The sequence below is a fragment of the Solea senegalensis genome, linkage group LG6 (genome assembly GCF_019176455.1).
Source record: "Solea senegalensis isolate Sse05_10M linkage group LG6, IFAPA_SoseM_1, whole genome shotgun sequence".
Lineage (NCBI taxonomy): Eukaryota > Metazoa > Chordata > Actinopteri > Pleuronectiformes > Soleidae > Solea > Solea senegalensis.
In genome coordinates, this window is record NC_058026.1 from 22,980,436 (window position 1) to 23,268,793 (window position 288,358).

At 40.3% G+C, this 288,358-nt stretch overlaps 10 protein-coding genes across 18 annotated transcripts; 5 read left to right on the forward strand and 5 right to left on the reverse strand.

The window, feature by feature from the left end:
- Positions 1-5,741: 5,741 nt before the first annotated feature.
- On the reverse strand, positions 5,742-15,538 carry LOC122770689 (aminoacyl tRNA synthase complex-interacting multifunctional protein 1-like). Of its 2 annotated transcripts, none has more exons than XM_044027693.1 (7): positions 15,445-15,538; positions 12,826-12,956; positions 12,224-12,337; positions 10,408-10,563; positions 8,803-9,011; positions 7,698-7,866; positions 5,742-6,036 (listed from the first exon to the last, which is right to left on the reverse strand). In XM_044027693.1, coding segments are annotated over exons 1-7 (948 nt in total). In that variant the 5' UTR covers positions 15,447-15,538; the 3' UTR covers positions 5,742-5,869. The 2 variants fall into 2 exon arrangements, with proteins under 2 accessions (XP_043883628.1, XP_043883627.1); XM_044027692.1 differs by lacking the exon at positions 15,445-15,538 and adding an exon at positions 15,277-15,438.
- A 284-nt stretch (positions 15,539-15,822) lies between these two features.
- On the forward strand, positions 15,823-49,343 carry tbck (TBC1 domain containing kinase). Of its 3 annotated transcripts, none has more exons than XM_044027688.1 (26): positions 15,823-15,963; positions 16,282-16,481; positions 17,755-17,827; positions 18,107-18,221; positions 18,332-18,405; positions 18,980-19,121; positions 19,233-19,293; positions 19,387-19,448; positions 20,121-20,182; positions 20,502-20,650; positions 21,157-21,295; positions 21,392-21,491; positions 22,120-22,169; positions 22,284-22,413; positions 22,547-22,645; positions 22,725-22,787; positions 23,730-23,856; positions 24,175-24,225; positions 24,308-24,391; positions 25,537-25,622; positions 27,352-27,388; positions 30,426-30,587; positions 37,279-37,451; positions 41,542-41,705; positions 43,368-43,527; positions 48,658-49,343. In XM_044027688.1, exons 2-26 carry the CDS (start codon positions 16,289-16,291, stop codon positions 48,766-48,768), a joined length of 2,667 nt encoding a protein of 888 aa, XP_043883623.1. In that variant the 5' UTR covers positions 15,823-15,963; positions 16,282-16,288; the 3' UTR covers positions 48,769-49,343. The 3 variants fall into 3 exon arrangements, with proteins under 3 accessions (XP_043883623.1, XP_043883625.1, XP_043883622.1); XM_044027690.1 differs by having other exon boundaries at positions 15,823-15,956; XM_044027687.1 differs by lacking the exon at positions 15,823-15,963 and having other exon boundaries at positions 15,970-16,481.
- A 330-nt stretch (positions 49,344-49,673) lies between these two features.
- LOC122770688 (polyunsaturated fatty acid lipoxygenase ALOX15B-like) lies at positions 49,674-55,151 on the forward strand. Its single transcript, XM_044027691.1, has 15 exons — positions 49,674-49,759; positions 49,927-50,104; positions 50,241-50,445; positions 50,600-50,681; positions 50,840-50,962; positions 51,047-51,147; positions 51,316-51,476; positions 51,602-51,745; positions 51,957-52,160; positions 52,897-52,983; positions 53,096-53,268; positions 53,528-53,649; positions 53,762-53,862; positions 54,152-54,322; positions 54,416-55,151. Exons 2-15 carry the CDS (start codon positions 49,952-49,954, stop codon positions 54,593-54,595), a joined length of 2,007 nt encoding a protein of 668 aa, XP_043883626.1. The 5' UTR covers positions 49,674-49,759; positions 49,927-49,951; the 3' UTR covers positions 54,596-55,151.
- Positions 55,152-64,624: 9,473 nt separating this feature from the next.
- On the reverse strand, positions 64,625-116,522 carry npnta (nephronectin a). 5 transcript variants are annotated; one of them, XM_044028537.1, is made up of 14 exons: positions 116,015-116,522; positions 107,303-107,403; positions 100,649-100,699; positions 97,697-97,789; positions 89,775-89,870; positions 83,516-83,635; positions 81,885-82,004; positions 79,579-79,713; positions 78,253-78,375; positions 76,643-77,059; positions 69,941-70,030; positions 69,202-69,300; positions 66,831-67,090; positions 64,625-66,287 (listed from the first exon to the last, which is right to left on the reverse strand). In XM_044028537.1, the coding sequence occupies exons 1-14, from the start codon at positions 116,083-116,085 to the stop codon at positions 66,177-66,179; spliced, it is 1,887 nt and encodes a 628-aa protein (XP_043884472.1). In that variant the 5' UTR covers positions 116,086-116,522; the 3' UTR covers positions 64,625-66,176. The 5 variants fall into 5 exon arrangements, with proteins under 5 accessions (XP_043884472.1, XP_043884473.1, XP_043884474.1 ...); XM_044028538.1 differs by lacking the exon at positions 100,649-100,699 and having other exon boundaries at positions 116,015-116,521; XM_044028539.1 differs by lacking the exon at positions 89,775-89,870 and having other exon boundaries at positions 116,015-116,519.
- A 3,046-nt stretch (positions 116,523-119,568) lies between these two features.
- Positions 119,569-161,613, reverse strand: gstcd (glutathione S-transferase, C-terminal domain containing). 2 transcript variants are annotated; one of them, XM_044029293.1, is made up of 14 exons: positions 161,515-161,613; positions 160,896-161,327; positions 159,611-160,069; positions 158,106-158,375; positions 153,817-153,910; positions 135,233-135,348; positions 134,885-134,929; positions 134,439-134,567; positions 128,977-129,110; positions 126,420-126,450; positions 124,470-124,539; positions 121,870-122,048; positions 120,653-120,760; positions 119,569-120,396 (listed from the first exon to the last, which is right to left on the reverse strand). In XM_044029293.1, exons 2-14 carry the CDS (start codon positions 161,307-161,309, stop codon positions 120,346-120,348), a joined length of 2,100 nt encoding a protein of 699 aa, XP_043885228.1. In that variant the 5' UTR covers positions 161,310-161,327; positions 161,515-161,613; the 3' UTR covers positions 119,569-120,345. The 2 variants fall into 2 exon arrangements, with proteins under 2 accessions (XP_043885228.1, XP_043885229.1); XM_044029294.1 differs by lacking the exon at positions 120,653-120,760 and having other exon boundaries at positions 161,515-161,612.
- Positions 161,614-161,867: 254 nt separating this feature from the next.
- Positions 161,868-166,781, forward strand: ints12 (integrator complex subunit 12). The gene is made up of 7 exons (XM_044028978.1): positions 161,868-161,990; positions 162,757-162,920; positions 163,048-163,197; positions 163,360-163,541; positions 163,663-163,822; positions 164,052-164,195; positions 164,871-166,781. Exons 2-7 carry the CDS (start codon positions 162,765-162,767, stop codon positions 165,426-165,428), a joined length of 1,350 nt encoding a protein of 449 aa, XP_043884913.1. The 5' UTR covers positions 161,868-161,990; positions 162,757-162,764; the 3' UTR covers positions 165,429-166,781.
- On the reverse strand, positions 165,749-178,470 carry arhgef38 (Rho guanine nucleotide exchange factor (GEF) 38). The gene is made up of 14 exons (XM_044028977.1): positions 177,895-178,470; positions 173,035-173,219; positions 172,144-172,261; positions 171,894-172,041; positions 171,769-171,786; positions 171,454-171,653; positions 171,206-171,339; positions 170,960-171,064; positions 170,688-170,807; positions 169,888-170,256; positions 169,659-169,796; positions 169,207-169,408; positions 166,892-167,199; positions 165,749-166,502 (listed from the first exon to the last, which is right to left on the reverse strand). Exons 1-14 carry the CDS (start codon positions 178,109-178,111, stop codon positions 166,320-166,322), a joined length of 2,445 nt encoding a protein of 814 aa, XP_043884912.1. The 5' UTR covers positions 178,112-178,470; the 3' UTR covers positions 165,749-166,319.
- A 2,365-nt stretch (positions 178,471-180,835) lies between these two features.
- Positions 180,836-184,894, forward strand: ppa2 (inorganic pyrophosphatase 2). The gene is made up of 12 exons (XM_044029359.1): positions 180,836-181,095; positions 182,057-182,121; positions 182,205-182,249; positions 182,348-182,401; positions 182,570-182,689; positions 183,106-183,192; positions 183,290-183,416; positions 183,748-183,875; positions 184,005-184,090; positions 184,208-184,277; positions 184,383-184,422; positions 184,505-184,894. The coding sequence occupies exons 1-12, from the start codon at positions 180,897-180,899 to the stop codon at positions 184,525-184,527; spliced, it is 1,044 nt and encodes a 347-aa protein (XP_043885294.1). The 5' UTR covers positions 180,836-180,896; the 3' UTR covers positions 184,528-184,894.
- Positions 184,895-186,983: 2,089 nt separating this feature from the next.
- On the reverse strand, positions 186,984-209,374 carry tet2 (tet methylcytosine dioxygenase 2). Its single transcript, XM_044028685.1, has 10 exons — positions 209,006-209,374; positions 191,660-194,605; positions 191,484-191,574; positions 191,303-191,396; positions 191,011-191,219; positions 190,570-190,720; positions 190,364-190,453; positions 190,024-190,161; positions 189,476-189,830; positions 186,984-189,329 (listed from the first exon to the last, which is right to left on the reverse strand). The coding sequence occupies exons 2-10, from the start codon at positions 194,559-194,561 to the stop codon at positions 187,909-187,911; spliced, it is 5,451 nt and encodes a 1,816-aa protein (XP_043884620.1). The 5' UTR covers positions 194,562-194,605; positions 209,006-209,374; the 3' UTR covers positions 186,984-187,908.
- A 21,748-nt stretch (positions 209,375-231,122) lies between these two features.
- On the forward strand, positions 231,123-256,883 carry cxxc4 (CXXC finger 4). The gene is made up of 3 exons (XM_044029401.1): positions 231,123-231,630; positions 233,538-234,476; positions 255,699-256,883. The coding sequence occupies exons 2-3, from the start codon at positions 233,652-233,654 to the stop codon at positions 255,741-255,743; spliced, it is 870 nt and encodes a 289-aa protein (XP_043885336.1). The 5' UTR covers positions 231,123-231,630; positions 233,538-233,651; the 3' UTR covers positions 255,744-256,883.
- The last annotated feature ends 31,475 nt before the right edge of the window (positions 256,884-288,358 follow it).

Genomic DNA, 288,358 nt, shown 5'->3' on the forward strand with positions numbered 1-288,358 from the left:
TGTGTGTGTGTTTCGCTGCCATCTCCCGAGACAAATGAGGTTACAAGAGCGAAGCTTGCAACTCCAAACATATGTTCCAGCAGCCGTTTCCTTTCTGTTTTTTTGTGTTTTGGCAACAAGTTCAGTAATTAGGCCGGCTAACCACATCCTTATTTAATCTGTTCTGATAAGGAATGAATGAATGAATGAATGAATGGCTGGATGAACCAGCCCAGTATGGATCAGTATCACCAATGGATCAGATAAGAACAAACACAAAGCGTTTTGCTGGAAAATTATACAGTCATATAATACTTCATCTTTGTCATCCTTTTACACTTTGCTTCAACAATGAATAAATCCATATGAGTAGGATTTTTTCTTTTCTTCCTGCCACTTCAAATTGGCTTAAATGTCAGCGGAGGAAAGAAAGGCATACTAAAAACAAGGTAGAGGTCAGCTCAATCAAACTCTTCTATGAAATAAATGCCTTGTCTTTGTGTAGCAAAGACGGCAATTCAGTGGTGGGGCTCTGCCCTCCTGTGGTCAGCACGGCAACACTCAAGGTGTTGTCAGAGGTACAATAATCCACTTCTATGCTTCTGTGTTCTGCAACAAATAGACAAAGGAGTTGTATCTCGTAATATGGCTCACATTGTCTTTGTGTTTGGAGTCATGCGGACGGTTTTGTGACGTGTCACCGTAGGAAAACAAAAGGTATTAATAGTGAAATGTATGACGAGCAGATTCCATTTATATCTGTGTCCTTCACACGCCGGCTCTGTACTCTCACACAGGGAAGTGGATCTTTTTGAACATCATTAGTGACAGTTGTGCTTTTCCCACTGTGAAAACTCAACAGCTGAGCTGTGTTGCAGTATCGTGACCAAAAAAAAAACCCCCGCACACATTATAGTTCTTTATCTGTGAGAATACTCAAATGACTGATGATGACAAGATAAGTCATCATGGAAACAGATCCATAAACAAATACTGCCGAGACCCCAATATATGTTTACTGTGTTTAAAATTTGAATTCAATTAGCAAGTCAAACGTCTAACTACGAATATTCTCTTTTTATAGCATATATTCAAATGTTCTTGCGCACAAGCATCGATCGTGTTCTCACTCTCTGACAGAAACTCGCCTGGAATCCAACAGCGGCCAACATCTGGGAATGAAACTTGTTCTGAGCTGTTTGACCTATTGCACCATTACTTCAAAGGTCCGGTGTGTGACTTATAGGAGGGTTTATTGGCAGAAATTGAATATACTATCCTTACGTTTGTATAGGCATACAAGTACTTTCAAGTAAAATATCCTTTGGTTGTTGTAGCCTTAGAATAAGCCATCTATGTGTACTTTAGGCAAAAGTGCTTTTTTTTTTTTTAACAAAGGCCTCCATCTTATGCCACATTTTGTGTTTTTAGACAGAAGCTTATTATAGTGAAGAAAAACAACATAAACCAACAAAAAACATGCATAAACAAACAAAGTAGAAGGAGGAAACAGCAGAGAGAGTAGAAGAGAACCTTTAAAAAGAGAGCATTTAAATCCTTTCTGGTGCACGAAGACCACTATAGTTTTCGGACACACTTTCGGATCGAAGGAGTCCTGTGTTTGTCCAAAAAGGTTTGTTCTAGCTCTAGTGATTTGGCGCCATACAAATAAAATTGAAAAGAATGTAGTTTAGAGAGTCCTCTGTTTGTTTCACTCACTGGTCTAATCTAATGATTCTTACGATTCTTACACTCTGCTCCTATTCGTCTGTCTGTGGTGCACAAGAGATTATACATACATACATATACATATACATATAATTTTTTTACTTCTGAAATTATGCTTCTAATAGTTAAAGCCTAAAACCCATGGCTCACTGTACAACTGCAAAAAAAGAATGAACATAATTTATCAATAAATAAATGTAATGTACTGTGACACCGCACTCTTATTAGGCCTACAATTTAAATTAACAAAGATGACATTTATAACCCCAAATTCCCTTTCATGCTGGGCGCTTATGTCATAATGAGGAAATTTGTTAAATGTGACTAATCAGGTTTTAGATCATGTTACGGATAAACAAACAACTGACAAATAAAATTATCAACAGCTTTGTGGATGGGCAGAAACATGTTTGGGTGGAAAATAATGCAGCGTTGAGGCAAAGACAAAGCCCTGCGAATGACTTTTGGCCGTAGTTGAAAGAGCAGCTCTCGCATGCTCCTCTGTGTGCAGTTTCATGCATCATCTGTGTTCACAATGGACATGATTATACATTCTTCTTCTTCAGCTGGAGGAAATCTATTATCCCTATCAAAGGCCCCGCATGACACTTGAAAACACTGGTTTCTTATCAACCAAAATGTTTTTCTCATGCAAAATTAATTCATCAAGACCGTGACACATACGGAACACCAGTACACACACTTTTGCCTAAGTGTAGAGCTTCCGTCACATGACCTTAACTCAACAGGAACCATGAAAAACACAGGAATTAGAGAATATATATACATTTCAGTGGAATATCATAGAATATCATAGAAAAAACTTTTCTCTAAGGGAAAAAGCTGTGGCCTTAAAGCAGAAAACTCACCACACCAGTCATTTTAGAGTTATCTGATGACTGTAAAAGAACATAATCATTGTTTTGTATGAACATGTTGTCATCCAAACAAGTTAGAAAGAAAAGGTAATTCACCTTAAGGAACACCTTAAGCAACACAGTTGAGTTATTAGTAGTACTGTGTGTTTTTGCTGTCTTACAAAGCAAATACTTGCCGACACTTGAGCAACGCAGACCTTCAGAAGATTCAAGATTGATGCCACAAACGAATGGAACAACCCAACACAGATTGTAGAGCCTTCTCCAGAGAAACAAACAAAACAGGATCTTAAGAAACCAAGCCTGTCAGCACTGACTCATATTTGAGTGTAAGTGATGTTGTTTTATGTATTTTTGTATTTTATATTTGAATTTCCGCACCATGTAAGAATGCATGCAATCCTATTAGACTTTTTTCTACTATTTTATTATTATTTCTCACTTGTCTGCCACAGGGTCTGCAGATGGAAATGAGCTTAAAAGCTACAAACCTGGTACAGAGCCTCTTTACTCTGACTAAGTAAAGTCTAATGTTTTCTATACATCGTCCCTGACAAAATGAACACATAAATAAAATAAAAAAGTGTAAAATAAGATGTTTATTTGCCATTTGTGCATGAACAGACAGTCCAGACACACATGAATACTACTTTCTATTGCACTTGGGAAAATTTGAGGTAGTGAGAGAAAAAACAAAGCTATTGCACAACGTTTAAGGTGCCATTAGTTTATTTTGTTACTGCCATCGGTCTCATTGTGTTACGGAAGCATGTTTTATGTGTTACAATACTGTAACTGTGTCTCCAACTGCACAGTGTTTGTGTCTGAGCAGAGAGTGAGCTGGGCGGAGCGGCTCATTGTCTCTGCTCTGAATTGCTGTGGATTTCTTTTGCCCCCAGTGGACAGAAAAGAATCCGTTAATGCAGCTTATACATATACTTATATGACTTACTAACAATTCCTGGCATTCAAGCTTTTAGAAATTGTACGTAATTGTAGTTCCTTTTGTTTAGTTGAACTCTAAACATGATAGAATCGTATACTACAAGGGTGCAAATACAAACGTGTAGAAAGGATCTAGCGTGGCCACAATAAACAGATCTGTAAAACACTTCAAAATGCAGTATTTAAATTAAAACAGTGTCCTTGCTGGTGCTGCGTTTACTGACGACGTGAGGCCATTGTTGACCCCACAATTCGAGGCAGCTTGCACGGGGTGGGGGGGGCATTGCACACAACAAACAGCAAACACAATGAAACGCATCAGCAGCTAATATATCATGTTCTGAAGATGAGGTTGGGGAACATTTTGGTAAAAACAAACAAAAAAAAACCCAACACAATAGCATATTTGTCAAAGTGACAAGACGCTACACCCTTTCAAAGGTTCTTGAAGTAATCACAAAACATACAATGTCTTGATTTACACCAAATCACAAACTGCAAAAACAAAATGCAAATCAGAAAACATGTCTTTCATCTGACACGTTTGCCTGTCATCGTAAAATACCTGTTGACTTATACACTGTTTGGCCCCAGCAATGACAACATCGTCCTGACGGTGCTCCCTGTCTGATGATGTTTTGACCACTGGATCACTTTTTATGTGCAACTTCAAACCTAGAGTTTGAAACAAAAGAGAAAATGTTTACATCTCCCTATTATTCACTGTCACCAATGAACCAAACACTGTGTTGTCACTGGTGTGAACAGCTGCTTCATATCAAAACAGCTGTTATTTTTCAGATTTAAGGGGCAGCATTGATGTGAATAACTTGAGCTCTTTTACAATATATCTGTCACAATATCCCTTGTGTTTCTTTTACAAACACCGACCAAAGTTGGCCGTGCACACGCTGGTGCACGTAGTAAGTCACCCGCCAAGTTTGAAGCCTGTCAAACCAGACGGTGGCTCCCCAGTTCATCAATTCATCCAGTTTTACACGAAGGGCTGTGATTGGTCTACCACTTTCAGGATGGACGATACACACTCAGACTCATCCACTGCTGCTTTATCCTCCACATGAGGGACAATGTTGTGAATAAGACATGGGAGGGTGGGAATTGAATGGACTCTTGTTGTTAACGTGTTCATTTCAACATTACCTCATTTGAAGGCACCAGTATTCACAATAATGGCTGAAGTGCATAGCAGGCACCCACATGAAACATGTGTGTCATGGTGGGTGGCTCAGTGGTTAAGACCGGTACCCTGTGTGCTAAAGACATCATGGTTGCAATGGTCGCAACCATGGGGGTTAAAGTCTGGACTCTGTGGTGGTCAATCCATGTGTGAAAATGGTCTCACGCTCCCTGAACCTCTCTTTCACAATTTCATTACCTTCATCTTTAGGTGTCTTGAAAGTGTAATGACTTAAAATATTCAATTTCTGCTCTGCTGCACAGAGTGCGTTGCACTGTTGTTCATCTACTTACTGATACTGTTCTGTCGTTCCTTTTAAATTACAAAAGTGAAAAGCCAAATTGGCCCAACAAACATGATGTGTCAGCTCGTGAGTCATGTGTTGCCCAATTCAGTGATGTTCTTTGTATTTATCAAACTCTTTATCAAAAAGATTTGTGAAAAACATGTATGATGATACAAGTGTTTCAAGCTGATGTGGAGTCATTTGTTGATGTAACATTAGAGGCTCTGGTGCACAGCTCTCTCTCATCCATTCATTCTGTATAGTCTGATGGTTCCCGAGGTGCACTTTTTCTTCCAAGGGGACAATAAAACAAAGCACATGTCTCTGGCATCACAAAGCCAAGATTGAGATAATGACAGTGGGCTTGTAGAGTGGAGTGCATGGGCTGAGAACCATCTACTGTAAATAGCTTCTGCAAAGAGCTTGAGAGCCCCATCTGTTTTTGTTGGCCTTTGTAGTAAAGTGTGTATAGTCTTCATCTCCAGCTCATTAAAATGCCACAGACTAGATGAAGTACAAACCAATAATGCTCACTTCAGTCCAGTATAGCACATCTTTCAAGAGTTATTGCTTCAGACCCAAAGCAAGATAATGTTCCTCAGGAAGAAACATAAAGTTTGAGAATCAAAGAGTAAACACATTTGTATTGATTAATGACATTTTATAGACCCTGCATACTTCAGAGGTCATAAAAAGTTAAGGAACAGATTTTTAGGACACTTGAAAATATTCTCAGATCCCTTTATTGAACATCTTCAAAGCATTCATTTGAATTCACCACCATCCTGTTTCTCAAAACCATGATCGCCATCACTGCCAAGTCAATACTCAGCTACTTCAAGCAGTTCTGTCATTTCATTTGATTCCACTGTTGCTCATGGTTTGAGCTTTGCACACACCCTTGCCGGCGACTTCAAAGGCAGCTCCTTTGTATGTTGCAACACACTGACCATCTGTGTGCAGGTCTGGCTGAACCTGCTCCCACACCTTCTTCTTAGGGTTCAGCTCTTTGTCCGGTTCACCTGCAGATGAGATGTCAAAAATATTGACAGATTAGAAGAGAATTTATAGATCCAGTCTGGATGTTTTATGAACTTTAATGCAATGTCATTGCCTTGTATAAGCTATTCTGACTATGTTTTACTATATGAATGCTTCGACACATTGATGGACAACTTTAAAATCTTTCTTTTCACAGTCACTCTGATAGAGATTGGAGTAAGATTGGATATAGTCAATAAAAATTGTGAGCAACTCGCCAACCAATACATTTAAAGCCTATTTGTAATTTTAAATCTCCAACATGAAACATGTTTGCTCTCTGAAACTGTTGTTTGTTCTAAGCTGTACAAAACGTCCAAGCTACTAAACTTTTTAGAATCATCACATGAGGGGAAAAACAATTAAGGGGGGGATTTTGTTTTTACAGTGGCTTCATATTTGATGTTGCTTGGCATTTGCAACATCTTAAAGCTGATACTGGCTGGCTGGCTTCTGTCAAGTGTCAATTTATTCCTCTTGGCTAAACCTTCTCAGAATGTGAACACACAAACACATTTTCAGTTTCCAGAGGCTGCCAATTCTGCCAGTTAACAACTCAAGAGTAGCACCAATCACTTTTGAGCAGAAGCCTGAAACAGGTTTTGATGAGCAACTTCTGAAGTTTGAGCAGATGTTAGTCAGGGAAATGGGGGGGCACACCTGCAGTGGATTGATGGGAATATTTGTGCTACAGAGGTCTGGTCATGACATGAACTTCATAAAACAACCAACCTTTTACGTTATTATCAATTACAGCCACATATACACACAAGCCACATTTTATCAATGGTTAAATCTTTGGAAAGTCCTTTACGCTAACCCTGTAATGACTGGTTCACTTTCTTTTAAAATACACATTTGATTATTTAAACTAAACAATGCAATTGGAATATTTATCCTTACAATTGGCTACAAAAAAATAGGTTAAATCCAAAGCAGTGAATGATCGTAGATTGACTGTTTAAAATCAGCGGTCACTGGTCATTTAGCGAACAACAAACACAACCGAGAGTTTGAGAATGCATCATGATTGTTGTGGAGTGTTGCTTCTGGCAGCAAGGAGGCTCAACGACACCCTTCATTTCCTAAAGACAGAGGCAGTTTGTGGGTACTATTCTGAGAAATTCTTTCAGTGGTCAACAACAATCACCATCAACTGTGGTGATGAAGCATCGCTACAATCCGACATCATGATATTCAGGCTGCCTGGATTTATTTCGATTTTATGGCTGTAGAATTTTTGCTTCTGCCCCTTTTTCCAAGAGTACTTTCACTTTCTATATCTGGCCATTATTCAACCGTACTGAGAAGCTGACGTCACAAACGTGCGACGAGCTGGTGAATCTTGTCTGTTTTGGGCGGTCGTTCCGCGGAAGTCCTGGGGTTCTACCGTAATGACAAGTATATGAGCGCAAAGCTCTATTTCTCTGCTTTTTTGGTATCCATCCATCTCAACTGACCTATGGCTAAAGGCGGGGTCACACACTGAACAGGTCTCCAGTGCATAGTTTTTGAATTTCCTAGATATCGCAAACGGTCTAGGAGTTGCGGTAATTAGTAACGTAGTACGCATGCCAAATCCTGTCGGCGACGACTGAAGGCATAACCTCTTTGTGAGGGAACAATAATCAGACTGTAGTACCTGGGAAGCCCTGGAAAGTAACCCTTTCTCCTGGTACTGCTCCACCTGGAGGATCGAGGATTTCAACCTTGTCTGGTGAGCTGGCACACATCACCATCGCCTGGGACACCACCCCTCTCATCTTGGCTGGCTTCAGGTTACAAAGAAGGACTGCCATGCGGTTCTGCATCTGCATGGGCGACAGAAGATAAAAACTACAGTTTTACAGCCCACATGCTTTACACAACAGTGAAAAAAATAAACATTATACCCAATTTGCTCAGTACCGTACTGTAGACGTCTGTCCTAACAGTTATTCAACGTCTCGTCTGCCGCTGACTCGCGTTAGTGAATGGTGTCTATTGTTTATCCACACTCAGAAGTGCAGCCATGAATGTGTCAAGTATGTCCTCAGATTTTCATTTCTTGCTTGGCTAACATAAAAAAGATAACTAATATAATTAAGACGGTTAACGACAAAGTCAAACAGGAATCTGAATATAGATTTATCGTTTCTGTGAGTAATGGACTGACATGAAAACAAAAGGCAGCAATAGCTCAATCTTTCCAACTGTAATCAGAGAACACTTTATAAGACCGTGCTACTAAATTGCACTGCTGCGACACAGTCAGCCAAAAACGTGTTTTTACTTAGACTTGTCATTCATTTTGTATTTTACGAAAATACCGCCTATACATTAAAAACTGTGGCCACTTCCAAATATTTCATTTTCAAACAAATGTCTCATTCTTTACAATTAGGGGAACTAAATCAGTTTAATGTTGTTTAATGTTAATCAATAATATGCTTAAACAACCATGTTTTAGACAACACACAATCAGGTGATTAATTCTGGATGTCCATGCGCAGACTTACTTTCTGAATAACAGTTTCAGTGTTGGAACCACTTCAGACAGAATTCATGAACAGAGACACACGCAGATCTCTCCTCATGATTAGGAACCGTGAAAATCCGTCATAGACAAACAATTTCGCTGTTAACGTCAGCGCTTATTGATATTAAAGTACTTCAAAAATTAGCCTCGGGCCTCTAGTACCGGGTTTCCTATTAAATACCAAGTATTTAAAAGTATAAAACTTTAGAAGAAGTTACGCAGCAGGTACCTGGTCCAGAGGTATGTGCTTGACCAGCCCGCTGACCACTGTTCTAGGTAAAGCCTCTCCCACATCAACCTGCTCCACATAGAGACTGTCGGCATCTGGATGCTTGTCTGCGGTGATAATGCGTCCAATACGCAGGTCTAAGCGAGACACGTCCACCTTGGCGTCCTCTTGAGTGGGGGCTGCTGCCTTTTTCTCTGCTTTCTCTCCTCCTGGCATCAAAGAGGGGAAAAAACTGTTACACAACCAAACCCAAGACTTCAAAGTTCATTTTTCATGTTATTAAATTGAAAATCTAATAAGGGTTCGTCGGGACAATTTGGTTGCACGTCCAATGCAGACGTACCGTCAGACAGTAGCTGTCCATCATGTGTTAAAGACAAGTTTGCTGAGGAGAGGCATCTGTGAGAGTTTTCATGGTTTTACACTAAATGTGCATGACATTATAAGAAATGCTTTCTGCAAAGGACCGAGAAGGTTTCAGACAGCTGGTATCTTTCCAAGCAAAACCATAAAAGAAAAAAAAAAAAAGAAGAAAAAAAACACATAGTTGAAACAATTCTGGGCATCTGTCTGGAATTGGATTTAATTTCCTCCCATAATTGAAAGCAAAACTTACCAATAACAGGCCTCGGGGTGGCATGTATTTCAAGTGATCCATAAGTAAATCAAAATGAGGAAAAAGACAATTATTTTCTTCTACATTTTTTTTCCAAGGAATATATATAATGCCATGACATATAACATATGTCAGGGTATTACATATTCCATGACACTGACGGCCACTCATGGCTGAAAGTAATGGCACATTGACATAACAGGATAACAGATGCTTGCTCCCAAAGAGACCAAAATACCTTTCAATGACTCGCCTGGTTTTCTTACGCACACTCATTCCTGCGGATTGCACTCATCAAATGATCACACAGTCTTTAATCATCCCTCTGAGGACACACCAACTCAAAAAACAAATTCCAATTCCTGCTTTTGATATACAACAACCCTCCCTTAGGTAATATTTGCACCACTGTGATGACAGTACCAATACCAGGACTCCACTAGGGTTACACATGGATTTGTAGACAACAAGCGACGACTGGGGGAGGTGAAAACAAAGCTCCATAAAGTAGAAATTTAGCCTGTTATCAAGAGAAAAATATATATCTCTTAATAATAACATTCTAACATCTGGATAACGTATTTGACAAAGATTTTGAAGTTATTGCTTCCTCTTTCTGACTAACGGCCCCATTGATACATGCAGGATTAATTACTCTAATTATTCCCTGTCTATGGTTGATGGCTCTTACAATTAGTTCAGATAACTTATTTCTGAAACTGAACCAGGAATCTCAGTGATTTACTTCTACTTAATTGGAATTCTGTGGCAGGGATTTTCTTGTTTTGTATAATTAAATCATAATAAAAAAAAAAATGAAAAACGCATTACACTTTTGCATGGGAACACTTTGGTTTGCTAGTGGCATTGGACAAGAATGCTTCCTTCGAAATCACTCAATAAACAAAGCTTCACCAGATGTCCTCCAACTGAGGATCAACTGAAAAAGGCGAATAAAATGTGTTCCGTTTTTTCCATTCGGTCCTTACCTTTTTTCTCTGGTTTCTTCTTTTTACCCTCTTCTTTGAGAGTCTGGGTAGCAGCAGCAGGGGAGGCAGTGGGTGCTGGAGCAGAGGATTCGGGAGGGGTGGGCTTCGAACTGCACTCAACAGTGGGCTCCCCTGATGGCATCGCCACCTCCAGCACTACAGAAAAGACACATCCAAGGTGTTAGGATAGGACACATCCAAGGTGTTTACTAACTGACTTTTTGCCTCAAGTATCTCTGATGACAGAAAATCATTATGTGATATGGACACAAGTGCAGAGAAAAGCACATCTCCACTGTTGCAAACCAGTACACAAGGTACACTTTTTCTTAGTTGTGCCTTTTCACACAAAGCCGGCTGCATCAGCATAATACGGTGAAATGATACAGAGGGAACTTTATTTACTCAACCAGCGGGAAGACTGCTCTCCTAATGCAAACAGTTTTGATGGGAAAATGACACAGTGTCCAATCTGATGGAAACAAGGAAATGGAGCCATAAAGCTGGGAACAATGTCCTACAATAACTGCCCAGGGAGAAAAAAAAATAACCCTTCATTTAAGGCGCCTGATGTTTGAGTTTCTACAAAACCTTGTGCCCATGTCTGACAAACATCGGTCTGCAGGCACACCACCGTCGCCATAATGCTTTTAATTCTATGTTGGGACCTGAGATAAGGAGCTTTCCAGTTTACCTTGGAATTATGGGCAATAACCTCTGAAACTCTTGACATTCTACTTTAAGTTTACACTTTACTTTTTAAGTTTATACATTTAGATAACACTGCAATATCACATAATGACACTTGTGACTAAAATATATCCTTTTTTTTTTTAATTACACCATTATGTCAAATGGATTTCATATAAAAGCTTTGTAAATTACATTAAACACATTTTCTAAAACAAAACCAGACCTATCTGGAATCTTTAGATACACTGGAGTTAAATAAACAACGTGAATGCACGACTTCAACCTCCTGAAGATTTTCATTTTTAAAATGGTTTAACGCTGACTTTAGTTAATACTGTTTTTTATTACTTTCTTGACTGCAGAAAAGTTGTTTTGAAATGAGTTGAAAGTTGTTGACTGGCACTATTACGTTCACAGTGAATACTTTTTCCCACTCTTCTCAATAACAAATTGAGCAAAGTCACAAAGTCACTTTGAATTCCAAAGGGTTGATGTGTTAAATCATGTTTTCCATGTTTTGATTTAACTTTTTTGTATGTCACCTTAAAGCCATTAAAAAGAAACCCCCAAAATAAATATCACAATCAGATGCAATATGTGGGGAATAAAAAATAGTACCGGGTGTACTGAAACACATTCCTTCAATGTTCCAACACCAATATATTGAGAGGTTTTTTTCCCCAGTAAGGTTAAACTGCTTATTTGTTCCAGTCCTCCTTTATTCTTGAATGCAGATTCTCTCTGGAAAGCATTAAATGTGTGTTAATGTGTGTGATCTGAACTGTTTGCCCTTGTATGTCAACGTATGTCTCACACACAGACCCACATGTTGTCCCCATCACCCTAATGGGGGTTCTTGAAGCACTATGGATGCTTACAGTAAAAACAAAAGAGATCTGGTTATAATGAGCTGAAGCGAGAACGCTCAAGATGCTATCGTTGATAGCACAAACCAAACAGTGCTCTAATGAGCAACAACTGACATCAAATGTTCCCAAGTCAGGATAACACAACTGTGTCTATAACTCGATATAAAGGGATAAAAACATCAAGGTCTTCTTTAAAGACAAACAAACATTGAATTTGAAATGGACGTCTTTGCTGGGAAACAAACTCGTCTTACCTCCCCTCCTCTTCTCCTTTTCAAGCAGCTGTTTTTTCAGTTCCTCTATGTCATTCTTTAGTTTTGCATTCTCCACCATCAGTTTCTTCTCTTCTCTGACACTGGCCTGGGCAACTGCAAGGAGACAAATTTGCAGGAGATAACACATAAAGAGATGTTCAAAAGCTGAGCTATTTTTTATTATTTAATTCTTTAATTCAACTACATTAAGAATTACACCCAACTCGAATATACCTGAAATTTGTCCGTTACTTTGTTCTGACATATGATAAGATTTGTGCAGGAATCTATTAAATACTCTCTCTACTAGAGTTGATTAACTTCTTGACAGTAAGAGTAAGTCCCTCAATAAACTGACAAGTTCTACATTCTGTTGATTTGAGGACTTAATGTATCCTCAGACTGAACTTAAGGACACTTTTCTATAACTTATACACTTGTGTGGTGTTGGTGGAATTTCACTCCTATGGCCTCTGTCTAGACAAAATGACACCAACAATTTATGTAAACGGACAGAATTTATATAGCGCCTTTACAACGTGCCTTTTATTGGCTGACAGACGTATAGTGTATGGGTGTTAATTTGTGGTGTGCTCTCTTACTGGTTTTCTCCTTCAGCAGCTGGACTTGCTGTTTGAGGTACTCGATGATCTGGTCAGCCTCAGCTGCTCGCTGCTCGAGCTTCAACAAAGGATTGTGACTTGACATGTTGATCAAGGAGCGAACAAAGGACCTAAAAGGAAAATAACTCTTTTTAGATTTCTACAAAAAAGTGTCCATAAATCAAGTAGATATTAGCGATGGAATTATTGGTCAAACAAATATGTGGGAAATGTTGTGTCCCTTTATTTTTTTAATGAAAAGTAAGTGCTCAAAAAGTCAAACCCCTGTCCATGTTTTCAAACTTGTAAGATAGAATAAGACGGCATTTTCAAGCACCATACTGAATGTCTACAAATGAAACGTGTTTGGAGTTACATGGTTTGCATTCCAGCAACATCACACCACAAACTACAGCTTCCAAATTGACCACAGTGCAGAGACAACCTCTGTTTGACAGTCTCAACAAAAACTGAACATTGTAATTTGCATAAAGGTTGTATGGGATGGTTGTTCTACAGGATTGCATTCCATTGGAACTAGGTTTCCTATTTAAGTGCAACATTCATTATGTGGCAGCATTTCAGCTGCTTCGTTGTTAAAGCTGCACTAGGCAGAAATGCTAGAAGGCAATCTCTAAATTGTTCAAAATCCATAATAAGTTCTGGTTCAAATCAGTCAAGCCACATTTTGATTTTGTGCGCATTTCCAAGTGAAAAGTGTTGACGTTGCGTTCAGTTCATCTTTTACATCATACTATCAGCATCACTGTGCATCCAGATTCGGAAAAGTTCATAAGAGATCAGCAACACTTGTGCCACTCAACAAACACAACACACGTAACACTTAAGGGTTGGGTTCCTTTATCCACTGAATTTGGCAAATTACATCTGGAAGAAAGAGGAAAAGAAAGATTTCTGCAGGCCAAGGCATGGAGAAGAAAACTTCTAACACATATTACAGGGAGGTGCTGGAAAACAACAGCTGGCCAAAGATGAAAACAAAATGGTGGGGGATGAGGAAATTAGAAACACAAGAGAACTGGAGTTGATAAAATCAGGGATCAAAGAATTGTTTTTGGAGAAACCGAATTGATTCAAACAGGACCAGTGATGGAGTTATAGCAACAGCCACAAAAAGGCTGATCTCATTTGGATAACCTCTGAAAATTGCTCCCGGGAATGAGGTATGGTTCACTGCATAATGACATTAAGAGAACATTGCAGGTTAGGATTTTAGATGGAAATAGCTAAACGTGTTAACAAGCCAGGATTTCAATTAGCCTAATGTACCCGACTTCGCAATAGCTGAATTGAGATATCTCTTCCATTTCGACGGCTTATATTTAGCAGGCAGACTGCACTCAAGTTGCAGAAGGCAACCTAAACACTACTTTTGTAAACATGATCAATTTTCAAACTAAGCTACTAAAGATAAGGCTGCATAGTTGTACATGTGTTTTGAACACATGATCAAATCTGTATATGCTACATTTACCAGCATTCTCTGCTGTGGTGGTAGTGTGTCACCAGACTGACCAGGAGACAAGTGTCTTCCCCTTTTTCATGCGTCAATTCCCCAGTAACAATATCCTGTAAGAGGCCATACCTGTCTGCCAACCAGACCAATGTGAAAGAAAAGAGTGCAGTATGCCAGCACCACCTGAAGGCATCACAAGGACCTACACATTAAGAATGTAGCATGTCTGTCTTTAGCCTTAAACTAACCTAAACTAACCTAAAACTGAGGCATGAATTTCAGTCAAACATAAAATGATTTTATGCACAACAAAAAGACCATCACAATATTCAGTTTGCATGTCAGCTATTGATGGAAGCAGTTAAAATGACACATAACCAAGAATACAATTAAAAGACCACAGTGACTAAAGCCCAGCTAGCTTTTTTTGATTATTTTTTTCTAAATTATAGGAACATCATAACAATTCAACAATGTGTTAAGTTTATAAAATGTGACTGTTTCCATTCAGAATGGAGGATACTATCATATCATGAAAAAACAAACCCATGATCATCTTAATGATTAAACCATACAAATGATGTATGATGGATATTAGGCACTATTAATATTTAAACAGGTGACTGCACACATTGTTTGATTTGGCTGTATTTGTGGATAGTTTTTATGAAACAATAATTACTCACTTATTAATTTGTAATTTCCTTCTGGAAGCTTGAGGATTAATTTGACTACGTTATTATTATTATTTGCACGAATTTAAATACATAACACTTAAATAACACTTTTGGTTTTAGGATAAAAAAAGAATGTGATTAAAATTGTGGACGATTACTACCAGTTATTTACCGCAGTTTCACTGATTTGCAAATCAAGGTAAACAAAATAACATCCACAAGTCCTATTGAGCATTAATTAAAATGTGTACAGTGGAGAACAAAATTGTTCAGTAGCGTACAGTGATTATTTATTACCTCATGTTACGTCAGTTAAAACAAGCTCTGTTACTCCCATGCAGCTATCGTTGGTTAGCCACCAGCTGTAACGTTGGTTAGACGATACTAACAGCCGACAGTTTAAACACAACAACGGTTATTTGAAGCCGTAAACTGAAAGAAAGAAGGATTTTTCACAAGACTTACATGGACTTTGAACAAAACCCAACACGTTTCAGGGAGAGCGGGGGGGGCGCTGACAGGTGCTAGTTTTGCTGAAGTTGGCGCCGCACAGTCGCAACGAAGCCAATTTAGGACCTCCGCTCCGTAGATCCCTATCCAATCCGGATGTGACTCGAGTCATGCGCTCTCCAGTCTATACATGTTATAGATCGACACAACGCGTGAGGAGGCAACAGTATTTGCCTGTAAGTAATTACTAGAAAAAGATAATACATCGTCAAACAACAGTATAAAAAATAAACGAATGATAATTTAAATCATGCTTTTGATCAATCACAGCGTGAAACTATTTCGGTAGCTTTTTTGGCACAATCCTTGTTCTATGGGTTACGACTCTGTCGCGCAAAATTGACGACACAGGTCACGCTCACTCAGCTGTTCCCATAACATAACAGGAGGAGGGAAGTATTTCATTTAAAATATCTTTAATAATTAATTTCAGGTGTATTTTGTTGACATGGCCGCGCAGCCTTCCTGTTAAACGTGAGTAGATACATTTTCGGAGCCGTTGCAAATATATTATGTGTAGTAACTGGCATGTATATCCCTTATTCGGCTACATACACAGCGGATTTTATTTCCGTGCATCTGATGTATGATGTAAATGCGTTGTCATTACAGTGGTATTCACCCGTATCGCGCTTTAATTATGACTGGCTAACGTAGAATAACTTAAATTAAAACTCGGATGTTACACCACACTGATTATGATGATTCGTGCATTCCTCTCATTAATAGTCATGTTATCATATATCTCGCATACATTGTACTACTAAAGGCTGTTATTCCTATTTTCTCCAGTGACAGGATGAGACCCCTTAAAGATGCTCAGCTGGGGGCCTTCACCTTCTTTGCATCAGCTCTCCCTCATGACGTCTGTGGGAGCAATGGCCTTCCTCTCACCCCCAACTCCATCAAAATCCTGGGACGCTTTCAGATCCTCAAGACCATCACTCATTCCAGACTCTGCCAATATGTTGACATCTCCAGAGGGAAACACGGTATGACACTAACATCAAATCGCAATACCTTGCCCCTCCTTGTCATTGCCAATGCATCTCTTACTATATCTCTTGAATGCAACTTATTATTTGAGTGTCATGGGGGGAGCTGGACATCAAGTGAGAGGCAGGGGTGCCTCTACCTGGATCCTCCAGTTATTCCTCTGCTTTTGTGAATGTGTCTCATCCAGAGAGTCAGGCGCTGTGCTCGTCTTATGCGATGAGCAAACTCCGAATGACGTCTGGACCCCAATGCTTTAGATATCATCCAAAGTTCCTGTCTGATAACAGCTATAGAAACAATCTTTCCAATTATAATAAACATATTTCAAAACAATTGTACAAAGAGTTTATAAAATAAAATAAAACAACAGTACAAACATCTTACAAATAGTAAGAGCAGTAATATTAATTAGTTGTTAGTTATTTTAATAACTTTAATGAGAGTCACTTTATTGCTGTGCCAGGCACAGAAGCCACTGAAATGAAAAGCAAACTGTTTTGACTCATGGAGGAGACTGATACAAGAGTGGTTGGACTATGGCATGTAAACTTTTTGGGGACTACACAAGAAGAGAGGGAACTGTTTAAAATGAAATGAAATAAAATAAAGGATGTGCAGACCTACAACATAAAATACATATTTTAAAAACCAAGTAGGCACAATATCAAAGGAGCAGGTAGATGATTTCCTGTGAGCTACTGTTTTCTTGATGATGGAGAAAGAGACTAGAGAGAGAGAGAGAGAGAGAAAAACTCAAAATTAAAGTACAGCAGAATGCTCATGAGAAATGCCAATATCCATGGAGATAGAGTGAGAATATATCTGATGCCTTGTACAATTTTCTGGGGAGAACATCCAAACTCCATCCTGAAGGTCACGGTCAAAACTGGAACTTTGCTGTGAAGCACTGGCGCTAACCACCACACCACCACCCTCGTCCTTGCATTTAACATTTCATTTTCAATATGTTATATTTTTACATACTCTGCCTTTTTATCTATGTAGGCCAAACAGATTTATTTTCCTAGCACTTGACTCTGATCTTGTTTTACCCAGTTTCACCTTGTTGCTTGTTAATGCTGTGGCTTATTATATGACATTATATTATATGTTTGTTGCACATGCATTATATCCAATTTTGGATTTACAAAAGGTGTTGCGCTGCATATTTTTTTGCAATTCATCACTCTAGCCCATTAGTGTAATGTTAAGTCTGTTATGCTTAATTAGCTGCATTTTCTCATTTTGATGTCTTTTTGTTGTTTTTAGAACGACTGATCGTTGTCGCTGAACACTATGAAAGCTGTTTAAGTGATTTCCAAAAACAGGGGAAAACTGCCTGGTGAGTTTGTAATTACCAGTATATGGAACTTCTTTTACTTTTACTCATAAGCTGTAATTGTCAAACAACCTGCCGTTGATACAGATATTATATCTGTGCATATGTATTAATGGTATACAAAAAACTTGCCATCTGCTGGCTGAGGTTAGGTTTGCATTTTAAGAACAGTTTATAGAGTCTTTCCTCATTCTCACCTATTTTAAGTATCTCTTCATCTGGATTTATCACAACTTGAACCTGAAAATGTCTGACACACAGTTGTCTGTCTGTTTCCATTAGTCCAGAGCAGGTGCTGCAGGTCGCCTTTGAGATCCTTGAAGGTTTGCACTTCATGAACAAACATGGTATGGTGCACAGAGCCCTCAGTGCACACAATGTGCTGATGGACTGCAAGGTTTGACCTGCTTTATATTTGTCTGAATGTATTTTTGGTTAAAAGAAAAAAAAAAGTGCAAATTACTTCAGTGCAATGCTGTCATTCTAAGATGGATTTTCTCTTTGCAGGGGAATGTCAAGCTGGCAAAGTTTGGCCTTTATCACATGACTGATCATGGGGCTGATGTGGATTTTCCCATTGGGTACATCTCTTTCTCCTCATTTATCACAGAGAAAGGTTCATTAGTGCTTCTCTGGAACTCTTCAACTGGTTTGACTGAGCTATGTGAGCTGTCTGTTGGAGGTCAAAGGTTCACCTGTATCTCTTTGATGTTACAAAGGCAGTTTGACCATAACATTTAACCATAATTGCCCATCATTTTTCATCGAAACCAGGTTTCGAGGCATGGACATAGCTTCCTAGTTGAGGGACTGTAACATATTGGTGGACTTTTATCTACATCCAAAGGCCATTGTGTTCCACCAAGTTTCTCTGCCTAATATTCTTTTGCAGATTGATCGCACATGCCCATGAGTTTCTCCAAGACATCTGGATGGAAAATGTGATGAACATAATAAACAGTTTTGGCTAATTATTTTTAGGAATGACTTGTATGCTTCACCTAAAGTGAACAATGAGAGCACATTACATAGTTATTCACTTGGTTATTGTATAACTTTGATCTCTTTAGATCACTGCAGTAAACTAGGAATCTACCATTAGTATTATTAATTGGCTAAGTAAAGTGCTTATCTGCTATGTGATGTTAACCTCAGGTACCCATCATACCTTGCACCAGAGGTGATTGCTCAAGGCTCCTTTCACCCCAGTGACCCATCTCATGATGACACTCCTCTGCCCTCAGGACCCAAGTCTGATGTTTGGTCTCTTGGGGTGTTGCTCTTTGAACTGTGTGCTGTAAGAATCCCTCATGAACCACTTCATAAAAGATGTTGCTTTTAGGATTTTGCCTAAATTCATGCCGTATCATTTTCACCTTAAAACTTAATGCCATGAATGTTTTCACAGGGTCGACGACTGCTGCAGACTATTGATGTAAGCGAGAGACTGAAATTCATTCTGACCTTGGGTGAGTGACCGGGGGATCAGTGTTTTAAGCACTTAGCACACTGCACTGAGACTGAATTACTGTAGACTTACAGAGTGACATTGTCCTTCGAAGGTTGCATGGATGACATCGTCACCGTCCTTGCTGAGGAACATGGGTGCCTGGATGCAATTAAGGTAGTAAAAATACCAGCGAGTACCACAGTAACAGTGTCACACACTGCAGCCTCCAAAATGACTGATATAATTGAAGATAGCTACATCAGATAACAACCACATCCCAACAGACAACACAACACAACACAAACGGAACTTTAACCTTTATGAAACCTGGATTCAGACTCTTGTATTAGACCTTATGAACATTAGCTCAGTGTGTGTAATAAACTGCCAACTGTGTATATAACACGATCCCTGAGCTCAGGTGCAGATACCTACATTGTACTTTTTTCACAGTCTTTCTTGAAATGAAATAAATATTTTCTAAAGAAAGATAGATTTACAGATTTAGGTCAGGAACTATCGGATCTATTTAAAAATATAAAAAAACATACTTACTTTACTTGACACCTTTCTTTACTGAATAATATTATGGTTGCTACCGGCCTGGAATTAATAGATTTTGTAGTGGTCTGTAAAATGTTTGTCAGTTGAAGTCAAAGTAATTTCAATATTTTACAGTAAGTCAAGTCAAATGTATTCACACACAGATGCCCTATCATTTTTCATTTTTGTATAAACACTTTCAAATCTTTCTTGGCCTTTTGAGATAATTGGAATTCTGAAAATGTCCTATGCTTGTTGTTTGTACTGCAGCTAATAAAGTATTTATATTTTTTTTTTTTACAGGCGCTGCCTGATAATGTTCTGGAGTTATTAAGAAAATGCTTAACCTTTCTTCCTTCCAAGAGGTAAATACACTCTCTACTGGATGTCTCATTGTGTTTAGTTTCCAAAACACTGTGGTCACGCGTGTACCGCAGCATATTATGAATGATTTAACCAGTGGGTGAGATGATGCAGACGCCAGTTGTTCTCTGACTCTTTGAAAACTTAATTTGACTTGAGGTTTAATATAATAATTCTGTTTTTTACAAGAGGTAATGAGGTCATTTGGACTCAGCTGGAATTGGCTCCAGCCCCCCATGACCCTCATGCGGAGGATAAATTGGTAGACAATGAGTGAGTGAGGTTTTTACAAGTGTCTGCTTATCCTTCTGTTTACTCCAGACCAACCCCCGCAGAGCTGTTGGAAGACCCTGTGTTCACTTTGGTCTCATACCTCCATACGCCCTTCCAGAGGCCCATTAGCCTCTTCTCGTCCTCCCTCCGTTGTGCACATCTGGAGCTTCCAGAGGACATCAGTGAGCTTTGCAAAGGTCTGCACCCACTACTCTTCATCAAACTTTTACCAAATAACAAAGCACCTTTAAAACATCATCAGGGCCATACATTAGGATGTATTAAACATTTGAGTGCTGTGTGGGACACAGACGTTGTCATGGTTGGCATTTTACACCTTATTGATGCTAAAATTTCACATTCAAGCCACAGAAGACGCAGTAGATCTGCTGTAATCTTCTGAAATGTTCTTTCCATTGCTACAAACCTGTAATACATATTATGTCCAGCCTATCCAACAGGAAACAGGGTTAGAAAACAAGTGGCACACAGAGACAATATTGCAGATTGTTGCTACATTGAGCACTGGGTCTCATTCACCAACTGTTCCTCTAAAACACACAGATCTTACTGTGTTTTCCTCAATTCTACAGTTGTATAATATTAGGATTAAATTTTATTTATCATTTATACTAATCATTGAGAAGGTATGGCAGGTGCTGTTACATGCTACAGTGTTATGGTTTTGTGTGTTTGCCGTTAGACGACGATGACAACTACCTATCTGAGCGAGCCATATATGAGGTGTACCATCTGTGGTGTCTGGCTGGGGGAGACCTGGAGAAGGAGCTGACCAATAAGGGGATCATACAGTCCAAACCTCCAATCTGCACACTGCCCAAGTACATCAAACGCATACATAATCACTAATAAGTTCATTTCGCTCTCAGTTGTAGTAAAAATGTGCTATCGTGTTTGTTTTTGCTTTTCCCATGTAGTTTTGTCCTGGAAGATGGGGAGTCATTTGGCCAGGGCAGGGATCGGAGTTTCTTGCTTGATGACACTACCGTCACACTGTCTCTGTGCCAACTCAGAAATGTAAGACGACATTAAAAATGTACATTACGCAACATTGTGTAAATGATGATATTGTGCATAAAGTTGAATTGATCCTCTGCATTAGTTACTGAGTTGATTTAAAGAACACATCAATGTTGCAAATACGTAATTAATTGATTACTTAGTTAGTTACCATTTATTATCATTTTTAAGGAAAAAAACAAACAAGCATTTGATGGTTCATTTGCGGAGGAATGTTTATTTCCTTGTCTTACATCACTGTAAACAGATTTTGGATTGTAGTCTGATGACTAAAGCGAAACAAAACATTTTAGACACATCACCATGGCCACCGACGACAATTGTCCTTTGTTTTTGAAAGTTTATTGCCCAAAGAGTCGATTGATTAATACATGAATAAAGGAAAGTTGAATTAGTGGAGTCCCAAAAAATAATTATCAACTGTTAGTTCTTTCCTTTTAACACAATTTAACACAATTTAGTACAATGTTAAAGTACAACTTAATCAACATGACAATCAAGTGCTGATGCTTGTTTATCACACTTGATAAAACTGGGCCATGGACAACACCAGATCTGTTCAATCCGTTCAATAAATGATTATGTGAAATTTATTTTAACACAAGCTTCTCTCTGCCTTATCAAGAGACTGAAGGATGTTGCAGGAGAAGCCTATTACCCTCTGCTGGAAGATGAGTAAGCAATCCCCATCCATTACTTGTCCCCTGTCACTATTTTTCACACCAACCAATCATTTATTCTTGTTGGTTTGGGTAATGTCATATTCCCCTTCACTGTTCCCTCCCGCAGACAGTCAAATCTGCCCCAGTCCAACAGCAGCAATGAGCTGTCGTCCACCGTCACGCTGCCACTCATCATCCGCGAGAGAGACACCGAGTACCAACTCATCCGCATCATCCTCTTTGACAGGCTGCTCAAGGTCAAAATGCAAATCCCTCCACGCACACATGATGAGTCACACGTTTACACGCAGCACAGGAGATGCCACACACACACGGACATGTGTGTATTATTGTTGAATCAAAACTGAGTGATGTAATCTTTGTCATTAGGCCTATCCATACAAGAAGAACCTAGTGTGGAAAGAGGCAAGGGTGGATATTCCTCCTCTTGTTCGAGGACTAGCATGGGCTGCGTTGCTGGGCATTGAGGTACAAGATGAATCATATGCTGTGTGTTGGAAAAATGGTTTTAATTTTGTGTGGACACTTACTTGAAGTTTTCACACAGGGAGACATTCAGGCTAAATATGACACCATAGACAAGGATACTCCCATTCCGACCGACAGACAGGTATGTTTTTTGTTTGTTTGTTTGTTTGTTTTTCAGCAGTCATGTTAAGTCACGCAGTTTTAGTGTTAACTGAAAATGTGTCTACCCAGTATCATAGACATAGACAGTGTTTAAACTAATTTATAAACCAACATCTGATAAATTCACACATTTATTCCTGTTAACCCTTAGTGCTCGTGCCGCATGGATCTGTGCCGCAGGTGCACCCATGGTAATTTGCCGTGGGAGTAATACACAACTCCTTATATGGACATCCTGGGTGTGTGTGTTTATAGGTCACATATTCAGGCTTTAAAAAATATGTGGGGGGGGTTACGACTTCTTATGTGTTGTTGAGTCAAAGTTATGATTTGATTTTATATCGCATCTTTAGTAGTGATAGAAGTAGTGTTCGTGCAGAAGTCACAAAATAGAGCGTTTTTCTTTTATTTTTGTTCATAAAAACAAGTGAACTTCGTTATCCAAATTTCACAAATGCAATCCAATTTTAAACATTGTGAGAAAATGAAAGAAATGTTTCATCAGATTGTTTGAAAAAACGATATAAGACACCCTATATTGTACATTCTCATACCCTCTGTATATACTGTATGTTTAAACATAGTAATGGAGAAAAGTAGCCGAAATGTGTTCTAAGGGTTAAAGACTATTTTTTATATTTTACTGACTAAAAAAGATTAAAGATCGATGGTATTGTTAAATCTGATAAATGTATAAATGTAAAATCTTTTTTGGTACTGTCACACTGTCTCTGCATTCTGGAAGGGACGTTCAGGAAACGTGTGTTAGAATGAAATGATGTTACAGACAGTTACATGATACATTTGACAACTTTTCTAGGAAAGATTTTTATTTTTAGAACAGAGCTGGAGGGTGGATATTTATACAATATATAACTTCCTGTTGATTTTTTCTAATCAGATATTATGTTATCTTGGACAGATCGAGGTGGACATCCCACGCTGCCACCAGTATGATGAGCTGCTGTCATCTCCTCAGGGCCATATCAAGTTCAGGCGTGTGTTGAAAGCCTGGGTGGTCTCCCACCCTGACCTGGTCTACTGGCAGGGTTAGTGTCTCCCCTGTGTCAGTCTCTCCTACTATCAATCATTTTTATGTCTTTTTTTTTTTCCTTTTCAATATTCAGTAGTTTCCATTGTGCTTCACAAGACTGAACACTAGATGGTGATCACGCTGTGTCCTCTAAACTGCAGTTGTGCCTTCAATTGAATTGAATTGAATTGAATTGAATTGAATGACTTTATTCCTCCCCCAGGGGGGAAACACACATTCACAACAGCTCAGTTAAGACAAATGAGAATAGAATAAAAAAAAATAAATAAATAAACTTAACTGCTTAACTGCTTTATTAATATTATCATTACAGGTTTGGACTCTCTTTGTGCCCCGTTCCTGTACTTGAATTTCAACAATGAAGGTAAGACTCTGAACGTGTTGAATACTGTAGATTAGTTGTATTTCTGCTCTGCCTTCATTAACATATATCTCATTCTTCACAGCACTGGCATATGCCTGCATGTCCTCGTTCATCCCTAAATACTTGTACAATTTTTTCCTGAAGGACAACTCCCATGTCATCCAAGGTGAGATATTCAGTTTATTGTGAGTGGAATACAGCTGCGAGTGTTTTATTGTGATTTACACATTGAATCATTGATCCCCATACTGTTTGTTATATCAATTGCACCCTCTGCTTCCCTTCTCCATCTCATCCACTTCCACTTCTAACATAGTCAAGTGCCTCTGCAAATTAATTAATGAGCAGTGAACATGGTCAGAGCATTGAACTAAGTTCCTCAGCTCACTGTTGATTAAATCTTGCCGCCGTGTTGTTCGTATGCTGTGAAAACTAATTTCAGTCAGTCTTAATGGAGTTTGCAGCTGAGCTACATCATTTGCAGATAGAAACAAATGAAACCGCAAAAGCCTGCAGACAAAATGTCAGAAGCAATAGTTACATGACTGATAAACAGTTACACAATGCACCTCTTGAGCTCTGTGGGGAACGTGGCTATTATCATTTCTTTCCGCTGCTAGATGCCCTGAAGCAGGCGCGCTAATGTCTGTCTATCTGGTCAGAGCTTTTTTCGTTGAACTACAGTGTGAAGAATGGCATTAACACATGATTATGCTGCAATGGGTTTCCATTTGGACATGCACAGTAGTTTTACATTTTCACGTTTGCACAGTCTGCACAGTTGTAAACATTTGAGTCTAAAAGTATCCTGTTTTATTTAAAAAAAATACCTTTTCATTGTGGGCCACACGGTGGTGTAGTGAGAAGACCCGGGTTCGAGCCCCGGTTGGAACAAGGGCCTTTCTGCATGGAGTTTGCATGTTCTCCCCGTGTGTGCGTGGGTTCTCTCCGGGTTCTCCAGCTTCCTCCCACAGTCCAAAAACATGCAATGTGGGGATTAGGTGAATTGGACACTCTAAATTGACCGTAGGAGTGAGTGTGAGAGTGAATGGTTGTTTGTCTCTAGTTGTATGTGGCCCTGCGATGGACTGGTGAACTGTCCAGGGTGTACCCCGCCTATTGCCCGATGTAGCTGAGATTGGCACAGCACCCCCCGCGACCCTCTGGTGGAGGATAAAGCGGTTAGATGATGACTGACTGACTGACCTTTTCATTGTTTCATTTTTCATTCCTTTTTTTTTTTGTTTGTTTGTTACCAAGTTAAACTCTAGATTCCATGTTGACCTTTTTCCTCTCTTGCCTGTGTTTCAGAGTACTTGACTGTTTTCTCACAAATGATTGCCTTCCATGACCCAGAGCTCAGCAACCATCTAAATGAGATTGGCTTCATTCCAGATGTAAGTTATCAAGTGTGCGATTGCCCTGCCATACTAACCACAATAAACGGTAGTGGGGCACGTAGCGGGATAACACATTTGTCGTTTATTGCAAGTTTACCTTCAATGAAAAGTCAAAGAGAGTTAGAAATTGTTCCAGTTTTCTGGCCCCACACCAGGAGCAAAGTAAATCACTATTTGTAGAAAACTATGGGTATCTTTTCATTGTCACTGATATTTATTGTTGTATATCTTCCTTTCCAGAGTTTGTGGCCAGGGTCAGCTTCTCCCTATAGTCCACTGACGATGATTTATACAAAGGCTAATGTCTGCCAGGCACACTTAATGATTGTCAGACTTACCTTATTTTTCTTACCCTGCACCACCTCTTCCCGCCCTTTACCCCGCCTTCTCACAGCTCTGCTCAAACTGTGACAAGGTTAAAGTATCCACTGTCTCTCTAGGGTTTCAGTTAGTGTGCTGATGAATGTGGGTCAGCTGTAGAGCGGCTTCTGGGACATTACCCAATGAAAGGTGGGGATTTGAGAGATTTCTGATGCTGCTGCTAGGTGTGGGTGGTATTTATTATTTTTTGCTAACACAAACTTGCTATGTTGACTCCCGAGAGAAAAGCATGATCCTATGATGCTGATTTGCCTCTTACTGTAGTGGCAGCACTGATTTGCCTATCGGAGGAAACCTCTTAAGCCTGTTTTTATTGTTAGACCAGGCTAATATTAGAATAAGCTTTGTTGATACAGCTTTCATCTTTGATGTCGATCCTAGTAATTAGACTTTACAGGCCCTAAATCCCTATTTTCCTCTGGACGTCAGAGAACACTCTGAACTGTTTTTTCTTTACTCAGGCTTTTAAATCTGTCTGACTAAGAAATGCATCAGATTTAAAATAAATGTGTTCCAAATCATAGCTAGATTAATACCTGTATGTCTTTATAGAAAAAAGACCAATCTAATGCAAGTGTTCCAAACCATGAATAATCTGGTAGAGAGGTGGTGGTGCTGGTGGTCAAGGTCTATTCTCCAGTAATGCCATAGAGAAAGAGTCCGATTGCAAGCCAGTAGTTTAATTTAGGCCTTTTTCAATTTGGCCACATCTCCTCTCCTGAGCCTGCCATTTACACCTACACTAATCCAATCTGGCTGGACTTGCAGTGTTGCTGCTGAGCTGTCCAGATTGAGTCTTTAACTCAGAGTGTGCTGGCTTTCTCTCCTGCTCATCAATCCTGGGCACAGAAGAGGTCCCATCACCAGCTCCTCCGCATTTAGCAGACAGTTTACATCCAGACCCTTTGCTGCTTTGCTGCTTACAAAGTCGCAGCAACTGTGACCAACAATTGGCAGGTGTTGGAACAAGTGGCTAACGGTGTGTGTGTTTGTGTGTGTGTGGTCTTTCAGTGGTATGCATTTTCTGCAGGGGAAGTATGAAACACAATGAGAAGAAACAGTGAAGGAAAGACTGACACAATAAACTTGATTGTTTGTTTTCTCCGCACTGGGAAATAACAAAACCAAAAACCATTTGCTCTTTATTGTCATTTCTGTTCCTCAGAGGTCATAGACATGTAGAGCCATGTGTGCTGGTTTTTAAAGACAGAAATCCCTCTAGTGATGAAGACATTCGTTCATCTAATTCGAGTGCTTGACTTACTAAGCATTACATAAAAATAGACACTACATCAGTTCTTAATATGGTGTAGCTTACGTTCTTTTCTTTTTTTTCCACATACAGCTTTATGCGATTCCGTGGTTCCTGACGATGTTTACACGTAAGTTATTTCTCCTTGCTCTCACAATGTGGATGTGATGTGTCACTGACTGTGCATAATTAAAAAAAAACTTGATATGGTATTTTAGGATAGAGTCACAATAAAAGTGGCTGGAAGGGTGTTTTTTTTTTCTCTTTGTGACCTTTATTCCTGCTGCTAATTCATTCTATTCCTGGATGAAAGGGGGAAAGACTCAAATGCTCAGTTCTGCATCATCAGATTTCTACCTGTGCATTAATTTGTATTATGTATTTATTTGAATTAAGCTGCTCATACCACAAACATTACAAATATTTTTGAGAAAAAAACTCACAACTTAGGACTATATCACTATTTTTTTTCTCCAGCATTTGGAGGATGGACTGCTTGGCTCCTGCTTAGCTTATCTCTTACATGACAAGTTTGCCCACTAACAAACAAATTAACAGTCTATACTTTTAATGGTAGGTTTATTTTAACAGTGAGAGACAGAATACCAAAAACAAAAATCATATATAAAAAAAGATACAAATTTATTTGCATTTCATTGAGTGAAATAAGTATTTGATCCCCTACCAACAATAAAGGATTCTGGCTCCCACAGACTAGTAATAAAGTAATCTCAACTTGTTACCTGTATAAAAGACACCTGTTACAGAATGAATCAATCATACACAAACCTCTCCATCATGGGCAAGACCAAATACATTTCTAAGGACATCAGGGACAAGATTGTAGAGCTGCACAAGGCCGGAATGGGCTACAAGACCATTGGCAAGAAGCTTGATGAGAAGGAGACAACTGTTGGTGCGATAATTAGAAAATGTAAGAAACATAAAATGACTGCGGTCTCCATCGGTCTGGGGCTCCACGCAAAGGTGAGGGATCAGCCCAGAACTACACGGGAGGGGCTTGTTAATGATCTCAAGGCAGCTGGGACCACATTTAAGAAAAGAAAATGAGTAAAACACTGATAAAACTTGGTAACACACTATGCCGCAATGGATTAAAATCCAGCAGTGCCCGTAAGGTGCCTCTGCTCATTAAGGCACATGCACAGCCCCATCTGAAGTTTGCCAATGAACACCTGAATGATTCAGAGAATGATTGGGAGAAGGTGATGTGGTCAAGTGAGATCAAAATCGAGCTCTAACATATAGGCCACGGCATAACGAAGGGCCAGTATCCGGGACCTACATTCTATAGAAAATCTGTGGAGGGAGCTGAAGCTTCGAGTTGCCAAGCGACAGCCTCAAAACCTTAAGGATTTCTGCAAAGAGGAGTGGTCCAAAATTATTTCACTCATTGAATTGCAAAATAATTTAAATCTTTTGTTTTATGTGATTTTTTGGATTTTCTTTTTGATATTCTGTCTCTACCTGTTAAAATAAACCTCCAATATAAAGTATAGACTATTGATTTGTTTGTCAGTGGGTGAACTTACAAAAACAGTGAGGAATCAAATACTTATTTCAGCCACTGTATGTTGATATATTATTCATTTAACTAAACAAGACTTTTTACTTTAAGAACATTAACGTACCTTTATGTTGTCATTTTACTTCAACTTTGCACTTAAAGTGAATGATCTGAAAGTATATTTTACCGCTGTTGAAAACCAGGCTAATGAAGATTTGTTTTCAGGGTTCATTTCAGGGTTGTCTTAGCTCTCATATAATGTAGAGCACCTGTCATTGTCATTGTCACTGATAGGACATTACTTCTTTTTTTTTTAAGTAGGTACACATCTGTTGCAAGTGTCACTTGTCTGTGACTGAACAGCTGTAAACTCTACACTGTAAAGCAGGTGCAGGTGTTTTTTTGGTTTCTAAAAACATGTATAATCCCTTCACGTGCTGTGCCATGTCAGAGGTACACAGAGATTTTGTTTTGGCAGGTTCTCGGTGTGCAGTTTGTCAGCTGATGGCAGCGTTACGCTTTTATCTATCCACCGAGAGCAGTTGGAGCTCTGAATTACGAGCATATTAAAAGGGGTCACAGAACATTTTAACAAATTAAATGTTACGCAATTAACCTCTGCGCCTTGTAGGCACGGCTCCATCATACAGTCCAACTGTTTGAATAACTTTTTGCCTTGTTGATTTAATTTTGCAGATCTACAACAGACATTTACAGTTAGAGCACATGTGATGTTTTTTGTTTTTTTTAACTGTTTCCAAATTACTCTTGATGTACGTCGAGTTATCTGAACCCCACACTGTGCACATCATATTGGGGTACAGTGTGTGAGTTTTTTTTTAACCCCTTTCCCTTCCCCTGAGGCATTGAGAGGACGTGCATCCCTCTGACTGCTAATGTTTCCAATCCAATATGAGTCAAGGTTGGAGGGTCATTTTCCATTCACACATAGACACTTACACGCACAGCCTGTCACTCGCATGCACTGGTCTTACTGCCGCAGACTGCTAATGTGGTGCGGACCCTCCGCGGCACTTTGTCACCACTCTTGCTCTCTCAGCCCGTGTCAGGGCAGCCACACCCCACACACACACGCCGCGTCTCCTGGCAAGCATCCATGTTGGACAGTAGTGATTACATTTCATGAATCAGTAAAAGGAGGAAACCTTACTTATTTTCAAATAGTGAATGTAAAAATATAAAGCGCAGTGGGATGTATTATCAGGATGAGGTTTTATGTGGCTCTAAATAACCCGTGCAGGCTTCTTTGCTGTAAAGCTTCTCGGCCCCCAGATGTTCTTCCTGTCATATTTCTCCAACGACACCCACCTAAAAACATTTTCCCAGCTGCCTCCCTTACATCAAATATCCCTCCAGGCAACCTCGCCAATGCACAATTTTGCTTAGTGGGCTTACCACTTCAAAGCCATAGCGCCATGTTAAGTAAATGCACCATGCACATGCAAATTATAATCATTATGTACAGGCTGATGCCCCATTTGCCACTGTGTGCACGTTGGATGTTATATTCCTGCTTGCAGGATCCTGTCCTACATCCTTGGGGATTTGCCTTTCCCTTGTTTTCAGTTAAATTGTGAAATCCTCTCTTGTTGTTTTCTTCCCTGTATCTGTCATGTAGACGTCTTTCCGCTGCACAAGATCTTTCACCTGTGGGACACGCTGCTGCTGGGTAACTCCTCTTTCCCCTTCTGTATTGGTGTGGCTATATTGCAGCAACTCAGGGATCGTCTCTTGGCTAATGGCTTCAATGAGTGCATCCTGCTCTTCTCTGACCTGCCAGGTGAGAATATTAACTGGTGTATACATGTACCCTATTTCCAGGTCTATTGTGTACTCAAGTTAGGCCAAGTGTTACTCACTAATTAATAACAGCGCTATTTACTTTGTGCTTGATTTTGTCTGTAATCACTCAGTGATTATAAACAAGTTGAAACCACTACAAAATAACCCATTTGAAGGTTGTCCATTTTTACCAAAGGCACACAATGCTTCATAGTGATAATGAGGATGAATGAATGCAGACAGGTTCTACTTCCTTGATGTGTGCCACACACTGCTTTGCATCCATCAGTCAACTACTGCACCTCAGTGTTTCCATGACTTATCCTAATTTCAGAGCTATAAATATTTAGCTTTGATGGTAGTATGGCCACTCTAGCATGATATATGTCATGAAAACAAATTAATTTCAGGATTAGCATGGGAATTAAGGACTACAACCAAATGTCTGGCATATACTGTACTGTAGGTGGGGTGGCAAATACTGAAATTAAGCCTCTTAACTCAGCAGTATGGTTGTTAATCCCTGAAGGTTGCAGTGCATTACAGGCAAAAACAGCATTTCAGCTTCATGTTATAAATAATATACAGGAGGATGGTCGTCCAAAGAGAGGAATCATTTAGAGGGTTGATTCTAATCATACAGAGTTGGTGGCACATATTTAAGTACTTGTAATGGACAGTCTCCTGGACCAAATGTTTTCATGGTAGAGACACACACTGACACCTTCGCTGGTGGGTTTTGCTGTTTTTATCGACTGCGTACGTCGCACAGAGTGAAGGCTTTTAACAGTGACTCTTACTACGTGCCCACTTTACAGCTTCAGTTCACAAAGTGATTACTCCAGCAAAGTATTTGTGACATAAAATCTGAGAACAGCATTCATAATGTATGCCTTTGCCTGAAGGATAGCTCACACAATTTCTTTTACAACTCTATTTCCAAAAACTGCTTAGCCTTCTTTTTTTTTAACCTGAAAGCCAGGATGACATTGGGATTTTAAAACCAACATAGACAGGGATGATTTGTCTAAAAGGGATGCTGGAGGACTCTGCAAATGAAGGCCAGCAGCCTCCTCTCCTGCCTTAAGTCAATGTTGCCATACTTCACTGTGTTTTACTGCCAAAGTCCAACAGATTCATGTGATTGAGGTGGAAGGAAAAAGCCAGAGCCAGTTTGCCTTATAAAGGTAAAATATGCTGGCCTAGAGCTGCAGTAAGCTCCTTTGGCAAGATTTCCTGAGAGTGGCTGCTTCTGCCAGCTTCTTTCTCTACACTGCCAGCCTCATTATCGTGGCTTGAACATACCTGGGTACTTACAGTGTACTATCTGGCAATCTCTATATTTATATTTATATTTATATTTATACATATATATATACTATATTAGGAAGGAATTCTGGACAACAGTGGCCCCAAACAGGGTTTGTTTAATCAATCTTCCAGCCATGTTCTGGTCCACACTCAAAATAGTTTGATATGACTTGTTGCAGACACAGACGGCTAAATCCAATTCAACACAGCATTTATCACTTTTGCTGGACAGCAGTGGAGTGGAGTAACACTCTTACTACTGAATGCTTATTAGTGTGGAGTGTTAAGTGTTTTATTTACTTTTCTCTGATAGCTGTGCTGGTGATTTGGGGTCTGCCTGTGGGTTTGTACACCACCTTGATCCAGATTGTGTTATCTCAACAACCAGTGTCATGGGTTTCTTACAGACCTTAAGGATTTGACGCGATAAACTGTAGTTGGTTTGCTAGCTGTCAGCGTTTATGCATGGCAATACAGACATGCTAGTTAACATAATTAATGCAATGTTTCCAAATAATGTAAATATTGCATTAGAAAACATTATATATATTTAATGCATAGAATAGAAGTCTCTAATATTGCTGCTAGCAAGATGTTGGCTACCAATGTATCTATAACTCCCGCTGGCACATGCACACACACATAAAGTACATAGACTGTGAGTTATGGCAAATTCTTTCATTTGTGGCGAGCACCTGCTCCTTCCTGCCATAAGACGTGCAGAATTGATGTCCTCATACGACTGAGGCTCGCATTCATTTGTTTCACAGTAGACTCCACATGCTGCACATGATTGTAAATACAGGAGCTGCATGTGTCAGGCCCCTCCAAAAAAATATTACCCAATTCTGGCTGGACAGAAGAAAATGAGTCTCCTGCTAACTCAGGCATAGAGCAAGACTCAAAAATACTGTATGGTATTATCGCGGATTTTAACGTGAATGCTGTTTTTAAGCTTTTACAAACCCTTTTCACAAGTGTTATTGATAATATGAATAGTGGCTGTCTTCAGTTCATGAAAGTCAGTTAAGTGTGACAGAGCTACAGCGTGCACCTTGAAACTGTGGAAGTCAGCCATGATCAGTTTGTTTATTTACATCTGTTCTTTTCCTAATGTGACCCGTCAAAATGTCTGCCATGAAAAAGCTGCACATGGAAGAAGTATATATTTACCGATCTGCAAACATTGGCACTGTATCGAAGTTACTCACTATTTATTTGTTGCTATTTTAAACCTAGCAATCATGTAGTATTTTTCGTCTCTGTAATGTGTCTTTTCCTACTGAATCTTGTATCTAATTGTGTCCGTCTAAAGGACCTTGATTGACATGTTTTTCTTTTAATATCAGGTTTAGAGAGACAGATGAACATTGCTTAAGTAGGCTTGACATTTAGTGGTTAAATTAAAAGAAGACAGTTTGCTCTGTTTCTATTCCTATCTGCAACCGTTGGAGTAAAAGTTAACGGTCAAGATAACATCACAGGACAGTGGCTCTTAAATGATTTAGACACAGTCTTCTCTTTCTAGGCTCTAAATTGGACCAGTGACAATAATTCTCAGTGACAAGCCTATTACACATAACACTGTGAACTTCATAGTTGCCAATATGCTGACAGAGGAGAGTGGGTTAGATTTAAGCGAAGTGATACAGACTTTGAGGTCATGTTCAGCCACTGGTTCCTAAAATGTCAATATGTCAGTTGAGTAATAAATGGCATACTGTAAGTCATCAACTTGCTCTTCACAAAAAATGTTCCTATAACTCCTCTTGACCCTCATGTTAACACAGTGGACTACATCATCACTGAATTGTTTTCAATTAAGGTTGTTTTTTTTATATATGAATATATATATATATATATCAAAGTAAAAGTAAATTAAATGTAAAATTTGTTTGGTAAGACCTGTACTGCAAGATCTTTCCTTCGAGCCAACAATATGTCTCAGCCTGCCGTTTATTGGCAATTAATCTTATTTTGTGGTTCTCATTTGCTTAGGCTGGTAGCCTCGGGCAATCTATAACTTTCTCTTGTTTGGAGACTTCATTGATTCACAATGGACCAGAGAGGCTCTGCGGCTGACAGGAACCGTGTGTTTACTGATGATGCAGCAGCATTTGCCTTCACGGGACATTAGCGTCTGTCTAAATGAGCAGAGCTGGGCACAGAACTGATGAGCTCTGGTTATAGACATTTAGTTCGGAGAAAAATAACCATGGGCTGTTGAGAGTGCTCATGGCTCCACTGCATCTGGGGACACATTTAGACACTGGCACAAGGAGAAGTAGAACATTGCTGTTGAGAGTTCAGGGCTCTACATCAGCAATCTAAACATACGGTGAAGAGCGCACAGTGCAAGTGCATTCATGACATGTCTGAATCCAATTTTGTGGAATGAAAGGTTGTTATGCTGAGTGTTACGGTTCTAAATAGACTTAATTAGCCTCTTAAATAATTATGGGTGTGATTTGACCATACAATATAATACGTTAATCAGAGTGCTCTCTCCCATTGCCTTTAGAAATCAGGTGTCCTTGCAACTTAGCTTACAGTTTAGTAGTGAGTGCTTTTCTGAAAACCATTTCTATTTGCACACAGGTGAACCATCAGACAGAGTGTATGCATGTTGTGCTTCAGTCTATGGGGGCTTATTACCGTCACAATATTATGCCACTGACTTCAGACCTGGTTTACCCAAGCACAAATTATTTTTGCTGCTTTTCCTTGGCTGCAGTGTGCCTGACTACACCTAAGTTTTAGGCCAACCAACCTCGCACTGCATACTCGCAAGTACTTTTGTGTCTGTAGTTATGGCAATCATCATCTTTTTTGGAATTGAAATCTGTCCCTAAGAGATCCAATCAGAAGCTGGCTGTGTTAAATATGACTGTTCACACTCAGCACATCCTGGATTGTCTCCTGTGATCACATGTGATCACATGTGGCTTCACCACTGCTGTATTCATATTCACACTGACACCTTGCAAGAATAGAATTATGTTTTTAACAAGTTTGACTGCATAAATATGTCTGATGTCAATGTGTGTGTTTATGTTCTTGTCTGCGTGTCTTGTTGTGAGAGGCAGGTAGAGGAAGAGAAAAAAAAGGGTCTGTTGGAGCTGAGTGAAGTAAAGCTGTAGCATCAAATCGTGAAACACCAATACAAATAAGTTCAATATACATGTATTACAATATAATATTTATGTGTTGCACATTCACTTTGGGAAATAACACATGATTTAATTGAAATGTAGGATTCAGGATGCAGAGGATGTACTTAGTGCTGTCTGCATGTGATGGGATCACTCAGGACGAATGTTAATAACCTGGTATATATCCACAATGGGGTCTTAAACTGTCCCTCATTGCTCTTGAACTTGCTGGTTCTGATTCTGGCTATTTGAGTTGCAGACTATCATCAAGTCATACTCTTCTCAGCAATGTTTCTACCCACTCTCCAGACTTGAGGTCTCTCCATACTATCTGTGTTGTTCAAAAACAAGGAGGGTCATTGTTGGTTCGACATTCCTTATGTACCTGATCTAAGACCTATGTTTCACCGTGAGATGGTGGAAAAATGAGAGCGCCAAGCGTTTACTGATGACTGAAATTAGTGTAAAAAAAATGCAGTAATAATTGTAACCAAGTACGTAAGTTCATCCCTTAAAGTCATACAAGGACGTTATCCATCCAAGTATCATTAGAACAAAGACAGAACCACTATAATGCTATTTTACCATGATCAGTTTATTGAAACAGAATACAACAAAGGCATGTGTCATCATAATGTGATTTGGGGTATGTTTTATTGTATGATTAATGGATGAATGAATACATCCCTGCACAGTAGATAGTCACTGTCCACTCTCATCAGCCCATAATGTAATCTCTGATCATGGTTAACAAATAAAACAATTGAGAAGGAGAAAAAATGGAATTATCACAACTACTGTACTGGCCTTGTACTTTGTGTTGCTTAATTCATGGTGTGTTTGCTATACAATAGCTGGTTGGAACATTATTGTACAAACTTAAATTTTCTCACTGAATTCTTTCATCTCTCTTATTGCCGTCCCCCGCTTCCCTTGCGCCACAGTTCAATTCCACGAAGCGCAAGCGTTTATCTTAACTAATCATGCTATTCTATTGTTTGTTGCAAGAAGTGACAGCCTGCAATCAATGCCTCTGCATAATTACTAAAATGTAATTTTGTCTGACTAAAAAGAAAAATTACTCCGTAACAGAATTGGCTTCTGTGAATGCCCAGCTGAGCCCTAGGCTTGTTAGAGCCCATATCAATCTCCCCATCCTCCTCCCTGTCTCTCTTAGCAGAAGGAGTGATTGCATGTAGAATTTGTCACCCTCGGGAGGAAAAATGTGTTTCCCCTGAACTGCCAATGAGCCACTCAATAAGAAATCTCAGGCCACAAGTGGGTTTTTCACTAGAATGAACCTTGTAACTGAGTCTGTGCAGGTCCTAGCCCATGAGAGCTGACAACCCTCCCCCAAACTGTGACTAAGAAGAGGGAAAACATAAATTTTCTATAATATCTTTATAGTCTGGCCCAGGTGCAGGTCATACCAAAGAGTGCTCATTAGCCAGGCTTGCTGAAGAACCCCTAATTCCCAATTCTCTGGCCTATCCACTGAGTTCCTGTTCTCTAATCCCCTCTGTTCTCTGTGTGAGGTGCAGGAGATGGTTGGATACCGCGGAAGAGGAGAAATCTTGCCTTCTAATAAAATCTTATTTTGAGACCAGAGCTCAGATGAGGAACAGCAGCCAAATGATAGCCACTTATTATCAAAGAGCTGCTGTCGCTGCTGGATGACTACTTAAGATTATTAATGGCAGCAAAATGCCAAGGTCAAGCTTCTTATTTCTACAACTAATCCCATAACACATTTACATAATCTCCTTTTCTTTTGTGTCTAAATCAAAGGAAAGATTCTCATATTGTTAACTATCTTTGTTCATTCACCTTTGTCTAAATGATCTTATCCTTGATGATCCCTTAACTTTTTTATTTGGTGCTGCTGTCAAGACAAAACATTTATTCATTCTTCATTCAATTACCTGGGGGCCAAAAAGTGTCTAGTCAGGTCAGTAGCAAGTGCACAGGCTACTGTTTGCGCTCTCTCTGTCTCTCAGTCCCTGTACACCTCTCTGGCAGCTGCACCTTACATTTCTCAACGTGCTATTGCAAGGAAATAATTGTAAAATGATAAATATATTGGTGGATCACTAGAAATGCTTTGAGTGGGTGTAGGTTAATCTTACCTGACTTATCAAACCTGGACCACAAAAATGTCTCTCTGGTTGGGAGCGGCTCCACCACTGACAATTTTGTGCTTTTCTGCTTTTGCTTTTTCTTATGCAGAAATTGACATTGAGCGCTGTGTCCATGAGTCCATCAACCTTTTCTGCTGGACACCAAAGAGTGCGACGTACCGGCAACACGCTCAGCCACCAAAGGCCGCAGGTGACAATGGCTTTGGGAAAACTGCAACATACTACTCGTCAGACTATCAGGACATGCCCAAGACAGACCTGGTGAGTTTGACTTATCACACACATTGACAGTAAGTTCTAAACATTAAATAAGTCATTGTGTCTTATGAAACTGACAACAGAGGTGTTAAATAAAGTAAAAACCAGGCTGTAACAATGAATTCATTAGTAAATGGCTGGCTCTCAGAGGCTTTCAGAGGTGAATGTTTTCTGGGAATGAAATCTTTTGTGTATTTCACATCTTGGAAAAATCCAAAATTCCAAGACTTTATCCATGTGTTAGAAATTGGTCAGAGTTGCTACTTCCACCCTCACAATGATTTGCATAATGTGACTCATTACAGCGCACATTACACGTACACATCAACAACACCTGCTCTTTTCACTAGTCGACGCCTGATTCAAGAGCAGCCTCTTAAGCTGAGTTAATCTTTCATGTTAGAATGAGCTAATTTAAGAAGTTGCATTTGCCTTTGTTTGGTTTTTGTGGCACAGCCCTGTTCACCTTTCACAACTGAATGCATTGTGTGCAGAAAGCTCACAAACAGCTTTGTCATAGTAATTCAAGTCGAAAAACTATCTACTGTGAATAATTAATAATTATAGAGTTGATTGCATTGGTTTGAATAGTTGACTTATGGTGTTGCTGTTGTAGAAATAGTATTTTATTTCTGTACAAATTCTGTCTGTTGTTCCAAATCAGCTTGTAGATCATATTCCAGGTTAGTAATATTTGATGTGTCCTCTCTTTTAGAGCTACATGGAAAAATGAAGTATACTTAAATCAAATGTGTTCATATATATATCAGATTTTTCGGATGTTTTAGCTGATTAGGAGTTAAATCAGCAGTCAGGCTTTGGGGGGCAGGGAGAACTGTGGTTCAGGACTTCAAACTGTGGAGGGTGGCAATTAACCTCTTGGTACAGCCTGGTGTACAGCGAGGAGAGTTGTGTGGGATAGACTGTCTCATTTCACACGGCACATGACTTCCATCTCCTTCTGAGTGAGTAGTCGACGGAGTAATCTCCTTTGGCGGCTACGCACTTGGGAGGATCCAGCCCCAGGATTGAGACACAGCAGTCGTGTTCAATGCCAGGAAACATTTCCTGGGCCGCTAGAAATAAAACAAGTTTGTGAGAAGGTTCCCTCCTACTTTTCAGAGTCAGGCTGATTAGATGGGTGTGTGTGTGTGTGTGTGTGTGTGTGTGTGTGTGTGTGTGTGTGTGTGTGTGTGTGTGTGTGTGTGTGTGTGTGTGTGTGTGTGTGTGTGTGTGTGTGTGTGTGTGTGTGTATGTGTATGTGTATGTGTGTGTGTGTGTGTGTGTGTGTGTGTGTGTGTGTGTGTTTGTTCGTGCGATTTAATACTAATACTGTTTTTCCTTAAAGTTTATTTTCATAGTATAATTTATTTGTATAATATTTACTTGATATGATATTTTACATTTTGAGTTTTGTCTGGTTTGGTTTGCCCACTTTTACCTTCATGAAAAGGTCCAGTCCAATTAAGGGGGGACTAGAAGGGTTATCACAGGCCTTTTGGGCAATGTGTGGGGGAGTCATTTTTTGAGGTTGTATATACTTTTTTCCCTAGACCTTTGCTTTTTCATCAATCACAGCCTTTTTTGAATTAAACTTTTGTGTCTGAGCCCTTTTCTGCCAAAACACCTGCTGAATTATCGCAAATACTACAAACCACAGTCAAATAGAAAAGTCCCTAATCAGTGAATTGGTGACACCAGGGTGAAACTTGGGCTGGGATAATCTAAAATGAACAACACTTGTTTCCAGTTCATGGAGATAAGTATGAAGAGAACTCTGTTTATCAGTGGCTTCAGTTTGTGCTCCTCCCTGTCAGGCTAGTGTAATGTGAAAGTGTGATTAAGCTTTTCTTGGCTGGCAGTTACTGCTAATCATGACATGTAAGTCACTGTGCCATGGGCTGCACATTTTCCCCACTTTCTGTCAAAATATGTATGGATACTACGCTGTCTGTGTGTGTTGCCACTAATCTTTGCTAATCATGCCAAGTCAGTGAGGAGAGTGCGTAACTGTCAGACACCGTCGTAAATTTACCATTAAAAGGCATTATTTATTTCAATATTTCCGATTATTCGACACTGCAAGTTGTAAAAAGTCTGAGAGCAGTGAATGAAGGGCCTGTAGAAAGGTTGGAGAATATTCTGATACCATTATAATTCATAAGTTAAACCTAAAGTAATATATTTTCACTCACATTAATAATAAAATCCCAAAAATACCCTCAGTTGTATTGAGATACTGTGCTATTTTGATCCGTTAAGTAGCTCATTCTGCTTTAATTACATGTCCTTCTTTCTGCTTCTTTAAGCAGTGTGCATGCAAACACAAATGATTGCATGTCAATAGTGCTAGTGTTATTATTTTTTTGTTAAAACTTTATTTAAACAGGCAAAAACCCATTGAGAATGAAATACCCTGGCGAAGAGGTCAGCAGCACACGTCATAATAAATATTAGATTAGATCAGTACTTCTCAAATAGTGGGGTGGGCCCCCCTGGGGGGCGCGGTGAGGTGTCAGGGGGGGCATGGGAGGCGGGCGGGACAACTCATACAGTTGTTTATACAGATAGATAAATAAATATATATTATCAGGTTCTCAGTAGTACTTCAATTTGGGGGTGGGGGGGACCGTGAAAAGATGTCTGTCCTCTGGGGGGGCATGACAAAAAATTATTGAGAACCACTGGATTAGATACAGGTTAGAAGCAATGATTTTGATGAAAACTGTAATGTAACAGTGTAAAATGTTTGCATGACATTTAAAGTGCAGGAGTTGAGGTCACAGTGATAATTGAAAACACAGGAACTGTTTACTGGTTCTTTGTCTGTCTAATAAGATTGTTCAAGTTCAAAGTGAAATCAGATCATGCTTTTTCAGTTCAGTCTGGAGAGTGTTCCATGCTGAACACTCTTTTTCCTCATTCTAATTCTGTTCGAACACGTGGAGAAGAAAGATGGACAACTTCACAAGAATGAAGAGAACAGTGGCTTTTAGTTCTTTGAAGAAGAGTGTGCAGATATGGAGGAGTTAAGCCAAGGAGAGCCCTATAGATGAATATCAGCTAGTGCATATGTCTGCGTACACTCAGAGAAGGACATTCAGATTCAATATAAAGTTCACTGTGATGAGTGAGTCGACCACAACCAGTGACAAATCTCAGGGCACAGTGATATGATAAGTCTTTTCAAATGATTTGCCATCATCTGTCACTTAGGAAGACTAATGTAAAATTGTGTTCCCAGTTGAATTGTTTGTATTTGTAAGAACAAAAAATCTGAAAAATAAGTTGTGTAATGTAAATTAGAGAGATCAAAAATCCTTCCTTGGATTCCAAGGGAGGGTTTTAGACAGAACTATAATTAAGAAAAAAAAAAAAAATATTACTCAATATTTTAAAACTTGTTTGTTTCAAATGTGCCATTTGTGACTGTTGTACACTGTTCACTATAGACTTTAGAATGGATTTTAGAGCTCAGTGAGTAACATTTATGAGATTGCTTTGGGTAGATACACTGCAACTAATGATTATTTTAATAATCGATTCATTTGCCGTTTATTCTCTCGATTAATCGAGTAATTGTTTGGTCCATAAAATGTTGGAAACGATGATGTTCTTGAATGTCTTGTTCTGTCCATAAACCAACATTGTTCAGTTTTTAATGATTTTGTTGTTATATGGAGCAAAGAAACCAGAATTTATTCACATTCAAGAAGCTGAAAAATCAGAACACCTGTTTTAATAATGAAAACAAAACAACTCTACAGGCTCTATGCTTTAATGAACACATTTTGCAGTGCAGGTGGAAACTGTGGCAGAGTATCATGTTCCGACTGCTTCTGCTGGTCATCTATGATGTTCTCTCTCTCTCTCTCAGCTGTAATATTTTTATGGTAATGTGCTGGATAACTCAAGTGTACTCTGAGTTAGTGAGAAACACTGTCCAAGGAATGTATCAAAAATAGAATTGATCGCATAGGTGACATGCAGGCTTTATTAGTGTTCAAACCTGAGTAACGTACATATTTCAATTCATTTTCTTCCAATAACCTGTACTGTTCTTTTCGTCTTTTTCATCTGTGTCTTCCTCTAGTCCCGAGAGCCTCTGGCGCTGTGTGACTTGAAGGCAGAAGTATCCCCCAGGATTTCAGCTGAGGACTTAATTGACCTTTGTGAGCTGTCTTTGGGTGGAACCACCAAGCGGACCAAAGCCGGCAAGCCCAAAATTTTTGCAGCCGACATTCGCAGTGCAGAGGAGTATCCTTAACATTTCTGTGTAGCTGTGACATTTGCCTGCCGGTCCCTCACCTCTTTCATGTAGTTGACATTCCTTTGTTTCAATGTGTGTATGCAGTATAATATAAGGTGGAGAGTCTCATATTTCAATGTGTTTGCCCTCCAGAAGAAAAGGTTTTTCTGTAGCAGTGGGGAAAATTTGAAATTTTTAGGCAAAGTGTTCTCTGCAGGGGGCCACACAGTTGGTGCAGTGGTTAGCACTCTTGCCTTTACAGCAAGAAGACCCAGGTTCGCGACCCAGTCGGAATAAACGCCTTTCTGCATGGAGTTTGCATGTTCTCCCCGTGTGTGTGTGTGGGTTTTCCAGTTTCTTCCCACAGTCCAAAAACATGCAATATGGGGATTAGGTAAATTGGACACTCTAAATATTGTGAGCGTGAATGGTTGTTTTTCTACGTCTGTGGCCCTGCGATAGACTGGAGATCTGTCCAGGGTGTACCCCGCCTATCGCCCTATGTCAGCAGAGATTGGCACAGCGCCCCCCTGCAACCCTCATGTGGAGGCTAAAGCGGGAGAAGATGGATCGATGGATGTTTTCTGCAGGATACCAACCATAGGACCATGAATGGTTCTATGGTTTTAGGCATACATACCCATTAATGCATCTGCCATGAAAATATACTCCCTGCAATGTCTACTGCTTGCCACATTTAAGAACATTAAATTAACATTAGGAGATAACATTGGACAGCTTTTTGTTTTAATTACCATGGCTATAATGGCCTTTGCAGGGCTCTAGAAGAAATGAAGATCACAGCTCAGCTCACTGGTGGAATGGCACTTGCCTGAGAGGTTAAACAGCCATTAATCAATAAGGATTAGTGGATAGACTGAGGATTTTGAAATGGTAGTTCTTTTGGCCAAATTCCTACACTAGAGCCTCCTCCATACATAAAGGCTCCTCAGGCCAACTGACATGGATAAAAGAGATTTGAGCACTTCCACAGGATTTGGTAACCCTTGTTGAATTTGACTGTGATCTTAGTTAAAGCTCTGTTGTGGGTTTCTGTGGTTACAAAGGGTGGATTAAATCAAGGCCTTAGTGGGGCTAATCAGGATAATCTAAATGTGAGTCCATTCAGTCGCCTGACTGGATATTCTCTTCTGTCAAATTAGAGGCATGTGCCATTTGAGGTTCCACTGCCAAATTTAGAACAATAAGATTTATCAGCTATTGTATTCTGCTTTATGTGACATCCTGACTCCTTATGTTCTTACGCCAGCTGGTTTGTTTTGAGTGAACCAAAGGATGTGTTCAATAATTTCCTCTTTTTTTGCTGTTTCCTTTATCTCCTCTGGCTTTTATTCTCTTTTCTCCATCCCTCCTCTCAGTTTAACAGGTTACATTTTCCAACGCTGTTATTTTCTAACTTGTCTTACATGCTTATTGTTTTGGATGTCAGTCAGATAAGCAGTATAACAAGCACTCTAATTAGGGTATTATGAACCCGACTGAATACACTCGCTCTATAACTATTAGAACAATGTCATCCAAGCGTATTGTGGTAACTGTGAAATTGAATGTGCAACTGCATTAAAAACACAAGGTGTAAATTATTGTTTCACGAGCTGACAGGGCATTGTGCCTTTTCAAACTGCGCTCCTTAATCCCACTGCCTCCAGCTTCAGCAGAGGCCATATTTCTGGCAGCATCAACATTCCCTCCAGCACAGTCTTCAACCCTGATGGTGAACTGGTGCAGTGTCCTGCTACAGGAATCCTGCAGAACTACAGGGGGCGTGTCATTGTGGTCATCAGCCACACCATGAAGAGTGCGGCCATGGTGAGAGAGCAGCCACACATACACACTGATGCACCTGTGTTTCAGTGCAAACACCACTTAGACTCTAAATAAGATTGTACAATGCCATGACTGAAATAACGGCATCACTTTCTTAACCAAATTTTGCATGGTCTTGCCAGTTTTAATCTCGAATCAGAATCAGTTTTATTAACAAGGACACACAAGGAGTTTGCGTTTGTATCTAGGTGCATAACAGACAATTAATCAAGATGATTAGCTTCAAGAAGCAGCACGAGGATCAATAAGATCCAAAAAGCAAGAAAAACAATGAGTAAATGAGACAATACAATTTAAAAATTGAAATTTGATATTTCTCCATATTCAACCAGTGTTGTTTTTCTAAGTATGTTAAGGATGTCATTGTTTTTGGTTCTACGTGCTATTTTCAAATTCATAATCAGTTCATAATCAATCACTCAAGTTTAGGTTCAGGAAATGCTTGTAGTTTATTATTAGTTTATTACTTTTGTTCTGTCAAAAAGACACAACCAAGGCCCACTTCATAGTTACAGTTACTGTCTTTTGCTGTATCCTAATGTGATTATATAGTTCTACAACTTCAGATGGAGCTGAGTGCATTTTCCAACTTGACCCACCTAGAGTTTGTAATTTGCCCTGTCTTTTGCTTTTTTATTCATCTATTCCAGGGGTGGCCAACCACACATTTTTTATGGTGTTACTAAGAGTCACATCATACACATGGGCACACATGAACATCCCCCCCATCCCTTCCTCTCACTCGCTCTCTGTCTCCCTCATACACACAGACACAAACCTCTGCTCAGTGACTGTAAATGTCACACACCAACGACATGACAGAAAGGCTGTTTATTTAGTCATTCCAGCATGATGTAATAGACTGATTCTCAGCTTTAATAACAATTTTGTTTGAGTATGTTGGACCATATTTATGAAAAATATATTTCAAATTCTGAACCCAAACACAGCTTCTTTTTTTTTTATTTAATTCAAACTGGAATCCACTTACTGCAAACCTCTTCCTGGTATTTTAAAAGCCCCTGTGGCACTTTTAGTTTACTGCAGTTTTATTGTTGAATTTGTAGCCTTGCTAGTGGCACTGCCTTAGGGGTGGCAGTGTCCTTTATTAGTTGGTCTATCACTGGTTCAGTCTGAACTAGTGCAATTTTTATTGTACACAGTTGATGAATCCTACAGAGTGTGGCAGTCCCTTCAACCCTATTGTCGTATTGTGTTTATGATCAGATACCAACATGGTAAACATATCCACTTATCACACTGGGTATGTTATCACTCTAAGAATGTCATTATGCAGTTTTCAAAAAGCACCACAGTACACACACACACATACATTCACATCTACCTTTTATACTGTAATGTGGTATTTGGAAGATTTTTAAAATTTAATTGCATTAAAATCTGAACACGGCCAAATCACAAATCCAGAAGCCTCATAATGGGTGCAAAGTGAATTCTGTATTTTATCTTTGTTACTTCAGCATAACAAAACATACATTATTAAGAATTCTTTTGTTCCCTTTTTGGAATAAATGAGCAAATCTATTGCCTCAAGCAACATCCCAATTTAGAAAAGATGTCCACCTTTCATATGTTGAAAAGTTAAAGAGCAAAAATTAGTTTGACTTCTTATATTTATTGAGAAGCAACGGCGAGATCTCAAGGCGTGAATTTGTTGCAAAAGCAAAATAAACAATAAACACATGAAATGGAACAGTGGACTTTAAAGCTAAACACCAGTAATTCATCAGACATTTAATTTGCGGGTCAAAAATGAAATGTCAGGACAAGAACTTGTGCTTAAATGCAGTTTGTATTTCTGTGCACTGCACTGATGGCATTATCAGTTGCTCTAGGGCAAAACAATGAGACCACTCCATTTGTGGTGAGGCCTTACGTTAAACCTTTAACATTTAAACCCTATTGGCATTCAGAAGCAACACTGATCCCTCATGCTCTAGATTTATGTGGACATTTTAGCCATTTGAGTCAGAATTGGTTTTTAATCTGTTCTCCAATGCAACTGGTTTTAAATTGTTGTTTTGCAAATAAATGAAATAAATGAATGAATCGGTAATTTAATTTTGCATTTCAGCTGTTGCACTTAAGATATTGATTTTCTACCATTGTTTTACTTAGCAAATCAATTCAACTGTGATTAGATTAAATTAATCATTTGACTGTTTCAACATTTTAGAATGAAAATACTTAATTCATTAATAAAAGTCACTTTTCCATGACTGGTCATTAAGTCATGTAGTAGATGATATAACTCTTACACCCCCTCATCTTCCAATAATAATAATGATGATACAGTATGAGACCCAATATTTAGAGAGTGTTTTGTGACTGCGTGGCTAAAATTACAATATAACAACTTATATTACCATATTTCACTGAATGAATTAGTTTTATCCAAGATTAAATTCAAACTCTTGGCCACAGCATACTCTCCACATTTACTTAAGTAGATTTCCAGTCACTAGTGCAACCACAGCATCTAAGCGCAGATGTAGGTTATACTGTCTAATGTTTATTTTTTGTTTGGGAATTATTTAATCAACCGCAAGAGCACAAAAAATAGGTTAGATTACGTTAGGTTAGTCAACAGGTCGTGATGTTGCATCTCTACATTAAGAAGAACAAACCCACCCTCCACTGTAAGGACATTTGAGATCAGCTGTGACAGACACTGACGAGTAACTATACAGGATTTGTATCTACATTTCTTCAAAACTGCTGTCTCGTGATAACAGCAGCTCTTCAGAAATGTACAGTTATGTTAGGTCAAAGACTGCTGTTTTTTTCTGAAGTGTGTAATAACTAGCTCTCTCGTCTTCCTCACAGTTAATCTCAAAGTTTTGAACAGACTAAATTTCCCTTATACGATCAAGTTAATCAACAATATTGTAGTGGCAAACTTCATACCAAAGCCACTCAAAGTTAGCTGTAGGCAAGTACATACGTGCTTGACTTGGTTTCAATTCCTCAAATCACCAAAGGCAAGCAAGAGTCGTGTAAAGGGTTTGCACATTTATTTTTCCACTTGTCGTTCATCCAGGTTACACTTCCATCCACATATATCCAAGCCTCTGTCAGATCAACAACACATAGACATAGTCCTTTGATGTTCCAAGTTGTGAATGACCCTTTCATTGTATATAAACATTACAAGCCTAGCGAGAATGCTCGGGCAGTTTGGGGTCAGAAAACGTCACAACAGGTAAGGGAATAGTCCACTGTCCTCCACAGAATAATTCTGAATATGATCTTTTGTTGTTTACTTGGCTTAGGCCGGCAGCTAACTACAAGCTAGCTACGTCCAAGACCACAACATAACCTTAGGCAGCACAGGTTTCGTATTTAACAGTAACATAACCTAGCACAGCTTCGACTGGACACGTCGGCAGAGGCAAGTTACTACATTATTTTCTATTACATATCTACCTACCCTTTGTCTCTCAAAGATATCAAGGGTCCACAGTACCCTTTATCTAATAACATCAAGGTCCACAATACCACATTCCTTTCCTTATAAGAATATTGACTTAACTAACTGTTCACATAATCCTGCATTAATCATTTAAACCAAATCTAAGCTAAATTAACTCAATACTGGCTCCTATAAAAATACAAATATTTTCTCATTACAAAATGTCGATGTTGTTCATCCATGGCACATTCATTATGTGTAGAGCTGCAACTAACGATTATTTTCATAATCGATTAATCCGTCGATTATATTCTAGATTACTCATTTGGTCCATAAAATATCAGAAAACCTTAAAAAATGTGTCACGACCGAACAAGGACTTGAACCCAATAGCACGACTCAGAGACAACTTCCAAAAGTATCCAAATTTAATGCACAAAGTATCAAACAATAATTACTCTCAAAGGAGGAAAAGTAACAACAAAAAAATCACTCTATCGAGGAATCACTAGAAAAGCAAAAAGGCAAAAATAACAAATTATAATCACTCACTGGGAGGAGACAAAACAGTTTGTCAAAGTGTCAAATCAAAATCACTCTTCACGAGATGTTCTCAAATGTCTTGTTTTGTCCACAAACCAAAATCATTGACTTTTAATGATTTCTTTGTTATCCAGAGCAAAGAAATGAAGACAATACTCACATTTATGAAGCTTAAACAATCAGAAATTTTGTTTTAAACCAATGATTCGATTATTAAAATAGTTGTCGATTAATTTAGTAATCGGTTAATAATCGATTCATCGACATTCATGTAGTGAATCACAAATAATAAAAGTAGCCTAATAACACAAAGAGACTCTCTGATGGCACAGGGGACACTGTGGTACCCAGATATTATCTGGCCAACGTGGGAAACATGGCAGGGGTTTTTTCTTCTGTTTCAGTGATGGAAGTTGCATTTAAAAACGAATGGTCCACAAGTAGGAGCACCACGGCTGTAACTGTACTTTAGTCCTTCACTTTACTCCACTTTCCTCTGCCCGAGTTTTGGCCTTGGTGAAGCTCCTTCATCAGGGGAGGAACACGACAAGAACACAATGTACAAAATAACACAATATTCTATTGAAGAACACCTGAAACTAGTCATGGGGCTAATTTTCCATTATAAGGAGCTCTTCTTGCAACCCAAAGGAGTCACCTCCTAGTGGCTATCCAATGTATTTGTTTCGCCTGGTTTGCTTCAGGAGGAAACCTGAACTTCTCCGGGCAACCGAATAACAGTTTAGCATCTTTAACGCGTGTTGTTTTAGTGTAATGTGTTTCATTGTTGTTGTGACGGACTCTTGGGAAGGTGATGAATTATTTTGAAGGTTACTGTTCTTCTCTCTGTATTTAGTGGAATTGCAGGACTACACTGCATTGTGACGAAACAAAGCACTGGATGTTGGTTACACAATGAGGTCTCTAATCAGCAGCGAGTCCAAATAAAACGTTAGAAAGCATCGCCCACAGATATATATATATATTCCCTTTACCTCATCAACATTTACATTGTACATATTTCCTAATTGCTTATTCTTGTGTGAAAAAAAATGTCTTGTAATGCAACTGCAGGGGTTTAGGTGTCTTCACTTGTGGGTCCCACATAATATTGCTCTTCTTTAATTGTCTTTCAGTTCGCTGCTCATCTGGTCAAGGTAAACTTCCCACGGGTTTGTATCTTGGATGGAGGGATCAACAAGCTGAAGCCCACTGGACTCCTGACTGTCCCCTCCCCTCAGATTTGACTCCAATAAAGGGAACGATGGGGAGGACAGTATATTGCATTTTGAGAGAAAAAGAAAAAAAAATATATGTCATCTTTGTATTTAGATTTTTTTACACTCAATAATTAAATGTGAAAAATTACTAACTGGAATGAAATAATATGAATGAATAATATTTCATTTTTAATGTGTTATTTTGTTACTGGATTATCATGTCATGTATTGTAATAGCATTGCACTGATCTAAACAAAAGACCAGGAATGGTTTGCAACAGGAAGAGTTGCAGTGAAAATCTTTGGGTTGTTCTGTAGAAGCAGTGTATTTTCTTGGCAACTCAACTCATTATGTTATCTCATTTATTGTGTTATGTGTTAACACAAGTCTTACTTGGTTCAGGAGCTTAAACTTCTTCATTTAGTATGAAGATTCGTAGAAGGTCCTGTTTGTAAACAGTGACAGCTTTGCTCATCGGTGTGTTTATTTGAACCTGTTTTAATGTCAAATCATCAACGAGACATTCTGATGTACATACACATGTGGCAAACGAATCAAACTGCAAAAAAATAAAAGCTCAGTTAAATTATGTGAAATCTCACAATGACTTTACACGTGCTTGAAAACACATTTTTGTGTCTTAACTACAACATTTTGCTCGTCTTTGTTGTTTTAACACAAATGGATCCGTGGAGTGTCAGGATAACACAGTCCAAGTTTCAGCCTCCTGGTCCAAGGCACAGTGAAAATGTGCCTCCTTATGGCATGATGGTGTTTGAAGTGGGTAAACTTGTTGCATCATATTTGTAGAATTACAATCCACCAAAACGGCTCAAAATGTTATCTGCTGCTTCAAGATTTCAAGAGTCAGATACAGTTACAAGTAACTAACTGTACAAAAGTACAAAAACAAGTCACACCCACAGAACTGACGGTATAAAAAGAAGGAATCATCAGGGATTTTCATCAAGCACCTTGATCTTCTCAGCAGAAAACTACTTCATCTTCATACCAAAGGTAAGAAAGTTTCTTTATGAAATAATTTAAGTTAGTTGTAACTGGACAGTAAAAAAAAGAATGGATTACTTTTACTATATTTTTACAATTGTGTGCATCTGGGTTCAGCTAGTCACAGTGAATGTAATTATTGCTGAATGATTATTTTGTATTCTTTCCTTTTTCAGGTTTCTTCATTTTGCCTTAGTGAAAATGGCAAAATATGAAGTGAAAGTGTTCACTGGTAGTTCTGTATATGCTTCCACCTTTAACGATGTCTACATTAAGCTGGTGGGCACAAAAGGAGAGAGCGAACGCTATTGGCTCAAAAGCCTGTTTTCTTCTGTAAACGTCGTGGGAAGCAAGGTAAGTTTGGGATAACGCACCTTATTTTGTGGAAAATAACAACAACCTATTTTTTTCATACTCAGTTATGAGTGGTTAGGAATACCACTCAAGCTCATTGATAAATGTTTTCAAACTATTTCTGTCATTACTCCAGGTGAACACTGTAGACGTCCACTGCCCTACATCCGTTGGAGATTTGATTCTGGTAGAAATAGACAAAAGGCCTCAACGAATCTTCCCAGAAGACGATTGGTTCCCTGCTAAGGTAGAAGTGAAATCCCCTGAGGGAAACACCTACTTCTTTCCCGTCTACCGCTGGATTGATGACAGTGAGGTGCACCGCTTCAGAGCGGGAAAAGGTATGGAACTTTGCTTCTTCTGCATTTTCTATGCTTTTAACTTTCCAAGGAAAACAACAGAATGACGGTTCTTGCATGCTAGACTGAAAGGAGGCCTGAACAAAGTCATGCCAACATAAAAAAATGTATGTGGTTCTTGTTTTTGTTTTTTAAGCTCTGTTGTGCTATGAAGAGACCCATTCTCTTGGCAAGTACGACAGGGAGCAGGAGCTCAAGATCCGAGCAGAAGAATATTGGTGAGGGACCAACATTTGTACCAGTTTTAAGTAAATGCAGCGTCTTTGCAAACGTATGTGGAGCTTTGGGCCCCCCAGCAGGGTTTGTGCCCTCTGGTGGGGAAACCTCTGCTGTCTACAACGTCTCTCATGACTCTGTTCCTCTCTATTTTCACCAGCTGGGACAGTTTTGAAGATGGACTTCCCTACTGCATTAAGGCAGATTCCACTGACTCCTTGCCATCTGAAGTTCAGTTCTCCTTCACCAAGGACGCAGAGTTTAAATTGACTGCAGTCCATGGGTAATATATATTGATTCAGCTATCAATTTATCTGCTCATCAAAATAATTTAAGATATCTTAATAAAGGTGCTCTGCTTTCATAGACAGGCTCAGCTGAAGTTGAGCCAACTGGTCTATTGCCGTGAAAAGTGGACTAGTTTTGATGACATCCAGCGGATAATGAGCAATGCAACTGAAATATCAGGTACTGCACTATCCTGGCTCTAGCGTGATGGAGTACTCGTTATGCAAATGTCTTAAAAAACCTTAAAAACAAGCAGTGTTATCCTATACTCAATCCCTGTGTCGCACACCTTTAGTGCTGCCTGCTGTGCCCTATGTTATCAGTGAAGTTCACTTCCGCTTTTTCCAGAATATGTGCAGAAACACTGGAAGGAGGACACGTTCTTTGGCTACCAGTACCTAAATGGTGTCAACCCCATGTTGATCAGACGCTGCAGAGTCCTGCCTGATAACTTTCCTGTCCCTGAAGCCATGGACTTTGGCGAGGGTAGCTTGGCAGAACAAATGAAGGTGAAAATATCAATACATACAAATGAACATTTCCTTTTTGTCCCACAATTGCATGGGACATTTTGATTGTTTCATATACGCACTGTCATTTATATTTTCTTTATTCTTGATAAAATGACAAACAGAAAGGCAATATATACCTGTGTGACTACAAGCGTTTGGACGGCGTGAAAGCAAGAATGATCGATGGGGAACAGCAGTACTTGATGGCTCCCCTCGTCCTCCTCTTCAAAAAACAGGATGACACGTTGGTGCCCATCGCTATTCAGGTGAGACGGGCACTTGCATACAGATGCACAATAAAGATGTATGTTGGAGTATTGATATGCGTAGCTATCTTTCAAATGAGCTGCTTAAACAGAAAACATTTGCAAATAAGGTGTGTATGGTGTGTATTCAAGACGTGTCTGGTTCACCTAGTTCTTCTTCTTGGTATTGTATTGATTGGATTAATATGTATCTCATTATCTTGTCCTGTAGCTGAAGCAGACGCCAGGAGAGGACAATCCAATCTTTTATCCTTCTGATTCTGAGTACGACTGGTTACTGGCCAAGACTTTTGTGAGAAGTGCCGATTTCACTGAGCATCAACTCAACACTCACCTGCTGCGCACTCACCTGCTGGCTGAGGTGTTTGCAGTGTCACTTCTGCGCAACTTGCCAATGGTGCATCCACTGTACAAGGTGACATAATATACTGAAGCTAATGACCATAACTGTTTTAATGGGAGGTTTATATGTATATACACATATATATATCTATATATATATATATATATAGATATATATATATATATATATATATATATATATATATATATATATATATATATATATATATATATATATATATATATATATATATATATATATATATATATACATGTATATGTATATATATACATATATATATATATATATATTTATATATATACACACTGAGATTTCTGACTGTATTAACCCTTACTGCGCTCACTGCACGGATCTGTGCCACAGGTGCACGCTTGAGAAATTGCCATGGGAATTATAAAAAACTCCTTATATGGACATCATGGGTGTTTATAGTTATAGTACTAGCGATAATTGTGCAGAAGACCCAAAATAGACCGTTTTTATTTCATTTTTTGTTCAGGCCAAGCAAACTTTGAACTGTGACATAATTCCAAATGTCACAAATTCAATCAGATTCCAAGACGTTTGAGTACATTTTTGCTCAGGTGTGTTTATAGTTTATAGAGTTGGTGCAAAAGGAAACAACATATAATTTCATCAGATAAGACACACTCTGTATTGCACATATGTTCGTATAGCCTCTGTATATAGGTTTTAACACAGTAATGGTAAAAAGCAGCATAAATGCTCTGTGTTCTAAGGGAGAACAAATAACAATGTTACTAACTGAGTTCCTCGTTTCACTCAGCTCCTCGTGCCTTACACTCGCTACACCATGCATATCAACCTGCTAGCTCGGAAACTTCTCATTTCTAAGGAGGGAGTTTTCACAAAGGTATGAATAGATGACCACTCTCTGTCGACTATTACCAACAAAATGTTTTTCATTTTTGATTCTAATCAATACTGTTTGTCTTTCTTTATATTCCTTTCATATGCTCACTCAGTACGCAGCCTCTGGTTGCAAGGAGACTAAGAAGACGATCCTGACTAGATCACTGACCTCAGTGACCTACAGCTCCCTCTGTATACCAGATGACATTGCTGAGCGTGGACTGGAAGACATTCCAAACTTCTACTACAGGGATGATGGACTCCAGCTCTGGGATATCATCTTCAGGTATTATACACAGCTTTCAACACAGCTGCCTTTGTTCTTTTCAGCAATTCCTGTGTCCAGATTTAAGACATTTCTGAGGAGCTCACATGCTTGTTTTAGGTATTCTGTCCACAATCTATAGGTAAAAACACTTTACCAAACTGTAGCATTTGTTTTCTTATGCGAAGGGGAAAATGATTTGATAACCTCATCAGGAAATCACTCACAACTACGATGTCTATAAAACGTGTTTTACAGTTCTTTGACATGCTTGTTAAAGGTTTGTGAAAGGAGTTCTCAGCTCCTACTACAAGGATGATGCTGCGGTCCAGAAAGACTCTGAGCTGCAGAAGTGGATTGGAGACATTTTTAAATATGGGTTCCTTTCTCAGGCAAGCACAGGTGAGGTTTAAATACATTGATATGTGCAGATTTACATATTTGTATTCTTGTACATCAACCATGTATCAGACTTGAATCTGTTATGTAGTATCTGTTATGTTGTAATTCCCAGGAATCCCACATCAATTTGATGCAGTGGACGACCTCATCAAGTTTGTCACCATGGTGATGTTTACTTGCTCATGCCAGCATGGGGCTGTGAACACTGGACAGGTGATTCCCTTTATTATATCTGAATGATCAGTGTTGCACTTTATTGATTCTTTAACATAAACAGAGCCACACAATCGATAACCACAGCCACAATCAACACTAGCAGTTCTTGACGTTGAACTTAAACACACAAATTCTATCATGGTCACGAAGAAAATGCAGTAAGCTTGGTCAATCCAGGAAGAAGAGCACAGCCACCAGTGCCAAATCTAACTGTATTCAGTCATTGCAATACATGGTTTAATTGTGATGAGAGTGTTCCTGACTGAATTAGTGGTTTTTTTTGTAGTACGACTACGGGGCCTGGATGCCCAACAATCCCACCTCCCTGCAACTTCCTCCACCAACCACAAAGGGTACAACCACTGAGGCCACTCTGCTGGAAACACTGCCTGATGTCAACACCACAGTTAATGGCATGGCGGTCATGTGGCTACTCAGTCAGCAGTCTAGTGACTTTGTAAGTATCCAGACTGTGTATTAACCAAAGTAACTCATGACATTACATAACTGTTTGTGGAATTAAACATAATATTTGTTTGTTTTTTTTCAGGTCCCACTGGGTCAGTACCCACAAGAACATTTCTTTGAAGAGATTCCCTGCAAACTGATAACAAAATACCAGGGAGAACTTAAGAAATTAAGTGCAGCCATTGAGGTCAGAAACCAGAGTCTGGATGTCAAATACACATACTTGGACCCAGCTAAGTTAGAAAATAGTGTTGCCATTTGAGTGACTTGCTCAGCATTTGCTCAAATTCACCGTCATGATTAAAACAGGGGAGAGGGTAAAGAGTGCATGTGCTATTTTTAAGTAACAATAGAGTACAACGAAACTACTACATTCGTTGAATAATATGGTGACAAATGAGTGGGCATTTTATGAAAACAATATTAATATTAAGCTTTGATGCTGCTTCATTATTATTCCGGCAAGCTGTACTCTAAGAGGTGAAGGGCTGCTCTCCACCGTTCAAAGCTCCCAATCACATTGTGAAGTCCATAATAATAGTTTAAAACACTTTAACACAGATCCTATTGATCCTGTCCTCAGTCACTATTCTGACTTAGGAAAATTGATATATTGAGAATATTTTTTCGGGATCAAAACAAATGTGTTATTGAAACAACTATTGCAGCATGTGTGAATTGTATGTAACAAAGGAGTTATGCACAGTTGTATCCTGTGTGTGTGTGGTTTTAATGCTTTAGGGATGAAAACATGGTTGATCTTCTGTTTTTGTTTTGTTAATCACAACAAAAGCCTTAATAAAGAGAATGCAAAGCAAGTTTGATGTGGTATGTTCTTCCTAAACGACATTGTTTTTTTATTTTACATAACATGTGTACATCAATACATTCTCTACGTGGTATTTAATTCTAGATTGACCTCATTTCTGTTCACTGTCACCACACCAGTGTAAACTGTCATTAGTTTTCCTCTCTATAGAGCAGAGGTGTCAAACTGGTGGCCCCCCAATCGATTACATGCTGCCCACCACTTAATATCATATCATGATGAAAACATGATAACTAGGTAATCTAATGAAAAAAAAAACTGTATAGACACACCTGAGCAAAAAGTACTAAAAATGAATATTTGAATTTGGGAAATTTGGAAATATGTCACAGTTCAAAGTTCACTTGGCTTGTTTTATGAACAAAAAGAAAAGAAAAATGTTCTATTTTGTGATTTCTGCACGATTATTGTTACTTTATGTCATTTTTTTTAACAAAAATATTAAATTAATGTGGATCTGCATTTTACAAAAAACAAAAAAAGAGACGATCCGTGGTCATTTTTGTGCCAGTTTATTTATGCAGTTTTTTTATATTAATATTTCCAAATTCAAAGGCCTGGAACATCCAAATATACAACCTACAGTACACTTGACTTCTGACTGTCCTCTCCATGAAGATCTGCTGCTCTGTGTAATGTATTACACCATTTAGGTCATTTGTGTTTGTAAGATGTTATTGTCTAAATATGATACTAGCTGTTTTCAACCACAGTTCACTCAAAAAAGTGAACTCTGTGAGTTGTTGAATGAAATAAATGATCCTATATTACATTTAACATTTCTGTGTTTGGTTTTAAAACCAAGTCCACTTTCATAAGTCTAACTTAAAATAAAAAGCAAAAGAAGCCAGCTAAGTAAATTCAACATAACACTGTTAAGTGAATTGCACAATCACACTAAGAATGTTCTGGATGGGTTTCTGCGCATGCTCAGAAGCTGATTCCACAAACTCCACTGTTGCTGTGTGCAAATTGGCGGGTGAATGTGCTCATGGTCAAGGTCTTACCCTGCTTTCATCAAATGACATCTATCGCTGTCCGAGTAAGTATATTTTTTGTTGTTGGAACATTCGTAAATGTTTAGAGAGTGATATTGCCAGTGCTACTGTACTTGTCTTGTCAAAATCTAGCATACATGAGCACATGTTAGCTCATGCTAGCTAGCTAACGAGCTAGCCAACTAACAAAATGCCAGATGACAGACATACATTACAATAACAATTTCACTCAGGAATTGAAGTTTAGCATCTCACCAAATGCAACATTACATTGGTTTAGTTTTAATGGCATTTTTTTGTTAACAATTCATTGTGTGGGCAGCAGAGCTCCTGGTAGCAAGGTACAGTAAGGCAACCTTAGTTTTTTAAACAGCTTGGTTAAAAACCAGTGTCATTAGCTTGTATTTTAGCTGCATGCCAGCAGCTAATGGTAAGCTAGTTGAGTGACTTTTTTTTATGCTAGTGGAGTGAGCTGGTCACTCAGAGCCGAGTCAGCATTTGAAAAGGAATATAGCTTTGTGTGTAAGTATATTATCGGCCACATTTTGTGATAAAATATACTATGCATTGCCTTTGAGGAAAGCAGAGATTGAAAAATACGTCAGATATTTCTGTATGTTGTGACAGAAAAGTGACTTTTGGACAGTTGTTTAGCCCTAGCCTGAATGATAGCAAATACAAAGGAAAAAACTAGTATGATTAGTTTTCCACCACTACGTAATTGTTGCTGCCTGCTTCAAAATTGTGGCAGACGCACAATAATGGTCAACTGGTTACCATTCTGCTTCTTTAGCCTAATGTTCTCACTACAGCTGTTATGGCTCTACTGAACTACATAGCTGTTAAATGATTAGCTGTTTGTCTGTCTCTCATTGCGTCCAAGGATATGATAGGTTGTTTGAATGAGCCAGGCAGGGAGCACTGGGACTGTCAGATGATTGTAGTTTTGAAAACATTACTCATGTAATATATTCCCAAATATTTTAGAAGAACATTTATTTCTGCATGTATATGTTCATGAATACAAAAGGCTCTTCTGTATAATTAATAATACATAACTATATATGATTTTCCTGACAGTCCTGGAAAATGCATGAATTACCATTTTTATATCAAACAAACAGTGCTTTTTTTCCCACACCCAGAGTTTGTTATGTGTTGAATGATATATCACTTTCATGTTTCAGTGCTATCCCAACTGTAAAACTAAACATGTGCTTGCTCTTAATATGTTCAAGTTGTAACTGTTTGCTTATCACAAGTCTGATTGATATTAAATAGACTGTACTTATATTTTACAGGTCTTCCATACATTGCTGAGCTTGAGGACTAGACAGTCTGCATTTATTTGTGGCTCTTCAGTAGTGGTAAGTACATTTACGAAGCAATACATCCAAACTTACCCTTTAAGTACCCACAGATGTTCAAATCTAATACTATATATGGGATAGTAATTATTGAAGCATTGTGGTTAAAACATGGCCACTTTGGCCGCAAACACCCTTATCCATGCACATATTTAAATTGCCCGTGCACATTTAAAACTTGGAATGCACTTCACCTGTGTAGATCATATTTTGATAAGAGGGAACCCAAAGGTGAAAATTAGAATTATGAATTTATTAAATGCAAGGTGAACTGTCTTTATTCATGTGATGTAATTTTCCAGAACAGCATTGTGTCAAATTTGTTGTACTGCAAGCATGTGGTGGTCATTGGAAATGGAACTAAGGGATATCCTTGTTGTACTCCTATATTGCATTAATTTAGAATGATCCACACAATACCTACCTGATCATGGGACAACATTTTCATCTTAGGAAGTCACAATAACATTTTGTTGGTCCAATAATTTGATTATTGTTTTCTTTGAGCTGTATTTCGTTGATATGTTTATACTTTATTAAATGTCTGTAGGTAGAAGCAGAGTTTACTCATGCAACAGCTGGATCATCATTCTACACGGCTGATGACAATCTTTAAACGTAAAGGAGGAGCAGCTGGGCGGAAAATAAGGAATATCATGGTGGACCTGGATAAGGTACTTTTTATTCTATGTCTTTTTTTATGATGAATTCCAACCACCTGGTCACTGTAGGGCTGAAAACCGGCCACTGGTATATCAGTGCATCCCTACTCCAAACAGTTAGAAGCTTACCTGCAATGCATTGTAAAAATTGTAAAAATTAGTAGTCTGACCAGTTTGGCTGAACAATGATGATCTGTGGTGGTAATTGCTGCACAATGCAATAACAATATAAGCCCTCACTCTTCCCTTGTTCTCTGCTGTAGAATGAAGCTGTTGAAACAAGAAGAGCCTGTGTACTGAAAGCACTAATGGTTTACTTCAATGAAGACCCTGAAAATCTCATAAGAGAGTACATGGTAAGTATTTTGGCCTTTGGTTTCTACTGTACTTTCTCTCCAGAAACTGAAAATGTGTCTCGTCTGTGTCTTAGTGGAAAGCGGGTGTTGACCCATGCCCCACCTCACCCTGCCGCCGCCGGACACTGTCACCTTTTTTTCTCTGAGGAGTTTGCAGGTCTGGGTATTATTTATGGATGGTGCTACATCCTTCCAGACAAAACTACATGGTAATTGGAGACTGGATCGATAATAAATGGTGTGTATGTTGTAACTGAAGGTGCATTTGTTCTGTTTTTGAGGATGTTGAAGACAACCAGGAGGCTATGGACCAGACAGTCATGGGAATCTTTGCCATAAAGATGGAAGGTGCAGTCTACAGATGGCCTGACTAATGCTGGAATAATCATTGAAGGTGTGGAAGTGCTCCATGACCTTGATAACATTGCAAATGCAGTCGCCGTTTTGTTTGGCATCATGTACTCACGGGACCTGAGCTATCCAACAAACCTGAAGTACACATTTGAGGTTCTGCAGAAACTTGTGATGGAACTAGATGGCAACAAACTCTCAACAAAGGCTCAAGTGCTAATGAACAAACTATTTTTTTATTTGAAGGAACATTTTAGACAAGTGTCGTGCTCCTGAGCAGCACAGAGGAAACTTGGGAGGACAGATTCCATCCCAAACCATCTGGCAGAAAACAGATTTTTGGATCTGCATGTTGAACTGTGAACAGTGAACGATGTGGAGTGGATCAGATGCACTAAATGTTAACAGAGTTCATGAGATTTGGTACTGTCTGTTAAAAAATGTATTTTGAACTACTTTTTTTCAGCAATGGTTAGGGTTATTTTAAGATATAACTCACGCAAATTCAAAGTTTGTATTTTTAAATGTGTTTGCTTGTGATGGTTGTATAGTACCATTTATTACCATTGGTAATAAATAGTATTTTTCCACAGAACCAAGGTATTGTAATTTGAATTTACTCAACTACATTGTGTGGAAATTGTTGACATAACTAGGTTTAGTGAGTCCAACATAATTCACTAGCTTGATAACAATGAAAACTATGTAAGTACTGATTATTCAAGTCACTTAAATTGGAACTACAATGAGTTGTTCAATTAGTGTTACTCAATGCAGCTGAGTTACATTTACATTAGTGAGTTAGGTCAGTGTAATGAATGCCTGCTTAGTTAGCTGAACACATTTTGATCAATTAAGGCTAACTTGACCAGATAATATTGAAATTACAGTCTTGTTGGTTTCACATACGTTAATTATTTCCTCTGTAATAGTACTATTAAATTAGTTTGAACACAAGACAGTTTTGTGGAAATTGTTGATATAACTATATTAAGTACATTGAACAAATTATTTTTTTGAGATTTGTGCACGTTCATAGTTAGCATACAAAATGTGTACTAAATGGAGAATAAATATCAAAGTAAAGTACCCCAAATCTAATGTGATTTGCCTCTCCATGTGTGGAAAGGATGTTTTATAACTGCTTTGTGTTCTTATGTGTGGGAGAAGCACATCAAAATAGACCAGAGCTGTCCTTCACGGTCCTGATCTGCACAAATGTGTAACTGTACCCAGTTTTGTTTTGTTTTATTACCACAGGCTGCGCATTTACCTGCACATAATTTCACCTTTTCTCCATCTGTGTGCAAGAGTCTACGTTTCAGGTGGCCTGTTTCTTGCTGGTGCTGCGGCTGATTGAGGTCAACAAAAAGTCTAACCACAGTTCCCAGAGGACTGTTAGTTTCCTTTAGAGGTTAAGGTGATGTCTCCATGGGGGGGACTCTTAGTTTCCCATCTATCACTGGATCGCTGCAGTTTGGCGAGGTGACCTTTTTGCACAACTGTACAGAACACTGAGCTGTTTATACAGATTTCATATTATTACTGTATTCTTATTTTTATTTTAGCGTTTGGGTCAATGTAGAAAATTGCCCCACTTCAGTTTTTCCCTGGGGGAAGGTTTATAAAGGGGGGACTACCTCACTGCATAAAGGCAGGAAAACCCATTTTCTTAGCATTGTGAAGTCGGCTTCTTCTTCAATAAGAGAATGTCTCTCAATTGCAGCCACTGAGTGCAGCCATGTAAACCTTATCAGAAAATAGTTCCGGAAATCCTCAGTAGTTTAAATCTTTGCCCAAATAATATAACAGTAAATAAATAAATAATGCTGTGCTTTCTGTCAGCATAATCATGAATAAGAACAATTGTCAAGGAAAAAATCGGGTTTTGAATGAACAAGCTCTTATCTGCACTGTTGTTAAAGGCCAAATCCGGATGCCAGTGACTTTTTAGGTGAGAAAAAATCCAGAAAACCCGGAGACAACCCACGCATACGCGGGGAGAACATGCAAACTCCATGCAGAAAGACCCTTGTTCTGACTGATGAGATAAATTTCCACAATAAAACAAGAAAGATGAAAACATGAAACAAAAAGAAGAAGAAAGAAAAGTATTGGAGGGCATTCACAGCTTTGCATGGAAGCTTACTTTCAAAACAATGACCTGCTGGACTGTTTTGATTGTGAACCGGATTGGATTCTTGGATTGTAAACTACTGCAGTCAAGGTCCAAGTGACCTGATGGCTTTACAACAACTAAAGGAAAAACCTTGTGCAGAGGATTCCTGTGTGTGTGTGTGTGTGGAGCAGAGACATCCACAGCAACAGGAAGACTGTAATATTAAAGTAGGCTTGTCAAATGATCTCATTCACCTACAGCACTTGGCCAAATGAGGAGCTTTCAGACTTTAAAAAAGGGGGAAAATCCCTCACATGAGCATTATGGACTTCAGCACATGACTCCTATAGCTATAGTAAATTCTTTGGAATTGTCTCTTTCACTTCCTGTGCTTGTAAAAGGCATACATAAAAAAAAAACTGTAAAAACAATCCCTGGTGAGACTCTATGCTGCATAAAAATATTGCTTATTAAAAGAAATGCACATACAATACAGTGATGTGCACATCTCTTGTCTATCCTCACCATAAAAAAAGTATTTTTCCCAATGGATTTGTTGACCATTCACCCAATTTATCATTTAATTTAGGGAGCTGCTTTAAAGTGATCGTCAAAAACTGCAGTCAAAAAAGAGAGCAGCTGTTTCCTTTCTTGGGGAGTAACTTAAACGTCCCTCACATGACTATGATCAGCATATTTTTACTATTATTATTATTATTATTATTATTATTATTAATAATAATAATAATAATAATAATAATAACAGGAGTAGCTGAAATTATTCAGATGGTTAAATATATTAATGTTTCCATAATCACACCCAGTCTGACTTTTCTTAAATCAAACTGTTTCACTACTATTATAGTCTGTCTTCCTGCTCCCTCCCTTCTTTTCCACCCACCTCTCTTCACCATGTTCCTCCTCTCACCTCAAACATGGTTGCGTCTCCAAGCGTCACCACGTGTTTGCTCACAATGGGAAGAGTTGTGTTTCTCTTGATGATATTGTCAGGTACCAACCCCCTAAAATGGCTTGTATGTTGTGATGTGGCAATTCAATTTTAGTTTGTTTTATTGTAAACTTAATTCATTTCAACAATAATATGTGATGTGTATGCAAGAATATTAGGGCCAAATGTAAAAAAAACAGCACGAATTCTGAGAAAAAGGTCATTATTCTGACTTTTTCTTTAATCTCAGAACTCTGCATGCTCCAATAATAAAAGGTTAAATTAAGGGTAAGGGAATATAATGTGACATTGATGGAAGAGTATTAGGGCCAAATGTGATCCACAGTGGACACAGAGTGAAAGGCGGGGTCCACGCTGGACAGATGCCGGTCCACACGTACTCTCTGTATGTGTGGACAAACAACCATTCACGGTCATTTTAGAGTGTGCACACAGGGAGAACACAGAAAGGCCCTTGGTCAAACCAGGATTTGAACCAGTGACCTTTTGCTGTGAGGCAACAATACTAGCCACTGGTATCACCCCGAAAAGAGACACACTTTTGATTTTTCAATTGAAAGCCGTGGTGTATCCAGGGTAAGGAAGACATTGATTTCTCTCTTGTTTGATGTCATTAGTTTTGTTTGTCACTGTTGATATTATTTAGATGTTTCACTTTTGTGACCCTGAGCGTTGGTACACACTGAATCCTCCACCTTCGTCAGGAATTAGCTGTACTAAAACAGACTTATTAACTTTCCCTCAACAAGAATGTCTTGGTTTTCAAATATTTGTAGTCCAAGTAATAAATGTATAGTCTTCACTCTTGAGCGTAAGCGTGAGTTTTAATGCCTTTGTTCACACACTGACTTCAGGCTTTACTCCATATGACCTGATTATTATATATTATACTATTAATTGATATTCCCTTCTCTCGTTGTGTGAACTGTCACTTCATGGGTGTGTGTTTATGACAAAGACATGTTCACATACTTGTTCAGATGCTTATATGGTAGTTTATCTTCATAAATGGCCTGTTTTTGTTCTTTATTTTTGCCTCCTTTGTTATGATGAAAACTGAAGATACATATTTTTGTATTCAGGTATTTACACACAGGACTTTGATTCACTTTCTGGCAAATTCATTTGTTTTTGTTTGTTAGAGGAAGCAAATGCACGGAAAGATATTTAAGAATATAGAATATTTAAGATTAAAAAACAAAAAAAACAAATAAATACCATAAATATGTAACATTTATAAACAACAAATGATGTGTGTCTGTCTGTGTGTACATGTCTTAATTAAGCTGTGATTTTAACAGACTTTTTGAGGGTTAAGACCTGGTTTTAGGGTTAGAATTAGGTGTAGGTAAGGGGCTAGAGAATGTATTATGTCTATGAAAGACCACCCCCATTATACAAGACCAGCATGTTTGTGTGTGTGTGTCTGGTATTCCTTATGTTGTGGGGACCTACATCTGTTTACACAGTCACACTATGTCTTGTGACTTGTCTTCCTTATGGGGGCAAACATCAAGTCCCTATAACCTAAGTTATTCAATTTTAAGCTGAACATTTCAGCTGATTTTTTTCCATTACTATGTCAAAATGTACAGTATATACAGAGACTATAAGAATGTGCAATATTGTCTTATATCCTTTTTTCAGCACAACCTAGGCAATCTGATTTTTTGAACTATTTAAACGCATGTGAGCAAAAAGTACCCAATTGTTTAAAATGGGATTGAATTTGTGAATTTTGGAAATACGTCACAGTTCAAAATTCATTTTTTATGAACAAAAAGAAAAGAAAAACAGTCTATTTTGGGACTTCTGCACAATTATTGCTACTTTATATCACTACTAAAAATGTGATTTATCATTACTTAAAATATTTATTCAAAAAAACAAAAAAAAACACACAGATTTGTGCCGTGTGAGCAGTAGTAAATATGGTTAGGGTTAGTGTAAGTCTCTGGGCGATTAAGTGTAAGCTTCTCCTGCTGCTGCTGCTGCTGCTGCTTCTGCTGTTGCTTCTCCTGCTGCTGCTTCTGCTGCTGCTGCTGCCTCAAATGTCTGTTCTTGGCAGGAGTGAAACAAGACGAGGTCCTCTGCTGTTTGTACTTCACAGTTTGACATGTGGCGCATTCTGAGACGTTTTCCCTCTGTTTACCTCAGTTGTAAAGAGTGGTTACCTGTGTTAACAAAGCCTCTCTGTCAGCTCTCCTGCCAGGTTAGAGAGTCTGCTCTCACCTCTCTCCTCAACACACTTCCGCAAACTGCTGCTCACATGTTGTTGTTTTTAAACCGGAACCCAGAAGATAAGCAGTTATCCTCGAAAGCAGAAACAGTCACGGTCAAAGTATCTGAGATCACATTTTCCTCCATGTCATCATGTTTGATGGGAACATTAAATGAAATTTCGGAGCTGCAGGATTTTATGCATTGCAGTGCTGTTGCGTGATCTGCTGACTGGATAACTGTATGAATAAGCAGGCATAACTAATGAAGTGCTGGGTGAATAAGGCATAATAAACATTCGATCGCTGTTCTCTTCTTCTCCTCGTATCCTTCATGACATGAAATGCTTTGGATAGGCTTGCGGTGACCATTCATGTGTCCCTTAAGGAAAAAAACCCAGCATGCTTTGTTTCAGAATGTATCAGTCAAATGTTTTTTATTTACATACTGGTCTAAATAAATTGGAACCTGGTTAATGCACCAATGCATACAGACAACCTCTAAAGTCTAGCCGATGCCCTTCAATGTCCACAGCGTACAATATGCAACTACGTGCTTTGCAAGTTACACACGGAGCACAGAACCATATCACGACAGACACATTTTGTGCACTTAACACTGCCTTGCACGACACAGGGTTTCATCCGTATACATGTTCTTTAATTATAGGTTTAAATACTGAACCGTTTGGAAATCCAATTACTATTCATAAGTGAAATAACATAACGTATAAACCGCACAACAAATGGCATTTGAGAGTATGTACACACGCAACTACATTTACAATAATACAAATTGTGAAAGCCTAGAAAGTCGGTGGCGTCGTCTTGATGACGGACTGCACTGAATAAATCAAAGCACATACTGTGTGACTGAGAGCACGGGTTGACTTGCGAGTGTCACAAATCAAACACGGAGGCTGTTTGACACATTTCAAGTATCTGAAAAACGTGACAGTGAAGTGTTGGTTCAACTTTTTGAGGCTTCGAGAACAGATCAGTGGTGAAAATAATGCTTGTTTTCAGACTCTCTTCAACTGAACTGAACTTTAAAATACTGGGACAAAAGAAAAAAAAAAAAACATCTTTCAGTCAAAACTGTGCCGTTGAAAAGAAGCAGAAAAGTGAAAAGCAGAAGAAACGAAGCAGGCTTAACCCGCAGGACTTTGAAGCATCTTTTTGGAGGACCGGCGTTTAGGATTTAGTGGCATCTAGGGGTGAGGTTGCATATTGCAAATACCTTTGGAAAACTAACATCGTGGTCCACATTGATTGACTCCATGGAAGAGGGTCCACTCTGGTGTAATGTAAAGGAACAAAATCACAAGTTCTCAATTTTCCAGTGATAATAAATTAAAGAAATGATCATTTTAAACATTGTATTTCAATTGATAGGTCCCTCTCAAATATTTAATACTTTGACTATAATATATCAAAGGTGGGCGTACTACCTCTCATTTTTTGCGGATCAAAACATCTTGAAATTGCACCTCTGGCTGCATAAAGAAAAAAGTATTGGCTTGAGGTGTAAAGGATCAAAGCAAAGAAAGAGCAGAGGGAACAATACTGTCCCCGGGATGAAAAGAAGTGAGCGGGGCTTCTCACCGCTGTGGCTGGAGGGCGGCCAGAGCTGTGTGAGGGAGACGACACTTCCAGAGTAAATAGGTATGACCAGGTTTCAGACTAACACGGTGATGAAGGAGCGGGAGAGAGGCTGATAAGAGAGGTGTTTGCTGCTGGGGTCGGCCCTCGAGATTTGGAGCAATCCCTTTATTCAGAGAAAGAGAAAAGCCACTGTTCTGCAGAAGCACAATTTTTTTGGACATCGTTAAAGGACGGCTGGGAGAGAGAGAGGGTGGGGGGTTGGACAGGGATCAGTGAGAGCCCAGGCAGAGTGTTGTCAGAACAGAGTCACTTCTCTTTGAGATGATTTTCCCTCATGTTTTTCTTTCTGCATTTTCTGTTGTGTCAGTTAGAGTCTCCTCAGATTGTGCTCCTCTGTGCAGGAGCCTTTCCTCAGGGTGATGTCATCCACTGCCATCTCGCCGCTCCTGCCTCGCCCACGCTCCCCCTTCAGGATCACCTGGTGAATGACAACACAGGTCACACTGAGGTACTCACACGGAGGAGCAATGATGAAAGAGGACACAGGCTACATCCATGGGAATGCGCTTCCAGATAAACAAAACATTGAGCGTTCTAGCTCAGTATCTGTAATAACTGAGCATGTAGTTTATTCTCTCGTCTGCAGTTGCTTAATGAGACACTTGTGACAATTGTGAAAGGACCTTTTTTTAAATAAACTGACCACATGAACGTAAGCTATAATATTGTAAGGTTTTGAGATATTGTATGGTGTGATTTGGCTCATCTTCTACCACTTCATCCTCCACATGAGGGTCACAGGGTAGCTGGTGCCAAAGGCGGAGTAAACCATACAATCTCACACCTACAGTAAATTCTTGAGTATCTAATTGACCTAATCCCCAAATCTGCATGTTTTTGGACCGTGGGAGGGAACTTTGGCAGAATAAAAATGTATTTGATTTGATTTGAGGAGTGGTGGATTCAAAGAGCACTTTGCTGCATTATTGGACTTCTTTGACACATTGGTTGTTATACTTACACTTTCTAAGCCCGTGCCCCATAATGTGATTTGGGTGTGTCTCCAGCCATTTCCACCTGTCCGGCCCCAGACTGCCGGACTGTACTGCTTTCCCTTCTTCACAAACACTTGCAGCATGCCCACATGGTGACCTGCCAGCTTGTGTCGGAAAGACAGGCACAGGTTGCCATCATTCCAGGGTGGGGTGAGTGGAAGGACCAGTCGGGCTCCTCGTCCGGTCCTTTTGTTTCCTACCTCAGGTATAGTGAGGTACCGTCCACCTGTGTAGGCGAAAGAATTCAAGTTTATTAATGGAATAAAACTAGGGGAAGCAGGCAGTTGACCCTTGAACACAGTTATTTCAGTCATGTTCCATACGTCCTCTGTTCATAAACACCTGGGGCTCATTCAGTTTGCACCTGTGCCCAATTCAGAACAGCCTTGCTGCCACACTGTTGCCTGTTTACCTCTGCCAAGTGGAATATGTTTCCAGTGTCATTTGTCTGTCTGTCTTTGAGCAGCGTCACACAAAAGCAACAGCACTCATTCTCTTGAAACATCACTAAGGGGGTATGGATACAAGATTTAAATATTGAGACCATTATGAAAAAAATCAAGCATAAGAAGAGTGGTAATATCTAAGAACAGGTGGAATTCAAAGGGCGTCTTTTTTTAGTTTTACAGTAGGTCGTCTCTGAGCTCTTTTTAGTTTCAGAAATGATCTCACTTTCATACCACTCACACTTTGTTCCAGGCTAGTTCACACTGTGACATTTGCAGAGACACGGCTTCAAATTGTGTTAACCCTTGCAATTAGTGTGTATGTTTTTTTTGTAAAATAGAGAATGAATGACATTTATTTTCTGTTACCAAACAAGTCAACATATTTCTCTACTGTAAGTCAGCATAAAAACTGTGGGTGGGCGTGAAAAAGGATTGACCCACTTTAATTTCTTTACCTCGGCTGATGGCAACCTTTTTTTTCAATTACTGAATACATCGCTGTAGGTTATAGTTTATTTAAAAAAAAAAAATAAATTAAAAAAAGTCAAGGTGCATCTGGGATATGGGTGATTAATGTTTATGTATTTTGCTTATCTCGCGGATCAGTTTATGGCTGTGTTAACCACAGGGGTCCAATAAAAACTGTATGTGTAGGCCAGCGAGGCTGTCTGCATAATTTATGAGCAAAGCTGTGCCAAAACTTGAAGAGCCACGAGCATTTGCCAGAGGCTGTTTATCATAAGAACTTAAAACGCTGAACAGTAAATAGCTACATGTTACACAATCAAGACTGAAGAGAAGCTGTGCATAGATGGACGCGCACGTATCAGGACGTTCTGATTCAACATGTTCACCGCAGGCTCAAGCAGATTGAAATATTGCCTGTTATTATTTACTGTAAATGGAATTCCAAGTATTGGCAAAAATAAACATGATTTACACTAATAAGTGAACACAAACTGTAATGAGATTAAGTGTGAATGTCTGGAGACACATGAGCCAATTGGCTGTTGACACCATATGAAGCTTGTGTTCCTTAAACCGTGCCAGTACACCAAAGTGTTTAGTCTACTGAGTCATCTCCATGTAATTCACCACAACTATGGCTCCTTGTCTGAGCCCCAGGAAAACAAGCCAAACGTATCACACAGGTCAAGTCAATCCGCCGCTCGCCTGCACGAGCAAAGCAACAATCTGAAGAAGAGACAAAGTGCTGCACGCAAGAACATTTCCTTTTTGTAATTGAGCAGAACAACATTAATTGCTTAGTTTGCATGTATGTGCACATCATTAATGTCATGCAGGTATACGGGATGCAGGATTTTGGACTTTTTGTCAATAACTGATACATCCGTCTTTCCTTTTCCCCAAAAAAGACGTCATTCATGGCGTTTTTCCACCGGCTCTACTCGCCTCACCACGGCACAGTTTAAGTATCATTTCCACTAGCATAGTACCTGGTACCGGGTACTATTTTTAGTACCTGCTCCCGCGAGGTTCCAAAAACCGTGCTGAGTCGGTGCTATGCGATGATTGGTCAGACTGCTGGCCACGGACTGGCCAGAGTGCCGTCACAGGAAGAGACGTCCCACACAGAAATCAAGCCGAACTGTAGATCAGTTAAAACTACTTAACGATCCAAAAAACGTGGGTTAATCTCCAACAACTATCAGGGAAATATCTACTGAGGAGTCTGGTGTATTTAGGGACAGCGATTGTCCAGTGATCGTGTCAGACGGAGTCTGTACTCCAGTCATGGAGGAAGTACTGAACAAATATTAACAAATTAACTGATTCTAGTGATTTGATTCTATATCTATATAGATATATATAGATATACATATTCCATTTACTGAATATGAAATGGAAAATTGGCCCCCGCAGTTACCTGATGGATCAGGTGTCGTCTCCCAGTGCAGGTCTCCATCTTTGTCCCTGATCCAGCCACAAAGACCGTCATCAAAGGAGCAGCTCAGATACCCTGACTCTGAAAAGAATAAAACACACTTTTCAGTAAGGTGGAGGACACACACACACACACACACACACACACACACACACACACACACATTCAGGGAAAGAGTTGTATAAATTACTGTTATTTTTTTAAAAAAAACCTCCATGGTTTTGTTTCCAAAGAACCACTCAACAGTTCATTTACTGAGCCAATACAAACGCCTCCGCTCCTGACACCACATAACAAATGATGCACTGCTCACCAAAATAAACACACAACTAAATGATCAGCATTTTATCTGCATACCACTGGCATCTAATAAATCACATACAAACAGCCAAGACAGACAAAACGCTGTCTCTTCAAAAGAATTGCTGTTTTGAATTCTACATCAAGCACAATGAGCAGAGCACTGACGCGCCTCCGCAGATCACTTCATCATGATGCCGGCAGTCGCGCTGGCATCATGTGAAAATATGTGTATGTCCCGGTCCATGAGTCATTATTATTTAAACGTACATGAACAGACATCATGTGTCAGCTTGTGGTGAAAGGCTCATGGAAACACATCTGATCAGTCACTTTCATTTTGCTTGTAACAAACGCGGCTCGTCTGTCGTCATTTGAGCCGGATATGAGCCGGGCTGTTGTTGGGCTGAGCTGCATTTACCTGGGTCGTCTTTGGCTTCGTCTGCTGTGTTGCCCAGCTCGATGTCAAAGTCGACGCCGAGGACAGTGTTGTGGTCGTGGTTCCGAGGGACTGAGGAGAGAAGTGAGAGATGCAGGTTTAAGAAAAGGGATTAGCAAAGGTAATCATGCTCTTCCTCTTCCTCCTCTTCTTCTTCTTCTTGGTGTCCCTGCTTGTGGCTATTGTATGGATTTGTTTCACTACTCTGCAAGGATGAGTCACTGTCATGGTTTAGTGGTGGTTTATCTTTTGAACGCACTGAGGAGGGAAAGACCTGAGAGAACCTGCGGATACACTAGAAGCAACAGCTCATCTCATGCATTTCCAGGGCAAATGTTTCATCAGCATAAGCAGGAGTCACACACACACACACACACACACACACACTACAATCTTGAAATAGCCTCTTTCCTTTTCCACTGGGGTCACAGTGCTGAAAATACTATAAGCCAAGCTGTCTTTTGAAAGGTCAACTGACATGTGAATCAACTTTTTCTGTCCTAAATAAATAGAAACGAGAAGATTCTCAGACTAGTCTGAATCAACTTTGTCTGCACGTGAGTGTTTTCACCAATAAAAAGTAAATACAAGTAAGACGAGTGATGCATTTTCAGTTCATTTGCAGACACTTGACATGACAGGACGTGACAAGGCGACAAACCGTCCGCCAAAACTATTCCCAACGGATTCCCGTTGGTATGCTACAAATGTACCTTAACTTGCACTTGACCTGCAATCTCCGGAGTCCCCGACATGCACACCCAGGTCAGCCAGACCACTAAAAGGACCCATCCCCATGCTGGGTCACACCAACCCTGCTCTCAGATTCCTTTGACTAAAGGACTTCATCGCAGTCTGCCAGTCGAAGGAATCTGAGAACAGAGAGGTCACACACACACACACACACCAGGCTCTCCAGTAATACCAGGCATGCAGGACTCATGTGTGTGTGTGTGAGTGTGTGTGTGTGTGTGTGAGTGTGTGTGTGTTTGTGCTTTTAAGGGAATATCCCCTGGAGGCCTGTGTCCGGTTGAGGAGTGGATATATAAAGAGTAAATCAAAGGGCTGTGCTCATTTAGGAGTAGGGAGCTAATAACAACTGTGATGGTGTAACTTATAAATAGCTTTGACTGTCACTGAGATGAGATATGGATGTTGTGCAGTTAACTAAACTTCTGGCAAAAGAATGACTTTTTTGTGCCATTTTGTATTACCCAAATCCTAAAAAAAAATATTGGTAGCTGATACTTTTAGTCACTTTAGTCTAAACTATTATTAATAACAATAATAATAATAATAATAATAATAATAATAATACCCAAACCCCAATGCAGCTGAGATAGATCAATAGAAATGAATTACTCTTTTCAAAAACAGTGTCCCAGTGACTTTGCGTGACCCGCAGGTCTCAGTGTCAACAGTTTCCATGTGACTTTTTCTTTAGCACAAAGTAGTTCAAATAAAAACGTCACACTAAATAACTGGGACACGGACTCATCAGTGAAAATAGAACCAAAGAGTAAACGACATCCCTATTCGTCGAACTAACTCTCAAATAATAATAATAATCCCAGCACATCAAGCATTAAGTGGCTGCATGGTAAGAAAAGACTAGTGTAAGTTTGCAACTTCAGGGAATTCAAGGGAAGTATTAAAGTTCACCAAATCTAATTATTTCACCTTGTGGTCTTTATGGGTTGTTCCATCAAAAACAATTCGGGGGGAGGGTGTGAGTAAAAAGCTGCTTCAGAGGGATGGATTTGTTCTGCCAAAACAGCTTCGGTAAAAACTAATCATTTCCTTTTTTCCTCTTTTCACATTTGGAAAAGCATAGTTATGTTTTGTTTTTTTTAAATGTTGTTCAATTATCATAGTCACTGGTTTAAAACCTACTATCTAAAAAGTGTCAGGTTTTTACAGACACACTTTCATTTTATGAAATAAAATAATATATTTTAGTCTGAATACAGAGGGTGTTGAAAGGTTTATTTAATGGAGTGTTTATGATTTTCTCTCCTTACAGAGGAGCCTGTCGTCTCAGAGACCTTGACTACAGCAAGAAGAAATGACCATCACTTAGCAATCGGACTCCGCTTTAAACTCAATCAAACACAAACACAAATGTAAAGACAATTTTAGTTCGACAGGTAGTGAGAAGATGTAGAGACAAGAAGAAACTTGAAGACCTGGTAACTATTGGAGACACGGAACTGACGTCAGTCATCATCTAACCGCTTTATCCTCCACCAGAGGGTCGCGGGGGGTGCTGCGCCAATCTCAGCTACATCGGGCGATAGGCGGGGTACACCCTGGACAGTTCGCCAGTCCATCGCAGGGCCACACACACACACAACTAGAGACAAACAACAATTCACTCTCACGGTCAATTTAGAGTGCCCAATTCACCTAATCCCCACATTGCACTGTGGGAGGAAGCCAGAGAACCCGGAGAGAACCCACACACACACGGGGAGAACATGCAAACTCCATGCAGAAAGGCCCTTGTTCCAACCGGGGCTCGAACCCGGGTCTTCTCGCTGCAAGGCGAGAGTGCTAACCACAACACCACCGTGTGGCCCCGGAACTGACGTGATGAGTGGAAAGACAAGAACTTAGTCCAGTAAAACACAAGCAGCTAATCTTGTAGTTTTATCGCTGGGCTCGAGCTAATGACTGTGTTAAATATGACTTTAGCAGAGACTGAATAATAGGGAGGGCCACACGGTTGGTGTAGTGGTTTGCCATTGGAGCTAGAAGACACGGGTGTGCATGGGTTTACTCCGGGTTCCCCGCTTTCCTCCCACACTCCAAAAACATGCAGATTTGAGGATTAGGCAAATTGGACACGCTAAACTGACCGTAGGTGTGAGAGTGAGAGCGGATGATTGTTCGTCTCTATGTGGCCCTGTGATGGACTGACAACCTGATCCAGGGTGTGCACTGCCTTTCACCCTATGTCAGCAGGGATTGGCACCAGCGCACCCCTCATGTGGAGGATTGAAGATTCTCACTTCTGACTTTGATATGAAATAAAACATTAGGTTTCTTTATCATGAAAACTCTCTTTAGTGGGGACCAATGTCCACACACACGTCGCCGTTTGTCCGTTTTTGTATAGAAAATAAACAGAAATGCACCGTCATTGAACTTCCTGTTCAACAAAGATGTAGAGAAGCTACGTTCACACCTAAAACATGTATGTGAGTCTGTGTCTCCTGGTGGACATCTGTCCTCTTCTCCCCCCTGCCCCACACACGTAAAGGCCAACTTTGGGCAGCCTGTGGCAAGTGGAGAGGGAACTTGGTTTGTAACCGGAAGGTCGCTGGTTCAAGTCCCCACCAGGTCTTGAACCAGGTCGAAAGGGCTGGGGTACCCCACCCCCATTGCTCCCTGGGCGCAGCCCACTGCTCCTAATTCTAGGATGAGTCAAAATGCAGAGAATAATTTCCCTAAGGGGATAAATAAAGTATCTAAAATTAAAAAAACTCCATTAATTGGGAACCAAAGTCTGCATCCATCCCCAAACCGAGCCGGTTTAGCTACGCCCCCCGCTCTCTCCCTCTTTCTCTATATCAGCGGTACCTGCAGCTTCACAGCAGGAGTCTGTTCTCTCCTCTACTTCATTTCCTCATTGTTAGGAATTTTAAAAAGTGTTTTTCTGACACATTTTTCAGGACAAAGACAACGCAAACCAAAGGCAGGAGGTGTAGGAGCAGATACAGTCACCCATGAGTGAACTGGTGAATTGTTGATAAAGTACGCTGACAGATTTTGTATAATACAGCGTTTGAGGAGGAATTAAGACCCATTTACACTCCATTTTGTCCATTTTACTTCCATCTGTCGCAAAAGTTCTCTCCGTCACTACCCTCCATAGCTCTGTGTGTCAGTGACGGACGAAATAAAGGCAAAGTACGGACGAAAGGCTCCAGTAGAGTATAAATCAATAAATAACATATATAACATCAAATTGTGATTCTTATACCTTATGAAATGAATGCCTATCAAAATAATAATGGGGTCCCAAAAATGGCACACAAAAAAACATTTGCACAAATTTGCTCTGGTCACAATTTACAGTAGACATTGTATACTGAACTAATAGTATCCACACTAGTATGACAACAACAACTACTACTACTAATAGTATATACACTAAACTGTCCCTATAGCTTTGAGGTTTGAGATCAGGTTGCAAATTGGGTGATGATGATGATGCCGTGCAGATCCGGAAATAAAAGAAACTACAAAGCTCTGAGGATTGAATCCGTCTACAGCACAAACTTAAACCTGAGGCACAGTTGAGGTGTTCTTCTTACCCAGAAGCCCTTATTCAAATAGCTTCTACTTCAGTCTAATTATTTGAATAATTACTCAGCAGTGTCTCTACCCCTTCCCTCTCTCATCCTATTTAAATTGTCTTCAGGAAGCTCTGATTTCTAGAACTGCTCTGCCATGGTGCAAACTATTAGATTGATGTCTCCTTCAAGCAGTGTGGACAGGTGTTAATGCAATCTTCTCTCCTATTTCCTTTTCCTAATTATGTGCTGCCATCTGCCAAGGTGAGTCGGAACCACATGGTTTTACCTCGTATCCTGTACTTTGCCGTTCTCGACAAACATTCTTGTGTTTGAGCTTCATGTTGGATTTTTGGCTGTTATCTTTGTTTGTTTGTTGTAAACATTATGATACAAAAATAAATAAATACAACTGAAACATGCAATATCGGACAAATATAACAATACACATATTTACACTCACTTTTTATAATGCTTTTGAGCCTGTGCTTTAGTTGTGTATTCTTTTAATTCTTATTTAAAGACATACGTAGATACATGTATGTACATTTTGTATTTGAACTCATTACAAATCAATTGATCTGCAACTATAACTTGTTTTACACGTTTTATTAATCCGTGGATTATTTTTTCAGTTTGTATTTTGGTTCATAAAAGCACATTGACTAGGGCAACGGCAACAACATCCAATTTTCCCTGTGAATCAGTATTTCTGATTCTTAATACTTTTCCACTTCCCTGTTTTGTCTGTTGCTGTTAGCCCTCTGAGGTTAATCCATTTTCTTTTTGGCAAATCCATTCAATGATGGTTCAGGTTTGTTTTTTTTAAATCCCTGTGGACGTGACTTTTTCACTTTTTCATTACTGTGTTTAAAGAATGAATATACATCCAACTGTTGAGACATCCGCTGAAAAACAGCAATGGTCTTCTTGTGTCAAAAACCTGATATTCATCTGCACCACAAGCCTCAGCGAGTGTGAAAACCCTGGTACGATGAGTTATTATGTGGCTTGGTTGAACTGACCCTATAATGTGAAATACTGTTGTAGGGAATTATTAATTATTCACTGGCGTTGTACACTTCTCATGAGCACAACAACTGGATATTCACCTGTAGGTTAAAACAATCTCCAACATTTCTTTTTTTTGAGTAAAGTTTGCTAAAAAAAAAAAACTACAGTGCCTGGATGGATATTTGCTTTTCATCAAGGATGTCAAACTATATGATAATACCAGTTGTGGAAGAAATCAGTGAGAATGTGCTACATACGTGACCTTGATGAAGACGACGAGTGAGACAAAGAAGTGCCTTTGAAAGTCAAAGTCTGTGTAAACAAACATCAGAACGCCTGCATTACGGCCCGTTAATGCAACATTATTTGTTTTTCACAGCTGCTCCCGAGCAGTAACTTTGTATAGATGTATTGCCATCCTTGATTTGCAACATTAAACATCATCTCATCTGTCTACAAATGCAAAGAACACCTGTCTCTCTTTTAATCCAACGGGTCGCTTCAAACATGGCAGTGTGGACTTTCTTTTGACATTGTTTGGATAAGAAATCCAAGAGATATCAGTAGAAATGCAACCAATATACAAGGAGCCACTTCCACTCCCTCTCACAAAGCACTAAGCCCCCAAATACCTGCTGAACGTTGCAGACTTTGATGTTATTTTGATAAAAAAAAAAAGTACATGCGATATCAGTTAGAAAACCACACTGAGCGGGTATACTGCACTGCTCGTGATCAAAACCACTGACAAAAACGACCCAGTCCATTGGCCTTTGTGTGTGTGTTTAGCTTCTCTTAGACTTTTTTTTTTTATTTTAGTTTATGACCCACAACATTACTGTTTTTCAAGTTCAGTGAGGTCATCAGAAACCTATCCACACACAACATCTGTTGTTGCTGAAAAGAAAGTTATTTCCCTGAGGAGTAGATTAAAACCAAAACTGGGCAAAAAGAGAAAATCAGTGTTGGACATGATGCCAAATGAATGTTCAAAGTTCAAAGGTCATCATAATATGTGGCTGTTGTCTTAACAGCGCCAAAAAATACATGTGCTTGTTGTTAAGAGGTCTATAATTTGTATTTGCAATCAGCTGACATGATTTTCTATCCATAATGAAATAAAAAATAAATGCAATTATGTGTGTGTGATTTAGATTTAGATAGAATTGTCTCTCTTCATTCAGTCCTTGTCTCGCACTTATCCTCCACATGAGTGTTGCAGGAGGAGCCAATCCCAGCTGACTTACGGTGAAAGGCGGGGTCACGCCCTGGACAGGTCAGGGCCAACACACAACACACAAACCACCATCTATGTCTCAAACTTGTAAGGATGTTATTTGGTCATGGAAAAAAAAAATCTTATAGCTCTTACTGTGGACGTCTCCTCTCTGCTTGGTGACTTCCTTCTGGATGGTGTTGTCCACAGGAGTCACAGGTGGTGCTGCTGTTGCTGGGGGCCTGGTGGGAGCGACTGGCTTTGGTGGGATGTACGGCTTGCCTGTGGGAACTGGAGGCTTCCTGGTGGGGATGAATGGCCTCCTGGTGGGAGGTGGTGTCTTGCGTGGCGGTGGGGTGAGTCTCTGTGGAGGTGGCGGTGCCTTGGTCGTGGTTGCTGTTGTGGTTGTAGTTGTTGACTTGGGGATCATCGGGAAGATCCTCTTTGGAGGCTCTGTTGGGCGGAGGGTGGTGGTGGTGGTGGTCCTTCTCTGATCCACGTCGGGGATGTAGTTGTGATGATTTGAAGGCAGTTTGCCTGGTCTCGGAGGGTCAATAACTACCTTAGGAATGGCTGAAATAATAACACAGCGCAGATGGAGCACTGATATAAGAGCACTTAAGAGTAAATGAGGCACTGAATTATAGACTAAGCACAATGATTATCCTGACTTTTGCACAGAACAGTTTCCTTTCATCTATTAACTAAATGTTAGAATAGCATGTACTCAAAGAAAAGCTCGTTCAGTATTTGCAAAAGCAGCCAATGCATGCTGCAACTTCATATTAACTCATTATTTTTGCCCTTTCATAAAACAATCTGAAGAGGGTTAACGGGTGTGTGGTGTGTGTTGTCACATTTTAAACCACAGGGCAAAACTGGGTTCAAATTAATTTCTACTTTAATGAAATCCATATTGCTTCCTGACCATGGCTTTTTATTTGTGCCCATCCTGATTAGTAATACTTTGTGTGCTCAGAGACTTGTGTGTGTGTGAAATGATCTCTGCTCAGAAACAGGCAGCTCTGCCCTGGAGATCACCCTCGCTTGGCAGACGTAGCTGGAGCTACACCTCCCTTTCCTTTGTTCATCCTCACATTCTTCACGTCAGGAGCAGACACAGAGATGGGGGGGGGGGTTGGGGGAGGTACTGGTGGGCTTTCATAAGGGTTTCATGAGTGAGGAATGAGAGTGGACAAAGGCAAGAGGTTTGAACTCTGTTATTGCCTTCTCAGGTTGCAGGCGGCGACTTTGATATGTGATACACAAATAGGATATTGCAACCGGAGTCCTTGGGCAGTTGTGGCTCACAGCCTTTGGGCAGGTGACAGGGTGAGATATTTGCAGTCCACTATGCCAGGAGGCATCCTCTCTGTTCATCCAACTGTTACACCACTGGTGTCTGTTCGATGATTAAATAACCATGGAGAATAAATGACTTGTCGTCCGCTGATGCACAGACTAATGAACTGCATGCAAGCAAAGGGAAAAGGGGAAGGGGGTATTTTAAATTTGAGGACGACTTGTCTTTTTTTGGCTTAATAAGTAGCTAGATGTCAAAACCTGAGTCATAGCTCTCTCTGGGCACACGTGATAAGGGAGCAGGCAGTTTTAGGTAATGACTGACACCCGTTACAATGAAAGGAATTTCAGTGCCAGCTCTGTTTTTTTGCTTTCTCAACACAGGCAAAGAATACAAAAAAATGTGAGGCCCCGATTCTCTGCAAAAGTGAACATGGGGCCACGGTTTTGTTCTCGGTTCTTACGTTTGCAGTCGTGGCCCATCCCCCTGTAACCTTCTTTGCATTTGCACTTGTAGGAGCCTGGCGTGTTGTAGCAGGTGGCAAATCTGCTGCAGTGGCTTTGACCTAAAGAGCACTCATCCACATCTGAAAGATAATGGGGACATAACCACATTCACCCACCGTGTGCAGGTGTAAAATGCTTCAGACATAACAGTTGAATATCAAAGGCTAATTGCATCACATCCACGTCAAAAAGGGCTGAAAAGTTGATGTCATTTGCACGGTTAGTAAAAGCATTTCACTGAATGACAGTCACTCTTCGATGAATGCCAGTGCAAAGTCATTAGGAGAGCAAGAACAAAAAGAATCCTTCCTGTGAAATGCACGTGCAAGGGCATCGCAGCTCTTTTACCTTTCACAGCTCAAGTATTTCCTCTACATGTTGTCCTGAGAAACGAAATGAATTAAGAAATGCAGAAGGTGTTCTCTCTATATGCTGCTGAGATTCAAGGTTCTGCAGATTGGCGCAGACTACAGATAGAAGGTATAGATGGTGCACACTGCTGGGGCAACTTTTAATAAGAAGAAACTGAGGCAATGTCATTAAATGTTAAAGTATTTTCAGTTTGTTATTATTATTTTTTGATTCCAGGTTCCGCTATGGACATGTAAAACATGCAGGCTAGAAAATTGAGTCACATACTCTAGTGTGTTCATTTGGCTACATCATATTTACAGTCAATTCTCAGCATTTATCAACACACCTTATATTCTAAATATTGTCATCGAAGATCCCCTGGTGGATAATGGTGTCAGTGGTTATATTAAGCTAATGCATTAATCATGTTGTTTATGTGAAAATGAAGTACTGTATGCAATACATTAGACAAAGGGTTATATTATCATAATAAATGACTGGATTATTATAACTCATACATTTCTCATCAATTTACTGTCATATCATGTGGAGGATACAGCGGTAGCAGATGGATGGATGGATGGATAATGCAGAGCAAATGTAGCTACTGGCATTTCAATGTATAACACTATATGACAGCTTAATCATATCATTAATCATTAATTCAGTGGACATTTCGAGACAAACAAACTAACTTACCGAGTTAATGTGAAATAATCAAACATTTCATATCCTGACGAAACATTAAAGTGCTTTTTCTTTTTCATTGGCTTTCAAAAAGTACTTGAATGCTGATATTATAAATTGCTTCTTCGGCGTGTGTCAAAACACCTGCCACTAAAAATAACTTGGTCATGAGTCAAAGCGTCGCTGCGGATGCATGAAGTTTTCTGAGTGAAAGGCTCACTGCAGCGGCCTGATGAAAGTACCTGTGCACTGGTACTTCCCTCGGACGTATTGCAGGTCAAAGCCCTCGTGGCACTTGCAGATGTAGCTACCAAAGGTGTTGATGCACTTCCTGAACCTGGGACACACGGCGATTCCTGTGGCACACTCGTCCACGTCTACAAGAGGAGAAAAGCATACGTGTCATTTCCTTTTCCCTCTGAAGTTGCCTTTTTAAAACTGGTCACACACAGTCGTCGACAGACAAGTCATTTAAAGTCATCCCAATGCAAGGGAATACCTAAAACTAAAAAGAGCTATTTGATTCCAAATACCTGCTCCGGTTGTTATTCATTTATGAACAAAGCACATAAAGTATTCTGCTCAGTAAGCACAGTGTATATTCCTTTGTTTCATTATTTAATGATCTATTCTATGTGTCTTTGTTTATCACCTTTGCAGGCATGTGGCCATTAATATTTAGACACTGGGGGGCTCAAAGCATTTGCCTTCAAATCTTTAATGTATTTGCTGCATTATGCTGCTGAAGCACTGTGATGCTGCGGGTACTTTTGTTTAAAAGGACCCTTAAAATTCCGAGACACCTGGAACACAAACAAGTGAAGGAAGCGGGCCGGGTGGTGTGTTCCCCCCCCACCCCCCCACCCCCAACTGCTATTGTTGAGGTTCTCATCAGCAAGGCACTCTTCTCCAGTGGAGCTGCTTAATGGACAAAAGACAAGGCTGCGGCTGCATTATTCAACTACAGCGATAACAATGGCGAATGCCATTTACATAGCAAACCTCAATACTGCTAATATGCAATGTGTCTTTATGCAAAACACTGCTGCCATAAAAGCCCCGGATTTATGAATATATGAATACTTATACCCCGAGTTTACGACATTTCTTTCTTCTAGTGGATCATAACACATTCCTGTTAACAGATTCCTGGCCTTTAATCCATTTTACTATCTATCTATCTATCTATCTATCTATCTATCTATCTATCTATCTATCTATCTATCTATCTATCTATCTATCTATCTATCTATCTATCTATCTATCCCTCACAAATATCTATTTATAAAACCAATGGATAGAATGTTGTTTGTTTCTTTTGTTGTTGCTCACTGACATTACTCCACCCTCGGCATCACAAATGCGGCTCTATAGCGGAAAAATAACTAAATATTGATCCCTGTGATCACTTTATAGTCTTGCCATGTGGTCGCGCACAAAATGTAGAGATTAGAACATTATTTCTAAACACTGGGCTGCAGGGTTCGATATGGTTGACCGGCTTTATCCTCCTGGACAAGGTTGAGCAAATTTGAAGCAGGTCACGAGCTAGATACTTATTTCTCACACTGTTGACAATAAGTATATAAGTTGGGTCTTACGAGCATTTTCAAATATACTTCTTAAAGCTCTGATAAATATACTGTATAGGTCCAAAGTCTAGAACTGAATGTTTTGACACATTAGTATTATAACAGGGTAAAATCCAGACTAAGGTCCTGGTTATGACAGCAAATACACATCCATAAATAAGACATTCTCCATAGACGTCCAGTCTTTCTTCTGGAGAGACACAGAAACAGTTAACACCTGTTGCAGGGAAACGTTCTGTCCTCGCCTGCATCATTCTTCATGATTTATGTCCGACCTCTTTTAGTGATCCACCCTCCCCATTAGCCTGTCTGCACTTAAGTGGGACTATATGGCCGAGTAAGTGGAACAGCCCAGTTTGTGAACGGCCTGTATTTAAACCTGTCACAGGTCAATCGCCTCACCTGCCCCACCTTCATCTGTTAAAAACTCATCTGAGGAGCTTTGTTATGCAAAACTAACGAAACTAATGGGTGATAGATGTCGTGTAATAGTGGTGCGGGGATTAAAAAAGTGGACTGCTAAACTACTAGGGTCCATGATCAAAGCAAAATAAATGAACCGAACTGAATATTTTTGGACACATTTTAAATTTGCTTACTACGAGGTTGTGTGTGTCTGCCCACGGATTGCATACTGACTGCCAAGTTTTCTTTTGTGCTCTGCCAAAACTGCAGCATGGTTATCACTCAGCAAATTTAAAAGCTGAGACAATGAACAAAAAGATGCTGCATATAAGTAGTTGGTGTAGCAAGAAGACCCGGGTTCACGACCCGCTCGGAACAAGGGACTTTCGTGTATGTGTGGGGGGGGGGTTCTGCTGGCTCTACGGTTTCCAAAGTCCAAAAACATGCAGAGTACGGGATTAGGCATAATTGGACACTCACCTCCCCATGTGGAGGATAAAGTGGTAGAAGATGATTAGGTGTTCAGGCTTGTGGTAGAGACGGGGACTTACCAACACAGGTTCTTCCATCTGGAGCCAGCTGGAGCCCCGGTGACGGACACTGACATCGGACCTCTCCTTTAAGCACCTCGCAGCCATACTGGCAGTTGGCCATGCCACAGGTGCGAGCATCTGGTGCACACAAGGCAAGAACACCACACGTTCACATATGAACACATGTTGATGTCACAGGGGGGAGCAGACGGTTTATTCTTGCTCTCAGTCCCACACACATGCTTCACATTTTAACATATATATTCACACTGTGTCCTCATCCTCCAGCCAGTGCATATGAGCCACCTGCCTGGCCTTTCTTATATGAGCCAGGTTGACCCTAGGGTGCAGACGACAGACGCCCTGCCAATATTAGATTCCTGTGCCGCTAAACCACTCGCTCGCGCTCACAGCTGGCCCCCCGCGCGCGATCCACCTTTGCTGACTTTTATGCTTTCTGACACCCGAAAACTCATAATCCATCATGGCTCCATCAAAGTGCCGGAGTGTTCAGCCATGCTGGGAAGATCAAAAAAAGAATTATACTAATAAGATTTATGATATAATGGAGCAGAATTTGTTCAGCTTCTTTTTGATAACCCTAAAAGGAAATTGAATGTGACGTCAATGCAGCCACCAGTACTTCAGTTGTCATGGTACCCTGTAGTACAATATAATGACTGAGGCAAGGCAGGCTGATTAAAAGCTACAGAGATCTATTGATCACAGTAGTAGCAGGGGAGAGAAGAGGAGCAGCATGGTGTTTAACACCATCATGCTATCATCACACACCAACACCTCGGAATAAATTGAGGTTGAGCAATTCAGACGATAAAAGGGAGAAATTAAATCTTCTTCTGATAATAAGAGAGATAATTAAAATGATGAACAGGGAGTCATGCCTTCGTGGAAGAGTGGAATCATGAGGAGAAAATCGTTATCAGGTTGGAAACAGAATTTACAAGGAGACATGTGCCGGCTTTTTCTCCCATTCAGTGTAGCACTTCAGGGCAATAAAAACAGCACATTTACACAAGGCTCTGAAGACGGTTTCTTTTCTCTTTTTTCTTCTTCTAATTTTTCATTTTAGGGTTCTTCGCTGGAGTTCTCGCGGGACATTAATCAAAAACAGTCCATCAAATGGTTCTGAGGCTGCTGGCAGAGGTATTCACACAAGCGGGGAAACACATTTTACTGTATAATGGAGAGCCTGTCGTCTGCACGTGCCTCGGATATATACATTTGTAGAGACGTAAACAAAGACTTGACAGGATCACATCCAGGTGACAAAGCACAAGCAAGAGATTAGGAATGAAAAAAAACACACATTTCAGACAACAATACAAACTGTGTGTACAACAAAAACAGAGGCATGTCTGTGTGTGTATGTGCTTGTAATTGTTGACCAGTAGTCCTTATGGAGACAGAAACCTAATTTATGAGCAGCCGCTGGTTAAGTTTAGGGCTAAGACTTGGATTTTGGTTAAGTTAATAACACTTGAGGTCAATGTGTTGTCCTCAGGAGAATAACTGTACAAACTTGTGTCTATTCCAGGTATTACTCATGTTGTAGGGACCTAAGTCAACGTATTGTCCTCTGAAGTCTGACTGTGTGTGTGTGTGTGTGTGTGTGAGAGAGACACACTTACTTCCACATGTCCCATCAGGCATCAGCATGTAGCCGTTTAGGCAGTAGCACTTGTAGCTCCCATATGTGTTCATGCACCTGTGTTTACAAGGCCTCGGCTTCAGCCCACACTCATTCAGGTCTGCGGACACAGAGACACAGTATGAGCACAGTGAAGGACAGAGAGAGACAGACAGAGAGAGAGAGACCTTCTGATACAGGAGACATTAGTCTGAGGGCAAAGGTCAATCTTGTCAAACCTCACCCATCACCCATCCATTTAGTGTGGGTGTGAGGTGTGTGCGTGTGTTTTTGGAAGGAGTGGCGAGTGAAACAACGCCAGTGTCGCCATGTTCCGACAGGCCCCACAACTCCCTTCTTTGATGATTTAACAGGACGCCGGCGTTAAAGGATGCGCCACGACTTCCTGAGGTTGTGTCAGCACTGTGCAGCGCTCGTATAATTCCAGGTTGTTTTTTTTTTACACACAGGTATAAAAGTGGAGAGAAATCTCAAGCACAGGCACCCGTGGAAATTGCATCAGAAAGTGATGCTGTGTCAGTTCTCAGCATGGACGCTTCCGGGGAGAAGGGAACACGCTCTGAGCTCAACACCTGTCACGTGTTTATGCAAATCCAAACTGTTCTACCTTTCTCACAGCACACTGATTGTCAAAAACGAACCGCCGTTGCTAATCACTGCAACACGTTGACGTACTTCATTCCCATTGTTCAGTCCCAACTGAGCCGCAATTAATGACTTAATCAATGAAGCTCGTGTACGTTCACGTGAGGGGTTTGTCAGCGCTAACTGTGATTTCACTCAGTTCTTACTGTAAGTAGATAAATCAAGGTGACATTCACAGCATTGGCGCGCGCGCGCTCAGAAACCACTCTGCAGTTGATTATAATGTCAGACATTTTGACGTGTCGCGAGAAGAAAAGTGCAGGTGAAACCGATGGCATTAATAATGTCTGCATTCCACTCAGGTATTTCAGTCCTGAGCCCCTGGTGTCGAGCATGTCGCCGCACTCCAGCGACTTAATGACACTCCCAAATGGAACAGAGGAGCCATTAATGTTATTAGCCACACTTGTCCTTCCAACGAGTCAAACCGTCCTTCATGAAAAATGTACTGATGTATAAATAAATGGATTTAATTCTCGCTGAGGACTCCAGCCAAATGTTTTTTTTGTTCAAAAGCATATCACTGAAGAAGCGTTCACAACATCCATGTTTCATGTCAAAGGGATAGATGTGGTTCCAGGGGTTGACACATTATCAAACCGGACCTGGCTTAAGTTAATGATACTGTAGATTCTTCTTCTTGCCTTTGACAGCTGAAAAGCTTTTCTGACACTGAGATAAAACAGATACTGTCGACTATCGCAGGCATAGATGTTTGTGTAGGTAAGGCTTTAATAAGTGGCTATAAATATCTGTTTTTCTTTTGGCATTTTGATTGTTGTTGACGTCGCTCTGCATACGTCATATGCAGATGATTCGGATTAGTTGGAGCTCTATCTAATTGGGCACCGAGACATTTCAATCCTACTTTAGGCCTCTTGAAAGTACAGACTCGTTGTGTGTGGGGTTCAAAAGTTGCCGCGGCACACCTCGACATTTTACGACAACAACGATGGATGCAATGGATGATCCGTGGGAAACCTGGCAGAGTAGTAGATTTGTGTTTATAAGCTGCTCTACAGACCAGAGAGACGATCACATGGTTATGGAGTCTCAGAGAGGAGCTTATATGGAGTACTTTACACATCTGTCTCATCTTTTATTCCTTCAGTGCAGCTCAGTTAAGTTGTGTGAGGTGTGAAAACAAAGCGCAATGTTCAAATGGGAGAGAGTTACAATTTGGTAGAAAAAGCCCGGATTCACAGTATGTATTTCATCGTATTTTTACATCGACAGTGAATGTTATCTCATTGACTTCTTGTTTATCCACACCGCTTAACCCTTTACCGGGCAAATAACTATATTTGGCAACTTCCTAAAGGCATCTGAAACCGCGTTCCCGTGCATTACCACGAGATCTTGGAAACACATGGATTTCAGCCAGTGAATCAGCAGAGATCCAGCTACGTCGAACTAAGTGTCATCGTGAAATCTGACCAATTAGCAGAGAGTGCAATTCCGGAAGACAAAAAGTAAGATCTTCTCCTACATCTACGGTAATTTCTCAGAAATTAATATTGGTAAGTTGATGACATCAATCAGGGAAACATCTAAAACATGTTCCCGAGGACCAGTACTGAGAAACTCTTTTCTAAAATGTTTTAAAATAATGTTCCTTTCACATTATTTGTGTTTTTCTTGTATATTCTATTTGAAAAAAAAAAACACTTGAAAAATGTAACAAAAGGAAAAAAAAGTCTTGTTATATCCTCCAATAACACAACATTGAAACAACATTGAGCCTTTTTTCTATTCATCTTGCCTATACTGTAGCTTAAATAGTCTGAAAGGACAGATACTGTGACAGGTCTGAAAGTGACAAGTGTAACTGACGACATGACGTGTGTCTATGTTCCATTCAGGAGCAGCCGCTCACTAGAACAAAGCACGACGGAATACACGCATCATATGTGCCTTTTTTTCCAGATGTCCTCCTGAATCATAGTGATACGTTTTTAATTCACGGCAGTTTTATTTACTCTAATATAACAGTAACAGTTTGCTTTTGTCATGTAACTGATAATATAATAAACGGATGAATTCCGCCGGTGAAGGCCAGCACCACGGCCGCCCTGCTACAAATATCTGCTGAAAAGAAAGAATGTTTTCCAGATGAACATTCCTCCTTAAAGAATAATGATCGTGCCGCCATTAGTTGTGGCACAGATAATGAATAATCTAAATAATCACTCTCATTATTGTAATTGTGGATCTTTGTTGTGCGTTTATATAATCGACCCAGAAGTCAATAATTTATTTAACATTCTTGATTCATTTAACTCGAGAAGATTTTTCATTACACTTTGCTCCCAGGGTCCTATTTTTTCCTCCTGAGGCAATTTCAAGACGAGGTTTTCTCACGAGTGGCAGTACGTCTCTTGCAGAGCGTTCCTGAATTGAAGGGGAATTGGGCATGTTCATACTGAAATGGTTCTAATTATTTTCATGACCCCAGCTCTGCTCACAGCCATTTAAAGGAGAACATCTCTTGCGAAGTTTCCAAAAATGTTTTTTTTTTTTTTTTACATTGACTGTACAGTAATATCCTGTAAGTTGAATTTATGTAAGATCAATTAAAGTACACCTTATCTTAACAGTACGTCATGTTTAGTTGGAAATTCTTGCAACATGTCCAAACACAGTGCTTGGTAATAGTTATGGAACAACATTTAGTGGCACTGAGGGGAAAAAAAAACAAGCCAAATTGTATTGTAATGATTCGTGATTAAAACAACAGATGCCGTGAAACAATCACGCGTACGTAATGCTATTTTTGTAATTCCAGTGACATGAAAGTCACCAACACAAAAACTTTAAATCAAGGTTCACTTTCAGGGAAATGATTTAACCCAGCCAACTGCTTCTGGCTCAATTCCAATGCCTTTCATACAGAGAGTTCATGTCTTTTCATGCATATTGTAGCATGAGTGAGAGGGTAGGGAATAATAATTTATGGATGTTGATGGAGACAATGGTTTATGTGAAAAGTGAACGTCTGAAGAACATATTTCTTCTGATCCTTAATTAAATGCGGGGTCTGTTAGGAGTACGAGGCTCAAAAGGCAAAACTCTCGCTTGAAAAAAGTGCACGGGAATCCAAGTCGGTGGAAAGATGAAAGAGTTTCCGTGAAATAAAAATAATCTGTGAACACCACCCGGTGGTTCTGGGATGCTGTAGAAACAACATAAATAGACTGCTTCTCACTGTACAGCACTTGTGGGGTCATTTTCATCTTGGCAGGCTGCATTGTAAATGGTGCCATGTTTAGCACCATGGACATATGCAGGGTGCATTCTTTGAGTGCCACATACCTACATTTATCGAATACCCACGTTTTAATATGGATGAATGACGGAGCAGTTGCCCAGTTTGTATGTCACTGGACCCCACCTTCTATTAATGCTCGCTTCTGGCCTATAATAAAGCCATGTTGGCTGGGAGAGTGGATTTTAGCTGGAATTTGATTTTGTCTGACCATCTGCTTGTCAAGTCCCACAAAGCACCATCGGGCTTAAAGTCACGTTCCACAACTATAAATTCTCCTGGATAACAAGAGGTGAGTTTATGAGTGCTACTGCTACATGAGGTGCCATGATCACAAAGCACTGCAGAGCTTTACTTGAATTGGGAGTATCCTGACTGGCTGCATCACTGTATGGTGTGAAAGCTGCTCTGCACACAACAGGAAGACCCTGCAGCGTATGGTGAATGCAGCCAGCAGGATCATCTACTTTACCCACCGCACCGATAAAGCTTTACGAAGCATCCGAAGCAAAAAAAAAAGGAAGGATAATAAGGAACTACGGAGGAGGGAAAAAATAGAAAAACTGTCTTTTTAAATTCATATGTCGCCCTGATCCTCTTCTGTAAGCAGCAGAGTGTTATACAAACATTTCTATTCCATTGCCATTGGACAAAGACAAGTATGTTGGTCAGTAGAATAAGTGAATTAAAACATGTGTTAGAGCTTTATGATGTGTGTGTGTTTGTCTTTTCAAGGCTACAAAAACAGCTTTTCGACGGCACCTCAGGTGCAAAGTCGTGACAAAATGAACACTGAAATTGCACGATATACACACACACACACACACACGCACACACACAGCACTAACTGTCGGTGCATTTCCATGCAGTTAAGTCGCCCTTCAGTTGGACTGCTGCTGTTGCCCGGGCATAAAAGCACTCGTGGGGAATCAATTTACTGAATCAAATGTGTCCGCCTCCACTCCACTAAGAGGCGATATGCCCCCTTTCAGCTTGTTAGTGTTTAGCAGTTTATGGTATATCTGAGTATATTTGCGTCATACTGAGTCTTCGTACCACTCGTGATCTTAGAAATATTAAATTCTTTAAGATGACAGAGCATAAAATCCGTCTCCTCGACGCCCAATTTTTAGTCAGAATAACACAAAAATGTGTTTTTTTCGTAATGCAAATTCTCATTTGAACGTACTGTGTGGTAACTGTTACCTTTTTTCATAATGTCAGAGCTATAAAATGTAAGAGCTGTTCAAATGAGGATGATCTATTCCTGGGGTAAAAGTGATGCTTTATCTTTATTTAATCAACAAAAAGACAAAATGATTTGTCCTTGTCTGACAAGTACATTTTCACAAGACTTGTAATTGTTTTCTTCTCCCAGAATGTCCAAAACACTAACACCGGAGCGCACACACACACACACACACACACACAGTGTTCTTTAATTAGAGGTATAACCTACGTTTTCATCCTTGAAGTTCAAAGTAAACAACTGGCATTCTCATTTACTGTGATTACAGAAAACCATCACAACACAGTCCATTGTCATTGCGGCAGAGACACAGGTCTCCACATGCCCGTTGCTCTGAAAAACAGCCTAAAAATGGAAATTAGGGATTATTGACATGGTCACATGATCTCCATGAGCATCAGCACATGCCAGCCAGCAAGGATCAGCCAGGGACTCGTCTATGTGGAAAAAACAACGACACACAGGACAGAAGGGATAGAGCACAGGGGAATTGGAAAAGTGAGAGACAGTGGACAGCATATGACCACCAGCTGAGGGTTGGACATGGCCCGAGGACTGCAGAAGCCTGTGTGAGAGCAGAGGTGCGTTTCACTGTATGATAAATGAACAGCTAAGACACATCTGAAGTGATGCAAAGTGGAGTGATTTATTGGGTCAGCTCCACCGAGGTATGCTATGCCACATTCCTGACACGCCTCTATCTCTGACAGAGAGATTAGCAGCGGTGTCTGGTGTCTTTGGGACACGATTGTCTCGAAACAGACTCAAGGCCTTGTTCTATTGGAAAAAAAAAAGTCAGGGAAACGAAGAGAGCAGAACAGTAAAATAAATCTGTGACGTCTGTCTGGGACTGTGAAGGTAGAGAGTAAAAAGAGGGGTGGAGGTAGAGTGGTTCATGCATGGCGTTCATGCTGGCATTGCCTACTGGAAAGATGTTCTTGGTGGTGTCTCCTCGGCCATCAGACGTCAGAAAGCATGTGAGAAAACAGCCGGAGAGTGACGTTCACTCTCTGGTTTGCACAGTGCAGCAACATGCGTGTTGCCACGACGGGTAGGAAGAGAAGCTGCGACGAGTCTCACCCTCCATCACTACTGTCGCTGGCTGATGGTCCACGGGAGGAAAGAGGGGGAAGTGAGCGTCCCACACTGGAGGTGTTAAATAGTCCAACTCTTCTTCTTTAGGCAAAAGGAAAATGGGTTAGAAGAGGAGATTGGAAGTGGAGTATTAAGTTATTGATTGAGATTAAAAACAGCTAACTAAACGCTCTAGTCTGAATTTTGTGTTGGTCAATTGGTTAATTTCCAAGTTCCCGTGTGCTTGTTAAAACTTTCTATAAACTTATTATTCTTTTGTGGGATTTCTGTTGGCGTTGTGCTGAGAGACGACACTTTGTTAATAAGGTCTCTTTGGTACAGACTTGTATCCAAGGGTCTTATCAGTCTGCTTCCCCATGTGCGTATTTTCACCCAAAAATCTATGGACGCTCATTGTGCTCCCAGGACTTTTACACACGCTCCATCCCCAGTGTGTGAACACAATGAGGGATAAAGCCCTTCCAGTGTTGTGCTCCTTCACACTGGAACAATCTACAGAACAAACCCTCAAACTCCAAAATCTGCTTTCTCTGGATCTTTTTAAAATCATTCTGAAGGACTTAGAATCGAAATCAATCGTGTGTTACTGTGTGTGTTTAGATTTCTGTCATTAGGCTCTGTAATGTCTGTTATTGTCTAAAGAGATTCACAATGGCAACGGGATGATCCTGGTAAAAGAAAGGTTAAATAGAAATATGAGGAAGCTCCATCGGTAGAGTTGTTGGGGAGAATTGCTGATCAGGTGAGACGACCAAGGACGGAGTTTCTGGAGTCAGCGATGAGTTAAGTTAAAAAGCTTGATTGGAAACAGCACAGATCTGAGATGGTAACAGTTGGGCGTCCTCTATCATTCTGCTTGTGAATCCCAGAGTTATGGTTTATCTAAGGTATTTGGAGAAAAGGGGAAGAGGGTAGAGACGTCAGGTCAAGATGTCTGGCGCCTTGGTCTGCTGCGTAGTTAAGTTAGTAAGTACGTCCTCTGCCCCACTTAGGTCAGGTTCAACAAACTGTAGACAAATTATGAGTGACAGGGTTATTTAAACTTTTTCTCTTACAAGACTGATCTCTTTATTCATTGGTGTAAAAAAAACAACAGCGATTAAAGCAAGAATAATCTTACACACCTAACCCGTGCTTACATACCCCTTTGAGTAGGAAATAAATAGAAAAAGACAATGAGAGGGAGATGTAGTGAGAATGGATTAGAAACACCTCTGACCACACATCGTCAAAGTAGAGAGGAGCATTACGCATCAAGGAGGATTACACTTGTGGGAAGTGGACATGAGCCGAGTATCAGGGGGGAAAAAACTGAGGACACAAAGGAGAAAGTGAAAAGTGTTTTTGAGAGCGACTCTTCTCCTTGTGCCCTTTCTTCTCTTCTGTCTTCCCTTTTATGTCATGGGGATGAAATAGGATCTCAGTGATGCATTCACAGGATCCCTTTCTCAATTTGTATCTGGAAGGTTCAAAGGTTTAAAAAGGCGAATCACTGCTCGATTCCAAACATTCAATTCCTCCTCTCTCTGTGTACCCATCTGTCCATTCGGCAACCTTTTCCTCGAGCAGCAAAGAAACAACTCCTATTGTTAAGTGCCAGAAAAATGATGCAGCTACTGAGGTATGCAGGAATTTATACGTTGAGTAAGTTATTACTCATTACTGAAAGGAGTGTTGTAGAAAAACACAGTTGGTGCTGGAATAAAGAGGTTTCAGTAGCTAAGAATAAAGATTCAGTGGCAGCAGTGTTGCACAATTACACAATTGCCTTTAACCCCGTTGTTCAAGCATCAAGTGTATAGTGGTTTCCTTTCAAACTATAATAAATGATTAATAGTTGTGCTAGATATGGACTTTTGATGTTGTTAGGTCTGGAGGCAGCACATACAAAGGATGTAGGACATAAATGTTACTAATTCAAGGATTTAAGGTTTTTCATTGCAAAATCAGACAACGCAAATGCTTATATATCGTTTGGACAAATTATCCCATGAAAGAGAAGAACAGAGCAGCTATTTTGGGACTTCCCCAGAAACTAATTCTGCTCGATTATCTGGTGATTTGATGTGAGATCTGTGGGACTCAAGGGTATTAAGTGAAATACTAAACAAAGTGCATCAAATGACTCGATTAATAAGGCTGCTGTGCAGCTATTGTTAGTGGAATTAGCGAGACATGGGGGGGAAGTTATTTGTGTTGAGTAGTTAATTTAATGGAGCTCACTATAAGGCGGGAAAAACTTCACAGAACCTGCCGCAGTTTGATGACGTTTTTTTATATTTATTTTCTTTATGATCATTTAGCCAAGTGCAAGATGTTTTAATGTTCGCACACTGGGCTGCATCTGCCTCCTGGTAACCTCACCTGGTTTACGGAAACATCCAAGCAACAACATCTGCTATTGTGTTTTATCACTTCCCTACTCCAAGACATGTGTTGTGCCTTAAAGGTCCAGTGTGTAACATCTAGGATGGTTTATTGGCAGAAATTGAATATATTAAGTGTATAATCGCCTTAGAATAGAAACGTTTACTTTTAGTAACAAAGTGAAGTCAAAGTCGTTCATTTGTAATATGAAATCCTGTTTGAAAAGTTGAAATTGGACCTGCACCATGACTGATTTATATATAGTGTAGAAGCCAGTATTGAGTTAATTTAGTTTAGGCTTAGTTTAAATGATTAATGCTGGATTACTTATTACAGTGTGATTTGTGAACAGTTGCTGTAGTTAACCGTTGGCTTTAAGCCTTTGAGTAAATATTCTTGCAAGGAAAGGAACATGGCTTTGTGGACCTTTGATGTTATTTTAGATAAAGGGTACCATGGACCCTTTGATACCTTTGACAGCTATGATGGATAGAGGGATAGGTAGATATACTAGAACATGTCTAGCATTGGACAGGTGGATGTGGTCCGCTAGGTTTGATGTTAAATCAATAGATCGTCACTCACAACGTGGAACATCAAGGGAATATTTCTATGTGTTTTTGATCCGAGAGAGGCTTGGATGTATGTGGATGGAAGTGTAACCTGCATGTACGGCAAGTGGAAATAAATGTGTAAACCCTTTACATGACTCTTCCTTGCCTTTGGTGCCTACAGGTCAAGCCCATAGGAACCTGCTCTGAGTGGTTTTGGAATTTAATTTACATTTGCCACTACATATAGTTTTTGAATTTTTTTTATATATACTTTTATTGTTAATGCATAGTATATTCATATGTTCTGTGATGTCTATTGCTGCTGTAACAGAACAATTCTGCAGTCTGGGGTCAATAATCCACAGCCAGAGGTACAGAGACATCACTTACTGGACAATACAGCTGTCAATCACACTGGTGTGCACTCATGTGCCATGATTTATCATCCATTTTCCTCTAAATGGGAACATAAATGGCATTGAAGTTTACATCATGTGCTGTTGGAGAAGTTCTGAAACTAGACCATTAACTTCTCAGTGTGGTTATAAATCAACTGTTCTTTTTTTTGTGTCACCCCCTGTGGCTAACTGCTACTTCCATTCTACCTCCTGAGCTTCACTTTTCAAACTATAAGCCCATGTCCATTTCTATAAGCAGTCGTGACATCAAATGAAGTCCACCGTCTTGCACCACATTGTTTTTTTCAGCAGCAGGAATGGAAATGGAAGCTTACTATACAAAGTCAAAGACATGGCTCACTATCTTCAATGACTACGACCTAAACTTTCACTAAATAAAGATGGACAACTGGACGTGCTTGTAAAGGCCACTGTTGTCCCCTGATGCGACTGGTAAAGGGTCCTGGACGTCTAACAGAGACATTTTGACATTTCTTTACATATCACCTCCGTAGGGAGAAGGTAAGGATGAAATCGTCTCTGTCAAATTGATTCCAATTGTTCCATTTCTGCACATACCACAGGGGGCAAAGGTCAAATATGACTTCATACAGCTGTAATGGCCTCGCTCTTCAACAGAACATAGATAAAACAAACACAATTTAGAGCAATTAGATGATAATTAAAGGAAAATACACAGAGCGATGACATGCATGTTATGCTTTAAAACACTTGCAGCTGCTTGACGGCACGGCCAGGAACGCAAACAGAGACATGGAGCGAGATCGGTTTCTAAACCAACATCTCTGAAGCATCTGTCCACAAGCAGACTGAGATCAATTCATGAGTAAGTTTAGGTTCCACATAATCAAGCTCTAAAAGATATAGTAACAAACTCAAACCGCAGTGCAAGACTATTATAACTGGTATTAATTATAAAGTTGGCTGAAGAAGACAGCGGCGTGTGGGAGCACCGTAGCTCTATTGCTCCTGATGCCTTTGACATTATTCCTCCAGCAAAATATTTTAATAATGTCTTAACAGCAGGTCAACTACACCTAATTATATCCACCTGCACAGAATAATCATCTTATTAAAATGATTGGATCAGTGGGGGAAGTGTGCCGCCAAATTGTTAAACAGATTATCCCTATAATTACTTTATTTATGCAGTCAGAGCGCATTCATCTGTCCTCAGCACGCCACGCGACAGATACCATTCTCGTCAGTAACAAGGTGAAGTACTCTATATATATACTGTATATATATATATATATAAAGAGAGAGAGTGTTTTTTTAATCCCAACTGTTGAGTTCATTTATCGCAGACGACACATTTGCACAAGCGCACTTTGCATCGCTGTAATTCTGCAACGGTTTTGGGAAAATTCCAACGGTTTCTAAAAGCTGAGAAGTTGCACGTCGACGCCGACGTATGGTTATTATGGTAATTGTACTCGCACTGTTTCAGGAAGCCGGTGAATCAGAGTCTTAGTAACCAGAGAGGAAAGAGTTTGAAAAACGCCTGTACATAATTCACATTTTTTTGTACTGTTTTTGGACATTGAGACAAAAACTCGAACAAATGATGTTTTAAGTTTTTATACTGTTCAAATTTCAAATAGAACACGCAAAATGTTAGCTTCATGTACAACTACAGTGTTTTTTGGGTTTTTTTTTCTTTTCAAATCAAAACTTTTTGTTTGTCTTCATTTTAAATTGTTAAAACAGTATTTTAACATGCAGTAAATTGTAAGTAACTGCCAAATACTTTAGGTTATTCTGGGAAAATGGGCAAAAGCACTTAGTTACAGGACATTTTCTGGCTCTTTTATGATTAAAATAAGCAAAAAGAAAAAGACCTCAAAACATCATGCTCCAAGGTGAAAGTAGTTGACAAGTGTAAAGAGACAGCACAAAAAAAGGTATGGTCGAGCGCTGTGGTAGAGCGAATTGTCTTTAAACTTGAAGGTCGTGGGTTCATGACGATGTCACCCCCACGTCCGGCAGAGTGTGAATGGGTGAATGACAGAATAACAGACATGGCTCTCTATGCTGTATGAACGTGTGGGTGACTGGCAAAACTGTAGTTCGAAGCAGTTTTAAGTGGCAGCTTTAAGTGGTCATCAAGACTAGAAAAGCGCTATATAAATACAGACCATTTCTATTATAGTTCCACTTTATATAACGGAGAAAAATCATGATTTTTTACTGAATGGCATGAAATCAATACACTGTCTGATGTGGTTGTTGACGGTTAACACTCTTAAGTTTCCTTAAGTTGTTTTGAATCCATGCAACTGGTTTCCTCAGGTGTTTAACACCCACAGCGCCTCCAGGGTCACGTGTCTGTCCACACCTCCCACTCAGGGAAAAGGAATGTGCGTCCATTATTATTGTGTGCATGAAGATAGAGGTTCATATACGATAACTTAATGACTCAATCACACCTTTAACTTATTCATTATCATCCTAAGGAGGCAGCACCGTAAACAAAACAACTTCATGCGATCAAAAGCGACACTTTTTCAGTCGGGTCAACCCAAGAACACAGCTTTGGTCTCTTGGTCAAAACAAACAAACAAACAAACAAACAAACAAAAGAGGCAGATTGATGATGTTGGGAAGGAGCGTGGGTTCATGTCTTTGTGTCTCGTTCGGTTCTCCTCGTGTGTTTGCACTTTAGGGAAGAGCTTAGAACTAGTGCAGAACATGTTTCAGAGGGCGTGATAGCAGGACGACGTCATTAAAACGTGACGCAAATCCATATCCATATACCATATCTTTAAATTAACTACAGCGTCATTGCAACCAACCGGTTCATAAATATTATATTAACACTCTGTATCTGCATTGTTTCTCAAGACATTCAAAAATTCTCCCACTGTTAAAGGAAGTGGAAGACATTCCTTTATCCACCCCCTTACTTGTTCTCACTCAAAACGTTAATGTGCTTGATTTTGGCTCATACTGCACCCTCCCACCTGGTCTCAAGAAAATGTGGTCAGTCGTGTCAGTCGTGTCAGACTGAGGCAGAGACAGTCCAACAGCACTGAAAACATTGGTTCAGAGGGACTGTTTTGTGCATCTACAGCACATTCATCTTGCTTTTCATTAACATAATCAAATTATGACTTCACAGACATTCTTTTTTTTTCCACACTACATGAAAGCACACTGGGGAAGTCTGGTAATGTGATGTTTCTTCAGAAATGACATTTACAGTCGATAATGGGAAATGAATTTTAGTACTTGTAAGTACAGCCTCCTCAGAGCTGAAATGACTTTTCTGTGCTATGTGTTTCACACTGTATCATCGCCACGACCTGACCTTTGGCAACACTGAGGTCAGAGGAGCCGTTCTGGGCAACCGATTTCATTCTTCCTGTAGAACCGTCGTGATGAATGTGTGGCTCCAGAGGGACGCGGTATTGGAGCGCTTCAAAACATTGGCCACCTGGCACATCAATAGTAAACCTCAAATCAATGTTTAATAGAGGCTGCATTTAAATGAGAAAATCTAATCTATGGCTCCTGAATAATTAAATTGTCTTCTATAGCATGCAGTGGCTCAAAACCAGAACCCAAGGTTATCTCCACTCTAAATATGCTGAAAGGGCAAGTCTAGGAGGAAAATGGGAAGCTCTGACGAATGTCAAGTGCTTAATGACCAAGCTGGGCATTCGACGGACACTTGAAAGTACAGTTTCATCTTAAAAAGGTCTTTGATTCACATTTGTCTGAATGCTTGGCAACAAAGTCTATTGTCGTTGGATATGAGACGCGGATCCTTTTTCCTCTTTCCCTTTGTTGTGGACTAAGACAAAGTAGAGCTGTCTGGCCAGGCAGACAGGAGCCACCTATAGCCTAGAAATGCAGGATGAGTCATTTGGAACATTCCGGAAAGGATTTCAACACCCCTCGCACTCCCTCTCCCCCTCCCCCCACCCCTGTGTTAATTACACACTATCCTATTCCTGTCTTAGGGCGTGAATTCCACAAGTATTCTTAACCCGCTTGGAAGCACGTCAACTTGCTGCTAAATGGGAGGCTTTAATGCTTTTCAACATGTCCGATCTGTCAATAATGGAAAACACACAAAACTCAGGCACGCACACACACACACACAGACGCACTATTTCAATAGTACTGGCTGCACTCGGGTCAGTAACTGAGATGTTATCTTCACAGGAGAGGATGCACTCCCAGCATCACTCAACGCATCCTCACCACTCATTTCCAGTTTGAGCTGAATCAGCATTCCCCCCCCACCCCTCCACCAACCCCCTCCTCCTCCTCCTCCTCCTCCTCCTCCTCCTCCTCCCTCCCATGATTAAAGAAGCTTGCTACTCTCGGCTGGTGGCACCCGCTTCCGCTCGATGAGTAACTGTCAAATTAAATACACGGCTGTTCTGCGGTGTAGAGCTGACCACAATAAACAATGATTTCTCCTTCACTGAGTTATCACATGAAAATTATACATGTCAGCAGGCACCGTGTGTGCTGCTTACAGACGACCACATACACTCTGTCCTCTCCCTGTTTCACTTCTGAACACTTGAACACCAACTTTAGGGTAAAAGCTCACCTTGATTGCAAGTCTTGCCAGTGAAGCCTGGGTGGCATTTGCACTTATTGGGTCCCACGCAGTCTCCGTGTTTACAGCCAGGCTGGCACACAGCTGTTCAGGGAGGATTCAAAGAAGAAGAAGAAGAAGAAGAAGAAGAAGAGACAGATCAGTGCAGCACTCTGGCAGACGTGTGCCAGAGCAGGATGATAAAACACTCAATTCTGACGTTTTTTGACCTCCACAAAGTCTTTGGCCGTAAATGATCAATATATCCCGCATTACAGCAATAATGGAATATGGGAATGTGTTTGTTTGTTTCTCCCTCCTTGGCCAGTCATTTTCATCTGAGATTGAGACGTTTGACCTTTTAAATAACGAGAATATTTTTCTTTTTTTTTCCGTTTTAAACTGTAGCACTAATATTTGCACTGGCATGCCACCAACAACAATTACCTAGGCAGTTAATATCCTCTGAGGCTGAAACAATTGGAGCACCAAAATAGGAGATTATAATCAAGAGTGTGAAGAGCTACCGTGCACTTTGTACACTGAGCATCGATGGTGATGTTTTTGAGTACGTGCGACTCTGTGTTCTGACTCGGTGAGCTGGAGGCGTGCCTTGCTTATCTGACTGTGCTTACTGCAGGTTTCTGCTAAGCATGCCTGATACATGAGGCCTCAGCCAAGTGTTACTAATTTCCATTAAAGGCTTCATTAAGTCTGTCATAATATAGTGCAATCAGAGGACTTAATTATCACTGTGGTGGAAGAGTGTGTGTGTGTGTGTGTGTGTGTGTGCTTATTACAGCGGCACGGTTTTTTCTATGAAGTTTGATTTGTGAGTGATAAATCAGCAGCGTTTACTTTACTGTTGTGTCAGCGATGCCTTACAATATATAACAAGTAAAAAGTTCATTAGTAAATGACCTCCAAGAAGGAGGTGTTGATTGTGAGTGTGACTTACAGCGGCAAAGCACAAGAAATGGATTTAAGTTAAAGTTGGTTCATAGGGCAAAAGTAGAACAGATTAGTGAATAATAAGACACCAAATATGACTGATAACATGTAATGGGCTGTGTTAGCATGGATGTTGTGTGAAAAGCTGTCTTTTGTCTAAAAGCTTAATGTGTAAACTGATCTACTCGTGCTTTTTCATCTTAATTATAGGTGGCAAATATTCTTCTCATGTTGCATTTGCGCAGCCTTGTTGGAGATATCACTCCTCTAGTAAACGCTTCATATTTGGGATTAATGTTCCAAATAAATACTGAGGTGCAGGCTGCTTTAAAACCGTGACACATTAACAAACTGTATATTCACCAACATTTTTATACGTGAATGTGAAATCAAGTTACATCCTCGGATATTTCCATCCATACACGCAGAGCTCGTGAGGCAGCAAGGCTGTGCAGGCGGGGGGAAAAATCAAAAAAAAATCAGCTCCTCATGTTTCAGTCATGGAACACGGTTCAAACTGAATTCATGTATGAGATAAATCCATTCACTGGAGCAGATTACATCTCCAGACTCATTTCACTTTATTTGGCTATGTAATCAAATAGGAAACAAGTGTTCTTTGCCTAGTGGGTGAAGCCGGAGATATGTAACACAATGAAGAAATTGAAAGTTGTTGGAAGACTGAGAGTTCTACTTGTCTAGAGGTAGAAGATTGTCAGACTTTATTCTTTTATTAGGAAATATCTAGCCGACGTTGTGAGACGGAGGGTCGTTTAGTGGAGCGCTTCTTTTCCTCCTACATGGGGAGGATTTGATTAGCAGGGTCAGAGGCATCCAACAACAGGCTGTGTCTCTGGGGGTCTTTTTGAGCCTCTGGCCTGGCAGACGGCGCAGGGGAAAAAGCGGCTAGTGTTCATTAACCACACCAAAGAACGGCCGTAGCAGCTGGAAGGCCAAACATAGCACGTACAGTACGACACCCCCTCCTCCCCCGCTCCAAGAACAGCATCAAAACATGCGATGAGTGATGACACACTTTTACCCGGGTTTACGTCAGATGCCTGGAACTGACGCAGATTTAAATACCAAAGTCACTGGCTTGTCACAATCTTTATACTGCGTTCATGCAAAGATTCATCAACGTTAAATGGGAAAATGATTACATTCATAATCATTTCAAGTCGCATTTATTTACACCACACTAATTTATCACCCAAGGCGGCTTTTTTTAATTAAATTTCCATCATGTAAATACGAAACAAGACCCCCAGAGATCAAAGTAAGACCTTAAAATGACTTATTTAGTATATTAACAGTCCCTGTTAATATAATAAATTATTGTATAGTATAATAATTTTACAGCTACACAAATCTGACACTGCATTCAACTTATTTGCGACTTCCGTTGATTAGCCACTTAATTTCACTAATCTAATCCCTGTAAGTACACAAATAACAAATCTCCTACTATCTGAATCATTTTAATTTAGTTTGTGTTGGATGTTATGGATCGACCAGGTGGCGTCAGCGTGTATATTTTATTTAATTAATAAGTGAAGCATGGCAACATTGGCAGATTCTCTTTGACCCCATTAAACACACATGCGTTTAATTCATTGCATAGATAGACCGATTACGTATTGATGTATTAACTAAAAAACAGTATGGAATTCGGCTCCAAGGGTTTCATTAGCACCGCGAGAGGTGGAGAGGGGAAGCTGAATCTTAATAAGCCACTAAAGAACCTCGGCATAATTCATGTTAGACATGACTTTAGGTGAAATCAGGTCTGCAGAGAGTAAGTAATCTGTTTGCATATAGAACTGTGACCACAGGCAAGGAGGTGGTTGCTACCAGGAGGTGTAAGGTGTTGGCTGGGGTGGGGTGGTGTGCACGGGGGAGGGTGGAGTGGGTTTGGCTCTATAAATAAGTGAGTGAGCCCAGGATTCAGAGGATGTGCCCCCCAGCATTACATGTCTGGCAAGATTATTTCAAGAAACATGTGGAGCTAACCTTGGGGCTGGCACCTTATCCCGACTACTCTGTGAGTTAAGGCGAAGAGAGCTGCAAAACAAATAGCCAAACAAACAAAGGTTGCAGGTGCTGTTTAGTCTTTAAAAGGATAAAAAAAAAAGAAAAAGACAGAACATGAACATGATGTTAGAGGACAGCATAATGGTCATTTTGACAAGCAAACATTCCTGCAAAAAGAAAAAAGACACACACACACTCTCACAGTCTGGAGTTCTGGAGTCCCACATGTTCCCCTTTGCCTGTGCATAATCATTTAATGTACATAAAATAAAGCCACTGTCTCTGGGGGCACTCTCTTATATTCTTGAAAATGCTAATATTTTCCATCACTCACGTCTAAATGGGATTAAAAAAGTCATTACCTCTGCACACGCTGGGAAACAGTAAAAATGAGAATGATTCTTCATTGACATCATGGTTTCTAACACATGCATCTCGCTGCTGACTGCACAGAAACTGCTTTCATCTAAATCAACAAGAGTCCTTTAAGGCAGAAGAGTGTCATCATTATTCCAAACATTCCTGCCAACATCACATGTGTGCGTTTTCATAAGCAAAAATCTCCAGACAGATCAAAAGGCACGCTCCAGGTGGAACTTTACGGCCCAGTGACCATGAAAGAAAGTAGAGGAGACGAGGAAATTGCAGAGACAATCGTGATAAAGTGAATAACTTAAACTGAGGTATCACTTTTCTGCTTGTATCGCTCACTTGTTAGCTCACATTACCAATTCAGAAGTCCTGTCTTAATCCTGCCCACGGAAACAAAGACTCCACACAATCACACTAAACCCTGGTCTGAATGGAGCCTATGAAAAACAATAATACTGTCTATACTATTTAATACTGAGGTGATATTCAACCCAGTTCTGTAACAATGAAGATAAATCACTGTGGGTCTTTCTACCTGTTTAAGTATTTCGAGAAGCTTGGAGTTTTTTAAGTGAAACAAGATTCGTATCCTTTGAGACACTAACACCGGTCCGCTTGACTTTTGAGGCAAAACCCTAAAAATAATTCCCTCTCCAAGTATTAATTAACATGGAAGTGAATGATCGTGAAACTACAAACCCCATTTCCAGAAAGCTTTTCTCCAAATCCAATAAAATCTAATTTGAAATATTTTTCCCCTGATTTTTTTTTTAACAATACAGATTACAGATTTTTTTTTTTTTAGCATTTATTCCATTTTTAGAAAGTGTCCCAGTTTTCCCCGGGAATGTGGTTTGTACATTTATTCTGTTCACAGCTTCAAAGGTTGCTTGACCTGACATCAATAAATGATCTAATCTGCCGCTATCACTGACAAATGCATAGTAATATTCCTGTTTAACAATTAAGTCTGAAGAGACACTGTCATGTAAACAGCATGTTCTGATGACCTTAACCATAATAAGACACTATGCATTCAAGTATTCGGATTATTAGTCCAATATAAGAGTGGCCCATTAATCACATTGGTAGCAACTTGTTTATTGATATCAAATCATCAAGATAATAAACTTGACTCCAGCAAGTCGTGTTGCCTATTGAACTCCTGAAGAGTTAGTCCTGGATGATTGACTTGTTTACTTCTGGTGTGCGCTGACCTCCGACATGAAAGTTTACTTGTTTGCAGTCAGTGAGTCAGAGAGCAGAGACAGCAGAGATAGTAGTTTAAGATGGAGAGAGGTGATACAAGGTTTTATTTTAAGAAGCTGAATGACGGAACCATCGATAAAACAAAGGTTTTATGCAATATGACAACTACGTGGGTGTCACGGCACACTGTATTGACTATGGAAGTTGGGATCCTTTGCCTTAACTGTCAAAATAACAGAGGCACGAGTAATTGCTGAGACCTGCGCAGACGAATTCCTCCACATCGCCAACGAGTGGAAAGTAAGTGGCAAACTAACCACTCCCTGCACCCATAGTGTCCATAATATGCTGGCAGCTGCCCGGAGATTTCTATTTGGACTCTCTCTCTCTCCCTCCATCACGACACATGTGAATGTCTGAGTTTCTAAGGACAGATGGAACGTTTGTTGTTGTGGTGTTAACACATGTTCTCCTCGCATACAGGATGGCAGTCATCCATGTTCAGCCTTTATTTTAAGATGACCTGGCGTCTGATTACTCGTTCATTTAGTCATTCGAAGAAAAGCAACCTTTTAATCGTGATTAAACTTAGATTAACGAATTTCAACATGTGAAAAAATGGATGAGTTATTTTTGAAGTAAAAACCTTCACATCTTCATCAAGAGTAGAATAAATCCACAGTATTTTAGGTGGTGACTCTCACCTGCGTTACACTATAAATACACTTAGAAAGGCAAATGTTAAACCGCTCACATTGGCAGTAAAACGTTCATGATGGAAGCAGCAAGTGTTGTTCTGCTGCCTGACGGCCTGTCTGAACATTATAAGCCTGGCTTCAGTCGACTATAAATCTAAAGCCCTACTTTTTTTCCCCCCTTTCTCCAATCATCTTACCTCTAAACCACTTCCCTTACACCCCTGGATTTCTACTTTCTCCAGCGTTTAGCTCTTCCTCCTCCCCTTCACTCTTTCAGTTCTGGGAGCCTTTAAAAAAATAGAAGAAGAAAAAAGTCAAGGTTGATCCATTTCTCATTCTTTGAGAGTAGCACAAACTTATCGCCGAGGTCCATGGGGGAGAAAGTCACAATGCTATATAGTGCCGATCTAATCTCTTCTTTCGTCGCATAAATGTACCATGACCTGCCTGAAATACACACACACACACACACACACACAGAGTCTGGTTTCCATGACTTCAGGGGACCTTACATTGATCACATTTATTTTCGAGAGACTTATTGAGCTTAATCCTAACAATACAACATGTCCTCACCTTAAGATGTAACAATTTACATTATGGGGACTTCCTTTCTGTCCGCATAGTGACAGATTTAGGTCCCCACAACATGAGTAATACCAGGAACACACACACACACACACATTTTCCCATGATTACAATCCACCTCCTTCCTCTAAGGTTTAAATCGGCACCTCACTGACTTGATGAAATACTGAGGGTAGTCTCAAGTGAACGGACTTAAGCTGCACATGCAGTCAGGAGCATTACAAGCATTAAGCAGCCGACTCTCGCTAAGTGACGCAACTAAACCTTTGTCAGGGGGGGAAAAAAAGAGAAGCAGCTTGATCTTGTGGTTTTATGTATATACAGAATATACCAAATATGTACATATTTTTGTTTTTTTAATCAACGTGGTACATGTGAGACTCCAGAACCGTAAAGAAAACATGTTCACACACTCTGCTTTTTGGGTGGTCGAGTAATTGATGCTGACATTACTTTTCTTTTTATTTAATGCAACTGTGCGTAATCTGTTATTAAACAAACACCATCTGTGAGGTGTTAGCACTCTCGATTTCTTCAGGCAAAACACTCATTGTTGTGTCCTCGTTGTGTAACTAGGCTACAGTGTATGTTCAGTCTTGTAGTTTAGGTTTTTAAGAGAGCGAGATATGAGCACATACGCTTCTGTGATAATCGTCTTTGTGTATTTTTTGTCCTCGTCTAGGAGACTCTTCTGAGTTCGGAGGCAGGCAGACCAGTGCAGATTCACTGGGAGGTAATGGGCTTCGAGATGGGCGACTCTTGCAAAGATTACTGCTGAATCTGGCCCAATGTTCAAATAAACAGTATCAAATGATGCAATTGAGCTGTCAGAGGAAAGCAGAGATGCCCTCTTCTAAATTATTCCACAGATTGTGTAGTCCCAAGTGTCAAAGCCACACACACACACACACACACACACAAGCAGCTCTAATTTCCAGCCATGAAATCAACCCACCTCAAGGATCTGTCGTGTAAATATTAGCATAAATTGTTTTTGACCTAAAGTGCTTATGTTAGAATAAAATTATCATAATCTGTGTCAAACAGACATGAGGCAAGCTGGGGATAAAACACAGATTTGCCTCGCATGTAGCCGACGGTAATCTGGCTGCGCTAAAAGAGAAACAAAGCACTGGGGCCATGAACTCAAGTGATACTGTTTGCATTCTCCGTGATAAAATAAGAAATTGTGCAGCGCTCGGTAATATAAAGTGAAAAGATGGCATTCTGCCAACGTGGAGAGGAAAAATAGCTCCTCAACTCAGCAAATCTTTTACATGCAGCAGCACAAACCTTTGGACCCAACAAGCCGCGTGTGACATCGTTTTGCACATGAAAAATACACAAAATATGAGTTACACATAAAGTCAGTTACAGCATGAGTTCAATGACACAAACATCAACAAAAAGTTTCATTATGGAGATGGAAAACATTCATGAGAATTTTGTTATAACCAACACCAACCATGCTCCTTTGAACCTTGTTAGGCCGGGAGAGGAACTTTAAAAACACAAAACCTGGAGCTTCAAACAACCTGAACTTTTAAGAATGTGTGAGTTTTGCCATTTGTTTCCAGTGTGTTTTAAAAAAAGGGGATATTTTGTCCACTATGAACTGCTACAAGCTGCCTGGTAGTTGGGTGTGGCTGAATCACAGGGTCACATATAGAGACATAGAGACATATAGTGACTCTTACAGTCACATCTATGGTCAGTTTAGTGTGTCTAATTTGCCTAATCCCCAAAATCTGCATGTTTTTAGACTGTGTGAGGAAACTGGAGAACCCGGAGAAAACACACTCATGGGCAGTGGTTGAATGTCATAAAAAAGCGAAACCTTTTTCCTGAATCTTGTAAGAATGAAAGACAAACACAGAAAGCAGATGTGTTCAACGTGATCTTGTGTTTGTTGTCGCCTTACTTTGCACTGATTAATTAAACATTATGAACATTTACTTTTACTGAGAGCTGATTTCAGCATCACCTCCTCAAAGTATATATATGTATATATATATATATATATATATATATATATATACATATATATATACATATAATTTAAGTCACAGTGGTACGACGGAGTATTTGGGCCAAACTGAAGAGAAAACAAATATTTATTCCTTTGAGAGTACGGTCATAATTTTATGAGAATGAAGTTGTAATATTACGAGAATAAGTCGTCATTTTATGAGAATGAAGTTGTAATATTATGATAATAAAGTCGTAATTTTAAGAGAATAAAGTCGTAACATTACAAGAATAAAGTCGTAATTTTAAGAGAATAAAGTCGTAACATTACAAGAATAATGTCGTAATTTTAAGAGAATAAAGTCGTATCATTACAAGAATAAAGTCATAATATTACGAGAATAAATCAATCTAATGTATTATTACTATTATTATTATTATTATTATTATTATTATTATTATTATTATTATCATTATTATCATTATTGTTAAATAGCAGCAGAACGCAGCTGTAACCAGCGATGGAGTCGACCAGTAAAAGCCATTTCCTCCTCCAGTCCACGAAAGAGATGATTTTCATGTGTGTGACTCTCAGTTTCTTGCACACTCTTTTCTAAGTCCTGATGCTAAAGATAATTTGGTGCTGATGTGACAACAAATATTAAGTGTTTCTTTATTTGTGAAGCCAATCCCTAATGTAACTTCATTAAAATGCTCCACGTTTCTCATCTTGACGCAGGATTTTGCGCGAATAATAATGACGACTTTATTCTCGAAAGATTTGGACCTAACACTCTGCCGTTTGCTGTCTTGCTGTGTGTTAGACACAGCATATGAAGCAGCTCAGCTTAACATACATTTTGGGAAAATAGAGGGGAACAGCTAATCTGGCAAACAAAACATTTGCCAAGCAGCATGTTTGCACACTAATATCCTGTTTGTTGAATTTGTGGCACGAGGTGAGCTCTTTATCTGTACGGTTCGTATTTGACAAAACCAATGGGAGTGGTATTGATTTTCTCGTGTAGCTCTTGGCAAGGAAACAACAATGTCCCAAAATGTCCGTCAATTCCTTCAAGTTGCAGGCTGCGAAACTCACGCAGCAGATATCTGTGCGTTCCCCTCCCCAGCAAAGCAGCCGCAACACCGTCACAAGCACCAAGCCATGCAGGGGACGTGGCATTTGTGAGGCAACCGGGCCAGAAAAAAACATGTTAATATACTCACACCTCGCGGAATACAATTACAGGAGAGCAGAGCGTCTTTCTACGCAATGTGAATATGTTGAAAATGTCACACGTTAATCTGTTACAGGTGATGCTGTGACGGGACACATCCTCTGAGTGTGACACTGCAGAATATACAGCATGACTTGTGTGCAGATAAAGGTTACTATTCGTTCTTGTGCTTGGCAGTGTTAGCACATTAGTAATCTTTAATCAGGCTCATATCTACCCTTGAACGTGTCCACCTGCAGCTACAGCCTCTCTCACCCTCATTATGGCCACACACACACACACACACACAGTGTGAATATAAAGCTGCTCTGCCATTAAACCGACCATTACCATCAATCTTCAGTCAAGGACCGGTCCAGGTGTGACGGCCTATTAGCGTGTACTGTATGGGCTACTTGTGTGTGTGTGTGTGTGTGTGTGTGTGTCTCAAGCGTTTAGATATGGCAGTGTTGCATTGTCTCCTCTCTGTAATGGCATCGCTGACCCAAGCTTGAAACCTGGCAACCTTGTTAGCCCTGTTTGCCCCCGACAGCAGCAGTAGCAGGCATGGTGGCACTCACGCTGGCAGTGACCCCAGGAGCGGCGTGTCCATCCCCAGCAGCAGTCCACCCGGCCTCCATATCGACACAGGCCATTGGACGAGGCCATCTGCCGTGGCCACCTGTGAGGGAATGACATAATTAGTTCACAGGCAATTAAAATGTCAGCGCAAAGCAGGGGTCCTTTTCAATGTTGTCTGAAGAGACGCTTGAAATCAATTAATTTCCCGTTTGCAGAGAGAACAGACAGTGCATGTTTTTTCTTTTTCAATCACAAAGTCACTTTAAATAATGAGAAATTGCTACTGCTATCTTTTCTACAGTTTGGAAGTTGAATTTACATGTTTTTTTGTTTTTTTTAAAACACTTTAACACCAAGCATTTCGCCAACAACATGTTTGGACATGTTTACATTACCGTTATTAATGTGCTATCAGAAAAATTCTAACAGTTTCCAACAGCAACAAGAAGTAACACTCCAAAGCCAATATGTGGATGTTATGGTAATTTCACTGTCGCCAATCAGCTTTGCCTTCCACACACTCAAAGATATTTATATGTTATATACTGTTCACATTTCTTTTTCCTTTCATGAGTGTTTTATTTTCCTAAATAAAAAATTCCATTTTTTGTCTTCCTTGACTTTGACACTCTTTAAATATGCGGTAAATTGTACGTGCTCTGTAAAAATGGGCAAAAGCAATTACTCATTTTGTGTTATTCCCTGTTATTGGTACGATGAGAAATAAAAGGCCAGACCCGTGTACCTAATAAAGTGGCCAGTGACTGGTAAGTTGTACAGATTGTAATGTTCTTCAACAGAGCCCTCACTCTGTCACAAACACAGCAAGTCCACATCACCCATACAAGGAAAAACTGCTACAACAGCATTGTACAGAAACAGTTTGCTTGTAAATGTCAGAGAAAGTTTCCATGTAGGCAAAAAAGCTCAAAGGTATTTATTTCATCTTGGCAGAAAATGAACTGTAACTGGTAACATGAATGTGTAACATGACTTAAATGACATGTTGGCCTATTTATATTCTCTCAACCAGCCAGTTATTTATTAGTGAACTGAAACGATGGGGAACCATGAAATAAAAACGTGAAAACAAACTATGAAAAATCAAACTGGCACTATATTTCCTCAGGGTGCTGGAGACTGACTTTTCACTGCTTCACTTTTGGAGGATTATCTCTGTATTACAGGAATACAACTGATAATACCTCAGACCATGTTGGTGTTGTCACATTGATCTGGAGACCGGTGTTGAAAGCCTGCCAGATTTGAATTCCTAGCCTTCAGCGTTCATCAGAGCAACAGTGGCTCTCAAACCTGAGAAGATTACTGTTGTGGTTCATTATGAGGCTCAGGGAACAGATGAGAAGTCACTCACTGACTGCTGCCCTTAGGAATACAGTGTGTATTACAGCAACATATGGCAAAGTAGGTGTTGCCATGTATCATCCAATTACAAGAAAGAGGAAGATAACAGTGTCCCTGCTGCAGAAAGTATTCTCATACATATATAAGTTATTTCCTAAACATTGTGATCCCTACATGGAAAACTGCAGCTGGGTGTTTTTCTTTACACCATGTTCTCTTCTGCTCAGAGAAAGAAATAGCTTCTTGGCAGACACTGCATGTGGATTACCTTTTTATCTCTACCGAGGCTCACCACACGAGAGAGGGGCGATGGAATGAGTCCATATAAGGATACTGATGAAAAGCCAAGCTGCATACAATAAGGGGAAAAAAATATCTATCTCCCTTAAGAGCTGAGACTCCACTTTACTTCTTATCATTAATAGGGTCTCGAGGACATGAGCATTTCACAGAGACCATCAAATACATTCAATGTGCGAAGATTGAAAGACATGAACTGGCTTATACAGATTTCAAGCTGTATAGGTGCTGGAAACACTGTACTCCACTTCTGAAACGTAAAAACAAAAAAAGGTCTCTTTAGAAACCTCGCGAGGGTGAGTGTGCGGCTGTCGCTCAGTATCCAAGGCACATACCATGCCGGCTACCCCTGCCTAGTTAGTGTCTCTATGCCAAGATGAGGAAATGCTAATGCTGGTGCCCCCGCTGCCAATCACCTCACTGGGGAAAAAAAAGGATGGATGCTAAGTGAGAGTGGCAGATCCAGGGAAAATGTTTGTCTGCTGCCTGGCAAGCTGGGAGGCAGTCAGGCAGCAGACAAACGCTCAGTGGGGCAAGGAAAGAAAAGAAAAGAAAAGAAAAGAAAAGAAAAGAAAAGAAAAGAAAAGAAAAGAGGAAAGCCTGGATGGCAGCCACGTTTAGACTACCTTTGATACATATGCACAGAAACACTTGTTATGTCCAACAACAACAAAATAAAGTCTCAAAATTACTGTCACAAAATCCACTTCCTTTGGCGGCAGCGGCGGCGACGCCTTCAAGCACATCTGCATATTTGGTGACATTCAAATCTGTCAGTTTGGTGAAGCAGACTTCCACACGCTTTTGAGGGCAATTGGTGCATAAGGTAATTATCATCTTAGAACACGGAGTCATGCTCTGGAACCTGGTGAGTGCATCTGCTCCTATTCAACCTAACGGCCTCATAATCATTTGCACACAAAAAAAAATAATATATATATGTATAACCAGAGAAAAGCTTCCCATGCTATTACAAAACACATAGTCATCATTTAACATCCATTCACACCACCTTGTAGATGTATCAATAATCAAACTCTTTTTCTGAGACAGTGATCTAGTGTTTGGTACATCTCGTTCCTTTTATCCCTCCATCTAGAAATTGCTTATCTTTTTTGTGCAACCTCTTCTTTGCTATTCTCATCTTGGTGTCTTTCTGACGCCATGAGTTGCTTTTAGAATCACGTCTGACAGTGGTGTTTGCCAGATGTTGTTGAGTGTCGCTCTATGAAGCTAATTAGCATCAATTTCATACAATTAGGCAGAGTTTTGTTTTTAGTTACGTTCTAGGAAAGAATTCAATCTATTATTTTAAAGTGAGTTATTTTGTCCTTCCATTTGTTAATGAATCAAACAGCTGGGCTTTGATTTGTAGATAATTAGTCAAGTACAGCTGATTCATGCCAAGGATATAATCATAATCTGAAGGATAACAATAGGCTCCTCACACAAATTCGTGCCAGGAACCGTTTTGGCCCCCTGGCTTGGGCCCTAATAAAACTTGAAAAGCATGAATTCTGAGATTAAATTCAGAATACTGAGAAAAAAGTAAATTAGTCAGAATTCTGAGACCAGTTTTTTTTTTTTCTTTCTTTCAATTGTTCTCCCTAATAATAAATGCTGTCCCTAAAACTCTATTAAAGTAAAGTATTTTTCTGACTGATTGCTTTCTTGGTCGTCTAAGATAGTGAATTACGTTTGGTTTTGTGGACTTAATCATTAAAAACCAAACTCCATCATTTCTGACAGTCTGTAGTATAGGAACTCTGAACAAGAGTGAGACAAACTATTACTGACAACCTTATTTCTCTGAATGTCCCAAAGGCATGGAAGTCATTGAAATGTAAAACTATTATCCAAACGCAAAAAGACAGACCAGGCAGCCTCATGAAGCATTCAACAAAATGTCAGTGCCCTATCTTGGCAATTCAAGCTAAGATTTTAAGATGGTCTTCCAGCAACAGGAAACAATAATGTGGTAGCTGATGTTTCTTTTCTTTTTTTTTTTGGCCCAGAGGATTTTAACAAAAAATAAACACATGCATATTTCTCAGGATTCAAAAGGACGTGATGGAGAATGGAAAATCAAGTGCCAGGTTGTGGAGTTTGAGCTCCTGTGAGCGGCAGGTGAGGATTGTCTGAACCTCATGAGATGCAACAGGTCCTTGAATGTTTAATTAAACCTTTTGCTTCAATGCTTCCTCAAACAAAACTCATAAGTACACAAACACAGAGATGCTGAGTGAATATGGAGCGTTTCGTGTTCTTTCTGCTTATTTCTGTCCTCTCTTCATGCTGAATTTAGCTTCCGGCAATTGTGCGCCAAAACACGCTGTGAACTAAATACAGCTTCTCAGATCACACCTTTATCTCATCAACAATGCAGTGATGTCAAATACATATTTAAACCACTCTTCACACATCCAGGGATTTAAAAATGTCAACTAATACCAGTGGATCAGCAGTGGATGTTACAGTGACAGAGTACCAGAGTTTCCCTGTGAACGGAAATCCGACATATGGGATGGAAGCTCAGATAACTGATCTAAAATTGCACACAAGCATGAAGGAACTCAAGCAGATAATTATTACCCTTCATGCATGCAGTGTGACAGCTCTTCTCGAGCGTAGCCAGGGTTCTTCCGGGAAAACCTGAGAGATTGATATGTATCCACAATGCGTGCACCATCTCTCTTCCATTGTTTTTAGCACAGATGCAGAGCTGGCCCATCTTTCCCCCTCTGACAGTGAGGAGTAGTCGGCTCATTCCTCACAGTGTGGGGTTTGGCATGATAATCACAACTGTGACGGTTTAGTCGTCATTCACAGCGACGATAATTGAATCTATCAATCTATCATCCATCCGTGGACCCATATCGGGGCATGCAAAGCATGACCGCTGCACGGAGGTTTCTCACAGACACTCGTTGATTTTCATTGCCGTCGCATCTTGGAGCGAGAGACAAGCTCAGACCTGCAGAGCTCAGCTGAAGGCATGAGCTTCTGGAGTCATGAGGTGTCTGCTGTCTTAATGAACCACCTTGGCTGCACGCACTGCCACATCTGCATACCGCCTTCCAACACTGCATACATAAATACATAAACACCACCATGTGGGATATTGACATATATCAGCGCTATAGACCAAAAGTGAGAAAGTAGCTGTAATTATGAAAGTTATTCAGTGAGGAGACAGACAAACAGACAGACAGCTACAACAATATCACTTGTGTGATGTAATGTAATGCAACGCCCCACAGCTAAATAGTTGCTAATGTATTCATGTGTGCATTGACATGCGAGAGCACATTTAAATAGCCACCTCAATAACATACATGTCCATCCTCCACACGAGAGGGGGCGCTGATGCCAACCCCAGCTGACGTAGGGCGAAAGGCAGGGCACATCCTGGACAGGTCGCCAGTCCATCCCAGGGACACAGAGACAAACCAACCATGCACTCGCACTCTCACACCTACGGTCAATTTAGAGTGTCTATTTTCTGCAAGTTTTTAGACTGTGGGAGGAAACAGTCTTGTGTGCTGACCACTACACAAAATCATATACGACTGTATATAAAGACTGACAGGCGTGCGGTTGCTAAACTAAACAGATTTGATGTTGCAATGTTTGCAGTTTGACTGGCAATTTCATCACTTGCAACCTGGCACATACTGGATGATAAAAGCTGTCATTCAGCACCAGGTTTTATTGTTTATTTTTCTCGAATGGGAACGTTATTTACAAATTTGTCATCATGTGGTATTGAAAGAGACCTGCAACGAGTGACTTGAGCTCATTAACGCGCGAGGAAAGAAAGTTTATTGATGTAGTAAATCAAGTGAGAAATAGGTTAATTTCCTCATTGAGACGTTGCTTTCAGTCGCCTCCTGGTGGGTTACTGCTACTTCTGTCCTTCCTGGGCTTCACTTTTCAACTATCACTCAGACTATGACCACTTTTATAGACAGTCTTTGAGTGAAATCTTTGAAATACTATATAACACCATAATGCTCTGCAATGAATATAATTCACATTATGTTTTATTCATGAAACGCACTTTTGTCCACAAACAACACGCTCCATCAGCGAACAGCATGTTCAGTGCTATAAAAAAAAAAAGAAACGACTGCCTATGCAGCTCATGAATTCCTCAAATAGTCAGTTAGTTGATTCACAAAACTCATTTGATTAATTGTTTTCAGTCATTTCAGCTTCGCAGATTTGAGGACCCACTTCCTTTCTCCGTCGCATAGATTATAAAGGGATTAAACTGAATACCTTAAGGCTCTGAAGTCTGCTAAAACAAAGCACACAAGATGTGGCCTGAGAGAAATAAGACTATCTTAACAATAAGAAAAACAATAATGAATATAATAGTTAATTGCTCTGGTAAACATGGATTAGTGCAGTTTTTTCCTGCTCTGACTCTAAGCATAGGCTTATTCTAATAACACCACCAGCTACAGCCTTGATACAAGTTACCATGGACTTATCTGTGGCACATAATCAACAATTAATACTGAATTGTGCTTAAGCATATTGTTGAATTGTCAGATCACACCGCGTCGTGCAGCAGCCTCCGCCAGAACCGGATCAGACTCTCGTAACTCTTGTTATTCTCTCTTCCTTTGTATCGATGTAACATGTCTACGCCTGTATAAATTAGTGACACGTACACACTTCATCTATCATCTACTGAGATCTTCTCTATGTGCTCGGAGCCAGTGGCTGTTCTCGGCAACGCAACAACCCTGAGAGTCTCGCTGTTGATTTCCACTCCTTCAGTGTCCGGCTCGCTCATTGGAAATGACAACAACATCACAGGAGCGCTTACAGTATGTTGAGTTTGAAATTCAAATGCTACACGACACATTTTTAGTTGGAGCCGGGCAATTTATTAATGTCAGCGTGTCTTATTAAGTGGTGAATGGGTTTTTTTTTTAGACTCGACTTTTGCAGAAAAGATTCAATCTGATATGGAGACACTCCTCACTACAAAAGATATAAGTATACATGTATCGTATTTTCTTCATCCTGTGTGTTACCCACACTTTGTTTCCGTGCTTTTTCTCAATGGATCAAATGTGGGTCTGATATTACAATGCCAACATGAGCTGGCAGACGTCCACGGCTGTGGATTATTACTGAGGAGGTCTGGTATGTGCTGCTTGGCGGCGATGGACTTAACAATTTAGTGACATCACCAGGGAAGCAAATCCTCTACTGTTAGTGTTTCGCCTTTTGTTTTGGAAAAGTCTTTGGTGCTACACGATAGGACATCAGTTGTCCTTCAGTGAACGGTTGAAATAAAAATAACAAAAATACTGGCAACAACAACAACAGTACAACACTTTTAGTCACAGATTTGCAGGAAATCATCTAAAGCTGTGGGAGAACAAAATCATTCTGCCAATGATGCCCGTGAAGGACCCTTCAGGGTTAGATGGATAAGCCTGTTAGGAACGCTCTCTAAAAGGCAATAAGTGGGGGAGACTGGGTAATAAATAGCTTTTTGGTTGTGCTTGGTCTCGAGGGATATTCTGCCAATGAATTAATATTGAAACCAGGTCTCGGGGCCGGGCAAGTTTATACCCATAAAAATTGGCAAATTATGGCCACGGTGACAAGCCACTCCATCAGCAGGGATGTTAATAATGTACAATACGCTGCTGCTCGGGTGAAGTAAACGGTCATTACACAAAGGCAATGTGTGAAGTAAAGGTTCAAGGCCTCCACATCTCATCATTTACAAGGTTTAAAAAATAACAATTACTTGCAGTACAGAAGGTGTGCTGGCAAATGCTTAACGTTAATGTTCTGCTCCGTGTTATAGTCTCCTTCACATAATCTCTCTCACACAGAGTCAGAGACACGTGTTAAGTCCTCGCTGAAACCTTTGCTTCCAAAATAATATCTTTTTAAATGCTTCACACCACAGCAGGAAGCTGAATTGAAAGAGCCGCGGAGGGAAAATGTCAAAGTCTATCAACAAGCAAGTGGAACGTCAGTGAGTCTGAGGGGGGCTTTCTTTTCTTTCTTTCTTTCTGTTTTTTTTTTTAAATGCATGCACACTTTCTCACTAACAATTACCACCATAATCTTCAAAGTTTTATTTGAAGACTGTTGAACATGACAGCAGATTTGGCTGTGAGGCTCAGTCTGTCTGACAGAGATACACGAGGGAGAATAAGATACAGCACAATGATGGGCTGCATTCTCTGACTCGCATATGTGGATGGAGTTTTAGTTCTAATCCATCTCAGTGTAAAACACAGTAAGAGGAGGAATGTAGTTTTGATTTATAGCTGCAAATGTCCACAGAAATACTCGGGGTCAAAAAATAAATCAGCATCCTGACAAAACACAACAAGCACTTCAAGTCTATGCTTTTTTGATTACTGAGACTTAAAATACAACTTGGTTTTATTACCCGGGGTTATTAAAAAAAAAAAAAAAAGACACCCATCATCCATCACGTTAAAGTTAGATACAGCCTGTAGGCAGATGAAAATCTCGGACACATGCATTCTTTGGGGTCTGGCGCGTCTCCACGCCTCTGTCTTCACATACTTCCCCGGGTTCGTGTTTGAACATGAACCAGTGAGCGAGTGAGCAAAAGTCCTGTCACATCATTTAATAAGAAGCACATTTGGAGCGCGCATGGTGCGTTTTCTGCAAATAAACACCGCGTGTGTCGTGCGCTCTGAGGCGCAAAGGACACATTTGGATTCACACCATTGTCATCGCAAAGTTATGATAAGATGAGATAAAATAAGATAAGATAAAAGGATTGAGCGGAGACATTAATCAGTGCCCACAACGCACATAACGGGGCAATAATGTCGCGTCTAAATGGAGCAAAAACGCTTCAGAAAGCAATATTTATGATTTAGTTTACAACCATTTCAGCAAAGTGCTGCCTTTTAAACAAACACCCATCATTTAAATGACACAATCCACCACTGGACGTGATGAATAAACTCCAGTGTCGTTCCACACAAAAAGGCATCGCTTTCGCAGCCAGTGAACCATGTGCTATTTACCTGCCATCAAAGTCCGCACTTGCTCCAAAGCAGCAGCTGCACAACAGCGTCAACTTTATCCATAAATCCATGACCGCGAGAGTGACGCGATTCCCCGTAATCCAACAGCACCGGACACACGCGGAGGAGGAAACAATTACACGGCAGAGTTTCGCGTTGACGCACGCTCAAGGCGCACAGGTAGGAGAGGTCCGCTCACGTCCCGCAGACTGTTCATGTGCGGTGTGCACGGGGGTGCGGGACAAAACACTCCACGCAGCCTGGAAGCAGAATGACCCCAGTATGAGTGTGTGTGTGTGTGTGTGTGTGTGGAGCGGGTCGCTCTCTGCCGGGGAGAGATTGCACGCACAGCTTCTCTCTCTCTCTCTCGCTCCTTTCCACGCAAGTTCAGCCTGCGGACTCTCACACTAACAGCACCCACTACAGTCGCTCTTCAGTGAGCAGCGGTGGTCCAGCCAGCATCAGTACTGCGAGAACTTTTAGTGTTTCAACTCCACAACCCTCCACAGCTGCGAGGAAGCTTCCGTGACGCGTAAATACTTTGGAAGTGCTTTCATTAATTGCGCAGCCTGCTGAGGCACGTACGCAGGTGCACCCGGCCACCCAGGTAGTAAAGACAACGCAATGGAAATGACTGGGGATGAATTTGTGGAGGGCGAAAAGAGATAAACATCACACTTTAAAACAAAACTGAGCTGGTTGGCTGCGTTTTAGGAGAAGTCCACTCATGGGAAGGGGTTTGGTGAGAGCTGTCGTGGTCTTACTTTTGGTCGTCTCTGTTGCATCATCTCAATAAATAAAAGAGGAGTGAAAAAATACAACTTTACTCAACTTCTGGATGCTCCCTGTATGAAAAGGCCTCAGTTATAGTCAGTGAAGGGTTGTGTCACTCTGTTTGAGCTCATATTTGGCATTTGGCATGATCAGAATGGGCATCGGCCATGGAAAGGTGACACCAGTCATTCAACCTCCAGTCCAAAAACATGCAGATTTGGGGTTTAGGCAAATTGGACGCTCTTAATTGACCGTATGTGAGAGTAGATGGTTGTTTGTCTCTATGTGGCCCTGTGATGGTTTGGCATCCTGTCCCGGGTTTACCCCTGTCCTTCTCTATATGTCAAGATGGGACTGGCACCAACCAACTGGTTTAAATGATATCAAGATAATTATCAGAATAGATAATAGCTGCTGCTATGATGAATAAAACTACAATATTTGTACAATTATTACAACAATTGGGCTCTTCTACCTCCACCTCTTTTCCCCTCTCCATTTGTTTTCCACCTCCTATCGTCTCTTTAGAGATTTCTTCCGAAAATGTCTTGTAACATTTGGCAGAATTTGAATAGACTCCAGATAAGTATGTTAATATACAGTAAGTGCTTATAATCAGTTAAAAATGATGTGTTTTGTCGCCTTGGAATATGACTTCATATGTACAAACGTCAGTGTTTGAAGTTTTAAAGCTGACTGTATATGAAACACGACATCCTTTCTGGTAGAAAACGGAGGCGTGAGCAGCACCATTTGTTTCATTCTGCCGTCTCACCAGTAGATGTCACTAATTCTAATAAGCTGGACCTTTAAAAGAGACATTGTGTTCTCTTCACTGACGCTGCGTTTCCTCCTCGTGTGAACGGTCCTTAATACGTTCATAAAGAGCACTGAGATAATGTACATTTTGGTGCGATACAAATATGATTAAACTGAATTAAACGGTAGAATCATAAAAGGCCAGTCGACACCAGAGCAGTCAATAAAGTTATGCCCTAGAAAGGAAACAATAAAAAAAAAGAACAGGTGACCAAACATCATCATTTTCTGTAACAGAGCAGGAGATGAAGAATGAGATGAAGGTTTGATAAAGTGCTGGACTGAGAACAAGCAGGCATTCACAGTCAGCCTCGTCTTGTGATACATGGCACCATGTGTCTTGTTACGCCCCGTCACCACTTTGATAAATCTATGCGGTGGCACGCGGAGGTTCCACGTCTCAGGGAGCAGGTGATCGGAGAAATGCAGGTTGTGTATAATTACACTATTAATCACATTATTTTCATGACTGAACTGTAACAACGTGACTCAGTAATGATGACTTATCGCCTTCAAGATGAATTATGGGTTCTGCAGGTTAGTCCAGTCGCACATCATCGCCAACAATATTCAGACGCTGTTGACTGAAAAAATTGAAGTTTTAAACTGGAGAGTGTATTTGCCTCATGTGCATTTAAGGCTGCAGTAGGCTGACATGTGAACATTTGTTTTTGTCTCATTTGTATTTGGAATATGGTTTTCAGTCTCTCACCAGGTGAGCACAGAGAGACAGGTGACCTGAGGCAATCTCTCCATCCTTGAAATTGAAAACGACGACATGTTTTAACGCCTTTACCTGACTGTTGTTGCACCGACGCTGGATTTGGGACCTTTCCCCTTTAGAAACATGTATGTTTATCATTATGATAGAACAGCCAGTAGAGTAGTGTATTTTCTCCTTGAACTGCTGTGATTGGTTGATTTCTCGCGCTGTGAACAGAGCCCAGAAGAGATGCAGAGGTCTAGACCTGTGCAGATTTTTTATCGATTTATCCCACTCAGCCTACTTATTTTTTCAGTTTTGTCTGCTTGAGTATGGAGGATGTTCATCTCTAAAACAAAGCTGTTTTAGCATTCAGGCAAATGTGGATTTCTTATGGAAATAACATGTGCGTAAAGTTGAATATTTGATGTGGAGAAAAGAAATGAAGGGTAAGCTGCGTAGAGAATATTTAGGGAATTTAGTAGTTGGAATCAAGGAATATTAAGTCACATACAGTGTATATACAATTTACCTGACATTTTAATTTCTATTTCCTTGTATATACTGTATATTCTTATTAATTGGACTTTCTTGGGTTCTCACCTTATCTCATCTTCCTCTAAGAAATACTAAACCAATGAAAACATTCCATTTTTGCGAGTGGTGCTCCCTGATGAACTTTCCTGTTAATGAGCCCGAATAAGGTACAGCGTTTAAATAAAGGGACAAAATAAATAAATGCATGAATCGTAATACACACAGGGGAAACCTTAACTGGGGTTATACAAAGGTGACATCTGATGTGGAAAGTAGGCAAGGGAACATCAGGGAACAGATTACAACGTTATTGGGGTGTTCACTACAGCGGCAGCAGCTGGGCTCTGCTGCAGGCAACCTGGAGGAAAAGTGTGTGCATAATAATTATTGTTATTCTGGGATCTTACGATTATACTCAACATTGGGTATTTAGAAAAAAAAAAGTGAAGCACAGTGGTGGTAAAGCCTGCTAAATGGAATAAAAGAGCAAGCATGATGTTTGCGATAATAGCAAAGGGCAGCACAGAACCGCCGATCCCCGGCTTGTGCTTTATACCAGTGTGTTCACTCGCAGCAAATAAACTGATTGCCACTGACTGTGGAAAAAGGAAAATTCAAATCAGCATGGGAGGAACCCCACATACACAGCAGCGAGCTGCTGCGAACAAAAGGCCATAAACACTGCCAGTGAAATTAAATGGAAAAACCGTTGGACAAAAGATCAAGACAAGCAGAATTTTAATCACAAGTAATTACTAAAGTCAGTAAAACAACCAAAGCTCTTTTTTCTGGGTTGAAGTTTTCTGCAGTATTTGAGTTCAGGGGGAAATTTTCAGTGAGTTTGGCCATGATCATCCAATCATGTGCATGAAAGACAAACTGCTAAGTTATTATTCTTCTACTTTGATCAATGCTTTGTTAAAGGACTGGTTTCAAGTTCAGCTCAGATTGTTGTTGTTTCCTTGCATCTTTTGACGCATATCAGTAAGTCACACAACAAAAGACTGTGCTGTCACTGACTCTCTGCTAACTGCTCACTAAAAATCGTAAAAATGTGTCCCATTGTCCCCTCCATGCTGTCTAAACATAGTCACTTGTCAAGTCACGTTGCAGCTGTGGGTGTTTGGAATAAATCCATGTACCTCACATCTGAATATTATCCTCTCTAATTTAAGCTTTAAGGAGTGCAACAAGCGCTCGCTCTCCTCCTTTATGCCCATTTGCACTTAAAAGGTATTCACTTGTGCAGAGCCACCAGCAAGAACAGGGAGTCATACATGTCTCTCTTCTTTTGAAACAATTCCAGACCTTGGAAGAAGCTTTGTTTATGGCTATTCACCTCAGGATAGATAGACTATGCTTACTGAATTCAGATGAGCTTGTCTCCTGGAGAAGGCTGCGCCTCTTTCTATTGTGTATCCCCGTCTCACAATGTGCACGGGGAAAACTTGGCAATCCCGCATCCTCCTCAGATTCCTCAAGCTGTGGCAACACGTTGTCAAAGGTGACAGCAGAGGATGTCTCCGAGAGAACAGATGGCCAGTTTCACCTGCAAGAACCAAAGCTCAGACGCTGAAATATGTCTACAGTGCACAGGATTGAGGGGGAAACACGGAGCATATTGTGTGATTTTTAGCTACTGGGCTCTGAACACCGCACATCTAATCAAAGACAATGACCTTTTTGCCGGCATCATAAAATATTCATCGGCGCTGAACGTATTACTGGATGCATACTACATTCACATCCATTCTTTATGAGGAATAATATGTTTCACTAGAATCTTGACAAAAGCTATATTTTACCTGCTGTGATAGAATTTGCATCTCTCTGTTTCCTCCTCTCTCAGTCAAAGAAAATGCAGATGATAATTCCCCTCTTATATGGGTGCAGCTCTGCGCTTCTGTAAGTACCTGGCAATAGAGAGAGCCGACTGTTGACTTCTATCACAGAGAGACTATTCAAGAAACAGCAGGTGAAAGCGTGCTCGCGTCATTTGCAATGTGTGCGAGTGTGTATTTCCTGCTGCTACTGTTAACGCTGACAGCTTGATTACACCTTTTATCAAGGAGCACATTTAAGGGATAATTCTGCAATTTTTCAACTTTATGAATGTCTCGTAAACGTGGCCATTGTGGCTCTAATCTATGGGTTATGCCAACTTTGGATTTTCCTGGGAAGACTCGGGGAAAAACAGTTTGTCAGGGAAACTTTTCAATTTCAATTTCTTGTCTCGGATTGTGAACAAAATTAAATGCATAATGTAGCCACGTGGATTAGCCATTATGCTGATTTGTGGGGATCTACATCGAGGTCAACTTGGTGGCTGATAATTCTGCACATTCATCCACTTATACTGGTTTGTTCACATGTGTGAGATTAGCACTCCCTGTAGTTATACAGTGTTGTAAGTGGAAATACTCCAGGTTATTTTTAACTCTTAAAAACCTAAGCCTCAAATGTACAAATGGCCAGAAAATGATCCTGCGAGTAAGTGCTTTTGCCCACGTTTCCAGAATAACTTTCAATATCTGGCAGGTAGTTGCACTGAAGTTGAACATGAACACCAGATTTAACAGATTTAAAATAACATTTGTTTTTTGTTTCAATGTCCAAAAACAGGCCAAAAAAACAGCCCATCGCGTAATTACGGTAATGCAAACGTGTCGCGGCGATGCGCTCGGTGTTATAGGGTTAAACTAACATGTTTATTATGTCAAAAACCATAGCACGTTTGCTTTTACCTGGAGGAAACGGGTAAAGACTGACTTTCAAACACACAAAAACAAGTGTACACCTTTAATCTAGAGGGGGCACTTCTAACAAAACTGTTGTTAAAAAATGAAAAACACATGGATACAAAATAATTCTCAGCACCATCATGGTCACCACCAGTAACCACAAACACTGGGTGCTTTATCAAACCTCAACCATGGTGAAGCTGCTCTGCTACACCAGTGCTTACAGTTATAATTATAACAGGATCCTGGCATCAGTCTGTGCTTGAGCCGTAATTATTCACCGGTGCTTCCTTGAGGTTTGAAATGACTTCCAGTCGGCTGTTTTGTGGTGGCTTCCCCACAAGCATGTTGTTCTTTGGCGAACAACTTTCAGGCTCCATAGTCATCACCTGCACCAAGTACCCACGAGCCTCTGCTGCCCACGACCGGTCCAAGTCCACAAGGCCCATACACTGTTTACCTGTAGTGGCCAATAAAAAAAAATGTAATTAAATTCTAATAACAACATAAGAAAAACTGCACTGACATTTTTAACAGCTCAAGTAGACATTTTTTAAAATACTCATTACTCGTAAGTTGGTTAATTATCTGAAAAATATGAATTTTCTGTCAGTGACAAAAATCAATGAAATTCTCCAACTGTTTCACTGTTAAAAAGCCTGAGGGACAAACTGAAGCATGAATGCACTCAAATGATTTCCAAGTGGAAAAGGTTAATAGTGGTTAACACATGTGATCATGTCTCCCCCCCATTTCTAGATACGCAGTCATGTGTTCATGTACATCTGTGATAACTTTGTTCACAGCTTCGTCAAGGCAAAGTGAACGTGTCAGTGATCGCGTTGTCGCTCATCAAGCATGCATCAGTGCGTCTGTCGTGTTATTATTTACCTCGTGCACATGCTGTGGCATATTTTATCTTAATAACACATACAGCACTTTATGCAAGTTGTTTTGTTTGCTACCATTCAGAACCGAGTTTTCTATGTTATGGTATTAACAATAAGTACAATAAGTGAATGTTACTGTCATTACTGTGTGCATGACGTCAGGAAAAGATTTACACCATTGCATCACATTTGTGATCATTTATCCGCCATTTCTAGGGGTGTAACATGACACAGTATTTTATTATGTGAACATTTGCCCTCTCTAATATTTAAAAGCCCCCTCAGTCATTTCATCCTGGGGCCAGGATTAAGTTGAACACCTATGGGAGCCTTTGTCTCCACTTGAGTTACAGAGATTTGGGGGAATTTACAGCAGGGAGCCACTCTGCATTTGCTGCTTAAGTTGATAAAGCTCAGCAGAGTATCAGCAGATTAGCGTATCAGACAAGCTCTAATGCAGGAGACTTTATCGCACTTGTGGTGTATGGGTTCACACTTTTCTCTCAGGATTTTTCAAATGCATTATGCAGTGAAGCAGTTAGGTAGCAGGTGCCAGACACAGAAAACTCAAGCTTGGGTTTGCCATGCTGACAGATGGTCACAGTCACTCTCTCTGGCAGGCTCCAGAGAGAGATGAGATTAAACATGGCTGAAAAAAATGTTAGTGGGAGAGGTTGAGCCCCGTTAAATGATAAAGAGCAGTCACCACGGCGACAGGTGGTGTCAGGTCCATATGAAAAGGCTTCACTGTGACAAGGCAGTGGGGAGCTTGCTCAGACTCAGAGAAAGGCTTTGATAAGCAGCAGAGCCATCAGGGTGAGGAAAATCCACAACATAATGAAACTCTGTACAGTGATACTTCAGAACAGAGCTGGAGTCTGACAAAAACACTTCCGACTAAATCGGACAACACTGATCCGGCAGCTGTTCGTTGCAGCTGTTCTGTCAAACTGTGAAAATCCCTGCATTAACATTTCTCACAATTCTGTGAGCTTCTGGGGTCAGGTCACAGTCAACAGTCTCACTAATACATTGTTTTTATTTCCATGCCCCAGCAGTGTAACTAAACCTACATTGAAACCAATGTCAAATGAGTTCACACAGTGATGATTAAGCATCACCTCCACATGACCCTCTCTCTGCGTTTTGTTTTCATTTTGTTTTGCAACGTTCCCACGCAAACGCACACAGAATGAGGCATTTTATGACACGACTGATGGAGGCAGGGCAGAAGCACGGCCGTTACGTGGCTGAAAACACCAAGAAGCATCCGTGACAAGTTTCAGAGGTGGATCCTACAGCTAAAAATGAATTTGGTGGGGCTGCACACTTGTATTTCAATCCCAATCTTGGCTTCACGTGTGTGCTCCACTAAAAGAACACACAGCAAATCAAACCCTCCCCAAATTGAATGTAGTGAAGCTGATTTATCCATAGGGTAAAGATCTATGGAAACTCTAGAACAGGGGTGTCAAACATACGGCCCGGGGGCCAGAACTGGCCCGCCAGAGGGTCCAATCCGGCCCACAGGATGTGACTAAAAGTTTGTGCCTTAGTATATTGTAAATTTAGGCATGATATTGTTGAAATTGCACTTATATTTCTCAAGAAACTTCATGTTTTGTAAAAATATCCTTCAATAAATGTAAAACAAAGGAGAAAAAAAGCAAGGAGTTCTTGTTGTTCATATGTTATTATGCTATTATTTTACTATTTTTACGGGTCCGGCCCACTTGAGATGAAATTGTGCTGTATGTGGCCCCAAAAAACACAAAAATGAGTTTGACACCCCTGCTCTAGAACAACCTGTACTAAGTGACAAAGTCATATAACATCACACTGAGTTCTGTGGTAACCAGTAATTAAATGGGTATGGTTATTCTGATTTTGAACATACAAATTTGCTTATATGTATAAAAGCAATAGATATCAATACAGTATCCATTTCTTCTGCCTATGAATGAATGTTCAGGTGGAAGGAGGAGTGGTACCGATGAGCCGACGATCAGGAGGGAGCTGGACAGCAGTTTGGTCAGCGAAACGGCAGAGGATCATGTGTTCCTGCAATCAGGGGAGACAAGAAACAATTTTAGTCCCGTCACCGAAACACCAGCAAAATCCTCACATCTAGCAAAGATTTAAAGAAGTACACAAAGGCTAGTTTTACAAAATGTCGTGAAACTAATGAGGTTATGCACTCACGTACAAAATTCATCAATTTGTTCCTACATAATCTTATCCTTCTTGAGCTTATCCCAGCATGCACTGGCTGGCTGAGAGGCTGGGAAAGGTTGGCAGCTGATCGATCACATAACAGAGACTCAAACCAAACTGTGTTTTGTGTTTGTGTTTTAAATCAGCAAATGGTATTTTCAACAGTAGTTTTCACTGAGAAAGAAAGCAGAGCTTTAGACTCTTGATTATGCTGATTGTTTCATAAATCACTGGGCAGATTAACAGGGACTGAGCTCTTGTTATTGTGGATTTCATTCAGTAAACTAGTTTGCAAATGTGAGTTGTTTGTTTTTGATTCAGATGGTAAGCTTTATTTCATTGCCCTCATTATTACTGTGAGATGATTTTAATAAATACTTTTCTATAACCTCTCCTGAAAGGTCAGACCCTGGTAATTTACCTTGGTTATTTATTTCTATTCCTCTTTTCTTTTTTTTTTCCTTTGCCGCTCATACCTCGCCACGGTTCATGAGACCCCGGGAGAGCGGTTAGTCATCTCTAACCGGCTTCTGATTTAATTGATTCTATCCCTCACCCTGGTGAATGCAAGGCCAAGGATGCAAGTGCTTAAAGTTAGAGCTGAGCACCAATGTCTCACACCATTAGTCCCTATACACCAGCAATACACCATTTGTCAAAGTGCTGCCATTCTGTTTAACCACTATAGCTCAGGAAGGACAACTATGGCTCTGCGATAAAACAACAGAATGCAGCTATTGTATCTACAGAGACGCGGGGAAGCGGTGAGATTGTGTATGCCGAGTCCAAACAAATGGAAAATATCAAACGCTGTTGAAAACCAAACCATGTGGACAGAGAAGATGAAGAGCTCAGGTTAAAAATGGAAATCTAGATTTATTTATTTGTTTCCCTCTGCGTGATAACATATTTAGTTAAGTACTGCAATTATGATTTTTTTTTTTCCCTTTCCTCACCTGGATTTTAAACGAGAAGAGAACAATTGACCAGTGTCTTGACAATTACATGTAATCCACGTGTGTCTCTCAAGCCCCATATGTAAGAATGTGTTTGCTCTGGTCCACAAAAGAAAACAGGTTAGAGGGTCCAATGTTGTGACATGTCAACTCCTGAGGGTGCTATGCTTAGAACCTGCAGCCACTGTTGCACAATTTCTCCCCAGGCTCACTGACAGCTCCCATACATCATCATGGGATGGGGCCCTCACAGAACACAGTGCTCTGTCTGTGCTAAGCGATAAGGGGTTGAAGGGTACGAGGCGGCCTTTTGTAACAGCCCCGCGGAATGGTTGCACCGCCACAGCAATGAGACCAGAGATGTAATTAATTTTACATAAATAGAAATAAAAATAAATACCAAGCAAAAAATATAATGGAAACAAGCCAAGCAAAATACATTTCTGACAACCATTTTTATGTGTTGACAAATGTCGGTTGGTTGCACTGTTCTGTTACGATATCAACTAAGCTGCAATTAACAGCCGGGACAGAGAAAAACACTGCCTCACTGCATTGTAGCAAAGTATATAAGACTCTAATGAATAGAAAGTTTTAAAGAAAGTTGTGTCCCACAAAGGCATTCTGGTGTTGACACAGTGAACTGAATCTTAAACAAAATCCTTAACAAACCGAGTTGCTGTAATTTGATATTCTGTACTTGATATTTTTGCCCCAGTGCAAATGAATAATTCATGCAATAGAGGGATTTAATCACATTTAAAGGCCTACCTTAGAAGTCAGAGTTTCTTTGAACCTTTTGCTGTAAAAAGAGAAAACACAGAATATATTTAGAGGTTTAAAATAAAATGTGATTCCAATACAAGAGCAAATGTAGTCACTTCAATATCTCAGGTTTATTTGTTCATGTGTGGGGTAACAAAATAACATGTTTGCAATAAAAGCAAACAAACGAACGACATGCGTTGTGTCTTAAATAAAACACAATCTCTCTGGGAAACCTTTCGAAAAAAGTGGAGCGTTGCTTTTGCATGTGAACAAAGTCTGTTCATTTGTTGTGGTTAAACAAAGTCAGATCACAATTGAAGGTAATTATAAAGCAGCATGAAGAGGGTCAGGGGGCAGTCGGGTCTGTTTAATGAAACTGGCAGTTTACAGCTCATTAAAACCTGTGAACTGGAACGTCTACACCTGCAGAATATCCACATGAGTACCTGGAACATGACCTGAGGGGAAAACACTAAAAGCAGCAAGATGAAGATTGACACGGTCAGGTGCGTAGGCCCCTCACGCACATACTGCCCCGCAGACACGCAGCTTGTTGTTGTCCATTACAGCTGTAAAGTCGTTTTTGTTTTGTTGTTTTTTTGACATTCTTTAATATTTCATGGAGGAGTCAGGAGAGGGGAAGTGTCAAGAAATAAAATATTTACAAACAAATATTGTTTTACTACAAATCAAGGGCCTTTCCTAAGGTATGCTTTTACGGTCAGCTGTGCCATGGAAACTGGAGTTGAGCACCTGCAGGATGCAACCAACGACCTACGTTAAGTAACCATAGCAGCAACATCTGCACTTCATTCTGAACAAGATTTGGTGAAATAAACACAAATATTTCAATAAATGAAATATTGCTGGGCTTGCTGTTGCTGTTATTGCTACTAGAACACGTCTAAACAATATATCACTACTTTAAATCATAATATTGCGACTGACACGTCCCCGCTTTAACTGACGTAAGCCACTACAAATAATTATAGCACGCTAATGCTGTGTGTGACTTGTTTCTATCTCACTCGGCAGGTAGTAAAAGTGATGAGCAACTGTTGTCTCAACATTTTCTGAATACCATCTGGTCTCAGTACACAGGAAGCAAAAACCATTATACTGAATTATACCATTAGAATACAGGTAGAGTCCCACTCATCATATTATATTATCAGGATGACATTTGGGTGGTCTTGACAAACCCAAACCCCAAACTCTCTAAAGACAAGAACAACAAAGAGTCTCGAAACAGATGGTGGTGGTGTGGCCCCAACAGATCACAACATCTGGGATTGGAGGTAAGAAACAGAAGACACAGAACAACCTGAGCAAACACCTGTGCTGTTCATGAGTATAGTGAGAAGAACTGGTGGAGCAATAAAGGAAAATAATGGATATTGATTTGATTAAGGGGTTTGTTTCTTTGTTGCTGAGAATTGGCAGAATCCTTCAGCTCCACACACTGTTATCATGTTATCCTCACTGGAAAAGACTCAGGCCCATCAGTTCTGATGCCACAACCAAAAAATGCATTCTTTTTTTTTCCCTTTACTCGCTACTGATCAGTCTCAGTCTCTCAGTTGCTACAACAACCAACCTGCACAACAGCTTTGTCTCATGTGCTGCCTTGCTGTGGTTCTTAGGCCTTTACAGTTACGGGGAAAAACAACCGAGTGTTACTATAGCAACAGAGTCAACGTCATTAACTTTCTACTCGTCCATCTCTGCTACAGTTTATTTCTTTAATCTCCGCTCAGGTAGCATCACACGTTAGCATCCGAAATCATCATCCACAAGATGTGGATTTTTACAAAATACTGATGCAAGTGTCTTTAAGACCCGGGTCATAGTTTGGTCCGTGCAGACCTGACACAGACGAACGTGAGCACTCCGACGGTGTAAGTTTGCATGGTCTGCACATGCTCCCTGTAACACAACACTTTTCAGTCCAGAGTTTCCAATTTACCTAATCCCCGTATTGCATGTTTTTGGACTCTGGGAGGAAGCCGGAGAACCCGGAGAAAAGCCACAAACACTTGAACATGCAAACTCCATGTACAAAGGAGTGCTACCCACGTAGAACACTAGATTAACACAGACCCTTGTTTAGCACGAATGAGCACATCTGCAAATGTGAAGCAGCTCTATGTGGACAAAGAATGCAAAGTACGACATGGCCCTCACTAAATTTCCCTGTCACTCACTCAATGTCCATGACATCCTCTACATAGAAATCTCAACTCTGTGTTGCTGATAAAAGAGGGATGGGATTAAAACGGAGGTGATGCGACACTGCTGCCTCACTATCTGTGGTGATAAGAGAGAGGTGATGAACAAAAAGCAGTGATGAGAGGTAGAGATTGTGTAGAAGTAGTGTATTGAGTGAGAGTGTGTGAAAATGATAGGTGACAGCAATAAAGAAAGTAAAGAAAAAGGCAGAAGAGAGAAGAACCAGTACAAGCAAGGATCTAACAATAAACCGAAAGGTCAGTAACATGTTCTTTAGGGCAGAACTCTAGAGACGTGACACTGGACTGATGTGTGGCATGCAGGTACAAACCTCTTGGGGAAAGTAAACTTGACTGCATTCTGGATGAAGCCATAGCAACAGGGACTGATGACAAAGGCAGCTCCTGCCTGGATGCAATGTTCCATCACCATGTCTGTTGCAACACCACACGCATGGAGGGCAACCTGAAGCGAGAAAGACACAGACACAAATACTTACATTCACTAATAAAACCCATTCATCCTTGAAAACAATTGTTCCAACAGAAAGACCAAAACTCAGAGCACCACAGAACACACACTCAATCTCATTGATTACTTCATAATGACTGCTGCTATGAAATACATCTATGCTCTCAAAGGTGCAGACTCTGGTAGTCATATTAGTGCTTCAGGCAGTGAGGGAAGAATTTCCATTTAGTGTGTAAACTGTGGTGATGAACACCTATGCATTAGTATGAATAGCTGCATGGAAGACCCACTGTTATGGCCTTTCTAAATTCCAGTCATCTCTCTCCAAGTACATCTGCAGAAATATACACTATTCAATGGTATTATTTATTCTTTCCAGGTATTTTCATAACTCTCATTATCAACGGTCTTGTGTAGGCAAGGGGCAATGAAGCACACTTAAAATATTTAATCATAAGAGATAGGATACATGTTTTAGTGAAAATTTGAAATAAAAAATTATGAATCTTAGGATGACTATAACTGGAATGAATGTGAAGATGTAGGCTCCCCGCGTGGTACTTCAAAATAAATCATTAGGACTGTATGTTGGTGACCTAGACATCATTTTGAAGTCACAAACCAATGATGAAAATGTGCCAAATTTAGCTTAAAAAGATGAGCTATAAAATTGTATATTGTCCTTTTATTTCTTTTCTAAGTGTGAAGTGATATTAGCTATACCAGGTCTCACTGGAGTTAACACTATTCCTAAAGTATCTATTCTACTCTCACCATCCAGAAACTTGTCATTGTGGCGCCTGTGAGTCTAAATGATTTGCATGTTGCCTTGACGGCAGTGCCACAGAGCAGCGGTTCAGAGTCGGTCAGGACAAGACAAAGCCAAGACTGGCTGCAGCTCCAAAGATTCGTGAAGATACAGACACTGTAAACACAGCCAAACCCACTCATAAAGTCACAAAGTCGTGTGGATGGGGCAACATTCCCCCGGTGTAAACAAGCTCTTCCTAAAATACGAATCATACAATGACTTCACGTGTTTATAGTGAAAATCACCACCTTTGTTTCACATTCTGTACCACATGGTCCACATGATGTGTTTAGACTGCAAATGATCACCAGCAAAGAATAATTTATTCCTTTTTTGCAGAGATGAGCATTTATTCAAATATGAAGCAACTCAAGCCGCACCTGAAATAATAACCAGAATATGAAAATTGGGGTACCAGCATCAATTACTTCCATGGCCTTGCATCTATGTGACACCTAATTCACCAGCATTTATTCATAGAATCAGGGGAATGCCTTATTTTCTTTCAAGAGCATGTTTCAGGCTGCCGATTAGGAGGAGGAGTCACTGTCAAAGATTGCATGATGTTACTTCCCCCCACATCTGAAGCAAGAAATAATTAACAAAGTTACAGCATGACTTTTAGCCACCAGCTTAATGTTGTACATTAGTCATGCCATGGCAAACCCTAATTACATTTTACAACATTTAGCCTTGATTGAACACAAACACAAAGCCACTCAACCAAAACAACAAAAATAAAACACATTGTTATACAATGTAATAGCTAATTATGTTTTTCCAATTCTTGATGTAGATGAAATGCTTATTAAGAATATACTCTGTGTGCCAGTGTAGCTGTGCAAGCGACCTATTTTTTTGTCTCTGAGAGTGTGTGTGTACAAATACATATATACATATACATACATATATATATATATATATATATATATATATATACACAGCTTTACATATTCACTGACATGACTTGAAACGCTAGCATTGTGTGACTGTGTTTCCAATTTTAAGCAGCGTTAATAATGCAGTCCGATATGTTTTGTATAACTTAAATATGACAAAATACATACACAATTCTTCTCTTCTCACCCACCATGATTCATCTATGCATGCATATATAAGCATTAGATGAAATAATAAACAAAACAGTGAATTCTTCTGGGGAGCAGAAAAGCTTTTTTTGTGTGTGTCCTTCTTTAATCACATCACACAAATAATGAGGCTTCATTATTCATTCCCATTCAACTAATTACACCCCTCTGTTGTCCTATATGTGCACCTGAGACAGAACACGTTTCTGCAATACAGCTCAGTGATACTCCACTTAATCAACCTCACACTCCTCTCTCTCTAACAATGTCATGTAAGCACAACACTGTTGCACAAGACAAGGATGTAACCTACCTATGTGCCCATTCTTGCTGCGATGGAGCTAGCTTTTTATGTATAAAAACATTTCATTTCAAAGGTGCCGTGCTGCATTTTAATGATGATAAACTGACTCGGTATTGAATAGTTATTAATAAAAAGGACCTAGAAATCAAAACAACTCCTTGAATCAGTACTGGAATTACACTCGATTGGCACTGATTAATACTCATTTCTACATATAGCTACATGCAGCAACACCAGCCGACTAAAAGAATCGCAATCAAACCTCAAGCAGAACAATAACCTAGGAAACAGTAAAAAAAAATAATATGCCACTATATACACATATATATATACACACATATATATGTATATATATATATATATATATATATATATATATATATATATATACATATATATAAATACACACAGTATATGTAATGTATTATGCAGATTATGTAGAGTCTACCTGGGCAACAACAAGCCTGACTAAGAAGTATAACACCTCAATCAATTTCTGACTGTCACTAAAAATGTGACCGTGTAAAATACATGACTGGATCAAAATTGGAATATAAAATGAGTGCCTCCTTCAGGTGGAAATCAGAGTCATTCAGGAGCTGCATACATTCAGCGATACACAATTTACGCAGAGGAGAAAAGGACAAACACAGGAACGCGTTTCAAAAAAGAAACACAGATCATTCATATCAAGTAAGATCTGTATGCACATAAAAAGCCATACATTGCATCTGTGTGTTTGTTTCATGCCAAATGGAACAGGTCTCAGTGGAGTGAGGATGCTGGAAGAATGGCTATTTCAAATTACGGCAGGTACATAGATATTCCGGTTTTTCCCTGCGAGAGCTAAAATAAGGTTACTGGAACAGCAGGCTATTCTTTAACTGGGCTATGGCACACGTAAGGATGTAAGGTGTCTTTCCCAGACATGTTTGGGGGAGACGCATATATTGGACACTTAAATATTAAAATGATAAAGAGCGATAGTGGCAAAAATTTGATGGGGAACCAAAATGATGCGTGTGAACAGAGAGTGAAATTTACATTCTGACTACTTGTTTTGCTTGACAGAGCCAGATTCAAACAGTCAAACAACATCAACCTGGGACCTCTTTTCTCTAAATTGATAGTCATTATCTGATATAGAAAGTCAAAGTGCTGCAAATGAAGGTTTTAAATACGACCATAGAGGGGTTCGACTTGAAGTCTGAGAGTATTAAGTCTGCCCCACACTACAGGATTTTCAAACGTGTGAGAGTCAAGACACAGGACCACACACTTAGTGTTTAATCAAACAATTTCAGCGGAGCGATTTCAGGGATTTGTGATCTCACAGAAACTTGCGTAATTTGACGTGACTTCAGAATATAAACAGGCGCGGGGGTGGACTGTTGGTGTAGTTAATTAGTAGCTGTTGTGTGTGGGATGTTTTGTACTGAGAAAGGCAAAAAAAAAAACTGTGGATGAAGTCATGGTTGAGAAGACGGAATCAACTTGACTCGTACAAGTTACGGTTCTAAGCAAGTACGTAACATCCATTTCCGGACAACTTGCTCTCATTGGTTATTGCGGGGTTCTGCTCACGACCCAAACGCTGTTCAGTCGTAAATATCAAACACATTTAATACTTCTAATTTGAAATTGGGAAATCGCATCTGTTAATCCCTCACACTACAGGATATTTTGGCCAGATAATCTGTTCAAATCAGATCGGGACTGAAATCTGGCCAATTATCCTCTATTGTGCGGCAGGCTTTACTCTGAATTTTACTTTGTCTTAGCCCCAATAAAGCTTAACCTTTGATGCATAGTTTGAAATCTGGTGAAATATTAATTCTTTTGTCGCCAGTAGCTGTACAGAATTAAACACATTTACAGAGCTGGAGCTTTGAGCAAACAGGAAAAACTGCAGTCATGGGCAGGGGTATATGTATGAAAAAAGAAAAGCCTGCAGTAAGACGTACAAGACTAATACAGCTGCATAGAATTTGAACCGACTACTGTACTACGATGACAACGATTTTGAATGTTATGCCAAATTATTTCCAGTGATTCCAATTTCCCTTCTAAACACAAATATGGAGTCTTAATAAAAAGCAAATTGATTAAACTATTAGACTATTCATATTGCCCAATTAAGAGACTCTGATATTACAGTGTTTTTCTGTGTAAAACTACCTTTTGGCTTTCCAATAATTAGAGAAGCCACAGTGACAAACTGTACACTTTCACTGAAAGTAATTCTGATTAAAAACTCCACTTCAGAAAATGAAAGGCCATCTTAGCTGCTCCGACAGCAATGCTCCCTCATTTTGAGTTGTGATTGTAAGAAGGAGTAGGAGGTCAAACATTGGATAAATTATTACAAATTATATTATATAAGTGATACACAAGCCAAATGATGGCAACGGTTTGCACAGCAGTAACTAAAGCAAAGTTAAAATACTACGCTACATCCATTACTGTATATGAATTGGACAATAACTCTGGCAATAGGGATGTTTATTGCAGTGAGTTAATGTAAGATATATGGCATATCCTTCTTTTAAAGAAACGCTATGAAAAAGTAACTTTTTTCTCTGCTGTAATGTGTGCTATTGCTTTGTGTCCTCATTCTGCAAATAACTGTGACACTACTAGTTAGCTGCAGTTGTTATTAATAATGAATAAAATGTTCAGTTCAGTTAAGTATCATCTCTCTCTCTCTCTCTCTCTCTCTCCCTCTTCTGTTTCAATGTGTTTGCTCATTGTAGACCTCCTAAGCTTTTGGATTGAATTTAAGTTGATAATTGGATTTTCCATATTTTTTTAATGTTCTGCATGTGGGAAAAAAAGTGATTTGATTGAAAAAAAAAAATTGGATTATGATAAAAGTTTTAACAAAATGCTAATTAAATGAAGACAAGTATGGTTAAAAAAAATGCTAAAGTCTGCATTAGGTTTAATTGAATGACTTTTACAAAGCTTACATTTTTAAAGCTAATTTTACTTTGCATTAATTAAGAATGCTTTGGGTTCATATGTTGACAAATAAGTCAATTCTTCAATAGCTACTGTATGTCACATGAGATGATTACAATATTGTTCACACAATCATGGAAACACAACTGTATGCTCACCCCAATCTGAAAAGGTCCGGTGAAGTAATCCAGATTGGCCTGAATGAAGCCGATGTTTTTGAGACCGAGATCTGCACTGCGACACTGGGCCCTGACCAGGGACTCTTCTTTGTTCTCTATGAGGATGACCTTGAATATAAATAATAGATAGATCACATGGCTGCATGTGTTTTTCCACTGCTTCATGTGTTTAATAATGATGTTAAAGTCAAAACTTACATTGTACATTTAACAATGTTTAAAACAACAATGATTCATTACACGGGGGGGACAATAAAAGCTCTCAAAACAAAGAATAAACATAAATAATAAACTGTACATACCATTACAGCTTAGCCAATGCATAATTTAATGATACAAATAATGTTTAGAATTACTGTTTCACCACTATTGTTTGACTTGCTAGTTTAAAAATGGATCTTATTGTTGTAGCTTAAACATATTACCTGACAGTGTGGAAGAGTGTGAGCCAGAACGATCCCCACATGGCCCTGAGAGGAAAAATCAAAACAGGAAAGCAGCACACATCAAAGTGGGTATCAGTAGAGTGATGATTAGTGCTGCCCTTTCACACCACAAGTATTTGCCATTTAGTCAAGCACCACTATTGCTGTGAGTGTGCGTTTCCTGAGTGTAAATGTGAGTCTGCCTGTGTGAACTGGTCACAAACAAATGTGAACTGGTTCCTGTTACATGTTAATGCTAATGAAACAAACAGCAGCCTATTGTGCCAAAAGTCCGAGGCACTGATAAATATAGATGCAAAGCTGGACTGATAGATGAAATGCATTTACCGTTCCACTGCAGAAATCCACGATGGTGTGTCCTGGTCTGGCTAGCTCTGTAACCATGGCGACCAAGTTATTCAGCTGTTGCCTCTTCCTGACAGCACGGATATTTGACATTTTACCTGGAAAAGAGGCAACATATTTTCACAGGCAATTACTCTCCGGAAAAAAACAACTAACAAAGAAAGAAAAAAAACACCACTATGGCTGTCACACATTAATGGATGCTTATTTGTGTTTTCATTATACCTCACTCAGCAACAAATAGATAATAATTAAAGAACACTACATGTTTTAAATGACTACTCCTTCCTTTTCCATTCCTATTAGTGTGCCTCCCCCCCCCCAACCCCCGACAAGTGTTCCAAATTATGATTTACAACCAAACATTTTAGGTAATGGTTTGGCACAAAGACGAAAAGACCTCCACACTCTCAGCGGCATGTTTTCCTGCCAAATGACAATGAGGGAATGCAAACAATCTTTCAGTATCAACAAAAGCGAGCCCTGAGCCTAAATTGTGTGCCCTAGTTGTTTGCGGCACCACCTTCTGCTGCTGTGCGAGCAGTGTGTTGCCCATTAGCTCAAAGCATATTTCAGACTCCTGCATCTTCCTCTTCCATCTTCGAGCGCACCACGAACGTTGTGAGCTGTTGCCATGCTGTGCCGAAATATCTCTGCTCCATAAATGTAGAGTGACGGGCGCTTCATTTACTCTGAGTCACACCCTCGTGTTCAAACAAGTGGAATATTAGGTGGAAAAAAAGAATATTACTTGTATAATTGCTGGCTCACGCTGCTTTGTCTTTAACAACAGGGGAGGAGAGATGACAGAGAAGACTTTCCGTTCAAACTACATTTTATTCAAGCTCTTATGCTGGCTTTAATTGAGCGGATATCGAGGAGATGATTTTAACACAAATAAACTATTTCCCAGCATTATGTGTAGACAGTATGTATCCATGGCTCTGGAGAAACCACAGCATAGCCACCTTTGATTGCATCTGAAAACGTTTAGAGTGCTAATTGCTAATTGCAAGGTAGCGGGTGATTAATTAGTTCAGTACAGAAATAGAAATTCTTAAGAAAGAAAAAACACGTAGGCCAAAGACATTAACGATGTCCAGTCGTGAAAGATGTAATTCTCGCTGAACTCAGCCAGCTGTGACGGCTACAGGCTGTGTACAAAGAGTATGATTGAGCTTGATAATCAAAACAATGAGCTGAAAGACAATAAAACTGACAATAAAGCAGAGTGCAAGTGCAGAGTCTATGCGTCAAATCTAAGCAGGTAATATGTGAGTACACTTCTGCCAAATTTCAATGCGCACACACACAAGATAAACGGGTTTTTTCAAGGGAAACAGTGACCATGACACTATCTCTGCCCACCACTATATCTAATCAGTTCATCCTTGCCTCCAAGTGAATTTTAGTATCAAACTTCAAGCTCTTACAAGAACACATTTACAGGAAAAGGAGTGATATGCAGAGACACCAACCCTGAAAATGTAATAAATGAATAACCTAGACTTTTCCTGGACAATGTGAGGCAAGAAAAGCCCTTTTCCTGTGTAGAAGGCCAAGAAAGGTTGCACATTATGCGTCACATGCATGAAAGTCAATGTGTGTCGAGGGCAAAGACACAATGGACTGAGGTCAGTATACACAAGTTACCATAAAAGAAAACTGTGCAAAGCGCACGTGTGTGTGTGTGTGTGTGTGTTCCTTGCACAAAAAAACTACAGATTGATTTTACAGCCTGTGCATGTGTGTGTTTGATGAAAGGTCACTACGCTGCTTAAGGTCAAACCCATAAGTTATATGAAACTGAGTGGGTGTTAATAGCAGAGATAACCACATGCAACTTCTCCCTTTGATTTCAATCTGTCTCTTTTTTTTAATGTGGGTTCAGGGAAAAGAATAAATCTGACAATGTCTTTAAAGGTCATGTCCCAGATGTCACTATAATTGCACCAAATTCACTCAATTTCAAATTAACATAGGCTCATAGGCTTATGGCATGTTTCCACTAGCACTACTCAACTTGCCTCGGCAGGGTATGGTTATTTAGCGATAGTACCTAGTACTATTTTTAGTACCTGCTCTGGCGAGGCTCCAAGCGAGCTTAGGCAATACTGACGTCGCCAGACTGCCGGCCACTGATTGGTCAGAGTACCGGGTTAATCTCCCACAATTACGAGGGAAATCTCAATATTTAAAAGAGGAGTCTGGTGTGTTTAGCGACAACACTGCTGACCGTGACCGACGAGCTGCATCCCAAACTATAATAATGCTATAATTCAGTCCAGTGTGCTCCGGTCATGGAGGAAGTACTGAACCAATATTTTGAATTAACTGATTCTAATGATTTCAAGTTTCATGCAGCTGTGCAGTGATGTCTCCGCCCACGTTGAGGAAGTACTATTTTGTAGGGGAAACGCAACCTAAACCGTGCTGTGCCGTGCCGAGGCGAGGTGAGTCAAGCTGGGACCATAGCTGGAAAAGGGGCTTTAGTGAAAGAAATGAAATTGTTATATACAAATATATTTTTCTGCATTCAATTTCAAATGGCTTTCCTATAAAGCACAGTGAATGTGCCTACAATATAATTTGCCATTTATTTTACAGCAGGCACCTAAGGGGACATAAGTTATATTTATTTTCTATATTGTGCTTTGGGTTTTGGACATGAAAGAAAGCTAGAGGGGGGAAAAAGATCAATATTTTAATTTAAAAATGGTTACAGTCTTAAATGTTATCATTATCACAGTTACTGCCTGAAAATAATTTTAATTTAAGTCTGCAACCTCACTGAAGTTTTCTCCCAGTTCTCTCTTTCTCCCTTATCACACACTGAGCTGACAGTGAGGATTAACTGCACAGCTGGGAAATATTTAACACTTAATTAATGTGTTGATCTCCACTGGTGATAAACAAGGCTTAGTGTATATGTATGTATGTATATATATATATACATATATATATATATATATATATATATATATACATATACATATATATATATATATATATATATATATATATATATATATATATATATATACATATATATATATATATACATATACATATACATATATATACATATACATATGTATATGTATGTATATATATATATATGTACACACACACACACACACACACACACGTAGTTTGTTTTTTCAGTCAAGGTTCAGAATGTGACAGGGCATGAGGACAAAAGGTGGACAAGTTGCCAGTCCATCGCAGGGACAAACAACCATTCACTCTCTCATTCACACCTACAGTCAGTGCAGTGTCCAGTCCGTAGGGCCAGAAATGGCCCACCTGAGGGTCCAATCCGGCCCGCTGGATGAATTTGTGAAAACTGCACATGATTAGAGTCCAATTATAATGTGAAATACTACATTTTTCAGCTCCAGATACCTGTGACTAAATGTGTTATGCCTTTGTGGATCCACTGTGATGTGTGCGTTCTTGAATTCAGTGTGTGTTTTTGGACTGTGGGATGCAACCAGAGTACCTGGACAAAACCCACACGCACGTGGGAACAACATGCAAACTCCACACAAGTTGAACCAGGATTTAAACTGGTGACCTTCTTGTTGTGAGTACGAGCCATTACTCAATTGTGTAGCCAATTGTGATTTTGTTAAGCCCCAGTCTTGTGTACCCTGGAAAAGAGCCTTCATGGTAATGCTCCTACTTTGCATCCCTAGTATGAGTTCTGCGCAGATATGACTCATGGGAGAGCAAATCCCAACATTCTCCATCTTCACTTGTCTTTCAGGGGGAACTCTGCACTGAACTAACACCCACTTGTGTTTAGTTTTAGTTTACTTAGCTTCCCCCCCCGTCCATCCTCTCATGTGTCCCAACATCTGCCGTCTTGCAGCCAAATATCCCCAACAATCACATGTATGACAGAACCTGAACACATGTGTCATCTAGCCCCGCTTAAATGATCCGCCACTGAGAGGAGCTGTTGACAGCAGGACATTAACTAAGCTCTCCTTGTCTGTCATTATTCACATCATATGACATTTACAAGACTGAGGATCTGAGCTCGGCTGTTTGAGAAATTAATCAGGTATTGGCATTGTCACTTTTGGCATTTATCTTTAATGCATGTAAATACATTTGCATAAATAATCCCTCAAAGGAGTAATTATTAACAAACAGCATCAATTCAAACGATAAGAGATGACATTGTGTTAAAGGAAATGAAAGACTATTTTCAAATTTAAATAATAAATATGATCCTCCATTTAATAAACAAAATAACAATAAGGAAATAACTAGGTTTAGTTTTAATAAATAAGGCCAAAAAACTATATACAACTCCAAAATGGTAAAACTATTACAATATTTCAATCCGAAGCTCAAAGCAAATTTCACAGATTGTCTATTTTCCATCTTGTACCAATTTTCTTTTCACGTCTTGTTTTACAACAAACACTGAAGCAAGGGAAACTGCAGCGGGGGAAAACACTGAATTATTGGACAGATGGGATATCTGATACTCTAAATAACTAGAAATCCTCACAAATATTTACACAAAGTAATTAAGATATCCTTCGTAAATTTATATTTGCCTCAGTGTTGTGAAGACATCGACGTCCAAATACTGACCAGCAGCCACACTTCAAGACTGCCCTTGCAGCAGAAAATGTAATTTTGTCCTCCTTCCATGACCTCTTGGCATATTCTCCTGACATGCTCCGTGGGTTGCAAGCTAATTGGACTGTGATGTTTTCCTCTGCAGGACTTTGATGTTTAACCTCCTTCCAGGATCTGATTTGAGCAGAAAGCTGAATATACTGCTGTTGGCGCTGTTTCTTGAGCAGGTGAACACAGATGCTATTACTTTTGGGAAAAAAATGCTGGTACAAAGCTTGAGGTGACAGAACCAGTGAGAGTTTTGGAAAAAAAAAAGTGTTTGTTTCTCTTTTTTCCTCAGGAAAATACTGGGTGAGTAACAAACATGCTGTGGCTGTGTTGCAGGGGGAAAACGAGGATCCATAACCCATGTGTCCTCTACTGTTAAAAAGGTGCTGGCAGGGAGCCATGTTCACTTCCCTTTTCCCCTGATGCTGCAGAAGTGCCTTACAGTCTTATCAACAGGCCCATCAGTCAGATTAGAATGTAAACACACTGCTGTTGCACAGGAGGCCTCTGTTTAGGCTCTGCAGGATTCATCAGCTACCATCTCTCTGAGGATATGCTGGTTTGAAAAGCTAACATGTGTGTAGAGCTGGCTGCAGATGCAGATTTAGATTCATTTCATTAAAAAATATGACTTATTTTCTATTTCTTTAAATATGTAGATATTCCTATCAGTAATCATTAACCTAGAGACAAGATAGGGAATGACCGTAATAAGATTCCTTATTGATTAAAGGCTACGCGTTTACTACAGAAATCTCCCAGTCATCTCTATCAATGACCACGATGATGCCACAGGATGCCATTTTAGAAGACGGTGAGCCTAAAAGGACAGCCTGGTTCCAGAAAAACTCTTTATATGCTTCTAAAACTGACTTCTTCCAAGAATGTGACTCTTATAAGATGAAAAGTCACAAATTCTGTGGTTAATTTGCTATTAAAAACATAATGCCTTTTCATTTTAATGTCAAAATGCATTTAATTTTTTCATCTCCTCTGTTTACTGCACTGTTGCTCTGTTTAATATTTTAATACAGTTTCCAAACGGTATTCACCAAAAGCACTGCTGTCATTGTCGTTTGATAAAAATCATTTAATGTTGGCTGTTATGCATTTGCATCAGAAAATTGATCCAGGCGGCTGGGATAATAACTTGATTTATTGCATAATACTGTCTTTAAGTAACTATTTGAAATAAGCAATTCATTTGGCTGGACATATCACTAATAAATTAGACAGACCACTTCATCATTTGACACCCCCCAGGAGAAGACAACTTTAATGATTTCTTTTTTTTAGCTCATTTGTTTCACACCTCACCACCAATGTCGAGAAAAAAAGAAGCAAACGCATACGTGAATAAATAAAGGAGAAACTCGGAAAAGACGAAGCTCTTCAGTTCAAGAACTAAACCAGCATGTGCATATGGGACGTGTATAATCAGGCCACATCTGCACAGTCTACATATAATCATTCATGTAAGCGCGCACATACGCTGTATGTTGAGGTGAGACACAAACAGGAAGGTGTGTCTGATCATTATCTCAACCTAACTTCCAGCACCTTCTCTGATTCATATCATGTCTGAATACCTGGATCCTGCTCAGATGGTCTTGAATGCACCTCTGCATCACTTCAGAAAGGATCGGGTTAGTGTGTTTCCGCCCCTCTGTGGAGCAATAACATTCAGAAGAATGCAGTGAAAAAAACAACAAAAAACGAAGGATATTGTACAGTAAAACACACTGAAAGTGCTAAACCATCAAACCTAAGCTGTTAAAAGCTGCATCCCACAGTCAACTGTTGCCTGATGTCAAAACCCATAGGTATGCGAACAGACCAAACAATGACATATAACCAGGACTCCAGCTAAACTTACAAGTGCGAGAGAAAATGTGATACAGCATTTCTCGATGTGACTGGAGAAGTGCAGTGAATTGCACACGAGGGTTCACAATAAACAAACTACCTACAAGTAAAGATACTCACTAAAAAGACTGTGTTATTTTAAAATTATTATAAAGTGTCAAAAAAAGCTGAAAAATGTCGATCTATGTTTCCTAAAGCTTCTACTTCTTTATCCTCGACATGAGGGTCGCAGGAGGAGCTGTGCCAATCTCTGCTGACATAGGGCGATAGGCAGGGGACACCCTGGACATATCAGCAGTCCATCACTGGGCCACATAGAGACAAACAACCATTCACTCTCACACTTTTGGTAAATTTAGAGTGTCCTGGATCTTCTTGCTGCAAAGGCAAGAGTGCTAACCACTGCACTAACCTTGCGGCCTCAAACTGAACCAGTTGGTGAATAATAGTAATAATAATAATAACCATTTATAACTGGAAAACATTTGACCCTATAATAGTTAAATTAGGTAAGGTCCAAGTGGTCAAAACTGCACCGCTGTAACTAACGGGAAAAAAACTGGATGTTGTTTTCAAGGGTAAAAAACTAATTCAAACTAATTACACAAAATCCCTGTAGCCTGTCAGAACACATGTAATACCTCTCCATTTTAAGCAGAACATTTTCTCAAGGCATTCTTTGAATATCTGCAGAACAGCGTAGAATAAGCCGAAAACATCCTGCTGTGAAACACAAAGCATTATAAAATAAGTTTCTGTTCAGGTTTTCTATTCAGTGCAGTCCGTTGACACGTACCCATATTGTGTAGCTGCTTCTCAGAGCGATATGAAAGTATGGTCAAGGGAGATCGAACAGCAGACGATGTTACATAATACATGCCAATATAACTTGTGATGTCTTCTTCAAAATGTGTCAGAACATTTGATTCACTGACGCAGAGATACTCCGGGGTACATTCACCCAACAATATAACCAAGCTATTGTGTGAGCAGGTATTCAGAACATTTTGAAAACACCTAGCAACAACGAAATATTATCTTTTTCTGAGTTGACTTGAAGGATTGTTGCTCGGTTGAAAGAAAAAAAGTTTCCTTTCACAACACCAACAGTTAAACTTGTTTTCCGATGCATTTGCACAAGACTGTGATGACAAGAAAAATCAAAGGTAATGGAGACAAACACAAAAGGAAAAAAAAGTCTCACTGTGCATCTTTCAGCAGCTCTGGGACTGTCAAAACATGACCAGACGTGGCTGTAGGTGGTAGGTCTGCATTATTATGGAGCTCCGGTGGTTACTCTTACAGGTCACAACACATACCTCATTTGTCTGCAGGATTTTTGTTTTAAAATGGGCATAGAAGCAAACTAACACATTCATTTAACCAACTCAAAGACACACATGCAACAAAGGGGTAATATGTTGTGTATCGTAACTAATTTCATGATAGATTATTCTAAACACCAAATATTCTCAAAAACCAGGATTTGTCCGCAAACCCAAAGCGTTTCAGTTTCAAAGTGGAGCAGGGAAATGTATTCACATTAAAATAGACTGAAATCAAAGAACCATTTTAAATTTAAAAAACAATTAATTATCAAAGTGGTTGCGGTTAATTTAGCGATCGATTAACTGACTAATAGCTGGAGCCCTAATTGTAAAATACCAAAAGTATTAAATACTGAGTGACATAGATCTTTTCATAGAGGTAGACTAATGGATTGATTTGTTAATTTTGACATCAGCCAATTATGATTTTAAATCCACCAATTATAATGCATTGCAATTATCTGTTCTCAGAAACAGGACTTTTTCAGTTTCATTTCATTTACACACTATTTTTTTATTCAAACTGCATATGTGCACTGCCGTTACAATTGCATATTTTAGAGAAAGACCACAGGTGTTGCCCTGTAAATATTTATTTTAATTTGATTATTTTTATTCAAAGCGACTTCCAAAAGAAATCATGACATGAGAATGTTCTTTGCGGAATACACATGTGCGTGTGCTTCTCTGAGATCTATTCCATCTATCTAAAAGCTGAACCCAAGGCAATATGATAGCAAGTTAAACAACGCCTCTCTGATTTTATTTCAGCACAGTTTGGGCAACTGTCCTCGCTTGCCTGGCAAACACAACAATCTTGCCTCGTTTGGCTTCCAGCTTCACTTTGCATACTTAGTGTTGACTTGCAGTCTGTCTCCTGAGTGCTGTTCACTGCACAGTTTGAAGTGGATGCAGCACAAGAACATCATCACTCCTCTGCTTTAAAAAAAAAACTGGCAAGTTTGGAACTGAGCCATCCTGTCAGAGAATTTGTATTTTCCACTTGCAGTAAAATATTGTGGTTGTTCAGAGAGGACATCAGATGACTGAACTGCTCAGATTCTGTCCAACACATTCACAGCTTAGCTTACATGAGAAACAAATGACCTGAGGCTGGCCACAAGCTAACACATCAATACAGCATGCCCGCAAGTAAAACACAAGATATTACTCATCCTATGGACTTAATGTGGATTTAAAAAAAAACATAATCAAACACATAATTATTCTAGCTACAAAAACAAACACTTAAATGACGATAAATAACTGTTGTAAAATGATTGCCGCGTGATTCACAGAATACAACAGAATACATATTTATTTCACTAAAATTACAAGCAAAAGTATATATTTTTTCAACACTTTGTCTACGAAAAATGTGTCTGACGTGAATTTCCTAAAAAAAATAAAATAAAATAAATGTAACAATATATTGAAATGCAGCGGCTCTCACTGTTGTGTTCTCTGAAAAGCTTCCCCTACAATTTCTCTTTCAAACTAAGTAGTCGTTTTCATTCATTGCACACTCCTCCCCTTCATCCCTTGCTCTCTATACTCTGCCAGAGCTGTCAGAGTCAGGGAGTAAGTGGCACAACCCTGGCATCTGTGGAGGGCCATGTCAATGTCTATTGGCCTGCCACCTTTGTAAAAAAATCTTCCAATATGGCTTTCAGCCCCTCAACTTTCAGTGCCAAGTCAAGGATGAATAAAGGATTGTTGGACCTGAGCCAGCTGCTGTTTCTGCTCCTCCCAGTTTTCTTATGAAATGCTGGGTTGCCAAAACAATTGGCCCTCTACTGAGAGAAACAAAAGGATTCTCCCTTTAACTCTGTAGAAGCTTCTATTGTCACCGCTGGGGCAGAATTTACGAGTTTGAAAGGAGTGTTTTATCACAAATACTCAACCAGACAAAAAAAAGGGCATTTTATGTTTGTAATAGAAAGTAATAGAAAGAAAGCTCAATATGTATCTATTTTGCTATTACATTCGCAAATGCCTTTGCACTGCACAAATGTTCTTATTAAGGAAAGTGGGACAAGAAACAAGGGAATGCAATTGGACACAAACACTATACATGTGTCCTGTAGATAATTAGGGCAGGATATAGATGAATCATTATGTCGCACTGAGCCACCTGCATACTACAAAAACAAAAGTGTCGTTTTTTTTCTCTTCTTCTCATCGATGGCCCAAATCTGGGCTCTTTTGCCACTTTTCACAGAGTTTAAAGCAAAATAACTCAATCACATTTATCAAAACATAGCTCTTTTTTTTAATGTTTTTATGTACGATACTCTGTGCGTAAGCAGATAAATAAAAAGAAAACACACACACACACACACACACACACACAAACTCACACCCACACACTGTAGAAGTGGAGGCCAAAACCATGTGGGTGTAAAAACATGAGGGGAAGATCCACTAACAAGAAGATGTGGAACACAGACGCACAGGAAGGGAGACGTACATGCCACAGTCCACACACAACCTTCTTTTGAGGCTTATTGCAAGCGAGGTCTCTTGTACAATAGATGCACATCTCACAGCACAAGTATGAAACCAAAGATGACACATCATCTACTAGAGTGGTCACCAAATGCAGAGCACAATAATCATTCTGGAGCTTTTCTTTGAGTCTGTGCTGATTAACATTTGAGACTCCAGCAAGATCATTTTGTTCAGTGAAGGAAAAAGCAACTGCAAACTGAGGTATTTTGTTTTGTTTACAGGGGCTTGTGGAAATAAATGTTAAAATATGCCTACGTGTGAGGTCATTTTCAACTCGTTCTTCATATTATAGAAGATATTACATTTGTGGATAAAGAATTTGCAAGATGATCAATCACATTTATTTAACCTGGTCAAATCTGTGTTTATTCTACTATTTCATGTCAAACATTATCTGTTGTGAATAATAATTGTGTAATTATTGTAATCCAAAGGATTAACATTTGGTTATGGAATGAAGAGATTTACGGGAAATTATTCTACTTGTCCATGTTTGTCTCTTCTGAGATAGAGCACCAAAAAAACAACTTGATAGAAGCATCAGACTGATAAAGTTGCTGCAGAAATACTGTAATACCATGTCTCTTGAAGGAAGAGAACACTAGAATACATATCCAATCTGACAGAAAGAACAATTTTAAAAAAGGGCTGAAAAGAATCTCAGTCTCAATCATGATTAACCCTTAGTGCTCATGCACCCATGGTAATTTGCCATGGGAATAATACACAACTCCTGGGGTGATGTTTATAGGTCACATATTCAGGCTTTTAAAAGTCTTCTTATTTGTTGTTGAGTCAAAGTTATGCTTCACTTTATATTACATTTTTAGTAGAGATATAAAGTAGCAATATTGTGCAGAAGTCACAAAATAGAAAAAAGCATTTTTCTTTTCTTTTTGTAAAAAAAAAAAGCCAAGTGAACTTTGAACTGTGACATTCTGATTTTATCTGATTTTAAATATTTTGAGCACTTTTTGCCAAGGTGTGTTTATATAGTTGGTGAAAATGAAAAAAGTGTTTCTTTGCCTAGGCAGTGCTGAAAAAAGGATATGAGACACTCTATATTGCACATTCTTATAGCCTATAGCTCTATATAATGTACGTTTTAACATAGTAATGGAAAAAAGCTCTCTGTTCTAAGGGTTAATCACATACGTTTGATAGAGTTGATCACATTTACAATTGTATTTATTTGCATTATTTGCAATTCACAAAGATTTTTCAGGTCCATATTAACAATAAAAAGAGGTTATTGCCAGTCTATCTTGATTCTAAATCAAATGAATGGAGAAAAGGTTATTTTATTATTTGTCTTTGTCTGTGTTTGATTATTATTTCAGATCAATAAAAGTGCAATAAGCCTGAGGTAACACAATGTCTACTTCAGAGATGTTAATGCAACACTCGCTTTGTCGGATTGTGCAGGTAAACGAACCAAGCGGCAGGGTTAACACATGCAAACAGTGCAAACTGATACAGCCAGAGTAACTCACCTTCTCTCAGTAGCTGCATCTTCATTTATGTATTTGTTTTACTTTCTGACTGAGTGACTAATCGGCAGTCTTTTTCTGAAGTCACATTGTGTTTATTTTTGTTGTTGTTGCATATGCCACACAATGACCAGCTGCTGTTTTTAAGTGTCACTGAACATCCCCCCGCATGTACCTCTGTGCACATCACACACTGGCGTTCCATGCTAAAATGGCTTAAGGGCGGCCCTTCATTAATCAGGATTAACACGTAGACACTAATGGCTCCTTCTTTCTTTTTTTTAAAGATAACTGGAAGTTAAAGGATTGTTACATTTAATCTGTTATAATACTCAAATGTCAACTCTGAATTTCAGACATCGTGATTTGGATAGGTTAAATGTGTTTAATTGTGCTCCAAAGGAAAGGCATAAAACTAAATGATTTGGTTTTGCATTCTGGTCAGGGCTAAAAACTCGAATAAGTAATTAATTAAGAGACTAGAGAAATAGCGCAAGAAATACAATGTAATCCAAACCCACTGAACACTGGCGAAGTGTACTCACAGAGCAATGCCTTACCAGAGATTAGTGAACAAAACAAAACTAAGGAGGCAAATAAATATTCATGATATGACATTTGCGAGGAGCTCATCACGGAGGCAGCCAGTGGCTCTGCATTTCAATGGGTGCAACTCAAACATCACTATAAATAGTGAAACTCTGTGGTAAACCTCCGGGGAGTCTCGAGGTGTTTGAACTTGAATTGGAGAAATAAAGTGCCAATTATCCCTCTAATTGGGAATAACAAAGCTGACTTGCCTGTTGTGCTTGGTCTCATGTTTACTGCACATCTTTAAACCTTCAATTTAAAGGTTCTAATGAGTTAAATTACTTGAGAATGAGAACGGTGATTTGGGAGTCACTGTTTGCTATGTGGAGCTGTAAGCCCACGGGAATAAGGTATAAACCTAATGCTAGCACGTAGTTCAAACACATATCCACGCCAACACTCAATTACAACAATTTCTTCAATGTAATATTTATTTTTAACATATGCTCCCCAAAAATCTTTCATCTCTACTTTTAATAACGTGCAATTTTCCTTTAATTGCACATGCCCTGCTAAGTACAAAACTCACAAACACACCTTTCCTTGAAGGCAAACAGAAAATCTGAGCGCATGCTTTTACACATGTGCAGGTGGTGAGATGGCAATGTCAGTCTATCACTTTATCAATTTGGGCTGAATGATCTTGGGGAAAAAATGCAATACAAGTGACATTAAAGTTGGTATTACTATATTAAATTGCAGAAACACAGCTTCTTGAGTGGCTAGCTGTGGTAGACATTAGCTTTTTGTTTCCATGGTACTTCCATAAGGATCTGTGTCTTTTAACATAGTCTAACTCATACAGAGCGTAGGACACTTGAGAGAGCTGCATGGTGAAGGAACAGCAGCTGTGTTGAAATGTTGTACTTCCATCTCATTTTCGTCAATCAGCATTGTGTGAACGGGTTTGTGCACATTTGTTTTCATCCAAATGTTACATATAACAGCTATGAGTCTTGTGACATACAGATATTTGGAGCAGTATTATGCCATTTTGAAAGAATCTCATCCCTTGTTGAAACAGCAATAACAGAAATTTGCCGTATTATTACTATAAATACCTTACACACACACACAGGTGTGTTAGATATAACAATGTCTGAACTGTCAGATGATAAAACATGGAGGAAACAATTCTCACTAGGTAACAAAATAAAATCACCACCTCTGTTCCTTTTTAAATGATAATGCACTCGCGAAGAATGCAGCTTAAAGAAACCACACTGTGCCTTCAGGGCACCTATTCAATACTACTCTACTCTACTCCAAGAAAATGTAATGGGAAATTCATAAATCTGGACTTGAATCAAATCCAGCTAATTATCTTCATCCAAGTTCAATAACAGTTAGATGAAATGCCTGAGGGGAAATCAAACCCATTATAGAGAGCCAACCTGATCCAACAGGGAATGAAACGGATATAACAACGCCGTGTGAGAGAAGACATGAAGCATCCTCGAGCAGCTTTCATACGCAAGGCGGAAATGTACAAATCCACCTACATAGAAAAATATTCCAGTGATATTCTGTCTTTGATGCATCTTACAGACACAATCCTGTAATTCACAAACATTTCTGGGGTAAACGGAAACTAAGCATGACAGATGTTAAGCTAATCATGAGACCCAATGCGCAACATATTAAATACAAGCAAAACACTGAAAGGGATGGACCAAAACTGATGATGATGATGATGATAACGATGATGTTGATGCAGGAAAATGTTTTTAATGTTTTTAAAAGAGTAGAAGTATCAGCTCAGCTGCAAACACTCTGTTAAACGTTGCCTCAGGATGCCACTAAACCACTTAACACTGCAAGGCCATCACATTGCTGAATAGCCTTTACTGCAACAATCGACCCCATAAAAGCAACCATTAGCTGCAATGCTACAGGCTGAGCAACATCATGACACAGTAAGATGACTAGACACAGACACAATGTAGTGCAGTGAGCCTGATGTTCCATGAAGAGAATATAAGTGCTGACAATTGTGTGAATTTACTTTTACATTACACTAAAATGTACTTTTTAGTGTAAAAACTGTTGTTTTTTTTTTTTGAGGTTTGATTTTTTTTTTCAAGAGTGATTACCTTTCTACAAATAACCAGACGGTAATAGTCAAAACTACAAAAAAAAGAATGGAAAAAGGAAAAATAAAATCACACCATGCAAGTGTGCAAGTGTGGTGCAGCTGAAGCAGGGAGATGAAGACTAATGGAGCCAGTTTTCACGCCAGTCGTTCAACTTCTGTCATACTCTTGTAACCTAAGACATGAAAACTCATGCCATCTCCTTGTACCAAAACAAGCCTGGAGGACCCAATAGCAGCATGTCTCAAGCATGACAACTATGCGGTTTCCTCACGGGCCCTCCCTCGTTCTTTCATGCCTCATTGTCTCGTTCACCTCTCTACCCCTACCTTGTTTTCCTGATAACCCCTGTCTCTCCTCATGCGGTCGCAGCCCTATCTCAATCTTCCACTGTCACACACTCCATCATCCCAGCCCGCTTTATTCCCAGCCACCCTCCTCCTTCTATTAAGTGAAGCACTGGAGACAAGACACTGGCTGCGCTATACAATGGTCCCTGTATTCACATTGCTGTTTACCCGTCTGCAGACAGACCTCAACACATTTGGCCAAGCCGCATTCTCCACTGGTGGGAAAAAAAAAAATCACATTCACAGAGGTCCCTTTGTTTCTCTATACATTGTGCCTACCTGACCATCTGTGTGGAGGATTTGTTGCCACTGAATGCAAATTAGTTGAGTCAACATAGTTGAGCTACACACAAAACAATGAAAGAGCATGACTGTGTCTTCATCTTAAACATAATTAGGGACGCGCCATTTTATCAGCTGTACATTTGTATCAGCCTTGTAGAGGGTTATCAGTCCATCTGCAAATAAGATGACCTTTTCCAATCAAGACATCACTGTTACTCTGGGCTATGCATAATGAAAGCAATCTTTTAATTGAGAAAGAAATTGAAAAAGAGCATAATCAAGCTTCTAAACTTCATAATTTAATGAGAGTGAAGGGCTTGAAAGACTTTCTTTGTGTCCCCTGCCACAAAAGACCAACATACATAAAATAAAAACAAATAAAGGCAGCTATATCAGTATTGGCCCTGAATTTCACAGTTGATGCATCATTAATACAGTGCATTTCAGAGGAGAACAACTACATAATTACAATGCTGACTTTGAGCTTCAAAAAGGCCTTAAGGTGTTCACATTTATAATGCATGTGCATATTACAATTCTAATTTACACTTTGGGAGGTATGAATAAAAAGGGCTATAATTTGTACATGGTTCATTGAATGTGAATGTAAACACTCAAATTAAAGTTGAATGTCAGCACTTTTACCTCACTAGGCACTGTTCCATTTTAAATCCGATGCTGTGGAGTACAGAGCCAAATCTATTCAAATACTTCAAAAAGACACCTATAAATACAGCTTTCAAAGACTTGTATTGTGTTGTATCTGTTTAACAGGTGTGGAAATGCATACGTAAAAGGGGAAACACTGCAATCTTCCATGTACTGCTGTACATGTGGGTGTGAGTGTAGCCATTTGTGTACACTGTAAGATCAGATAGGTGGGAAAGCCCACACGCAGCAGTTCAGGACAAATTGGCTGCATTTCATCTCTGCTACTCTTTAATTACACAGTACTGAAATGCAGCGGCTACCTACCAGCCAAGCACTGCAGCAGGAGATATCAACAGCACCGTTTATCATGCTGCGCCGACAAAAGTGGGATCTTCTCAACTCTCATTTTCAGAATAGATACACTGCCCACATCAAGTGCACTTGTGTTTAGATGTCAGGCGGGGATTCTGGGACTGAAATGTATGATTAGTTTGTTCCATGGACAAATGCCTGTCCAAACAACAACTAATATTGTGCAGTAAACAAGTGGGAGGAAAAAGGGACATTTTTTGTCATTGTGTTTGGACTTAATTTGTACTTCAAATGAAAAAAGCACTGGCTTTCAGTTGCACATACAACAAAACAAGATCTAATACTATTATATTTGTCCCAATCCTAATCTCAAGTATCAGATCAAAGATGATCTGGGCATATTTTAACCCAGATCACCTCACCTTGATCTTTCACTCCACCTGCAATTTCCACATGCACTGGCTTCTTCATGTAGCTCTAGAGTGTTGAGGGCTTTGGTTGGTTCGGACTTTAAGTGACATGTATTTCATATTAACTCTGTTTGATATAATTGGTTATATTTTAATATGCCGTCTTCTCCGTGCTGCACAACTATACACACACAGACGCTTTAGCGGGGCCCAAAGCAGGTGAACATTGCTGTAACTTGATTTACACAACAAGAGATAGCAATATTTTCAACATTTTGGTCTTAGTTTAACGACATACTACACAAACACAGCACTGGTTATCTAGGAAAATATAAGTATCAAGAGATCAGGACTCCGTATCAGTAGATACTCAATAGACAAAAGACCAAATCAGGATCAGGGGCCTTAAAAACCTGATCAGGACATCCCCTAATATATTTATGTTTGAAGGTGTTCTCATCCATAACCTTATTTATAAAAAGTCACTCTGTTTTATGCAAGACAATAATATCTATTATACAGGTACCACGGAACATTTGGATCAATCACTTTAATCCAACAAATGATGTTTGAACTGAAGACGGGGGAGTATGGATTATAATAACAATACATATTATAATGTGTATATATGTATGTATATATATAAATAAATGTGTATATATATATACACATATATAATATATATATATTTATTATTTATGTATATATATATATATATATATATATATATATATATACACACACACAATTATATCAGTCAATTTATTAATGTCAAATCCATATTTCTAAACAATTGACAAGCAGTAAAAATACTGCTTAAAAGACCCCAAATGTAAGAAAGATTAAAAAATAATAAGTTAAAATATTTTTTTATGTGGGATATTAACCATCAAAAAATGACAGTGACTTGTGAAATGATGAAAACATAAATGATTCTATTAGGATATCAAGTCTGACATAATAAGCAACATTTTCCATGGTGTTAGTCCTTAAGCAGTTTATGGAAAAAAATCCACAAACATGTCATTCCATACTCTGTTTTTTGTATTATATTTTTTTCTATGTTCGTGTAAAGCATCCATGGTTTTTGTCTGAGAATCAAAATAAGAGTGAAGTGACATTAAACAAACCCCGCTGTAATAAAGAAGAGTGCGTGTCTGCACAAACACAGAGGCTTAAGGAAGCAGGATTCTGAACTCACTGCACCATGCAACTCCAGCGATGAGAATTCATTTAGCAATTTTCCACATAAGTGAAACTGAATGGTTGTTAATGTGATTATGACAAAAGTAAATATTTAAAAATGTATATCATGGATTGTAAACATACTTTTATCATATCCATTTTCAGTGGGATAATTCAATGTCATAAACTCAGTGATTTATTGAAGCTGCTTAAAAATATCTAATTAATAATAGGGGGAAAATCCTGGCAAGAGAATGGAGGAGAAATTGATATTTTTTCTCCCCATCACAAGATCCTTTCACTGCCAATTAAATACTGCTCTGACTTCACTCAGTGTCCACTAATGCATATACTCAAGTTTGATGATGCACGTTAATCGTTTGTTCCTTCTGTGAGTGCCTGATTTTGCATGTTTGTCACATGCTCCGTCATAGACCTTTTTCACAGTCTCGACAGGGGGAGGATAAAATATCGAGATAAGCACTTTAAAATTCTTCAGAGGGAGGCAGCACATGGGAAAACAGATCCAGCTGAGTCTGAATGGAAAGATTCCTCAAGGTGCCACTGAAATTTACCAGGCCACAGCTGTATGGGAAGACTTTATGTAAACATCTATACTCATTACTCCCTCTTCCTCTATTTACTGTATCAGTGGCATGGACTTTGACCAAGAAAGAGGGAGGGTTTTAATGCGAGAGAGAGTAAAAGGTGTATTTGGATAAAACAAGCAGCAAGAAAATAAAAACGTGAAAATGCATACAGCACAGAGACGAGTGAAGGGCAGAGCAGCTAAAGGAAAATGTAGGAAGCAAAGTGGAGGAGCCACGAGGCAGAGATTTGACTTTACTTTCAGTGGGGTTGATCGCTCCTGGTAAGCTGTCCCATGGGAGGGTCCACGCAGGGCAAGGATGCGGAGTGAAGACTGCCTCAATGCCTTTTTCCTATGGGAGGAACACACAAGACATAGACATACAGGTTACCATAGAAACCACACAAAAGTCTTAAGGTTCTGCGTTCCAAACAGGCTGTAATGAAGCAAATCAAAAGAAGAGTTGCTCTTGAACAAGTGCCTTTTTACCTTACTCATATTTATGTAATGCTATTCTGGAGAAAACTACAGCTAGTGAACTTATAACTGTCCCAAGAGAGAACAAATGTTTTTCCAGTATAGTACATACTGTTACTGTAAAAACAATACCCACTAGATATATACTGCAGAAACAAAAACTGTGAGGCAAAGGGAACAGGCTCTTTATATATAAACATACTGGAACAATGAGTCAGTGATCTGAACAGTCTATAAAGGAAGGGAAAAGGAAATATTATTAGAAACTGATTAATATTAAAACCCCTCTTACGTAAATATTATTCGTAATATATTCCCTATATTCAAATATTCTTAATAATAATACCTATAAACAGGAAGGTGTATGTGGTGCAGGAATAATAATAATGTGGCTTATTTTATTGTACAGTGGTCTGAAAAATAACCTGATATTTGGTCTTATTTAAGTCCTGTTGTGGTTTCATTCTTATTTGTTTTTCATTACAACCCTGTCATCATTACAGAAATGCATTTTGTGATGAATAACAAACTAAAAACCTAATAATCTACCAATAAATAATGCATCACAAAGTTTGCAGCAGCATTTTGATGCACTGAACACACTGAAGGATATGGAACACACAATGTAACACAGCCATGCAATAAAACATCAGTGTGTTTTCACAGGGTGAAGGCACGTTTACAGGTTTACAGTATTTTACAAAGAAGATTAATTAAAACTGGGCTTTTGAAAAATCCTGAATTAATTTAATCTAAAAAAGTTATTTTGTGCAGCTTAGATATTTATAAGCTGCACAGGTACAAAGGTCCACAATGGTTTTTATTCATTCACCAGAATGTTTTCACCGGAATGCTACTGAAATATTCAATGTAAACCAAGTCATTAGAATATTTTGAAATCACATTAGTTGACTGTAGAGTGGGTGACATTTTTATCTCTGTACAAAGCCACAGAAACTGATGAAAATCATGAATATATTTATGACCATAGTAGAATGACGGTTTTGGAAGAGTCAGCACGTTTCAGCCTGTCTAGTAGATGTTCAGATCAGTTGAGAGGTTGAAGCGTGACAATAAGCTTGGGAGCAGGAATTAAGATCCAGTTAATCAGCTACAACAGTGACATATACAGTAATGCAGCAGCACATTAATGTTGCTAGGTCACATTTCCATGGTGCATTAGTCATATTCTGACACTGCATTAATGCAACCATTAACTGGTAAAAACGACTCTTTACCACATTAAAGGGGCCACAATATTCAACTAGGCAAAAGTAGCTGAGTACATAAAGTGACATGTACAGTACATTCGTGGCCAAAAGTTTTTTTTTCAATTTTCACAAAGTCTGCTGCTTCAGTTTTTATAATGGCAATTTGCATATACTCCAGAATGTTAGGAGGAGTGATCAGCTCTACTGCAATTAATTGCAAAGTCCCTCTTTGCCTTGAAAATGAACTTTATCCCCCAAAAACCACTGCAGTGTTGCCAAACAGGCTCCAGGACACACAAGAAAGTCCAGCAAGTGCCAGGACTGTCTCCTAAAGTTGTTTCAGCTGCGCGATCGGGCCACCACCAGTGCAGAGGTGTGAGTGCATCTGCACGCACAGTGAGGCGAAGACTTTTGGAGGAAGGCCTGGTGTCAAGAAGGGCAGCAAAGAAGCCACTTCTCTCCAGAAAAAAAATCAGGGACAGACTGATATTCTGCAAAAGGTACAGGGATTGCACTGCTGAGGACTGGGGTAAAGTCATTTTCTCTGATGAATCCCCTTTCCAATTGTTTGGGGCATCTGGAAAAAAGCTTGTTCGGAGAAGATGAGGTGAGCGCTACCATCAGTCCTGTCTCATGCCAACAGTAAAGCGTCCTGAGACCTTGCTTCTCAGTCAAGGGAGTGGGCTCTCTCACAATCTTGCCTCAAAAAACAGCCATGAATAAAGAATGGTACCAGAACATCCTCCGAGAGCAACTTCTCCCAACCATCCAAGAGCAGTTTGGTGATGAATGCCTTTTCCAGCATGATGGAGCACCTTGCCATAAAGCAAAAGTAATAACTAAATGGCTTGGGGAACAAAACATAAAGATTTTGGCCAGGAAACTCCCCAGATCTTAATCCCATTGACAACTTGTGGTCAATCCTCAAGAGGCGGGTGGACAAACAAAAACCCACAAATTCTGACAAACTCCAAGCATTGATGATGCAAGAATGGATTGATTGACAGCATGCCAGGGAGAATTGCAGAGGTCTTGAAAAAGAAGGGTCAACACTGCAAATATTGACTTGTTGCATGAATTTCAGTATACCATAGACACATCTGACAAGAACACCTAAAAACAGCAGGAGACCCTGTGAAAATGTAATATTTGTGTCATTCTCAAAACTTTTGGCCACAAATGTAGATGATTGGTCAGTGCACCAGTTTCCACAAGAACAGAAACATCAAGTTATCCCAGATTATGGAACTAAGGCTATTCTGTTCTTCCAAAAAAACTTTAAGGATCAATTTTTATCGCTACCTTAGATTATTGTTGGTATCAAACCATCAACTGCACGAGTGAGAGACCCTTCAGGTAAGTAGGGAGTAAGAGCAGACACGTTTCAACCTTGCAATATGGTGTTTACCTTTGGTTAACAGGTTGTGTGTTTGTGTGTCTGCACTTCATTGCGCTGGCAGTTTGATGGCACGCATCAGTGTGCGTTAACTGAAGTGAGATAGGGGCAGATTTTATGATCCATTTATAATGTGGACGGTGTAGTAGTGAGATGAGCCCAGTGCCTCCAGTTAGCAGCAGTGATGGATCGCGTGTCACCATGTCAGACGCACTTGCCTTGGCAGACACACAATTCCATAAGAGGACACATTAGCGCACACACACGCAGAGGCAATTTGGTCAAGGCAATGCAACAGCTGCACTGCAGACATTATGGAGGCGACACGTAGCCATCCTTGTAATCCCTCCAAGCAGAAAAAACAAAAAGAATGGTGGCCATTGTGTGTGTCCGTTTATGTGCAAGCATTCCTCTCAGTTTTAATGTCTGATTTCAACGTGCCATGAAAACTGTCATTTGAGCACATCTGTGGCTGCCTCACTAAAATTCATCCGGTGACTTGGCACATGCAGAGACACATCCCATCCTGACCACCCAGCCTCAGTCAATCTCTCCGAACTCTGTTTTACTGCTTTCTCTCATTGCTCTCTTCCCGTCACTTAATATCACACTGTTATAGACAGTTAGCCAGCAGGAAATCACGGAAATATCTTCACTGAGAGAGCAGAGCAACGAGGCCAAGTGTACAGTTTGAAGGCTCAGTAGTGAGAGCTGAGGAGACCATCTCCTTCTAAACAGCTGGGACTGTTAACCTCCTGCTGGAAAAGCTAACAAGTGATGTTGCAGTGGCAATATTTGCTGCGCTATAGAGCTAAGAAAGCTATAAAAGTGTGTGACTGTGTCTTGCCAACAGTGGCTTGGGGGACTACATTTTAGGAATGTGGATACACATTTTGTGCGGTCTTATCTCTTTACACTAAGATTTTCAGCTATTACAAGTCTGGCTATAAAACATTGTTTTGTTTGGGACTGGTCATTGTTTTTTATTTCACCTGAGACGAGGATAAGCTGAATGTGCACAGTCTGCATTACTGCAAGTGGCAACAGGATCCACTGAGAATACTGAAGTGAGTGTTTTAAATTCTACCAAGGGTAGTAAAGCACTACACTTAGAATCAGATTCTGTTACTTTTAAAAGGCCATGATTTTGGTCACTTGGTCTTAACTGATAAATACATGTCAGTCAAACAACCTCCGGGAGGAGAAGATCGTGTATGCAGATAAGCAACTTAAGACCGTTAAATAGCCCACTTAAAATGTTAATCCTGTAACTATAAACACTTAAAGTGTTAAAGCCCTGACAGAACGTGGCACAAGTTAAACAATTAAGAAGGTTTGCCATAAGCCAAAATATTTACTTAGAGCTACTCGCCTGAAGGCAAAACCAGCCGAATGTATGTGTGTGAAAAAGACAGAGAGGTAAAACATGATGAGAAACGAGTAAGGGAAATGTAATCATTTACTTTTAGTTTCGTCATTGTGGGCCTTGGGCCACCAACAAAAGGCTGCTGAGTGGTCGTGTCGTGGTTGTCTTCTTGCTCCAGTAGGTTAGTAGGGTTGCTCTCTGCTGGCGGGCCCGGGAGACTGACCGTGGGAACTTGGGGGATGGAAAGAGCCATTCCACAAGCCTTGGCTGCCCGAAGAACGCCTGGTACCTCCTGGACACGGCTGTACCAACACAGCAGGTGGGGGAGCTGTTGCAGAAGGCTCGCAGCACGGGCTTGGAGGGAACACTATCAAAGACAACAAGAATTAAAGTGACATAAAAAAACAATGTTATTCATTAATTGACTAATCTGGCGTGTCATATCCATCCGAGGGGGGTGTCAAATCAAAAACTCACTCATCACATTGGTGGAGAGAGATACACATGATGCAACTGGAACAAAACATCAAAACACGGCTGGCAGGTGCAGACAGTAAGGGCACAAACAGAGATGTGATAAGAGAAGCACTGTCACTCTGTGTGACTGTGTGTGACTGTGTGCGGAAGACAGAAGGAAAAGAGAAGGACACTGTGGCACAGCAAGTGGGTGGACTGGAAAGGATCTGTCGTGGCTGCATGTGTTGTGGACAGTGATGGCCGTTAAGAGGAGACACGCTAGGCTGAGTGTGAAACTGGAAACCAGTGGAGCACAGCTGACTACTAAAAGCCTCATTGTGGGAACTTCAGTTTATTCCCACAGTTGAGGAATATCTGGGTGATGGCTGAAGGGTGAAATCGAGGTTGAGATCCACTTCAGTGCCAGTCAGTGCAGGATTCCTAATCAATACTCAACTTAATAATAGCTAAACAGGCCTGGTACTCTCTCACCTCTGCTGCAGTTATGTTAATTGGTGCCAACAACTTTACTAAAATATGCAACCATTATGTGTAATGAATATTCACAAAAAGATCATGAGCTTTTGAAATTCTGCTGAAAGTCTATTTTTTAAAGATAAGAGTCACAATTTCACCCACCCATTTTTGATTAGTTGCAGAGAGAAACACATTCCCTAAATTAAGTCAGTGAAATGCATTTTCAACATGCTGCATTTGAATAGAAACTCTAATACACTGTTATTAGTCTTTGCCAGGCAGCTCCAGACCACCTTTGAGAATAAAACCCGTGCCAAGTGTGATGCAGTGAGTCTCTTCTACATGAATGGATCTGAGATCTGTGTCAAAAGCAAATGCCATGTACTGTATAATCTGACAGGTCATCACCATAAAGACGGTAAAAAGCAAACAAACACCTAAAATGGTTATACTTGCTTGCTCATATTACCATTAGTAAGAATTTAGTTTACAGTGTAAAAAAATAAATAAAATATGCAGCAAAGAAATAAGAAAATTACATTTGACTTGTCTCATGGATCCATAATATGTGCAACCCTAACACAGTAATGAGAGCAAGGTGCGACTCCTTAGAAGTAAGGATTCAACATTGAAAGACATACTGTAACTCATAAACTCCAAGGCTCATACCAGGTACTGCTGGATGCACGGCAGCAGCACCACATCAGTCAGAGTGAAGTACAGCCCTTCAGCAAACACATGCTCCAGTGGAGGCAGATCTGTGGTCTTCACTTTCCTGATCTCAGAGTTCTCTCTAGTGGTCACAGCTGGAACTGAATCCACAGACAGCTTGGCTAAAGCAGCCCGAAGCTCGAGTCCATCACAGACCTGAGGTGACTGTCCAGGGTTGGACACATTGTCCACGTCCTCTCTGCCTTCAGGGGACTCCTTCTTTTTATTCCGTCTCTGCTCTTGGAGTTTCTGTCGCCGTATTTTGTCATCATTGTGGACTTTGACAGGCTCCGCTAGCCTTTGCTCTAAGGAGAGGATGGAAAGAGGAAGATGCCCGTATTGAGTTGTAGGATTTTGAAGATATTCTTCAACAGCAGAGGGGATGCCAGTTTCACACAGTCTGGTCCACTTGCTCACCTTAAGAGTGAAGAAATAAGATGAGAAAAATATTTTACAACATTGCCCTTGAAATTGAAACCCTGGTGAGCTGCTTATTTGATGGCTCTCTATGGCTACCGACAGTGTGATTGTGGCTTCATTGTCATGTAACAAAGAAATGTCATCAAACCCAATTATGTCATCATGAAGTCACTACAGTAAAGAGAAGTGTTTACCAATTACAGGCTTGAAATTCATTCAGTCAAGGAATAGAACGGTTGAGAAGCACTGAAGACAACAAGGCATTTTAAATGTGTCTATCTGTCATACGGTCTAGTCTAACCTAAAGCTGAGCAATAATTCAATAACTATTTACAGACATACAATTTACATTTCTTCAAAGTAATTGTAAGGGAGGCTAAGTATTTGTCTGTAATGTTTGAGCATTTTCTAGATCAACTTTAACACATAGCATAGGGTCCCTGTGGAGGTTTTGCCACAAAGGTGTGAAATGTGTCTTTGGTTGACATGTGTTTGTTGTTTTCGGATTATTGGAGTTTGAGACCACAGTTGGATGGTTGGATTAGAGCATAGAATTTGACTATCTGACATTTTGTTGCAATGGTTTTCACTGACAACTCATTTGAAGATTGTCTTAGTTGTGGTAATGTTGCTGGCTTCATCACCTGGCCCCAGCATTTCCCCATGTATTTTATTTTTAATGTATTATTTTATTTTTTAAATGCATATGTACTGTTTAATCATCATTCATCTGAATGTTTGTTTTGACTTCAGTGCTTTTCTTCAGTGATGGTGGGAGTGTGTGTTGTTCAGGGATGTGTGTGTTTCCCTGCTAAACACTGACCTCAGCACAGGCCTTCAAACAGGTCTTCTTGAAGCCCAGCAATGCCAGCACATCATTTCTGGAAGGGTCAGTCTCTAAGGTTTTGTTGATGATGTGTCTCAGGACCACTGCCAGTCCGGCTCTGCAGAGCCGTCCTGTCTCATCCAGAACAGCAGGCAGACGGCAGCCCTTCACCAACTGGGGCAGATCTTCCAGTTGAGTGTCAGACACGTCTACAGACTCTGGCAGCTGACACTTCAGTGACTGGGAGCAGCCAGGTTTGGTGAAGACCAGAAACACTTTGAAAGACTTGCACTCGCAGTAAGACAGAAGAAACAGGGCGATTGAAGTGTGCAGCGGCAGACGAGGCTCCTCACTTTGGCAACTAACCGCTAAATAGAGCGATGACTGCCGCTTGTCCTCCGTGTATGTCATTCTTAAATACCGTTACGCCTGCGGAGTAGAGATGATACTAATAATTAGAACTGGGGGGAAAGGGAAATGACTCAAATAGTAATCAGCATTCCCGACCTTAGAAAATCAGCTTCACTTTAGGAAATTACATAATGGCAACTAGGATATGTGAGCTAAAATATCACTTTCAGTTCCGGTGCTTTAAATAATTGTAAAATATACTCACTGCAGGATTGGGGATACTGTCATTTACACCGACAGTTTCAATGAAACCCACGTTGTTATCATATGCGCTTCCTGAAGGCAGCACTACTTCTTCTTGGAGTGCGCTAAGGCTAAGCTAGCTCCACAGCGCCATCGGCTGTTTGATATCGAATAAGACATAGAATTACAAATAAATACTAATGGAAATACCGCGTATAATGAAGTCTATATATAATATATATACAATAACAAAACAATATATATATGTGTGTAACACGATTAATATTTTAAATGAAGTACGTTATTTAAAATATTTGTGGGCGAAAATGGATTTTATGCATGGTTCCGGGTGTGTGTATTCCGGGAACATATCGCAGTTGCACAGGTCCTTAAACGAAGGTCCGTTGTGGCTGCCTGTTTTTCTTTTGTCAGGAAGTGCTGCTCAAAAAAACAAATTATCGCATCAAAGGACGTTTCTTTCTGCCAACAGAGTGGAAGGTAATGTAAAAACAGGCTGAAGTTAGCCGTCTGTCATGTTTTATAAATGTGTTATAACTTTAGCCACTCTGCCATTACAGTCCTTAATGAGTCCTCATTAATTTGCCAAATTGTAACGTCTGTAGTATTTATTTATGAGTCTTCAAAATGGAATCAGCCATCCTAAATGTGTCATGTATCTGGTTTTTTTTAATGTAAACGGTGCTACATTATTGTAACAATGATGCCTTGAAAAGACAGCTTGTTCTGTATTGACAACTTCTTGTCCGCATCACATGACATCATCATGAATTTGCTCAATCGCCACTTTATGTCTGTAATTTTGCCCGACTCTGCAGATGGTGTACAGAAAGACAGCATGCTGCCCCTTTGCCTTATATTCCAACATATTGCAGTTCAGTTAGAACGAAAAAGTCTTTATTTTGAAGAGTTTCCTTTGATCATATGAGGTCTTAACCTTTATATTCTGACCCAAGTCTGAACACCGATGTTAAAGAACTTCAAACTCTATTTACTTCAAAATGGGATTGGGATCTTTGGGCTGTGGAGGACACCAGTGTACAATCTGCTGAAAGTTAATGGAAGAAGAGGAAGTCTGAACACTGTGTTGTCTAAATGCAAGCTTTAACTTTTAGTTTACAAGTATAGTATAGTATATTTATAGTTCTAAATCAGCACCTGCAGCAACCAAAATTGTGTTGGTACTGGTATTTACATGATGTGGTAACTGAAACTTTACAAGTTCACATTGTTTCCCAATTCACAGTTGAAACTATGGCTGGACCTGTCACTTTGGATTTGGATCCCATCTTCCTTAAGGGATTAAGTTACCTGCACTCCAAAAGTAAAGACTCAGTTGATAAACTCAAAGCTTTACTAGATGAGTCCCTCTCAAGAGGAAGTGACTCATCTTACCGCTCATCACAAAAAGTAATGAATTCAACTCATATTTAATTTGCTCTTCAAATTGTTTTGTTGTTTGCTTTTTCTCTTTTAATGTCATTGGTTTGTATTTTCTGCTAATAAATGCTGCCCACTTTGTACTATGTTTTTTCAGGATATAGAGGTGTCCAAGGGGTCTGTGTCAAAACTGAGCTTAAGTAAACAGGACTCAAAGTCCTCAAATTCTTCTTCCTCCAGCAGCAGCAGCAGCAGTATCAAATCAGAGAAAAGCAAAAAAGAGGCAGAGAAGAGACCGGCTGAGAAGGTACTATATCTTTCTAAAATGTTTTCGTTAGAATAAAATTAGTTCTGAGTTGTAAGGTCAAATACCGTACAACAGGAGAAAAAATATGTTCGGAAATGAATTAAAACCACACAAGAAAAACTCGGGAGTGATGTTGACCTCTCCTTTCTTACTGGCCAACAGGTTAGAATTGACTTGGGTGACGTGGACCCACCGAAAAAGCCTCGTTTGGAGAAACAGGAGAATCGCTCTTCTCCAATTACCGTTCAGACGAGTAAAGACCTCCTGTCAAACGTTAACGACAACGATGAGACCAACGCTGATGACTTTGCCATGGAAATGGGCTTGGCTTGTGTGGTTTGCAGGTACATGTAAATCATTAGTACATACATTAAATATAATGTTGCATGAGCTTCAGGACATTGCTACATTTTCCTGTACAGTTGTTAATATATTTGGGTGTGCTGTGTGTTTTAATTACCTTAGACAAATGACGGTCACTATGGGAAACCAGTTGGTGGAGTGCCAAGAGTGTCACAATCTGTACCACCAGGACTGTCACAAGCCCCAGGTGACAGACAAAGAAGTGAATGACCCAAGACTTGTGTGGTATTGCGCTCGCTGCACCAGGCAAATGAAACGTATGGTGAGGAAAATAACTTTTTAATATCAGCTTGGTAGTTGTTTTTGTATCACTGAAATGCTCTCTCACACACCTGAGACACTCAAACAGTCATTTGTCCATGTAAAAAATGATTCTACTTGTATGTGAGGTTTTCAGTATCGTTTGTGAATGATTTCAGTGATTCTGATTCATGTCTCTACCTGCCCCTCCTAAACATGCATGCATGGTGACTTTTTGGTTTGTCCTCTAGGCCCAGAAACCTCCACAGAAGCCGTCCCCTGGATCTGCGTCATCAGCGCCTGTTGTGAAAGACACACTAGTCAAAAAGACAGAGATGAAATCCAAACCAGACACAGCCAGCACCTTCCAAGCCTTCAAAAGAACCGAACTGAAGGTATGTGTTATAACTCGTAGCTGCCATCAGAGTGTATGAGATTTTAAAAACATGGGAGATGATATTGATTTAATTTTGCCAACCTGCGTAATAAACAATTAATTTGAAAGTGTTCATTTAGACCACTGACCTCTGCTGCTGTTTCATTTGTGCAGAGAATGGCTTTCTAAAAAACTTCCCAGTACTTTAAATGTATTCACCTTGAAGTTATTTTGATGGCAAACATTTTTCTCTTTGACAGTGATTTGATTATGTAAACACCAACAACAATGGGAATGTAACTTTAGTTTGTTTGTTTTGAGTTGTATGGCTTGCAGGTAACTTGTAGGTTCATAAACATGAAGCTATTCAGGTCAAAGGTAAACAGTGACCTGCCCCAAAGGATTAAAGTACTGTTGTGGTCAAGAAAGTAAGGACTGGTGTCCTTACTTTACTTTTTTTTACTTTACTATTTACCTTACTTTACCATTGTATTACCAAGGCTGTAGAAACCATTCCTACACCCTTAGAACAATACTGTAATCTCATTGTACACTGTTATCAGTGGCAATTGGAAATGACTATATATACAATGACCGAAACTTTTGTAAGAAAATAACTAGTGGCTACAAAGCTGAAGCTGTTGGATTTAGATTTTGTTTCACTGATAATTATGCTGTTCTTCATTTAACACAGGCGTCCGCAACATCAGCCAATCCCACCACTAACAGCTCCTCCTCCAGCAGTGGTCTCACAGGCTGGGCTGCATTTGGTGCCAAGACCAGCTCTGCTGTTCCTCCAAGCTCCAAACTGGGCTCCTCTGGACCAAGTGGAAGCAGTAAGACCTTAGCAGCTCCCTCTGGCCAGAAACCTGTTGGGCTCTCTGGACTAGCTGGAGCAAAGTCAGGACCTGGGAGTGCTAAGGTACCTGCCGGGGGCAATGGAAGCAGCTCCAGCCAGGTGCCTCAGAAACCACCTCCTCTGACCTTGGGTAAGCAGCCACTTAACCGCTCCTCGAGTGGTGAAAGTCAAGGGAAAGGCTCTGCTTCGTCAGGTGGAGGCTCCCCGAGCAGCTCCCAGGCAAGTGCAGGGGGAAACGGAGGCAGTAACGGAGGGGGCAACGGGAACAATGGGAATGGGTCAAAGGCTGCACCAGGGGACAAAGCACCAACTTCTCAAGAGTCCCAGCTCAATGCTATGAAACGTCTTCAACTGGTAAAGAAGAAAGCGGCGCAAAAGAAACTGAAGAAATGAGTAGCGATGGAAACAAATGGCGTGGAGGAGAAGAAGATCTGAGGGAGTAGAAAATAAACCTTTCAAAAGTGTGAATTTGGTGACAACATTGTTTTACAGTCAAATACTTGAATCTTACTTTGTGTAAATGCTGCTGGACTCTGTGTCGTACTGCTCTAACAAATATAAACATTGCAAAAGTGACGGTCATTTTTTAATCAACAAATGTTATTAAATAATCCTCCTCTTATCGACTGCTTGTATCATTAGCTTTGTGGCATGCGGTGCCCCAGAACGTGAATCATTATATTCTGCAGGACAAAGGGGAGACAGAATCCCAGTAGTTTTTGTAGTTTATACAGTCATGTGACATAACTGTTCAAATATAAACGATTTCTCCATTTCACATCTACATAAAACACATATACTACATTTTTAAATCATTTCACATATAACATCTGTGTCATTTATAAATCATTTCATATATAAAATGTTCTTCATTTGTAATTCACTTCATTATTAATATGAACTTAACAATACTGAAGTCCAAAAGTGCTCAGCAGAGTGTGCTGTATTCTCCCACCGTCATTATTGTTAATCATCAGATTACTGGTCCATTTGATGAGTGCTTGTTTTTTTTTTTTATGAACAAAGCAGATTCAATATCAACACTTTTGGTATGAGACATCTGATAATATCTAGTGATACCTGCGGGTGTGTGTGTGTGTGTGGGGGGGGTCTCTACATGTCAGTCCTGTGTGAGCCTGGATCCACCAAAAAATCCTTCCTTTTGACATTCACCAGCAGAAATGTAACATGTTTTACGTCCAGGGCTTTTTAAAATATGAATTGAATTGTCTGAAATGCCACTGGTTCCTTTGGGGTTTGTTTTGTTTTAATCTAAACCCCTTTTTAGGCGTAGGACATTCTGCCAAGGTAGTTGGCAGGCACATAGCCTTTCTGTCCATTGGCCTCAGCTAACCACCAGTCTTTGTTGCCTCCCAGGTCGCAGAACTGGAGGATACGAACATGTTGGTACTCCTGCAAGGTCAGCTCCTGGTCACAACGGGCTTGAAATGCATAGACGGCATAAAACTGTGAAAACAAACACACACACAGAAAAGAAAATGTTGAAATTAATTCAATTAAATGTGTATTACATTCCCAAGTCATTAAAACTGGAGTGAGAGTGCATTCTCCTGTAAATCCAGAAGGTGGCACTGTTAATTAGTGCATGTGGTGTGTATTATTATTCGAAATGTTTGATACTGCAAACTTGAACAGAGGTGTTCCAAGTTCCATGCACAATCATCCTACAGATGGCACTTAATCTGTTTCACATGAACTGTTTCCTAAATGAAATTTAACTGCTGAGTTGTTGTTTTTTCTTTTGAATTCATTTTTACTGAACATAATACCTGATCTAAAGCGACATTCATATGGTGCAAGAACATGCACGCCAACACACACACACACACACGTACCTGCTGTGCCTCTGTGTCCACTAGGTCCTCCATATCTTCTGGGCTCTCTAGTTCCCCCTGTAGACCAGAAAGGGTTGAGCTGCTGTCTGTCGTGGTGAGGTTGAAACTGAGCAGGCTGCTGCTTCCACTGCCAGACACAAACAGGCTGATGTCATCGAAGTCCTCCTCCACCATGGCAGACGGCTGGTGTTGCTGCTGCTGCTGCTGCTGCTGCTGCTGCTGCTCTTTGACCCTCTGGCCTCCTCGCTGTGAGTCCCTCAGTGGATTGTACTGCTTCAGGAATGTGGAATAGACGTAGCCTTGTGTACCTAAAGGTGGCACATTTACATTTTATCAGGATGCCTAACTTGTTCATTTGCAAAGTCTTGGTTCACCGAAAGTGCAGTTTTAATTTGATACACAGTTACAAATTTAAATGTGGCACACAGTGGCTTCTGTCAGCCACTGTGGACTTCTGAGTAATTTACCAAAACATTGTCAGAAAACACTCTTGCAAAGAGAGAGCGAGAGAGAGAGAGAAAGGGAAATAGCTCTTCCCTTTCTGCCATGCAAGACATGAGAGTGTTGTGTTGTATATCTGTCTTGTAAAGTAATGTTACTTGTCCAGACTGCATCTAAGAAACTTCCACTGGCAGAATTTGCATTTTAAATTATTGGACAACGTCATACTTGTGATTAAAATATAAAATGTTGAATTCTACTGAACGTTCAGGATTATTTTAAGCGGTAGAATCCACTTCAGCAAGCCTCATAGGCACTTCTTGGCATATTCAGATCATGATGTTCACTAACAGCATGAGATTGTTGCACAGATAATAAAAAAGACACTTCAAAAATATAGAAACAGAGAGAACCATGTAGAGGTGATAGATTTAAAGCAGAATGTTGCAGAGTTTCCCCTCCAGTTTCTGGGTAAATATAAAAAAAAAGCCACCACTGTAAACAACCCCCTCTCCCTCTCCTGGCCATGTGCATTTGTTATCACCAGAGACGACAAATACATGCTGTCGAGTCATGTCGAGACTGGTCGCCCTCTGTTTTGCATGTTTCTGTGTTTCCTCAAACCTTCTTTTTATCTGCTTGTTGTTTGCCAGCTCTGCCAGGATGAAGGTCTAAAATAAGGCTATTGCTGCCTTGATCTTATAGCTGATATGTGGTGTGTATAGTGTCATGAAGCAATTCACTTTGCAAAACCTCCTGATTCTAAGGACTCCGGGTTGACGGCAGGTAACAGATGGTAGTTCTGCTTTAATCAGCATTGCGTGCACTCATTTGGCAACGGGTCTGAATGTAGTGGACATTTTTAAAAAGTTACCCAGTCAGACAGTATGCAGAATCTTCAGTTTACTAGTCTTTAAGCAGCACAAGCACATTTTCTACTGAGACCATTTTGGTATAAAGGCAAACTTTAAGAAAAACCTGAGGGGAATGTCTCTAAATATCCCACTGGTAAAAACAAGGTCTTTTGTAGTTGAAGTGAACTGACTCATACATCTAAGGGTGAAGTAATTGCAGAAGAAACTACTTTGGTGGACATTTTCTCTTAATTATTCAAAAAAAACAGCTTCCTATAAAAAATGAGGGCGAGATCCGTGTCTCACACTAAGGCTGTCAACATACGCTTCAGTATTTGCTTATACAGTCTTAAATCCAGTTACTCTGAGTGACCTGAGGAGTGTGTAAATATGAGGCAAGCATATTCATACCGTGGATATCAACAGAGGGTTGAACAACAACCTCTCGAGAATGTGTGTAAGCCCAGAGGAGGAGACAAGTGTGTGAAGAATGTACTTTGCACCAAGAACATGTACACAGACTTTTTCTTCCGCGCACTCATCAAAGAGAAATTGTTGTTGTGGAGTACACGGCAGCACACGAGCAGCAGCTCTCCTTCCTTGTTTCTGAATACCCAAAGGAAACGGCTTTGTACTCTAAGTAACACTGCTTACAACAACGCACAGTGGTTCATTCCAAACAAGACGTGGGATCTCAGGTGCTCCAGTGAAACGTAGAGGGGAGATGGAGACAAGATACAGTGTTGGCCCTGTTGTGAGGCAACCCTCCCCAGAGGCAGGCAACCATAATATCACAAGAGCTCCTGGGACTGATTCTTGTGTGCTGACTAGTCAGAGTCAGAAAGTAAACTTTTGTGTGTCCACACAGCCTCTGTCATCTCTGCAGGGGGGTTAAAGGAGACCTATACTCACCATACCTGTGGTTAAGTAGAGGGATAGCTTGATTCACAGTGTGCGTACAGAACCGCCTCTGCCTAATTTATAATTTACACACACACACACACACACACACACACTTGCCTCCGGTGTGAACCAGCCACCGGCTGCTGCTGCCTAATGGGTCTGTGTCCTCCAGCAGAGCCACCAGCTCCCCCTCCAGCAGACTGAGGTCCTGCTCCTGGCAGCCGTTACACTTTCTCTTCAGCTGGTACAGACGGTTAGGTGGGTACTCTGCCAGCAGCCACGCGCGCTGTTCCTCGGTTTGATGCTGCACCTCCATCACCTGGAGGAGAGTTGATATGATGAGTGGGCACACATACAGGCTTGTTTGTTTTCGGTTATCAGTGTACAAGAGTATACCAGAAAAAGGTAATAATCTCAATTTCACACTTGCAGCTACTGACTGATGGTGGGAACAGGTTCAGATAGGTTTTATATTATGTGGGATCTTTGTCTCACCCTGGGGTCAATGTGGAGTTTATTTACACAGCTCATCATTGACCTAAATATTACAGAAAAAACACAGTTCGTACCGTTGTTTTCTTGTCTCGTTGCCTCTCAAAGCTGACTTTGCGCTCCATTAGCCTCTGTGCATTATCTTTGACAAAGGCCAGGTTATTCAGCCCATCCATGATGCTGTTCTGCACTTCAACGATGTTCGATAACGGAGGCTGGAAAAGCAAGTGAAACAGTTCTGGGTTTCAGTATTCCATGAGTTGAAACAAAATGTGTCATGACGTGTAATATGATCAGGGTCCTCACTGGAAGCTGCTGTATAGATGGAGCACGGAGGAGAATTTTGTCCACCAGCTCCCTGAGTAAGGTAACTAGATACAGCACACAGTTGGTCAGGATCGTATAGGCAGCCATGTTGAACCTGTTCAACTCCTCCACTAGCATGGCGTTGAGAGCCTCATAGTCCCTCCTGGCAGGACCTGACGGGTCCTCTGACGCCAGTGAGGGAGATGACGTGGTGGTGGATGAGGAGGATGAGAAAGAGGAAGAGCGCTCAAGGCGGCTGCAGTAATCCAGCAATTTGTCGTAGCGTTTCTGGATGAGCTTCTGTGGGGCTGTGAACATGCCCTGCAGAGAGGAGAGGGGGGCGAGGACCAAGCGCTCCACACGGTTTTTCTGAGGGAAGAAACCAGAAGACGAGAAGGGATTTAAAGTACAGTTGTTCAGCTCACAGCACAAAGAAGCCTGCAAACATGCATTTCACGTCTGTGTCTATATAATACTGGGTCTATTTGTAAAGGTCATCACAGGCTCCTGGTTTGGGGCTGTGCTGCGCTACACAAAGAGTCTTATTCAGAGGTGCACTTATGTCAGAATTGGCACCTGTGCACTCCACGGAGACAAAGACGGCAGTATAAGAAAATGAAGATGTGAATTGAGCCACAGGATTTACTGCAGAGGATTAACAAAGCTGGACAGTGGACAGAGTGAAAGGTCGAATGAAAGGTCAGGAAGGAGTAAAAGCATGGAGTGGCAGAGGGGTAAGTTAGACAGCGAATGAAATTGATGCCATTTATGTTGTGTAGTACAACAAAAGCCGCACTTACAAAGTGCTTATAGGGGTCATTTCCGTTACTGTGCATTGATCCATTTGTGCCATTTTTACTTGGATCCTTCACAATGTTCTCCATGTCCTGGACATTCTGGACAGCTACAGACACCATCTCCTGCAGAAAATACAACAAGGGATACAAAATTAAGACATTTGACACAACATTCTCATTAAACCAGAACATAAACATGCAAATGTTACATTATTAGAAATGACTTTGCTACAATAAGAATAATAATAATAATAATAATAATAAAAAACACCCACCTGAGTGTGCTGCAGGTAACAGTGAACATTCTTGACCAGCTGCCTCACAGCCTTTTCCAGACCTCTGAACAGCTTCTCCTCTTTATCAAATATTTCATCTCTCACCTACAGAAGAATAATATGTAGTTTAAATAGCAGCTAAATGCACTCGAAAATGTCCCTAATGGCTGTAAACATGCAGTCATTAATAAATGATTAACCCATTTGTAATTAGGCCTATGAAATGTAATTGCAATTGTATTTTACCTGTGGTTCAACTCCAGTGAGGATCTTGAGATACCCAGCGAACCTGTCACCTTTCTTACGGATGGAGTGTATGTTGAACTTGTGCAGTTTGCCTCTCAGTGTGCCCTCATCTTCAGACCTCTTGTACTTCATAACTGACAATGAGAATTAGATAATAATACATTCATATCATTCAGCCAGATAACATGTCATGTATACGCAATATCACAGGTAACAGATGACGTGCATACGGCAGAAAGAAATCTCACCGATATCCTTGCGCCTCTTGAACTCATTGATGTTAATATTGATGATCTTGGCAGCAGTGAACGCCTCCTGCAGTGGACAGTAGTCGGGGTGGTCTTCAGGTGTGGCCTGCCACAGCTCCCCGAGCAGCAGCGGGTACTTCATGATCCTCTGCACAGGTTTGATGAGCAGTGAACCCATGTCCAGCAAGTTAGGTTTCCCTCTTTTTAAAACACACAAGAAAACTTGCTCAGTCAACACAATCATCGAGATCTACAAACAATCGGACATATGTAACTTCATACGTGGATATGGTTTTTTTTTAAATGCCAACTTACTCTTGGTCATATATTTTTCTGTGGAAAACAAAAACAAGAAGACAGTTACCGTCAAAGAAGGAATTTAGAATATAAGGGAAGGGAAGTGTTCGATGAAGTGATTTAGAGGAAGTGACTTCACTTACTTCAGTGCTAATACACATGTGGTGAAATGTTGCTTTATTTCCTCCTCTTTCTCATAGGATTTGAGGGACATGTTGGCATCGTCGTAATGGTAACAGTAAATCTTATATACATCTTCTAAAGCTGCCTTCGCCTGGATGAATACTTCTCCTGCAGACAAAACGTGGGCACATGAGATCATTTGTCTAAAAGTATCCAGAGCAGCAACAGTAATATATCTTTAATATTGAGTCAAAATGGCATTTACTGTACCTATGACAACTGCTTCTGGGTCGGAGTCAGCCATGGCCTCCTGCAGTCTGTGAAGGAGAGCTGCAGAGACCTCACACACTGTCTCCATGTTGGTGAACAGTCGATCTATATCGACAACCTGACACAGGACAGGATGTTTAAATGTACAAACAGTCCATTTTATGTCAATCAAATTAAAGCAATTATTTATATTTTCTGGTTAATCTACAAATCAAGTCTTTCCCCACTTGGAAAAACAATGTAAAGACATTCATTGTATCAATTTAAGACGTTTTATTGTTGAAGATATTATTTTGCCTCTGTCAAGCAATACTATCAGACCTGACTGAGGGAGTGCTATGTGTAGGGAAGCATCCTGTCAAGCTGCTGAATGTCTGGGGTTTTTGAGCAGTAGAATCCTGACTGATACTGACGGCAAAATGGAAACGTAGCGCAGGTCAAATCAAGAATCAAGAATCAAAAACAAGAGCTCAATTTCTTATAGTTATCACGACTGGCTGCCTCTCGCTCATATACCCCTTGTAAAAATCTCCCCTCTGCAAAATAGGACACCCATGCAAGAATGTGACACGTCAAAAACAAACAAACAAAATGCTGTCTTTTTGACACCAGCTTTAATTTCCTTAAAATCTGATGACCTCATGAGCTCCCTCCTCTACTTAAACAAAAATATACTGTGCATGCACATGCAAAACAGAGGGTAGGGCTAAGTGTTGAGGGCAAAGGGTGACATGTGATTGAGCGTCTATCAGTATTGTGTGAACTCCTTAGTCTTTAGTTTGAGTGGAGCAGACGTTTGTTTATTTAGTTATTTATAGGCCGGTTTGGGCCTATAAATAATTCCCGTACAAGGTAAATGTTGTATTTACCTCACAACAATGAGTCATGTACCTGCATGTTTCGCAGAGGCTGGACCACCTCTCTGATGCACAGCTCCAGGCCTGTGAGAAAGTCCTTTTCGGTCTGCACAAGCTCCTGAATAACCTTTGCTCTGCGCTTCATCTTCCTCAGACCGACCTCCTCTGGGTCGATGGCTGGAGACGGAGGCGCAGACAGGTCAAGTGGTGTCATTTTCTCTGAAAGGAAAAAAAAAGAGGCATTAAATATTGTTATGAGACAAACGAAGATGTGAATAGGCTCAGGTGTATTTTTAAGGTCTATTTAGGGGCCTCCGTCAGCCACAGTCATCGTAGGTGCAGTGGTAAATTCTCTGTGTATGCTGTGTATGCACTGTTTCACAGTGATTTCATTCTTTTCACTCAAATGCCAAAAGGTCACACTTGACATGCCAGTCAGGTGCATTGCTCTCTGTCTTTTTGTTGATTGCACTGTGACTGCTCTGTGCTTTGCATGGCAGGCAGGAGCGTCTGCTCGGGAAAGAGAGATGCCTCTTTGCTGCTCAGTCGACACAATGCATCACTTCCTCCTCTGGTGGGAAGAGGAAGAGAGAGAGAGGTGAACAGAGAGAGGGATGGTGGGTGTGAGGGTGTGTATGAAGGGAGACGGATGGCCACTGGGCCCGTGTCAGGTTACGGAAGAAATTGTGACGATGATGTAATGCTTCGGCACGCTCAAGCATTCCATCCGCTCCGACTGGAAGCGTGTGAGATGGGAGGGGCTCGCTGTGACACACCTACTGACGTATCACACATACAAACAAACACCATTCAGAGTGAACGCACACACAAAGAAACTCGTGATAGTAACAACTCCATCTTACAGATTTTACTTTCACCACAGGTGGAAAGAGCGCTGAAATATTCTACTCAAGTAAAAGTACTACTATTTTGATACATTTGTACTTAAGTACAAGTAAAAGTACTGGTCTATAAGTGAACTCAAGTTAAAGTGAAAGAGTAGCCAGTTTAAAATTTACTTATTTACTTTTACTTTAACAAGGTTATGGTTCTTTCTTGTGTCTTTCTTGGGGACACAAATCTCACATGAATTGTTTAGTGCTGACAAAATGAAATATGTAAACACATCAAAATGGATTAATTAGTTCCAATTCACCTGTCCTCATCATCATTCACATCATCCTTCATTCATGTCCTCTCTGTCCTCATCATCATTCACCTGTCCTTGCCATTCACCTATCATCATCATTCACCTGTCCTCATCATCATTCACCTTTCCTTGCCATTCACCGGTCCTCATCATTCACCTGTCCTGCCATTCACCTGTCCTCATCATCATTCACCTGTCCTCATCATCATTCACCTGTCCTGCCATTCACCTGTCCTCATCATCATTCACCTGTCCTGCCATTCACCTGTCCTCATCACATTCACCTGTCCTCATCATTCACCTATCCTTGCCATTCACCTGTCCTCATCATTCATCTGTCCTTGCCATTCACCTGTCCTCATCATTTACCTGTCCTCATCCTTCACCTGTCCTAAAATGTATTGCTACAAACATGAAAATAGATTTGTTTCACAATTTTAAACTTGATAAACAGATTAGAACAGTTGTGAAATCAAGCTGTTTTCATTTAAGGCATCCATCAACAGTGAAGTCCCCAATTATGGCTTTCCTCCACCGGCTCCATGTGCATTACCAAATGCTTTTTAGTTCCACTCCACACTAACACTGTGACCTGCTTCAACCATGTTCCATCACAGGTTTTCAGATTGAAATTGAAGGATTGGAATACTTTGTTCATGTTTTGTATCTTCCTGTTACTTTATGCATAAATGTACAATACATTTACAGTAAGTCTATGAGCTGAGGTTGTTTGAACCCTGCTGATTTTTGCCAAATCCAAACTGGATATGTGTCTGGTTTCACCTCAGGTAGTTACATGATAGAAAAAAACATGTTTGATAAACTCAGTGGACAGAGAGATTTGAGCGGGAAAACATTTTCTTGAATTTCAGCAAACTCATCATCAAAAAACCAAACAAATAAAAATATTATTTTAAAAAGGTGGAAAGAAAATTCTTTCACATTTCAACATGATGATCAAGTGTCACATGTCAAGTGTGGGCTTTCACCATGAAAAGAGACCCCGGAATCTGTGAAAACCTCCACCCGTGAGAGAAGTCTGCTTAAAAACGCGGGATCAGATGAAGTATCCTGCTATTCCATTTGAATCTGGTTTCAACTCTTTTCCTAAATCACCACTTATCAGTGTAATACATTCTTGCCATAGTGCAATATCTTTTTAGAAGAACTGTCACTCGCATTAGTTTGCTTTAATTTGTCCCATTCAAAACTGCCCTTGAAAACATTCCATATATATCTCCATATACTGACTTACTGACAAATTAAATTTATAAATGTATATATTTATAATTTTATTTATATCTAATAAAACTTAGACTGCTGAAGCAGCAACAGGTCTCATACTATGAGGAGTTCCCATGTAAGGGGATACAGGGCTTTTCAGTGTTCAGCCCAGTGAAAGGGATCCAACAGCCAGGCCCAGAAGAGAAAACAAGGCATGGAGTATCACATATCACCATGGAGGAGAACAATATGTTAGACTTTGCCACATAGCAAAGCTGGGAACAGTTTTGGAAGTAAAATGTGGATATTAATTACAAAAAGGAGGGACCAGTCAGATGGAATGCATTCCTTATCACCTTATCATAACCTCAAACATCATCGTAACCCTAAAATGTTGACATGTAGACGTGGTCAAGATGTCCTACTGAAGTTCAGATCGACCATCCAGGAAGGGGAAGAAGGAGAAAAGAGAAAGTATCTAGGGGCAGTTCTCTGGAAAATAAGGTCTTGCTAGTGCCAAAGGTCAGAGGAGAATAGCCAGATTCAAAATGATAAAGTACTCACTTCTGTAACTCAGATAACCACTCATTACAACCATCACTTAAACCACAAGATGTAGAACCCATGTTGGACAGCTGGGCTAGAGCAGCAGCAGCAACAGGTGCCACTGTTTTGTCATGTGTACCTAATAAAGTGGCCAATATAAAATATCATATACAACCCATATTGAACCACAACTCTACTGCCTTCAAAAAGCTCTTCAAGTTTGAACAGATTTGTAATAAAAACATCATAAATGACCTGCTCCATGAATGATTAAAACACGTGTATATTTGTATTGTATTGTTCCGGTAAATCATTGTCAGAACTTATTATATTTGGTTGTACTGCTGTAAATAATTAGACACAGTGACATCATGTAACCATGGCTCTGTGTGGCTCGACCAACCAGTCTGACAAGCAGATAACTGGCTGTCAAGCAGCGGGTCACATGTTTCCTCTTTCAGTGAAGTCATCGTTCTGTCAATATTTGCAATGGTAATAACACTGTAAATATAAAAATATGGCTCGTCAGGTGTGAGGCCTGTTATATCTGCTCCAGATTGGAACTTCATCTTGTTTTGTTTCGTTTAAATTGATGAGTCATCCACATATTCTTTAATCTTATTATTAATTTAATCCTATTATTAATTATCAACTGATGTCAGCCATTTCTAAGCATGGTGCCCATTATATTAGTTATTTTATATACTAAATTAAAATAAGTGACTTTAAAATTAAAAAAAAATAAAAACACACTCATGTTTTAGCTCCAGACTTTTGCTACATCACAAGACTCATCCTCTGGCCGAGATGGCAGATTTTCCAAATCAGTACAGATTTTAGAAGTGATCAAAGATCAAGACAATTATTCAAGCAGTGCATCACATGATTCCTCTGTCAGTGAAGCCATCCTTCGGCCAATATTTGCAAGGGTAATACCACAGTAAATAAGGTACGCAATAGTGCTCGTTAGGTGTGAGGATCAAGTCAAAGAGGGTGGGTGAAAAAAAAAAACACCGGGTTGTTTTCCTGAAAACAAGCCTGTCTGTCATGATGCAGGCGCTGTAGTTAAAGAAAACAGAAAGTGCAAAGTAGTAGAGAGTGTCTCTATTTCAGGTAAACAGGGCAACTGCTGATAAGGCAAAGTGTTTGTGATAGATTATTTGGTCAATACACCATGTGACCTTCATTTTTGGCATTGGCGTTTCTTTCTTTTTCTTCTTTGGAAGACTTATGAACAAGTGATTCAGGAACAACTTCATATTTTGTCTAATCATTGCTACTAATCCTCAGCTGGCACAGTAGTGTCAGTCATTCAGCCTGCAGCGCAGCATTCCCCGTCACTGACTGCACTCAGGACAGGCCTGTTTTTTTTTTTTTGTTTTTTTTTTAACCTCTGAAACGTGGACATGGGTCAGCTGCTGTGATGAGGTCACGTCCAGCCGCGCACACGTTCAGTCCCAGATGTGTGAAATAAAAGTGTGTTTAACTGTTACAAAGAGCGAAAAGCACGCTGTAACTGAAATGTGTCAACACACACGAGGGTTGATGATTAAATAAGTATATAAGTCAACACGTAAGGTCTTTCCATGTACGTCACTGGTGTCAGGTCTTGTTTACTAGCTGGTCAGGAACACTTTTAAAGCCACTCCTCTGTGCCTGAGTTTGGAGCAGTTTGCATATGTGCCCTCATCCCTCTGGGAATTTCTCCTGCTCAACACATGGTAACGCAACAGGTGCAGGCTATCAAGAGCTGTGCAGCCGTGCATACCTTATGTGTATGTGTTCACTGTACACTGATATTTATGTTGTTACAGTCGATCACATGCAGACACATACTTCTCATACGTCACTTACGAAGGTGTTTAATGAGCATGTTTCTCCATGTAAAGAGTTGTCAGACTAAGTGTTGGCTTGTGTCTGTGTAGATTGTTGTCATAGTGTTGACCCTCGGGGAGGTCATTAGGGCATATATACCTTTAAGTTTGGCGCTGTACTCCGTCTTGTCAGACTGACTCCTCCTCACTAGTGTCCCCAGGTTGATGTCACCTTTGGCCATGTCCTGAGCCACAATAGTGTCCGTCCTCCTCCTTTCCAGGTAACGCAGGAACACAGGCCGGTTCCTCCTCTTTATCACCTTCTCCTTCTCCTTTTCCCTCTCCTTCTCACTCCCGCCGGCCTCACTGGGATTCATCGTGAGGCCGTCAGCTACCTTTGTGTGCTGCAGATCAGTCAGGAGAAGAGACTGGGGACAGGAAGAGGGAAAGAGGCAGAGAGAGAAAAAGCAACAGGTGTACTCCTCACTGTGCACTGACTGCCTGCTCAACCCAGGTAATGTAACTCCTCCCTGTGTCTACCTGTCATTGGAGCTATGTGGCCCCACCTCTCCACTGCTGTGCTATGCTTCTTCCCTTCAGACCTTTATTTCCATCCAGGGAGAGAAAGTAGACCACCTCACTTTCCCTCCAAGGTTTGCAGAGCGAGCAACAGCCACAGGCTAAAGTTTTTGTGCTTAAGACACATTTGACACGAGCCTTTACAAACACACAGTGTACCATTAGACAAGGAAGTATTTATGTAAATAGCCCCTGCATGGGTAAACAGTGAATTACACTGCAATTCAGAGTGTTACAGTACACTGACATCATAATGAATATGTAAAATTTCAGTGAACCCTTCAACTTTAGTCAAATTAAACAATGAGTCAAGCTGTATGTACTTTGATATTGACATGTTCATTTTGGTGATTTGTCACATTTTTGTGTCAGGATACACAAACTCATTTCCTTTATTGCAAACTATGAATATACTGTATTATGGTTCTATTACATGGACTAGTTTGACGGGTAATTCACCAACACACTCGTGCTGTCACTATGATTTCTGGTCATAGCAACCAGATACTGTGTGTCCTCAGCAGAACAATGAATGGATGCATTTCCTCCCCACACAGGTAATGATGGCTCATTACACACCTGTTTCACTTCTACACACACACGCACACACACACGCTTCACAACGACATATCAGCACAAGACTGCATGGGGTTGTGATTGTTATCCCTCTTCTATGTACATGTAAATAAGAAAAGAAAAGGTATTATTAACAATATTGTTTATATTATTGTTGATTCTTTTTATTGTAATTCCACTTGGCAGAGCAAGTTCCAAAGAATCCCACGTTCTGTACAAACATGCAAATGTGTAAACATCTCCTGTGTGCTGTCATCATGGCAGCATGAATTGTTTTCAGGCCTGAGGGCATGTAAATGACATCATCGTGTCACTCAGGGTGTGGACATCTTGACCTGCTCAGCAATTGAATAGAATTACCCGCAGGGGGGAAAAAAACAACTTCCTGAAACAAAAAGGCGGAAAACGCATGGTAAAAACAAATAAATTCAAAGTATACTGAGGTAGAAGCACAGACAAATATCCTCAAACAAGTGTTAAAATACTTGTTCCACTTCAGATGATTCATAAACATTGACAAATAAGTGGAGAAAAGAATGAATGAGTGAGTATCTGACTATATACTGTGTATCTTTGGCTGAAACGGATGATTGAAATCAAACTTAACATAAAAATGTCATCAAAACCATTGTACAACTATTATGATTTTGTGCGCAGTAATAGTTTAAAAGCAAAGGCATTCACTTCTTCCCAGATCATGAACCAGCTTTTCGTGGCAGCCCATAATGTATCATTTGTTTGAACAGAGATCAACCTATGGAACAATAAAAGCGACACAGCAAGGCGACTGGAGGAGCGTTTGTTTGTTCGCGGCACAATGAACACATGCAGACTTTGATCTCTGTATTTGGGAATATTATCACCATGAAATCCATTAACTTCAGGTTGTAAAAACAAGTGTGTGTGTGTGTGTGTGTGTGTGTGTGGTTGTTAAGGTAAAAAAAAAAAAGAAGAGACAATTCTTGAGAATACATGTTCTTGTCAGTTATGCACAAACTATGTTGCCACTTGGATGTGAGTGTAAGTCCGGGGATAACAGCAAGGTGGCAGTAAAACAAAGCTACTGCTCATGGTCCAAAGGCATGCAATGAAAGTAGTGTCAAGCTACAATGACAACAGTTAATGTGTGCTATGTTTTTGACGTCAAAATAAAAGCAAAGTGGTTCATTTTTTTTTGTGTCTAAAAAAGCATCACAGCAAAATTCAGGACATGGAATACAAAATAGGAACATAAAACATAGACCATATAATTCCTATTGATCACTTTTAATACACCTCTAGGTTTGTAGCACTATTGACCACTTATGATTAAGGTTGAAACAATTAATAATCCATTACTAAATTAATCATCAATTAGTCTTTTAATCCGTTTTCTGATTTTCCAGCTTACTAAAAATTAATATTTTCTGGGTTCTTTGCTCCAAATAACAAATAAATCATTAAAAAAGACATCCGATCATTCCCAGATTTAAGAAACAGTGATCAACATTTCCTGACATTTTATGGGCCAAACTATTACTCAATTAACTGAGAAAATAATCAACAGATTAATCACTAATGAAAATCAGTTACAGCCCTAATTATGATAAAAGTGAATATATTCCATAATTTAATAGACAAAACTGGAGTAGAAGTTACATCATGCCAAAATGACCATTATTCTCACACTGAATGAAAGGCTCGCTCATGTTGCCTGTGAATGTGCTATACATGTATATACTAAAGAAAGGGAAATGCATAATCACAAATTGCAAAAGCATCATAACACAAAGAAAAGGCGATTTCAGAAAGAAATGAAGAATGACTGAGATTAATAATAGTAACTGTTATAGTAATAGTAATGTATAATGATATATTATAATGATTGGTAATGATAATTCTTCGTTCGCCATTGTGTCCGGTTTTATTTTGAAAACAATGTACCGGAAGTGCCAGTTTCACGATGGCAGACTTCACGGTCCTGGATGTGGCGGAGGTGGCGGACGGGAAGCAGGAACCGGGGAACAAATGTCTTTAATGAGACCGTTCCTGCAGCGCTCCTCGCTCGGCTGCCTGGTGAAAGTCTTCGGCTCATTTTCTGCTTCTAGAAGTAAAGTCGTGACACAAACAGCTGCTGCATCTCCACTGTTTTACTTAAGACAAACGATGCCCTTTCACACGGAAGAGAGAGGACGACCGAATTCTTCCGACTACCGGATATACTTTAGTAAGTTATGTTGTCACTGCATTTCATAATAAAAACACCTGGTGTTGTGGTTCAGTATTTGTCAGGTCACCTCCGGGTCACCGTTGAACGGCAGAGCTGTCAGTCTGAGGTTAACGGTGTGGTGGGAAGTCACGTGGGACACACACACACGCGCGCGCGCACACACACACGCACACACACACACACACACACCATTAGCAGTAATAAAAAATCAGCTAAATCTGCTGTGTTTAAAATGTAAACAACCTGACGTGGTATGTAAACAAACGTCAGGTCCAACTCTGAATATATGCATTTTGCATGCCACCACATTATTAACTTAACTTGAATATTTAATTCATCATTTAATTATTATTTGGATGTTCCAAATCCTCAGCAGAACTACTCCCCATAACATTTAATTTAATTTAAGCTGCAACTAACGATTATTTTCATAAACAAAATAATCAGTCGATTATATTCTCGATTTAAACGTCAGAAAATGTCAATTCAGTATGATTTATGAGAAATAATCAATTTTATAGACACATAGTAGATGTTTAAGACCTTAACAGTGAAAGTTAATGTTGTAGCTGCTCATTAAAAGTTTCAACCTTCATCACACAAGTACCCACTACTTTTCTTATCATTTCCCTGAATAATCAATTGATTGTTTTCTCCTGAAAATCTGAAGAAAAAAAACGGGAGAGTGGGAGATTTGCATCTTCATCACTCTGAGCCAGTTCAGTGACATTAACTGCAAACTCCTCCATGGAGGAAAAAAGAAGCTCGCAAGTAGACCAAGTTAAGATGTTAAAATTCTTACACTAGAACACTAGAAAGTATTCTGACCAGATATGAAGCTGCTTGGTTGTGGTTCATTTTACTGATATTTAAAAAAAACTCCTGCAATCTCCCTACTGTATGTTTGTGCATGAATGTTTTTTTTTATTTGTTTTTATTTTGCTCTGGTTTTTCTTAGAAACCTCCGAAGGGAAATACATTTCACCTTTCCATGACATCCCACTAATAGCAGAGACAGAGCAGGTGAGTGTGTGAATAAGTAATGATATTAGCTATTAATAAACCACATGAACACAACAGTCAAACTTTGTTTTTCTTTTCCACAGGAAAATGATGTGCCTGCCAAAAAACCCAAGAACGATGACAATGAGGTTTTTTACTTCCACATTCATACATGTTATGTCATTTGTGTTTTTTATGTCCTACTATAAACAAGAGATTACATGAATGTTGTCTTCTTAACTTTCAGGTGCTGTATAACATGGTTGTGGAGGTTCCCCGATGGTCAAATGCTAAACTGGAGGTAAGTAAAGAGATAATATAGATATAAACCACTTCTACCTCTGACTTTGACTTTACTTATTTCAATGTGATGCCCTGATATTTATTTCAGGTGTATTTCTAGTTCAGAAGCTGTTTTATTTAAGATTAACATGTATAACTTTTAGGTTCTTTTTCTTTGGTTTTTCAGATTGCAACAAAGGAGCTGCTGAATCCAATCAAACAGGATGTGAAGAAAGGGAAACTTAGATATGTTGCCAACGTCTTTCCCTATAAAGGTTACATTTGGAATTACGGGGCTCTGCCACAGGTGAGGAAAACCGGACGCAACACTATTTATATGTCAATTTTGCCGAATGTGAACACAACACAGGGAAAGTGGGATTTCCGTGACTTGTGTGTCTTTATCTGACAACAATGTGTCTTTATATCACAACAAACATGAAAGGTCCATGTTTGTTGTGAGTTGTGACAGACGTTCGTGGTAAAGTGTTGGAATAAAAAAACTTCAAAAATGATTTTGAAGTTACTTTAAGGTAAAAAAATGTTGCATATTGTTGCAGCAAACGCTCCAAAACAACAAAATACCAATGCAGAACTTTCATTATTCATGATCCTTTGTCTTTAAACTTGAGTATATTGGACCATGATCAGACCTTCAGTCAGAATGTTTAACTGCTTGTCATGAAAAATACATTTCTTGCATGTTTTTGAACTGAACAAAAGACATGGGAGGACCCAAAACACACGGACGCAGAAACTAAGTGTTGCGGCGATAACGATCCCATTGATGTTTGTGAAATTGGCTCCCAGGTAAGAATGAAATCAGTTTTTGTGCAGTTTTTTTATCCGAATGTATCAATGATGTGTGGTTGATTATTTGCATTTGTCCTTTTTTTGGCCTGTGCAGGTGTGTTATCCAGGTCAGGTGATCCAAGTTAAAGTGCTTGGCATCTTGGCAATGATTGATGAGGGAGAAATGGACTGGAAGGTCATCGCTATCAACGCTAATGACCCAGACGCCAAAAAGTTGAATAGTGAGTGTGACCATAAATATAGTTATTATATTATCGTTTTGTTTCCCGTGAAAGCCTAAAATCAGAAAACCAGGCATTAGGGAATGATCAAAAGTGGACATTTGCGTTTTCAGCTGTATTTTGTTAGCCTTTCTTCATTTATTCATTGTCTGGGTTTGGTTTTGATCAAAATGTGTTGCATTTATAATGGGCCACAACACGTATCTGCTCAGTAGGCATAAATATTTATACATAATTTGCTATACAATCCTGTACATAAAAGCGTAAATTCCCTACAGATATTTCAGTGACACCAAACAATGTCCAAACCCTGTCACCACTGTTTCTTCAGACATAGGGGACGTCCGCAAGAGCCGACCCGGTCATTTAGAGGCCACAGTTGACTGGTTTAGGAAATATAAGGTGCCTGATGGAAAGCCTGAGAACCAGTTTGGATTCAACGGACAATTCAAAGACAAGGTACTGAGACTATTGTAATGCCACATGACAAAGATCAAGCACAACAGTGGGTGTCACGTGGTTTGTCGTCCACTGTGGTTGTAATCACTTAAATTCACTTGGCTGATATTATTATATATTATTATTTAGGACTTTGCAGCTGAGATTATCAAGTCCACTCATGAACACTGGAGGGCGCTATTGCAGAAGCAGACGAATTGTGAAGGGATTGAATGGTAAGTGGGTAAATGGGTGGAGTAACACATCTGCAGTGTAAATGTATAGCAGACATATGCAATTGTAAATAAAAAAAACAATAATAATACAGTACTGACTTCCTTATTTTACTTCAGCAAAAACATTACTTGCCATGAGAGTCCTTTGAGATGTAGTGCTGATGAGGCAAGAGACGTCGTCCAGGCGGTGAGAGCTTCCATGTCCTGTTAAAGACAACAAACACAACAATGGCATATACAACGTGTGAAGGTTAGATTTGGTAACTTTCACATGTGTTCTGTGACTCCTCAGGCTCCAGCATGTGGGAGTCCAGTTCCTGTGTCTCCAGAACGTAAGTCACTAATGTCTGTTTGACACAAAATGAATGATGTGGTTCGTTGTTTATATTTTAATGTCATTCTTTGCTTGTACAGTGGACAAGTGGCATTTTGTCTGAACACTCCAAAGACACAACGGAAACCAACAAAGACGTCTTTGCTGTTTCAAGTTTATGTTTGGTTACATTTACATTTTGGTACATTATAGCCTATACAGTCATGACAATAATAGGCAAGGGAAGATCTTTATATTTGTAATGCTGAGTAATGAACCAGAATCAGGTTGTGTCATGTCAGATGGACATCCATCCATCTATTATAATTTGGACGTTAACGGCAAAAGTATTGGTCTCCTTTTTTTCCTTTTATTTTAAATTGTAAAATTCTGATTTATATGCATTTCAGTACTTTTGTGGCCAGTGTACAGGTCCAGACCTGAGGAGGCCATTCTATTCTAAGTTTGTAATGTTGTAATTGCAACAATTTCTTCTTCTTTGGATAAAAATAAAAATAAAAATAAAAATAAAATCACATCCATGGAAAAACATCCAGGTCTCATTCAGGTTTTTTCGTTTTTATAATAACACTTCATGTGGATGGTATTGCACAGCATTTAGATACTGGTAATAACTTGGAGTTACAAATTGGATTGCTTTAAATAAATATAAATTTTATTAAAAAAAAACACCCACATCTCAGCAATATCAGGAATGATATAATAAACAGCTTTCAAATAAACTGCATTCAGTACATTACAATACTTACAGTATTAATACCCATCCTTAATTCAATTTTTGTAGCATACCAAATGTCAGAACAACTAGGAAAGCCTTAAAAAAATAAAAATGACAGGCAAAAAGTTGCACATTTTTATACCTTTAGTGTCTAACTGCAAAAAAAACAAAAAAAGAAACAAGTGTGTATCAACTGCTAGCTTAACCTTTGAGCTGAGCACATAATAGTGCACTAATTAAACCCAGAAAGTAATTCAAGTAATGTTGACTCACTGAGAAACACTCTGAAGCTTCTTCAAGTATGGCTATGCTTGTAACCCACTTTATCGACACCTTGGCTTTCTCAACAAAAACCTGCTACTGTAGCTGGGTTCTGTACAAGGAAATTCAACATTTTAATGTATATTTATTTAGTTTTATTTAATTTTTTTTTTTTTTTTACAAAAGTTGGACAATTAGAAGGAAAAAAACCTAGACTTTCTAACGTCTGACCTAAAAGCGTACTATAACTGTAAACATTGTTGTGACAGTGATATTTACAAAGACTTCCTGGATAATCTAACCATGATCATTGTCTGAACCTGAAAAAGTTTTTGGGGAAAAAAAAAAGGGTATTTTAAGATGTAAGGATTGCTGACAGCTGTGGGCCAATTTGACAGAATACAAATTCTTGGTATGTACACAGACATAATTTATTTATTTATTTATTTATTTATTTATTCATTCATTCATTCATTTATTTATTTATCTATTTATTCATTTATTTATTTCGGACACATTTACAATCTGTTTAAATAAAAAAAAGTTTTGCAATGCTTAATTACATTTTTTTTTTTTTTTCCTGAAAAATAAATGAAGTGCTTTCAGAAAATGAATACGTTTAAGAGCGGGGCAAGTTGTTATTTTTAACAGGACAGTAATTTCATTATTCATATGTCACGTGAACTAAATCAGATGGGGAAAGAAAATCATACACATGCTTAGTGGTTATAAATAAATTGAACTATACACAGGGATAAAGATGTGCAGCTTCGGTAATCACTGCCATTGTTATTCCTGCAAAAGCAAATCCGTTGCTTTTAACTTAGTCAATATCATACTTTCCCTTTAATCAGCTCAGTGCATATATGTTCAAATTACTTTTAAAAGATCACCACCATCCTGCTGACTAAAATATAAGTAAAAAACACAACAAAATGCAGGAAAAAGTTTTTTTCTGTGTAGAGAAGACAAGAATCTTATCAAGATTCAGGATGCAATGGCAAGTCCCTGAATGAGAATATGACAAGATGAATACAGGTGATGAAGATGTACACACAATTTGTTTAAAATGTCCCTGATCACAATAACATCAATGTTTCAAGTCCAAGTAAAACCTTCGAGCAGATTCACAAGAAAGTAGGACATGAACTGTTATGCATTTTAAGTGGCCTGAAGTTGAACTGTTTGAAGGTATTGTGCAGAAGGAGAAAAAAACAACAACAACAATACGTTGTAATTCTATTGCCAAACTAGTTTTGAGGTATTTGACATGTATGTGGTACTATACATTATTTAAAAGCCTTCTCACTACCCAAAGAGTCTCACATTGTATGTGTCTAGTAGGTTGAATAGCACCGTTTGAAATAAAAACAGTTGAATTCCAAAGAAACACAATGTTAGCATTCTTTAAAACACAAATCTATAACAGTAATTCCAAAAAAGGAAATTAATTTACTGTACAAATCTTACCTGTTTATCTTACAGTTAGATTACGATAACTAAAGATCCCACAGCAAGCCAGCTGCCTTCTGAAACCGACACTGAGCCTACCCTGTTTCTTGTTCCTCAGTGTATTAAAAGCATATTTACTATGCACAAAAGACATAAAACTACGTTGAATATTCACAATCCAGGGCTGTTCAATAAACCCCCACTAATTTACATAAAACAGTCACTGATAACATGGTAAACCTGGAAAAAACTAAAACACCAGCTTTTTTCTAAAAATGTTAAAAATGCACCATGTAGTATGGCTCAATTTACAGTAAAAATGACATAGGAAAGTGAAAGAAGCACCGACACAATGATAGTCCTTAAAAATCTTTTTTGCATTGGTTAGCGAACCCTAACCTTTTGTTACATGTATTGTCTTGGATGTTTCATCTTTATACTTGGAAATCATTTTTCTGCCAATGCAGCAAATCAGTATAACCAAATTGTATGAAATAAATTAATTCTAAAATGTTTACATTTTTAATTTAATTAAAAAAAAAAAAAACTGCAGTAAGAAACACTTGCCACAAAGCATGGTGATGATGTTTTCAGTATCCAGTTGAAAGAAGTAATTGAGTGTAAATTGTAGAGTGTGTTCTGGTTATAGTGTCAAGGCGTTTCAATTAGGTAAGAAATGATAGTAGACACACTTGAGCACCATTGATGTTGTCATTTGCAAACAGTTCCATAAATTCACTCACAAATAAAGAAATACTTTGTTTCTTTCTTTCTGTAAAATTAGGTCCTTATGTATCAAAAGAAAAGCACCAGAGGAATTGACGCCGTGTACTTGCAAAACCTGCCAAAAAAAACCCACAAACAAAACAAAAACAGACCCATTGTAGGGTCGACTAGTAAAGCTCAATTTACGTGAAAGACCTTTTGTGAAAGATGATTTCATCTGTTGTTTACCTTACTGACAGGTAAGAGTGTTTTGGTGAGGCCAGTGGCGCTCGAGGTCTTTCTTTGTCATAAATAAAGCACCTTAAAATTGACTTCATCGTGTGTTTTCTACACAAACTTACTGTAAGGCCCTGTGACCTTGGTGAAGGCATATGGAGCTGTGTTGACATAGGTGTTAGTTGTGCATGACAAGGACCCCTCCATTAGTGCCCGGATGAATCGCTTGTAAGGAGGCGGCACATTGGATTCTGAAGACTCTGAATGCTCCCGCTTCACCCCCTTCTTGTTGCCTTTGCTCGGTGTTCCCTCACCACCATTCCTCTCTGCATCCTCCTCCTTCTCTCGAGCCTTTTCTGCCATCTTGGCTTCCCATAGAGCCAAACCATGCTTTGCCTCATTCAAATTCTTGTGCTGGTAAAAGACTAAGGAGATGCGTGTTGGGTGGTGGCGGTCTGGATTTTTAAGGGGGGTTGTGGCATGGAGCTCCCGCTTAGCACACTCGATCAGGACTGAACCATGGCTAGGTGCCACTGCCACACCACCAATATCCGGGTCCAAGAAGTTGTGCTCATTGTCTGACCACATCTCAGGCTTCTGTGGTGTTGTGGGTGTCTGTGGAGTTCCAGGCTCTTGCTTAATAACAGGGCCCATGGAACCATTTGGCAGTCCTAATACTGACTGTGTCTCGGGTTTTAAACATCCACCACCTAACCCAGAAGAAGGCATCTGTGGGCCAGGCAAACCCATCTCTGTTTTAATTTGCATATTGTAAGGATCTTGTCCTCGGGGTAAGATCTGAGGGCTACGAGAGAGGTATGGGCTTGGGAATCCTCCAAACTGATTACCTCTGCTTACAGAAGTTGTATAGTCAAGACCTCCATGGACCGAGGGTGCTCTCGACAGGGAGTCCATAAACTGGGGTTCTGAGGCTCCATTGGGACCATACGGTGAGTAAGGTCTCATAGGGTGAACTGGCCTCATGCCGCAAGTGTTGTAACCATTGACCTGCATACCTGGCTCTCCATACCTTGGGGGATAATTGACCTCGTAACGTTGATGTGCACCATACTGCTGGTCTGCGTAAAGCACAGGTCGTTGTTGGCGATACATGTCCAGGTGCTTTGGGTTTGACGCGTAGTATGGATGGTAATTTTCAAGGGGCATTCCTCCATTACATTGGTACCCAGGATATGGATGATTTGATCCATTGATGTAAGAGTTTGGTACATGGAGTGAGGAGGGATAAGGGCTTGTTGGTGTTGGTGGCTGAGGAGGATACAAGCTGCCAGGCTTGGAAGTGCTTGGAAAAGACCTAGGGTGGTTGGGGAACCTGGCGTAGTTGGCTGCATTTGTTGAGCCAGGGTAAGGGGGTAAAATGATCTGGTGCTGTTGTTGTTGTTGTTGTTGTTGTTGTTGTTGTTGTTGTTGCTGTAGTTGCTGCAGTTGCTGTAGTTGCTGAGGATGTGTCCCAAGGCGGTGTTGTGGCTGACCTGATTGTAGGGTTGCTCCCACAGTACCAGGAATAGGTCCTAGAAAACAAACCCACAAAAATTAAAGGCCTTAGAGGTCATTTAATAAATCATTTTCGCAAGGTTTTCAATGTTAATCTATTGTATTACAAACAAATAGGCATTTTTAAGATAAAAGATGCAAATTATAAAACGTGTTAACCTACCTGCCAGAGTAGTGCTGTGTGTGAAATTTTCATAAGTGCCAGTTTTTGACTTGGCCAGGAGGGCCTTCTCTGCCTTATCATTTGAGCTCTCCAGCATGGCGTTCTTGTTGGCCGCTGCCTTCTTAGCTTCCAGCTTCTTTTGCCGACAGGACTTGGCAGGCTCTGCAAGCATGCGCACCTGGCGGCGAAAGGCACTCAGGACTTGAATGGCGCCTGATTTCATTTTCGTTTGCTGACCCTCCTCGCTTCCAAATTCATCGGTGTTGGAAGCCTTATAAAGAGGCAAGACGTGGAGCTGCTCATCCTCTGGTATCTTTCCAATCTCGCGGTTATCCTGTCTTGTCAATGTACACACCTGTACAATAGGGTACGTTTAATAGTTTGTATTGGGACTGTCACAGATATAAAATAACACTTCTGTTATTCAAATATGTGTTCTAAAGCCACGTATTACTTTAGAACTACTATTTTGAGTCTCATTATCTATTCCGTTCCTCAAATGAATACGCGATACTCATAAAGATACACGATTCTAAGGTTCTACTTACGACAGTACTGCCTCCCTGCATGTTATGGAGGTCTCTGTGAGCATGGGCACAGAAGTCCATGCAAGCAGTGACCCCAGAGAAAGGACGGCCCTCCTTCGTCCCGAGACGACAATCCGGAGCCCTTTGTTCGTGTTCTATCTGTGTCCATGAAAGACGAGGTACATTTGTTAGTAAACAGTTCAGGTGTGTACTTGCAAAAATAGATTCGATTGTAAGGATCGAATTATTGTTGCAATGAAGTCCTGCAAGCAAGTTGCATCACTTGTGTAGACCTGTGTATTAAAAGCCTGTAATCAATTATTAGCACTCTGTTAACAGTTTAGTGGTGATTTACACTCACCTGGTTCCCGTAAGCGTCAGGTGCCATGGTTTTATACAAGGGACCTAATACGGTTGCCAAATTTTGTAAGTTTTGCTCCAGTCTCTCTTCCTGAAAGATTCAAAAAAAATAAAAAAATGTCACTAGTGAGTTACTGTGATTATGTTATTTCACGGAACTGTGGTCCACACTTCCATAACTGACACTTTAAATCTACTTAAAAGTACCTCTTTTACATCATCTCCTAGTAGCTTAAATTTTCGTGGAATTTTGCTCCGAGCAAATTTGCAGCCATTATAGTACATGCTCCAAGAGCAGCCAAAGGAGAACGATGCTCCACAGGCTTCAGGATCTAGCCCCTGGCATGCACAGGTCCTCCTGAGGGGAAGACAGACATTTAAAACGTGTCATTTGTGCCCAGAATATTCAAGGGTAGCAACAACTGACGGCGATGATTTACATTATACAGATATACTGTGAGGTTATAACAACAAAAGCAATATTTATATTTCACATTTATGTGTACAAGATAAAAACCATAGGAACAAGTACACCTGCAAACAACCATTTGATTTAAAGTCTGCTGCTTAATGACACTAGAAACAACTTCTGTGTTTAGTCAATCAAAGTTGACAAGATGTATATACGATAAAAGTGCTGTCACTTACTCCTCATTGAGAGCACAGCGTCTCTGAGTGTGGGCTCCGTGCTTTGTTAGAGTTTCACTCAGTTCGAGGTAGAGACGGTCAGCCAGGTTATGCTGGACGCCCTCCCAGACTAGGATTACTACAATGATGCAGGCTGTCTCACATGTATGTCCAGAACGTTCCCGCACCAGCACCAGTAGCTTCTCTTCATCACTGGATCGACGAATCACCTGAAATAAGACAGATATTTGTAATATGCGCACAGGTATTATTTTCTTACTGCTCAAAACAATGATGTAAAAGTGGTTGTTACCCATTTAGCAATGGGGCACCCCTGTGTACTTTTTCCTTCCTTGCCGGTGTATATTACTTTCTCAATTCTGATGGCGGGACCAGTGAGACCAGACCTTCAAAGCACAATATGGGCATTAAAACAAGTAACAGTTATGGAATAACACGGTTGATGTTGACACAAGTTCAGATTGGTGGCTAACCTTGTCTCCATCTTTTCCCGAATACCAGCAACACTAGGCGCTGACCCCAGGTGAGTGTAGTATGGGCCTTCGTCCTTCTCACTGATTTGCTCTGGTGGGGGTCATAGACAAAATGACGTCAACATTTGGAAACCAACTGATCCATCTTGTCGTAGAACAAACATTATGAAACTCACCAACACAGTGACAGGATGCAATGTCATATTGCGTTTTGACGGGGGTGTCCAGCAGATTCCGGATAGGGGTATTCAACAACTTCATGGGAGAGTCCATAAAGCGTTGTAAGAGGTGTTCCTTTTTAGGAGTGGAATCAGGGGGGTGGTTTAGATTAATAGTATTGGTGGTAGCTGCAGGTGATTCCGCTCCACTCAAATCAGTGTTTGTGGAGAGCACTGTAACAGACCCAGAAGATTCTACCTTGACTTTGTTAGCTGTATTAATGACAAGGGATTTCTTCTCAAACACAGGTGAAAGCTGGTACTGCCTCAGGCTTTGTTCCATAGAGGCCAAGATGCTTCCTTGTCTCTTGCTTTGCGCACACAGGGATTCTTGATTTTCCTGCTTGACTTGAATCCCTCCAATCCCCGTCTCTCCCATCTGCGACTGCTGCTGCTCCTGCTGCTGTGAGTCAGGGAACTGAAGTCTCTGAGTGTTTTCCATTTTCACAGCTTTGAAGCCAATTTGGGGTTCGTTAGTGCTCTGTGGAGGATGAGAAGGGCCTTGACGCTCCTGCCTTTGTAACAGGTGCATACGCAGGGCTGCATGCCTCTGGAGGTCTCCGTTGGGACTTAAAGGTCCCAGAGGTAACTGAGGTCCCCTTTGGAACTGAGTGCACGAGGTCTTTATCTGCTGTTCAGCTTTAAGGTACATCTGTGTTGATACCTGTTGGTTTAATGCACCTTGTGATAAGTGAGGTTGTGACTGTGTAGAGGTCTGGGGGAAGTCTTTGTTGAGCTGGTGGCAGTGATTGTTTGGCTGTTGCGGGTGAAATTGCTTGAGGTTACTGCTACCTGAGTCTGGTGGATACTTCCTTGGATCTTGTTGTAATTGTTGCATTTCTGTTAAGTTACTGCTGAATGTTGTATTATCAGTGTGCTGATTATGGTGGTTGTTGGACTGGGCAGAAATGTTTTTAAATGCCTGGATGGGTTGAAGCTGCTGGTGACCTGGTGGAGGCTGACTATTAGGTCTATAATTGCTAGATTTGTGTTCTTGGCCTTCAAATTGTGGTGGATGGGACAGGGGGCGCTGAAGATGACAGTGCTGCTGTTGTTGCTGTGTTGGTAAAAGCCGAGAAGACAGTATATCTTGCAGGTCGGGGTCTTCACATAGGTGCTCTGACTGCATTTGGGTGTGATAGTGGCTTTCTGCTTGCCGATTTGGGTGGAAGTTATGCTGGTCAGTTATTTTCTGGGGTGGAGTTTGCTGCATTGGAGATGCTTTAGAATTTGAATGCTGCCACTCAGTGGCAGTGATGTGCTGGGCTGGGGCACAGTGTGTTTGGTTTGGGAGACGGTCTTGCTGTTGCTGCTGGAAGTTGTTAGTCCTCTGGCTGCTGTCTTCGAAAACTCCCTGTGTATGGAGTCGTTGCCCTGGGTTCATTTCCAACATCTGGCCGTGAACCTTTTGGTTAGCTGCCTGCTGCTGTGACTGATGCTTTGCAGAGAAGCCCATCCACATATCCTGCTCTTGAGCCTGAGATGATGGGGTACTTGATGATTGCTGCAGGCCATGTGAAGAGTTAAGCTCTGTCCAGCCTCTCTGCTGGGGAGTTGAACGCAAGTTAGCACTCTGTTTAGCGGTGTTCTCCATTCTATTTTCCAATCCAGCATGGAATGGCTGCTGGAGACTAGGCCCCATGGGTCCCATACTGTCAGCTCCATGTGGCTTCCCAGCATTTTGTTTTAAGTTCTGGGATAGCATTCCATGTGGATGGCCCCCTTCTGTGCTAAGATGCTGAGTTTGACCGGTCCCTCCTCCCTCACATTTTCCCATCTTCTGTAACCCAGAGTTGGGAAAAGGTCCGTAACCTGCCTCTGCTGTCTCTCGAGAGTTCTGGGTAAACTCCTGGTTAGCTTTTACATATATATCTTGACGATTTGTATTATCTCGATAACGTTGTGGGCCGTTTTGATGTTGTGAGCTATTGGAAGTATTTGTGGGTGAGATCATTCCAGACAGTTGACCTAGAGACAGCTCCTGACCAGAGTAACTAGGTGGCCTCTGCTGATGCTGTGGACGCTGGTGTTCTGCTCCAAAACTGTTGGAGTAACCGTTCCCTACATAGCTGACAGAGTTGTAATTTTTGCTTCCTTCAGCATTGTCAGATGCCACAGACTGGCCTTGCTGTGTGTTGGGCATCCGATGATGCAATCCTGAGGTTAACGACAGCTGTTGAGCACCTTCACTGGGCAACTTATTTACCAGGGAACCATTAACAGCATCTCGTTGTGACCCCGATGTCTGTGGTGCAATTGACACTTGCTCAGGGTAATACTGAGATAATGTTTTCTCTAAAAGATCACCTGGAGTGTGTTCTATGGTTGAAGGAGGTGAAACAGCACCGTTCGGAATCGAAATTTGCTTATTCCTTGGTAGACAAAAAATATCACCATGTGTAAAATTACAGTTCCTCTTGTCTAGTGTAACCTCTCTGTGTGGGGCATTGCATTCAAATTCTGTTGCCTTTGTCAACTCGGGAAAGTTGTCCACCAAACCAGAGCTCACGTCATCCATTCCTTTAATCTCAGAATCCATTTTAAGTTTTTTGGGCTGGTGGACCAGGAAGGACTGTTCATTGAGTGCATGCTTCAACTCCCCATTCATTAATTCTCCGTTCATTATGTAGGCTCCTTGATCAAATAGCCCTTGTCTGGAAGCAGGGCTGTGCCTCTTCATGGAATTGGCACCTGTGCTGGGCTTGAAATGGTTCCAGTTTGTATCCCCAGTGCTCTGCAGAGAATCTCCCTCTGAAGACTGGCCTCCATTCTGTAATTTGTGAGCGACGTTTCGAGATGTGCCAAATTGTGTTAATATCAGACTTTCTTCTGTCTCATGTCTGGTCTGTTCTGTTTCCATCTGGCCTAGTCAGAGTCCATCCACAGGGCTGCCCTCTGTCTGTCCTGCAAGGCAAAGAATATGGGAGATTAATATTGGGTTACGTCATTTGTTCAGCAGGTTTAAGTGTTCAGGTAAAGTAATACTGCAGTAATACATGCCCTATGTGTTTTGGTATCAACAAAGGTAGTTGTAGTTCACATGTGCTGTTTCACATAGCGTGACAGACCCCAGACACTGTTAGTTACACTCAATGTCCCTGTACCAAAAATAAGGAAGAGTTTTGATTTGGTGACGCAAATTCATTTGAAGAAGGTCCATTCATCCATTTCTTTTGCATAAAGCTCTACATTTTGAGGCTTTAAGATTTATGCTCATCACTAGTGAATATATTTTTAGATGGTGACTGCATTACAACCTGTATGCAAAATCTATGATGTGTAACGTCAAGATATCATGTATTATCACCTAAGGAATAAAACCATTAATACAGTTAGGAGGTTTGTTAGGAATGAATATTTCATATTCATATGAAGTTTGTATGTCTAGTAACTTGGATTAGTGTATTTGTGTGGGGGCAGTTGAAGTAAAGTATAGTAAATATTAAGATTTTAAGATTAAGATATTAAGTCAGACAAATGGTGATATATTACTAAAGACAATCAAAACACTTTCAAATATGAATATGGTAAGGGTCAGTGAATGTGTATGAGCAGGTGAGACCAGTTAGCAAGAGAGAAAAGAAGAAAATGTGACTACAAACCAGAGATTGTCACTGTGTTGTTGACAGTGGACTGTGAGCCACCATTCGGAATTTACCAAACAAAGCTAAACAAAGCATGTCCCGATTGTACGCCCTGTTTTGTGTTCACATGTCCATTATCTAAACTGCTTGGCAATGTGTGTATTTCCTTTTAAGACTCTTATCTCAAACTGGAAACTGTCACTTCCTGTTATTTATTATAGGTGAATAGCACATCTAACAATACCACAACAACTCAGGTTCTCACTGCCTCTCGCACAAGTTGAACTGTGCATCTTGGATGTTGGATGTTAGCTATGACTATCCTGTATTTATCTCATGTACATCCAAATTCATCACACTCTATACAACAGTAGACAGAGGCTTTTATGGTTTTTAATAGACACACTGGGAATGTGTTTGAAGGAAATAGGAAAAAGGCACGAGGAATGCTCAATTTGAAATGAACATAAACATTTGAGGGGAGGTGTGTTTGGAACACACGTAAACATTTAAGTAAAACAGTACTATAGAAGATTCCGGCCTTAAGGTTTCATTTGGTTTTACTTATGCTCTCTCCGTCTGCCGTAAGCAAATAGATGCCGGGGATTCCAGTAGGTTATTGATTTTTGTCTGCTGCCCTCCATTGTTAATGCAAGTCACATTCAAAGCATCTGCAGAACAAGTGCAGGGTGCAGGATCAAAGAGCTGCAGTCTAATCCATCATAATTATGAGCAACTCTTGCTGATGCTAAAGGAACGGACATCTGATGATCACCAAGAGGAATCCACAATATTTAGCTGGCCATTATTAACCTCGCTGAAACATTTACGCATTTATGTCAACTCATTTGTCAACTTTCAGACCTTTGATCAGGTTGAGTCATTTTCTGTTGATGAAAGAAGCTTTCAATTATGTGACTGTTACTTGGTTACTGTGGAACACAAAAAGATGTTTTCACACTGCACAACTATTAGTCACAATGGAGGTACAGTTTTAGTTTGTAATGCTTTGACACAGCAGGAGCTTTGTAAACATGTGTATATCAAAATAAAGGTTCACCAGGGACATTTACATTCCACTCAAGTAAACACACTGTGTGTATTTCCAATTTATTATGAGAGGTAATGGTTATAACTGCAACATTCTTTGATTTATGTTAATAGAAATGTCACTTAGACACTAAATGTAATTTAAAGACTGTGTGTACATTGACAGTAAATACAGTTTTTGGAGTGTGAGAGAAGCCTTGGATTACAAAGGCTGGCTGCTTTGGTCAGTGTGCTATTCAACCTCGGAAAACATAATTGGACCCACATTTGTATTCCTACAAAAGCTCTCCTGTTAATGTAAACCCACTATAAACTCACTGGAGGCAGTGACTGATGACTGGGGATAAAAAGAAAGAAAAAAATGTAAATATTTTAGGTGCAATGGAATGTTTAATTTGGCATAATCATGCTCCATCACTGAGCCTGATCACCACATCTGGAGCCAGTTACAGCTGATTATGAAAATGCTGTTGCTTCAAAGGCCACGTTTCATTCAAAGCCTGATAATCTCATTTGAAACATGTTTCAGTTTCAATTAAAAAAATAAAGCAATCTGCCCCAGAGGTAATTTAAAAGTATAAATACTATATTCATTTCAGTCAATAAATGCACAAACTTAAATAATCATCTATTAATCTAGTCATTTGCAAATTGCTTGTACAAATGCTTTTCAATTTGTAAAACATATCTATAAGATAATTTAGCTGTACCTTTAGCTTGTATACTGTAGATACAAATAAAATCATAGATTTAAATGTATTTTATTATTATTATTATTATTATTTCGGTACACTGTCAGCTTTTGATTCAATCCAGTTTTAGTGATGAGTTCATTCTACTTCTAACCCAGAACTTATTTTGATTGTCTACATTCAACTGAATAATTCAAGACCCCAGCATACTTTGCACTTTCAGAAACTGTCATTTGGTTTGTGATAAATGAGGCCAAAAAAAGTTGCTATTTTGGCCCAGTGGACGATGTGGACAGAGATGAAATACACAGAGAATTGACAAGCCAAGCTCTCCCCACGCGAGCTGGTCAACATAATGATCTGTGTCAATCACCCCTTCAGGACATTAGCAGCCCTCCAGACCCCTGAAGTTAGAGTGCTAAATCTCCCACTAACGAGCCAAGCTGTTACAAGGGTGTCTGTATGCTCCCACTGTTGTCACAACAGAGAAGGCAGCTGCCCGTAAGCAGGTGGAAGAGGGAAAAGCAGCGAGTCCTAAAACAATAACAATAATGTAATAATATCGCAATATCATTTTCTTCAAAAGCATCAAACAACAACAACAAGTTTAATGTACACCATATCCTCCAAAGATCTGTGAGTTTGTTTTTAAATTGTTACCGGATCATCAATGCAATCATCAATTCAAACAGCTCAGTGAACTATGCCCGTGTGCAGTGTACGAGCTCAAAATAATCAAACAGAGTGGACTATAGGCTGTATATCACTTGCATTGAATTAAAAGTCAATGACCTAACTAAGACAAATAAAGAAAGGTCATGTTTTTGGTGCCGTCTCTCTGTCTTTGAAATGTTCTGGACCCAAAAAACATCAACTTTTTGCATTCCAGAACCGATTAGGGAGTGGATGATCTTTTTTCTCAACTGTATAGTTTTATTTGTTCAACGAGTCACTATCAGTAAAAGTACACCAATGCTGTCACCTTTTTCCACTCCGTTACATGTGAAAACATCTGATCCCTAAAAATAAAAGGAGACGAGTAGGTCAAAAACCACTTCCTTGCCACATGTGACCAGCCCTGTGTTTTGTCTGGCTGTTAGCGTGGTCTGTAAATCAGTAACTCAGTTAAGAGGTGAACATTGGAACACTAAGCTGCTGTGAGTGTGGCTCCGTTCCTGAGGGACATTCCAGGGTTTACAAAGGATCGAATGGAGCCAAGCAGCTTGACATAGTTGGATACACCCACACTGACAACAAAAAAAAATCTTTGCAAACCCAGAACAAAGCCAGGGATCCCAGCTGAGTGCGTGCACGCCTGTACACGTACAAACACACCACTGACACCAATTATGCAATGTTGTAGGTCCAACTTTCAAGGTGTTTGCTTTCAGACATTTTCAGTTGTGGTTGCATTCTTCTAATTATTTATTAGGTTCATGGGGAAATCTATTTTTGGTCTGGAAGTAGAGCAGGAAACTAAACCCAGAGGCCCTTTTGAATCTCTTTCTAGTAGATTAAGTCCAACAGGAAACATCTCCATTTCATCAAATAACTAAGCATGTTTGGTGTGAAATTGGATAACGGATATTTACGTCCGTTTCCTTCAGAAGCTTTGTCTTCATGCCACTAGTGTAACATAGTTTTACCCACTGGACTTGCTCTGTGTTTTTGTTATTCCCACCAAGAGCTGGTGAAATATGAGAGCTGCCATAGTAGAGGGGTCTACTTGGCGTGACTTGGCAGCCGCATGTGACATTCACCGCTAACGACAGCTGGTTGGAGACTCAGGTCTCTGCACTTTCAGTTTAAGGCCTGGGCAGCAGTGCTAAAGGGCCCTTCTGTTGAAGAAAGAGAAGGAGAGGTGGAGCATTGTAAATCAAAAAATACACTTGTGATGGCTCGCCGCTGGTTTGCAGAATAGTCACAGGAATAAGTCAGAATCTCAAGTGAACGTTTCCTTTTCTGTGCTCAAACAGGCCTATTTGCATTTTCCTGTTGAAAAGATAAGAGCTTGGCGCATGTTCAGTCCAGACTAAACTATAAATTACCACAACACATTGTAAAAAAAAAAAAATAAAGCACATATTCCTCATGAACTGACTCACAGCAGAATATGTTTCGACTAATTCAATATGGGTTCATTTAGTTATGAAAATGCAGTGATTGGGAAGGATTTCTGTAAACTCAAGGTCTAAAAGTTCTTGCTCATGTGACCAGTGTAAGGCGGTTCCAGTCTTGCTTTAAACCTCAGTGTGTTTTACATGTTCTCCCTGTGTTTGCATGAGTTCTCTCCATCTTCCTTCTACAGTCCAAATGTGTGCAGATTGGGGCTCAGCTATTGCTAAATTGCCTGTGGCATGAATGATTGTTTGTCTTTGTCTCTTGGCTTGTACCCTGCCTCTTGCCCACTGGTGCCTGGGATTGTTTCTAGACCCCCACCCCCACTCCATGTGACTCTGAAAGGATAAGCTACATATATAATAGATGTTAGTGTCATTTCTCAGGGCCTCTGCTGTATTCAATGTCCCAATTACAGTTTTATGTCATCTAAAACACTGAAATATGGTATAAAAGCAGCAACTACCTATAAGCCTCATTTGGAGGTAAGGTAAAACTGTTCGTCTGCAAATGAAACCTCATCTTTGTGAACCACAGCCAGTTCAGTTAGGTCAGGTGACTCACATGCTGCGCTGTTTTGAATCCCTTGTATAAATATGAAGCTGGTCTTGCTGCTCCACAGACTCCATGACCTCTGACAACATGTTAACAACTCTGCATTCCAGCGGGCTATTTCAATAACGGGGACATCGACAAAACACTACGCAATCCTGTCAAGATCATTTTGAAAAGTGGATCATTGCTGCACTTGTGTTGTGATTTTAGTCTTTGCATTCCTTTATATGTATATCTTAGTAGATATTCCTTTAGACGTCTGTGTAGTCTTTGCATTATGACAGCGCATAACATATGGCTGGCATATGAACTTTGGGGGGGGTTGGCTTCATTGAAGAAGAAGAAAGAATCAAGGGGGGGGTAATATCCCAAGTCTGGAAGGTTGTAATACACCAAGTCATAAAGCACAATGTGAAATAAAGTGTCAGTAGCTCGTGTTGTTAGTGTTGGTTAAATCTTTGTCAGGCACAGTAGGACAGATGTTCTTAGTCTCACAGTCAGGCACGTAACACTTGTGACGGGGAGTATGCCACATGGCACGCTCATACAGTACGTCTGAACATATGACACCCTCCACCCTGCTGAAGAAACAGAAGCACCCAGTGTCTGCAACCATTCATATGATCCTCTGAATTTGCATGCACGGCCAGTCATTGTACAACTTTCTCCAGGGTGTGCTTGGAGAACGTTAGCGACATATTGTCATCATCTACACTCTGACAGCACTCCAATAACAAATGACAGAGAAAATACTGGACAGTGACAACCATTAGACCACACTCGGAAAACATTATAAGCAAAACATTAACCTCTGTCTGTATGAGAACAATATATACTCACATCTGAGCATGCAACATTAGAAAACTTTAGAAAATACGTTTTGTAAACTGTATTGTTCTAGACTTTGTGCTAACCTACATTAGCTGGCTGCTAAAACTCAATGAGTAGACGCGTGTTCTGGACCTTTGTTGTATTCCAGTTTTTATTATTATAATGGGGCCGTCAATCAAAACAAGAGTAGAGTGTAATGGTCCAAACCAACCATTAAGCAATTTTTTCACTGGATCACTTGTGTTTACTCGTGATACAAACTTCTTCTGTTACGCATGAAGATGTGTTGGTACCAATTGTCACCGAACAGCTCCAGACACACATGTTGGATATTACCGGGGATACAGACGCTGGAGAATTGAGGTTATAGAGATAATAACAGTGGTTGCTGCATGAGGAACCTGATTTTCCCTGTACTCATAAAACTAGGGTGTAGGTTTTCTGTCAGTTCTGCATCCCCCTACAACAGGTGATCAGGCTTAGTATCAGATCCATGTTGTTCCTCCTCCCACTTCTGTCCTCTCCATTAATGGTTGATGAAATAAAAGTGAAGCTCTGCAGGCAGATTCAACTTTCTGAGACATTGAGTCCTGACAAACATACTAACCACGATTTTTGGTGTATTTGCGTAATGTATGAATATATATGTTATATTATATTATGTATATATATATATATAAATATACACACATTGTGTGTAAATTGTATTCAGTTCCTCCTTTGAATCTGGAGACAACCACAGATTGAACCACAGAGGGACACATTCGTCTGTTTGTAATTTCTTCCCTAGAGAGTCTCCTCCCCCTCCATGAGAAAAAAAATGTATCTGTTCAATCTGCATTGTTCTTTATGTTAAATGCAAGACAGCTGTGGTGTACTTGAGGAGCTCCACAGTCCATGCAGTCTAAAAGCTTATACTGACACTAACTATGTAGAATAATGTATTTTCTGTTAACAGTTTATGGATAAAAACACGGCTCTTTAGTCGTGATGAAGTTATCCTTGTTGAGTGAAGGCAGCCAAATATGCTGAGAAGTAAGTTTGTGATGGTAGATGCATGGATGTGTTGGATCACCACACATGAATGTTAGTACCTGAAATTGTCAAAAAGAGACACAAATAATCTTGAATAGTGCTATGGTTCATGATGCTGCACTTTTTCGAAAGACCTGCCTCAACTTAAAAGGTGCCAAGACAGGGGGAATGATCTGGTACCATAATGGTAATGTACATAGCCATAATTAAGATCAGCGTCAGCATAAATCCAAGATTGTTTGATAGTGATGTACAGGGCTCAGTGGGCTTTGTCTTTACTAAGCGCAGTGAGCAGGGCTTAGAATATATTTATCCATGATGAGCCACGACATTCTCTTCTGAGGGGGACAGGAGTCAATGATTTGTGACAACCTTTAAAGGACCCAAGGACACGAGGGATTTCGTTTAGTTATAATGCCAAGGCTGAACTGGACGACCCTATAAGAATAACAGGACCAGCCTTTGTCCTCATGTGGAATGAGACAAAGTAGTTCAAAGTACTGAAGCAGAATATAGATACAGTCTACTATAGAAAACATTTCATGCTTTATGAAGCGTAGTAAGCACTGTGGTATGAGAATATTGTAATTCCAACAGTGAGAGATGTTGCCTCCTGGTAGAAAACATTGGTATAAATAACTCAACAGTTTGTTGTTTTGTTTTTTGTTTTTTGTAGAGCGACAAGCCCTGCCTCTGTACATTTCGAATACAATGTTTGAGTAGCTGTTGTTCCGGAAAAACTGCTCTCACAACAGTCCCGCACAAAACATCTTGCTGGTATGCTACTTTTGTACTTGGTCTACTTCACTCAATCTGATCAGCTGTAACGCCGTCCTCTAAAGTGTCTGCTTTAAAGTGGTGAGACTAATGCACTTCTTTACACTTTTTGACTATAACAACACAATACGGTCATCAACTACAGACATAACTGCTGCGATGTCCTTGCATTCCATTGCTTTGACTCCAGTAGAATAGTGTAGACATGCAACTTGTTGAAAATGAATTGTTTCAGCTGGACTGCAGTTCAGTAAATGACCTAGTTGATGAGTTTAGAGTTGGGGTCTCGACACATGTACGGTACATCTAAGATTAATACATAGCAGAGCAGATAGTCATGAGGTAGTCATGAGCTTGTCATATTAATTCACAAACAACAAGAAATGCTTGTTCAGCACAACCTGAAAAGAAAACCCCGTCTAACTTGAAAGCTCTCTGTGCAAAGTTTACACTAAGATTGTAATCCCTTCCCTGTGCCTTCAAGCCGCGTCGCATGGAGACTCTAATGAAGAAATGTGTTTCTGAGCACACAAACCCAGTAACCTGTGCCCTACCCCTCACTATTCTGCACATTTCCTTCCAATCTGCTTGTCTCTTTTGCCCTCCAAACCTTTGTCTACGCAACAGTCAATATATCTGACTAACTTGATTAACTGTGTGCAGAGCAAAGTTAATTTCTTTCAGAGTACAAGGTAGCCATGGCGACCATCTTATGAGCGCTTCAAAGCCCATCTGGTCTAAACATTACCCCAGCATGGTAGGCTGAGGAGCACATTCAGAAACCTACATTTGCAAAAACCTGCATTTGGAAACGTGCTTGTGCAGGCCAACACATTTAAAATGTCTGCTCAATGAAACTGTCGCTAACTCAGTGTGTTTCTGAATTAAGGTTGCACTACTTGAAACACAAGCGACTGCCCCGTGTGTTTTCTCAGGTTAAAGCATGTATTTTCAGAGCTGCGTTTGGCTAAATGCTGCTTTGACGTGTGCAAAGCGAATGTAGTAACAGGCTTCCTCTCATTGGTTTCCAAGCAGCCTGACCCAAGCTGCTGTTGCTAGGCTCCCTCTTTCCCTCCACTGAGCGGAAAGCGTGTGACTCTCATTGAATAGTGAGTGAGGGATATTTTCTGTGATTCATGTGCTTCCGTGTAAGGATTCATCAGCAGTTGCTTACATTTTGAGCAGTTCTAAAACATATCCCGTGTATAGTTTTGGGGGTTCTGTTTTAAGACAAAATGTATAATTCAAATATGATAGAGCTTCAGGAATAACAGTTCCATCATATAGAATTTATTTTTCTGAATTGAAAACCATATTTGGACCCAGTCTATCTCTAATACAGCTATTTTTGTAAATTGTTCATGAATGCCGCTTTATCAAAATCAAATGTATACTTTCTCTATGCAAATATGGATGCAGGTCCAACCTGATTGCCATTAAGGGGTCCTACTCGGAAAAAGACACCAGCTGCTCCAATCATACATTCCACCTAGGAAACCTAATATTGAGCCTGAGCCAATTGAAGCCCTCAGAAATAGTTAGTGATGTCATTAAAAGCCTTTGGTAGGGGTTACGCTTCTAAATGACATTCAGGACCAGCTGTCTGTCTTTGTGCTCCGTGTGCAGACAACAGGGGGCCATGGGGCCTAACCTTTTCAATGACAGCTCCTAGCGGCAAAACCTTCCATATCTGACAGCCATTTGAGAAAAGAGGCCAAGCAGTCACCAGAAGTAGTCGTTTGGGTCACCGCAGACCCTTTTCAGATTGCTCTGTTATGTCAAAGCTTTGCATATCCTGTGGCAGGGCATTAGCTACAGAGATTGCTTTTAGCGAGATCAAAATGATTTTTTTTTTTTTTAAATTGTCCTGAAAGCAAACTTTGTAAAATGAACCTTTCAGGATTAAACCTCTTGAAAAGCTTCCTCTTTGTCACAGATTTAAGTGGAACTGAATGGCCTTTGACATAAGGGCCTTACTAAGGGTTAGATTCAAGCATGAAGCAAGCAAACATTTCAACATAGTTTTTTTTTTTTTTAAAGGTATTCCGAGAGCGGGTGTGCACGTTTGCAATTTCATCACACGTTGTTTGGCTTTGGTATGCAAAGCTACCCCCTTGGCTGGTTCAGTACTGAATCTCAAACATTTTTGTCTGCAAATGTTCAACTTGTTCAACTGATCGTTCAAGAGTTCTTGCTTTGTTTCCGAAGATACTTGCAACATCAGCAAAGGATCTCAAAACCCTCGCTATATAATAAATATGCTAATGCCAATGCCTGGACTCTTGTGTGTGGTTGTAAAAAACTGATAAAGTTTCTTACACAGGTTATTCTCATGATCTGCAGCTGTGAAGGCCTTGATCTTCGCAAGAGCTATTCATTGACATCACCACAATAAAGGCCCCCTGTAAGAACTGCGGCGTACTCGAGCACAGACGGTTTTGTGTCTGTGGCTTTTAATTTTTTTTTTTATTATTATTGTTCACTTCTAGTAGCGGAACCGGCAAAAGGGGCATTCAAGAAGATTGTCCAAGCGTAGGAGGGGCGGTCTGGCGAGAAGCGGGAAGACATGCTATTCGCTACGAGGTGATTACATAACATCTCACTATGCCAGGATAGTGTTTGTAAACAGAGCGGCCATGTGCATGCGCTCACGTGGAGGAAGCTTTTGAGTCGCTGCCCTAGCTGTCTCACCCCTGAGGTAAACCCTGACATCGATACATGCTCACAGGGCCGGGAACACTCCCTCCAGCCCTGTGCCACTCAAACACAGCCTTATCACGCTCACTCCATAATTACGCCACAGCCAGTTAACAACGGTCAGTCATATTTGGGATTCACGATACAATTCATGTTGCAGTTAGTCGTTTTTTTTTTTGTTATCTCGTGCTCACAAAAACAGTTTTACTGTAGCACATTTTTAGCGATGTACTTACTATAAACCACTCCCACGTCATGATCAATAACTAAGATATAGTTTTCATGGGATGGAAGGTCAAGATCCAGGCAGTTTGGTTTGGCACTTATTGATAAAGGACACCTTTTTTGTGGTATGGTTTCGGTTGGTACAGGTTTTACACATTTATTTGCAGATTAGAAAAGCTCCCCAACTCTTTCAATCCAAAGCAAATCTATCAGATCTTCAAGTGGATAACTGAGGCAAACATCTTTCGGTCAAATGTATTTATTAACTGTAACCTACACGCAGCCATACATTGGTGACGGCGCGTTGCCTGCAAACGTGTCTCAAATGGATTCGTCATTAGCACACAGATTGCACTGCAGACGCGCCATTGTGGTTTGCAGCTTTCCCCCCTTGCTCTCTATAGAAAAATAACCTCCAATTACATACGAGCAAGAGAGAAATCAATATTGCAGAGATCAATACAACACTCTGTATCTCGCCATTTTGTCTCACAAAAGCATTTGAGCTATGGCCAGCAAGAAGGCAGGTAGTGCAATCTAAAATGTCTAACCTGCCACTGGGTCTCTTTCCCTGTGTCATTTGTGTAACAGCCCTTGGCTGGAAATATGATGCTTGGGCTGGACAGAGCAGGGTCAGAGGTGAGGGCTTGGGTAAGGGCTTTGGTATTGTAAGGAGACAGCATTGTTGTTGAACGCTATGGAAACTGGACATTCTTCCCAAAGGTGACATTGTCCTTTTCCCTGGGAGTGAGATAAAGGGGACTTACGGCCATGACGAAGAAGCAGCCCAACCACACTGCTTTATCTCTAGGTGTGAATAGATGAGAGAAGCTATGTGCATGAGATTGATCCATCTGGCCCATCCCCCACTCAGCCCCCCACAGACCCACTAATGCTCTGCTGCCTGTACAACAGCAGCCATGCAGAGCCTCATCAAACCACCTCCAGTAAGACTGTGTTGTTGGTTTCCACTTCAATGTATATATATGTATATATATACATATATATATATGTGTATGTGTATATAACCCATGACAACCTCCATTTGTGAACTGTGATATGTGCAATCCATCCAAATGTGCAGTAGATACAGGGTGTAATGTGATGTTTGATGTGCTAGAGTAGAAAATCAACAAGACTTGATAGTGCCTTGTTGTGTGCTGACTGAGCTTGTTGAGAAAAACAAATTGTACTCCTCAAGATACTCAAGATTTGGTAAAAAAAAAAAAAAAAAGAGGAAGGAGAAAGTGTACATAATAATAATAATGTGATTTAATTTGGGTGTTTGCTGTGGCAATGGGATCCTCACACATGCACACACACAGGAAAGTGGAATTAAGAAATCCAGGATGCCTGAGAAAGTGGGCCTTAATCTATGCTATTTGATTTATCCTGGCTTAGTCTGTCGCAAGGACATCAAACCAGGATGAGAAGGCACAGTTTGCTCAAACCAGGTGTAACTTAAACTGGTAAAAGTGCACATTCATGGCATGACCCTGGCGTCGATCACAGATTTACTGATGAAGAAATGGAGACAACATGAGCAACGTGAGCAACAGCTTATAATGAAGACTTATGAAGCGGTGGAACACGACGTAAACAAGGTGATACAGCCGCTTTTAATACAATCAGAGAAAATCCTGCCGGATAATTGCGGAGGTGGGTGATGTTGACTACTCAGAATATCGCGTAACAAAACAGACGCATCCCAAAAATACCACTTTATCTGAGTTGTTTTCCTACTGCGACTGTAATGGAACGTGTCTTGTGCAATTTAAATAAGACCAAGGTAATATATACGCCTAGAAGATAGTAATTAAATGTAAATCACATTTATTTCTGATCAGAGTGACAGCTGACTTAACAGATTGTGCGGTTTACCGCTCTGAATAAATTGCAACAGAGTTGAGGCTAAGTTCAGACAGGATAACTGACATATCCAGGCTCAGTCCTTATCCAAATTTCGTGCAACGAGCTCCCGATCTCGCGCAGTCACAACATAGACTCTGTGGAGGACTCCATCGCTTGAGCACCCCTGTTGACACTACAGAGTCAATGACCATGCTTGCCATATCAAAACAGTACCATGCCATTGCGTCAGAGGGGCACACCAACATTGTTGTTCACTTCACAAGGAGGATTCTCTGGCACCGTAAGCAGTTACTGTTTTTAGAGTTGTGTATTTATTTGCAGCCACGTAAATGCAGCATTTAAATTTAAGCATTTTAAATGAATGCTTATTTTAAAAGTCTACAGTTCAGATAAAAATCTTGGCGATCACCTGATAATCACCTGACATTATATGGACTCCATTGCCCCGTCACATTCTTTAATGACTGGCCATTATTCTTTATCCTCCAGGCATTCCTTTACTCCACTTCTAACCTGAGGCCCTGCTGTTACATTACAACTGTAGTCAGTAGAATACACAAAGCCAATACACAAACCTGAGGTAGATCTGTTGTTTTGCAATGGGCCACTTAGAGCTTAATCTTTAAGTAGTGGTAAAGACTAACAACAAATTAGTGAGCGACTTTCTGAGATAAAACTTACATTTTTTTAACTCCTTTAATATTTATTCTGTTAAATGTGTATACATCCGGGATGATCTCACTGCTTTCCTGCAAATGTCACCTTGCTGTTATTGTAAGCTCACTTCTTTAATATGAGTATCCATTACACACAGGCACACACGTCTTTGTATCATGAGTCCATTTTTTTTTTCCCCAAAGTAACACACCAGTCTACATAGCTGTAACCTTTAGCTGCTTGTACTGCAATAACAATGTACAATCCAGTCAAGTTGTCAAATGCCACTAGCTCTTGTTTAGCCTCTACTTTATAAACACACTAAACCCAGCTCCAGAATTGCGTTTTCTTTTTCTCTCAGTTAATGGTGCAGTAGGATTGAGTTTCAGTCCTTCAGCTTTGTGCCCTTGTGTGCATTCACTACACTCTGTCACCAACATTCTCTTCCACTTTGCTTCTTCTGGGGTTTTTTTTGTTATATATCTTTATGTGTCTTCTTGTTGTTCAGTGGTGAAAGCATTGAAAGCTGATTCTCAGAGATACACAAAGCCAGGAGCTATTCGACTGCAGTCCACTATGCACTCACTGCTGGACATGTCCTGTTTGGACTTTTACTCTCCTACATGCAGTCTCCAAGCACACAAACAAACACCTAAACATCTATGGCTATGAGAAACCAAATGTGTTTAAACAGATTTGATAAAGAATATCTTTCTGTAATAAACGCTGATTAAACATAAATATGTAAAAATGTTGATCTAGTCTTTTAAAACAAATGCACACACACATTACATGCTCAAACACACCTTTAATAGCATGTGCTTGGACGAGAAATGCAAGGTTGTAATGTGAGGCAAGGGAAGAGAGGCATTATTACACAGGCATGTACGTTCTGCTTAAACACAAACTCCTCAACAAGCAGCCTATAAATAGACTATTTTCCATGATGCATTCAAAAGCAACAAGAATGTTGTGTGAGCACAAGACACAAGTCTTGTCTTTCAGCTTCAGCCGGCAAAAAAAAAGGAAAGAAAATCGTCAGCCATGTTGGAGTAGCTTTATCTAATATCCCCTCCTTATTATGTTGCTCTTGCTTTCACGGTGGGGAACATTTACTACACCTCTACTGAAAGAAAAACCAACAGAAAATACACCCAGGGTTAGAGAGGATAAGGGTAAGGAGAGTATTAAGTCTCAGAGCAGATTCTCACCTCCTTTTACGTCCCTCCACTTTGTAGAAATTCCAACAAACCGTCTGGATCTCCTCTTTAACAAATCCTAAAGGGCAGCCATCTTGCCTCCTTCTGTTCTTCTATGAAACAGACTATCCACCACATCAATATTCATGGAAACCACTCTGACGTTGGCTCTCATCATCAGGAGAAGCCAGGGTGTCGCTGTTTGCCGGCTTGAGAATCACACTCATATGTGACCCTAATGTAAGGCAGCAGAGGCACACACAGTGCACGAGATGTTGGAGCAGGTCAGGGGAACAGCCGTGCTTTGCTGGCAAACTCTAATAATCACAAAATCACTTTCCTGCTGAGTTCTTCCCACACAAAGAGACAGGTTTTCTTCCCCCCCCCTCGCTCCCTCCTCTTTTTTTCTTCCCTCAGCCGCACACAATAGTGAACACTATGATGGCTGCCCTGAAGCACTGGAGTGGATTTAGTGAACAGGATAGGACTCCACCCCCAGTGCACTTTATTTTGAATATTGCACTGGTCTCAACTGTGTGACTGAGAGAAGAAGGCACCTCCACCCCCTTCCTTTTCTCAGACAGGAAGCCAAGTGACTCAGGGTTTTTTCCCTCCCTTTTCACTGAGTCTATTTTGGCTTCCTTATTTCATTTTCTTTCTTCCTCTGTCGTAAGGTTACAGAAGTTCCCCCTTTGATGTCATTTGTTTCTGAGCACATTACAGCAACTATCAGATGTGGCCAGTTTGGAGCCCGACCACTTGAGCAATGTGCTCATTTATAACGGCTGTGTCTTATTTTGGCACGCCTCGGTGGCTGACTTGCTGACCGACTTGCTGGCTGGCTCATTTTTAGAGTGGGGTGTAAGACAACTCTCTAGCCTGTCTACAGAAACAGACAGCATACTTTGCTTAATGTGTCTGCCAAGACCTTCCTCCTGTTGACACTGGCCACGTGGGCTTGAGAGAGATAGAGAGAGCAGTGTGAGGGAGGAAAGGGCTGGGGGGTTGGTTGAAAGACAAAGATACTGTTGAAAGTTTAACATGTCAGGGAAGTTGTTTTAATAGCGCAAGAACTAATATTTTAATTGTGTTTTTTTTTGTTGTGGGTTTCCAATTCATAACATTGAGCTGCACCGTTTGTAAGAGAATGCTATTTGTTTGCAACATAAAAACAAAAAAGTATTTTAGTGTGTTTTGTAAAGTTATTCCTTAACATTCGGCTGCAGATCCACAGTCAGTGGCACTTCCCTCTGCCTTATTATTTAATTCCTTCTTTAACTTTTTTAACAGGTGGGTCTTTTCTGACAATAATCTCCCTTTGACTTGCAGTTAAGGCTTAAAGGGAGACCCCACCTCTTTCCCAGCAGCCTTTGCCAAGCTGCAGTGACATTTGTTGACTCAATAGTTTCAGGCTCAGAGCAGAAAAGGAGATTTGTTTTTGCACAGAATGGGGGAGGGGAGGAAGCAGAGAGCAGAAGGAGGAGTCGCTCAGGCTGCAACACATTACCTACAAAGATAAAATAGACCCTTTCACAGCAAGACTGACATCTTCCTTTGCATACTCGGTTGTTTTAGCGGAACATTAATCAAACTTCCTAAAAGTTACAGTTATATTGTGATGTTATTTCTGCTTATTTAAATTATTCTTGCAGTTACAAGTTGCTTCTTTTCAGACTGAGTCGCAAAATATCTTTAGTGCACATACACTCCTTAAGAATGGAGTCAGGACAAAGATATAATGTTAGTTTAACACAATAGCTCTAAGGAGGATGTACATGTTTCTGGAGTTTCCAGGAGACCGGCAGCAGTGGCGTGTTTGTCTTTTGTTGTTAATTCTTGTTTGCATAGGTAATATGAGCACAGCTAACAGTTCGAGCACTTGTGACTCCAAAATTTGAATCCCCGGAGGATTGCCTCATACATTCTCTGCAAATTATCACAAAAGTTCTTTATTTTCCCCATTGTCAGCAACTGCCATTAAGAGTGGCCCTGAGAAAGGCAGCAAACTAGTACACAAAAGTGAAGTGTCCCAGTGCTGCAGGGCTCTCAAGTGTCCAGCTTCCCTTTATCTCCCTCCTCCTTCCAACTGCTGCTGCAAGGGTTAGTGTAAAGGTCAGTCCCTTGGTCTGTTTAACAACATTTCACTAGAGAATAGTGCATTGTAGTTTTTCTCATCCAAGTTGTTTGTTGCTTTATTTGTATTGATGCTCAAAAATAAAGGTGACATTTGCTGTACACATGACAGTAACTATGTCCTTTTCTGTCTGAATGATTTTATATCTGAATATAGTACATGCAACTTAAATTGGCTGCATAGATTTTCACTATGTGTATTGTTAAAAAAAAAAGTGCAGGCAGGAGAGCTCGCCGCTGAGCCGCTTCCCCTGAAAGCTACTGTAACTCGTAAATTGGAGATTATCTCGTCATTCCTCTCACCTTGTGACATTTCAAAGGAGTGGCGGCATGTGCCATCACCTCATCTGTAAACACAGAGCTGTGACCTCATGCTGACCCGGGGGGTCATCAAAAATTCAGGCACACTTGTCACTTGTCTGATTTCACACCTAAAGATGACGATGAGCATTAGTGAGGGATTGTAACTGTTTTTTTCTGTGGGGACCAGCTCTCCTGTTGATTTATGCCAAAACACAACACAACCTGGGTCCTACTGGCTACCGAGGTCAAATATCTGGGCCTATGGTCTTAAGAACTGTCAACTCTAGGTCATGTGGTAGTTTATGATCCTACTCACTGAAGAGGCTTTACCCAACTGTGGGTGAAGACCAGAAAATGAATGTTTAATGTTCCTTTTGCAGTTATAAAGATGACAAAAGACAAACTGATAAAGCCACTTCACTGTACGCACTCTATAGGCTATCCAGCAGCTTAAAGATGCACTAGGAAGCACATGATATGCAGCAAATATGAGAAATCAGAGCCACCGTTAAAATAGTGTACATTTAAACAATTGCAAAGAAAAAAAAACCCAATAATTTCCAACATTTCTTTTCTTAATTACTTCAAATCTTATATTTTCCCAGTTTTTTTGAATGAATAGTCAACTTTAACAGTATCATCAAGGACATGCCATAAAGTTCTCTTTGGTTTTTCTATTTGGTGTGAGTCATTTGGTCCAGAACAAGGTGGCAGCTGATTAGTTAGGAAAGCATTGATTTACAGCCTTGCTCACAATGGTCTGAAAGTGAGTGAAAATGGTGACATCTCAGGCGCGAATACTGCGCCATAAAGCTGAGAAAAGCAGCACTTCTCTGGAGGACCAGGGATATCAAAACACATCTCACCTAGGGCAATTTAAACACACAAAACACACGCACAAACACAAACTCTTTATTAAGGGTAATAACTAGGTATCCTCTGTTTGGCCCAATACACAAGTGACTGACCACAGGTTTCCAACCTAACAAGATGTCACCCACTGCTGCCCCTCCTCCTGTAGTTATCTTAAAAGACAAGAGAGTGTCGTTAGTGAGGTTCTCACATAGCTTAATTGTTTAAGCCACAGCAGGGGCTCTGAGGCAGTGTGGTGGGGGTTTTCAGAAAGCAAAGGAGAGTCCATAGAAAACACTAATTCTACTTTACCAGTTTCTCGTATGGCATCTTTGCACAATTTTCCCCTTTTTTTTACATTTGCAGGGCCTTACACGAGTTTGGTCCCACTTTACAAGCCCTTTGTTTCTGCCACGCGTGTGCAATCTAACAATTGATATAGGTTCTCCTTGCATGGGCACAGCAGGGTTGGACAAGGCCAATCATGGCCTGTCGATGTTCCCGTGGTGACCAACTGCTTGTGAGAGGTTTAAGAGCTGGTTCCCGCATTCAGACTGCAGGTGCTTCCATCCTCCACTCACGCGCCGCCCCATGCTGAAACCTCTGTAGCCACATAGCCCTCCATTAAGAGTGGGGAGGCCCATTCACCATCTGTGTGACGTAAGCTTCTGACCCTTTCAATTCCAGAGGGGAATTATTGTCTGTGCCTCACTCGTTTGCGCGACTGCTGTGAGCCAGTTTCTGTCTTCAGTACAGGTTGATTCTCAAACCAAAATAATAATAAAAAAAACCCAACAACATTAAAATACCGTGTGTCCTTTTACAAACGTTTTATGTTGGACAGCTTAAAACGTTTACACCTTGGCCATGATAATCATCAGCAAGGGCAGCGTATAAACTACTTAAACAACATATAAATTATTCAAGCCCCCTTGTTTGTCAGGGATAAGCTCTGCTGTTTGGCATGGAGCACATGATGACCCCTGCTGGTGAAGCATGGTGGCCTACAATGCATCTCAGCCCCCTTTTAAATAATGCTTACATTGCTACACTGTAGCAATGTTAAAGCTACAGTGCATAACCTTTGGTCATTGTTGTTGTTTTTATTCTACCTGTATTTAGAAACAATGTTGCATTATTTGTATGATGTATCCATCATCTGTCAAGCAGTACTATCAGACCTGACTGAGAGAATGGTTGTGTGTATACACCTGCAGTACAGGACCCAGCGGGAGAAAGTAGCATTAATACCAGAACAATTGCTTAATGAAAGGGTGTATTGAGCAGTAGAATTCACTTCTAGGGGTGGGAATCAAAGCGTACCACACGATACAGTACGTGAGGTACCCAATACATGGTCCACAATATCAATAATATCACGATACAATGATTCTGTGATAATCAATCATAGAGAAAACCTTTCATGAAAAGTTAAAAGTGCAGGATTTCTCTATTTATTCAACACACAGAGAACAAATAACAAAATGCATAAAGTCATCTCTTAACATAGCTTTCTCCACCATTACCCTGCTGTAAACTCCCTCTTCCTTCTGCCCACGTTTCCCTCATTCGTTTGAGCAGCGCCACCACAAGGAGACATGAAGTAGTGACGCCCGGCGAGTGAAACTGGCAGGGACTGCACCTTAATTTTAATTAAAAGAAGTTAATTAAAATATCGATATTTACCCCGGTGTGTTGATAATCGTATTCAAGAGGAAGGACGACAACATATCACCACATCGGTATTTTAACCCACCGCTATTCACTTCTGTGTAGCTTCTTGTGTTGTCAGTCACGGGTCTCACTTAACAGCATAACGTTGCCTCTGTCTGTCTTCATATAAAACTGATTACTTCCTGTGTGTCACCGGGCGACACAAGATTGAAACACTGCTATACTGAGAAATACAGAGAGGATCTTGTGGATTTGATTGGCTTAATCAGCGTTTTGTGTGAACTCATTTGACAATCATTTGAATTTAACGGACATTAAGAAAACATACTCATTTAAAGTGAGGGAAAACGACAGGTTTGTGCAGTGGCCCAAACTTGTTTTTCTGATTTGTATCTGTTTATGGTATGAAAATGAGGTACAGTCACTGCATGTGTGCAGGAGCAGCTGGCACTTGACATTTGTGACTGTTAACAGCTTTGACTGGTCCCCACAGTGAGAACAACATCCTGATTCACTGTCTTCCCACAGGTGGCCTCTGGCTTTTCCCTCACCAACTGTCCCTTCATCATCCCAGTCCCTCCTTTTACTTCTGCCTGACTCTCTGTTTGGCAGCTCGCTGACTATAATGACATATTATTTCTACTATTTAATAGGACTGCATGAAAAGTGAATTCACTCATCCAGTGGTGGAAATCATATTCACATCCTTCACTTATATATATATATATATGTATATATATACATATATAAGTAGCATTTTCCCGGTGAAATACTGCATTAGTAAAAAGTGGTGCATTATAATGTTACAAACTCTCCTGCAAAGTGTCTTGATAGTCTCTGCACATTTTATCTCATATGTATTTAGTATCATATTAACAGTAAATCATCGTTAATCAAAGTGGAGCTTGGAGTTGGTACTTGATAACAAAAAATAAACACGCCCCAAAGATCCTAATGAGGTGCTGATCCCTCCAAACTGACAGGAAAAAATAAAAAATAAAAAATAAAACATTGTCCACCAATCAGTACCAACACAAACTACTCTAACAACTTTTTTTTTTACCACTGTAGCAGCTTTAAAACACAGTGTCAAAATATAGTTGTAATGGGTTGATGTTGACATATAAAGCTAATGTTTATATGAATATAAAGGTGCTTTTTAATGATTGTTGCCCTTTAACTGCTTTTATCTGTTGGCTGACAGTCGATGACTGCTCTGCCCTCACCTTTCTAAAGAAGCCTTAATGTCTGATCACTATCAGTTGTGGTATTTGGTGGCTCCAACAGAGGAGCCTGTGTTTCTCACTTTCTGTCTGTAAACAGTCAGTTTGTTTCTATGCACTGTCAAGTTGAGCCCTAAGTCTTTCAACCGGACCATTGTTCTTGAAGTGTGTCTCCTTTTCATCTTGTTAGTACTGTTTTCGATTCAGCATGTGGCTAGTTGTTAGCATTTCAAGCATCATTTAGTTTTCCATTAACACTGAAACATCAAATTCTTTAAAGCTGACAGCATAAAATTGGTCTCATCATCATATACTGTCCTTAATGTCGACATTATTTTGTTACTGTTGTATTTTGCCTTCTGTGTACCAGCTTCTTCTTCTATTATTTCCGAATATTAGCAGCGATGGGAATTAATTGTACCACAGTGACACATACATACATGATCTTAATACATACAAGACTAAAAGACATCTTACACAAACCTGCATAATATTAAGTTTGTTTCCATGTATATGGAAACATTAGAGAAGGACATGAATTAACAATCCTGAGATATCATTTTCTTCAAAGTTAACAAAGGTTACATTTATATTAATGTACTATTTATGCAATTTGAGACATGTTTGCATTTATGTTTGTATTTAACATGCTGGAAATTACTTTCATGTTTTTATCATGATAGTAATTCCCAGCAGAATTCATCTGGAACCACATTGTGAAACAATGCACTTGGTCAAGATTGTTGCTCTACTTGTTTGTCAAGCTGGGCTGATGCACAACCAGCTCCTGTCTCAGCAACACACACAGCTGCAGAGCAGCAGCAGCAGCAGCGGCAGCAGCAGCAGCGGCAGCACAAGCTGCCCCTCCCTCGCTTATCTATGCTCTGGCAGCTGAGATGGTCTATCTAGATAGCTGAGACATGAAATCATCCTTTCACCTGCTCCGGGCTTCGTTCAGCATAACAAGAAACTAGTGCAACAACCCCACCCCCGCCAGCCATGTTGTCTATCATCAGACAGTCCTCCCTCCCTCTGAACTGCTGAACCATAAAACACTTCAACCTGACAGGAAATAAAAACAGATAAGCACGGCAAAGCTGGGATTTTACTCCTAAAACAGAACTGTATCTGACAGCGGTGGAGATTTGAGCTCAGATTTAGGCGCCACGGCTGATCGCAGCCAGTCGTGCAGAGAGAGAGAGAGACCGTGGCATTAAGGTAATTAAGGTGATGTTTTGCAGCAGTAAAGATGTGCTTGTGACTCACAGTATGCAGTGTAGCAGCTGTGCCGTGACACATAAGCCCTCCTCCTTTCGCAGCCAATCACTGATTGTGACAAGTCCTTGGCTGTGACCTTGCTCCTCTCCCTCTCCCCGTACAGTTGCGAGCAGGGGATGGTTGACGATCAATTCCACCTGCCTGAAGAGCAGCATATGGTTAGACATGATTTACGCACAAACACGAAACGCTGCATGACATGCACACACACACACACACACACACACTCCTCTACTCACAAACACACAAACAAGCGCCTACATAAATTATCATGTCTTGTCCCGCTGCAGATTTTCCTGTACTGTTCGATGCATTTCTGTGGTTAATTAAAGAAAGGATGAATTTTGAGGAGGAAAAACAGTTGCACTGTATGTACACTCAGACAAACTGCTGGAGGGTTCTGTCTATTTTGGGCCGGTTGTTTATTAAAGGTGTACATTGACCATGTTAGGATTTAGTTTTAACATGATTCCAACAGGAGGGATAAAACCTATTTCAGATTATTTATTGTTCTTTTTGAGTTTGTGAGTCACTAGTTTAATAATCCTTTAAGCACATTTTTTTAGAAGCTTCACCCATTTAATAGGATCAATATGAAGAGAGGATAATCAAGTAGTTGGATTAAGAAAATAATGCTTTTTATTATATTCATATTTGATGTTGAGGAGGATGGATGTGAAGCCTCAATTTCTGAACAGACAAAAGTAAAAGTAAAACCTCTCCTATCCAATGTGTAATCATCATCATATACATGTTGGTGTTTGTTGGAGTGTCACTTCACCCATTCATACTGTACATGGACCAGTCATAGCACAGTGTTAGTGTTACACTTATCCTGAAACATGTAGGCTAAAGACATCTAACACATTCCCATCATAAGCAAAATAACACACAGTATGTCCACAATAACACAGTACTGCACAGAGGCACTCTGAAAATAAAAATGCTAACATATGTTTCTAATCTAACTCATAAAAAACATTAACATTCAAATGAAAATCTTAATTGCTGTGTCAGGCTCACATTGACACCAACATAAATGACTTGTTTTGAAAATTAAAAGTTGGTTTCCCACAGTAATCAAAAACAACGTTATTTTCCCTCGCCAACAGTGACACGATCTGTGTGTGTGTGTGTCAGGTTAAGCTGTAATGGATAGAAGAAAAGACAACATGGAAAATGACTAAGAAAACAAAGAAACACCCAGTGGTAAATTCCCCTGAATTCCAACTTGCATAACCTCAATATTGTCACTGTATTGTTTACATAGACGGCTGCTCATGATGTAGGCCAGTGGAACTTTGGTTTCCCTTCACTTGTGTGAACGTGGGCTGATTAACCGAGAACACCAAGGTTTCCAAACCAAACAACAATCCAAACGAGAACCGTGCCTATGCTCACGGGTGTGAAAGGTGTGTCTTACCATGTTTGTCAATACTCATGGCCTCCTGTTCTCTCATAGGTGACGCACTTCATATACTCAGCCTCAGAGTCTTGAGTGTCACTCCCCAGGCCTCCGCGGCCTCCACCTGTTAATGTCATAAAGAAACATATTAGACTTCTGATCCACCGTCTCATTCTCAACTCTGTTCGTGTTTCTGTATTCAACCCTCCAGAATGGAATTATGCCATTATCTATGAACACACAAATAACCGTCAACCTATGAAGTCATCAGCTGTGTAGGAGCAGATCTGCAGATACAAGGCTTGTTCAGATCGTTTGTCTGTTTTCATAACAGAGGAATAAATACATATTCACAAAATATTGGTGGTTATACACAGAACAGTGCTAGGTTAGCATTAGGTCAACTTCCAGACGTTAAACTGAGAAAGTCTGCCAGGTTTTTTCTCTTTAGCTGACTTAATGTACCTGACTTTCTCCAAATGGAAAACATTCCCCAGCTCCCTGAGCCACATCCCTCAGAACGTCTGCTGTACCTGCTGAGAGGAGGCCAGATGTCCCTCAGTGTACGCATTTCTCAAAGTGATAAAAAAAAGGGTTAAAGTCAGTTGTGTTTTGGTCAGGGTCTTGCTAGTGACAGATGTAACAGACTAACTATTGGTGAGAAATAAGATGTAAAATAATCAGTTAAAAATATATACATTTCATTTAGACTCTGTTTATCTGCACTTCCTTTTTCAACAGTGGTTGTAAAAATCAGTATTTGTCATGTTTCACATTTGTTAGCTGTTCCACGTAAAAAAAACAACAACTGACACATGAAATAGTTTGTTTGCAATTGGAACGACACAGTCAAATTAGGCAATATTTCAACAAAACAATAAACTTCTGTCTAAAAACATTATATATTCTTATTTCTTGTCTCATCTGATTTACAGTGAGGTTGCTAATGCTACATTGACCAACTACATTTGTAAAATGCTAATCATATTGATACGAGTGACTGGAATAATGTTATGTAGTTGTAATTTCATAGTTGACACTGTTGCCTTGTCCACATGAATAAGTGAACACCATAAATACTGTCAATGGTGAAACAGTTAAATTCATCTGACCAGACAATTTATCAGAAATGTTGTCTTCTATCTCTATCAGACATGGAGTGTGTCCTCTTTGGAATAAGCGATATGCTTATGCCTTTTGGAATATTTTGGCGAGACAAAAAGATGATGGATGATTTCTGTTCACTTTTACACGGAGCACCACCCTAATGATATTTTTTATTCTGGGAGACATGGCCTAAATGATTTCATGTGCTAATGCAACGGGCATGGCCGTCCCAAAGGCAATGGCATTGGTCTCATTAGGGTTTCTAGTCATGAAAGTCGTGAAAACGGAAAAGCACCGAATGGGGTCATTAAATTTATCATCAAAGAGGTGTGTCTCTGCTCTCTTGCTACAAGTTAAGATAACGGGGGGAAAAAGGTCCTCCGCTAATGGGGACGGTGATGGCAGTAGGTTAGCGTTTGCATGTTTTTTCTGGTTTTATATTTAATTGTTAAGTCATAAATTTCCTCCTTAGATATTAAGACAATTCTTTATACAGTACTTAAGGAGGAAGTTTTATTTTCTTTTTCTTCGTGCTGTTTCAGGATGAAAACCTTGTGTCGTTTGTCCCTTTGAATCTGCTCATTGCACTTCATTTACATCACCTCCGTTGTGATAAATAGGAAAAAACTTGGTGAATGATAACTTTGACCTAAATTCACCTTACAGTTATCATCCATGACTATATCACAGACACACACAACTGTTTTGTGGCGCTAATGTAGGCAAAATCATGACTTATTAATATGTGACATTTAACATGTGCAGCTGAATCTAAATGCAGCGGGAGATGTGAGTCACCTTTTATCTATGGCTGTGATATACATTACTACGTACATTAAACATCCACTAGAGGGCAATGTGTCCAATGCATTCAGTCTGACGGCGTAGGTTTCATCAGGGCAAAGAACCCACACAAAGAGAAATGACAAAGAGTCAGATATTACATCGTGTGAAGATCAGCCCAAATCTGATCATTGATATGAAATGACCCCCCCCACCCACCCCCAGTACTTATTGGTTGCGGGACATCACTTTGCCCCTCGTTACTTGTCAATTATCAGACCAACAGTCCATCTTGCAGCGTCACATTACAAATTAAAAATGACAAAGCTTGCAGTGAGTGACTTATAAATCATTAAACTGTACAAAAAAACACCCCTAATGTTTTTACATTTTTCATTTTTACTTGTTTATTATGAGAAGTTGTCATTGTACAAAAGCAAAAGAAAGACGCGTGAAGTGTAAGGTCTACAGCAAACGGCCAGATTCATAATCAGACGCATAAAGAAATTGTTAATATAGAAATAATCACATTAATCTGTCAATACATTATCTTATTTCTGTTTTCAATTGGAAACTGTCTGGCTCCTCTTCCCTCACAGCCTATATTTCCCTCTCTCTCTCTCTCTCTCCTCCTCACTCTGTCCCCATCATTCCCCTCCTGCTATCTGTTCCTCCCTCCTGTGGGATCATGGGAATTGTGCAAGTAGCGTGGCATTCCACGCTCTGCCCGCGGCGCTCCAGGAGGAGGCGTGCAGTAATGACCTGCTCCTCGGCTCGCTCGCCATCATCGCCCTCACAATTAATTCCCGCCTCGCGCTCCTCCTGTGCTGGAGTTGGGGTGGGGGTAGGGGGATGGGGCTGGGAGCGTGGGCCCCCTCATTAGAGCTCCTTGTAATGTGTCTGGCAGCAGTTCCCATCCTGCCACTTCTGCCCCTCCACCGCTGCTGCACCATGTTTGTTTTATGGATGCCTCCCTCTACTCTTTCCCTGCCTCACAGAACCACGGACACTCGGTGTAAAAGAGCACCTGGTCTGTGTTTAAAATCCATCACACCTCTATGAAACATCTCTCACCATGTGCGACATGGTAGGGAATATTTCAGAAGGTAATTTCAAGCCCAACAGCTTTGGCTTTTCACTCCAAACCACAATTCACGGATATGTCCAGTGCACTGATGCATTATGGTGCCTTCAGAAACAGGCAGTGACATTTTGACTGGCTGCTGTTATGAACTTTTCAACCGAACAGAGTGGAGTCTGACCTGGATTTCAACTCTAGGCTTGACCATGGTTATCTTACATCTTACTGTGGTGTGCTTTACACTGTTGTTCATCCGACCTTGCATATATTCCAGGTCTGTAACAGCTGCATGTGAAAATAAGAGACAACGCGATAAAATTGTGGTCTTTCACTGGTGCACGTCGTATTGCCAAGTTCAGAATTGAAGAACACCCTGTTGTTATTTTATACTGTTGTTTTACATAAGGTCATGTTTCTTTCCCCTCCTGTTATATGGCGGTCTGTTTCCCCCTGTCTGCATGAGTGGGTGTGTTTGTGGGTGTGTCCGCTTGTCTTTTCCCCTGCAGGCTGGCCCTAGAAACCCCTTTACCTGCTTTCCGACTCCAACTCACCTGCTGCAGATAACTCTGATTATCACCACTCACTCACTCCTGTTTAAAAGCCTGGACCAGGTCGCCAGTATTAGCCAGTATTAGCCAGTATTAGCCAGTTTTAGCCAGATTCCCTCTCACACACACACAAACACACGGGTCCCAGTTTTTTAATGACAAATGGGATTCTTAATTTTTATATTTATTTATTTTATTATATTAATGTTATGTTGCACATCCGAGCACCGATACAGCAACTTTCTTGTGTGTCCTGTTTAGTATCTGTGTTGTATATGCTATTCTATTCTATTGTTTTGTCTTCTTACTGGTAACACTACTGTAGTTTCTTGCTTGCCTTCTCAGCTTTTGATCCCAGCCATGGTAACTTATTTTTATACGTTTTGTCTCTTCCTGCTCCGGCCAGTCTGCCTCCTTTTGATTTTGTTGTTTTGCCTTGCTGTTGGTATTTATTTCGCATTTTGAAATTAAAGATTTTTTTAGTTTTGTGTCTGCATTTGGGTTTCCACTAACGCCGAGTGGCGGCTTAACAGCTTAGAGGTAATGGTTAGGTAAAGGAACCTTAGATTTAAACACCTGCTTGGTAGATTGGTAATCCTCTATTACAGCACAGCCTCTGTGCCCAAGGTTCAGATTAGGGGTTATGGGTGACAGGAATCCTAACAAGTTGGATTTTTGTTTTTTTTTCCTCCATGTCTAAACATCCCACAACCTTTGGATCTGTTGGCAAACAAGTTACCACAACCAGCACTTACTTACTTCTAGCTCTTGTTTGTACCCAAATGTTGAAATGCACTTATTGTAAGTCATTTTGGATAAAAGCGACTTCTGAATGACATGTAATGTCATGTAATGGTGCTTTCTGCTGCCAAAAGTGGGCCAAAAAAATCTCAGCAGCCACAATAAGACATAACTGAGGCAACTGAAGTAACATAAAAAAAGAAAAGTAACTTTGTCAATGACTAGTGGACTCGTACGACATAATGTTAGCATGACCCCACACATATAATCATGACCTGTGTTGGGTTTTTTTGAACATAGGTGAATATACATTAAAAAAAAAAAAAGCTGGAGGCCGAACTAAACTGAGACCCATTTGTCAATTGTTGACATTTTTGTACAACACGCAATTCAGATTTTAAACAGAAGGCACTGACATGTGAAAATGTCAAGCACTTACGCTCTGAAAGTCAAGAAATTATGCAAAATAATTGTGAGTTTTGGAGGGAAAAGGGTCGGACTGATAAAGATCTGTCCTCCAGTGATGCTGCACATTGCATCGGTCAGAATACGAGGCAGGGACTATTTAAAAAAAAAAATGTCTTTCTGACACCACAGCGCTCACAGATACTCTCCTTGAAAACAACACAATCAAGGACACTTTCGAATGTGTGTCACAACTGTGTCGAGACTGCAATGGTGCGACAGAGAGTCAGCATCTGCCATTGTGGACTGTGTCAAAGCTGGGGCTCAGCGGTGGAGTTGACAAACAGCTTAATATGGGGCTGGTTGATGATTCTGTGATAGAAATAAAAATGTTGTAACAAATATTCATGAAACTATCAGTGAGATGAGTTTATAGAGTTAAGGTGCACATGTTTGTGATTGTGCCTGCCTTCTGTTTTTCTCTCAAGACAGAAAAATAGTTGTTACATCCTTACTGCACTTCTAAAATCTCGTCATCATAGGATTTGAAGGTGTAGTACGTAGCTTTTAAACCATTGTTCCTAAACCTTTGTCAAACGAGTTCACGCGATGCCTTTTTAACTTTTTAGACATCTTGTTTTGCTTCGACTGCTCAAAAAAAACGGGTCGTTCAGCAGATATTATTGTGTCTGCCCATGAAGACCAAACTGAGGCACAAACAAAACCTCAAAAACACCCAAATTGCCAAAAAAAATTATGCGTTGCAGCTTTAAGGTATCAAACCAAACACTTTATTTGGACACTTGATATCAGACACGTCTCAGTATATTCAGAAGGAGATAGTTTAGATGGATGGAAGTACATAATGTACAGGTATATAATCAGGCTTCTTCAGTACAGGGCTGAAGAAGCCTCGTGGATGAGAGGCGAAAACATCTTCATGGCACTCATGAACTGTCCTTAACCCTTTCTAAGTGCTGCAGAGGCTGCAAGTGCCCAAACAGACCAACAAAGTGTAATACCTCTGTGAAGAAGAAGATTTTGTAGTGTAAAATCTAACTGATCAGATCACACTGCATACAAACGTAAATATCAGGTTAATCCCTAATCCAGGACTGTTGGGAAGTGAAAATGCATGAGACACTTTATCGCTCCATCCATAACATTCATCCTTTGTGGGTTGCAGTTGGGTTGTGGGTTGTGGGCTGGGGTCAACCCTGAGCAGGTTACCAATCCATCACAGGGTCCGAACCAGACACCGCTGTTCCAAATTTAATGTCTGACTTGAATTTAAAACAAAACTAACTCATTGCTGCAGTAAGGTGCCTGCCTGAAAGCATCAGTATTCCTGGTTCAATTTCAGATAACCAAAAACAGACAGTCATGCCATAAACAATGAATTTTCCCATTTCCCAGCTGGCATTCATGGCATTTGTGTCTGGGTAACATATCAGGATAAAAAGGGAAAGGTTGAAAGTTCAAGAAAGTTTGGCAAAAATGTGGTAAAAAATAAAAATAAAAAAAATAATCCATTATAAATGTATGTGAGTTCAGCAAAAAATGGAAAAAAAAAAGAAAAAAAAAGGGTGAAGCAACATCTCTCACCTTTACTGTGGACACAGTATTTGTTGAGAAGTCAGTCCATCTCACCTTCCTCATTTGCATATCAAATTATATTCAGTGTAGGAGATAACGAGAATGCTTATTAAGTGCTTGTGATCTCTATCATTAACCAGATAACAGGCAGATATGGAGCTCGTTTTAATAACGATTTTAAAAGGGGGTTTTAAAGCCATTCGTCAGGATTTGGTGCTAAATGTTCAAAGTTGACAAGCACATTTTCACAGTGTTGTTGTTCGGAGCCTCTGAGGTAAAATACGATATATATAAAAATGAAGAGATTCAGTGGGAGTTTGGATGAGAGCGTCTGAGTGCAAGTACAATGCTGTGAACTGCTTAAAACTGAGACACATTGCGAATGTGACTTCCAAGATGTTTGTGTTTGCTGAAGCTGTTTGCTCAGCCACACGCTGTCAGATGAGCATACACTGCGACTGTGTTTGCACATATTAGCACAAAAACAAAAGTTTACCCGAGTCTGGTTCTTGAAGAGAGACACTGAATCGTTTGTCAATGTTTGATAAAACGTTGTTCTCCTTTTCCCCAACATTAACTAGTTAAAACTACTAAGTTTAAGGTGGAACGTTTACCCAAATGTTTAAAATGCAACACATTAAAAACTTTTTTTATTACTTATGATATATACTGTATATGTATATATGTATGTATGTATATATGTATATGTATATGTATATATATATATATATACATATATATGTATATACATATATATACATATATATATATATATACATAAATATGTGTACATATACATATATATATACATATATACATACATTTCTGATGACTTGCCAATCAGATCCATCATTATTTAGCATGAACATAACAAAGTGTAAACATAGCATGATATAACTCCATGTTGGGCTTATTTTTCCTCCTCTTGTTGTCTCTGATTTTGTCCCGGTTCACCCGGTGTGGACCTTTTTAATGTGTAATAATTTGCACTAATAGTTACTGACACATCCCCAGGTGATCCAGTCCAGCATTTTTTTGGGTAATAGTTAATGAGGCCTGAATGGTAAACATCTCCTTTGAGTGAGCAGTGGTGGACAGTGTGAACTGACAGTTTAAAATCCCGTTTGTTACATATATAATATTGTGAGTTTAATCATGCTGATTAAGGGCCTGAGCATGAATGGCAAAAACCTATTGTTATCCTTCAGATTATAATTATTACATCCCTGGTTTTGCGGTCATTTTTGAGGGGGTTAACGTGCATAAAAATTCTTTATATTGAAGACCTTGCATGGAGGTCAGGTCTGGCGAACATGCGATATTGGACTGAGTCCCACCAATTTTCAGGAAATTCGGTGGGACTCAGTTCTGCCTCTGTTTGATGCAAAAGATGTCATATAGACCAAGACGCACAAAAAAGTCGACCGTAACCATGGCCTCAACTCACAAGGAAGTCGGCCATTTTGAATTTTTACATCCATTTTGGTGACTGGCACCCTACGTAAATGAGCAAACTGGTCTGAGTGCGTTTGTCGTGGCAACATTAAAAAAAAAAACACGCCAACTTGTACAAGACACATCAAAGAAAAGGAGTCGAAAGGTTTTGCAAAGTCAGGACGAGGCCACGGCAACCATCGGCGTTTCCACCATTGGCCACAAAACAGGAAGTGCCCTATAACTTCGCCATATATTGACCGATTGCCTCCAACTTTTATATGTGGCACAAGAGACCGACTCTGAACACATCTACGGACACGAACAGGAAGTCGGCCATTTTAATTTTCATTTCCAATCAGTGTGTTATTCCCAGTTAAAATTAAAGAAAGAAAATACTCTTAAACGCATTAATCAATGAAAATAATTCATCGATTAATTGTTGCAGCGCTAATTACATTATTGTTGTTATTGTAGTGCCCCCCACCCCCACGCTGACATTCTGCACTCGAGGCAAACACCTATGTCCAGAGCTGGGACTGAGTCTGAAATCAATTTGGCGTTTCCTGTCGAGAACATAATGTAAAATCACATTCAAATCCACATGACAGAAACCATGACACTGACAATTTTGGGACCTGAATTCAAGGGTCACAGGTCGGAGGAGGTTGAGAAACGCTCGTCGAGGGGAAGCAATCTTTGTGACACTAATTTGTTGCAGTGAGACTTCAGCAGCCACAATAAGTCATCGTTCAACCGTGCCTGACGTTCATTTTTTAACAAAGTGTGATATTTCATTGGCACGTGACGCTGCCTGCAGTCATCAAACTCATTGGTGTCACTGAGTGAGTGTTCATGAAGCAGGACAACCATGTGACATATTAGAGCAAATATTGATTGTGGGCTGTACATTTGGCTTTTAATACCAGCTAAAGACCTTTATCAGCTGCCCAATCAAACTCAACTTTACTGCGGAGAGATTTACATATAATTAGTGGCGCTATTGTTTTCTGTGTGTGTGCGTGTGTGTGTGATGACAACGCGACCAAACTGCAGAGCAAATGTTGAGAAATCGGCATCAAAAAGGGACATAATATATAAAGGAAATACTTAAATGTGCATGTTTCCAATTGAAAGGTTGTTTACTGTTGCCTAAATGTGCTTATTCTTTTAGAGTAAAGAATAAAATGTAGTCAACAAAACTGACTTTTTATGCAATTGTAATCAGGCATGCAGCCCTCTGCCTGCACTTACACTGAAGGATACATGTTTTTTAGTGAAAAATATTTTAATAAGACCATATGATGAATCAATGAATAACATGTCATAAGGAAAGATGCAGCTTTCCTTATGACATGTGGTACGTTAAAAAATAAAACACAAGGACTGTACGTTGGTGAGCTCGACCGGATGTTTTTTCATTCGCGGTTAACACGATAATAGAAATTCACCACAATTAACTTATTTTAAGTGATTTTAAATCCAGATAAGGGATAACATTTCTAATGGGGTATTTTTATATTGTGGTACCGTTGATCTCACTGAGCTAAAAAGAGAAAACATTCCAATAAATGTAGAATTGATTTGATCTACATTTAATAACAGAGCCTTGCACTCTCTGTCTTTTTTTTTTTTTTTTTAGTTTGCGAAAACCTGCACATGTCATTTATGCAGTCCCCTCACATAGAGTGATGGATATAGGCCAAAGAAAGAATTTGAATAATCTTATGTTTCAGGTGCAAACAAAAAATTAATAAATAAATAAGTGGGAAAAAAAAACACCACAGACAGAGCCAGAAATAGCAACAACGGAATTCTCCAGTGTCATTCTCTCTGTTTTAAAAGCAGGTACGTCTCCAGATTTCAGCCTGTATGCAGATTTTATACACACACACACACATATATGTACATGTGCACAGAGGTAATTGTGTGTGTATGTGCTGTCATCTGTACCACAGTGTGTGCCAGGAGTCGGATTTCTTTCAGCAAAGCTACTAACTGGATAATTAAGAGTGCGCCGTACACTCCAATTAGCGGGCGCAAGCAAGGGGAGGAGTGATTGCTCGACTGTATCCGAGGAAAGCAGTGCATAACTGTGTAATTCACTTTAAATCACAGCAAAAGGCTAATGTGTGCAAAGTGAGGGTACCATACGTTGCCGCCTGTAGGAGGAAATGAGGCAGGTTTCTAAATAAATACTGTCAAGGTTGTTGCTGCACTGTGGATCATCAATGCCAAAGCCATAATCTCAGAGTGTTTATTTTTCCACGCCGTCTCTCTTCACTCTCTTTTCTGACGTCACTCATTCTCTTCTCGTGCGGCCCTTGGAAGGAATGCTGTTTACCATGAGAGGAGTCCATCAGAGATACACTGAGGTCAAGCTCCTCCCTTTTCCTGGTTAGTTTTGTACGTTCGTAATTCCACTGAGAAACCACTGTGACCCTGCTGTGCTCTGCTGTGTGTGTATTCAAGAGCATATACATCCTGCTGATGTTTGGACGTCCAAACAAGACGGAGGCGAGGAGGTAAAGATACGAGGAGCTAAAGCTTAAAGCTTATTTCCTCCCTTCAATTTGATCAATTCCGTTCAAATTCACGTCGCAGATTTTCCTGCACAGAAAATCATGCTGAGTGAGTCCATGTGTCTCCCTCCCTCTGACAGATGTGAGCACAGAGCCCGGCTCAATTGAGACAGATGAATCAATGGATTCACACCATCACCCCTCAAACACCCATGTCATGACTCCTCTCCTCGGTGATTCTATTTCCATCAGTTAAATGCGTGGTACATTTAAAGCTGGGTCATGATTATTAATTACTCCTCCAAGTTCAGGAGATATAAAGCTCCTGGAAACAGGGGGGGGGAGAAGACGCACACAGAGAGTAATGGCGGAGCACGCAGGCAGGAATAAAAGCCCACCGCAAGGGTTCATGCCTCATGCAGCTAAAGACCCACATATTGCTGTGGCTCTGCGAAAGGAGGTTAGGACCACCTAGGCAGATTTCCCCCGGGGGCTATTATCGCCTGGAAGATAAAATTATTTTCAGACAGAAGAGCTTCCACTCAGACAGATGTACAACGTTTGATACCGAGGGTTCAGAAGAAAACAAAGTTTTAAAATAAGAATAATTAAAAAATAATAGATCGTTTGTTATTATTTTTTGTAAAAAAGGGCAGTCAAGAATCGCTTTGTGTTTCTTTGTTTATGGATACGTCCATTTAAAGGACAAAATACTTTAATTATATCTATTTTGGTGTATTTTGTTAAATTCACACACATATATATATGTGTATATTTCAGTATTTCAGTGCTGAATAATATCATAAAGACCCAGTTAAATGGATCCTGATTCCTTCAGTCAAAAACAAACCGGGGCAACATGAACTGGTTTATGATTATTATTCTGAATAAAGTCACCACAGCAAACTCTGTGGCCAAAGTATTATTTTATTGAGAAAAGCGAAGACAATATGGAGGCAGAGGTGAAGACTTCACGTCTGCGAGCAGGTAATAGTTTGAGTGGAGTTCACTGTCGGTGCCTAACTTTTCTATTCCAACCCCAAACCAATTATCCACCTAAGCACTCACTTCTGTTGACACACCTCCCTATTATTTGTGATGACAACATCCACATCCACTCTGACGCTCTGGGTCTCAGTGACACGTGTCTGTCTGTTGCATCCCTCAAGTCTTTCCAAGGCCAAGTAGCTGGTGTAGGCTGTGTCACCGTGTCCATGGTGACTGACAGCCATTGGAGGAACGATGATTTGACAGGTGCCGAGAGGAGGTGAGTTTTTTTGGGGGTGGGTTTAAGGTTTGTAGAGTGTGTGGATAAGAACGTGCTTCGTGCAGGTGACGTGATGTATATATATATATACATGTTTGTTCAATAATAAGAAAGTCAATGTTTGCTTCTGAAGAAATGCCTGAAAACACTTTTATACATATTTGCTCGCACATAATTGTATAATCTATTGTCAGCTCGCGGTGAACTCATCAAAGTGAAGCCTGTAGCTGCCTAAAGGCCTGAGGACCACAGCTCACCTGGAAGAGCAGTGTGACTTAAAGACTCAGCGGCTGTCAGCTGTCACTTTGTTTACTTGAGCCTGAGCCTGTCTTAAGAAGAAGACGTTTTTATTCCACTGCGCGTTGTGTCATTTTAAGGAATAATTAATAGCCCCAAATAGGTTTTAAAAAAAGGCTTTTTTATTTATTTATAGGCTTTTTTATTTATTTGAGCTTTAGACACGGGGTCTCATTTTCAAGAGAGACCACACCAGTACAACACAACAATAAAGGAAACGTGCAAAGTGCCAAGTGAATAAACAAATTAAACAAATTAGGAGCAGGAGCAAAGAACCTCTCCAGTGACTCTATAGAAGAATTTTAAACTCCACTAAAGGAATCAAGCCAGACAGCTTGAGACTCTGCTGCTGAAGTGTGTTCCAGGTTGAGGAGGAAAATATTGGTTTTTTTTTAGCCAAGCTTTTGCTGGTTTTCTAGTTCACTCAAAACAGTTTTTTTTTTCATGTATTCATTTGGGCTTGTGAATTTTCAGGCATATTTTGGTCCTTTGGTTTTCAAAAGTGTGTCGAATACCTTCATTCATGGTCAAAGATTTCAGAACAGTCCATTAATAAAAACACATTTTTAGGTGTCCGGTGTTGTGCGAACAACAATAACTTACTGAGTTTTTAACATTTTTAATTACAGATCAGCTGCCTACAGCCAATGAGACACTTAACAACCTGTTAGCCCTGTGTTTAATTAATTACTGAAAAGTGATAATTAATGATTTATTAACCTTTACTAACGTCGTTTCTAACATGTCACAAACCAAAAATACATGGCATGATTGCAATTTGTTTTTAACAAAAAACGTAAAAACGATTAGAAATGTTTTTTACCCTGTTGCTGAAAACAACAAATGCTGATATGTGTGTGTGTGTGGGGTGGGGGTTATAGTCAATTCATTTCAAAGCTTGTAATCATCAGCAACCTCCAGTGTTACACATGTGCCACGCGTGCCTGTGTTGTCAGCCTGCGCATGGGAGCTGTAGTCATGGGTGGCCGCAGCAGCAGCAGCAGCAGCGGGCTGGATTTATAATGGTGATGAATCCCGAGGGTTTTAGTAATTATGGCTGTCGCCGGACGGAGGGGGAGTAACAACCCGGCGGAGGCATTTTATCTTAATCACAGCTCAGCTCCATTCAAATTAATTTGACAAGTTTCCCCCAATCCCCATTAAAAGACGCATCTGGCAAATGGCAGCCCACGTCAGCCCCCTCCTCCTGTCTAAATACCTCGTCATTAAATAAATAAATACATAAATAAATAAATACATACATACATAGCATATTTATTAATATAAAGAGGAATTTAAAAAAATACATAATAATAAATAATACAAAATAAAAATAAAAGGTGGCACTGGGTGAGTGCCGGACGCAGATTATTTATTTCCCCGTAGATATTTTCCTTCCTGAGCCATCCATCCATCCCTCCCTCCTCCCGAGTGTTTCTATAGTAATTTCCAGCCAATGATCAGTAGGTGTCCACATCCCTGCTTCCTCACCTCAGCACCAATCAGCCACACACAGCGACAGGAGACGCGGACTGAGCAGAGACCAGGCAGACACACACGCGCACACACACACACACACATACACACACACACCACCATCATCATCACCATCACCATCAACAACAACACAACCTACGGATCAAGAGGAGAGAGGACGCGTCTAATCCGCTCTGCGAACTCTTTTCCGCGACACCTTTTTGGGCTTATTCATGCACTTTTTTCTGACCTTCTTCCCTCGCTTGTGACAAGAAAGTGGATCAAAATGGTTCTTTTGTTTTGAGCGCTCTGAGCACACGCGCTCACACACACGCGCGCGCACACACACACACACACACTAACAGTCGTCGTGCTCTCCTCCGGCAGCCTGCGTCTGTGCGTCTTCTCGCATCTTTTCCCATTATTTCCCTCCACGTCTCGCCTCGCAGTGATGTGCCGTCACACGGTCGCAGGCTGGTAGCATCTTGGGAGCTCTTCTCAACAGGAACCTGGTAGGTGACACTCTCTCTCTCTCCCTCTCCGTCTTCTCTTCCACTCCGTGTGCGCGCCAGTGTGTGTGTGTGTCCATCCATATTGTGCGTTTTACGCCACTTTTCCAGAATTGTGTCCAATCCAAGTGATCCAGGAAATATCAGATTTATTATTTTATTATTATTATTTATTATTTTTATTAAATGTGCACCACATGGCATCGCACTCCCATCTTTGCTTTGTCAATGCTCGACCTTTGATCGGAGAGTTCGTGCAGTTAATGGCACCGCGGTGCAGCGGCGGCACAATGGTTCGTTCGTCATCGGACGTGGCTTTTTTTCCCCCCCCACTTTTCTTTCTTCGCTCTCCTTTACGCACTCCCCACCTTCTCCCTTCTGTCTCCCCCCCTCTCCCTCCTCTCCCTGTATGTGTCTCTTCAGCTCCAAGTATTGAACATTTCTGTCTCCCTAAACTTTGTTTACAGGCTGAAAATCAATGTCCGTGACTTGATTGCCTTTGGCTGCGTATTTCGCTCCAGGGGTGAATTGATTAAGTAATAATGACCCTGAGGTGGACTGATCATTAAGCCAAGGAGGTTTTGTTTACTGGTGCTTGTGGGTTGTTTTGGATGCCACATCGACACTGAACCTCCAGCTGTGGAACGGATAGTGCATTCAAGACAGTTTTGACTTAAAAAAACAATAAGATTTAAATGTTTTTGTGCTGGTCAACAGCACAATTTTACGGGGAAAGAAAGCCATAGTGATAATACTGTGATTGTGCTGTGTGAACAATACTTTCAAGTTACTAAGGCGTATTTACGTGTTTATAAGAGGATGCAATAAAATGACTTAAACAATGCCACCTCGAAAGACCTCACCAGATCCAGGTTTGCATTTTTCAAATACATTCCCCATGACAGCTGCTGGCTAGCACCATGGAAGTGATTTGAAATGCTTTAGTGTTCCAGCAATGGATCAGGTTTTGCAATTAAGAGCGAAAGCCCAGAAAAGGTAATGGAAGTAGGGGGAGATGTGTCTAATGGGCTTTTATCTGTGGAAACCAAATCCAGACAGACTGGTGAAAAGAGAGCGAGCGAGAGATGGGGGGAGTGGTGGGGGTGCACCATTCATACACACACACACACACAGGTTGTGAGGCATCTGACACTGTTGGTTTGGTCCATGATGCAAAATCACCAGTGGTTGGTTATGTGTGCTGCCAATGAGTAACTGTAATTGGGTTTGTCATGAATGAAATCGAAGCGGCTGGACAGTGTCATGTTTAAGACTTCACTACTATTTGGATGGGTTAAAAAAACAACAACAAAAAAACGAAATCAAACACATTTATGTTCCTGCTGGCACCCAAAGAAGATTACTTTTAAGAGCTTATGTTGCCGGCCTCAGGTAAAAAAAAAAGTCTTTGTGTCTGTAGCTGCTGCTGTCTTAATCTGAATTCTGATGAGGCGCCTCTCAAACTTTAAAAATAGTGATGTTTTGGATTCAATATAATGTGTACTTTTTTACATTTTGATGAAATGTGCCCAAGTGTATTCAACTTTGTTTATTCATCCTGTGAAGTGGCTGATTGGCCTTTCTTCAAGAATATTTAAGAATAACTTGAAAAGATGTTGAAAGTGTAGCATTTCCTGAAGAAATGCAAATTCATCGTACCCGTTATAATAATGGCATGTTGTTCTGTCACAGTTATCATGTTACTGTCAGCACGTGAAGATCAGCCCCGACTGTTTTGTGATAGTTGCATTATGAGACGTCAGAGCGTCAACAATGTGCCAACGTGACACTTCTTCAAATGTTCACCCGTTATCTTCTTAGGGAAAGATGAAGCAGTGAAATTAAATCTGATGTGAATGAAAACATTATGTCTGTTATGCGTAACTGTCCTTTTCTCTTTTTCTTTTCAGCACTGGAGGCGACAAACCAAGATGATAGCGCACCGTTCGTAAACTGCTGTAGCTCAACAACGGCCTCCATCACGTCACTGTCTCTCCTCGAACACTGACCACTATTTGTCAGCCATGTCTAACATAAACACTGCACTTTGCATTGAAAATGTACAGAATGCAGATGTGTCTCTCTTACAAAAGGATAATCTTCAGGATGGTGGATTAAGCCAGCTTTTGGATTATAACGCTGAAATGGAAAGGTACAGGTCTTTTGCAAACTTTTATAAAGCCAATGGGGCATTTCCACAGACTGCCAAGATTGCCCGCATCACGACGCCCATTTTCCCCAGTGCTAGAATTGGCATGTCCCCTTGGAACTGCGATAACGCCATGCTCTGGGGAAGGAAATCAGCGGCAATAAACCCTAATAGGACCAGCATGCATAGAAATGACTCCCAGAGGCCGGGGAAGCCTGGCGTGCCGCCAGAGACGCTGCAAATGGCAAATAATAATTTCCTCTCTACCTTATCCCCCGAACACTGCAGACCTTTAGCAGGAGAATGCATGAACAAGCTGAAATGCGGCGCTGCTGAAGCAGAGATAATGAATCTCCCAGAACGCGTTGGAACTTTTTCTGCTATTCCGGCTTTAGGGGGCATCTCATTACCTCCCGGGGTCATCGTCATGACAGCCCTTCACTCCCCCGCAGCCTCAGCAGCCGTTACAGACAGTGCGTTTCAAATTGCCAATCTGGCAGACTGCCCACAGAATAATTCCTCGGCATCCAGTGGAAACCCAGCGAAGAAGAAAAGGAAAAGGTGTGGGGTCTGTGCACCCTGCAGGCGTCTAATCAACTGTGGTGTCTGCAGCAGTTGTCGGAACCGCAAAACGGGCCACCAGATCTGCAAATTTAGGAAATGCGAGGAGCTGAAAAAGAAGCCAGGCTCATCGCTGGAGGTGAGAACCGGGGCTCTACTTCCCCTTCTTTTGTTATTATCCCCTTGCACTCCAAAGCATTAACCTTTTCATCCAGTCACGTTCTAAGCCCTTGAAAATTGTTTCCATGCCCACCCATGCCTGAACATCCCCCTGGCTTCTCAAATCTGCCTACCCGCCTAGCCTAATTGGCAGTAATTAGGGGTGTTTGTGCGGAGCGCAAGCTGAGCTTGGCTCAGACACCCCTAATTGCTGCCAGTCAGGCTGGGGCTGGAACGCATCCGAACAACCTCGAGCTTGGCTCAGCTCCAAGCAGGGCTGGGAAATGGTTTTCAGCAGAGAGCCATCCCTCTCTGCACCCGGTCATTTTAACCAATTATGGAAACCGTCTCTGGATTGGGAGAATCAATATCCCACAAAACCTCAGCCTCCGACCACCAAGACACAGTGAGAGTGATGGCAGTGCTGCTGATGGCGTTTTCTCGAAACACCCTCCAAGTTTTGTGTGTTTGAGGGGAGGGGAGCACCCAGATCGCTCCTCTCCCGCTGATCCTAAATGAAATGATTGTGCATATGCAGTGGGGCTGAGATGAAATCATTCTCTCGTACGTTTTCGTCATTATGGGTCAATTATAGATCAATCTAGAGGGATGATGTTTACCAGGAAGGATGCAGAGGCAAAAAAAACAAAAAAAAAAAAAACTTTAGCATTAATTAGAGAAGAGAAAAACTTATTAAGCTCTGATTTAATTGACAAGTAGCTAGAGGTTTCATTACAGCACAGTCTGAGGACAGTGTTGTTTTTAAAGTTAATTTTAATTGATTTATCCAGTGGATGCTATTTAGTTGTCGAGGGAAAGGGCCGAATGCAAATGCCTTGTTGCACATATGGTTCTCTTCACCCTGAGAGTTTGAACTCAAATTTGAACTGAACATGAGCCTAAATGTATGAGTCACCAACAGCTGCAACCTGAGGGCCAGATGATTTGATCATTAATTAAGTCATTACACAGAGAAGAAAAAGGAGGTTAATATATCACCTAATCTGTCCAGCCACTGTATTTGTTTCTTCAATTATAAATCGCAGCTTTTAATTCATCTCTGAATCTATGATTGATTATTTACAAATGTTCTTTGTTGCATATAATCCTTTCAGTATAAATATATAATCCTGTCTGTGTCTGGTCCCTTTTCAGTGACCAGAGAATTATGGAAACATTCAAACTAGACTGAACTTGAATGCAAATGTTCTGGAACCAGTCAGTAATGACAAAATCAATGTGACATAATACGCCATTATTTATTCATATAAATCTCATTAGGAGTCTAAAGCATCAATAGCTTCGCCAGCTACAACAGATACTGGGTGTTTTGTAATCGCTTCAAACCCAAAGAGTTGTTCAATACATGTTTAAACCTGTTGAGCATTATATTTGAATTTTAGTTACCACCCCAAAGTTTACAAAAATAAGTGAAAATGTTTGCCACTGCAGTGAGATTATGTTAATCTGCTCTCCCCATATTATAATTTAGTTTTTTTTAAAGAAATTTCCATTCAAGAAAATGCACGACAGGTCACTGCAATGAATTCCAGTTTCATAACATTATTTAAATGTATTTCTAAGTAACAAAATAAAGATTCCGTATCTACATTATTTCCATTTAGTGGAGACTGAATGAGTTTGGGATGTTGTTCTGCAGCTGAAGTTGAGTTTTGGAAGACACTGACATAGATTATATATAAACTGTGATGAAACCTCACTTTGAATTAAGATGTCACTGATGGGTTCTCGGTTGGAGATTCCGGAAGTGTTCGTCGGAGGCTTATTTAATGTTGACTCCATATACCATGTGCTGACAGGTGTTCCAAACAGGTGTCCAGGAAGGTGGCCTCACATTCTTAATGCATGGGTACACTCACTTTTGGAAAACATCCATTTGCACAGACAGGTAGAATTAACACGTGTGTGAAAAAACCCCAAACAAATCCATACTTGCTTTTTAAAAACGCCTTGAGTGAGTTCCGTAATTCAGACTTCTAACAGTAATTGTTATTTTTGACTCTGGATCTGTAATTACACGAGCACCTTCTGCTGGAAAACGGGTTTGAGTTGAACGGCATCTCGGAGGTGTTAAGTTGCGCAACATGTATTTGTACGTATATTAACAGTAAGGGCATTTTTCCCCCACCTTGTTGCTGCTAATAGCCGCTCACCGTGGAGTGAGAAGTGTCGGGGAGTGAGTGCAGGGAAAGAACTTACAACCTTGCATGTGCAAATTCACATGTGAGCGGCAACATGAACACACACTTGGCTGCTCATGTCTTCTCTCTCTCAAACACACGCACACACGAAGAAGAACACAAACACACTGAACATCCATATTTCTCACAAACAAACAAACAAACACACACACACACACAACGTGAGCCAAGTGTACCTTTTTTTTTTTGCCTTGTAAGAGACGATAAGCCAGTGGCAGCCTGTTAGATTTGGCTGTCAGTGTTTTCCACATGGGAATCACCCTGAACTAATTATATCTTAAGCAGCGGTGGAAAATGCAAATCAGAATTTTACTCACACCCCTGAAATTGGAGAGCCAATTTAATCTAATACCCCCTTTAATTTAGCGCGCTAATGCAAGGCCCTAGAGAATTGCCCTGTGTCACTGCTGCTGTTCTGCAGCAGATTCTGCTCTCTCTCTCTCTCTCTCTCTCTCTCTCTGCCTCTGTGCTGCTCTCAGGCTCCAGGATGGATTAGTCTGGCAGAGGAATCTCATCTAACCTAACATTTCCTGAGCAGTTACGTTTGCGTTGCTTGAGCTCCAATGGCTCAAAGGTCTTTCATTAAGTTTAAAATGAAATAATACTCATGTGGGAACGTGGTGTCTTACCTCACGTGTTTACCTCCATTATGCCTTGATGGCTTCGGAAAGACCGTTTGGAGTTCTGTTGCACTTTGTAGTATAAAAAGTTCTACGTGGCTGCATGTGTCTTTAAACAGTGCATGCCTCTCCACATCTTTTTGGCTTGTGACATCTCATCATGGTTTTTACAAGAAGAAAAAATAGATATTAATCTAGTATATAGTTTTCTAATTATTACACAAAACATTCAAATTAATTTAAATGCTACTCTGAAATCCATCAAATTGTCCAAAGTGCCACAGCCCTTACCTTTGATATGTAGTTTTAGGTAACACAAGTGACATAATGGCAATTGTATTCTCTCTAAACCACGATTATAATACAAGTGTAGGATCTGCGTCTGAATTATATTAACAGTTAGTCTTTAAAATACATTTTGGGGGACATTTTTTGCCTTTTTTGTGCTTGTAAAGGAGATTTGGAAAAATATTTTAGGGAACTTATACCAGAGCTCCAGTGTTAAAGATACAGTGTGTAAAATTTAGCAAAACATTTAATGTTAAAGTTGCACGTTGCAGCTGAATCTGTGTGTTAGAGAACCTTCAGTTAACATCAAAACTGTTTGTCCATTTGCAGGTTGTTTATATAAATAACTGGACTTTTAATGCTTGTGCTCTGACATAAACTATCTGAATTAATTGGATGATGTAGCTTTCATGGGTTCAGTTCATATAATCCTCATGGATTATTATTATTGTAAAAGGCTGACCAGAGGAGCACCTTCTTAAATAAAAAGTGAAATGCTAAATCTGAATCATCCTCAATCATTTAACACTTAACATCAGTGTAGCCGTTATAATCCTCAGATGCCACGTGCCAGTTCATTGGGTTGTTGACAATACTGAGAGGAACAGTTGAAATAGGTCATATAATACTGCAGAGACAAAACAAAAGTTCCTCCTTGTACCGCATTCATAGAGACGTCTAATTGATTAGTGGAATATCAAAGTGTAGAAAAGGCAGCAAGAGTGCAAAACAAGATCCAGTTGAACAGATTTCTACTTTCAATTTCAAATGTCAAAGGGCAGCATCCAGTCGTGTGCACACAAACCTGGAATAAAGGCATGTTCTTTCTCTCGCTCCTTCTCCTCTTTGTGTTGTGTTGATATGAGTACATGAAAAGGTGGCATGTCTGCTGAGAAACCTTTGCTATTGTGATAAAAGACAAGGCCCAAAATGGAAGGAAGCAGGACCTTGAGGAAAATAGCTTGGATTCAGCCTCTTAATGAGTGTGTGGGGGCCAAATAAGCAACAGCAGCCAGGTCTAATTTGTTTTAGGTGTGCTCAGAATAGATAAGGAAAATCTGTGGCCTTCACCCCCACCCCCACCCCCAACCTTTGCCTCCCTGGAGATAACAGCGAGTGCTCCCAGCCAATCTCTGTGGGCAGGGGATAGGGGGTAAAGAAATAAAAAAAACGGAGAGGAGGAAAAGCCTGAGGGACAGACGGCCTTTAGATCTGCAGATCTCAAATTTACTGGATTTATTCAAGCTTTAAAACTGCAGATTAATTTCGTCACAGAGGTCTGGGGGAGTGTGGAAAAAAAAGAGAAAGAAAAATAAGGATGTACGCTGGCTGCGCATCTCAGCCTAAAGGGCAACCTTAAGCTCCTGTCAAGACAATAGGACTTTGCCATATGAACCGTGATGCAGACCGCTTAATTATACACAGCTTCCTGCAAGCTACCGTCAGCTACTTAGGAGCGTAGGCCCCTTAGTCATTGACATGCCCTTTTTCTCCTAGATTAGTTGTGCCGTGTGGATTTTCTGTCAACTTCCATTTGCACAGGGGTGGCCGTCCTCCCGAGGCCTTGACTGTGTTTCGGAAAGCCACACCTGCATGGCACCGTTAAAGAATTCATCATTTTTTGCCACTGCTACCAATTAAGGCCAAAGCGTAATCGGAGGCGTCCAGACGATGCCCTTACATTATGTGGTCTGTCGCCTCCTCTGCCCCCGTTTGATTTAACATCCCTGGTTCAGTGGTGAAAAAGAACTCATTGTCATTGTGAGGAGGGAGAGGGAGAGAGAGAGAGAGAGAGAGAGAGAGACAGAGAGGGTGAGAGGGAGAGAGAAGCAGCCCAGTGGAAGGTGGACAGCGTAAAAGAGCAGGTGCGGGAGGACGTTAATGTGTGGCACTTTAAATTTTAAACAGATGAGAATAAATTATTGATGCTGACTCTGGCTGAGGAGTTAAAAGGTATCTCATCATTACTGAGAGCCCGTATGGAAAAGTGTGGGAGAAAAGTCTTCAGTTAAATGCATCAGGGAATTGCAAAGAGCACAGAGCATCTCAACAAGGTGTTTTTTTCTTCTTCAGAGAAAACAAGAGGGCTCGACTTATTCAGATTTCTGTGAACATTTTCTCATCTTTTGTTCACGTGTTAGTTTATAATATGTATCATTTCTGCATTAAAGTCATGTTAACTATTTTCATACTTGCATTAGCCACAGTCTTTCCAACATATTGAAGGTAACAGACGTTTCCATTCATGTCGGTCACATTTTAATGACGTCATCCACTTCACCAAGCTGCTGCTATGTTTTAGGTAGAATTTGTCTTTGAACATAATCAATTTTTTTAATGCTCTAAATCAGGGGTGTCAAACATACAGCCCGGGGGCCAGAACCGGCCCGCCAGAGGGTCCAATCGGCCCACAGGATGAATTTGTTAAAATTTCCCACTAATCTAAACGTAATGTCAAATGCTCCAGATACCTGTGACTAAATGTTTGTGCCTTTATAGATCCAGTGTGCTGTGTAAATAGTAAATTTAGGCATGATATTGTTGAAATTGCACTTATATTTCTCAAGAAATTTCATGTTTTGTAAAATTATCCTTCAGTAAATGTAAAACAAAGGAGAAAAAACAAAGGGGTTCTTGTTGTTGATGCTATTATGGTCCAGCCCGCTTGAGATCAAATTGTGCTGTATGTGGCCCCTGAACAAAAATGAGTTTGACACCCCTGCTCTAAATGCTTCTCTGGACTCTTCTCTGTATATGAACTGGGCCTAAAATATAAAAGTATTGTGGGAAAAAATTAATGGATACGCAGAACAGAAACTTTTAGTTTGAAAGGGGTACAGGATGTGAGATTGAGCAGCTGAAATGAGGCGAATCGTGCTCTTGAGAAAGAGTTTTAGACGCCGGCGTCATCTGATTGTTGTGGTATATTATGCAACTTTAAAAAAATGCTGGAATTAAAAGCAGCTTCAAAAAAAGCCAGAGGATCAGTCACTTAATCAGGAAGTGAGCTGAAGCTCATGATCCCTCATTGCTCGTTTTCTAATTGTTTTGTTTGAGAGTGAGACCCCTAGTGGCAGAACTTACTTACTTTTATTTGCATTTAAAAGTGACCTTGAGTGTCCTTAAAGGGCCTATAAATAAAACGTATTATTATTACGTCGTCTGATGTATCAGATATCTATCATGTTTATTTAACTGGTCATCAATGAAAACAGACATAACCGTTCTGTGGCTCAGTCGTAGAAATTCTAGACCAATATCAGACCAGGTCTTTTCTTTCTTTGGATGTAAATCCAGAGACTCGTTAGAAACAGCTGATTCTTAGCCATCATTAGACTACAGTCATTTATATTTGTATAGTATCTTATAAATAAATATTTCACTGAGGCTTGACTTAAAAATGCATAAATCAAATCGCACTCCCAATGTATGCAATGAAATATTTTACCCAAAATCTTGAACCCTGTGGGCAAGTGTTCAGATGGGCTTGTCTCTTGAACATAAACAACCCCATTTGACCCCATTAGCTGTTCTGTTCATTTTGGCTGCATTTTCTCTTTCACTGACTTCAGGCTATCAGCTCTGCTTCAGTGGTATGAGCCACTCCAGCTCGTTCAGAAGACTCACGATCTGTGAGAGGATGGGCTGGGTTAGAGTGGGTAGACAGGTCAGTTAGGGGCCGTCCACACAGAAATGGGTTTAGGGGAATACACAGTTTTTTGGTCCGAGGCGGCGTTCTGTCCACACGGAAACAGCGTTTCACGTTTGGGGACGTGAAACAGTATTTTTCTGAGAAATCTCAAAATGCTAGCCTTGCGTTTACATGTAGACAGCGAAGACGCTACTTTAGGAAAGCAATGAGGTCATAGCCCCACCTCCCTAATCCTTAACCCCGTGTGATGGGACATAACAACACCAGGGACAACACGTCCCTGACTAGTCCAGCGTCTCATATCCAATGCCTGTCTGTGTTTTTGAAATGCTTTGGACACTGTGTCCAAAGTCTTTCCCCACATGTCCCTCGGATACTGCATCCGATAAGGTTCCAGTATTTCACTGTATTTGGACAGACACCACAGCTTTGTTGTTTTCTACTCTAAAGTAGTAAAAGCTCCATCTTCGTGTTTAGAGTTTGTACTGAGTTCACAGGACGCCCCACTTCTTTTTCTCCATTTTTGATGCATCCGTTTAACGACATTACAGCGCCACCTACAGGCCTGGTGTATGTACTACAGTGAGTCGTCTTTACGGGGAACTTTTAATGGCAAAGAAAGAGATCGTTTTTGTTTTGTGCTGTTTCCATATGGATGTGGTCTGAGAGACAGGTGTGATTACAATAATTTTTTTGTGTTTATTGCAAAGCCTTTTATTTTCAGACAACTTTATTTATTTATAGCTATTAAGACATGAAGAGAATTTCACCAATAGACATAGAAGTATTTTTTTGTAGATACCTAAATAACAGTGAACTTCTCTGTAATAATTGCACATTTCTATTCAAGCACAATAGGGTTTCCTTTTGTGTTGAAAAACTTGACTGTCATAAGATAATTTCTCCTAATTTTGGGATGCAATTTGTTTGTCATTCATATTTTATAAACTGAAAATGAAGAAAAGCGGAATATCCTTCAGTGGTATAATTTAGTCCTGAAAGAGCACATTTAGGTGCATTTAGATTGTCAGAGCAGAGCAGCAGTAAATAGAAGTCAGATTATGAGGTTAGGGTTAAATATCCCAGGTTAGGCTTAATGGATATTCTCTGTTGACTCACACACTAAGACAGACTTTTATTTTATTAATATCATCAGCAGCTTGATGCCCACAGGGACGTTGAAGTGTGGACGGACACTCGGTACCCAGTGTGTCTTTTTCAGATGCAGGAGGACACCCTGTGCGCCTATAAGGCGACGCCGAGGGACTTGACAGAGTGGCCGTATATTACGCTCCTGGAATGAGAATGGGCTGGCTTGACAGGGCCTGTTTTCAGATGAATGACACAGCATACAAATAAAGCTGCATCATTTCTGGTCCCTATATTATTGGGTTTATTAAAGATATATATGATAAGGTGCTCTATATGGTCATTTGTATGTTACTTTAGTTTCTGTATCTCTTACTCTTACATGAGCAGAGAAATTCAAAGGCACTGATCTGAGCATAACGTCACTGAGGACCTACACATGCATAGACTTACATGTCTTATCACTGCTGACAGTTTTCCAGAGCACAAGCTTTTGGCGTGATTTCTTGCCTTTTAAAGAAGCCTCTTGTTCGTTGTTAGCAGAGACTTTAAGATTCTTTGTCATGGGAAATAACAGTCAAACAGGAAGCCTGAATAAGTCTTTCTTCTCTGTGCAAACAAAACACTTGCTTATGCAAACTTTAAAGAAACGGTTGTCAGAAAGTCCATCAGGAAACAAACAAATCAATGAGGAAATCTGTATCATAACAATAATGTCATTTTGACAGTTCCATGGCATCTTAGGCCCATCACTTATTTATTTGACGATATAGTCTTGTTGTTGTGTTGCGTGTCATTCACAAATATGAAAATGTCTTGATCTGGTTTCATTGTGTTACATCGTGGAATGTATGTAATATGGCCCCCTTTCTTTTGTTCTGAATGTTTTGAACTTGGATTGTGCCTCTTTCTTTGGCAGCATATTCGTTAATCTCAGAGAAAAACATAAGAATGTTCCTTTATCTCTTTCACATACTTGGTGAGCTACATGAAACAGGTTATAAAGCGGAGCTGCTAAAAATAAATGTTGCTTTTTGATAAATTAAATCAAATGTTAAATGCAGGGACTTAAAAGGATGTAATAACTGATGGTTCTGTGACATTCATCCAAGAAATCTGACGTGAAAGTGAATTTGTGAATGACAACGGGAAAAATCGGTCAACGTGGTTTAAGCGTCTGCGTTTCTGCAAGTCAAATCCTCGCGTGTTGCCACCTCCTCTATTGTGGCTGTGCTCTCAGATTATGAATATTTCATGGCAAGCATCTGACACCATGCCCAAGAAGATATTTCAAGGTTTTTCTTTCCCAATAGAAACCCTGGGGTTACAGTGTCACACAGGCATGAAGTCAGTCTGTGGCCCTCAGGCAAAGGACAGGATTTATGATGCACTAGTTGATGACATCAGGTGGATATTTTCACTTGTGAGCAGAGATCCCGCTTTGTCCTCGCTAGAATGATGAACCATTGAGCTGTTCACAGATTGTTGTCACTCCTCGTGTTCTGGTGCAGAGAAATTATTTCAGTCTGCTCAAAGTGCACGCTGTGTTTTGACAAACTGTGACCAGTTTCCCCATTTGATGAGTGAGAAGCTGCAATGTGTGTGTGTGTGTGTCTGGATTAGCTGCATCTTAAATGCTGCCTTTAGCATTTTACCTTGCCCACAATTGAATCTCTCTTTTTGCCCTTTGTTAAATTTCATTTTCCAGTTTAACTACAGCTTTCTTACATTATTCCTTATTTTAGCAGGGATACGAGTTCCAATTATTCTACTTATTAAACCAACTTACCATGGATTACTATAAACATCCCGTCATCATACTGTACAAGCATTTGTTCAGTGGTTTCCAACCGTTTCCGACTTTGTAATTCCTTTAAATAGAATAATAAGCTTCTCTGAAGCTGCACAATCGAATGCGTTACTGTGTGTGACAGAGAGGCCGGCGATCACATCTCCTAAATCTATGTGTTTTGTGGGTTTGTGTGTCAAGCAGGTTTATTGGTTGACTCGTCAGAATCAGATTCAGATAAGGTTTATTGCTAGTTAAAGCTTTCGCAATACAAAGGAGGTGTTGTGGTCGATGGTGCGCATATAAGGTGTGAGACAAGAAAACTAAACATTAGAGAAAATAAAAACAATGAAAAATAGGCAAAGAAAGACAAGAGTTTAATTATTTATCTGATAAGTTCTCTTTCACCTCGACCTTGCCTCTCTTACTTTATCCCCAAACTGTTCAACCTGAGCTGTCCCTCGCATGTGCTCGTTTCTAATCCTGTCCGTCCAGGTCACTCCCGACGCCTCCTGCCTTTTAGACAGCGACACTGTCTCCAGGCCAAACACCATTTTGTAGTCCTTCCATTTCACTTTTGCTGCTGTCTTTCTGTCAAACATCACCTCTGACACTCGTCTCCACCCACTCCTCCCTCTCCTTGTGCACTGTCCATTGTTTTAGATGCTTGACTCTTCACTGTTCCACTTGTCTCACTGTCATTCACACACACACACGTTTTCTGTCTTTCTCCTACTAACCTTCATTCCTCTTCAGTGCATACCTCCACTTCTTCAATCTTCTCAACACACTGTCCACTTGTTAGAACATTTCCATCTCTGTCGTCAATCTAACCTGCTGCACATCCTCTCGCCAATCGATACAATTCTTTTCCTCCTTCGTTAGTGTGCGGCCGCTCATACACCTCACTATAAGCATTTCCACCTCCTCTCTTTCTTCATCTCTTTGGCTGTCCCACTATTTATTTGCCATCCTCTTCCTTTGGAAACTTTCCTGTACTTCCTCGTTCCACCACCAAGTTTCCTTAGTTTCTTTCCTCTGTCCAGAGGAAACATCAAACACCTTCTTGGATGGATCCCTCACCACTAGCTGTACTTCCTCCCTGAACGTTTTCAGCTTCCACTACTTAGTCCTTGGCTCCGCCTTCACTTGCTTACTTTTCATGGTTTCCAAAGTCATCTTACAGACTAGCATCCGATGCTGCTTAACCACGTTCTCCCCTGGAATAACCTTGCAGTCTCTGATTTCCTTCAGATTTCATCTTCTGCATAGTATATAATCTACCTGTGAGCATTTTCCTCCACTCTTAAAGGTCACGCGATGCTCCTCCCTCTTCCTGAAATATGTAATTACCACAGCCAGGACCACGCTTTTAAAAAAAAAACATTTCTCTCCTTGATCCCAACACCTCCTCGTCACCTCTGCTCCCTTTATTTATTTCTCTTCTGACAACCATCTTGTGTGTTGTGAGTCTGAGATGTTTCTTCATCAACAGGATAAATAGGTTGATGACATAGGTAAGCAGCGTGGTGTCATGCAATGGGTGTCTTGTTTGGTTCCACCAAAACTAAATGGTCCTCTACCTTAAATAGAAATCTGTATTTCAATGGATTTAATATGTTGTGTTTTGGCTAATAAGAGCACACTACTCAATAACTTCAAAAACATCTTTTTTCAGATATTTCAATACAGAAATGTTACATTTTACATCTTGAACACAATCATTTGAAGGTTTAGTTTGAAATGGATGATATACCTATGCGCCACTTAGCTGCCTATACTATGGAGAGGAGGTTGGATATTTTCTAACACAGTTCTTCATCACCTTCTGAGTTACGTGCGCATTTTAACAGTAAACGTTCTCGTATTGCGAGTCAGTGGATCATCTCTTAGCTTGTAGATTCTTCAGAAGCACTGGCAGGTGAAAACTGAATGTACATATATTCAAAATTCTAACGCTTCGGATTCAGAGTCGTTTGACTTAAGTCTCAGTTACCTGAGTGCAATTAAAAATTCACGAGTGTATCGTCTAATCCTAACCTAAATATTATGTTGATTTACAGTAAATATGCAGAGCTCTGTGTATAGACCTTCCCGGTTTTCAGGCTCCCACACAGATGCCGAGAAATCTGCTCAAAACAAGAAGGCCTGCTCCTACTTTGCATTTCAATTTAACATTTCACAGAACTGGCAGCATGTTGCCTCGCTTAGCCCTTGCTTCGTTACACCCACATGGCTCCTCACCGTGCTTGCTGACATCCTCTGCTGTTCAAAAGGCTGCAACTTGGCTGAGAAATTGGGGATTTCCATACCAGATCCCTCAGGTACCTACACACTCAAGCGCATATCGCGCTCATCTTTCCCACCCGTCCTACAGTGCCTGCCCTTCTTCCCTCTGATTTCTCATCTCGGAGCGAGAATTGACCTCTTGGTGGCATCTGTTTTCTTTTGTTTTCCTGAAATCTACGCAGCACCTGTAAGTCGCTCTGCTCTCTGCCGTATAGGTTTGGCTCCCAGAGGAGAATTAGCTCTGTAACAGCGCAGTGTAAAATTGCTTCACTTGGACAAGGGTACTTAGGTGAGGCTAATTGGAATGGAGGCTGGCACTTTGTCGCTGGTAGGTGAGTCTGGCTACAGAAGGCAGCCTCTGACCCACGGGTGCTGCTTCAGTTTCTTCCTACAAGGGTCAGCTCAGCCTCCATCTGTGTGGGCAAGGATTTTCTCTGCATGATAAATGAAAGAGGCACGTCGTCTGAGTCAGAAAAAGAACTCTGAATTAGTGTTACTACTCAAGTATACCAGATTATTTTCAACCTCTAAAAGGATATATACTACGGAAGCGCTTCCGTAATACAGTACATCTACAAGGTCATTTATTCTGATAGAAAAACTAATAGAAATATTACAGGACAAAAAATATTTATTTTATAATATAAATATATGTATATTAATTTACACGCAATTCAATTTGACATGTTTCTTTGGATTAAAATGCAATTTAATTGCTTTGGCAAATTAAAATGAAACATAATTGCCTGGACTATTTTTGAGTCCAGGTAAGAAAGAATAAAAACAATCAGTTTCTATACACATTAACAGTGTTAACGGAAACCCATTTTTACGCTGTCAAATTTTTTTTTTGCGAGATTAACGTTCTTTTTGGCCTAGCGAATTTTGTCGTTTTTTTTCACATGCTGTTGCAAAAACTAGTAACGTTAGAAAAACTACAACATCACACCAGATCGTGCTAGACGGGAAAGTTAACTATGACATTAATGCGATTAATCGCGATTAAATATTTGAATCGTTTGACAGCACTAGTAATTATAAGTGAAGTACTTGTCTCAGTTGTAGGAAGGAGGCCAGGACAAATTGTGGGTCCCTCAAAAACAACCGTATCGCCTTTGTTTAGAGATTCAGAAAAGTCAAAAGTCCACACAGAAAGACCATTTTAACTAGGTCTCGTTATGATGATTGAAAAGAATAAGAATAATCTAGCTATGCTTTTATAACCCTATAAAAGAATAGCTTTTGGTGCAAATGAGAAATGTTACTTCTTTACCTTTTTTAACTTTATCTATAGCAGTATATGAACATGTATTAATTCATATCATTTAATCACCATCATACATGAACTACTATTCATGTGGAAGGTTGATATTTAAACAAAGCCCTTTGGGTCATCAGGGGCTGTTTTTAAATGTGCTATATAAATAAATGTGACCTTTGAGGACAATCATTTAGTAATTCAACAAACACTTTGAAAAGTCCTTATAGCTGCAAACAACCATAATATATTGTGTTATTAAGCGTTTATTTAATGTAATTTATATTTTATTGATTTTTAAAGAGGGACGTGTTGCAATATTTTTTTTACGATGGCTGCATATATTGATGCTATATGATTAAACAACCCATGATACTGATATTTCTTTGTCCCTAAAGACATCTGATGTCATTCCATTCAGTTTCTGGAGGACCTGCATTTTTCATACAAAGGAAAACTCGAAGCGTCGAGCAAATTGCTCCTCCCACATCTCATCAACTCAGCCTTGAACCCTCGTCGTATTCCCTCTAAAAAGTAGATGCAATCTTGCAGTTTGCAGGGTGAAGCCTGATTTATATGTCCGGCATGAGGCTGCGCGCGCCAGAGATGGTGTTTCCGCTGGTGTGTTGGGTGTGAGGGCTCCAAAAATGCAACGGATGCATTTGAGGAAAAACTGGCCAAGCGAATTTGTGTTTATAAACAGATGTAAAAACTAGAGAGTCGATCACATAGTTCTGTGTAGTTCATAGTTTCTAGAGTCTTGGAGTAGAGATTTTATAACACAAAACATCGTTTTCACATCGTTTTCAATCACTCGCCAGTGGGAAATAGAGGATACAGCATTCACTATATGAGTGGACACCACTGGACCACCTAACAGGTGAAGTCAATGCCAACATTACCATATTTGTTAATTATCCTTTAACTGGTGTTCTTCACGGCATAGCTGGTTCGTGTCCCAAGATTAAAAAGGTAAACTGAGAGTGAGTCACAGTGCTGCTCTCTGTGGTGTGAAGCCTCTAAAATGCTCCAGTTAGTGATGTCACCGTCTCGGCAGGTGTTTTGCCTTTGGCAGCTGATGGAAAACATCTGCTGTGACGTCACTAATTGGGGGCGTGTCCAGAGAGGAGCAGCAGATTGCCATTCTGCAGTCTCCCCATACACGTCCCTGTGTGGATTTCCATTTACAAGCACTTGTCTGTCGCCATTTCAGGTCCTATCGATACATACCGACTTCCTCATAAAGCCACAGATTGCTGTGCAGCCCCACTTAAACTGGGCCTGTTCCATTTCACTATCCACTCAATGGCTCGCTTACTGTTAGATTTCTTTTTTTTAAAGTGTATTTTCTCTAGCAACCGAGGCTTGGCCTGTTTTGCTGGAAACCTTCTCCTATGGAGAGCTAGTAAAATATACGTCCTACAGGAATACTGCACTGTAATTACATTCCCCTATTAGCATACGGAGGCTTGGAGTCACACTGCACTCAGCCTCCAGCAGCACTTTGCCATATGGTCCGTCTGCCTAGGGCAATATTTGGCAAGACTTTTGCAGAAGGTCAAATATCAAGTCAGAGGACTGTGCCAGAATTGCATCTATGCTAATTGCTCTCTCTCTCTTCCTCTGCTTGCTCATCCATCTCACGCTCCTCTGCTCCTCCCTCCCTCCCTCCCTCCCTCCCTCTACCACTGAAGTAAGTAATCTGCTTTAGGATGTTTCCGAGATGGAGATGGATTTGGTTTTCCTTCGCTGCCCCAGAGCCTAATCTCCCCCCTGTGACCACCCCCGCCTCTGCCAGGCACAGCTCTTAAGCACACCATCATACATTCCCCCACCACCCCCTATAGACCATACGTGCCGACTCAGCAAAAAACTCCCAAATTCCTCATTACTCACAAACATCCGCAATACACTTAGCTTGATTTGCTCCGACGGTTGTCTGGTGCGAGGCTGGACCGTGAATTATAAGATTGGAGCTGCATTTCACTGCTATGGAATCTGCTATCATGACAGCGTTGGAGTTGGATTATTCTGCGATGGTGATGATTTGGGCAGAGGAGCAGCCGTTTGAAAATGTCTGACATGTTTCACAGTTGCTGTAAAAAGGCAGCGTTTAGGGGGTAAAATTATGTTGCAGAACTTTAAAATACTGATCATTTTACTTGTAGTTAAAATTACTTTAATTAATCTGAATGTTTTTATTTTGGGGGAAATTATGCCTTTTAACAAAGAAAACAAATATTTCTCTACTATATACAGTAGTAATCATTTGGATCATGCTAACTTCTTTGTGTTTTTTCGTAATCAAGATTTAAGTTCATAATCAAAAGATAAAGTTTATGATTTAAAGTCCAATCTTACATTTGGTACAGAATCTGTTGGGATGCAGGACTGGCCAGTGGCGTGTGGATGACTCGATGAGTGGTCTGTCCATGATGGCGGCCTTGGAGTTGTACCTTTTATAAACGGCATTGGGTGGCGAGAAAATTGGCTACAAGCTTCAAGATGAAATTTCAACCCCCACCCACCAACACTGGTAACAGTGCAGGTGATGGATTGCTATACCTTCCAGGTTTGAGCTTGGCAACGCCCCAATATTCCTGCAGAATCAAGTGACAGGCAATATATAACACATCAGTTAGGGCTGACTGCACCACCCATACAACCCCCACCCTCTTTTTTTAGTCCAGGAGATCGGCCCTGAATGTTTGGCTGACTCTCAAATTCCTCCTTCTGATGAAACCCCCTTTTTTTCCCCCTTGCGCTCTCTCATCTCTTCCTATTTCTGTCATCCTCATCACCGGTTTGCCTACAAAAATAATCATTTCCCTGCATCTTGTCGGCTCATGAGCAAGATCACAGATTTTGGCACTTGGCAAAGTGTAAAGTGTTCAAGACAAAAAAGAAGACAAATTGACGTGCCTGGGTCTGCACACAAATTTCACCTGCTGTCGTGACGCTGTGGACCAGCGTTCAGACAACTAAAGCCCCGTCAGCTGAAGCGGCGCAGTCTCGTCTCACCGAAACAATGTTGCTGCAAACCACTGGAAACATTGCATTTGTAAATTTTGTACAGAAAACATCAAAACTCAGATGTCCAAGCAGCCGACTCTGTGACCTTTTTTTCCCCATGCTACATGTTGTTTTTTATGAATGTTCCTATGTTATGAGTGACGGCCTGGTGTGTTTTAACCCCGCCGCGACCCTGGTGTTTTTATGACGAGGATGTTCAGTGCGATGAGGGAAAAACCATGATCTTTTCCTTGCTCTAACCACTGAGCTGCCTAAACCAGAAAGCGTTTATAATCGCACTCATTTCAGCCAAAAGCACCACAAGTGGTTAAAATACGATCATGTTGATATGCACGTAGATGTTTTTTTTAGTCGGAAACGTGAGCTCACAATTATGTGCTGCGGAAGATCATTGCAACGCGGTTGAGTGATGTTGTATGCCTGAGGTCCATCCAACATCTGGACGTTACGGTATAATGGGTATTGCTAGTTTAATGTATTGCTCATGGGAGAGTTGTGATATTCGCTCACTCTTACTATACTGGCGAACCATTGTTTTGCGGCAAGATTCCATTCTCCTAATGCCTTCTTCACTCAAGTTTTTCCACCTCTACACACACACTTTTTTCCAGGACACTTTCTCACCTCAAACACATTTGAAATCTCAGATTCGGCCGAGATTATCCAGAATTCCTGGAGAGAAAAGGGAAAAATGTTGGGTCTAAAAATAATGTGCACCCATAATTATGGCAAATTAAAAGTTTTATGACGTTGTTAATGTGTCCGTGTTTGCCCTGAGTGTGTGTTAGTAGATGGGAGGGGAGGTGGGGGGGGCTCTGTGACAAGGCTGGCTGGGAGCACAGAGCTGAGGGTTAGTGCCAGACATGTCTCAAGAGAAACAGGGGCACATTTATAATCACCCCGAGTTCAAAAGGGTAATTTATTCACAGTCTGTGGTTTAAGTGGGCTGCTCAGAATGCCAGTGGGATTGTGCCGGGAAGCAGAGAAGTAGAGACACATTATTTTCATTTTTTTTCTCTCTCCTCATCCCCTTTTTCCTCCCTACCTCTCTTGTTTTTCCCCTCATCATTCTCTTCATTGCCTGTTGTTGTCTCTGCGAGCCCAGTGTGGCGTCTTTTAACACACGCCGGCGAGCATATTTCACTTTTACACTCATCCGCATTGACGTCCCAGCGCTGATTGAATTTTGAGGCGCTGCGGCGTCTACCATTATCATCCTCATCGTCTTGAGTGGTTTATCTCTGGCCCCGGCTCAGTGTGACGCCAAGGCTGGAGGGGAGAGGAGGAGTAGGACAGGGGCGGGCTGGGGGTTGACGGCTGTGCCTGTGTTTTTATTATTTGTGTGGGAAAAAAAATAAAAAATAGGTAGGATTATTCTTGACCGAGATCTTTAAGATTGGGGTTGTAGATTGGTGTTATGTGTCTGCTTGCAGAATTTTCATTCCACACTCGGCATTACTCTGGCGGGTTTGATTAAGATTCAAGGTCCTGTTCCAGCCACTACCGTCTTCCCACCACCTCCTCAATCAGCTGTCGACGTGGCTTCACCATTTACTGGACCTGCCAGGTTCAGTTAGGATCACAAGGTGTCATGGCTGCCCAGAGACGTAACTCCACTGTGCCAGAATCAGCAGAGAATTATTCCACCGCGTGTCACTTTTACTGTGTTGTTATCACTGCAAACCACCAGCAGACACTTCGAATACATTGCCCACTGTGGTGTGGTGGGGTTAATTTCAGGTCTGCAGAAATCTCTCTCCTCCTAGTTCAACACTCAGTCGTGTGCATTCACTGCCAGAGCGGGAAATTGTCTTTCCCGCCGCGTGCCACGAGCCAGGTTGTTTTGTATGCTCTGCTGCAGAGGCAGCAGTGTTGACATGAGACTGAGCGAATGCCACAACGTCTTGATTTGAGGTGAAACCTTGGTGTTGCTCCAGTGTCCCGGGTCTACCCCTATCAACCCTTACTTCCTACACACCTTTTCCCTTTCCTCCCCTTTTATCCACCTCTGTCAGTCCCTCTGTCTGTGTCGCTTCTGAATTCTTTTGTCTTTCCTCCCCTTACTGTCCCTGGCGGTTGATGGAGTGATTGTGAAGGCACATGCAGGTAGGGGAGCAGACAACGTGGAGTTGTGCTAATTGAGCCTTCTTTGTGCCTGGTCACTGCAGTGTGCCGAAGCCTGGGAGTGAATCCAAGCAGCACTCAAGAGCCCCACTGGATCGATAACGCTGGAATTTAACAAAACAGAGACATGCCAAGTGCCCAGATCAGGGTCATTATTGTCTCTGGCGAGCCGCACTTCCACCGGGGACTGATCAATGGGCGAATATGGATCAAGATAAACATTCTCGTCTCCCTTTTCTCTCCTCTTTGCCTCTCAGAGCGGTATATTGTTGACAGACAGAGCAAAGCCAAAGGCAGAAAAGCAGAAAGTGCCTCTGACTGCATCATGTTCAACTCTTTGCCTGTGCTTTTAAATGAACATTCCTCAATGTCACGTTGATATTTTCAGCAAGACATTCTCCAATAATCCTTGGAGGTACAACATTCAACAACATACTGACCAGTGGGTTGTGGGTTATTCAGCCATGTGCATTGCAAACAAATCTAAATATTTGTTTGTATTTTTTCATCAAGTAAAGGTCGGTCTACTTTCAGTAGACCTGTGAAGAACTATGAGTTGGTCACTTTGCCAAATAACGCCACATCATCCACACAGCTCTGTGTGGTTTTTAGTCTGGTGATGATAGCCGAAAGGAAATAACACTTTTATTCTTGGGACCACTCAGATGTCCTGCGGTTGGAGTAGAGGTCAAACCCTGGTTGCGTCAAACCAAAGATGTCAAATATACTCCTAGTTACTTTGTGCTATGGAAACTAAAGATAAGCAATGGTCAAATTCCTCTGCATGGAAAGTGTGACCACAACGGACGACCTAGACAAACATTACCATATCTTTGCATAGGATCACAGGAAACTCATTTGCCTTTTTTTTTCAATATTTCTCCCCATTTTTGTCTTTTATCAAATATAAAGCACAAATGTCACTGGCATAGTGTAAATAGAACTCATTTTTGGAATTATAGAGACATTACAAGATTGGGCAGTTTTGTTTCATTTCATCCATGAGTTTGTAATTTGCAGTGATAATGTTCTGGTGATCTTGGTCTTTCCTTTATTCACACGGAAGAATAAAGGTAATTGCTAAATTGACACTGGGATAGTGAACCAAAAAGCACCGTGAAAATTAGGAATCTGAATGGAACTCAGCCGTCATTAAAGTGATTATTTACACCTGCGATTTCCCTGTGACTTGTCACAATGGTTGCTGTCCCTGGATTTGTTTTGTTTTGGTGCTTAAACCACCCAGGTTTTTTTGAAAAAAATATATAGTGTAGCTACATTAACTAAACCAGGACTTTTTCACAAGTCACAGTGAAATAAAAAAAAAAGCACAAAAAAAGGCTGTGTTCCATTTAGCTTTCTCAGTTTTAGAGTGCATGCTGGCTCACTCTCACAGTGCCTTGAGTACTTAAGCTTAACAGAGCCTTTATTAATGTTATCAGTAACACCTGTGCTTTTCCCGCTAAAACGTGAAGAAGTCTGTTGTGAGAACGGCTAAAAATGCCTTAAAACACACCCCATGAACCGGTGTTGATGAGGTAATTGGCCAAATTCACACTTACTAGATCAAAATGTTCTCCACGGACACGTAATCCATTCACTTTGTAAATATTTCTTATCTGGTCCACATTCCTGTATAGTATTTTGTTATAAAAGTGTCACAACTACGGCGCTTGCTGCAAATACATAGTAGTACAATAGTAGTCTGATGCACACTATTTAAAATTATTAAAATATAGCTGTTTACTATCTTTATATCATAATCATGGCATAGCAAATGTGCATATAATTACACAAATGCTCATCGTATAGTCAGTAGTGTTTTAACTTTTCATCTAGGGAGGCAAATTCAGATTATTTTAGTTAAGTATTATGGATTTTCTAATGCAGTGGCCTCAAAAGACAAATATCAATCATACAATCATATCAGCCCAGGAAAAGAAGAAAATCAACACAGGGAATAATTCTTTTACAGCCGAAGAGTTTGCAAAAACTCCAACATGGTATGCACATGTTGTCGTAATCTCCTCAAGAGTCGGTGTATGTTAATATGAAATAATGGTCCAGCCTTATGGTACACTGTAAATACTTCACACATGCAGCCCATAAACTCTACAAAGTATGAGTGCAGGATCCACTCTGGTGCTAAAACACTCGTCAGTACGAAGCCAATGATGACACTTGCTATTAAAATGTCAAATTGCCCTCCACTCAGACTAAAGTGATTTTAGTTGTGATTATTCCCCCACACACACACCCACACCCACCCTCAACCTCGTCAACATTACAGGGGGGAAAAAAAATCAAAAACTGTGCTAATTGGTCACGGGGATTGGTGGAAGACTTGAGTATTTTATGTCTCTGACTTCCAAATGAGTTTTGGAAAGGAGAGGCTGTCATTCTGGCGTAGGGGTTTTGGGGAGAAAGAGGAGGGGCAGCTGTTGGCGCGGGCTCAAATTGAAATGATGCACTGTTCCCCCTCACTGCAGCTAGAGCTGCAGTAATTAAATGCCTCATTGTTGCTTCTTGGGAATTTGTATTGAATATTTCATCCAGCGTAATGATTATTTGGGTGTGGGTGGGACGTGGATCTAATCACCTTGGCTGACTCTTTGATGAAATACTCGGTTTGGTGGTTGCGCTTTATAGCTGCTCTAAGTGCCGTTCTGGGTTGTTTTGGGTTTTTTTACTTTAGCCCGTGCATTTTTACACTGTTGTTGTCCACCACTTTCCCATTTAACAAAATTGAAAATATGAATTTATATTGAAGTAGCATGACACGCCGAGGCTTCACAACCTGTTCATTAAAACGTTTCCTTCACATTTTGTCTCCCACAGAGGACACCGGTCAACAGTGGCGAAGCTTTTCGGTGGTTCTTTTAGAGAAGCGAGCCACGGCCGCTCCCGTCCAGCGAGAGGACAGGTGGGATTCTTGACTCTCTGCCAGGAGCACTTCTTCGGTTCACAGAACCCAGTGCACTCGACACATTTGGAGAGGACGAGAGAAGAAAAAGGGAAAAGGGGACAGACAAAAAGATAAATGAAAACATAATGGTGTTGTTTAAACTCTGTAATTTCCTTTTCCGTGTAATTATTGTACCTTTTGACAGTATCATAATGTATATTTTTGGTGTCTATGAATGTTTTCAGTGTTGTGGCTGTAGTTTCACAGCCAATCCCGTGTAAAGGACTCACACAGACAATCATACAATCATCCGGAATCTGTCAAAAACAGAGGAGGCCACAAGGATTGATGACATCACAAAGCGCCACAAAAACTACACTCTGGAGCAATAATCTATTCTGTTGATTATTCTTCCACTTTAAGATTTTTTGATTTCTTTTTTTCAAACTCTTCATCTCCCTTTTATGAAGCTAATTCACCCTCTTGTTTTGTCTGTTATTCAAACTGAAAACCACCATATTGAAATGGCAGTGTGATGTGTCACGCTGAGAGCAACAGTGTGATGAATGGCAGCAGTGCTTCTGTGATGGGCTCGATGTTTGAGTGGACTCACTGCCATACAGGGCATATTGTCTTATGTGGTGAGTCGCTCTTCTTTAAAATCTACTTTTGTCCATTTGACTGTGACAGGTTGAAGGTCATACTTTTAAAGATGGTTAAGGGACATGTTTTTGTTTTGCTCTTATACTTTAGCTATCAAACCTTTTGGTTTCAGTTTGGATCTCTTAAGGTGGTTAACTGTCTAAAAGGTAGGGAGCAATGCCAGTAAAGCAGCTGTAGGTTTTTGAAAACATTGAAATTAGGATTAATTACAGAATACTCTACGTATTTAATATGTCAGATGTTGTTCTGGAGCTAACCTCCCCTGCAGAGCAAACGGCAGTCCTTTCTCCTATAAATTAATGTTAAAACATTCCAAAAATTAAAATTATTCAATAAGTTACTCATTGTCTTAAACCCTATTGTTGCATGTGTAAATGTGTTTTGGTTTTAAAGATTACTAAGAATTTGTATATTGTTGTTGTGATGCTTTTATGTGTTCAAATAAAAAAAAACATGACTTCAGTAATCTCGATGGTGAACGTCTGAATTGTGGGTTTCGCTGAGGACAGACAGAATAAATCAGCCATTTTTATTAGTATTGATTAGTTATAATCACCTGACAAACAATAAGCGGTTGTTTCACCACTTGCAAAGGCGTCAACAGAAATAACGACGAGCTGGAGATGGCAGGAATATAACAGCATGGGTTGCCTCCCCAGTCACGTATTCCCTAGAATACTAAAATGTTGCATGGAGAAAAGTGGTTCCCAGAGGCAGCAGACTTTAAAGGACTAGTGAAATCCCATGAGGTTTGTCATGCTGGAATGAACTTGGGGCAGGGATGCAGGAGAAGAGAGGATGGTGGGTGAGGAATGTGGGGGTAGTGGTGGTGAGGTGAGAAAGGCTCCTGAGATAGCTTGAGTAACGGAGCGATTTCTGGGTCTTTGGGTTTCAGTGGTGGCGGGGGTATAAGGGAGGGAGGGAGGGAGGGAGGGACGGCGGTAGGAGGGAAAAGGAACACAGAGGCACGTTGGGCTGTAACTGAGGTGGAGAGGAAGGGAGGGAGGGAGGGAGGGGTGTCACTGCTGAGGAGAACGAGCAGAGAAGGAGGAAATCATCCGGGACCGACTTCTCCCCTGACTGAACACGCTTGCCATCACCTAAATTGTGCTGCTGACTGGTTTCAGGGCCAGCAAGGAAGACAACTTCAAGTGCTCGGTGGCGGTGGTGTTGCTTGCAGTGCGATGTCTCCAGCCCCCCAATCCCCCTCACTGGTCACCGGAGGTTGATAACGTGCATCAGGAGTGTGCTGGCTTGCTCAGTCCCTGGCTGGCGAGATTAAATAACATCAAAAAAAAAAAAGAAAAAAAAAAAGCTCTCTCTAATCCCTCCTCACCACCCACCTCTCGCTCTGTGCTCTGAAACGGGGATTTAAAGATTTCAAACCCGTAATGTTCAGTTTGCTGTTTCAGACGGGGAGAGGTGGGAACAGAGATAGCAGGAGCATGCTAGTTAGTTAGTTAGTTAGTTAGTTAGTTAGTATGTATGTACACGAGGTGGTGGGGATATTTGACACAAGCCCTCCTGAGTTTACAAGCCAGACCTTAACGTTTTACACATGCAGTCCCAGAAATGAACTTGTTCGGTGTGGTCATATACTGTCCATGTTCCGTGTCCATGCAAATCAGGGTCCCTATTAGTCTAGAGCTCCACGGTTACTGTACATGCAGCAGTGATTTCTCACAGCAGTTCAACCCATTTCGATGTCTTTGTATTGTTTGAGTGATGGGGTTGCACACTCGCTTACATAACCTCAAGCAAGTGTCTGCAAAGGGTCCACAAGCAAATTCGCAGACATGCGTGGGTGACGTTATGTGTACATCACATGGTCCATACCATGCAGAAGCAGAAAGTATGACCCAATTTGCAGGCTGTATATTCTGAGTCAGACTGACCATTGAGCAGCTCAAAGATGAAAAAAAACAGTTGACCCACTTTGATTATGCACTAGCCCACAGACAGGAGGGTGACGCTTCTCATTTGCTGATTTCATGGAGAACTAAAGTGTGGCACTGTAGCCGATCACTCTGTGGTCACTCAGGCAGCCTTTTTTTGCTGGCGCCCGTTATTATGGACCAGTTACATCTCTGCATTACAGAGTTGAAGCAATGAGAGCAGAAGTGAGGGACAAGAGTCACATGAAAGGAGTCATACAAAGTTTAAGGTTAAGTAAGTTTATATGTCATTTTTATGTACAATTTTTAAATATGTATAGCTAGAGCAGCAAAAATGGACCTGGTAACACAGAAAGGATGGAGGGGGGTTTGTGAGCGACACCCTCTCTTTATTTAAAGTTAGAACAGTCGTGTCTGATAAGGCTTAGTTAGGGCTGGCTCAGGGGAAACTGAGCTAAGCCTTAGTTATGTTGCTATGGACCTGTAGACTGCCGTGTGAACTCCCATGGTGCACTCTCTCATTCTCTTTGTATGTGCATATCACATTATGACGCGACACCAACCTTGTTCTTTCTCTCCCCTACTTTGTGCTTCTCCTCTCTGTCCTTACCCTGCAAAAACAGCCCTGCTGGAAGTAAGCCAAATCTTCTTAAACTGATTTTAATTTTCGTGTTTTAAGAAAAAGAATCTGCCAGAGGGGTAAGCAAATTTTGATAGAATATTAAAATTAGGTTGTAAGTCTAGCCAATTTCAGATTCTAATATGCTTATAGCACTATTTGGACGGGATTAGTTTTACATCGGGAGGTGGAGTAATGTAATTTTACCACAGGACATCTGTAATATTAATGGCCAATTCGCACACAATAAGAAATCTCAGTAAAACGACCACAAAATTGCTCCCTCAGTCCCAGGAGCCCTTAATTGGGCCCAGTCACGGAGCCGTCGCTACGACCAAGTCAGTGCACTCCCGTGGCGCATGACCCCCGCAGAAAAGGAACATGTTCTGTCACCCTACACAGTATCCCGAGGCGCTGTCAAGGGCTCCAACGTGGGTGGGAATGGGGAGCTGCGAACAAGGTGATCCCTGACCCAGCACCAACAACTTCACCCGACTTCCCAAACACCGAGTGGCACTCGATTTATGCACCGTCCTTGGAAAGCTATGTAAACAGGAGATGATGGAATATTATGCACATATTTACTGCTGGTCTATTAGCCTGGAATTAGTATTTGTGGTAATTGTTCCAGACCTTTTTACCCCAGGTAAAAGTCTCCATAATCTTTACTGATATCATACATTCGGACAGGACTAAAATCAATGAGAAGCTATGGTAATTATTAATTTACCCCACCTCCTTATTTAACACTAATTCCGTCCAAATAAGGCTTTAAAATTAGGCAAAAAAAGAACCCAGAAATCAGGCTTATTTTACTTTATTGAAGTAAAAGTTATGCAGTGTATTCTGTTGGAAACTGTGACTTCTGTGCTGCAGGATCCAGATCCAAATGTGAAGCTATTTGTAGTACTATTATTATTACTATCATTATTGTTACATCATAATTAGGATAATTCTACTACTTTTCCCACGCTACTGCTTGTATAAATGACATTAAACCATAAAAATATTACGACCATCTTTAGAACTGCTCTGACAGAACCCATTACAACTGTTATCCATCTGCTCCTGCCCTCACATCGAGCAGTCGTCAGGAAACACAAAACATTCAGCTGGGTTCTGTTGAGTTATAAATAAGAGTCAAAAAGTAAAAATACATTTGAGAATAAATAGTAACACACAGGCAGCATTAACATATGCAACGGTTTGAGGTATCACTTCAATGAATAAGTGCAGCAGCATGGTCAGTGCAATCTTCAGAAATTCAATAAAAATAGAAATGTGCTGGTATTAACAAACAGACAACAGATATAATTTGATTTGATTTATTTTGAAAAAATACCACTACACTTTTTTTCTGGAGGCTTCTTAAGACCGGGGCAATTGTAGCGTCACGATTTCTACTCATTTACTTCCTGGCTTACAGAACGTTTAGTCTTTTCATGTTATTGAAAGTCTTATTTTGAAGGTCGTCAGTCAGAGCTGGAATCATGTCGCTTCTTCAGTTCTTCCAGTAAATACTGACAGAACTCTTGGTGACCTGTGTTCATGAGAAACTATGTCATCCTGTTTGAGAAAGACCTATTTTAGAAATAACATTTGCACCAGTTTTCAGAAGTCAATGCTTAAACTGAGTTTGAACCCAACTTACACCTCACACTGTAATATATTGTTTGCAGATGAACCACTGGAGCAAAGAGTGCAGTATTTCGGGAGATATAATCACACTATCAACTAAATCAATCAGGAAGGAATCTTCACACATCGTGTTGACGTAGCCCTCCGAAGATCCTTCCGACTAAACGATAAGTAGTTGAATTATCAGCTCTCACTGGAATAAATAAAAAGATTAGCACAGATTCTTGTGATGCCAGTTAGTGGGCCAAATCAGATGTGCTCACCCACACTGTGTCCACCACAGAAATGCAGAAATGTCTCTGTGATAATCCCAGTCAGAGGATTTTGACTGAGAACGCTTCCTCACTCTACTGACATACTTGTTGGCACCGACGAGAGGAAAAATCCACACGCCTCCCTGGGAGGACATGGATACCTCATCGCTGAAGGAACGCTGAAAAGCAAAAGGTGAATATATATATTCGATTGATGCAAAATAAAAACAAGTGCATTTTCCATAGCAATTTAAAGTTGATGGTATCCTAAAACCATTTATACCTTCTTATTGACACTTGAAAAAATTTTTACCGTCTTCCATTTATTGCTACTTTTTGTACATACAGTACCCCACTGTACTTGTATATCATTACACAACACGCAAAATATTTTCCCACAATGAATCACTTGCACTCAACACAGAGGACAGAGAAAGAGACAGTGAGGGAACGACACATAAAGAGCCTCCTTCCTCCTTCCTCCCCTTGCTCCCCCTCCCTTGTCTTTCATTATTTATTTACTGTCTGCAGTTTTTCCATCGCACGCATATTGATGCAGAGAAAGCAGGGTGTGAGTGTGTGTCAGAATCATTTCCTGACGAGGGAGACAAGGTGGAAGTAATCAGCAGAGCGCTGATGCAATATGACAGCCTCTAGAACCGCTGGTACACAGTTAAGAGCAGGAGGGAGAAGAAAAACATCTCCCCCACTGAAGGAGGCAGCGGGTTTTTGCACAAGCGACATTTGGATGGAAAGTAGATTTACAAAGTTCCAAAAGTTTGAGGGAAAGAAAATCGGATTCCAGGGCTGTTTTGTCTGAGCTCGACGCTGAAATCTTCTCCTATAGGAAAAAAATAAATAAGGAAAAGTCTGGGATGAAGACAGTGTTGTTTTGTTTTCCAATATAATCTCTGCAAGATCATTAAAAGAGCTACAGTATATTAGTCATCCATTTGTTTAAGATGTCTTGTGTTTCTGTGTTGTGCCCATATGCTTTGTCCATTTATAAATTCATAATGATAATTAGGGTTCTACTAGAATAGGGTTTTATGCCTTATAGTTTAAAATACACATGATCTTGTCCATCTTATTTTCACCCTCTGTCTGAAACCCTTATATAACCCTTCAAAACCTAACCCTCAAAATGACTCTTTATAATTTTATTTTAACCATAAAAGCATCAGAGAATGTGCTTTTGACCGTTTTTCCAGAATAACTCCCAGCATTTGACTGTTATTTACAATAAACTGCATGTTAAGATCATGTTTCAACAATTTAAAACAAAGAGCGACAAAAAGGTTTATTTAGATAAACACTGCAGTTGTACACGAACAACAGATTTTGCATGTTAAATTTGAATTTTGAACAGTGTAAAACATATTTTGAATCTCTCGATGTTTCTTTGTTTCTCAATGGGCAAAAAACAGGCCAAAAAAATATAAACTATGTACAGATGTTCTTCCCACTCTCTCCTCTCTGGCGACAAAGACGCTGATTCTCCGGCTTCATGAAACGGCGCGAGTGAAATTTATCGGAATAACCACATGTTGGCTTTGACGTTGGAATTTTTCCGATAGCACAAACCGTTTCTTCAAACGTGTCGTCAGCGATACATTTAATTTCCTTAACCTAGAACCTTCCTGATCTGCTGTCAACACAGCTTTACAGTATGTTTGTGAGAAAAAAGAGTCAGTAATGCAAACTAGGCTTTTAAATGTAGGTACAATCATGACTGATGTCCAGATTTATAAAGATGTACTGTAGAATTTATCCAAATGCGACAGTAACGAAATAAGCACGCTCCATTTTGTTCCACAGTCATAAAGTATATTATTCCTCACTGCGGATCATTTGAGGGTCACAGTGGGAGCTTGAGACAATCACAGCTGAGACATGGACTCCAGCCAGAAACAACACACATTCTACTAGTTTTTTATTTAATGATGGCATTTTTGGAAAATAACAATCCGTATCCAGGCAAGCGCTTCAACTCTGTATCAATCTGCATCCATACTAACTCACACAAAACACCGCATGTGCCACATAACTATTGAAGTACACATGATGTTGGGCGCTGATGTAAACAGCGAGCTGAAATCTCTCCGCTCAGTTGTTGGTTTCAAAAAGTACTAATGGCGAGAAACGACTATGTCGAGAGGAAGCGAGAATTAGGATTTCTCTGTTCACCACGACGAGGTGAAATTAAAAGTGAGTGATAGTGAAGTTTTTAATGCACAGTTGATAGGTCAGTTGTGGCTGATAAGACCCAATCAGGAAGTGAATGCAGGTAACTGCATCATCATTTTAACCCTTTAACGTGGAGCTTGTCGCAGACGACACGTTTGCATTACCATAATTACGCGGCGGTTATTGTGTGCCATCGGAAAAATTTGAACGGTTTCTGAAAGCTGAGTTACCAGTCAAAGCCAACATGTGGTTCTTGCGCTAATTTCACTCGTGCTGTTGCAGGAAGACTGTGAATCAGTGTCTTTGTCACCAGAGAGGAAGGAGTTGGGAAAACGCTTGTACATAGCTTCCATTCTTTTTTTGGCCTGTTTTTGGACATTGAGACAAAGACTAAATCTGGTGTTCATGAACAAATACAACTTTATGTTTTTCTTCATTTTAAATTGTTTCTGCATGTTAAAATAGTATATCAGGTTATAAATAACTGCCAGATAATGAGAGATATTCTGGAAAAATTGGCAAAAGCACTTACTCACAGGGCATTTTCTGGCCCTGGTTAAAATAAGCAAAAATTCCAGATGGACATTTTGAGGGTTAAATTGCTGCATTTCTGCATGTTCAGACTACAACTCTGCCCTCGAGTTTTTGACAAAAACAGAACCAAAGCTTATCTGACTTCTCCATTTTCATGAATAAAAGTCAACAGATCACTGGATATAGACGGAAACAAACAATCATGTGCTCACACTGAGTCGTCTCCATTCAACAAAACTACACGGAGTTCACACAGAAAAGACCTTGTTGGATCGAGATTTGAACCAGCCACCCTCTTGCTGTTAAGCAACAGTACTAACCGCTCTATTTTGTTGGGTCAAACCTAGTGAAAATGAGTTTGCGCATAACAGACGGAAAGTTATTCTTCTGTGATTCTGAGAGCAGGTGCAGTAGAGAGACGAGGACACAGACTAACAGGGTTTGCAGAGAAGCCAGCAAGGCGCCTGGCTGACATGAGCCACCTCCACTAATCTCGTCTGACTGTTTCTGTCTCACTGTCTCTCTCTCCCTCCCTCTCCGAGTCAGGTATGGATTGATTAGTTATCCTGCAGCCATCACCAAGTGCAGTGAGACGGCCAATGTGTCAGCTCTTCTCTTGTTTCTCCTTGGGTAACACACCGGTACATATCTCCCTCACACATTTGTACGTCCCCGTCTTAAACACTTGCTATCTGTGTCGACGTCATCAGCGTTCTCCGTCCCTCACATACATAAAACACTCCAACCACATCACGCACGCACGCGTACACACACATACACCATCTGCTCCTCCTGACAGGCGCAACCTTCCTGCAGTAATTGATAAACATGGAAGATGTTGCATTTAGGGTCTCCCTGCTTCTCCCCCTCACTTTCAAAATGTGTGAACCCACACACACTTAAACACAAACACAGAGCAACACTTTCAAACACATACAGAGAGGTGCGAGCATGCTGACTGATTGATTGAGCCGGTAGGTTTCGTGACGGCTGGCTTCTCATCATGTCAACGCCCCTGGCAGCAAAAGTCCCAGAGTGATCTCTGAGGAATTAGATAATCTGATTACAACTGGATTCCAGGCTTGGGTCCGTGCAGTCGCAAGAGATTTTAAAACACTTTTTTAAAAACATTTTCATTTGTTGTTTTCAACTCTGTCATTTAAAAGTATAAATAAAAAAGTATATTTATAGTTATTTTTTAACAAGAACATGTAAAATACCTACTTATCATGAAGAAATGTCATTGTTTCCAACATAAAACAATAAGAAATTGAAACTGAAACAGGTCATACATGAGATGATCAAGTGTTAGTGATAGTAGTACAGAATTCAAAGTCTTGAGTGTAAAAAATGTATAAAAAAATGAATTAAAGTCAAGATGCAACAAGAGTCTTTCTGCATGGAGTTTGCATGTTCTCCCCGCGTGTGTGTGCGTTTTCTCCGGGTTCTCCGGTTTCCTCCCAAAGATGCAGATTTGGGGATTAGGTAAATTGGCCGTAGTTTCAAAAATGTGAAACTGAAAACAATTGTCATTTTAATGTCATACCACTATACGACATGGAGACACATAATCTGAATTTCTCTGGAAACAGGGACATCGCCACTACATTTGCTGACCGACTGTGCCTCATTGCTTTACTGTGTGTATCACAGTTGGTCCAAGTTATAAAAATAAATCTCTTATTTTTATTATTTTAGTCAACAAAGAATCAAACTGCAAATAGAGAATATCCTTTTTTTTTTACAGTAGCACATGCATCACCAGTGTTTATGAGCAGTCTTTTGAATTCTTCTAAAATGGAGCAAGTGCTCATCTGGACAGATTGTTTTCAAAACAGCGATGTTGTTTTTTAACCAGGAGAGAAAAAAAAAACATGTTGAGATTAAAATGCTCTTCTTCAAGTGTGTCCTGGCCAAGACGGCCAAAAAAAAAAACGTAAAGTAAAATAAAATATGTAGGATCACAATCATAAAAAACCCATAAATCGGAGAGAACATCTACAGACAGATGTGTCTGCCTGCAAGCCGTCCAGCATTCTCCTAAAAACATCCAGTGAGACCAAAGTCTTTAAGTTTCAAATCTTTCTTGAGTTCATTCCAGGCAAAAGTGAACAGCTGTTTTCAAACAAACAGGTATTAGAGCCATAGTCTTTCAAGTCAGTGCTCAGAAGGATTCAAAGTTTACTTTTGTCAATTAACAAACTTTACCCAAACACCCATGACCAAATAAATTATTATTTATATTGTTGATGCACTGATTTAGTATTGTATGATGTAAAAAAAAAAGGCCCATGATGAAGCATGTGATCAAGGTAAAAGTAAATTACCTACATACAGCATCACCTGACACTTTCATTCACTTTTCTCTCACGTTATCGCTCATCTTTCAATTTATCCACCTGTCCCCTCAGCCATGCACCAACCCCTCAATTCATTATCTGTCCATTCATCTGTCAGCTGCCGCACCAACCCACCCATACATTCACCCACCAAGTGTAGTCAAGTGATGCAATGAAACTATCACTCACGCTCAAAAAATAGGGAAAAACCTCAATCTGTGGTATCACCAAAAGCATGGTGGTCAGTGTGTTGGGTGACGGAGAAGAAGGGGAAGGAGGGATGACGAAGAGGGACAGGGAGGATCCAAGTGTCAGGTCCCATTGGGGTCAGAGAACGGTGACTACGTTTACCAGAGCAAACAGCCCAGAGGAGCAGAGTACTTCAGCCGTCACCGTGGATTACTCCACGACCACGTCCCTCACTTCTAAGCGCTCATTTTTCCAAAATTAACATAACGTGCAATTTATAGTGGGCGCTAGAAAATGGTAAACTGTGTGAGTAATACTGTTGTTTTTGTGAAACCACAGTAAAAAGTAAAATTCAATTCTTGGGAAAACTGGACCAATGGAAGTGGTTACCCATGATGCCACTGTGAAGCCACAATGGCATCATTTTCAATGAATGATGTTATCTTATTTGATCTTATTTTTTCAACATTTAAATTCTTAACTATTCTAAAAAAAACTGCAATGCATACAAGACTGAATATTTAGAGGCTGGCATTGCCAGAACTCTGCTACTCGGTTCATTTCAGATTAACAGGTTGTTTACACCAGGTATTAACATCCGTCTGAAGCACAGGTCCGATTTCTTCCTTATTCCCGTCACAAAATACACATTCAGAGGTGGTTTGAGGACACATGTCACATCCCTAAGCACAGAAGAACACAATCGTCAGATCTGCTGCAGTTTCACTGTTTTTTTTTTGTTACACTCAGCACACAAACACTGTTATTTTCAGTACTACTTTATGTTGTCCACTAGTGACTGGATCTCTCAGGATGGATGTTAATACCAGGTCTGAACACGTTGTTTGACACTGTTGCTACACCATGAAACAAAACAGTGACACTTTTTGAGGTAATGCTATGGATTTAGTACCTTTTTTTTTTTTAGAAAACATACCATCATGACCATTCAATCCTGTCACATTGGATTCAACAGGCCTCTGCAAGTCTGAATATGGAATATAGAATATAAAATCAAGTCAAAATTTCCCAATGAGACTTGAACCCAGTATACAATTATGAAAAATAAGAAAAGTTACCAACATCTAAACTGAAAGATTCTGTCAATCCATTTATCTTTACAACACAATCATTTCTTTACATTGCATAAATATTTTTATCAATATCAAAAACATATAGGTTCAGTGAAACAACACTATGTAAGCAGAAGCTCTTTTACCATGCAGTAATATTAAATGCCCAGACACTCATAATACCACTGGAGGTTAGCTAGTCACCGAATACAACAAAGAAAGTGGTACAGAAGACATATCCTGGGTAAAGAGCCATCCCTGGAGAGAAGAGTGACACCAAGAAGTCCCTCTTCTCCTTTTTCAGCAGCATGATTAATAACCTCTGTGCCCCGTAATCTCTCCATCATCTATCTATGTAAATGCCCCTGGACCTGCAGCACCAACACACTTTGACTGATGGCTGTTCCACAGCACTGAGCTCAATGTGCATACGTGAGAAAGAGAGCGAGGGAGAGAGCGAGAGAGAGGGCGAGAGCGAGAGAAAAGGCAATGTGAGTGGGGGGGTTTTTTGTGAAAAGAGATGAGGAAAGTCACATGGCTTCCTTGTCACAGTCAGTCCACATTTGTGTGTTGCAAACACAGTGGGAAAAGGCACTAGCACGCTCAAGAGGAGGGTACAGGAGAGGTTAGAATTTGCTCACAGAAATGAGGAACAAAGGACAAAATTAATCAAAGTGTTTTTCCCAGACAGAAGTAACAAATAATGAATAAGCAGCCTCTATGGTTAAAAAGGCAAGTCTTTAGTATGACCCATCTGTACAACCCTGGCTCTCTCAAAAGTTGAGCCTTAATTAATTAAAACCTGTGTCTGTCCAACTATTTCATGTCAGAAATCTAGGTCTATTACACCAGGTTTATTATACACATGTTGTACAAGTGAAACTCATTGACGCCAACGGTCGGTCACATCATTCTAAACCAAATGTGTCCAGCCATGGAATAACCAGGAACAAGTCTCCCGAGGGGCTTTTTAAGTTATTTACAGATTTTGAAAGTGTAGTTTCTAAGCTTTCCAACGATGTCCAACACATGGAAATCTGAAAATGTCAATGATCGCAGAAATAGACAAACATAAAAACAACAAACCTGATGGTGACCTAAGACGTCTGCACAGTACTGTATCATATAATACATTTAGCCAGATCTAGATGTTCATCTGCCCCAAACTACACACACATATACACACTTGCTGCTTAAATATGTGGACTTTATTTATTTATAAGTTTGGAAATTTGTGTTAAGCAGAACTGAATTTGAACCCAGGTGCAAACACAGAACACTTAGGCCGGGGAATGTGTAAACAAAAGGAATTTATGAAATAGCACTGAATAATTTTGCAAGGCGGGGAAGTACAAGAGCAGCAATGCAGAGTGTCCCCGGTTTTACACTCCAAGGGTCCAAAAGATCTAAAGAGTGTAACACGTTGAGCAGGATTCAGGGCAACAGCAATTAGGGCTAAAGCTTGAAATTTAGAGTACAAAGAATTAACCCGAGGTAGAGTTATACTGACGGGGGGAGCTGAGCCTACAATCTGGCAGAGTGTTGAGGCGAGAACCAGGTATTTGTAGGCTCAGCTTGAGGGAGATGCATGGCAGCTGGTGACCTGGCTCCTGCACAGCTGACTCCACTCCTGCAATCACACACAGAGGAACGAGGGAGAGGGAGAGAGAGAGCGAGGGAGAGGCCCTGACCTTGCGTCGAATAAAAATTCCGTTTTGTGGAAATCTGTTCAGTATTTTTAAAAATAGCAACATGGCCACGTATCACAATTATTTACAGTAGAAACTCTCACAAATATGATCGAGTTAAAAACATATATTTAAGGTCTACACCTTTTAGAAACAAGGCAGTACATTATTCAACAATATTGTATTTTTTTACAGAAAACAAATAAATTGTTCATGACTTTTGCTGAAATGCTTATTCAATGCACTTTGGACTGCTTTTGTTTATGTCGTCACTCACTGCAGATTACATAGTCTCTAAATTGTAGGGCGTTTTATGGAAGACTGAAACATAATAATTTGTGGGACTGTTGTTACTGCTGAAGAGAAACTAAGAAATCTCGACCTAATTCTGGCGTTAATGCAGGGGGTAAACCTGATGTGATTTGCTAATTATCCAGCCACCTCGGTCTTGTAATTGATAATTACATCCAAATGATTGTTGGATGATTACAATGCAGCAGAAATGAAAATAGGCACTTTGATATCAAGACACTGTGTGGTGATATATTACATTCCTTTGTGCCATAGTTAATCTACAATGTTATATTGTCTTAAAGGTAGGGCGGGAGACCATTTTCTGGGGCAGTTTTTACAGTATTGCTTAAAATCCGCCTCACAACCCGATTGTAACCAATGAATGCATTGTCACAAAAATTAAAAATGTCAGTCAGCTGTGGAACAGAGAGGTCTGTAAAAACCGTCCAATCATATAGAACGGCCTGAACAAATTAATTGGATTGTGAAGCATCAATCAAACTGCCATCTGCCCTCCCTCCCCCAATGCTCGTACCCCTCTTGGTCACGCATGCTCAGAAGACAACGCCAGCGCTTATGCTAGCTTGCTAAAACCAATGAGACAGTTGCAGCAACATTATGACAGAAAAGGTGCCAACAATAGGTGTTGGTCACAAACAAAGACCTTTTTCTGAGAAAGTTACTGCAAAGAAAAAGGCTGATGCAGAGCGATCCAATAGCAGAGTGGACATTGGTGCTGGGTTTGAATGGTGGCGACAACTGAAAGCCCAGAAAGTCTGCAAAGTGATGACATGGTGGCACTGTTTCTAGTGGATTGGTAGGTTAACTTTATGTCAATGTGAACTTTTTAGAGTATTTGTTGTTTTTCATCATCACATTGTCAATTGAAGTATTCAAAAGTACCGATAGTTGCCGATGCTGCGCAGAATCTGTGTTTGTTGGCCATTCCTGTGCTCTTGAGGCGGAGCTTTGGAGGGCAGTCTGAAGAAAGGGGCTTGGAATTTTTGAATTCAAAATATAGCCTGATCAAACTGATTTTCATCTATTTACATTACTATGGTCTCTCTCATTAAAATGAGCACATATACCTGGGAGTTTTGAACCTGGACAAACCTGCTACAAAAGGCGATTAACATAATACTCATTACCAGTGGCTGGTCTGTTGCCCTGTGGCGTTTTACTACACCTACATCACACGTGCATAAACAACATGCTGGAAACAAAACACCACAGTGGAACTCAATGACAGTAGAAAAAATTTGAAAAGAATGTGAGCACTGTCCCAAGTTGTAAAAAGGTTTGCTAAAAACATCAATCACCAACATCATGTTCCACCGAGTTTGCAGCACTGCCAGAAACAAGATGAAGAAGAAATAAGTGTGTTCACATGGGCCTTGTATTCCAACTTAAGCCAATCAGAGCCGAAGCCGATAAATGTGTCGCAGACTCATTTGACCTGGGAGTGAAGCCGATTAAAACATTCCCACTGATCAGAAACCCATTTAAACCTGGGATTAAATGGATTTTTTTCCACAAGTGGGAATAGGATGCATGTGTGAGTGTCTGGCTGCAACCAGTGGCTCGAGGCATTTATGAGTTCTAGCTGTGCTCTAGTCCTTACATCGCCACATTCATGTGAACATACTGTATCTCAGGAACGCTTTGAAGACATTTTTTTTCCAAATGTGGTTTCATTTGCACTCAAAGATTAACTGAATACGTTTTGGTGCAGTTGAAGGTCAAATGTACCAGTGATGTCATGTTTTTCATGAATGTGATATATTTAGAACGCATGTAGATAATTGTATCATATCTGGCACCAACTTTTTACTTACACTTGTGAAGGTGTTATCTTAGGAAGGCCTCAAAAAGACCTTTTCACATTTGGCACAGTTTGTACTTCTAGATCTGTTATTTGACTTTTGACTGTTTTTGAAATATATTTAAACAAAGAAAGCATGTCAATTATTCTTTTTAGGTGCTAATGACTGAGAAACACCAACAACTGAAAAAGGTCTTGCACACTCTTGCCCCATATAATAATTTTTTACTTAAAGTGATGAAATGACTAATAATAATAAAAAGTAATAATGACTTAGATTTATAAAGCGGCTTTCATGAAACCCAAGGTCGCTGTACAATTGAGAACAAAGAAGAAAACAAACAATCAGGTGGCAAAAGCTTGCTGGAACAATGAGGCCTTCTTAAAGTCCAAAAAAGGCACTCTTTTATAATGTAGGTCACTCCTACTTGACACGTGTGCTGGCAATCACAACAATTACCCTCCACCTGTTGAGAGGGAGCAATCAATCAAGGGTAAAGATTTTGAATAGATGTAGAGACAAGGTATCAGTTAGGGGTGGGCGGTACACCAGTGTCATAGTCATCACCTCATCTTTGGATTTTGCAATACCGTCAATACCGTAATAAATCAATAATAGCCTAATTCTAAATAATAAGGCATTCAATTTTCTTCAAATGTTCAGTTGTGGTCTGAATATCTGTCCTTATATATATATATATCCTATATATCTTGTTACGAATATGTTTTACTTTTTTATTTGCATCAGCTTTGCAGGTGGTAAAAAGGGAGTGGCCATTAAATTAGCGTAACAAGCACTTAACCTGGGTAATCAATAAAGAAACGACTGGTGAAACATCGCGAACAAAGGTCGGGCCTGTAGCCTATATTATCTAAAAAGAACCAGATGGCGAGACCAAGGCCACTGGAGAGGAAACTCTCTTTCCAAAAAGAGGAGGCACCTCCATTATTTGGTTCGGTTTTAAATCATCGGAGTAAACTTCAGTAATATGCAAGGTTTGCCGCCGTGTTGTGACAGCAATAGGTGGAAACACAAGCAACGTGTTTCATCATTTAAAAAGCATGCACGCCCGTGAATATGAAGAGGCAACCCGGGCCAAAATGAGTGCAAGTGGGACCAGCAGCACCAGCGGAGCACGTCCCAAGACTACACAGCTTTCTCTGCAGGCATCGTTTACTGGTGCTACACCTTACGACAAGAGCAGTAAGAAATGGAAAGATATTACCAGGCAATTGCGCTATATATCGCAAAGGACATGGTGCCCATTCAAACCATAGAGAGAGATAGCTTCAGACATGTGGTTCACACTCGTACCAAAAAAAAAGTAATACCGTGATATTATACAGTCACCGTGAGATGAAAAAGATGAAAAATACTGTGATATTAATTTTAGGTCATATTGCCCACCCCTAGTATCAGTATACATGTAATAATAAATACCTTGTACAACGATACATCAAAAGGAGAAAATGATGCCCATTACAAAAACAAAGCATGTTAAGTCCATGTGGTGATTTTCAAATGGTGAATCTAAACGTGTTCTCTCCTTGAAAGTAAAACTTCAAAGTTACCTCCTCCAATATGACTGAAAGAGGAAATGAAATTATTTCCTATAATAATTAATAATAATAATTATTATTATATATAAATTCAACACAGTTTGCTGCCACTGGATAGTTCATATTTTGCATCATGCCTCTGTGTTCTATAGTGCCTGCCCCTGAAAGAATCACACGGCTAATTCTTATTTTGTATATCCTGCTATGAGGCTGAGAAGGCGTGCGGTGCGCTGAAAATGCAATCAGGAATCCATCATTTTGACAGGTCCAAAAGAGTTGATTCAGAGGCCATCACATACACATGCATGGAATTTATTATAATCCAAATAAAACCTAAGAAAAAAAAAAAGGTGACGAAGGGACTCTTAGATCCGCTGGGAGAGAGCCCAGGTGTTTCCTGTATTGGAGTATGGGAGAGCCAACAAACATGGCGCCATTGTCAAATTTGTTATCATGCCTTCATAGAAGCATGAGAACGTCAGCCTCACATGTGGAGACCAGGAGCTTCCTGAACTGGAGCTAGCACTGACCAATTGTGATCAGAGGGTTGGCTTTATATTTTACGGTTACCAAAAATAGGGCAAATAACATGTATGAAATAGACAGGCTTTAAAATGTGTGGTTATGGGAAAACCATTAGGGTTTTGATTATCAGTCTGGAGTATGTGCCACTGTTTTGTTAATTCTTGTATCTGTTCTGCACCTATTTTAGTAATGTGGGATACATTTTACACAGTTATTCCATTATTTTGTAGTTTATTTCTTTTAGTAGATCATACCTTTATATGTTTTGTTTTTTAGCAGCAACTTCATTAAGAACTGATTTATACATACATATACATATATGTATATATACATATATACATACATAGATATATATACATATATATGTATGTATATATATATATATATACACACATACATATACACACATTTATGTATGTATATATATACATACATAGATATATATATATACACACATACATACACACATATATACATACACATATATACACACACACACACACACACACACAGGTATATATACAGATATATATAGATATATATCTATCTATATATATGTATATACAGATATATATCTATCTATCTATCTATATATATATATATATATGTATAGATATATATATAGATATATATCTATCTATCTATATATATATAGATATAGATATAGATATAAACATACATATATACACACACACTGTATCTATATCCTCCTCTGCCCCAAGAGGAGGTAACTTATGCCTGCTCCACACTAGAGGATTTTCAAATTTCAAACTTGATTTCAAAAATGTGGGAGACCACAGACACAACAAACTTTGCAACCTATTTTCAATATTTTAATCCAGAGAAAGCACAGACTAGACGATCCAGTCATGACACTGGACCACACAAACAAACCATTTCAGGGAGGAGATTCCAGGGATTTGGGTCTTACAGAGACTTGCTTGATTTAACGTGACTTTAGAATATAAACAGACTGCCAACGTTGTCAGTTAATAGCTGCTGAAACACAAACAACTGTGGATGAAGTCATGGCATCAACTTGCCCTGTGTAAGTTACAATTCTAAACAAAAGTCTGCAGCATCCGTTTCCTGGTCCACTCACTCTCATTGCAATTGCTGTTCAGTCAAAGATGTTTAATACTAACGATTTGAAATCAGGAAGACTGTGATGCATCTGATGACGTTAAAATCGTGTCTGTTAATCCCTCACACTATAGGATCTTTTCAAAAGCCTAAAGTTGTTGTCCACCATTGTTGGAAGGGCCAGATAGGGACCAAAATCTGGCCAATTATTCTCTAGTGTGGGGCAGACTTTTTTCACTTTCAAGGAGAGAACACTTTTGGACTCACCACTTGAAAACTCCTTCAATGGACTGAAAGTGTTTTTTCATGTGCAGTATTTCTCTTTTGATGTATCGTCAAACCCTTGCCTGCACATCTATAAGAAAGGATGTGTGTATTGGTTTATTCCGTTTCTGTGTATGTTAAACACAGAAATACCCTTGATTGATTGCTTCCTCGCCAAAAGGTGGAGGGTGTGATTGCCAGCGCATGTGTCAAGTAGGAGTGACCTACATTACAAAAGAGTGCCAGTGTCACAGTGTTTCTGGTCTTGAAGGACTAAAGGCTAAAATGTCATCACTTTAAGTTAACTGTTAACTGGAGTGTACGAGACGAGATTTCGAAATAACATAATGTTGTTGTTGCATCTTTATCGACTGACTGTGTATTTGTTGGCAAAGAGATTTGTGTTAGTTTATGGAAAATAAAAACTGTTGTATAGAGATTCAATATTAAGCCATATCTGCCTTCAAGAACATTATTTTCTACAGTGAGTCTAACTTGCTGAGGAATTCTCTAAAGCTCCACTGATTGTTCCTGACTTTAATTTAAAACAGGATTAAACTATCGTCTAGTTTATTATGAGGAGAGTCTATAGTTTATAGACCCATTTTTTTTTCAAATGAATTCCCACTGCAGCAAAGACGCAACATCAACAATTTATTAAAATTACATATACATAGTACAGTGATGAATCGTTAAGGTACCTTCAGCAAATCCGTTGCTTTTGAAGCCCAAAGCCAATCAGCAGCCGTTCTTCTGGCAGCTTTCTACTTGAGGAAGAAACATGAGCGCTAATTTCTATAAGTGGTTATTTTCAGACCTTTCATTGCCACAAAAATCCCCCCATGATGGTTGATTCAGATGTCACTCAACATCTTAAATATGTGTCTACAAGTAAGTCTTACATGAGAGGAAAGGGAAGCATTAAGCACTGCCTCAGCTGAATATCTCAGTATCGAGTGGATAGTCAGCACCGAGCCCAAACTCGAAAAAGCACCTTTTACAGTGAGTCGCCCTCACACAGCTCTTCAGACGTGAGACATGTTGTTAATAATTAAGGCCGTGGCTGGAGGCACAGGGAGGCTAAACTTCCTCTAACAAGTGGCTCTCTGACAGTGTAGACATATGGCTCTTGCTTCCCCATATTCTCCTCAGCCCTCCAGACTTGTGCATTTTACCCACGTCCAAGGCGGGTGTGAGAAACCTCCGTCCTGACTGCCAAAGAACAATAAATCAAATTCCTAATGGTCGGCAACAATCGGATGATTATGAGTGTGGCTCTGTGGCACGAAAGGAAATTTTCTCCCTCATATCGAGTTAAACATTTAGTCAGATTTCTTGCCAGGGCTTAAAACGTTTGGTTCAATAGGCCACACTGTGTTTTTCATTACAAAGTGATTCTCCTCCCAAATGCAGGAATCTTGAATTGCGGGTCACAATCTCAGACACTAAAGTGATTAACAGTCTGTTGTTGCAGCCAGAGTTGATGGAGGAATACTTGACCTCATTAATGTCACACTCACAATTAATGAGTTACAATTACCAATTAAAACACACTTTTTCTGTGATTTGCAGTGCGATGCAGTGCTAACAAATTGCCGTGCAATGGTACATTTGTATATTTGAGGTAAGGAGAACTAGATGAGTATCATTGTTATATTTTTGGACTCATATTCAGTCGTAAATGAAAGCAGGAATGGCGGAGAATTCCCATGGCTGAGCATTTTAGCACTTTTTGGGGCAAACTGAGCATTTGAGGAGAGAAGAGAGCTGTCGTTTCAAACACAGCTTTTCCTGCTCCTCTTCCATCATTTTGCCGGTTGGGGGAGGGGGTACAAATCTTGTTTTGATGCTGGCACTGTCAGGGGGCGAGCCATGAGGATAGTAAACACTGCTTTTGCAGAACATTTAAAATCAATCCTTCAGCCACAGGCCTGGAAACACCCCCTCACCACCCACCCCTTTCTCTCCCTCTACACTGAGCTTTTATTCCTCTCTTTCTCACTCCCTTCTCTGTAATGTGGCTGCTGCTCTCTGAGAATAGAGGCAGCACTTAAAAGCCGAGCATGGGGACTGAGTTTTGTGACAACAGCACCAGCTTTTATTACCACGCTGATATGCGTCCAGCGCCCACCACCACCACCTCCACCACTACTGACTGCAAGACGCACACAGACTTTTACACATCCTGACATGTGCACTGCCTCACATGCACATCACTGAGATGAGTAAATAATCATGTCATTAGCCCATATGCGTTTGAGGCAGTGGCTCATTTGCCGGCATCCAAGCCACTGCCTTTGCTCATGATTGGCCGGAAGATTAGCTGAAAATCATTTTGTTCCCAGCCTTATTGCTCTATTAAGTAATCATTTACCAACCAATAGAAAGAGACAACAGACACTTCTATCAAACAACCACTGATGGTGGAGTTCGGATACCAATTCAACGTATTTATCCATACTTGAAAATGCCAGCAAACCAAACATCTTACGTCTGACTGTGGTTGAACGTGTGTGTGTGTGTGTGTGTGTCATTAGGCAGCTGAGCTGTGCTGTAGTGAAATCTGACCTAAGAGAGAGTAACATGAACCGGTGCACACAGACGGCACTCTCACTCTGTGCTAGCAACATCAGGGATTGTGCATTTTCAACAACCACCTCCTCTATGGGGGATTTCATACTTTTAGCAGGTCTGGTGACAGAGTTGAAGCTTTGTTTCACTACACAGCACCATGTGCATTTTTTTAGATTGATGTGCATACTGTACATATCATTGTATATATGTATGTGTTTTATTATATATATATATATATATATATATATATATATATATATATATATATATATATATATATATACACATATATATATATACACATATATATATATACACATATATATATATATATACATATATATATACACATATATATATACACACATATATATACACACACATATATATACACACACATATATATATAAATACACGCACACATATATATATATACACACACACACACATATATACTGTATATAAAATGTCAGCTGTGTGTCTCACTTTAGCAGTGCTTTGTTTTCATGTGGCCAGGCGATATTCCCATGCTGTGTGAAGGAAGGGACTTGTCAAGACAGAAGAAGGAAACGGTAGCATTGTGCTAATAAAGCGAGACCACTGCAAACAGGCGGGAGTGTGACTGAAAACACACCAAAAATAAACATGAAAACTGATCTGAAGAAGTGATTTGATTGCCCAAATAAAAATGTCAGGTTAAATTAGTGCTGGGCAGTACACTGGTCTATACCGAAAACCGGTATTTAATTTTTCTATGATATGACGGAACGTGGTGCAGCAAAACACTGTTCGATGAGGCACCTTTTCTGCCACACCACACAAAAAATGAGAAACAAGTAACTGTGGTAGTAACTGCAGCAATGAGCACTTTACTCCACCAACGTGGCAGAAATCACGTATTACCCCGGGATTCCACCGCATGTGCCGTGTGAGGACTCCGTTCCGCTATTGCTGTGTGCACTCGATCTTTCACAGCTGCTCCGTTGCAACTAAAAAATATGCAAATAGAACATTTGCATATTTTCTGCAGGAGCAACGGACCGATGGAACAACGACAGAGCTGGAACATTGTGGTATATTGTGAAACCCTTGAAATTTTGAAGAAATACCTTGATATAATATTTTTGATCATACCACCCAGGACTAGGACTGGGGCTGCCGCTGTATACACCATATGCTCCCTTACTCACGCGTGATATCGTTTGTCAGAGCTTGTTTTTAGATAAAGGAAGTGGTATACATATAATGCTACAGTGTTTTTGCTCAAAAATTACAAACAGAGACAGAGAATAATAACATCAAACTACATCAACAACATAAAAGTCACCAGAAATGTGTGCACTGTGGCTTTAAGTTGTTCTTGTTGTCTTCTTATTTACTGGATTCCTTTTCTTCCCAACAGCCACCAATAATAAAAGTGTCTTAAAAAGAAGAAAAATCCAGTGTCGTTATCTCTCATAATGCTGGTGAATCTCTATCTGTCACATACCGACCTGCACACACAGCGTACGACCAGAGTCTTCACAACAAGATGAAGTCAGTGAGGGAGACGTGTAAATATGGCGTAGATTCAACAAGAGGGACAATAGGATGGGTCAGGGTGTGTAGCCTCGAAACGACACAGCAATGATCACCATGTTACACACGTGTTCAATCACTGACAACACTGTAAGTCACTCTGTGACACTTTTAACAGTTGTAATATAAAAACAGCAGGATATTATAATGAGATGCACACTATCGTTTTTCACGTTAGTGTGGGGCATCTCGTGGTTTAGTGATTAAAACACAGACCGCGCACAGTAACTGAAAGTGATCCATTAAAGGCAACACACTAAAATGTATTTATGAAATAAATTTAGAGACTGATGTGAAACAAAGCTGTAAATAAAATAACAGACGATTCGTATTCAAATTTGTAGGCGAAAAAGATGGAACCGCATGATGTTGTCGCTTCCACCTTTTGCACAACTAAAATGATTGGAGTAAATCTTAAATTAGGAGTGCAAACCACCTACCAGTACAATCAAGTTTAAAAGCTTTCATGTACGCGGTAAATGCCATTTCCCTCTTTATCCCTGGAAATCAGAATGGTCTTTCAGCTGTATGATTGAGCATTGAGGTTTCTGTGCTGCTGCACATTACTTCAGATGGGGGCTGCTGGAGGTGGGGGCGGGGAGTGATTTCTGGTACAAACAGCCATCAAAGATGGGGGTTTCGTGCGGGCGAAAGAAGCTGCGGCAACAGCCAGTTTTCACAGTTCACAAGTGAGGCGTACAGAGCGAGGCCCCCAAGGAACCAGGACAGAACACATGGACACATTTTACCCCTCCACTGTGAACTAATAACAGCTTTGGGCACCAAAGAGGGGAAATATCTGTTTATTGGCCAAAAACCACAAGAAATCTGCTTGAAAACTGAACCTGTATTTTCAAGTGGGATAATGAAATGTTTATGCAAGCATAATATTGAAAACTCTATACCTTAATATGTAGGGAATTAAACACTTTAAACAGGATTTATACCAACAGCATAATATTGCATCCAGACGTCACATGACATGTTGGCAGCCTAAGATGCAGTAGAAAGGAATTGGACTTGTGCTGGATTCAACCTGCCAGAGTTCACTGTGCATTTTAAATCCATATATCGCAAAAACTTGACAGACTGGATATATCTGATCCTTGAAATGTCCCAGTATTCTTTTTTTTTTACGAGTTTGTAAACCAGTGGAGGACACTATTCCAGACCTGCAGTATCTTCAACTTCCCGATGAACTTCCCTTCATCTTACTCCAAAAGAGTCACTGAAAGTTTACAGAACCTGAAGAGAAACAAATGGACGCATTCTCTGGATCTGTGGGGAGCTTGATACCAGCTACTGGAGCTCTATTGAATTAACACCTAAGCCTCAAAATGTCCATCTGGACTTTTAGACTTATCTTAATCATAAAAGGGCCAGAAAATGATCCTGTGAGTAAGTGCTTTTGCCCATTTTTCCAGAATAACTTTCAATATCTGGCAGTTATTTAGAATTCACTCCATGTTAAAACAGTGTATTAACAATTTTAAAATGAAGAAAAAAAACACTGTAGTTGTACATAAACACCAGATTTTGCGTGTTAAATTTCAAATGTGAAGTGTATAAAACATATTTAACAGTTTTTGTCTCGATGTCCACAAACATACCAAAAAATGGAAACTGGTGACAAAGACACTGATTTGCCGGCTTCCTGCGACAGCGCTAGTGAAATTACCATCATAGCCACATGGTGGATTTGACTTGCAACTTCTCAGCTTTCAGAATTCTTCTGATAGCACAAACCATCGTGTAGTTACAGTCATGCAAAACGCTCGGCAAATGCACTTATTTGTAAACTTAATTTCTGAACAAATGTTTCAGTTTGGAAATGTATTACATTATGTCTGCCATCAACACATCAAGGTGTCTAGTGAGAGTAAACCATGCTAAACAGTAAAGTTGCTCAGTGGAAAGCTAAAAAGATGACCTGCAACTCAAAGATCCATGAATCCTGGTAAAAGATTCAATAAAACTGCAAATCAGTGAATATGAAGATTGTTTTCATTTACAGTGAGTGTTTGATTCAGACCTTTACTCGAGTGATGCGCGGTGTTTTCTGTATTTACACTGCAATGTCTGTTATGAAGGTTTGTTAGAATATTCTTCATTTTAACATATGAAATATAAACTGAAAGGACAAAGATATAAGGAAATCAATGTTGCCCAGTAGACTGGGCAACATTGCTGATTCAACCGCAACATGGGAAAGGTATTTAAAGCAATATGATGACTCACGACTAAGCAATCAACACACAGCTGGACATTTATTGTGCTCCAGTTTTTATTGGACCATAAGACAGGAAGGCTCTAGCAGGGCAAATGTGCAAATGTGCTGGGTTTACCAGATGCACAGTGCAGCTATTCCATCTTTTAAAAGATGATTTGCAGAGCCAGATTGCACAGCAAACATGGCTCACAGGTTACTCAAAGCAACAGGCGCCTTCCCCATCCTGTCAACAGGTGTTGTGGCAGTGGACAGGCTGTCCAGAGATGCCGTATTGAATATATGAGGCCTCAAAACTCCCACGGCATGGTCTAACTGCATGAATAAGCATGCGTGGGCACAGATATGCACAACTGCAGTGTTGTGGGCTTTGCATTGCGTTGAGGTCTCGCCCAAAAGCCACAGTGGCCATGCTTGTCACCATAAGAGCGCAGGCCACATAAGAAATACAGTGTGAAAAAGACACGACTGTGTGACATTTCAATTAGTATTTGAAGCATGAGGACTTCAAACGAAGTTTCCTGGGCTGCCCGTGACAACTACATTTTTGTGTGTTGTGTCTTGACGCTTAAAGGAACAACAGCGCTGGAAACTGGTTTGCCGGAGAGTTATGTGCAAAAACAGCTGCCATTTTATGGGCAAAACCACAGAACGGTCAAGGACGTTTGATATTTTATGGAGTTATTTTTATTTTACTTTTCAAAAATGGGCAGAAATCTGTGTAGGAGAAAGTCTGATTAATGTCTGATTTATGAAATGTGGTATCCATATTACAGTTCTGGAGGTCTGACTGACTGATGGGAATGCTGGTGCGTATATCCGGTATTTTCAAGAATAGATTGAAATATTTAATACACACAGAAATTAAGGTGGTATTGATTCTTTTTTTCCAAACCCATCCTCATTGACAAAGCAAATTGTGTATACAAAAACAAAATATTTCATAGAAATGATTGATTGTCATCAGAAGGTGGAATTACAAATAGAATACAAACAGGCAGAAGATTGCTGCTGCATGCTTGTTTGATTTCTTTACACCTGTGGCCACAGTGAAGTAACATGAGGTGTTTCTCTTTTAACAGCTGATGCAAATTATCTTGTGTAAGTCATCGCTGGCCACGTTTGAAAGTCTGAGCCCACACAGGAGTGTGTATTTGTAATACACCCCATGTCATATGTGTGTCCATACTTCTTTTAACAAGGGTCACGTTTGCTCATGTGAAGATTCCCGGGGGGCAAATGGTCCTTTTAACAGTAAAAGTTACATACAAATGGACTGTTTTATGATTTTCATTTTCACTGTCACAATTACAATTTTCAAATGACAATGTAACCAGGGCCACGCGGTTGGTGTAGTGGTTAGCACTCTTACCTTTGCAGCAAGAAGATCCGGGTTCGCGACCTGGTCGGAACGAGGGTCTTGCATGGAGTTTGCATGTTCTCCCTGTGTGTGCCTGGGTTTTTCTCCGAGTTCTCCGGTTTCCTACCACAGTCCAAAAACATGCAATATGGGGATCAGGTAAATTGGACACTTTAAATTGTGTGATTGTGAGAGTGGATGGTTGTTTGTCTCTATATGTGGGGCCCGTGATGGACTGGTGACCTGTCCAGGGTGTGACCCTGTCTATCACCCTATGTCAGCTGAGATTGGCACAACTCGAAGCCATGCTGGAGTGAACAAATGACAAAATTCTGCCTTTCTATCACATCTGGAGTCGGATAACATCATATAACAGGAGGTGAACGCACACACATCTGTCTGTCACGGCTGGATTGCAAACCCAGGACTTTGGATTCAAAGCACAACTCCTTACCAGCTGAGCTAAAGGGGACGACACATGATTTTCTGTCCCAGTCCATCCCTGGCCATAAATAATACATCATAAAACTGAAGTTGCGGGCCATACAAAATCTGACCGTGGTCCATAATTGGCCCGTGGGCCGGACTTTGGACATGCCTGCCCTATGAGATGTGGTACAAAGAGTGAACCTGTCCTCACAAAGAAAGAACCCTAAAAGTCATTTATGAAAGCAGCAGGTGACAATAAAAGCTTCTTGTTAGGTGTAGGAAGTAAATGAGGCAGCTAGGTGACATTAAAAGAGCAACACATGTTGGCCTTCTCTCATTGACATCAGTGTTAGCTTTATTTTAAAAGACAAAAAAATGAAAACAGTTTTTAAAACAAGGTGTTGTGTGTGCTGAAATGCTGTGGCCATGGTTAATTTCACCGTCAGTGCAGAAATCCACACACAGACAAAGAATCCCAAACAGAAATGCCACCTTCAAAAACCTCAGTGAAATATGGATTTTTTTTTTTTACTTTTTTTTTTCCCTAAGAGGAAGGCTTTCTTCATGCATGGCTTCCGTTTGCTGCACGGAGAAGAATGTTGTTACCAGGCAACAGGCATAACAATGACACAGGTGCTCTCTCTCTCCGTCTCACCCTCACTCACTCACTCGCGCTCTCTCACTCTCTCATCCTGTGTTCGTGGGTTTTGCATCCTCTCCTCAATAATGTTAAATATCACTTGTTCCAAGTTCAGCATGGATTTGTTTCACCGATAAAGAGGTTGTACCTTGATAATTCAGAACATCCTGATCGTGTCTCTCTTTTTTCTTTCTTGTGTGGCTTTGGTTCAGCGTGTTTTGTTTTTTCTTTGACTTTCAACTCTTTTGCCATGTAGGGAAAAAATAAGAAAAATAACAAATAAGATTTTGATTGAGATTTTCATCTCTCTTTTTTCCTTTTAAATCGTGTTTTGTTAAGAGACATTTTTGTGATGTATATATTTCATATTTAATATTTCAGTCTGAAAATTGCTTGGATTATGTTGCCAATGTTTTAAAATAATAGGTGATTTGGGGGAAATGATCAACAAGTTCTAAAATAAGTACATTTCTGGAAACTGATTTTTTTTTTTTTTAACGCCTGGAGTAATCCTGGCTCGTATTTATCCCCAACACGAAATCACAAACAAAGAGGCAGACGAGGGAGAAAAAGGACGGGCAGAACTAACACGCTGTTTAACATTAGCCTGAGCCCGGCCCGCTCTCCTCCATGTCTGTCTCCTTTCTTGCGTTTTCAGAGATGGCAGAGGCTTTGAGCTTTCGTTAAATTGTCCCCTCTGCCCCTCCCCCACATCTCCCCTCTGTCTTCTTTCTCTTCTTTCCCTCTATCTCCTCTCCCCCGTCTCTCTTCCTCTCTCACTCACTCTGTTCTCAGCATCATTCCCCTCCTCCTCCTCCGCCCCACCACCTCAACCAGCAGTCTTTCGCCCTTAATCAGAAGGCTGCAGCTCCCCTCGCTCCTCTGCCTCCTCCCTCCATCCTCCTCATCACCCCATCCCCCCCTCCTTCTATCCTTTCACCAGCCACCACCTCCAAATACTCTCGCTCTCTTTTCTCTCTCTCTCCATTCCCACACACACACACATATTCCTCCTACACCCCTGCAGTTAACGTCTGCCAAAAGGCCGCCTCTGTTCATCACTCACTCATGCACTTAGCAACAAAAGACGTGTGGTAATTTCCCCGCGCGTGCGGCAGACCGCCAGCCCGGTCACACCCTCAGGGACGTGGGGGATGGTGAGAGGTGTGTGGGGCGGGAGGGGGCAGGGTGCTTGCCTTACCACAGCTCACTGCTGACCCCCGTATCACGCATGATCGACGTGAGGGAGAGTGGTGGGCTGTGACTGTGTGAGTGGCAGACTGGGGAGACGAAGGCGCCGCTAGCACTGTCAAAAGAGCGGTGTGATGTTAGGGATTGTGTGAGTGGTGGTGGTGGTACGGGGGGAAGGGGGGGGGGCATCATTGTTCTGATGGCTGCCATCGGCCCTGGCCACCGCGTTGCATTTGTTAAAATGACCTCCTCGTGCAGCATTGTCACCAGCTCACTGCTGCTGCGTCTGCTCTCCTCCTCAGCTTCATTCGCTCTCTCTCTCCCTTTTTCTCTCTCTCACACATCAGCCACTTGTAAAAAAAATTCTACAAACACTTTTCCAGCTTTTCAAATGACCATAAATTCATAAGTTCAGACGTAAACGCCGCAGCTGCACATTTGCAGGACGTGCTAACGTCTTTTTCCAAAAAAAAAAACATGAAAAAGATAAATAATAAGAGATGGCGTTCATGAATAAAGTCAAAGAGGTAAAACACAGGTGAGCTTGGAAATATTTTCGCATCAATTTGCGTACACACACACACACACATAAAGAGGCGTGTGTGAGTCAAATCACTGTCATAAAGGGGGAAGACGTATTACTGGAATTCTCGGAGCGCAAACCCTTTTCCCAGCAATGAAGGAGTCAGGCAATGTGTGTATGGGAGGCAGGGTTGGGGGTGGGATGGAGCGGGTGCGAGGACACCTCCATCCAATCTGATCAATGGCGATATTAATCTGCGCGCAAGTCAGCACCGCCGCCCTGGCATTTGATTAAAACGGGGAAGAAATATGACGTAACCAATAAATCTGTTTGTCAAAATGGCACGTGGCTCGAGAGGAGAGGAAATACTAGATATACTAGGAGAGGAGGGGAGAGGAGAGGAGAGGAGAGGAGAAGAGAGGAGGGGAGGTGAATGACAGGGAGACTGCAGAGGGGGGTCGGTGGATGGTGACCTCCTCATCATTTCCACACATGAGGGAAGCACTCGACCAAATCCTCACCTTCCCCTGCACTTCCAGAAAACTACCTCTCCCTTTTTTTTACCTTTGTTTTCACTCTTTATCTCACCATCTCTGCCTTACAGCCTCTCCCAGCAGCACCCATGGATAAGAGAATAATCCTCTCACCCTGCACTGGGAGCCCTAACTTTTATGGCTCCCAGTGATACAATAGTTAATTCAAACATCAAAAATATACCTTTTGATTCCAGTGATTACTTATTTATATACTGAATTATCTTATTCTCTTGTATACCCTTATGTGTCATGAACATTGTGCAGTGCAGGTTTATGTTTCTTTCTTGAGGCTACAAAAATAAAGGGAATATGAGTTTGAAACTTACAATCAGATCAATAAACTACAAACATGAGGGACACAACTTTCAGCCACACAGTCACTCATGACACCTTCAAAGTGGATACAAAATTAATAATAGTAAATTTATAATTATTATCTTTTCTAAAGGTGAAAATAAGCATGTTTTGGACCACACTTTGTGAGCAGTATAACTTAAAATGTGAAGGACAGATTTGAATGTAAATCAAGAAAAAGTAAATAGCAGATTTGGTCAGAATCTGGATATGGAAAGGTAAACAAAAATACAAATACTTAAATAACTATAAATGTTTCCTCCATTAAAGAGTTTACCAACAATCTGATATCAACACTCACACCATGCTGTCATTGCCCAGCTGTTTCCTCTGTCACTTTCTTCTCTTGTAATGCTTCTATTGAGAAAATGTGAATAAGTTGACAGTCTCTTAACTAAATATGGTTAATATTTATAACTTTACTTGAGCACGTCCATGCCCTATGTCCATTATCAATGCATGTACTGTAAATCATTGCAACAACGTGTAAGTTAATCAATCACATTGTTGTATCTGTGCCTCCTATTTGGAGGTAAGAGAGAGCATGTTGTGTTGGTGGCGTTCTTAATTAAATTGCAGAAGGGATGAGGATGGGATCACATGCAATCTGCTCCTGTGTCACTCCTTCACTTGTGTCTCTGGGCTGGTCACAGTCACAGTGGACACTGTCTGCACAGATGAATGTTGTGAGAAGGAAACTTTGTGTTAATCCTAATGAACGGTGCAAAGCATGTTAATTAAATTAGTAAATAAAATGATTTTCAAAAGGACTTGACAACATGAACAAAACACGTTGTCCTATAAAGACCTCAGTGTCAAGTGGCTGCTGTCATTTAGCAGCGATTACTATCATCTTGAGAGGCCCGGACAAATCTTTGCTGAATATAGCCATGGATCCCTGCCATCTGTGTGCAACCTGGCCATGAGTGGTCCCTGAATGTCTCTCAAAATATAAGGCACACAAAGTAAAGAAACAGAGGGATGAAGGGATTAAAGAGGATGAAGAAGAATGGCAGGGAGATGGAGAGTGGGGGCCACACAGGAGGAGGAGGATGGTGTAAGAGAGCAAACGGGATGTCACATAACCTCTTCTTCAACTCACTGCAGGGGGAGTCAAGTGGACAAAAGAACCTGTCAGCATCCGCCTAAAAGAGCATACGGGCGCACACACAGCACAACATCATAGCCAGATAAACCTGAGTGGCAGAGGCTACAGATGCAAGAATTGTGTTTTGGGGGTCAAACCCAACCCTCAAACATCAAGATGCCTGGTATGAATAACCCATCTAGAGATATCTGGCCAGCACAGGAGGGGTCAGCCTGTTTTTGACATGTACCCTCATCAATATTTACTGCTCTGTGGTCAAATTATGAAAAAGTGGTTAACAAAATACTGAAATATACAAACAGGCCTGGGCTAAAACTACCATCTGCTGCTTCTGCTTCTGAAGTTTTAAAAAACTCACAAACAAGTCATGTTCACATTAAAATTACAGGTTACACATGTAGTTTGTAGCTTTTTAATCAGCCTTTAACGGAAATGACCTTCTCTAATCCCAGGGTGGTTATAGACGACACACTTCAAGTTTGACAGGCTAATGAAATGAAGTATGATAAGGGACAGGGATAGACATGTGTGAATGTCCAGAACGCAAGATTACAACAATAAATTTGAGTACTACATACACTAATAAGGAGAAATCATGTCTTGGCTCTGTCTTTTGGATGACATGAAGAGTTTTCCAATATGAACACAACTTCTTTTACTTGGCTGCTGAGTCACCGGTGGAGCAGTGGTTGGTCCAGATGTGACATCTCATCTTTGCATTTTGCATTAGTACATTTGAGTGTTATTTTTTGGGCCTCTCTCTCTTGGCATTCAGTGCAAGTGCAGTGACTGGGTGCAGAGGGGAGAGCCAAATCTGGGCCTGCTCGCTAATTGAGCCCAGCTCCGGACCCCAAGGTCTGCCTTGCTGATGCTTTCTTAATCCACGCTGGCTGTGCTTGAGTAATTAAGCAGATAATCGTCAATTACACCAAGCTCGACCCCACAACCCTCAACCCCCACCCAGAGACAGATGGTTCTTGGAGCACACAGCTCCTCTTCCCCAAGATAAATGGTCCAATCCCCTGCCATGCAGCCCGGGCGCTGCCATGCTTTATGGCAAGTGTGTTTTTTTTTTTGTTTTTTTTACAACTGAACCTAAATATTGCCTTGCTGACACATTCTTGGCCTCACTTACTGTGTAAACACTTGGGTTTGCTTTCAAGTATGTGTTCAAGATTTTTAAATACACATAGATCAAAATTGCATACGTCTTTTGTTTTCAGTACCATTTTGAGGTCTGCAAAGTATGTATTGTATGTATATACTGTATTTAAAGCTGTGGTCAGTCAAATCATTTTGTAAGGTGACATTGGTCCGTCAGTTTCAGGAGTCTGACAGTAAAGGCCTTTACAAATCAACAATGACACAAATAAACAGCACAAAACTGTAAATAACTTGTTCATGAGGTGACATAGGGAGGATGGAGGGGAATGCTAATGATGGTCG

Excerpts from the sequence above, each read along its gene's own strand:
- LOC122770689 (XM_044027692.1), bottom strand. Across the intron at positions 7,867-8,802 it reads AGCACATACCTCTGGACCAG|ATGCAGAACCGCATGGCAGT; the intron begins GTACCTGCTGCG and ends TCGCCCATGCAG. Across the intron at positions 6,037-7,697 it reads TACTTTCCAGGGCTTCCCAG|GTGAACCGGACAAAGAGCTG; the intron begins GTACTACAGTCT and ends TCTCATCTGCAG.
- npnta (XM_044028537.1), bottom strand. The coding sequence starts at position 116,085 with ATGGATTTATGGATAAAGTTGACGCTGTTGTGCAGCTGCTGCTTTGGA. Across the intron at positions 107,404-116,014 it reads AGTGCGGACTTTGATGGCAG|GTGGCCACGGCAGATGGCCT; the intron begins GTAAATAGCACA and ends ATTCCCTCACAG. Across the intron at positions 83,636-89,774 it reads AGCGACAGTAGTGATGGAGG|ACCTGAATGAGTGTGGGCTG; the intron begins GTGAGACTCGTC and ends CTGTGTCCGCAG.
- gstcd (XM_044029293.1), bottom strand. The coding sequence starts at position 161,309 with ATGACATACACGGAGGACAAGCGGCAGTCATCGCTCTATTTAGCGGTT. Across the intron at positions 134,930-135,232 it reads TGGATTTCTGCAGTGGAACG|GGCCATGTGGGGATCGTTCT; the intron begins GTAAATGCATTT and ends TTTTCCTCTCAG. Across the intron at positions 134,568-134,884 it reads ACACTCTTCCACACTGTCAG|GTCATCCTCATAGAGAACAA; the intron begins GTAATATGTTTA and ends TTTATATTCAAG.
- tbck (XM_044027687.1), top strand. The coding sequence starts at position 16,169 with ATGTTACACCACACTGATTATGATGATTCGTGCATTCCTCTCATTAAT. Across the intron at positions 19,449-20,120 it reads GGTGCCTGGATGCAATTAAG|GCGCTGCCTGATAATGTTCT; the intron begins GTAGTAAAAATA and ends TTTTTTTTACAG. Across the intron at positions 41,706-43,367 it reads GACATTCGCAGTGCAGAGGA|CTTCAGCAGAGGCCATATTT; the intron begins GTATCCTTAACA and ends CACTGCCTCCAG.
- ints12 (XM_044028978.1), top strand. The coding sequence starts at position 162,765 with ATGGCTGGACCTGTCACTTTGGATTTGGATCCCATCTTCCTTAAGGGA. Across the intron at positions 163,198-163,359 it reads AGAAGAGACCGGCTGAGAAG|GTTAGAATTGACTTGGGTGA; the intron begins GTACTATATCTT and ends ACTGGCCAACAG. Across the intron at positions 164,196-164,870 it reads TCAAAAGAACCGAACTGAAG|GCGTCCGCAACATCAGCCAA; the intron begins GTATGTGTTATA and ends CATTTAACACAG.
- LOC122770688 (XM_044027691.1), top strand. The coding sequence starts at position 49,952 with ATGGCAAAATATGAAGTGAAAGTGTTCACTGGTAGTTCTGTATATGCT. Across the intron at positions 50,682-50,839 it reads ATCCGAGCAGAAGAATATTG|CTGGGACAGTTTTGAAGATG; the intron begins GTGAGGGACCAA and ends TATTTTCACCAG. Across the intron at positions 53,863-54,151 it reads GGGCTGTGAACACTGGACAG|TACGACTACGGGGCCTGGAT; the intron begins GTGATTCCCTTT and ends TTTTTTTTGTAG.
- arhgef38 (XM_044028977.1), bottom strand. The coding sequence starts at position 178,111 with ATGAATCCCAGTGAGGCCGGCGGGAGTGAGAAGGAGAGGGAAAAGGAG. Across the intron at positions 170,808-170,959 it reads GTTACCTGCAGCACACTCAG|GAGATGGTGTCTGTAGCTGT; the intron begins GTGGGTGTTTTT and ends TATTTTCTGCAG. Across the intron at positions 170,257-170,687 it reads ATGACCCCTATAAGCACTTT|AAAAACCGTGTGGAGCGCTT; the intron begins GTAAGTGCGGCT and ends TTCTTCCCTCAG.
- ppa2 (XM_044029359.1), top strand. The coding sequence starts at position 180,897 with ATGTCTTTAATGAGACCGTTCCTGCAGCGCTCCTCGCTCGGCTGCCTG. Across the intron at positions 184,091-184,207 it reads AATTGTGAAGGGATTGAATG|CAAAAACATTACTTGCCATG; the intron begins GTAAGTGGGTAA and ends ATTTTACTTCAG. Across the intron at positions 184,278-184,382 it reads CAAGAGACGTCGTCCAGGCG|GCTCCAGCATGTGGGAGTCC; the intron begins GTGAGAGCTTCC and ends GTGACTCCTCAG.
- cxxc4 (XM_044029401.1), top strand. The coding sequence starts at position 233,652 with ATGTCTAACATAAACACTGCACTTTGCATTGAAAATGTACAGAATGCA. Across the intron at positions 234,477-255,698 it reads AGCCAGGCTCATCGCTGGAG|AGGACACCGGTCAACAGTGG; the intron begins GTGAGAACCGGG and ends TGTCTCCCACAG.
- tet2 (XM_044028685.1), bottom strand. The coding sequence starts at position 194,561 with ATGGAAACAGAACAGACCAGACATGAGACAGAAGAAAGTCTGATATTA. Across the intron at positions 191,220-191,302 it reads GGTGCCCCATTGCTAAATGG|GTGATTCGTCGATCCAGTGA; the intron begins GTAACAACCACT and ends GTCTTATTTCAG. Across the intron at positions 190,162-190,363 it reads CTGACGCTTACGGGAACCAG|ATAGAACACGAACAAAGGGC; the intron begins GTGAGTGTAAAT and ends TCATGGACACAG.